Consider the following 288,358-nt stretch of genomic DNA (forward strand, 5'->3'; position numbering starts at 1 on the left):
ATCAATTCAAGTAAATAGAGCGACGTTAGAGGGTGGTTTGTGTCATACCGTCCTGTAATGGAATGAAGAGCGACTCGTCTCCAATGGAATGAAAAAAAAAAACGCTAGACTAATTAAATATTTGAAATGTTCAAATGATAGCAAGGCCTTGTATTTCATATATTTTATAGCTTTCATGCCAAAGACATGAAATACATAGACGTCAGTAATCGGTTAATGGCATGACATGGGCGCGTTTCACTCCGCCGCTAACAGTGTGAGTGCGTATGGTGCCAGGAAAGATTGTGTAAATGAACAGTGTATCGATCAAGGCTGTCGCTTTTACAAAAACGGCCTTCGAATGAGCAAACTCTTTCGTAACGGTTCGTAAATTCGCTAAACCTAACGGTATTTGCCGTTAGAGCGTGTATCCAGCATTTGTCAGGTGATCACACGTCACATGACCGTTCTCTAATGGAATGCTCTCTAATGGAACGGACGCGCTCTAATGGAATGGCTCGAGCTAGGTCTATACGAACATCTCGCGTTTTCTGAGGCAACAACAACGCACCTCGCCCTCCAGTGACGGAGGAAGTGTTGCTGTGGCGTCAACATGATGATATGATCGGTTTCAGTGAAAAGCTTTTTTTTAATAGAAGTCCCGCTCACAACAAAGGTGTATTGGAGATATGAATATATATTGTGTAGATAATTAATGGAGAGACATCAGGTAAGTTATGTGTTGGTACCAATTTGTGTTTACAATGTTAAAATAGCTGTTGTGCTATCTCGTCTGTAACAATCTATATATTTTCATTTTTTTGTTCGTATTTAATTCGTCAAAATGTACAAGTTTCACCATAATATACAACCATAGCGTTATATTGTTAGCGCGTAGCGAGTCTGAAATCACTCACAAACAGACAACGCTCAGTGACTGACGCATATCGTGTTTACATCTGTTTTTTGTCCATTTACTCCGTCGATGTTGGAGAAAAAACACGCCGGCGTAAGGGTTTAAAAATGGTAGAGGCAACATCAGCGTTCATTTGCAAAAGGTATTGTTAGTGCATTGACGTCCTAAACTAAACTGTACTGCTCGGACAATTGTATTTAAGTTTATCTTATTTCAAAATAAGCAGGATCGCAATGTGTGTCAAATTTTGAGTTAAGTTTTGTTGTTATAGTAACCTATATACGTTGTTAAATTCGACTGACTGGTCCCAACATAGAACTAAAAACAGATTAGCTTCATGTTCCAACAATTGTATCATGCATTTGTATCATTATGACATTTTATATATCCCAGAAAAGTTAACTATTACTGCTCAATTGCAAAAGAGCACAACTTATGGTTAATCGAAATAATATCTATCTAGGAGTCAGTACCATTGTGTGCATTATACAGTGACCGCCATATTTACGTCTCTTGTAAAAATGTTGGTGTGTACGCAAGACTATGCGATCTTTATCGTTTTAATTATCGGGCGCAACTTACGTCGGCGTAACGTTTTCTAGTGAGAACACGGTGACAGTTTAGCACAGTCGTGTGAGGCGTCCTGCTACCCGTCGCTCAACAAGGTATTGGTATACACTGTAATTTGCAGTTACGCGACAGGCTCTTGAGTTTTTCCCGCTCGATTCGCGCTAACCACACAGACACCATAACGTCCGTTGTTGTAACGCACTTAGAAGAACTTACGTGTTGTGTGGATGTCTGATAGTCTTCGTGTCCACAAACAACCTTTTAGTTGCCATGGCATTAACTTACTTGCCGGTTACGTGTATATATTCACAGTCAGTTGTAAAGTTCTGGTTATAAAAACAGTCACATTTCTCGCACGTTTTCTTCGTTTACTGTATTTAAACTTATAGTCACATTACGGGATAAACATTTGTGAAAACTGACGCTGAGTTCGCACGACGATTTAACAACTTCGATTTTCATATTGAAAGACTCAGACGCAGACGTTTCCTGAAACAAGTTGTTGCGAGAACGATGACACCACCTACGTCCAGCTAGTCAGTAAGCAGAGTACAGGGGCAGTATTTGAGAGTGTCACAATTGCTGCAATATACATACATAATAAGATGAAATACAAGTTAGCTAGTTTCTGGATATTGCACCTTTTTTGTTAATGGCATATCTAACTAACACATGAAATCATCGACGTACTCAAGTATATAAAACATTTTTGCTCAACGCGCATTTGACATTATTTATTCCTGTATGAATTAAATTACGCGTAATATATGGTAAAGTGACTGTGAAATAATCGATAATCATTTATATTAAAACTAACGGATGGTATTTTATTTGATTTTTGGACCATGGTGATTAATTTCGTTTAAATTAACTGACGAGCACTCGAATGACCTGGGCTACCTGTAACACATGATTTCTAAACACGCGTGCAATTAGCGTTGATACAATTTATCTCAGCCTACGCCAGTGTCAATCATCTGCATCAATTAATTAGATTATTAAATAAATAATTTCATTTCCACGTTTGACAAGTATTATTTATTTTCGCACAAAGCATTTCTTTATTGCTGGGATAAATAAAACCATTTCACTGTGTAATATAAATTTTAACTACCACAACAGCGACTCGTTTGTATTTGAATTGTATTCACGTTATTACGTCAAATGAACTGGGCGAACCAATTCCCGGTTGACATCATGTCTCGATAATATTAATTGAGACCATTTATAGTTGTCTGAGCTAAATTTTAATATTTTGTCAATTCAATTTTGTTATGATATACCCGTCAATATTGTTATCTGCTCGTCGTTGGCGTGCAATGAATTGTGTCAATTATAGCAGCAATTACGTTTACTCGTCACACGCCCTCATGTCTAATTTATGCCAATCAACCTGTTATGTAAACGTCGTTTTTTTTTTCTTGATGAATACGTGATAGACTGTAAATCAATAATTACGCATACATAAAAGAGGTGAATAGTTGTTTTCTATTAAAATACTAAATCGATACTCGTCGTTTGAGGTTGATTTTTGACAACCATCAACAAATCGTGAGATTGACAATGAGGTAAAAACGCCAAAAAATAAAACCTGTTTTTTTTCACACAAAGTTACGTGTCAAAGTAACCGTCATTTTTCCTCAAAGCCGACAGCGCGTGACGTTTATAAATACGACGACGTACCAGCTTATAATTTAATTATCTCTCGTGCATTTGCATATGTTAATAATATAATAATAACCGGAATATACAATGCATACATACTACACATTAATAACAGTCGAGGTCTGCGCCCCCAGGTGGCTACATCTTGATTCTTACTGTGATTTTACTTGCAGGAAAATATAGCAGTGTGTATTAGCGACGTAATCGAACACTGACCGTCACCATGGCGACAGGTGGTCAACCATCACCTTGGATTCACATGGACGAGTTTAACAGAGAACGAGTGGCCATAGGGTAAGCCTAGTTGTTTTCCAGTCACCAAATAACATTCTGTCGTAACACCAGTTTGAAAGTAGGACTGTACTCTAATGTAATAAGACATGCGCAAACAAAGACTTGTTTTCTCGTGGTTAGAAATGTTGTAGCGCTTTTCAATTGGGCACGATTCAATAATTATTGGTGAAAACTAAAACACATACAAACGAACCGGTTCAATACATATACAATACAATACACGACATTACAACTGCATCCGGTTGTGGAGTTTTTTGTACTTGGAAGAATAAGGTTACCCTTTGCCACAACTACCTCCAGGTCACTCTTGGGCAAGGTGTAGTACCTGTCAGCCTTGGGTGCCAACTTCCCACATAATAAGTTTGGTTGACGTCAGTAAGGGCATACGGTCATAAAAACCTTGCACCAACTCAACCTCACATGTGAGGTATTACCTGATAATGGCAACGTTTAAGTTTATTTAAATTTGTATATATTTGTCTTGGGTAAGATTCTAAACTACGTCCGGTTGTGGAGTCTATGGACTTGGGAGAATGATGTTACCCTTTGCCACAACTACCTCCAGGTCACCCTTAGACAAGGTGTAAGTACCTGTCAGCCTTGGGTGCCAGCTTCCCACACAACAAGTTTGGTTGACGTCAGTAAGGGCATACGGCCGTAAAATTCCTGCACAAACAGATCCGCATAGGTGGACAATATTTCATGTAAATATGTATATATATATGTTTTTTTTTTCCTCAGCATTTGGCAGGGGGGATCGTAACTTCTTGTAGTGAGAACCAGTGTGACTGGCCTGCCCACGGGATGCTCAGGTTTTCATAGTAAAAGTTATCAGTCACATCCGTTAATGTAATTTCGTTTATTTATCCGTAAATCAAAAATCACAATACAATACAATACAATACAATACAATAATGTAACAACTTACTATCAGTTATGCTTTCGGCTTACGTGTGACATATATATATATATTACCCTATATCAGTATCACTACAATGGGAATAAAACAAAATTACAAATCAAGCCTTTACTTATTCTTAAATATATATTAAACGCCTCGTACATTACAGTATTGCATGTAACCCCCAATATTCAAATGACTTGTACACTGTATAAACAATAATCAATTCCGTACACATGATGGTGTCTTTGTGTGATGGCATCTGTTACTCAATCAATCGACCCGACCCGGTCCCAGAAGAGTAACAATAATTAACAAATAATAAAATATGTATGTTCGTTTTTTTTTACACTTTTTTTAGTGGTGAAAATTATGGTGAGAAGAAAAGCCGAACCATGACAAACGGCGACCACGGATTTAGCGAGAATAAAGACGCTGAAACAGTCACAAAAAAACCACGGAAAAGTTACTCAGCTCTTATCAAGCAATTTGGTTTGGAAACAACAGCCCATGGCATACCGCGAATAGCAGGAGCCAAGTCGTTGTTGGGTCGCGTTATTTGGAGCGTCTGCTTTCTAGTAGCCGCGGGAGCGTTTATCAGACAGTTTATTGTGTTAGTATCACTCTACTTGGATTATCCCAGCACGGTCAGCATCGCGGTCGTGTCCCAGCCAAGTTTGAAATTTCCGGCAGTCACTATATGCAATACAAACAAGCTGCGTAAGTCCGCTATAGGAAACAGTGAACACAGAGAGCTGATAACTGCAGTAGAAGGAACGGAAATACTACCCTACTATGGTAAATAGATTGATACTTTTATCTCATATATTCGAGTGCACGCTACTTGACAACTACGGCGCTTTGAAACGCCATACTGCGTTTCGTCAATTTTTTTTTCAATAGATCTCATTCCCTATTGTCATCTCGGCTTGATCAAATTATTTTAAATACTATTGAAAACTGCTGAAATTTAAATAAAAAAAAATAAATGAAAACGTTTTGAACTTTCTTGACCCTTCACAAAATAAACGTGCACCAATTTCCATACTTTTCGAAAAATAATGATCAAAACATTAGGTCTATTGGGAAAATACAAGCCATTTGCCAAATGCTGCACCAAATATTTGGAAAGTGAAATAATTCAAAGATTTAAGGGAAAATGATTGTATATCTACCTGCGAAAACACTAGAATTTCACTAGAGACGAATATGACGAGAAATGATGTATTTCAATGATATTAGTTGTTGTCCATCTCTCGTCTTGTGCCAAGAACATTGGCCAGTGATTGGCCAGCATCCTTATCAATTATCAACCGACATTTATACAATCAACTTTTTGAAACAGCGATTGAACAGCGTTAACGTAACCGGACAGCCTCGTTGTTATACTTTGAAAGGGTTATTCGCCGTTATCTATTATGTACGCGTGACTGTTATATGATCCTGCTCATAAGATAAAATGACGGGTATGATATAATTAATCACCCAAGAAAAGACCCACAATATTTTCTGAATAATGGTATGCATTGAATATGAGCTTATAAGTCAGGAAATTGACAAAAATAACAAATTTTAAATTATAATAATAACAATCATAAACAAATTCCTTGTAATGCCATACGCGTTGTTTATTTGCGTTTATAGATGACACTAAGGATGATATATTATAACTTGTTACGCGTACAATATAATATAGTCCATAAAGCTCCAATCGGCGGTCATTTACCTCTCTCGATTTGTAATAACATGTTCCCACAGTCCCAGCCATAATACTCAAAACGGTCTCTAGCTACTGATAAATTACTGTACAGTCACATTATACCCCTCTGCCACTGCTTCACAAGAAACACACCCGCAGCGAATTTGTAGTTTACAAATTTACATTAACAAATTGTTGTTATTGATCTTGGACATTGTATTACTGACATGATGCACGAAAGTCATGTTGATATATAAATAACGAGTAAGGTCAAGTCAATTTATTAATTAACTGACAATCTCATAATAACTTCATTTTGATTGTAATGTCCATGACCTAGAAATGTCTTTTTCATCCTCTTAACCCCCTTCCACATATAATAGCGTGATCGAATTAGTTCAATTTTATATTGCAAAAACTGTGTCCTGAAAGTTGAATGTTGTTTAAAAGCATTCTTGCAGTTTGGTTTGAAGATTGTAAAGTATCAACATAGTAAATTGCATAAATATGTAGATTGACATTATGGGTACGTCATGAATGAACAGACGTGTTCATCTTTGACACAACAGGGCTTTTAACTATGTATAGTAACACATGTCACTACTTACTACCGCGATACTAAATATGCTGGTACATGGTGTGAACACGACGAATTATTGTACTCTTAAAAGTTAACGACGTACAACTTTCTCTTAGACCATACTTGGTGCTTCATAACAATATGAGTGACAATAACCATATTCTTATTAACACGTAGCCCCAGAGTTGATGATATTTTTCAAAGACGTTCATATAATGTTCAAACTTAACAAGTGGTTTAATATGCTATTGACAAGTGGATATATGATAGCCATATTTACAAATGAAATTCACACACGTTTTAAGATGCCTGGTGTACGTAATATATATCACATTTCAGATATTCCACTGTATATACTCACAAAAGTTATTTGTTTTATTACATTTAAGTGATACATGTTATGTTGTGATATATACTAGTACATGAATCACCACAACCATTGGAAAATGATTAATGGAAATGATAAATGATGTTGACAATCAAGTAATGTATGGGATTAGAAAATTTACATTTTTAACTAATTTTGCAAATATATGAGTCACGTCAGCACAATTACGTCTCACGAAATACTACATCACTGGAACGCAAAGTAAAACAATAGGGTCATGACAACAATATAAATTGGTCAAATTAGTCAGACCCCGGGGTAATGTGACTTCTATGAGGGCTATGTAAACACACACTATTCCTAATAATACCCGTATATGTAATACTGATGTATATTTATATACGTCATTCCATGAAAATATCACATTTCGTCTGTGATCATAATCGATTCGACTACCTTTCTTGGCCTACGGCACAAATGTTCTAGATTCATAAATTACCAAATTTATAAGGGTCTCAATTTGCGGACAAGTTTGTTTACGAAAAATACAACATGAATACAACTAAACTTTTAGCAATGCTTTAATAAGCATATCATCTAAAATATACACTGCTCGTGTGACCAGATTAATTGTCAACCTAAAGACAAACCTTTGTCAAGAAGTGATACTCGAAATTGCACTCGCAAGTGGAGAAAGATAACATGCAGAAATAAATGAAATAACTAAAGTGACATTGCAAAAAAGCCACGCAGCACAATCGTGAGTTGATATTTTTGATGTTCCATCATCGCTGTGCATAAGAAACACCAACAGAGAAATTATACCTTGTTCTAATTGTCGAATGGTTTAGTCACGTATTCCAACCAATAGGGAGGTTTATATGATATGATTGGTAGTTAGCTGGAACGATTGAAAAGGGAATTCTTATATATGTTGTTTTCAAAATCCCGACACTGTAAAGAACATGATCATAACTGTGAACCACTTTGTCAACATTGTCTGTGCGTCTTATTAGTGTATACTATTGTATCGGTGTTGTCACGATAGTGAAGTACATTTCCATTTAACAATGATATGTGCTGCAGAAAACAACACTTGAAACGGCCTTTGATTGTACATATGTGAATTGTGTAAAATAGTAATGGTTTGATATTATTAATACATTCTCATTGTGTTGAGCAATAAACAACTAAAACTATTAGTCTTTGTACATCACCTATGCACAGTCTTTAAAGTCCTTATACTTTTGAATTGTTGAACAAATACCTGGCACTAAGGGAGAAAGATTAATTAATGCAACAGCCAAACATTGATTTTAATCACTACTTCGTGTATCTAGTCCCATGTCTGGAAGAAGATTTCATATGCAGTAATGGTATCACGTGTTTGAAGGCCTATCTGGTGTGTGACGGTGCTAAGCAGTGTCCAGATGGCAGTGATGAAGATGACTGCATATATGGTGAGTACCATGACCATCATATAGACTTGTCTCTTATTTGAGAGAATACAGACAAAATGAACACACAGACACACACCAATGTTGAATTTTTAAGGTATTCATCAATGTTACAATATCGTGCAATCGTGGCAGCAGCTATTAAAATATTAGATCAATGTGTATCATTATTTGGTTGCATGGTGTAGTCTTATTCTCAAAGCAGAATACATGTACATTGTATGCACAATGGGAAAAATAAGAATATAAGAAATAAAATAAAGGGATTTTTAATTTGCAAAATCCGGAAGAATATGTTAAACATCTTTACCTGTCGTTTGTTTATATTGTAATTGCAGTTAATTAACATTTGATTTATTTTATCAGGTCAATGTGGAGTTGACCAATTTATGTGTAAAACAGGGAGTCCATACGGAGTATGCATCGAAAAGTTAATGAAATGCGATGGAAGGAATGATTGTTATGACCATAGTGATGAAGAGAATTGTGGTAAGTTTGCTATCATACCTGTTGTTAAGTTTATGTACATAACTATATATGTGTCATTACGATGTTTTTTTTTTATGATTTGCTTGTCAGCTTGCAATAGTGTTATGTTTGAGTGTACATCCGGTGGTGAATACGGGCGATGTATACCAGAATATCAAGTATGTGACGGAATAGACCACTGTAATGGCGGAGAAGATGAGAAGTACTGCGGTAAGTAATACAAATCATAGATTGTATTATAAGTTCTATTATGAAATAGTTCGAATCTCGCCATCGATGGACAATTGCCAAAATGAGTATATAATATATTAACATAATTTTAATAAATAACAGATAACACTCATGGATTTACATGTGATCAGTCCAAACGCCGAATTCCCTTGTCATGGGTTTGTGATAAAGTGCCGGATTGCATTGACTTTAGCGATGAAAGCAACTGTGTTGTTTATGGTAATAATTATTTTAAATATATCTACAGTATATAATATATCATGAATAATACTTCTTTTATGCGTATATATATATATATATATATATATATATATATATATATATATATATATATATATATATATATATATATATATATATATATATATATATATATATATATATATATATATATATATGCAACTCATCCTTGAAGTGCATGCAGTGTATAGCTATATCAAGTTATGTGAATATTGATCGACAGTTTTGGAGATTGCTCCAATTAAATATTCTTACGTGACCCGTGTTATTTACTTATGTTAAATTCAATTTCATATTTGAATCACTGTATATAATTGTATTGCAGAGGAATGTGTTTATGGATTATACACGTGTAAAAATAAAAGATGTGTACTGGAGAGTAAAACATGTGATTTCAATAACGACTGCGGAGACTGGAGTGATGAGTGGAATTGTACATACGGTAAAATCTTTCTATTCCTTGATTTATTTTATTTATACTGTATATTACAGATTATACTGGTGCGAATATATAATTAACATATAATTAATAGAATAGTTAAGCCATATGTGCACATCTAAAGATTCGATAAGCAATAGAATATTTATCATGCAGAATTAAAGATTATTAAATTACTTAATCTTGAAATATATTTCAGACACATTTTTTGTGACTCAGTATTATTAGTTTATAATAACTAATAATTATAATCATCATATTCTATGGAAAACAATTATTATATTTTGCATCAATTTATTGCTCTGGCTAAAATGTACACATAAATATTTAATACGTTGAAGGTATAACCGTCCTGAGACCTGTCATTACATACCAAACTGCATATCAATGATTTCAAAATCCATGCACGCATTTCTTATTCTAATTTCAAAATTATACAAAAACACGTGCTTTTAGCTTAATTGTTCATGAAGATTGATTCTTTCTTTCTTTAAATTTTTTCATCTTCTGACACAAAACTAAAAAAAGGCTAGGACCTTGTTAAATATGAAGCACATAATGGTCAGAAACACACATGTTTTTGTTGTTCTTAATTTTGTGTACGATTTATTCATTATTCAGCTGAATGCGACAACAGCAAGTTTCGATGTCCGGATGGTACATGTTCTAGTCAGCTGAACGAGTGCAGTACGTATATGGGATGTGGTGAAAACGTAGATTCTAAAACATGCAATACATACAGTAAGTGATTTTTGCATTCAACATATACGAACACGTAATCAATTCAACAGTTTACTCACTAACAATTTGCATTACACAATGAATGATTTGACAATCTTGTGTTTGAGTAAAAAACACAAAGAAAAACTCACGATTGTACACGATGTTTGTTGTTCTAGTGCCGTGTCCGGGAACATTCGTACGCTGTGGGGACGGTTCATGCGTGGATAAAAACGTTGGATGCATTGATAGCGTATCTGGTAAGCAAATAACTATTTGTTGTTTTGGAGGTAAACTTGATTGTTAAAGCATTGCTTTAGGAAGAAGCCTGAAATTGTTAGCGCTGCTTAGTACCAAGAAAACTTACACAAGTTTTACACCGGTCGTGTTGAAACTGCTTGTGGTTTTCAAAATAGAATTCAAAAGAGAACCCATGGTGTTACTGGTCATAATTCTCCGCTGCAAACATAGAAGTAGCTGACCTGAAAGTTTCAGTGTGTTGTTTAGATAGTGGAGTTATTTTCAGCCGTGAAGTCGTAAAGCAGGCGTAGTCCTGGCTTCTGAGTCGTTAGTGTCAGCTGAGAATCCAATTATTTGTTAAGCTTATTCAGGACACAATTGTTAGTATTATGCAGTTTGTTCAATTGCTCATAACTCGAAAAATATGTTAATTCTCTCCCTCTCGCAGTGAAAAACTAAATATATTTATGTTTTAAATATAAGTAAAGCACAATGACACAATATGAGCAATGAGATAATATAAACTATTCACAGATTTCTGTGTCATGTGACTATTGTTGTTATCACAGATTGGCTAGCTAGTCGTGCCGTTATCATTAGATCATTCCCCTTATATACCATGACTTGATAGCTAGATCGATGTCTTTTGTTATACATTGGACTAGGTCACGTGGGCAGCCAACATCCAATGATTCAACATAGTTCATCAACTCATTGTATAATTTCCAGGTAAAATGGAAATCACGTTCCCAAACAGCGAATTTCTGAAAACTGCGTCCCACTACCTCCCAACTACAGCTGTACAAACTGTGACTAATTCCACTGAGGCAGAGTGCATGGTTAGCTGCATCGACGAAAGCATGTTCAAATGTCGATCTATAAATTACAATACCTCAAACAGAACTTGTAATTTGCTGTCAGATAGTGCTACAACGATGAGTGGCGGCCTAGTTTCTGACACATTTACAAGTTACTATGAATACAGAACAGGTAATGCCTCTTTATTTTATACTAATACTAATACTATAAACCACTTAATATATAGGCTGTAAGTTATAGGCACACCTGCGATACGCGTAGATGAAACGGAGAACCAAGCGAATAATAATGTCCAAATACCTCGTTTATCCCACTTTTGAGTTATATTGTATCTCACTGATTTTTTTTATTGATAAAATGTTGCTGAAAATCACCATCTAATGAACCTGGAATTCTTGCAAAGTTCATATACACCATATTCTGATATGAAGTCACAATAACGAATCGGAAATGTCTTGAATATATAGAATGTTCTTATTTACTGTGCATTTAGTAATTGTCCCTTTTGATATCAAATAACAGCCAACTACCCATTCAATAAATTCAACGTAACTGAGGGATATATTCTTGGTGGGTATAACGAGGTGAAGATATCGAACATTGACACAGAGTCGTGTATGGAGACATGCTTACGTTTGACAATATTCCACTGCCGTTCTGTTGATTATTGGAAGACTCGCCAAACGTGCTACATTAACATCGAGAACACATGGACTGCTGAGGCGGAGTTGGTCGACCATCCAGAGTTCAACCACTACCAAGTCATTGCAGGTAATGAATTACTAGTGTCGCTTTCATCGTAGGTATATAAGTCTTACTCAAAACAAAATGTCACCCTGGTGACCCACACACCTGTGGGTTGCAGAACATATAAACCTACTTCCATGGAACAAAATTTAGCTCTAACAATAACATTATTTTTTACCTACAGAAACATTTCCATTCAACCACTTTGAACAGTTTGAAAGCTTTGCATCTTCGTATGCTCATAACAAAACGTTGGTGGCCGAAACATTGCAAGACTGTCTGTATTTATGTCTAGCAGACACCAAACTTGATTGCGAATCCATTGATTTCTCTATGGCTGGGACATGCCACTTGAATACATACTCTATGAAAACATCAAATGTGGTCTTAGTAACAGACATGCAGTATATCCATTCAGAAATAAAGATAGGTAGGTGTGTGTAGTGTTCTAGGTCGCTTTTTTCCACAATAATGTATTATTTATGTAGCTCTAAATGCGAATTTCATGAAACTCGTTGTTCATTTGTCGATATCTATATGCACGTTGCAATAAATATTGTTATTTTTACAGTAGTTAGTTTGGAAAAAAAATAAACATTTGACATTTCAATCAAGTGAAAAAAACCATTACAATGTGTAATTAGTGCAATACAAAATTTCCTATATGGAAATAAACATCACACATGGAAACGAACATTCTACTGTTGACCTGTTTTGGTCTTATAACAAAATTAATCCTTTAGACCACCGACGGTAACATGTATACGTGTTGATATTAGTTCTTTTCTATTTTGTTACTTTCCTAAATGTGTTTTCCAGTTCAGATTGTATATCGTTTTGTATGCTGCTTTTTATAATGCCGCTCACTTAATGTTCTCAATGTCTTCCCCAGCATTTCCAAGAGACCATTTCCACAAAACTGTGAGCAGAGCTTTAACATCGTACAACGACGAGGTTATCAGAGGTGTTTATTTAGACCAATGTCTACGTCATTGCCTCGACGGTGCTGCATTCGTCTGTCACTCTGCCGACTTTGCGTTCCCTTCCGGTAATTGCTACATGAGTACAGAAACCCCTGATACAACAGATACAGGTCTTGGAGTTTACCAAAAAACAAACTACTATCAAAGTAAAACAGGTGGGTGTATATTAGTTTAATGTACACACGTGTATATAGTATATCATTTGACATATTATGTTTAATCAACAAACAACTTTTGTCTCATCTGTCATTCCACTGCGGCTATTTGCCTCATTATTTTAAGAGACACACTGGTGTTACAGTAGTATTTGGTCTTGTATTTGCTTATTATCTCATCACGCAACGACTGTTTTACTTTTTAATCAATAGCTGTTTGCCTTGAGGATGATTTCCCCTGCGACCATGGTTGGCAATGCATCAAATCTTGGCTAGTCTGTGACGGAACACGTAATTGTCCAGATGGGAGTGATGAAAAATACTGCGAAGAAGGTAGGTTTACTCACTACAAAAGTTATTTTACTATCGATATGTAAAAAAGTTGTGCCTTCTTACTCAGTTAGACAAGTGTTGGGTTTCATCCCTCCCCATATCTGCCAAATGCAATCAACTGGTGCATATTTCTTAAGATTTAAAAGTTAGGCATGATACAGTTTTCATGGTAACGGAGATGGGAATCGCCGTTACCAATGGTATAAAGAGAAATGAAGGCGAACACATAGTCGAGTTGAGCGTCGGGAGATTTGTGTAAAGAATTATTACATTATTTTCACATGTGCCCTTGCCTAATAACTCCGAATCAGACCGTAACGGTCAATGTGTCCTCTGCTTCAAAAGTCGATTTCCTACAGATAATGAGTGAACGACAATAGGAGTAGAATTAATGACATTATAATTGGTCTCTCGATAGTTAATATTGTAATTAGATTCGTAAATTTCAAGCAACATCTTGACAGCGAGGGGAGTCATAACCGAAACCAATAAACAAACATAGCCCCATGGAGTAACAACTCGTAAATTTCTGAACATTTAATTAAGTGTTTTATATTAGGAAATAATTAGTGTTAATAATTAGATTAATTCATTCATTCGTTCGTTGCTTGGTTGGTTGGTTACCTTGTTTCGCTTATTTGACAACTGCATATAGCAGATGATGATTACAAATATGTAATGTTACGGTAGCTCAAACAGTTCATGATACAAATATTGACTTATCATTTTGTTAATAACTACCATGAAACTGAAACCACAATGCGTTATCGAACACGAGACAAAGCTTGTGAAGTAATTGCCGCCTCTCTAATGAATAACTCAAGATTTCGATCTCCATGACATAAATAAGCCGAGTTGATATGTGTATACAAATGAAAAATATAAGATGACTTTAAAAATTAATTAACAGATTGTCGAACTGATGAATTCAAGTGTGACAACGGGGGTTCGAGGGGAATTACGTGTATACCCAAGGAGAACGTATGCGACGGTTTTAGGGAGTGTTACAAAGGACAGGATGAAACGAGGACACAGTGTGGTAAGTGAAAACATCGCACAAACACGGCATTATATAGTTCGTTACACTGCCTCACAAAGCGAACTCTTTTAAACTAGTGTCGCTCTTTAATTTCAGTGACATGCCGGGGATTTATGTGTGGCGATTCAAGTTGTATCCCCATTTCAAAGGTGTGCGATTATTTTGCGGATTGCGTGGACGGTACAGATGAATTGGGGTGCGATCACCGTGAGTTGTAATATTGTAACATTCTTTAACATATCACCAAAAATCAGTAATTTAAAAGGTGTAATATTAATTATCTCACATATAATAATATTAGAAATATTACAATCTATGAATATTGAAAGCTCATTACTATCCCTGCTATGATGTGTGACAGCCTCGCCTCAGTAGGAACAAAACTTCCAAGTACAAACAATCTGTATAATCAACAACTTTATATAATATTACATACACAATGTTATTTCAACGTTGTCACAAAGTTTATATCATTATATTATAGTTTATCCAATATATTAGGGCGGATGTGTTTAATTAGGCAGTGTAATAATTTTCGCACAATGATCGTTCAATCTCTGTATAAAAAAGCTGTAATGTAGTCAGATTGAACTTGATTAGCAATCGTAAATATGGTGTAAATGTCATACAGCATGGAGGTGTTCCGATAAAACATATTTCTGATTACGGAGAAGATGGTATTGTTAGAATTTGACGTCACAAATATATGCAACTTTATAACATCTGAAAATACCCGAAATATCTGAATTAATATATTTTTTAAATGAATTATTGTGTACAACCATCAACATATTGAGATATTGGCGTATGTGACAGTCAGTCATGATGTCATAAGTCAATTCATCTTGTGTGGACCAATCAGATTGCAGGGGTTTTAATTACATAATAAAAGATATGCATATCGGTAAGGCACCATTAATGCAAATGAGACACGACACTCCGTGCCCAAGAATGACGATTCCCGCGTTAGTATTTTGCGTTTAAAAGCTGCTGAATCAATATACAGGGTGAACAGAATGTGACATTTGTGATATCAGATATATGTTATATTAACTATTTGTCCAGAGTAATGCTGTGGGGTTACTCTATGTATTAACGAATAGTATACACATTTCAGCAACTTGTGAGGTGGACACAGAACATGAATGCCTCAACGGCATGTGCATATCCATTGATAGCGTCTGTGATCGTAAAAACGATTGCACTGATTGGTCAGATGAGTGGAACTGTGAATACCGTAAGTAAACATCGTCAGTTGTATTTTATTGTACACAGTACTTGATCGAAAGTTATGAGATATGATGGCATATTTATTACGTCATTTGGATCTTATACAAAACTCAGATATCGCATAATATATTATCTCATTGCCTTATTGTGTTTTTTTCTTTCAATTTCGGTAACATCGTCGTTTTCAGGCGGTGAATGTTATATGCTCGCCAATGCATATGACTATCGTGGCGTGGTTAATGTAACCATCAATGGCAAAACCTGTCAGCGATGGACATCACAAGATCCCCACGAACACACTAGAACGCCTGATATATACCGTAATTCGGGTATCGGTGATCATAATTACTGCAGAAATCCAGACAACGAGGCCAGTGTATGGTGCTTCACGACCGACCCCGACTCACGCTGGGAGTACTGCGATGCCGGGACTAGGCAACTGACTTGTGGTGATGGTTAGTCATATTATTAACATTTTAACATTGTATTGTAAGATTATGTTTTTAGATAAAATCGTTCATTATACCGGGTAAATAACATACAATTAGGTTTATTTTTAGTCAAAAACATATGTGAAGATGGAACAGAGTTCACGTGCCTGAATTTGAGATGTGTCAAGAAACGTTTTATGTGCGATGGTCGAAATCATTGCGGCGATTGGAGTGACGAGTGGGAGTGTGATTACCGTAAGTCAACAAGTAACACTCAGTCTGTATGAGGACAACGCACCAAATAATTAGGATGTAACAACCACACATACAATACAATTCAAGCTCTATGTCCGTTATGGAAAATTATCATTCCAATGTGACTATGATGCTAGTAACAATGCGTATCTTTCGAGATGATGAATTCAAAGCTCGTGTTGTTTTCACGTGTTCGTATATTCTAATTTCGAATCTGATAAAAGTTGGGGACTGGATCACGTGATGGGTTTCTGTTTTTGAACAATCGAGTGCAATTGCATCAATATAAAATTGCAAATCGGTCGACGGCTGACTGTGGTAACCATGAATTTTATTAATACAACCAGAAAGAGTCACAAAATACAAGCAGAGACTATGCACCGTGGTCAATGCTTTCTTGCAACTTGTTTACTGCGCTTCATTGACACGTGTTATTTTCACATGACTTTAACATAAATCAATCACGTTATTTTCGCAATCGGATCGTGACGTATTTATTGTATTTGAATATACATTGTATAATTATATACAGTATCATTCCGTGCTATGTCTTTATTTACTTATTTAGCTATTATTCGCTTCAAGTGAACAATAAACAAAGTGTTTGCTCTGTTTAATTGTTTAGGTGGGGAATGTTATATGAATGCAATAGGTGCCGACTACCGTGGTACAGTAAACACGACCACTGACGGGATCCCGTGCCAAGCGTGGTCAGAACAAACCCCACATGAACATAATTACTCACCGGACCAAGTGAAAGGACATGGATTGGGCGATCATAACCATTGTAGAAATCCTGGTCAAGCATTTGGTCAGAATTCACCCTGGTGTTACACAGTCGACCCCATGGTGCATTGGCAACTCTGTGATGTAGGACTCCCACGGGATTCTTGCAGTATATGTAAGTATTGTTTTATGTGCATCTATTGAAAAAAAGTATCTATATTATTGTAAACGGTGGACATCCATCTTATGTGCAATCAATATCGGCTCCTTTTATTTTGATGAAAGTGAACTCACCAGCTGCAGCCAATCATTATAATGAAAACTTCTCTCATGTGTTATTTTCAGCTGAAACGTGTTCAGACAGCGAGTTCACGTGCAGTAACGGGCAATGCATTTCCAAGTTCAACCGATGTGACCGATCACAGCATTGTGTTGACGGAAGTGACGAAGAGAACTGTGAATATTACCTTGACGAGGAAGGTGAGCTATTTATTTGTTTATTTATTCATTTTATTTACGAAAGTAAATATTGCTGTTGTTAATACGAGACACATGTCTATGAGTTGATATCATAGACTATTGAATTAGTTATTCGACATGTTAGACGTAAGGAGTATTCAAACATTTGCAGACTTCGCTTTTTTAAAACATAGAGTTTCCATAATGAACAAAATATAAGAACTGTAAATTGACCCTCAGGTAGATGTCCTTCTTTTGCCTTCACCTGTAAAGACGGTACATGTATCAGCCCGTATTATCGATGTAATGTCCGCACTGACTGTCCTGATGGTTCTGACGAAGTTGACTGCATTGCAGAAGGTAACGTCACCTTGCCTAACCTTTACCCCACACTCAATGAATTGCTCTGTTCTGTCTTCGTTACTTCAGCAGTACGTTTTTTGTTCAAAGTCAGCGTGTTTGTGTATTATTTGTAGATTTGGCTGATGTATTCCGTATTAATGTCCATGTGACACTTGGACATTATATCAATAGAAATATAAAAACAGTATCACATACAGTCGATATGCGAATGCGTATTCCACAGTAGGGATTTACAAGTTCAATAAAATAAAAAAAGAAGACATTAGCGAACCAATCAGACTAGACCAATGACATGGATGTTATATGATAGCATTATATCTGTAACATATTTTTTTTTTCATATTATAGACATTGGTATCGGGTGTTATAGAGGACGAGGTGTTAGTTATCGTGGACTAGCTAAGACTACACAAACAGGATTGCCATGTATCGACTGGAAATACTCCAAGTCCAAGTTCACCCCGCACAAGATGCTTAGCGCAGGTATGGTTAAGCGTTTACCCGCATAACTAAACATTATTCTAATATTGGATGATGATGAAGGAGAAGAACTGGAAACGATAAACTATAGATTGAAATGGACAAGCCTGTGTATCTGAATGACTGTATATTGTTAACACGCCTGAATCCAATTTTAAAATTATACGCACGTGATTTGTTTTCCTTTTTTTTTACAAAAATGAAATGGATTGTAGGAAATGTAAACTTGTGTCTGTTTGGTCCATCATTACCAATAAATTTTAGAAAATGAAATAAAAATTAGAGAAAACAAAATTCCGGCTATCGGAGAGTGAACATACATTGTAGTCAGTGTGTTGTTCGTTTATACAGGACTTGAAGCAACGTATTGTCGTAACCCGAGTACAAGTTCATCCATGGTCAGACCATGGTGTTACCACGTAGATGACTCCGCCGATAAACGAGGCTGGGATTTCTGTAACATCACTGAGTGTCATGAAGGTAATATTTATATAATGATACAATTTAACTTAATTTTTGCCAATCAGATGATTGCATCAGGTTGTACATTTATTCATCCTAATTGAAGGTACTGAAATTTACTTTGTATAAAACGTATTAAATTATGAGCGCTTGGGTCGGAAAGTTACACAATTATATATATTACATAACCTAATACACATAATTAATTCTTACATTGTGCAGTATACAAATATGTTGACGGAGGCTGGCAACTAGACCAATTCAAAAACCCAAAGTTGTGCACGGTAACATACTATAATACAGTGAACCCGGCCTTCGTAGAATTAAATAGTTGAGTATTCATGATAATACCTTCATGTAACCTTTGACCTGTGACGTAACGGACTATTTATAAATCATTTCGTTATATGTTGTCCTTAGTAATTGGTGTCACGAGGACCAGCGAATTACCAGATAATTGGTCCCGCCAATTTGAAGATCTACTATCGGACGATTTCTATAATCTGATATATCAATTCGAGAATTCCTACTATCGCGATCCAGGATTCGACCGAGTAAAGAGCGAAGTGCCACCAGACTGGTATGGATTTATGACGTTTAGTTCCACCCCTGATTTTTCCGACTTACAAGGACTGATAAAGTTGTCGCAGAATGAGACTTTAGAGCTTGGTCACCAGCCTGAAGATTTTATCCTCCAGTGCACCTTCGACCAGAAAGCTTGTCATTACAGGTGAGTCGCTGTATTCTAAGTTTGACGATTTTCCTGAGATGCAAATGGGCGCCGATATCACGTTGATAGCGAGACAGACTTGTTTTTGACCCCATTCTTGTCTTTCATCGCGTCTACTATCCCAAATATTGTGATTACTTTAATTAGGCAATCAGTGGGCACAATAACAAGATGAACACTATTCGGAAGCAGAGAAACAAGTCTTGTGGCGCTATTAATCCCAATGGAATATCGGCTGCCACAGCGCCCAATGTCAACTGTCTAATGTGTTGTCATCGCCGTAATAACATACTACGAGATGACTTATTCATGATAGCGTTTATTGTTATCAGTAGAAAAATGTGACCAACCAATGAAATTAAAGCGGACTGTTGGTACAATTATTTTCATGGCCTGTTAAACAAACCAATCTCACCTGCAAATGAATTCAAAAAAGCTGTAATTAGGAACCTAGAACTACACGATGAGCACTGTGACCAGTGTGTTGATAATGTGCCACTTGATTTAAATGCAAATATAACTATGTTAGAAATTGAGAAAGCGATTAGAAGTTTGGCAAATAACAAGGCTCCGGGTCACGATGGCCTTGTAATAGAACTATTTACACATAGCTGGATACACATTGGTCCTGTCTTATTGCTTCTATTCAATAACATACTCTCCAGCTGCAACTTTCCATTAACCTGGTGTAAAGCCATTATCTCGCCACTACATAAAAAAGGTGATCGTTCTGATGTCAACAATTACAGGGGTATCTCCCTTATATCAGTAACAAGCAAGATTCTAACAAAAATCCTAAATTCACGTCTGGACCACTGGTGTCGTAAGAATTGTATATTATCTGAAGCGCAATGTGGTTTTCGGCGAGGCTACAGTACAAGTGAAAATATTTTCACACTCCAAGCCATGGCAGCAAAATATTTAACGAAGAAAAAGGGCGCTTTTATTGTATTTTTATTGATTTCGCTAAGGCGTTTGACCCGATTCAACATGATTTTCTGTGGTCGAAACTAATCAATTATGGGATTCATGGAAAATTCTTGTCGGTTATTCGCTCAATGTAAGTTTCAATTTTGTGTGATTTCATCTGGTGGTCCCACTAAATATTTTAAATGCACTATCGGGACACGTCAAGGTTGTATGCTTAGCCCTATATTATTTACTATTTTTATCAATGATCTCGTTTCATACACTAGTATTGTTGGATGTGAGGGTGTTTGCATTGACAACGATCTTCACAACCTTAATATCTTGATGTACGCGGATGACGTAGCCGTGGGTTCTGATATGCCAATACATGCTCAACGACAAATAAAGTACTAGTACACCAATTTTGTTCTCACTGGGGTCTAACTCTAAACCTAAACAAAACACAGATAATTGTTTTTCGCAGGGGTGGTTTTCTAAAACAAGGTGAAAAATGGTTCTATCGCGATCATGAAATTAAAATCGTCCCTCAGTACAAGTATCTTGGTGTATTATTTTCCTCCAGACTAAGTTGGAATCCGACCAAATTAAACCAATCAGCACAGGGTAAAAAAGCAATGTTTCAACTTAAAGTATTGATTCGAAAACTTGGTGGTATGACCACATCTGATTCATTCAAATTATTTGATTCCATCATTGTGCCAATCTTATTATATAGTAGTGAAATCTGGGGTTACGAGAACGCTCCTCAAATTGAACAAGTTCAGAATCAATTTTGTAAATTTCTACTCGGTGTGAGTAATAACTCAAGCGATTTATCAGCTGTTGGCGAATGTGGTCGTTTTCCTCTCTATGTTATTTACTTTAAAAGATGCATTAGCTACTGGCTGAGATTATTACAAATGGACGGTAATAGATATCCTCATAAATGTTATTTAATGTTAAAAAGATTATCCGACCAACGTGTTATAACGTCGGTAAATTGGGCTTTTAATGTAAAAATTTTGCTATTTCGCTTTGGATTCAGTCATGTATGGCTGAACCAAGGTGTGGGCTCGAAAAGTGTGTTTCTTTCGCAGTTCACACAAAGAATTAAAGATTGTGCGCAACAAGTATGGCACGACGACACTGCTTCTTCCCCCAAACTCCGTTCCTATCTCGATTTTAAGTCGTCACTTGAGCAAGAAAAATATTTGTCTTGCATCCATGTTTTCAAATTCAGAGCTGCATTATCAAGGTTACGTTGTTCTTCTCACAATTTGCACATTGAAAAGGGAAGATATGAAAATGTCCCCCTCGATAATAGATTGTGTGAATACTGTGTTGAACGAAATCAACTTTATGTTGAAGACGAATATCATTTTATAGCTATTTGCCATCGTTATCAACGTATTAGAGCAGAATTTTTGCCTGTATAGTTCCGCACCAACGCCACTTACAACAAATTTATCTCGCTCATGAGTTCAAGAAACGATGTAATTTTAAATCAGTTAGCGAGTTATGTTTATTTCGCCATGAAAAGCAGAACTTAAATGATTTTTGTTTTCTCTATTGTTACAATTGTTAAGTGAAACTGTATTTGCTCTTTCGGCCAATGGCCTTTTGCTTTGTAATAAATAAATAAATATATATATATATATATATATATATATATATATATATATATATATATATATATATATATATATATATATATATATATATATATATATATATATATATATATATATATATATATATATATATATATATATATATATATATATATATATATATAACCCTAACTCCTGATGAGTGAGGTACTCCATGTACCTTACAAAACAGTACTGTAGAGTGAACTTTACTCATGTAGTCGTGTCTTAATTTCTCTGTCCACGTATGTATATATATATATGTGTGTGTGTGATTTATTGTATATAATGCGATGTGTACTACTTTGCTAAAAATGTAATTCCGATGCATCCAGACGAGAACTAAAATTACAATGACTTACAGAAACAAGAATGTTAAATACCGTGTGTGTTTAAACTTTTCAGTGACTTCTATAAATTCGCAAACAAGGTGTATGGTAATTGTTATACTTTTAATCGTGCTTTTAACGAAAGTCAAACCAGAGATTCAAAGCGAGCAGGTGCAAATAATGGTAAGATGTTTCACTCGTTATTTTTTATGTTGATTCAATTCGTATTAGGGTATTTGTCGATAAGATAGAATCGACTGGTGTGTTATCAGGTTTTGACACTATAGATTACAGTATTTATATTATATTTATATACATTAATAATTACTACTTGCATCTTAATTCGACTGAAATTTATACATGTCTTACAATGAAGGTCTGAAATTAACGCTGTTCACTGAGCAGAGTGAGTATATCAGTCTATTTGGACAGGATTCGGGTGTACGGGTCTCCATACATCGGCCAGATACACAACCATTTCCAGAGGATGACGGAATCACAGTCAGGCCAGGATCTGTTACATCAGTGTCAATCAAAGAGGTACAACTAAATGGTTACCAAACGTTATTATTTATTATTTAAAATCTATCGTAAATACATAAATTACCATTAAATAACTTTTAGATATCATAGACATTTTATTCGACTTGCTTGATTATTAAAGTAAAATAACATTTAGGACACACTCGTAGTTAGTTTTATGTTCAAGGGTAATTTCGTTCTGTCAACCTGTTAATAATTTGAGTTTCGTCCGCCTGTCTGTCTGTCTGTCTGTCTGTCTGTCTGTCTGTCTGTCTGTCTGTCTGTCTGTCTGTCTGTCTGTCTGTCTGGAACCATTTCTAAGAAAGCTTTGACTAAACATATCAAAGCTATATATATATATTGAGATTCAATAAAAAATGGCAAACCGGCGGCCATTTGTTTTTTCATGTTTATGTCAAATAGTCACTCATATTGATTTTGTTGATAGAGTTTGAATGCAAATACTTCCTATTACATTATCGTAGGTTGTGTTATTTTATGATTTGATCAAATTTGTCTAAAATCGCAGCCTATTTTTGTTTCCGTGTGTTCATTTAAATTTTCTATCAGGATAATGCATATTAGGTTATAGGTCGTATTCGTTTCGGCATTCGCCAAACAATGTCCAATCTTTTGACTGGGTCGTCAGTTGTGAGGTTAATGTATTGATAAGCATTCGATATGCGTTCAATAAATAAAGCTCATCGCATATATACATACATCTCAGATGTTCAAACATCTCGATAATTCATCAATTACATGTTCTATCTATTGTAGGGACTAATTGAAAGACTGCCACCGAAATGGGACAATTGCTCAGATGAAGAATCGGGGGATTTTGACCCCAGTCTCGAATGGAAATACACGAAATCGGTAAGCCAAATCGCCACAACACCACACTCGAATGATTAGGGCTTGTAAACCTTACAACAATTATGATATTATTTTGGGATGCACGAGTGGCTTACTTTAAACGATGTTTCTTCGCGTAAATATTTCTTGTAAGACGAATTTGTGATGTAACTCGTGTAATTCCCTGGAGGTGTAAGTAATGAACGTTATATACAATACATGATGCCTCTGTAATTAGGGAAGGACATTTCAATTATGAACATCGAACCTTTGGTCTCTAGGAGGTCTAATCCATCAAGAGTTCGTATCTAGTCTGTATCCATCACTAGTCTATATGATATGCAACCATAATTGCCCTCGTTTGTTATCGCAAGAATCATGCTCATGTCTATTTTGTTTCAGTCATGTGAACACAATTGCGTTCTTCGGAACATGTTGAGTAGATGCGGGTGTGTTGATACGTTTAATGACGACGGTCCGCGCTGTATGGTGCTCGATAGAGAGCAAGGTAACATGACCTTACTACCAGTAGATTTTATTAACCGAGGTGTGTGTGTACACGCACACGTGAATCGGATAATGTTACACCAGTGGAGCTACATCTGCTTACATTACATTTTTTGAAACAGATATCATAAACCTTTGGTGATGCCGTTAGGTCTACCACTCTCTCGTTAGATCTGGTATTGTGATATGGCAATCGTTTGTTTCTACGCTGTGTCCTTGACATGTTGATTTCCGTTGCGAATTACGACTTTGAATATGAATTGAGTATGACGTCAGTTCTTCTGTACACATCGTTTAAATAAAATAATAATGGCGTGGACAGTCATCGTAGCATGTAGTCACGCTAGTTTTATCATAAAAAGTCAAAGGACTGTGTTTGCCGTTTCCAGTTTCATTTAACAAACATAGATCCATTGTTTTGTTTGCACAGAACTATGTCGGCAGTTAATATACTTCCTTCACCACAGAAATAAATTACAGTGCCAGTGTAGAATACCTTGCAAGTAGGTCTTGTCTTGTTATTTTAATTTATTCAGCGCTAATGCAGTAATGTTTCCTGTCTAGTCACAGTTGTAAATATCATTTACAGTTACAACTGTAATTTCCGCACCAATAATTGCATGTCTTATTTAAACGGAATGACATATTACTGACTAATTAAATAATAAATACAGTCACGGGTAATGTGGCATTAAGTTTGTATTAATTATCGATGTAGATATTCCCTGCGTGTCACTACGTACGCTACTTTAATTTTGTGGTGTCTTTTTTTCTGCAGTGCCACATGGTACGAAAAGACGTTATCACAGTCGTCTTGGCCATCTGTCAGTTATTTTGTAAGTGTTAGAATATTTACCTCATGCCGAGATCTTTCAAACGCAAAAAACACCATATTACACACTAATCATGACACTGTAGTGGAGCGTAACGTGGAAGGCATTTTAGACTACGATGCCGATTGCGCATGTACGTATGTATGATCTATCGTACCCTTTTTCCACGGCAAAATGAACATTTAAATTTAACAGACGCCTTGAATTGAGTGATTACACGTAAAAGCATCATACTCTATACGACACAATTAAACAATTCTATATTACACTAAACGTCATGAACCCAATACACATATGTGCACTAATATGTATTCGTCTCATACAACAAAATAACAATATTTTACTCTCTTCTGGGATATTTTACACGTGTCACATACTTTGATCAATACATATGAATTTACAATATATGGCGTGTATACGACTGACACAAATATATCAAACAACATCTCCACGGGAGTGGGAGGCCGTGAGATCATGGACAACAGTGTCTCGTCTTTAAAAGATCACATCCTCGTCCTATCAGAGAGAATCACTATCATAGCGAAACACAGTTTGTATACCTACACTTGAGTATAATGCAAACACAAACAAATAACTTTGCTTCTATAAAATAAGTAATATAATCTAAATCATCGACTGCCTTAGGGGGTCGTGTCTGTCTACCAACTTCGAAATAATCAGTACGACACATGAATACAAACAATCAAATAACTAATGGTGAACAACCCATTATGAACTGCAAATAAATGTTTAATATGTCAGATTTACGCTTGTACGATCAAATACCGTGAATGCAGCGTGTTTTATATACATTCTATGCGTTTCTTTATTAGGGGCGTCTATTGAAAGGAATATATGCAATTAATAATAAAACCGAGACCATAAGAAGCATTGACGATGCAGAGTGAGTATACCATTGTACACACATCTTGTCACGCAACACATATAGATACTACGTATACACATAATAATGCCAATGACTGCACTTTATTATACATAGAAAACGCACACTAATAATTTTAAGAATCTGAATCCCTTGAAGATGTTAATATTAGTCAAATATATATTGGGCTAATGCATAATAAATTTGACATGTCATGCACAGTTGTGCTGTGGTGATTATCGTCACTCGAGAGTTTTAGAGCAGAATCTCGTTCCGTGCATGACAACGTAATGCATGACGGAACAAACTACCTTTATATTACAAGTGAAAATAAACCTAAAACCTATATTTCTGATATACCTTTACTAGGAAAAATCTTGTCAGACTGGAGGTGTATTTTGAAGAATTGAATCTCGAGAAAATCACCGCAAAGCCAGCATATCATGTAAGTTTTCTACATATTTTTTTCCTTTATTTTTTTTCAACAAGACAATACAAATGTACATAACAAGGTAAATTATTAAAAAAATGATTACATAAAATTACAGGAAAAATGGAGGAGTGATGGCATCTATTCAAAATATAAAAAACATGGTTGCCAACTTTTAACAAATATATCAAAAATATGGTTTAATTTTTTGATATAGTATATTATTTATCGAAAAATTCTTTAATATAAATAAGAAAAACTGAAAAGCAGGTTTGTTTTTATCATATCTACATTAATAAATAAAATATTTAGCATGAAAAACAAATACATTCAAAATTAGTTGATATTGAGAATATTGCCCATTATTCCAAATAATATTATAATATCTTCAACATGCAATGTAAGTTGTTTACCAGTAATAGCACTCCACAAAGATATTACATTCCAAAAATTAGAAACAAAAACACACGTCAAAAGTAAGTGTTCTGTTTTTTTCTGGAAATACTTCACAAACGTTACATAAAGCATTATCACGTTTACCCATATTATAAAAGTGGAAATTAGTACAAAAAACATTATTCAAAATTTTATACATGTATTGAAATTATCTTTTCTCACATTTTCAGCACTTTCCCCGGTAATAAGTAATAGTAATGCCAATCAGTATTCGAAATGCCATTATGATATCGTTCAGATAATATATTTTTTCTCAGTGGACTGTGTGGCTTTTCTATTAATCAAGTGCCAATATATTCTGCTAGTAGTGACTTTATCAAACCTAAGATTTGGATCTTTATTTTGAATCGACAAACGAATGAGTTCGTAACTAATCTATTGATTCAAGACATTTAATTTCATTCTATAAGGGATTGCTGAAAAATAAACCCATCCATCTGAGACGATTGATATGGTTATTTTTCAAATTATATCTATTTATAATTGTTTCAAAAGATACAATTTTACCGGGAACAAATATTTTGACGAAATATAATTTATATAATTCATTAATGGTTTGATTTTGATACACCGTATTTTACCCATTTGACCATACATGGACATTTTCATTTATGTTAAATATAAAACATTTAGAAAAGAAGATGCAATTCTAGGGAATAATTGTATACTTATATTATTTAAAATGCCCGGATGTTCGCCTATACCAATGTATAATAAACCACTACACAAGGACACGTACAACATTGTAATATTAACGTCTATAATAACATTCGGATTATTTAATATAATACATTTAACTTTCTTTCATAAGGTAAAAAAACACTAATTACAATCATTTATAAATTAGGTATGTTCTTGTTAAAAACGTCTTTTGTATTTTGTGATAATAATTTTTCAATTCTAAGAAATCAATACCAACAACATCTAAGAATTGAATGAAATGAATGAGAATAGTTTTAACCTTTCAATACTAAATTAAATACCGTCATAGTGGTGATTCACTAAGTGACAGAGACGAATAGTTTTTTTTTTTTAAATATAACGTCACATCGATTATAGGTTAATTACTATCCCGTGTGGTGATGAGCGACCTTTCACCCTCTGATACTCTGCGTAAGTGTGTATTTACTATTAAATAGGTGCCAGACATAACTCAATTATTTTGAAACATGATATGTTGGCATTTGCATAATGTGGAATAATTAATTAAATAGGCGGCAAAGAAAAATAATCATAATTTATGTTTGTCGTTACAGGTCGAGAACCTTATTGGTGATATCGGTGGATCACTGGGACTTTACATCGGATTATCTTTAATCACCGTCGTTGAATTTTTGGAACTATTGTGTGATATAGTGAGATTTTGTTTCAGATGATATGACGTGATGTAAATTTGAAATCGCTTTCTAAAACATTCCTAACGAATATAACGATCCCATCTTGCACGAATTTTAGATATACAAATAGAAATATATAGCATGTATACCCATTATACAATAATTTGTATTACGTGTATGATCTGACGTTTAATTGATGTCATTTAAATTAATGCAACAAAATATCAGGTGTACTGCTACATTCTCGTAAATAATCTCGGTTAAACGATGATGGGACGGGATTATGTGCTAATTTAATGGGACACATTTTTTTCGCTTCATGAAAACGACACAGTTACAGAAATAACTTCAGAGTACATTTATCTTTGTTATTTTGAGTTTTTGAAACAGAATTTTGGACATGTATCTTTTGAAATAACTCACTTGCGTAATTATTAATTAGTGTAATTAGTGATAATAAAGAGCATGAACTTGTCTTATTGCTGTCGACATTACCTTTTGTCTGACAGCCACCACCCCCCCCCCATTGGCGACATGGTACATACGACATCATTACAATTAGTGTTGTATATTACAGTAGAATAACTAAAACCAATACCACATGACAGTTTATCAAATTAAATAATTGTGAATGCAATGTATGTTTGGTCAGTTGCTCGTGAATCTATATTTCCAATAGCACACAGATCATAAGCTCCTGATTTTAAGCCACGAAATCATAAACATCACGATACATTGATTTATGCGCGATTTATCAAGCAAAATGAAGTGAACTAAATTAAATTAAAACTTGATTTATGTATACCAAACTATATAAATGGTAATACAAATTTTCCAGACATTTGAATATTTACAATTTGTACAAATCTCACGTGGACAGGATTGAAAAATTTTCCCAATGTTTGCCTGTGTCTACATTTAAATATGCAAGATGTATGTGTTAGCATAGGTGTCATTAATAAAAACATAAATGAAAAAACTAAGTTGATGTTTAATGTATTTAAATATTTGTATTTCACGGTGATTAAACGTTGCTTTTCAAATAAATATTACTGTAAGATTGTATTTACACATATCCCCCGCATCTAAGATATACATAATCTGTTTACACACAATTCGTATGCACTAAAAGGACAGCCGTTACTATGTAGAGTGCGTACTAAACAAGGTTATATGGTGAGAAAGAGAGTACTCGTACCTCAATTTGTTGTAAAGGTTATAACAAATTTCGCCACAAACTTTACATGAAGCATGTGAACCACACAACATAACAGTATTAGTTTTATAGGGTTCTGCTTTAGCTTCTATCTAATATGCTTATTTGATAGAATTAGGAAAAATATTACGTTCAGTGTAACGTTATGAACTGACTTGGTGGGAATCCCAACATCCAATTGAATTGAGTTGTACAGCGACAGACATGTTCTGAATAAAAAATCAATTTATTGACTAGACGCATTGAAAAATACCGAGTTCATCCAACGGTCTCTTCCATGCGGAGTAATGTGTTCGTACATTTAAACGGATATTTATTGATTCTATGTTTAAACAATAGAAAATAAAATATTGAAATCATTTGGCAATTATAACATATTGTTTACTGTGTTTCAATTTGTATTTAAAATTTCAAAATTGAAACGCCACGTTAAAGCTTAAAACGTTAAAAGAATTTAGCCAATATTGCACAAAACACATTTCAAATCCATACATTAAATTAATACACTGGTTATTCGATTTGCAGTGCAAGAACTTGACTTCTTATCCGATGTTGATTTTATTAATTGTTATACAATACAAATAAACATTTTAAACACGTTTTTCTACTTCCCTTCGAGTAAATAGAATTTAGTTTTTTGTTGCATGATTGATTTCACTTGAACCGGTAAATATAACATACAGAACATGGTTGTAAGTTATCGTAGTCCTTAGTAATTACTCAATACACCCAGACGTTTCAGTTAACGTATCCTTTCCCAATTATTCTATATTCATATCTTTTATATTAGCCTACATATTTCGTGTGAGCATGGTTATTCGGGAAAATGAACGTACTAAGTTCATTAACATAAATAGTATATCTAGGCTACTATTAAATACAATCAACTAATTAATTTACATATTTCCGGTTACTTAGGTGATCTTGCTAATGTTTGTAATTTAACATTCACAGTTACTTCACAGTATGCTATAAAAACGAGCCTGTATATGAAAGATACATTATGCATTAGCCATGTGGTTATTAAGAACAAACTGAGAGAAAAATGCGTTTCACTGTTCTGCAATATATGTAATAAAGGTATTAATAAATTGTAGTCACTTACTGTATTTGAAGAAGATAAATTTTGAAAAATTACTGTACTAATTCTACATGTTTCTTTCTTCGCAACTTTAGTCTTTCAGTATGCCAAATTAATTATTTTGGTTTATTCTTACTTTTTTCTTTGATTAGAGTAGGATTTAACCTTATCCACTCATTTAATAGCAGCCCGGACACTCAATTAAAATTAGCTGTAAACCGACAGAGAACGATATGAATATAAAAATGGATTTATTGCTAGACGCATTCAAAAGATATTCAAAGTCTCAGTTCAAATACCAGTCACATCAATATTAGTGAGGAGTGTCGTGTCCGTACATATAAAGTAGGGATTATTGATTACATGTTTGGGGGAATAAAACAGAAACTATTGAAATCATACACTTTTACTTCATTTTTTACGAAACCCATGAATAAGTCAACTTCAGTAAAACGCATATATATTGAAATCAATATAAATTTTATTATGTTGTTGACAAATACGGTTTATTCATATTATGAAGTGGCGGCGCCAGTATACAAGTCCACACACGTCTACCTGGGTAATTATATCGACCTTTGAAATAATTACATACTGTACATGTGAAATTATATCCTTACATCAATTCCCATGTTTATTCAGCTTGAAACGTTAAATGAATTTAGTCGCTCAAATACACAATGCATGTCAAAATCCCATTTCGAAATAAAGTGAGTTATTTAAATACAATATGTTTTCGGTTTGCAATACGATGAATGATTCTCAACACGATGTTAATTTCCTTAAATGTAGTACAATAATTTGTGTTGTTTGCCTTCTCCAGTATGTCGAATCGACGCGTTCAGAACTGAGTGTGAAATTGTTTGGTTTACAGTCTCAATTATGTTTATATACGGCAAAAAATATTCTATTCATATCAATAATAATAAATTTAAATAAATAATGTAACCTAGCTACAATTCGGCATGCAATACTTTATCGATTTTCATGTGATATTACGTAACTTTACACATATCCATGTGTATGTAATAACATTCAACGAATGAATGAATGTATGAATGAATGTATGAATGAATAAATGAATGAATGAATGAATGAATGAAAGCTAATTGTAATTCCTGCTACTGTTTGATCCTGATCACATAAACGAGGATAAATTTAGGACGAATCTTGGGCATAATTTTACAGTATAATTGTGATAATGTCAAACCTGACATCTGAGCTTATGCTTGGGTCATATTACTTGGCATCACTGTACACTGTATTAGTGGGGACTTTTTTGAAACATTGTTCATATTAATAACGAGCTTACTCTTTTTAAAACACCTGATACCACTCCTTGGCTTTTACCTTGAGAACAGTATCTTTCTGTATTTCACGTGTGCCTGGACTGTTTAATTGGGTACGTTGGTTATAGTAGTATTTGACTATATTTCCGTTATTTTCATTCCGATTTAGTTAATATCATTAGCTTCTCTGATGTCATTTCATTCAGAAGTACGTATGAATTGTGTACGTTCTACGTCAGAGCAACTTAGTATAACACACAAAGGGAATAAATTCACTACAATTGGACAATGGAAGTGAACATGTGTGAAGCATTGTAATAATTTTACATTGTAGTTCGGAAACATGGAAATTGTATGTTCCTTCATAAAATAAAATTTAACGGACCAATTACGCTGCTACATAGTTACTGACACGTATGATACATGACAAAGTTTACCCATTGTATTCAATGCTGCGAGATATATGCCTCGGTGATATGTATTTGGTGAAATTCCAAATAATGGTATGTCGTCATTTTAAATACCTAAGCCCATGCCATATATTTTCCAGCAATTAAATTGAAAATGATATTGAGGGCGCTGCATTTAAATTATCGCGCTTTCTTAATATATTTTGACACTCAAACGCAAACATGAACGAAAAAAAAATATTTTCAAGACGGTTTACATTCAATTTATCCAGCCATCAATCAAACAATCAGCGAATTAAAATACTCCCGTTCCTAATTTTATTTGACGCATCACAGTTGTTGACATGGGTCGCATGCGTCGTACGCAACGCGTGTATAATACTTTGTTTGTTTACATGGAATTCGAACGAGCGTAGCACGATGACTGTTGCGCTTCGATGTACTATTTTCAAAGTGAAATACTACAAATGTGCGAATTTACAAATAAAGAAAATAACTACATAGCTGGTAAAGTGCAGTTGGGTGTATATCTGTGACCTAAACATTTTATCCTGCGTCATGTTGGCTTATTGCGCGGATGAATTAAAACATGTGGAAACAAAAAATGCTTAAAAACGCAAATAACGTTTTTTTATTACTAACGAACGTCGCGGGGAGACCGTTAATTAAAATAAGGACGGGCTCATGTTCACACTCTGTGATGGTTGTGAAGTGTACTATAATTCCATAATTGAGTACACATAGTAAAACAATCGGTAAATACGTGCCATCTGTATTGTAGTCAAAGGTGAAGTACATTCAAACTCTGAATAATTAGTGGTACAACTAATATCGGAATAAGCTGTTACCACGCATATTATTATAATAATTAATGCAAGCGAATAGGAACACATACATGTTGTGATTTACCGTGACCAGCGTGGGGATGAGACCTTGTGCCTGAGATCACAAGCTGTCAATCAATGGTGGTGAAATTAATAAGCTGTTACATCAGTTGTTTTAATTACCATAATGCAGTCTATTGCAAGCAAGTCTATGTTGTGCTTAAGTACATTAGACACCCCCATTTCGTCATGATTTACATTTAAAATGATGCGCTTGCGCACATGACAGGTGTTTTTGTACTCTTTGTTATGAAACTCAATTCAAGATCGGAGCGCAGCAGTGTTAAAGGACCTTCAGTTAATGCAACGGAGAACCGACGTCATAAATGCAAAGGTAATAAACTGACTTATAAGTTCGAGTTTTTTATTTTTTTTTCTGAATAAGAAAACGAACGTTTTATACAGATCTTCTTTGCAACCGATAACAAATATGTATAGTAATCGACAACAGGCTGCCATTACAACCTACAAAATAGGATCACAGAAGAAATGTAAATCACTGAAAAGCACGTGTAAGCGGTTTGGTTTGCAGACATCCGCGCATGGCATACCTCGGATACTTGGCGCAAAATCGACGCTAAAACGATTTGTGTGGACAGTGATATTTCTTATAGCGGCTGCAGCATTCGTGCGTCAATTTTCGATACTTGTGGCACTATTCATAGAATACCCGATCGACGTGAAAGTGGAAGTGGTGTCGGAGCCTTCTATGTTATTTCCCTCGGTGACTGTATGTAACACTAATAAGCTGAGGCGATCGGCCGTACAAGATAGTCGGCATCGCGAAATGGTTGGCTCCGTCGAACAGAACGAGGTGCTTCCTTATTACGGTAAGTGTTATTATTGTTGTTATCGCATTAACTTACAGAGAGTCTGTACGTATAGAATAAGCATATCTCCATGAGTACATGTTTGAACACAACAGGCTAAACTTAAAATAAACACACAGACGTAATCGATTTAGGTGTTATATAGAAAATGTAATCTCGAAAACACTTAGTACAACAATGTGTTTGGCTGAACAATCGCCGTACCTGTGGTCACATTGTCTTGTGGTAATATACGCACTATTGCGTTGTGTTTCTTATTTGCCTGAATTCAAATTTGCCTCGACGTGCATTCCATCCCATGTTATGTTATACGTACTTTAGGCATCCTTTTTACTATTGGCCGTCCAGCCACGCAATAAAAAGCTGATACGATGTGATTTTATTTCACTTATATAAATAACAGGTGGAATACTACATGCATGAAATCCGCAATAGCGAATGTGTTCTACATGAACATACAAACCCCGTAAGTCAATGATATAAGTAATTGTGTAAGTGAGATAAAAATCGCCCGCACGTTATAGGATATACCATTGAAGCTGTTATTAAGTTAATTACACGTGCTGATATGTATATGTTTGTATGAGTCGTGTACATCGTCGAAGTAGAATTGATTGACTTCAACAATGAGAAAAACAATCGCTCGTTACAGGGTACGTAACATCGCGTTTACTTTTGTTCGTTGGAAATCACCATACCAGCTACTAATAATGGCGACAACTATTGTTCCGTGCAATGACACATTGTGTGGATATTTACACATTAGCTTTTTGGTTACTGGCTAATATTTACTACGGGTGTATTTATGATACACCTTTAAAAGCAGCGTGTAGTTGTGACTAACATTCCCCAGTTTAGTTATTCGAAGACCCGGGACAATGAGCGGTCAAAATATTAATGTCAAATAAAAGAGAATAAAAACAAATTGTTGAATGCTACTTGTCGTTTACTTAGTTAGTTAAATAGACGGAAATTACGCTTGGAGTGTAGATTACGAGGTTGCTGCAATTAAGAATCGTTTCAACGTTTAAGTCCGGTAATGACGGTTAATTAAAAACCAACACTACGGCAGCACCTAACATCGTACGATGTGTACACATCTTTACTGTATTAGTAGATGATGATATGAGAATATTGACAAACATATGTCCACGATTTATGTTAAGTGAATTTAATTGTGGGTATAACGCTCTCTGTAATCATAATCCGCGTAGAAGAGGTCGATGCGACCGAGTATAGTGTTAGTGCGTAACCTTATTACTATGTATATTTCCAAACCAGACTTTCGGTGGAGCATGCGCACTGAACATCATGGGGAATATTATTGGAATTTTCTCGCTATGAATTTCGTTTTTTTAAACGTCCGCCATCTTGGAAACAAGATGGCGTAATCGTCCCATATTTGATATTCCCCATTTCCAAATAAAAATGCCCCATGAAATGATCGCACGGTTATGGCAACAAAGGTTATCCAATCAACTGTTTGAAGCAATCACATATCGTATCACTTTGGTAAATCAGGCATTCAATTTTGAATTAAGATTACAGAGTTTATTTTGTCATTATGCAAGATAATTATCGCACAGTCACACGCTCAAAGCTCCTATTGTGTCATACGCATATTTACATTGTGTAAGTTGTTGATAATATGACGGGACAATTTTAATGTAATTAAAACTAGTCATGAGTATGTCATATGAGACTGGCATTAAATACAGGTAGCGATTATTACCAGTTTTAGAAAAGTCGCCTATGCAAGGAAAAACGTCAATTCTTCGTTTTGAGTGTCGGTTTTATTCAATTACTTGTGCCGATCATCGACATTCACATAGTCAAAATATACATGTTTCAGGCAATTTCGCTACATGTTAGTTTCAAATATATCAACAAATAACGCCGGTGTGACGCTTAAAGTCATCGCAGGCGAAGACACCGTTTGATTCACGACTGACAATACAGTTTAGACATCGGAATATTGGCAATGACGGTTTTTATTGAGTACTGATACGTCACACGTCTTTTAATTAAACGAACATATTACGTGTGTCAATTAAGCATCTTTAATAATTTGAAATCCGGAAATTTGTTTTTTGCACATTATGTCATACAAATAAACAAAAATAATTGCAATGGTCTGGAACGAAATATAGCACTGACATGCTAATTATTGCATTACCGTGAATGTAATGTTTTGAGTACAAGCCATGCCATGATCGCCACATTTAATTTCATCTCCTTTAGTGCCATGCTTGAAAGGAGATTTTATATGCAGTAATGGTATCACGTGTTTGAAATCATATCACGTATGTGACGGTGCTAAACAGTGTTCTGACGGAAGTGACGAAGAAGACTGCAAATACGGTAGGAATTACTACTTTGCTTTATTTATGCACCTCGCCTTGGGTATGTGATGTGATGCGATGTGATGCGATGTGGTGTGGTGTGGTGTGGTGTGGTGTGGTGTGGTGTGGTATGGTGTGGTGTGGTGTGGTGTGATGTGGTGTGATGTGACGTGACGTGACGTGGCGCGACGTGATTTGACGCGTTTTGTTTTAAATATCATGGCATTTTTTAACGTGGATTATATTATATTACACAAGTTCCTTATGATGTAACCCTTATCACGCCATGTACATGTACATTTATATTGACCAGATAAGGGGTAAATTAAAACCACCCAAAATGTCACAAATGAGACGCGCTATGAAATACTGGTACCTACTATTAATTCAAAATTTAATTTAAATTGGTATCTGTGTGACCAAAACAACGATGTTTTGTCTCTTCTAATAAAGAACTCTAATGTAAATTACCATATTATGTGTAACTCTGATTAATTTCAATGAATAAATAATTATTCATATCAATGTATTCTAGGAAATTGTGGTAAGGATCAATTTCGTTGTGATGAAGGCAGTCCACATGGACTATGCATACCACTCGAGAAGCGTTGTGATGGAACGGTTGATTGCTACGATAGTCAAGATGAACGAAATTGTGGTAAGTGTTCATCATATCTGAACGACCTCCCTCTTTACTACGTCTGACAAGACAAACGTGTCGTGTCTACGATAACTACCAATAAACCCTACACATCAATATGATTGACACATTTTATTAAACTATTTTCAGTGTGCACTGGGTCGGAGTTTTTATGTCAGTCGGGAGGTGCATATGGCCGGTGCATTCTCAAAGACAACGTGTGTGACGGTTTCGAACACTGTAGTGATGGAGCAGATGAACACAATTGTGGTAAGTACGTTGTTAAATTATAATACAGGCACGTTATTAAATTAACAAACAATGTCTCTCACTCTCATTCATAGAGACCGTGCTGCTGCTCTCAATGAAAAGAGCATATTTAGTCAGTTCAGTATACGTTAAAACTGTTAAATCGCCGCACAGTGCGCATATGATTATGCAGCACCATGCACAAAAGCACCAAATTACTAGCAAATTGCGCCGCAAGATTAACTTGACAATTCAATTAGCCAATTAGCGACCGCGTTGCAGCTGGTGATTACATCCAATAGTGCGCGACAAGCAATGGTGTTTCTGACAGTAGTTATTTTAAACTTCGTTCGTAAAACAGTTGTGGTCATTGTTTTTGAACAGATGGCTGAAATTGGATAACGATTTGTTGATGGGAAAATAATTTTAACCTTGTCTTGTACTTCAAATTAAAATAATGTAGCCAATATCAAATTAACTAACAACACGCACATCGGAGGAGGGGGTCGGGCTACGCTCTCATAACACCCCTTCTCCCTTGGTAAATTTACCTTCCAACTTGCACACAGTCCCTTGTTTTCTCAATAAAATAAAATATCATGAACAGTCGGGTTACCATGCGGACTTACAGCTGTCGGGCATCGTCCAGTTCGACCCTATAGCGACTTAAACAACGCGTAGAAATGTCATTGTTCGTTTATACGAATTTCGAACACGAACTGCACGACGATCGCTACGCTTTAAAGCGCACGCGCGGGAATTGAGTCCCAAGTGATGATAACAGCACGCGTTAAAACGCAAACCCTCATGGGTAGACGCTTGTTTGTAAACGCTATGCCCTGATGCATACGCAGGTGACGAATCCCCCGTGGTAAATACAGCTGGATGATTGTTTAATCTCCATCTTGTACGTAATCGTCATTAATGTCTGACAACCTTTAACATTTTGCAATGCTTTATCCTATTAGCTTTCTCCAATAAGAGACGATGTTTCATGTTATGGCGTAGACAACTGACAAATAGTGTTGATCGTTTCATAGTCTTAGGGCCTTGGTGTATATAGCTTGAGTTCGTATTGTGTTCATTTAGATTGTTTTCGTAGTCATAGTCTACTTAAATTATTATCGAGTCTGTTTTTCGGCCTGTCCTCTTAGTTAGTTAAATGAGCTACTAGTTTCAGTTATATAAAAAATAATTACGGGTACTAGACTCGTTTCCATAGAAACAAGGTTGATGTTTCCATCTCCCTTAGTACCCCCCCTAAACAGAGGAAATGTGAGGAGAAATTGACATAAGAATAATGTTACTGACCCTTGTAAGCCAGCTGACTTAGACCTTATTATCTATACAAAACACGCCCAACAGTGCAAAGTCATCATTAGATGCGACTCTGGCTTATAATGGACTGAACCTACACGATGAAACAAGGAGTAATATATAATCATATTTAAAAATTATGACTTCTGAGCCCGTTTTCCGATTCACGAAAATGTAAACCATCGATCTTTATTTGTGAAGCAGATTTATTAAATGGGTTCACAAAACTCTGTTCATAGTTAGACAGATTAATGGGTACGAGAGCGTTTCCAGAATATGAAAACAAAATGTCATGGTAACTGTCACATGCCATTGGTCATATATCGACAGTTTTCATCGTAATCTCTATAATATTGGGCACCACTCTTATTATTGTCTGTGTGCGACCAAATACATGTCACACATAAAAAATGGGAGAAATCAATATAATGTTGCTGATGTTTAGGGAGGAGGTCACAGTTGAACTTTAGTGATGTTCATATTGAAACAATTTCGTTTATCATTATTCAGTTAACCATAATCAAATCAACAAGTAATATATTAATTGAATTGTTGTCGCTCCCCATTTTACTGATTAAAACCATTTTGACGGGAATGTCGATTTATGATAAAATAATTGATAAACAGTGGTCAACATTAAACTATTACTGATGATACGTAATACTTGTCAAGTTACTGGGTTCCAATTTATACATGTATATATTGAAAGTCACATCCAGCATTATGTATTCCACGACACACTTCAAATTGACAGCAGAGCTACCTCATCTTCTTTTCATTTAATGATTCAATACTTTGCCTTTGGGACTCAACCAATTACAAGATACAAAGTGTGCCTACTTCGGAAATAACATATATTATATAATTTATCGAAAATGTGCAGTCATTTTTAATACAAGGTATGCCAGCACTATCAAAACATGTCAATTACTGAGATTGACTACGATGTGTTCCACAACGTCTCAGACTTATTATATCCATACCTTATAGAGATTGCAAATGGATTTTTATGCGACGGAAATTCTCGTCGGATCCCCGATTCGTGGAAATGTGACCGCGTCCCCGACTGTGAAGACTACAGTGATGAAGAAATGTGCGTTAAACGAGGTAAAGGCAACCAGGAACATTTGAAGCTAAATAATAACTTCCTATTAATATTAGTAAATTATGTATAGTTGGATTAGGTATGTCTAGCTATATTGAAAAGGACTGTTGAGTCACGTGTTACTCAATAAAAGTTTATTTGACGTAAATCTCTCATATTAGGCAACAATTTTTTTTAATACACGGAGGAATATTTACAACCGGACAACATTTTGAATAATTGATGAAAGCATTACCCTTACTATTAGGTTTTATTCGTTTTTTATTTGCATTACATTTTAATATGAATCCATCGGGAGTATTGAGTTTGGAGATTAATCTAATGAATTCACTGGATTATATTTTATGTACCATCTCTGATTTTATGACATTGTAACACGAAGCCGCCAGAAGCGTTGGATTTGAGAATCAGGCCTATCATACTGTATATGAAATAGAAAACATTCTGTTTTTTATAATTTTTTAATCATTCTATAATTTGTCAATCTCGATTTTAGTATGAGTTTCACTACTCATGGAACATCCACATCTATCAATGTTTCGTCATTGTCCACTTATCATTATTGCTCATGATAATAATATTTTGTTCATTACATACTATATTATATCTATACATTTTTCATTCAAGATTCGTGTCTCAATGGTCAATTTACGTGCGGAAATGGTAACTGTATCCTGACAAACAAACGCTGTGATTTCCATAACGATTGTCGTGATTGGTCGGATGAATTCAATTGCTCGTTTGGTGGGTATGCATTAGTGTACGGACGTATACGGTTATCGTGAATAAATGCAGAATGAACTGTGAAAGCGAGCCAAACATGACGGGTAAAACGATTTGGGAGTGTGGAACGCAAATTTCTTCAATAAAACAACCCAGATTATATGCTTTGAACTTGGAATAATATATCGGCTGTGAATAATTTGCCAAAATAGATGATTAAGTCAATTTATTTGTGTCATCATACATGTCATTTTAGCAGGGTATTTTAACTAAAGTATTCTGCCTCCGTATTTTTCTCACGTGCGGTAGGAGCCTAATAACGCCTTTTCAAATGTTTGTTTCCGCCTTTATTGCCATCGTTTGAATGGTCCAACTAGTTACAATTACCATTGGAAATACCATTGAATAAAACAGAAAGTAGGACAACATCATCTTCCAATTACCTCAGGTAATGTTTTATATTTTTTATACTAAAATGATCTTTATTCAAATTACAGAAAGTTGTGATGGGGATAAAGTGATGTGCCACGATGGTACATGTCAGGAAGACCCGTCAGAGTGCCTCGTATACATAGGGAGTAATGAAACTGACTTTCAGAATCAAGGTAAATCAAAGCGGAATATAGTAAACGCCAATATATATAGTTTACGACAACAATAATAGCATTCAACAATGTACCCATGACATGTGACATTTGCGACAACAATAGAAAACATTCAACAACGTGCCCATGAACCGTGATGTTTGCGACAACAAAAGAAAACCTTCAACAATGTGCCCATGAATCGTGACAACAATAGAAAACATTCGATTCACACATGTGATTGATATAGTAATAAATCCTCCCGAATGATCGATAACACGAACATAAGAATAAGTAAACGCATTTTTGATGCTCAGCGCGGGACTACTCATCTTTGTATTCCGTAGAACGAATCTGTTCCCGAGAGGTGAGATGTGCACAGGAGATTTGACCAAAGTAGAAAATCATCAACAAAATACTATTAATTTTAGAAAATTGCAATCGAATACATCAAAAGTAGCTGTCGTTCGAACTTGACTTTATGAATCGACCGCGACCTTTCGAAGATATGTTTTTGTTATACTAATGACGTCATATTATAAGGAATCAACCGTAAAGTAGGACGAGAAAACCGTGACGAGGAGTTTATTCTAGTTAGTCTTTGAAACACCCTAAGCTCACCCAATGTAGTTCTAGACTTTTTCGTAGAATTTATCTAGACAATATCCATCTCAATTTTAAACATTTGGCAATACATGGGAATCAAACCTGTTCTATTTAGATTAGTATGGTCATGGCGGATGGATGGTCTCAAGATAAATAAATGCGTGTATCAGGTGTCCCATGTCATGTATATCCGGATATTTTGTGTGACACTTATCATTCTATTGTTCATCTACACAAACTATCAAGTCATTTGTGTACATTTTAGTGTGTGTAGAGAGAACCTAGACGTTTCTGGCTCGAGCCTAGGCAGTTCCAATTGATCAAATTCGACGACCGAAACAAGCAACCGTACGTTATATATGCCAATTCTCAATGTGTATGGAACGTAAACGCCTGCCTTTACCAGTGAAATAATTAAAATACATGTTTGTTTGTTTGTTTGTTAAATGGTTTTCAAATGGTGTGTTATGCCTCAGAAGACGTAATGGCCGTTGAATGTCCTGGTCAGCTCTATCGATGTCAAAATGGGAGTTGTGTAACGAAGGACACATATTGTCAAGAGACATATATACGTATGTATGACAGTGATACAAAATGGTAAATAAACACTACTCCTGGTTTTTCATCAAATGAGATAAAATTGTAAAACGCTTCAGCCTAAAATTAAAGCTTCATCCGGGAAATCTCTGTGTAAGATTCCTCTATCTGCGAACTGATACTACAAGCTGGAACACTTTGAATTATCGTTATCGTATGTTTATTTACCATGTTTTACTACTTTACTCCTAATTCTGCCATTTCCCATCTACACACATCCCACACTGTCCGTTCAGAAATCGCTAACTATAGGGTGAAACTAGATGAAGAACCATGAGTAGTCGTGTGCTTATTTACTGACTTTTACTTCTACTATTATTATCATCCACGCCATATTGAACACTGATGAATACCTGCCCGTCTTTTCCTTTTACTATAATAGTATAATAGCATAATCATAGAGGGTATATTTTAATATTGCGGTATAATACAACCATATATTATCCATTAACTTAACATAGACTGAAAAGAAAATGTTCATGCCGTGGATGTTTATTGTTAATATTACTGTTATTGCTTATGATATAAGGCATTAGTAGAATCGTGTCCCACGTTTTAACGTATATATGTCAGATTTTATCGATCAGTGTGTTTTTTTTTCATTCGATAGCTAGCCATATACTAAATTATCCAAAGAATAATTTCATCAAGACAAGAAATCTGGTGTTTGGGGGGTTTACGGAGAAGACATTAAAAGGACAGACGGAAGATGACTGTCTTTCCCTGTGTCTAGATGAACGCGACTTTCACTGCCGGTCAGTCAATCACGTGCCTGACAATGGAACATGCGAACTGAATTCTCAAAGTTTTGTAACACGAAATGCCGTTGCCATGACGACGAACAGAGCAGTTGTCTATTACGAAAGCATAATTGGTAAGTCAGGACTTAGAAACGAACGTCGTACAGCATTCGATTTTTTAAATTGAATTTCGTAGACATTACTGAATCCAAATGTGTACATAACATTGGTTTGATCAGCTCAATAAGCTAGCAACCGAGTATAAATTTTGCAATTACACTAAATAAATCATGAACTTTAGTGTGTTCATTTTTACGTTCCACCCATATTCCTTTTGTAATGATAAATCGTAAGCGACAATAAATCCAGCAATTACGTATGAGATAAGCTTTGACAATTTGTATTAATTTATGAATCATTAGTCGATCGTTATTCATTCCAGGTAACTTTCCATATAATAATTTTAAAAGACGAGATGGCAGAGCTATATTGGGTTACTATGAGATGAAATTAGAGAATATGAATGTTACAGAGTGTTTAAAATCATGTCTTCAAGAGACTCGGTTTCATTGCCGTTCCGTCGATTACTGGATGGTGGGCAGATTGTGTTGCCTCAGTGCACATACATCGTGGACCGCAGCTGTAGAGTATACAACAGACCCTACTTACGTTCACTTTGAACGTTTCCGTTGTGAGTAATTTTTATTCTATTTATCTTTCTGTTCCATGTTATACATCCCATTGCATATTTTTGATCCTTGGATATGCAATAGGATATTAATGTTTGGTGACCCTGTATTTCAACACCCTTATGTTCATTCATCCCCATATTTCGACTCCCTTATGTACCGACACTCATATATTCTGACGAACTTGTGGTCCGACATCATTGACCAAATAGGGATATGAACGTCTGTGAACTTTGAATATTGATTCAGAATCGATCAACGTATTGTTGATGATTACATAAGTTTATGCTACAATTTCAGTTTCATCACGACTTTTTATTCCGTGGTTCATGAAACAATCCGCAAAATTTAAAAACGTTTATAAAATCATTAGCGGATATGAATAGAATAAAAAAATATTGTTTCCAAGGTAACGAGATCCATATCCCAACTAAAATCTAATCGATTAGTATATGTTTTCAATGGCTAGCGCTCCTGAACATCTCATGATATAATATCTATAACAATTTGAGTTATCCTACTTACAAACAAACAAGCCAAACAAACCAACAAACGTGCGCCATCAAAATAAAATAACATCCGTGGCGGTGGCAATGATAATATACAGCCTCCAATATTTTATTTTTGTGGTTTAAAAACTAATTTCTGCAAATTAATGTCATGCTCGTTTTGAGTAATTTTTCTAACAAGCTGATCATGGATTATATATTTTGAACAAATCAATTTCGATACAAATATGAAACTGTATTTAAAACAGCGTTCCAATATGCAAATGAATACTGAGGGCGCTAAAATTCTTTAATGAACCAAAGGCTCGGAACATATCAAAATTAGTACACTTTTTTAATCCGATATCACACGGTCATTTATGGGGAAGTCTCTGTATATCAGTTTATACTACGTATACTATCTTGTTGTGGCATATTAGTAATTCACCTGTGTCAACGTATGCTCCATGCACAGATACTTATCCGTACAATCAGTTCGTCCCATACAGAGGTTACCAGTCCTCGTTGTCACACCATTCAATTGATGTGGAACTCACCGAGGAGGAGTGTCTCCATGAATGCATGAGATCACCCAAGATCGACTGTCATTCTGTTGACTATTCAACGGACGGAGTCTGTCGTCTTAATGCTCAGTCGCTGACATCGGGTAAAGGAACTCTCACACCTGGCCAGGAGCACACGTTCTATGACCTACGTATAGGTAAGTTCAGGGATTTAACGAGTAGATATCGCCTATATGACCATAATAATTAAGCGATGTGTGTTTAGAAGCGACCGGAACAATGTTGGAACAACGACTGTGAATCCGTTATCGATCTCGATGCAATGATATACGAATATTCTGTTGTAGCTTTCCCTAGGAATCATTTCAGTAAAACAATAAGTGCAGCACTGACATCGTACAATGACCAGACTCTGTCCAAGATCGAGTTAGATGAATGTCTACGATACTGTCTAGAAGGCACAGCCTTTATTTGCCATTCTGTGGATTATACTTTAAATGAAAACTGTTATATGAGTACTAAGTTTCCAGAGGATACCGAGGGTGGACTCGGAGTATATAAGCTGACTAACTATTACAGAAGTTACAAAGGTAAGATTCATCTGCGAATGGCATGCTTTAATTTAATTTCATCCGGCGCAAGGTGTTGTTGAGTTTCGTTGCTTGATGTACTGAGATGTGATGTGTTGTGGTGGCGTGGCGTGGTGTGGCGTGGTGTGTGGCGTGTGGTGTGGCGTAATGTGCGGCGTGGTGCGTGGCGTGGCGTGACGTGGCGTGGCGTGACGTAGCGTAGCGTAAGTAGCGTAGTGTTGTGTCATATCGTGTTGTGATGCAGTGTATTATCAATGTAAACAACCAAACTGATATTCGAAATATTATTTCCCTCATTCCTAATTCCACATCATAGTTACGATTTATACTAATATACTTTATTACATGGTCATAATGCACATATGAATTACATATTCAAAATAACGGTAAACGTCATAGTATTTACATCAAACGCCATCGGTTTAAGTGTACTTGAATGATGTGTATGCAGTGGGATGAAGCCGCGTGTACATAAAATGACATGTAATATCGCGTTAAAGGTTTCATTAAGCTAATTATCACAGATGTCTTGGCCACCAAATACAGTCAGGTGCCACAACAACAAATTTCATGTCTTTTTTAATATTTCCACCTTAAATCTTTGAAGCAAATTGCTTAGAAGGAGACCTTGCCTGTGATCATGGCCTTATGTGTTTGAAATCTCAACTTATCTGTGATAAAATTCATCACTGCCAAGACGGCAGCGACGAGAAAGACTGTGATTATGGTGAGTAGATCGTACACGTCAAAATAACTGTAATCACGTTTAACGAAAAAATGACATGAAGCATTGTAGATTTATTCAGAGTAATGTGGCTGTTTTATAGTGTTTATTGTGATAACTACTATGTTTCATTATGTTTAGGTAATGTCTCATTTTTCAAATTGAAAATTATAAGAGATTAAATTAATGGAGAATTATATAGTATAGCAACTAAAATAGAACCATCATTTTCTCGAAAATACGGCTGGTGATCCCCATTATTCATAATACATAATGTTTATTTAAAATGAATAAATTCTGAATATTTTCAGGATAACGTGTTAAACTCTCGCATAGTATTAACACTGTATTTACTTATTCCAATTTACACAGACAGCTTCTCATTCTTCAAAAAGAACACCATTTAAGTAACTTATTTATTCTTAACTAACCATGGAAATATTAACAAATATATACTACAGCTATACCGGGATCTAAGTCAATGTAGTAATAACACATTGTTATTATCACTAATATTGCTGGTGGGCAAATACCTAGTTTGCAATGGGACTTGAATTAATCCTAAAAATATCTACCCTGTTCTGACTAAATATTGCCCGACAATGCTTCCCCTTGCAAAAAGTAATGTTTTTCCATTCACCAGTATGTACCAATATACTCATTCGTGTAGATTGTGGCAACGATGGATTCCGGTGTAAATATGGTGGTCCTAGTGGCGCGTGTATTCCCGCGAAGAACGTGTGTGATGGTTACAATGACTGTCTCAAAGGAACGGATGAAGACTCACAAACATGTGGTATGTATAACAGTCACCAAGTCGTTAGAACATGTACATGCACATGTTCTTGCTGCCTGATGAACAAATGTATAAACTTGTACAACCCATCATTCCAGTTATATGCGGTGGATTTATGTGCGGTGATTCGGAGTGCATACCAATGAATCAAAGATGCAACTATCGCAGGGACTGCCGAGACGGTTCGGATGAGAGAAATTGTCTCTATCGTGAGTATTGTATGGTATTATGTTTCCCTTTGATTCACTTCTCTTTGAACACAATAGCAACCAAGATTGCATGTGACTTCAGAATTAATTTCACTTGTTACTGTAAATCATCAGCGTCAATCAATCATGTATTCGTTTATTCACTCATCATGTAGCTCCTTGTCACGACCACGAGTTCAAATGTCCTAATAAAGTGTGTATTGATGTCTCCAAACTATGCGATGGTAAGAATGACTGCGGTGAATGGCAGGACGAGTGGAATTGCGAGTACCGTGAGTATTTATCTTCGATACAACAATACCGGAGATGCACTATAAAGTTTACATTACTAGTACTGTCAATTTGCATTTGTTTTATGTTTATTGACCATTAAACGCTATATTGTAGCATATATCCATTAGTCAAGGACATGATTTGGAAAGGGTGCAGATTGTTGGCAACTAATAAAGTTGGATGAATCAATACCAGTAACAATATTCGATTGATGTATTACGCGATAATGTATTGAAGCGTACTATCAGTGAATTACAACTTATTTAATGATATTCTCTGCTGTATTTATGTTAATCAACAGTTCCGCGACTAGTAGCGCAACTAATGTTACGATCCATTGATGCGTTTTCCCAGTTCGCTGTAAAATTAGTAATTACACTGTACCTGTCAAGACCGTACATGCTTGTCTCGTATAATTTATTATACTTAACGATTCAAATAATAAACTAATATGACGACTATTCTTACGATCCTCGATAATTCAAATAGGAGGGGAATGCTACACATTGGAGAATGGTAACGATTACCGTGGGAAAGTTAATGTAACAGTGTCGGGTCGTGAATGCCAAAGCTGGACGAAAAATGTCCCACATAAACATCGCATTAAACAGAGCAAAAGCAAAGGCATTCAGTCGCACAACTATTGCAGAAATCCCGACAACGAACCAGCCACATGGTGCTTCACAACAGACCCATTCGTTCGGTGGGAATATTGTAACGCCGGCGTTCGCCAGCAACAATGCGATAAACGTGAGTATGGTCGATGTGAGGTCATTGGTAGAAAAGTTTGTATCATGTCTTTATTAGTTCTCTGGATGCTTATTAAACTGAACAATATATTGTATTTTATTGTTTCTATAGCGACCACGACTTGCTTGTTAGAATATGAGTTCAAGTGTAAAAATCAGTTATGTATTGACAAAGAATACGTATGCGATGGGCGCAATCATTGCGGAGACTGGAGTGATGAACTTGACTGCAAATACCGTAGGTTCAAACATTTGTTTTATATTTCTTAGCAGTGTATGTTCTATCTTCACTAAGAAGTAAAAAAACTTGATCTGTATGCGCGATATTTCCCCTCGACAAAAATGTTGGGGGTGCGTCGTCCCTCTAAAATCAACCTGAAACAAAATCAGCAAAATCTGCCCCTCAAAATGCAGAAAATAGCGTTTCAGAAGGTCTAGATTTCAAAATTGTGAAGGGGAGCATGCCCCAAACCCCCTAGTAAGGTCGCACCGAAGGCGCAAGGTAGGTGAGTAGATCTCGCCCTCCATACACAATTTTGTGCCGCCTCCTCTGTTCGATAATTATACCCAATCAACTGTTTTATTTTATGAGTTTATTTGTTTTTACACTCTGAAACGTCCTCGTTCCTGCACTTTTTGCAATTGTAGCAGCTGTGTTATAAAATAAGAATATCTGTGGAGTTTCACCAAAAGAATTGTATATTTTAGGTGGCGAGTGCTACGTGGATATAAACGGTAAAGACTATCGTGGGACTGTAAACCGGACGGCATCTGGACGTTTGTGTCAAAAATGGACCTCTCAAACTCCCCATGAACACCACTACTCCCCGGAGACAGCCTCCAACTTAGGAATCGGTGACCACAACTATTGCAGAATACCGTCCCAGGCACAAAATCAGAGAGCACCCTGGTGCATCACTATGGACCCCGACGTCAAATGGGAGCATTGTGACGTAGGCAATCACAGCGATAAATGTGAAGAAGGTAAGTGTGTATACGTGTTATGGTTAATGAACGAATAGTTATTCGGCACAACGACGGATTTGACACTGTATTAATTGTATTTACAGAGGAGTGTTTGTCTGAAGAATTTACATGCAACAGTGGACAATGTGTTGCAAAGAATAAACGTTGTGATCGAACAACAGATTGTATCGATGGTAGCGACGAAGACACATGTATCTATTATGTAGATAAATATGGTGAGTTTACAAAGTAGTGTTATGATTTTATTTGAACAGAAGTATTCTGGTTTATTAAAGGAGTCAATATGACTGTACAATGGCAATACAAAATGTACCTAAAATAACGCTCTTCAAGTTGAAAATAACCGCAAACATCGGATTTTATTAATCTACCATCATCCAGAACACACGGCTGGGCAAATATATCGCTTTGTTCGACAGTGGTCTGTCGTGATAATTTGATTTGTGGGTCGATTGTGTGACATACAGCTATTTTAAAATAACTCGTGGCCTCTCGGAGTCAGGTGATTAAAAAACATACCCCCTATTAGATATTGTTACAATGTTAAACGGCCCTATTATTATTATTTTAGAAAACTTGACTAAATATTGTTTTCATGAAACACATGGCCAAGATGACGCAACTACGCCATCAACGCAATACTTAAATACACATAAAATCATAAGATCGTTTGCACTTGTTATCAACCATTTTCGAAGCAAATCCCTTAAAACACTCTACCTATAGTAAAAACGATTGATATAACTCAATTACAAGAAGTATACAATCAAAGCAACGTATGACAATCATTTCATAGTATCTCAAAAAATGCGATAATTGTCGATATTCCATCTTAAATATCAAATTATCTAAGTTAATTGTCGTGAAGATGTAGTGAATTTTAGCGAAAATTGTTATTATTATTCCTATAGGCGTTTGTCCACTGGGAACATTCACTTGCAATGACGGTACATGTATCGATCAATACTATCAATGTAATGTGCGCATCGATTGTCCTGATGGCTCCGATGAACTGAACTGCGTTTCTGAGGGTAAGGCATCCACTATTTTCCTTCTGCGCGAAAAAAAGTTACATCATCTATCGTCCATTGACAAAATGGCGACTCCCTAGTTTTACGCCATATACGAATATACTTTGACTCCATCGACGTCTGTATTAGTATATCATAATTAATTTACTCCAAGTTCTCAATATTTATCAATTTTGATAATTGTATCATTTGCATATACTGTGAAGACTATGGAAGAGGATGTTACCGTGGACGTGGCAGTGACTATAGAGGTATTGCTGATATAACTGCATCTGGGAAGCCATGTGTCAAGTGGGCAGATTCGAAATCTAAATACACACCAAAGAAAATGCCAAATATCGGTAATTAATTGCTGTTAATGATTTACAACTGTCTTATTCACATGTTCAGAGGGTTATTGGCGCTTTGTATAACAAGATGCTGTAATGCTAGATATGTTGGCCGCAGGCTGAAGAGATATTTCATGTATTGTGTTATTTAACACTTGCGAACATGTATGACATTTATATTTCACGATTTACTCGGATTATGACATACGCTAGAATGTCGACATTAGAGCTCATATGCAAACTGGCCGCCGAGATCTCATTGAGACTGAGGGAGCCACGAGACTTGTTTATGCCCCACAAATAGTGTTCCATTCCACCATGGTTACCATCGTCACGTCGATCAGGGGAACAGGGTGCGGTGACAGGAGAGAATGGAAGACTGTTCGAGGAGACAAAAAAATGCTCCATCTCTCGCTCACAACGAGACTTCAGCGGCCATTTACCAAAACGATCTCGTACTAACACGTTAATACATGTTACAGGTCTTGACGGCAATGCTTGTCGAAACCCGAGTGAAGAGGTCGAGAAGACAAGACCTTGGTGTTATATTGTAGACGACTCCCGGGATCAAAGGTCATGGGAATTCTGTGACATACAACATTGCAATAACAGTAAGTAGAATGAATTATAAACATGAATGAACTTAATTTGCATAACCAGTCTTGAGACACGTATCTATGTAATGTATTCTATATGTTAATGGCTGCGCGGCATTACAATGAATTTCATCGAACTACAATAGATCCCATGGCACAACAATGGTTCACATTATGGTGCAATAAATTGTATAGCGCTACAATACATCATGACATTAACAGTAGACGTTATGGCACAACAATAGTTCACTCGGCACTACAGTAGGTCTCCTAGCACTACAATAAATCGCATGGCACCACAGTAGATCTAATAGCACTACAGTAGATTTCATGGCACTGCAATATCTATCATGGCGCTACAGTAGACATTATGGTTCTACGGTAGATTCTATGACACCACAGTGAATTACATAGCACTACAGTATATATCATGGCACCACAGTAGATTCCATGGCACTACATTAAATCTCCTGACACGACAGAAGAATTCATGAAACTACAGTAAATTTCTTGGCACTATAGTAGATTTCATGACATACAGTAGATTTCATGGCACCACAGAAAATGTTATGGCACTACAGTAGATTCATGGCACTACAGTAGATTTCATGGCACGGCAGTAGATTCATGGCACAACAGTAGATTTCATGGCACCACAGTAAATTTCATGGCGCTACAGTAGATCTCATGGCACTGACAGTAGATTCATGGCACAACAGTAAATTTCATGGCACGGCAGTAGATTCGTGGCTCTACAGTAGATTTCATGGTGCTACAGTAGATTTCATGGAAGAACAGTAGATTTCATGGCAGTACAAAAGATTTCATGGCACTACAATAGATCTCATGGCACTACAATAGATCTCATGGCACTGGCAGTAGATTTCATGGCACTACAATATATTTCATGGCACAACAGAAGATTTCATGGCACTGGCAGTAGATTTCATGGCACAACAGAAGATTTCATGGCACTGGCAATAGATTTCATGGCACTACAGTATATCGCATGGCACTGGCAGTAGATTCATTGCACTACAGTAGATTTCATGCCACAGGCAGTATATCTCATGGCACGGCAGTAGATTCATGGCACTGGCAGTAGATTTCATGGCACAACAGAAGACTTCATGGCACTGGCAGTAGATTTCATGGCACAACTACAGAAAATTTCATGGCACTGGCAGTAGATTTCATGGTACTACAGTAGATTTCATGGCACTGGCAGTAGATTTCATGACACAACAGAAGATTTCATGGCACTGGCAGTAGATTTTATGGCACTACATTAGATTTTATGTCACAGGAGTAGATTTTATGGCACTACAGTAGATTTTATGGCACTACAGTAAATTTCATGGCACTACGTACAGTAGTTATCATGACACGGCAGCAGATTCATGGCACCACAGAACATTTCTTGGCACTGGCAGTAGATTTCGTGGCACAACAGAAGATTTCATGGCACTGGCAGTAGATTTCATGGCACTACAGTGGATTTCATGGCAGTACAGTAGATTTTATGGCAATGCAGTAATACAGTAATACATCGACTTAATTTATAACAATGACAACAAATCCCATGGCAGTACAGTAGATGCTAGTGCAAGTGATGCAGTGTATATTTATTTCTACTTTTTCGTTGGTGTTCCAGTGGCAAAGGTTGATAGAATCGTCCAATTACCGCATGATTGGTACCTGCAGTATAGAAAGTATTTTCAGTTGACTGAGGATGATATTCGTGATTTCGAAAAATCTTACTACATTGATCCTGGATTTGATCGTGTCAAGGGGGAACAACCCCCTGACTGGTATGGGTTCATGGCATTTAGTGCAACTCCGGATTATGGAGATTTACAACAAATAATTAGATTATCTCGATCTGAGACAGAACTACTTGGACACCAGTGTGAAGATTTTATACTGCAATGTTCATTTGATCAACGAAGCTGTTCTTATAGGCAAGTACATCGTTGTATTATTACTATTAGTAGTAGTAGTATTGTTGTTATGCTGTAGGCAACATTTCCAGACTGTTATGTGGAAGACCGATTGACCCATGAAATATCAGGAAGGTAACCGGGCTAATTGATTCGAGGCTTATTACCGACGTTAATTTTCTCTATTTATTTATTTTCTTCTTATCTTACTTTTAAACAGAGATTTCTATGTTTTTCCTGATACGAAGTATGGTAACTGTTTCACGTTTAACCACGGACGAAACTCTAGCCTGGGCTACTCAACAAGAGCTGGTGCTAACAATGGTGCGTAAGTCTACTGAGGATGGGAGCGTCTCATCGTTAACTTCGATATATGTAGTACCATATATATACCATATTAATCAGTTATTTCACGACAGGTTCCATGTAATTTGCTTGTTGTATATATTGTTTAATTGATTGAAGGGATTCTTTGATGGGGAATATAAATATTAGTCAAACATTATAAATTTCAGGTCTAAAGTTAACACTGTTCACCGAACAGAATGAATATATCAGTCTCTTTGGACAAGACTCCGGTGTCCGTGTTTCATTACATCCAGTTGATACCAAGCCGTTCCCTGCGGAAGATGGTTTCACAATAAGGCCGGGGACAGTCACATCGGTGTCAGTTCGAAAGGTGAAAATGGAAGGACGTGAAAGTTTACCCAGTCATTGTAGTAGTAGTGTGTGTGTGTGTATTTGTGTGCAAAACAGAACAGATTTGTAAGCGACATAAAAACGACTATATGCTATGAAAAATACATCGTATTCTTTCTGTGTTAAATAGTTCCAGTGTTTAGCTAGGAAAGTAGTTTACCTTCAATGCGTTGAGTGTAGTGTGAACCATACGGATGCTACGAGTTTGTCAAATAACATCGAGAACTGCACCCTGTAGTTTGGAATTATGAATGCGTGGGGGCGACATGCCAATAAACGGAAAAAAGACGCTCGGTGTAATAAAGATCAGTGTTATTACAAAGCTCTATAAAAACAATCACATGAGTTGTATGAACTTGATAAATATGGCAGGAAATGTGATCGGGCGAGAATAGAAAATCAAAAACAAAAATGCTGGACTGGATGGATCGCTGTAAATAATTGAATATTCTAATTGAAACACATATAAATTTACGAAGAAGACATGTAAGAAGACATCCGAATAATGTTTTTAATGAGTCTAAATATCATATCTCTTATTGGACGGACGTTAAAGTTGTCAAATTTAAATACTAAACCAGAAAAAAAAAATCGACAGATAACATTGCTCAAACACGCCAAAGATGAGGTCGTACTTCACTGGCCATGTTGATTCAGACTGTCAACACTGTTGTACGACTTTCACGCTACATTATGGCGACGACTGTTGGATATTGATCCAGTCTAGATCAGTGGGATTAAAGCGACTTGGCGCGAGATCTACGGGTATTTATTTGTAATTTGATGTCCGTCTATTCTATATTTTGTATATTTTTCTATATAAGTAGTACAGAGATAGACCATTTGATAAAAACACGATGTTTGTTATGAGTAGGATCTGATGTGATCAATATCGTTACTTTCACAGGGACAAATACGTCGTTTGCCGCACCCACACGGTGACTGCACTGAATATGGCCCTGTTGACTTTGGTAGCAGTGCAGAGTGGAATTACACGGTTTCTGTAAGTTTATGATGCTTTTGAATGACCAGTCGAGTAAAGCTTAACGCTGTGGGGACTATCGAGCCATTGTTTCTATAGAAATAAGATCGAGTACCCTGTCCATATATCTACTTTTGTGTCATTTATGTGACATTTTACTCAATAAACTAAATAGTGCTATCACATTGTCTTTATTTTGCTCGTCATGAGCGTACGACCGTAATCAAAGTGTGATGAAGGCAGCCCTCTATCGGTGGATTACATATATTAAACTATGTATTTGTTTATATCCTAGCGCTGTCTACATCAGTGCATCAAACGTACCATGTTAAAAGAGTGTGGTTGCGTAGATGGATTTTTGGACGATGGGCCTAATTGCATGATTACAAATCGAACACAGGGTGAGTGGTTTATGACGCCAGGACTTCAATTTAATGAATTTGTGTAGTTTAGCGTTTAATACGGGGGACTCGTACCGTAGTACAGCTTGTACTAGTATATCATAGCAATTGAGCCGTGGAAACAATTGCCTTGGGCATCGATACATATAATCAAAAAACAATTAATCAAGTGCGCTTTTAATAATAATCGTTTAATTTCCAATTATGTTGCCAGAAATCTGTCGGCAGTTGATTTATTTTTTAATTCAGAGACAGAGCCTACGATGGTGCCAGTGTAAAACACCGTGTCAGTAAGTCCATGTCTATTCATTTAATTTTTGTTTTTATGTTTACGATTTTATTCATTATTCAACAACATAAGATTCGATATTATATATATTTAATTAATATTCATTTTATGCAGAAGTGTATGGTATGAGAAGACAATATCACAATCTTACTGGCCGTCTGACAGTTATCTGGTTAGTACTAGTATTATAAATGTTGACACCTGCCAAAGCCTATACATAATTGTCGACTCGGAGAGAGCATTTTGTTTCTTTTGGCCAACAGTGTACGTACCTTATGGCTAAATATCTGTACATCACCGCGAATAGGTAGCATTACAAGACCTGTCTCACTGGCGTAACAGCAAATTAATTAGTCTTCTCAGACCAAAGGATCCGCTACAAAACATGACATATGTATATGGCTGATTTCCTGGATTGCACGAATTGAAGTGAGTACCGCACCAAAATTGACAATGGATACTCCCTTCAGAACGTTTTGCAAGAAATGTATCCACTTTATCATTTGTTTAGAGTATTTGTATCCATTCCAATCACTGACAGTGATAGCGAGTTATTTTAATGCTAAAAAACAGTGTTTGTTAACTTTCACAGATTATTTTCAGATGCAGGTGCTGAATTGAGGCCAGTTTCAGGTTCTAGAACTGGGCGCCTGCCCCGGCATACAACACTCGACAAAATTAATGTGCGATGACAATGAGGCATATTTATTTATTATTTTGTTTCATATTTATGAAATATTATAGCATCTGTCTATGTTTCTATTTTAGTCGCGTTTACTGAAAGGGCTACACTCAGTAAACAACAAGACAAAAATCGTCCAGAACAACAGCGTTGCACAGTAAGTCCTGTTCATATTTATTTCAAGATAAATGATAGTATGGCAAATAAAATATACACATTTATACTGTTGTAGACAAGAACAACACGATTTCTGTCTCGCCCTAGCGATGAAGTGCTCATATGACGTCATAATTAAATTTTATTGTATAGATATAGTAAATGATTAAACGATTCTGTATTGACCGATAGCTACAGATGTCACCGTTATGTGTTTCCATCGCTAGAGGGCGCGATATAAAAATATAAATATAAACAGTGTATAAAGGCAATTAATTCACCATGGTGTATGTATCAAATGTTCAACGTATTTTCTATTTTTTTTTAAAATACAATATGTGTATATATTTAGACGTAACCTGGTGAGCCTTGAAATTTACTATGAGGCACTGAACTACGAAAAGATAGAAGAAAAGCCTGGATACCACGTAAGTGTTGGATACTTCATTCTACTGAAGGCTTTGCGTATATACGCACTAATAACATAATCCCGTCTCTACTATTGTTATTACCGCTGATGACTCGTGCAAAGACGTGGCAGCTGTCTACGATTTAGAAAATTTCCATAGCTTAGTGCTCGGTATGAAGAAGCAATGGGCATACTTGGATTGTATTAAGCTACAGGTGTTGTCCGAAGAAATAGCAAGTATTTTGATGTTGGTCATTCTAGAACTCTTTTAGTATTGCGCCCATATTCCTTTTAACGCAGCACGTAGATTCACAATGAGAACAAACGTACGCATAGGATGCACATGACTGACTGGGTCGTCGGGAACACCAACTCTCATACGAAATAGTCATCATTTTAGTGAAAATATTTCGATGTCGTTGTTCTAAATATCTACTGCACCATGTGACATTGAAATGTATTTAATTTGTTTGTTTCAGATCGAAAATCTGATTGGTGATATTGGTGGGTCCTTGGGGCTCTATATAGGCCTCTCTCTCATAACAATTGTTGAATTCTTGGAATTTCTCTGGGATATAGGATATTATCTATACTCCAGGGTCCGACGACGCTATTTACGGAGCAATGATAGGGCATTGTGACGAAAAAATGATGTTGCCTCTGATGTTGTTGTTTATGAAAAAAATATTCCATCACAGCCTGTAAATATTGATTTTCTGTATTTGTTATTAAATGTAATCTGTATATAATCACAGCGACAGAAATTGATAATTTTTTTATATGTTTTCCTTAACACGTGTTTTGTACTTTAGTGAGAAACCTGTGTGTCGACTTGGACCGTCACATGGTTCCAAGATATTAATAGATCATTCATCAGAACATATGACAAAATATATTAATTACAATATATTTAAAATGACATCTAAGAACTGTAAGGACAGTTTAACTTAATATTTATTGTGTTTTTTTCTAAATAATCTTTCTATTAATATCACATGCACAATGTTTTTTCGTGATATACAAACCATTTAAAGTTGTCTGTTATTTTGAGAGAATATGAGTGCGTGGCAGTTTATAAGCTTATACATTCCAGAAATGAAATGTCCACCATAATAAAATGTATCATGAGTCAATTGCACCATGACTGCGTCTAGAATGCTAGTGTATTTATATACTGCGTACATAACATGTATACCTTTTCAACTTACAGTATCCCCTTTGTCGACACATGATATGTTTGCGTTTGTTCCAGTTCTATTATATAGTTAAAATAAGGGTTCAACAAAACGACTAAGAACATATATACAGGACGTACGAATAAAAACAAAACACCAAACTTGAATGAAATTTGACGAGCTAGTATTTAGAATCAAAATAATCCATGATGAAAAACAACTGACAAATTTAAGAGCGCCATTGGGCCATTCCAGTTTATATCTGCACCCCCTGTTGATGAGCTTGTGTGTTTACTTCATACAGGGTATAATTTCCATGGGTGTATGAGTCATACAAAGTTTTATTTCCAAATCACCATTCACCATACAGTGATGGAAATCCAAAACTATAGTTCTTACGTATGGTGTTCATGAGTTCCTTTGTGCCACCATACAGAGTAGGATTTCCAAATATAACTCATCATACATGTATGCTAATTTACCAAGTTCAAAATTTTATATTTGATAATGGAAATCCAAACTAGTCCTGATTCACGGTGTTGATGAGCTCATTCGTGCCACCATCCTTATCTAATTTCAGTAACTTGAATACATGTAACTATTTCATACTGGCCCAATTTTTTTACCATTTACAGTCAGAATTTTTTTAATCATACTGTTGGTAATCCAACCTCATCAATCGGTATGTGGCGAGATAAACTAGGCCATATTTTATTTAGTAGCCATAACTGCCTGGATTTACAGGATTTTTTTTCCATACTCATCTGGATTTCTAGATTCTGTTTCTCCATATACAGTTGGAATTCCGGGATATTTCCCGACCATACAGTGCTGGAAATCCGACCTCATCAACAGGGGGGTGCAAAATCTTAGTTATTCTGCTGTGTGCGTTTCTTCGTAGACTAAGAACGTAAGCAGACAGAGAAAATCCGACCTCATCAACAGGGGGGGGGGGCACAATCTTAGTAATTCTGCTGTGTGCGTTTCTTCGTAGACTAAGAACGTAAGCAGACAGAGGAAATCCGACCTCATCAACAGGGGGTGCACAATCTTAGTTATTCTGCTGTGTGCGTTTCTTCGTAGACTAAGAACGTAAGCAGACAGAGATTACCCGAGTTCGGGTCATACAATGTCTTTTGATGATGTAATCGACTAAGCGTCCATTTCTACTGGGTTGGATACTTGCTTCAATATTGCTTCAATATAACGACTGACTGCAAGAAATCACATCGCGTCTTTCACGTAAGGAGATTACTACTGGCGACGACAGCCTGACATTAATTTTCGAACGCACTAAGTGGCGTAAAACATAGTGAGGTATGTAAGGGGGTTGGGCTGGGTACTTGCTTCGATATACCCTGTCTATAAAAACGACTGATTGCAAGAAATTACACCGCGTCTTTTTGGTAAAGGAGATTATTACTAGCGACGACAGCCTGACATTGATTTTCGAACCCAGTTGCGTTTAACTAAAGTAAGGTTTGTATGGGGTCTAAAAACCAACTGCGTCGCGATTGTGCGACTCACCGAATGTCGATTATTGTACTCTGTGGAGAGCTCATACTACTTTATTTAAGGTGTAAGGGTTTATTGCAAGCCTTATAGAACGATGTTACACAAAGTTCACCAAAGTGTCGTAGTCAGTTTCATACAAACAGAGGTTTTATTGGCGCTACTTCGTTACATGTTGGGGGGGGGCAAGGGTTATTTTCGTTCAACGTAATTGCAATATTTTTTGGTTCGTACAACGTAAATTGAAAAAATAAATTCCGTAATTCTGTAATCACAGGCTAGACGTACAGCGTAATCAATTTAATATTTTTTTCGTACACTGTAAAAATGTGTCATTTTCTCGGTACGTACAAGAATTTACATCGAAATAAAAGAATCGTAAAGAATAATCCAGGGAAATTACATTTTAAAAACTGTAAAACGACTACATGACACAATTCACAACAAAATGTCAAGACGTAAAAGGCCCTCTAACCGAATGAAGAGCATTACGAGGGTAGTATGCGCATGCGTCTCTACACACGCAGCAATTGAGAGCTCTTCGAACCATTCAATGTTCCATTTTTTAACACTGTAAACTGTAAAAACGTATTTTTTTCCTCCTTGTAAATTGTAAAAAGCCTTTTTTATTTCCCGTAAAACTGTACCAGCTACCCCCTTGCCTCCCCTCATGTTAAGTTTCGTTTGCTTTCATCTAGAATTCATGCTATGGTAACCACTGGTGTTTAAAAGACTACTGTATTTATAACGAACAAAACAAGTTACAAGATACGAACTTTATTTTTTTTATTGTTCCCGCTGTCCAAATTAATACAAATGATGTGTTGCCATTTTTGTTATTTATGCTATTATGATATTTTTGACATTTCTAGAAACGAAATAGAAACGTCAACAGTAATTGGTGTGACGGTGACGGTGTAACAGATGTTGTCGGTATTGCAAGTGTGAACGAAGTTAGTCATTTTTTTTTTCAAAGATACATTACGTAACTTTCACTATTTGTTTAATACTACATGTTTCTAATTTATGATTTATCGTAAACTAAAATTTGCTTAAAGCGGGAGTAGTCACCTGCGCATGCTCATATGGCCATAGCGTTCCATTGTTTACAAACAAGCGTCTACCCATGAACCTTTGCGTTTTTAGCGTGTGTCGTTATCGTCGCTTAGGAATCAATTACCGCGCATGCGCAGGTGACGACCCTCCCGCTTTAAAGTGAAAGTCAAGGCTAACAACATAATACTCCTCGATGGAAGAGCTCGGCAAATGTAAGGACATGCAATTTACAGTTTTTTATATCACTTCTCATTCTCTAGATATTCAATTTTTCATCAATTTATGTAGATCGCCATCTTGATTCTTCAGCAAAGGATTATGGGTAAAGTATGACATCATAGAGTCTGTTGTCAGAAATTGAGAAAATGATTTCATCTATAACTTCAAAAGTTGAACTTTAAATTGGCTGAAAGTTTAGAACAGGGTAGCATACATGTACTGGTGCCAAACATGCTTATAAAATAGTTGTCATGGAAACGGAACTGAAAATATTTATTTTTATGTTTTTCTACCAAATGCTCAAATTTCCTTATATTGTATACAATTTACCGTTGTGAGTAGGTTATATAGGTGATATATTACTTGTTGACCATAAAAAGTGGACAAAAAAGTGTCATTCTATATTTCATAACGAAATTAACGATTTTTATTTTTTTAACGTTTTTGGCAATATCTTCACTTTATGTGTATTTGTAACATTCTAATTTACATTACTATAATCATATACAAGAGTTATATGCATAACGAAAATTTGAACTAATTCGCATCAGTATTCCCCATGTTATAGATGAAATCATTTTCTCAATTTCTGACAACAGACTCTGTGATGTCATACTTTACCCATGATCCTTTGCTTGAGAATCAAGATGGCTGACTACATAATACTGATGAAATGTTGAATATCTAGAGAATGAAAAGTGATATAAAAAACTGTAAATTGCATTCTCCTACATTTGTGGAGCTTTTTCTTTGGGGGTCAATGTGTTGTTTGGCTTGGCTTCCCCTTTAAGTATCACACACACAAAAGCATTCGTTCGATGCAAAATGAAAACGTTTAAAAAGCATGTGCGTGCAGCGAGTGTTATGGTAACTATAAATAACGGACAAGGGTTTTAAATAGGAGGAACACTTTTAAAAGCAATCACATTACGTATTAATGATGTTATTTTTCTGTCGATTTAATTTTTACAAAATGTACATATGACATTGTATGAACATTTGTATTATAATTTATTAACATTTATACAAAATTTGTAAGTTTTTCTTACTACAATACAGTTACGTATCGAGATTTATTACGAGATGCATAATTCGTATTCAGTTAATTATTACAAATATCACAACCGTTATTACAATTTGCGTCTGCAAAGCCGTGAACATTGTACATGTGACGGCGATGGTATTTCGGAACACACTTCCGGCCGATTTTCACACAGAAAATATTAGGCTTGCAATGAGACTGTAGCAGTACTTTTTACCTCTTGTACAGAATTAGCTTTGGTTTACTTGGTCTTAACTTTGACGCCAGGAAGTATCTGTACACCGTACACTGGACGCATATCTTCTACAATTGTGCGTATTTCTGAAAATATGCAGGGATTAATTAATTTCCAGTTACAATTTCCAGTTTCAATGCAATTCCACTTTTTGGTTAGTAAAACTCATTTTCAAGCTTAGTTAAAAATCAAAACTGGCTTAATTTATGCGCTGCAAACATGCGGCGCGGCCAAGGAGGCCAGAACACATTTTCGCCACAGAGGAATTTAGTATATAATTTAACGTCTTTTCAAAGAAATCACAGAATTCATAAAATGTCCTATGCCACACTAAACAGGTGTTCTGTTGTGAGTGTATGATCATTTTCTTATTTTATGTTTTATGATGGGCATTAGGCAGTACAATGTTTAGCTCTGAGTTCATAGCTCTTTTTGTGCCGGTATTCGGTCTTTGGGGTGATATTTTAGTCATTTTTGTTCATAAAATTTCTATTTTCGGATATTATCGACACACAACTTGCATTCTTGTATCGCAAATAATGCCAGAAAGCAGCCATTCTCTTTAGTTCGAACGATGAAAATATAATATTACGTTATAATAGAAATTCGATGGGTACTCCGTAAAGTGAGAATGGTAACTGATAGTAACATTGGTCTTCTATAGAATGATGCGTGTAACTTCCGTTTTGTGAGTCGTGGGTGCATATTTTATAATCTGTATTTTTTATTCTTTGGTGGCAGCTACAATCATTGCAGTTTGTAATCGACTCAGTTGTAATCCTCCGATTCCGTAAAAGGATTAAAATAGTACTAACAATTATTCCCTAATAATATATGTTATGTTGTCCCTGGTGTTAAGCTCAGAAATCTAAATATTTAATCTATGCAGTGTCGATTAATTTCACGCGATTCATAAGAAATCTGCTGTGATAAAAATAAAATCATTATCGCTACCAAATTATAACAATTGTATCAATTCGATAGATATAAATTCAAGTTGTGAAGATGAAGTTCTTAATTTTGTTGGTAGAGATGCTGGTTCGTGGGCACTCAGAGTGAATTTTTTTTTGCTTTTTCTTACCTAGACAGTCTTGGCTAGATAGTGTTAAAATTGCGGAGCATTGTCATTGTTGGAATATACTAAAAATCAATTTTAAAATATAGGGAACCGAGGCACGCGTATGTAATTAAAAGTCCCGAAAGTTTTTTTGCCTTTTCTCTTTGGTTGACAAGTCACTGTTGATGTTATATGCAAATGATTGCTGGCCTCAGTTACGGAGCAGCCGGTGTGCGACTTCCTGTCCTGGCTCTCTGTTTACTTACCTCAAGCACGATCAACTAGCAAACTACAAAAACAGACAAGACGTAGACGCTTCCAAGCATGCAAGCGGAATGAAACAAAACATACACTTGTAACTGATAAGTAAACTTTTTCACCCTTAAATAAATTGATTTTTCATTTATTTTCATGTAGGAGGTTGCGTCGATAGGGCGATTTAATTTTCGCGCAAAACAAGGCCACAATTTCTTTTGTTTTCTTGGTACATAGATTTCAAGCTTTTTCGCACTGTGGGCGAAACTAAAAAAAAAATTCCACACATTTTTACTCCAATGGCATTTTAACACTGAAGTAAATTGACAAACAACACAGCTGTTGCTGTCATCGATAAGTGTCAAAATACACAAACATAAAATGCTCGGTTAATTAAAAATAAAAAAATACCCTGGAAATTACAAAAAATCGGCAATGAGATGTTGTTTTTAAACGCCGCGGAAAAATTATGCACTCTTTGATGCCATCTTGGTTACCTTAATCGGAAACCCCTTTGTCAGCTAGCATGCATCTGTAGCGATGTCTACGTTGTAAGGAACTCCATGAATGAGGTATTTCCAGAGGTCAGGGTTTGTTTAATTTGCATCGACCTGTCTCGTCTGTAGTTGAATGAAACCTGCCTCGATTTACAATACTTCCCCTTCCAATGTGACTTCATTTCGAATTTGTTTCACCGACGTTTGGGTGATTGAGTAGTAAAAACTGCGAATAGCCATTGTGTACTAAAATATATAACTGTATGAATATCTCATCGGCTTTACGTAATCCACTGTGTCCCTCCCTCAGTGGAATTGATAACACGACGCCATGACAGTTTTCACGAAAGATTGAGACCTCGCGGACGGTCAGTTTCCCTCGAATTGTAAATATTTTTATTAGAAAGCCAATTAGAAATATAGTCTCCCAATTTGCATCTCTACCTTAATCTCCCCTTTGTTACAAAATACTCTATTATATTTTGATATGTAATACAATGAATTTAAGATTATATTTATAAACCGCTTTCTCCATGCACATTTTGTGATTCTGTTTTGGTAACTCGTACATATATGCTCTGTGATATCACGCACACCTTAATTATGTTTGATTGAAATAGTGCACCTAATTTGAATAATAATTTAATTTCAGCTTTTTCACCGATATCTCAATAACTAATCATCTCATTCCAATAAAACCTGGTACATAGCTTCCGATGACAATACATATACTTGAATATTTTGGGACTAAAATCGGTGGATACTGATTACCTAAATTCGCATAACCGATTTTCCAATGATATCTAAAATACTTTTTAATAAGACCTGGTACATACTTGTAAGTGTTAAAGACTACAATAGTATACAATATATGTATTTTATAATTTTTTTATTAATTGTATAATGGCCTCCGGCCCATTACAATCATACAAATTAATTATTGACAAGAAATAAATTTATGTTACAAAATATGTATAAAAATATAGATGAAGAGGGCGTCAATAGATAATATAAGCACTAATATAATAATGTGATGGGGATATTAATATTTATATACATACAAGCTTATTAGGTTATTCTCATTTGATCTTTGATTAAAAAACACTTATAAATAAATAGAGCTAACGAGTTAATGATTTGGCTTTTAGAGGAACTTAATAGTTGTACTAGAGTATTCAAATTTGGGGGTTGTGTCTCATTTGGGAGATACATTTTTCTGATTGTGTCCCATTCAGTGCATTTTAGTAAAAAATGATATTCATCATCAATTTTTTGCAGGCACAAATGACAAATACGGCCCTCCCTAGGAATATTATTATGTCAGCCTCTTTCTATTTCTAAGGAATGCTCTGCGCAATGTTAATTGTGGCAATTACATAGTTTTCAATCCCAAATTTTGTTTTGTATTGCCTATAATACTGCGTATACACCAATCTGTAATTCCAATATCTTTGACCCGTTCACAAAATTTGTACAAGAACATATCAGAGTCCCCCACCCCTTGATTAAACCAGACATAACCAAATCCATATTTAAATATTTTTTTTTATTTCTGTGACCCATGACCTTTGTCCTTTTTCGTCCAGTAAAAGTAGCATCCAATAAGTTTTGTTGGGGGTAAACTTTTTTCATCCATGCTAGTAATTTTTAACCAATATTTCATACATCTTTTAACATGGTAACAAAATAAGGGCATCCTCTCACAATCCCCTAATATTGTACAAGTTGGAACATTTTTACCTACGTATCTATGTATCTAGTATTCAAAGGCTTGATGTTATCATTATAATTGTTTCAAAAGTGACATTACGATTACGTTAGCATTTTCATTTCAATTGGTTCAGGTAGTCCTAGGACTGACATACAACCCGTGAGCTAGTACAATATCCATTCAGAGAGAAATCACATCGCGTTGGCACTCCTATTTACTGACTGACGGCAGGGTTATACAAATGATGGCTTCGCCGCGGCGTTAAACATGTTTTGTATAGTTCAGCGTGGTACCAGTTATGGTACAACTGCAGCTGTGGGTCCATATCTCTTCTTTCGCCGGTCTTTAGTGATGGTATTTTAGTCATTTGTGAGACTTTTGTTGTCTTTACATTTGCTATTTTCAGACATTAGGATTTTTGTCGACACAAAAGAGTCATGGTCCAAAAGACTTGCGAAACACAAAGGTGCGACGCCAAATGGGGTTGCAAATAAAAGTCGATATATTTAAAGTACGCTTAGTGAGAATAAGGGTTAAGAAAAGGACCAGGAACAAAAATCCGTGACATACGGCAAATAACACACACCAAACTTGAAGAAAATTCGACGAGCTAGCATTTAGAATCAAAATAATTCATGAAACAAAACAACTAACAACCATAAAAACGCCATTGAAGATATTTTTGTTATACTGCTGTGTGTGTTTGTTCATAGAATAAGAACATACGCAGAGGTTACCTGAGGGCAAATTATGCAATTCCGTTTAACGATGTCATCGGCCACTCGTTTACTTTCTAAAACTGACCCCAGTGAGACGACGTCATAACTACAACTTTAAAAAGTTGGGTTAGGTGCCTGCTTCAATATAATCACGACTGACTGCAAAAAATCACACCGCGTCTTTCACGTAAGGAGATTATTACTGGCGACGACAGCCTGACATTGATTTTCGAACGCACTAAGTAGCGTACAACATAGTGAGGGTCACGGTATGTAAGGGTGTTGGGCTGGGTACTTGTTTCGATATACCCTGTTACCCTGTCTGTAAAAACGACTAAAAACGACTGATTGCAAGAAATTACACCCCGTCTTTTAGGTAAGGAGATTATTACTGGCTACGACAACCAGACAATGATTTTCGAACCAGTTGCGTACAACTAATGTCAGATTTGTATGAGGTCTGCGACGGGTTCGTGCGACTCGCCAAATATCGATTATTGCACTCCCCATTGCACGATTTCCATTGGTTGGTTGGTCGAAAAGCGTGATCGATGCCCATATTACATATGATCGTTCAGGGTAATTTCTGAATTACCAGTATCATAATGTTGAGTGTTAGTACATCGAGTATTACTGCACAGCAGTAATTTTGCAGTATTGACAAATTATCTGTGGTTATTTGATATCTCCATGCACTTCTCGGAGTTGATAATACTTGTCTGTGATGATGCAAGGAAAACTGAACTTTAATCTGATAACAAATGGTGTTTTTGATCTTATAGATGTATTGAATTTGGGACTGCAGCCACTTGTTCAATGAGGAGTACTGTATGTATGTGATATGACAGTGAAATACTTGTTCTATTTTTGTCCGGTTTAGGTATATCATATAAATTTCGTATCCATGATACATAAGTTCTGTTAAGAAGTATTTTTCAAATTAATTAATTATACATGTGTAACACTAAGACAAAGACTTATGTTACCTATAATTGGTGTGAATATGGAATACATTTCATCATAAAATATTCTTAATATACTTTTCAGATTTTTCTCCAATAAATGCAATCATTGTTGTTTTATAAAATAAAAAATATCTAGGAGATGAAAATTCCAACAGTCAGTGAAGGAGCAATGAGGTTAAAGTCAATAGATGTTCAGCGCACACACGAAGTACTTTTACGACCAATCAAGTACTTGCATATTTCCATTAGAAACTCGTAGCACATTTAATTATATTGTTACACGAGCAAGGATTTCTTTAAATTGAATAAAAAAACTTAAACTCTTCATCTTACTATGAACTAATCCAAACTGATTTATTGTCCTGCAACATTGCGACTATACAAAGAAAGATGTATATTGTTCGTAGGAATCTTATTTGCTGTCGCTTCAACTGTCTGGGGTTGATGATGGAGTCATTGGACCTTCCGACCCTCCTTCAAAATATTGTCACATTTTACAGAAAATATTTAAGGGGATTAGTAGTAAAAGTAGAACTTGGATATACAGAAAATAATGAATGGCCTGAACAACAATGGTCAAATGACAAAAACACGTTTATCCCCGGGGCGGAGCTACGTCATAAAACGTTCCACGTTGCTAAGACGCGCACCACTGTACCATGTGTTTCCCTGATGTGTTTCTATGGGCTCTGCGCGATCTGCTGTGGAACGCCGGTCGAAGAGCCGGTGAAACTAGCTAAATTATATAGGTAAATGCTGGATATGCAGGAGTAATCTTGTTACACTGTTCAGGGGAGTCTCAACAACAATCCCAAAGTATAGATTTCTGAAAGTTTTCGGCCTTTGTTTTCACCGTGATGGTTCCCAGGTGGTGAAAATGCCCGGATGTCCGCCCTGAGAATTCAAAATAACGATTTAATACACTGTGAAGGTTTCACTAGCTGGTTATATATATATATATATATATATATATATATATATATAACATGACATGTCTTAAATGTAAGTTCTATTGGGTTATTAAAAAAAAACATTGAAAAAAGGCACTTATGGTTGACTTTGTATTATATTTAAGGTATAGACGCAAGTTCGTGAGCACTTTTTCTCATCCAGACAGTCTTGGGTAGATAGTGTTAAAATTTCAGAGCATTGTCAATGCTGGAACATACTCAAAAATCGATTTTAAAATATAGGGAACAGAGGCACGCGAATGTGATTAATAGTTCCGAAAGTTTGTTTACGTTGCTCTTTGATTGACAAGTCAATGTTGATGTTTTTTGCAAATTAGTTGCTGGCCTAAGTCACGGTGCGGCGATGTGCAACTTCCTGTCCGCGACCCTGTTTAACATACAACAGTCGTCTAACTTCGCACGGTCCATTTCACCGAGATCGTGAAAAACTGCGTCATACATTTTTTTAAAAGTTTGAGGAAAGGTAAATTTAGATGCAACCCACCCAATGGCGATCGCAATGTTTATATACTGTATGAATATTTCATCGGCTTTACGTAATCCATTGTGCCCCTCCCTAAGTGGAAATTATAACACGACGCTATGAGTAACAGAATTTGTCAAATTTCGTCATAAATGTGTGAAGTCTGGGAAATTATATGATTTATATGTAATCGGGCGACATTTTGTAAAAGCCCAGTGTCCCATAAGCACTCATAACTGGTTTGGACAAAGTATTTTGTATTTCAAGGTATGATTTTCGACAGCTAAAAAAATGTGTGCATATTTTGTTTCCTCCCTTGTCATATATATAGTGCAGGCTGATCGGCCGGAAAACACTATTAGTGATTTTCGGGGTTTCGGAGCGTTGATACTTCAATTTAATGAAGTATGCTTGCTTTATATTACCAAACTGTATTAATTATATAATTTCCTGTACCGAGGCATAGACGTCCATGTATTGACACGAATAGATCGTCAGGCCCCTGTGGGCATGACGAATTCCAAAATAACATACACACGATAAAAGCAAAAAATTGCGGTGTCTGCTGTGAGCCTCGCTTTCACATTACCTCGAGACTCCCTAGGTCAACTGATTTCAATATCAAAGCCGAGTAGCTGACGTTCGGGTCTTGAAGTTGTTTACGGGTGGCCCATCGAAAAATAATATTCCCTCCAGTCGCTGTCTGTTTCGGGTCGATTTCTCGCTATCCGCAATAGACTCTATATATGGAGTTATAACAACATTACGAAGGCTGAATGCTACTTTAAAGCGCGGTGGTCGTCGCGCAGCGCGTGTTCGAATTTCATGTAAATAAACAATGTATTTTACACGCGTTGTATACGTCGCTATGAGTCCCATATCGAACAGGACGCGGCGCGACGACTGTATTACATTTATAGAGGATATTAAATGAGTGACCATGTATGCGTACATATGCGTACATTACAATGACATCTGAAGAACCGCTATCCAGATTTCAATGAAACTTGTTATGTAGATCTCCAGTCATGGGGAATCACGCCGCTTTAGCACTTCATTTACTGACTGGAGACAGGGTTATACAAATAATGACTTCGCGTTTTGTACACAGAGTATAGTCCAGCGTGGTACCTGTTACGCATCTTCGCCGTCCAAGGAACATTTGTTTCGGGTCAACCCTTCAAAAAACCCTTAGCAGATTCAACCACTACAGTGTGTATTTAATGGGCGCCCTTAACGACAAGGAGGGGAGAAGCGACTAAAATAAACAGACAATCATCTATTTTGTATCAAAATACAGTAGAGCGTTTTTTTTTATATGGCAACCCAAGCAGACAGGATAAAAAGCCTAACCGATGCTATTGAGGCATTACCATCTGAACAAAGATGTGTTTGCTGCAACGAGGACAGGGAGTGGCAACTCACAAAAATTGTGCAACAGTTCAACTCTTGAATGATCAGTCGAGTGGAGTTTCTGAGATTGACAGTTCATTACTTTGTTAAAACATGGTCGACATAAATATTTGTCACTTTGCTGACGAAGTATGCCACAAACAGCCTGCAACGTTGGCAAATATATTGTGGAAAACTGGGTGAAATAATGCAGCGTCGGTTTTTGAGGTTCGGCAAACAACCTAAACACACGCTACACGCACGGTTACTAGAAGAATTTTGAAGTAAACGTGCCACACATCCATTGCCGACATTTTTTTCTTTAGCTTACCACGTAATGTTACACAGCGTCTGATTGGGCGCCTTTCCAACGGGCACATCCAATCAAACTTGGCCATTTGTTTAACATAAAATACGCGTTTAACCAGGCTATCCCGCACGGGTTGGTGGAGTCGGAAATGAGTCAGCACCAACAAACCGTGCGATTCGGACGATGCCATTTGCGATACAAAGTCCGTTGCCATGTAATAATTTCTAAAAATAAACAGTCACCTGCGTTTTGTACGAGTGTATCAAAAGTGACTGCTTTCTGTGAGTGGGTCTGTCAAGGAAGAGTTTTCACGCTGAGTGGCTCAATAACGCTCTGAAATGTTTGATTGTCTACCTTGGATAAAATAAGATCTAAGTGAATTTATCTAATACCTAAAACAGCGTCCGGATTACTTTCGGAAATTCCGTCGCGTTTCGGAAAGTTTTAATTTTCAAAACTTTTGAATATTTATTTGTGCTTTTAGGTTAGTGAGAAGGTTATAATAATTCTTCATTTCACTTTAACACTGTTTTTACACCCCTCAGACCCCTTTAAAAAGTCACTTCTGGCCATTATAATGGCCACTATTTTCTTAATGGCCAGAGTATTGACCAGAATTTTTTAAGTGGCCAAAATATTTACCAGTGTTTTTAAAATGGCGGTTTTAATGACCCATGTTTTTTATACTGGTCAGAATAATTACAATTGCTTTTTAAATGATGGAGTTGATGAACATTTTTTTTTTGATGGGCAGTATAATGGTCATTTTATTTTTCATTACATACATAAAATGACCAGTATTTTTGTTCATGTCTCTAAATATAATGGCCCAGAAAACAGCCTGCTACCTCGAGTGAGCTCAATATACGTGTGGGAATTTATTTTTCCCAAGTTTTACTGAAGCTTGCAAGTACACTTAAATGAAATTTCGCGAATATTGCCTCGATCCCCAGTGAAATTTCATAGTAACGCTGATGCCAGTGACTGCTGGTGGACTGCATAACCTGCGGAGTATTTAGATGGTGTTGAATCATAGGACGATTGCAGTACTGCAACTGGCACATCAAGGTATGAATTTGTAATTATTTTACAATGACTTCAATACAATATTAGATACTTTTGTTGTTTATGTAGCAGGATAGTCTTTTGGGGCTTTCGTTTTTGTTTAGTCATGGCACACTGTGTAAGTAATGCTTCATTATTATTCATAATTGTCAAACAACAAGCTCAAGTAGGTGTTAATGAGAATTAGCTCCTATGTTTGTTAATACAAGAAAAGTATAAACAAAGGTTATTTCCAACTCCTGAAATCTGCAAAAAAACATCAACGTAAATTTGTTTCCATTCATGGCAATGTTTTCAAATTATTTTAATAAAATAATTTAACTGACTGCAAAATGTTTTTTTTTTAAATTTTCGAAGACTATGTATATTGTTTTTTTTTTCTCTTCAGACAATACCAGCAATAGTATACTGTACACTGGGAAATCTAATTTAGTAATCATGTATTAACTATACATGTATATATTATGCCCATAACATAAAATACCATACAGAATCCCTTTTTCCTGTAAACTAGTATAGATGATATATGCCTACAGTGTGCAACAGTTCATTTTTCTTTGCGCACAAAAGAAAAAAGTAAACCTCATAATCAAAATAACTTTTAATTTAGCATGGATTTAAACTAAATTTCAATTGAATCTAATATTCTTTGCTCATCTTTGAGCCCAATTTGATTTGAATGAGTTGTAGAGATCAATATAAAAGGGAAGTGAACCTGAATGGATGCACCTAAAGTAGGAATAAACAGAAGACACTTATTCGTAGTATTCACGTAGAGCTCTTTAGCAAAGGCTAAGAGGTCCAATACATTACCCTGTGCTAAAAAAATGTGCATGAATACAGGCTAAGAAATACTAGGTACAGAGTAAATCTGGTCAGTCCAAAGCCTTAGCACAGGCAAAACAAAACATGCATGAACGCTTAGCTCGGCTAAAAAAACCATTGTATTTAACGTTCATTTAGGAGATTTACTACTATATTCATAACTTTTTATTTTGGTGTGCCATTTCCTGCATGACAATCAACGCTAACACATATAGAGAGATTGACTCAAGAAAAAATGTACCGATGATGAGACTGTGCTACTTCCTGTTATTCTGCAATTTGCACTTTCTGAATTTGCTTTGGTATTGTTTTATAACTGTAGAACTAACTTTCCTAGTTACTCTTACTGAGCACTCATAGTTAAAATTTCTGAAGATTTTGCCTATTCTTAATAAGTTTGGGCATTCCTTACCCCGTGCTAACCATTGTTTCCTTCTGTGCATGAACTCAAACATATGAGATTAGCTTAAATCTTAGCCCGTACTTTGTGTAGCATGAACACTACTATTGAAGATACAGGGGGCAAATGGGCGAGACTTAAACAAAATATAATGAAGGTGTAATATTCAGTCAGTAAATGTCCTGGGCGTTTCTGGGTCAGCCAAATTGATCATGGGTACTCTGGCTCAACTGGGACAAAAAAATATTTAGTCTATACATGTATAACATTACTTAAATCATAGACCTTAGAGAACAGGGACATACTACTGTGGCTACCCCTTTCATGTAACCTTAGTTATAATCCTCTACCCAAATTAACACCTTAGAGAAACTGATAATAAAGCTATGTCAACACCACTGTTACATCTTTTTCTATTTCATAAGCCAAACATGGCTGCCAGGGTGTAGCTACACAAAATGAGACAATTTTGTGGTTGGAATATAATCAGAAAAATTAAATTTGATCAAAACTTGAATAGCCAAGTCCATTATATTGATGCGAGTGAAACTAAAAATTAACAATTTTTATTCCACTATGAAATCAGGAAAGGGAAACAAAAATGGTAAGTTTTCTCTGCAAGGAAACAAAACTGCCTAAAAGTAAACAATGACCAAGAAAATTTGTGTCATTATAACAAGTGGATTTTTCATCATATTTAGAACAGATATAGCATAGTGCACTTGTTATACACTGACTAATGGGAATACTAGTAAAAACTGTTTCAGATGTATAAATCTTCTAGGTACATGTATATGTATTAATGAGATTATACAGGAGGTTATAACCCACATTGCACATTGTCTCAGACAGAAGTTGCATGACCCTGTTTTCTAAGGTCATGCTTAAATCATAACCATCCGAATACCATTATTTCACTTTTCAAACTAAACTGTTTTTATATTTTTAATAGCATTTTTTTGATTTTGAAAAAAAATATAGAAACAATATTACACTTAACATAATTACTCTATTAGCAGCACATGCGCTTAGGTAAATTACAGGGATCTTCAACGGTCGAAATATGTAATATTTTCATGATTTAGTATCCACAAATGTAATTTTAGAGCAAATATGGTATTGTATTGGATCATAATTATAATACATTTATTTATTTTGTGAAAGTACCTGGGGATCGATGAAGTTGTACATGCATGGTGGCATTCCCATTGTGGAGGGACTCTATAATTTTGTATGTACACAACTTCCTACTTTGAAAGACAAAATCATGCAGCTGCATTGTTACATAACATTCTTTTGTCTCTTGTAGGAAGTTAAATCCCCCTATTGTTCTCAGAAATTAGGTTCCCAAGTACAGCTATGTACTGTCCACAGAGGGACTGTGTACTGTCCTAGTCTCTCAAGAGATGAACTGTGTGTATATATGGCACAACCCCTTAATATATTCGGTTAGGAAACAATTTGATGTTATTCTGTTTTATTTGATATTTATATTTTTTCAATCAGAATGTACCGGGTATCATCTTTTTGGAAGTATATCTGAGTTGCATAGGGGAAAAATTGACATATCACAAGATGTCATTTTATCCACATTGTTATTTGTGAGGACAGAAATATGCCAGAATACACAGACACCACACATTTTTGTTTCCAAAATTGATTACAAAGTGTCTTAATTAAAAACTGGTCATTGTGAGCTAATAGCAATCTGAATTATTTTTTGCAGATAATGACAATTTAAAAAAAGGAAATACTATATAAATGGAACGTAAGAAGTTGAAGAACCAGAATTTATGGACGTGACGTTAAGGGGAAAAAAAGTTTAACCAGTATTGATGGATGCAATGGTTTAGCATTTGCATGTTTATCAGTTTTACATTTGCACACAGATTTTGAAAGTTCCAAGTGTGTAGAGTTACTGTACATTCCTTTTTTTATGTTTTCCCTCAAATAAAAGTGACATCTTTCAACTGGTATTTCATGATTTTCAGCTATCTTATATAGTTCTTCTTGCTGACCCTTTTGTACACACCCACACTCACTCCACAATCTTTCATCTTCTTAATAATAATTAACAGGAAAATATTATTGAAAAAATCCTGTAGAGATCAAAAACATGAACAAATTTGACACGCCTACATCTTTGAGAAAAAATATTTTACACTAGAAAAAGAATAGCACAAAAACAAAGAGGAGAAAAAACATTTTGCACAGCCCCCTCCTTAAGCTAATCGCCTCTCAAGAAAACTTGATGAATATCTGGAGGAGTATGACATTGCAAACCTAAAATATTATTATCCACTAAAACAGTCTGTATGGCTGTGCACTACATCATGATTTTTCAAAAACAAAACAAAACATGGCATACTTTTAATATTGCTTACATATTCTTGTTTTGTCTAATGTTTTCATTAATTATCCAATTTCTGTACTTTATGTGTTTGTACACTGAGCTGAATAATTAAGATGATGTTTTGAAGCACAGCGATAGAGGGACTGTGTTTGAAGCAATGTTTTAACCCCCCCTCCCCCATATGACTTTTTTACTTTGCAAAGCTGTACCTCCCAGATCTTTAGTTGTTTATGCATAGATGGTCTTTGGTTATAAATTATTTACTTTCCAGTCATTTTTGAAGTGTAAACCTTTGTCATACTTTCTGCTGTGTTGACTTCCTGTCACTATGCTTTTGTTTCCCTTTGATTAGCTAAACATATGAACGCTTGTTGAAAATCACACTTGGAAGTAAGAGTTTCTAATGGAATAGCAAGCAATCTAATCTATTCCTGAAATTGTTAAATTATATATAGTGTTATTTGGAAATGTCAAAATAAACTTCTAGGAATCTGTTATTCAGTTCAAAAAATAAACTGGTTGCATGCAGAATCTCAGAGAAACAATTGCATGTATATGCAAGAATGGACGGATGTTGCAGCAGCAGAAGTTTGGGCCTGGACATTCCAGTCGCATTTTTAAAATGATTTTAAATAATGTACGTATTCTTAAACTGTTACATGAGAGGGGCCAGAGCATGAAATAATATTTTAGTTTTGGAAACTATGCAAAGATGTGTGTTCAGTAATTCAATACCTTTGATGAGCCATTATTAAATTAGCATACTAAGGGTTAGATTTGAATAGATTCCTAGTAAGATTGGTGCATTCTTAATTCAAAAAAACTTAAAAAGTTTTAATACTACTAAATTATACATATGTTTGATATAATTTATTGTAAAACATTAATGTTGTTGTGAAAATAGTTTCATACAAAACGGTGAAAATTTGCCAAAATCCTTATATGTGTTGCCAGTGATATGCTAGTTTCCATTGTTATTTAAATGTACTCATCAGGGAGGTAATCCATTACAAAACATCACTAATCCACAGTAATTTTTAAACTCATAGTTGCTGTCGACATAGGAAGTAAAGTAAGCAAATAACACCGAATAAACGGCAAGGTAAAGACTATGTCTAATTATAGTAAATACGTACTGCGTGCGTGACTCGAACCGGCGCTCGCGTACGGCACCTAATCGCCTAGCTTCACGCCACTACACGTCTTCCCCTCGGCCACCGGGCATCCCCAAAAAAGGAAGCTTAATAACCGAGCTTATTACGTGCAGAGAACGTGAAACCCGTCCACGCGATACGCGCCACACAGCATGGCCAGAATGCGGCAAAGGCCTTCAGATCTGGCTGTAGTAGGATGGTGAAAGTAATGGTACAGCATTTTAACAGTGAATAAGTACTGAGAAATAATTTTTAAACTCATAGTTGCTGTCGACATAGGAAGTAAAGTAAGCAAATAACACCGAATAAACGGCAAGGTAAAGACTATGTCTAATTATAGTAAATACGTACTGCGTGCGTGACTCGAACCGGCGCTCGCGTACGGCACCTAATCGCCTAGCTTCACGCCACTACACGTCTTCCCCTCGGCCACCGGGCATCCCCAAAAAAGGAAGCTTAATAACCGAGCTTATTACGTGCAGAGAACGTGAAACCCGTCCACGCGATACGCGCCACACAGCATGGCCAGAATGCGGCAAAGGCCTTCAGATCTGGCTGTAGTAGGAAGACGTGTAGTGGCGTGAAGCTAGGCGATTAGGTGCCGTACGCGAGCGCCGGTTCGAGTCACGCACGCAGTACGTATTTACTATATTTAGACATAGTCTTTACCTTGCCGTTTATTCGGTGTTATTTGCTTACTAATCCACAGTAGTCTGGTTTCAGGCTACACCAAGTCATAGTCATAAGAGGGACTTTGACCAAGTACAGGCTAAGATATAAGTGAATCCCAAATGTTTGCATATCAGCTATACCCAATTGTGTTCACTCACAGGAGGGCCCAACAGTTATAGCACAGGCCACAGTGTTGAGGGTCTCTGCACTGGCTAAGAACACCCAAACTTGTTTCCCAAGGGAGGCAGCAATTATGAACAAACAATTAAACAGCAATGGTACAGTGCCATAACTACACTGTTAACCGAAATAAACCAACCACAAATTATCGAAACAACCACCATATATTTCTCTCCCTTAATATTTTTTTTCATTCCTTTTCCATGTTTTATTGATTTATAATGCTTATTTTTTTTATTAATATCATCACCAGTTTTTTCAATTGTTTTTTTTAAAACCATTGTGGTGCTTCCGATACTAGTTTGCTGATAGTTGTTAGAAGGGAATTTTTGTGATGTTGATTGGTACACTCAAAAGCAATATCACATGTGCAATTTACGTTACACCCCAAAACGGGATGCGTGCGCATGCGAAACACCATATCTTCGACTTCTGGGGAAGTCGTCTACTAGTATCCATGGAACTATAATGTAGTATCCCACCAGTCATTAATTACTCCGTACACGCTTCCACACTGATTGGGTCGCTGTAGTAGAGCATACAACAACGCCAATTTGGTTCCCTGTCTACGACATGCACTAATAAAACTCTGCATTCTGTAACGCCGTTATATACTGTTCCTGTGCATCCAAATAAGTCGGTCTGTCTACGCTCGTGTTCCAGTGCACTTCGCTTCATAAATTAGAATGAAACATGTCAGCAGCAGAAATTTTGCGTTCGTAAACAGCGCCCCTTAGCCCCCGTGCTAAGGACTGGCCCTCCCAATGCATGGATGCAATTGGGTCTAGTCAAAATGCAAACATCAGCTAAAATCTTAGCCAGTACTTCATGTAGCATGAACACTATTATTGTCCAGCATTATAATACCGTGAACAAAAAAACATACCATTCACTGCTAAGTCAGCTAGCGCTACACACATGGAGCTCTATGCTAGACCCCCTCCCCCATATAACTTACTGAACCACCCAACCCAGTTTTGTACACATGCAGTAGTCGTGGAATATTTTTCACAGATAATTTTCATATCACATTAAACCATTCATAATAGAGAAAATAGCAAAATATAAAAATAAAGCAGAGCATCATGGGTATTTTTTAGTTGACTGTGTCTTAGCCACTTTAAAATCACCTTCCATCAACCCTTCAACATAAACTTCTACAGTTTATAACACATGTTATGAAAAGTTTCAATTTAAAATGTTATAGTTTGGGTGTATTTGAAGACTAAACTTTAGTTTTTTGTCATTACTAGTATTAAAATGGGAATTTTGTTTATGTTTGAGCTTAACCCCACTCATAAAGACAGGCTCTTTTTTCGGATTAATAACTCGCTGTTTATGTGACTTTTTGGAGTAACCAGCTGTTTATGTGACTTTTTTTGGTGGAAAGTCAGTTGCTGAGTATTTTGGGGGTTGCACACTTTTCAAAGGTTCAGTAGTGAATGTCTTGTTTGTTTGTTTGTTCAAGGTATTAAAATGCTGGATATTGCCTTTATAAGAACAGGATGTAGTACAGAGTCTCATTGTCAGTCCATTTTTATCTCAAGAATAATGTCACAGAATGTGCTTGTATTGATTGTCAAGTTTAGTATAGTTATGAATAAGAATAGTTATGAATATAATAGTTAAATTTTCAAATGGACATCAAGTACAATGGTATTTTGGGTGATTAGCCTGGGCTCAATGTTTGCACACACTTCGTTAGCGCCCGTGATAAGGGTCTAGGCCGAATTTTGAAAACGGGTCATCTTCTATGTTCAATAATAACCTATTGCATTATACTATATATTATTAAGTCAACAGTATCAAGTGCATGATTTGTTGTGATTTTAAAAACAAATTAACCCAAAACGTCATATTTTTTCAAGATATATAATTCCATATTTCAAATTTTTCAAAATCTTGTATTTTACGTTTACCTACAATTGTACTGGCTTAAAATTGAAGCAAACTGAAGCGAGTGAGGAAAAAGAGAAGAGCTGTCAATCCCCATGTGCCATTACCGGGTATATCTGTGACATGAAAAAAAAAATGACCATTTTATTCATGTAATGAAAAATAAAATGATCATTATAATACCCATTAAAAAATAGATTGTCACCCACTCCATCATTAAATAAAAAATTATTATTATTCTGACCAGTGTAAAAATAGTGGTCATTATAACTACCAGTTTGAAAATACTGGCCAATATTTTGACCATTAAAAAATTTCTGGTTGGTATTCTGGCCATTAAAAAAAAAGTGGCCATTACAATGGCCAGAAGTGACTTTTCAAAGGGGTCTGAGGGGTGAAAAAAACAGAGTTAAAGTGAAATGAAAAATTATTATAACCTCCTCACTAGCCTAAAAGTATGAATAAATATTCAAAAGTTGTGAAAATTAAATCTTTCCGAAACGCGACGGAATTTCCGAAAGTTATCCGGACGCTATTCTAAGTGGTTCGCTCTTTTAGTAAATGCATTGTTCGATTTTATGCAGAAACCTGCCATCTTCGCTGGGTGTACAGCGACCCACTATTATAATACGGAAGTTGCTGGCTGTTCAACTTGAATTCGATTTAGGGGATATTTGCATCTGGTTGCAATATCTGATTCGCTGTGTTAATAAACTATTAAAGACTCTGTCTCTTTGATTGCCTTCTAGTTGATGCAAGGTTATAACTTTCCAAGAGAAAGAAAGCAAGTTGAGAACAGAGCAGAACAGCGTAGCCATGCTGGTAAGTACATCGTAAAATACAACACGCGTCGTATGTTGATTTAACACAATGGCACAGACTTGGGTGGCCCACTTCAAGCTTCACGTTCTCGAAGAGAAACATAGTACTAAAATCAACAAAATTTTATCTCATATTTTGTCATTCCTAATTACCGACGTACATTGCTCACATGATGACCAATTAAATGCGAGTAGTAGTAAAGTACTAGTAATTGTTTCATTGGACCGACCTATAAGAACGTTGAAATGGGTCGAACAGACGTATTATTACTATGTTTTCCGGCAATCATGATCATTGTGGCTTCCTCCTTCTTTCAGCGAATGTGGTATATTAGTTTTTACAGTCAAACAGTCAATTCGTCGATCAGGATACATTTGCATTCCCATGAGGCTCAAACGTTTTTATCTTTTTTGTTTATATGTTTCTACACAATGTGTGCATTTGAGATATTTGAAGAACGTTTTAGTCTATGTGTGGTTTTACTTGGGTTTCTCTTTCCCTTTTCAGTTAATAAATAAAGTGAACAAATAACGTTAGAGCCGTCATATCTGAAATATAATGTTGTAATGTAGCCCAAAGGGGAATTTCGGGGATTACTCGCTTCTGCAGTGTAGGGATACCATAAGACCTTATAACGGAACACTGAAGTCATTCACACACCCATGTAGTCAGACACAGTCAGTTTCTGGAGTTGAGCTTCGATGTTCTTTAATATTAAGACACGTGAGACACCCCTTGCTACGTTATCATAACAATCCGTCAAGACCTGCACCTGGTATGACGTCCCAACCTCCCACCTTATTCCCTTCCCCCCCCCCTCCCCATTTAAGCGTGGGCGAGAAGTCAGTTCGCGCCTGCTGGCACATGAATTCACACTACGTGGACAAATTGTAATGCAGGAACAAAGAAATTTGAGTCGGCGTGGGTTCCCGCCTGCTTCCGTTTTCGCAGTGTGGTGTTAAAATGCCAGCATGATGCAAATGTCATGAATTTGTTTTTGCGTATCTGTTTTAATCGACTTAATTAGCTGATTATTAGCTAATTGCTGTGTTATGTCTGTCATCGTTTAGGCCTATTTGAAGTTTTGGACGGAACTTGGCTCAGTGATTTGGAACTAATTACGAGATAACCGTCGCTATTCTGACTATTGATTCTGACAGTTGGTATTCGTAGTTATTAATGTAGTGAACGATTAATCAAAAGATATGACGTATTCAGTACTTAGTGTGATTGGCTTTATGATTGAAGGTTACGTCCTAGAGTCTTTTTTCTGCTTTGTAATTGGTTAGAGTTTTGAAAATGAATAAAGAGAGTTTTGAGTTGGTCTTGGGGAGCACAGCACGATAGACGCAGTCGAGTGCAGTCCTGGAGAGCCTTGGGGCGAGTGTTGACGCAGTCTAAGAGAGTCTTGGGTCAGCCTTGCGATAGTCTTGGGGATTTTTCCCCAGGGCGCTGTGTCTTATAGAGTGCTCGATTGACCAACTAAGATGAGAGCTAAAACGTATTTCGTTGTGTGTGTCTTATTTGACTGTAAAGTTAAAGTGACTTTCCCGATCCCGTACCTCAAGGGGACGAGATATAGAGACGAGACGAGTTTACCCCCTGACACGTGTGGAGAACCCCGAGAGACGAATTTACCCCTTGATACAAACATGATATCGGTATTTTTTCCTGTGGTTCGACCCGGAACCACTAAGCAGCGGATGTCTCACAAAGAGGGTTAAAATATACATCAAGCGAATTAAGACGTAATATAAAAGTAAAAAGGTAATATGAACTGAAAAAATTAAAAACGTCACATAGTCGGCGTCAGTAGCTGTTGAGTTCGGCGTCGTAGTGTTGTCAAGGTCGCGTCGTCTGCAGGAGATGTTGTCGTCGCGGTCGCTTCGTCCTCCGAAGTAGTTGAATAAATACCAACTGTGAGAGTATTGGATTGAATAAAGGAAATATTAAAATAACTGAAATAATTGTAAAAGTATTCGATTAAATAAAGGAAATATTAAAATAACTGAAATAATTGTAAAAGTATTCGATGAAATAAAGGAAATATGTAAAACAACTAAAATAATTGTAGAAGTATTCGATTGAATAAAGGAAATATTAAAATAACTGAAATAATTGTAGAAGTATTCGATAAAATAGAGGAAATATTAAAATAACTAAACACCCTCCACCATTTTCTAAAGACTCCACCTTACAAAAATTGAAATACAAAATAGGAAAATTTGGATGCAAACATGACATCAAACATGACAAAGTGAACTGATTGTAAGAAACCGATACTAATGCCCCGGTCTTGTGCGCCAGGTATTACCCGTTTGAGAAGTGTTTTGTCCAGACAGTTTCGGGAACTAAAACAAAGAAAACAAAACATTATGGCAACAGGTTATTTTATAAATTTCTGAAAATTCGCCGTCCGATCGACAGAAAACTTACCCAAGTGATCACGATTCATGACTTACTTCAGCGCTCGCTGTGAATTCTCTTCTGTTGCCATTGCCGTTTAAATCAGGCATTATACTCTTTGACCCGACAAAGTCTAGTGATATAAACAAACTGGGGAAGAAAAATTGATTGATTGTGCGCCCTGCGTCCAGCAGAATGAGAAATGAACTTCAATAGCGGGGCAATATATGGTAATGAGTCCTCTGAAAAAGGAGTTTCTCCGCCCACAAATATGTAGATCATGACGTCATTCTGACGCGGCTTTGACACGCCATGAAACACTGCGTCCCATTGGTTTCGGGAGCATGATTTCGTACTTTGTAACCAATTACGAACACTCCATCCACAAATTGGCATAATTTCGATAGACATATGCCATGACTAGTCGTTATAAATTGATTTTGATCCCAGGGACAAATACATTTAGTTGTTTTTGCCTTTTTGTCGGTCGATTAAAACAAGACGGCGATTTACTGCAGGTAATTGATCTCGAGTTACGGTCGACGCATTATAACAATATGTGTTCCCTTAAGCGGCTCTGGGGGTTTTCCTATTATCATCTTTATTGCGAAAATACGTTCCGATTCTAAATACCGGAAACAACCAGATCGCTTTTTTTTTTTCAAGATAGCTTAGTTACCTGCAAAAGGGTCAACCTGTTTTACTGAGCCCACAGTCCCTCTACTTGTAGAGGGACTGTGATGAGCCTTGCTCTTGTTTTCTCTGCCTATATGAACACCAACACTTGACGCATCTTTATAGTGGTTATTCTAATCCTTCATGCTTTCCCGGAGCACATATTTTGCAAAGTTTTGTAAAATAAAATAAAATAGCGGTCTATCCGGCCATAACTGAGTCCACTCTTACATGTGATGTTTTATTTACTTTTCAGACGATGAGATGCACCAACAAATATTTGAAGGTCAGTGAAAAGATATGTGTAAACTTACTTTTTTATTTCTTTTATGCTTGAATGGAAGTATCCGTGTCATCCCTGTGATTCCATTTCGTAGAGTAACAAATCTTGAAATATAATAACTACAGGGCTGATTTGCAAGAGTCACAGAGAAGTTGATACGCACAGAACGGCTACGCACGGGGTGCCGTTTGTACATTTATTTATATAGCGCTTTTTATGGATTTAAAGGGGAACCGCTCAATCCCTTGGATTGCACCAAAGAATCATGGGACACTATTGTTTATGTTGTTTACAATGTTAATCTATCTTTTGTTATCCATTGTTATTTTAATCCAGAAAGTAAATTTGTTGTAAAATTAATCTTAACTGGAAGGTGCCCCTTTAAGCTTATTATATCATTACATGAACAACCCATTAAAAGAGTGTAACCTCACTTCCTCGCTTGGTCATCAGTTTATGATCAGGACATTAGTTATATTTAATTAGTTATAAAGATTGTTATCTTATGCCACATAACAATATGTAAACAAATGTGTACTGACTGGAACTACTTTTAGACATCGATTGACCTGCCAGTTTAGAAAATAGTGCGCGTTTGGTGTTACAGTAATCATACACATTTTCGTGATCATTTAAAATAAGTCAATAGAACAATATAAACGGAAAAGAGTACAAGTATTATACTTTCTCTCAGTTACAAGAGTTTTCTGGCGCGCCATATCATGTGGGAGAGACACATCATAACGTTTCGACCACCCTGGAAAAGTCTATTCCGTATTACCGTCTGCGTGGATATATATATATAATATTTTTATGTACATTTCATTATTTATAATTTTACTTTCATTACTCAATTATTTAATTATGACTTGGGGTATGTTATACATATAAAGAAATTATGAAGGTCGAGTTCAATTCTATGAAAATAATCTTTGCAGCAAAATGCATTATTTATAAATAAATACCATTATATTCGAGTAAGCTCGTTATTTGTAAATAATACAATAATACACAAGTCTGTATTATTATTTACAAATAACGAGCTTCTTTAAATATAATGGTATTTATATATTTATAAATGATGCATTTTGCTGCATAATATGTAAATAATATTACACACCTTTCTGATTATATACGAAACACAATTGTTTGTATATGAATCACATAAATATAAATAAAGAATATAATACGTTGATTCTTGGTTTGTAAATAAATGCTTTCATAGAATTGAACTCGACCTTCATAATTTCTTTATATGTACAACATATCTCATAATTAATCATAAGTCATAATTAGATAACATTTGAGTAATAAAAGTAAAATTATTTATAAATAATAAAATACATAATGATATTATAAATATATAATAGTATGAAATATATTAATTATAAATAAAACAAACATGGTAACTCATGATTTCTATATAATTGATTTGAAATATCATTGTTTATTAATAAGGAATTATTTACATATAATATGTTTAAAAACCCATAAAAACGCTTTCTAAATAAAACACAACGACACCCCATAGCTACGCCTGGAAATGAGTTGAGCTATTTTGTAATTTGGAAATATTTGCCGTAATGCATAGTGTCGACGCGGAAACTAGTTAAGTTTACTGAAGTAGGCATGAATTGTGTTATACATGTTGATTCTATTATGGAAGGGAAGCACTGTGTCTTAGTGTTGAGGAAGAAGAAAATGTGGATGGTTGTGAAGGGAGATCGACGTGCACTTAGTACCAACTATACAACTGTCACGCATACGTGGAATTCATACGAACAACCTGAACCATGCGCTCTGCGTACACATTATGCTAATATATGCTATTATTAAGATTAGAAATCGCTCTGAAACAATAAATGCCAGAAACATGAATCTTGTCCAAAATGATCACCAAGATACTGACATCTTTCTATATAATTGCAGATGTTGGTGTGTGTAAGTGTCATTATTACTGGAGTGACATGGTACAGTACTATTTCAGAAAAATCAGTGCTTCCTTTGTCTTTTGCAAGATGGAAATATCGGTTGTCTACAAATGTGTTTCCAAGACATAATATAACTACTGTACGTCCGGCAAGTTTGCCGCCAAGGCGTAATGTAACCGTGGTACAGTCTGCAAGTTTGTCGCCAAGGCGTAATGTAACCGTGGTGCAGTCTGCAAGTTTGTCGCCAAGGCGTAATGTAACCGTGGTGCAGTCTGCAAGTTTGTCGCCAAGGCGTAATGTAACCGTGGTGCAATCTGCAAGTTTGTCGCCAAGGCGTAATGTAACCGTGGTGCAGTCTGCAAGGTTGTCACCAAGGCGTAATGTAACCGTGGTGCAGTCTGAAAGTTTGTCGCCAATAAGTAATACAACTGTGTGGAAGTCTGCAAATTCGTCGTTGGGTCATGAAGCATCTGTAAAAACGACTCATCAAAATGAAACTGTTGATGACACACAATTGCTATTATCTCCAGTGATATCGTATGAAAAAGCTTGTACACCAGTAAATAGTGTCGTTTTCATAAAAACTCACAAAACCGCAAGTACTACTTCACACTGTATTTTCTGTCGATATGGCTACCAGAGAAATCTCTCGTTTATGTTACCCAAAAACAGCAGCAATGGTCATATGAATAAGATACCCCTAGTATCTTCTTCATTTTTACCACCAATTGGAGCAGTTGGAAACAATTCTTACAAGTACGATATCCTGTCCAGTCACGTGACATATGAAAAACAGAAGATAAATTTCTTCATGAAGGATACGCCGAAATATGTGACTATTTTGAGAGAACCAGCAAGTCAAATAGAGTCACATGCTGTTTTTTTTGGGATGCAGAATAGAGTAAAACGTGAAATTCAACGTTTTTCTAGGAATCCGTCACAGTTTAGAAAAGGTGGCAGTTCTAGTACCAGGAATAATCAAATTCGAGATTTGGGTTTGCAGTTCAGTCTCACCGCCAATGAAACTATCGTCAAGCAAAAAATAAAAACTTTAAACAGAGAGTTCGATTTAGTTTTGATAACTGAATACCTTGACGAATCTCTGATTTTATTGAAGAATCTTCTTTGCTGGGAATTCGAAGATATTATTTATACGTCCAGAAATCAGCGAGTATACCATAAGGAAATAGACCAGAAACGTCGACAACAGATATATCGATGGTCTAGAGCAGATGTGTTATTGTATAAACATTTCAACATGACTCTATGGAAGAAAATTCGTGAATTCGGACCACGATTTCAGGAAGAGTTAGACACATTTCGAGACCGACTCAAGACATTGAATGACGAGTGTAACATTTCAGAAAAGATAATTGATCACACAAAATATAAAATCATACATATCACTACTACAGTAAATGAAACCGTGTTTTGTCAGAATATTAAACGATCTGGCAGTAGCTGGTATCACACAATAGCAAAACGACAGTATCCACGTATGTTTGTTGACGATCCCAAGTAATCTATGTGTGGCTTCGAGGCTTCTCGTCGCTGTGGATGTTGAAGAACCATCCCTTGGAATCGCATATATATCATACGGTGTCTGTAACTTCACTATTATAATAGACGTACATTGTGCAAGTCGAATGACCCTTATACCCATTTTAATTTGTGATTATGAATAGTGAATGTTGGTGCTTAGTTTCACGAAAACAAAATATAGTGGTGTACAGTGAAGGGTGATGGTTTACCGTACATATTTTACAATACAAAGCCTGTGTCACCATAACACATATTACTCGGAATTCAAAATGTCGCCCTGTTGGTCACTTATACTTGTATGCATAAAGTAGTTTTCAATTACAGCAGTGACTGTCTGTATCAGTAATGTATTCTTACTCTTGCTCATCTTCAAATAATAGAAGCTGACATTTTTTGACTAACGTTATGTAATTGAAAAACAAGACAAACGTATTAGAGGGATTACAAAAGAGGCTATAGTTAATATGGGCAGATGATTTGCTGGAGCCATTGGTAAATTTATGGAATTGATTTTGCTGTGACAATGTATACATGTATGAACAATTATGTGAATATGGTGTTGTGTGTTATAGGAAGTAAGTGATGTCTTACGTCTTTTGGTTATGTCATTTGATTCAATTGGGGGAGGTTAAAGTATTTGATCGGAAAGAATAATTATATTTGTTCTTTGGAAGTGAATGGCTTATTTTTACTTGACTGTGACCCACCCACCACTGGATTGTAATTTGTTCTGTTGCTGTTAGACATCACTAGCATAACTAGTTGGAAGACAGCCATGTAAAGATAGTGTAAATAGAATAAACGTCTGTAATGGACAAAAAAAAAATAATAAAGTTTTTATTTTTTATCTTAACCAACAATAAATAACAAGTTTACATACAAAAATCGAGTAAGTAACAATAATTGTCAAGTTTAACCAGTAGGAGATACAGGTGATGGTTGAATATATCGCCTGAAAGAAAATAAAAAAAAACAAGTGGCAAGGAATATATAATTGTAATGAACGATTTGAGTAAGGTGTTGAGTATAGGAATGTTTAATTGGAAGAACATTGTTGAAATAGATAATGCTTTGGAAATGATTGGACTTTCCATTATTGGGCCTTGAGGCACATTGTAAATAACAGGCGAGGATGCTGAAAGCACTACCGTGCATTCAAACAAACAAACAAACAAACAATGGCCACGAAAAAGTAAGCCAGCCATGAAAATTCATGTTTTGAATGACATGCAATTATTGCATGACTTTTTGCTCAATATTAAACAGTGTGTGGTAGCCTATGCCGAATAATCAATGGCGTGGTCACAAATGATCATGAAGATTAATCATGATCACATATTTCATAGACACTATAACATTACAATAAAGGGTGGTGGTCGTCGCGCCGCGTTCTGTTCAATATGAGACTCATAGCAACGTACACAACGCGTGTAAAATACATTGTTTATTTACATGAAATTCGAACATGCGCTGCGCGACGACCACTGCCATTTAATGGGCAAAAACTATAAATCATATCCATGCCCCTATACATGGCTACATCCGAGGTCATCATTTTGCCAATGCCATTCTTGCAATTTCATTATTGCTGGCTGCATAGACCAGACTATTAATGTATTTACACATATCGATCATCATTTTTGGTTTCAGATGCTAAATTGAGAGGCATCGTGACAACGGTGGCCTGTGGGACCTGTAGGTTAGGTAATTGTTACTAGTCTTACCGTGCATGTGCACATCACACAAATCACATCAGTTCACATGTCATAGGCCTAGTAAATCTGTACGATGCAATGTTTGGCGATGACATGCTGCCGTGGCCGCCACGTTTATTTTTGGCCATTAGATCACAGGGAGCCCAGGAATTATAATCAACTTTACGTACTCCTTCCATATGAAGGAGGTGGGGTATCGGCTGGTATCTAGTGTACGAAATAGACAAGAGATGAAGGCTCCAGCGAGCTCATATTTTTAAACTGGAAAAAACAGACGAACAGAATGAAAAATAAAATCTATAAAAAATACCAGGTTGAAGAATATTAGCTGCTCTTTCAAATTTCGCCTTACCTAAATTTTACCTATATCTGCAGATTAAATCAAGAAAACTACACAAATTGACTCCATTTATGAATAATTAACGGTTGGCCTGAACGCACGACACAGTGGCCTGTTCATAGTTTGTCAAGAACCAATCAAAAGACTGGTTACGAACCAGTTGAGCGAAGCTAACATGATCGTATTCGCAATACTCATTTTACTTTTTATGTACAGTACTTCTGTGACATGCCATGTGTGACGATGTCCATGGCGACGGTATTTCTTTGGAAAGAAAGAAAAGTGAAAAGATAGATGTAGATGTAATTGTATATCTATACAGGAGAGAATAATATGTGTTGACTGTAAAATGTTAGGAAACAGCGTGAAAAGTTGGTAGATATATTTGTATATATGAGCTAAGTTGTTGGCATACATAAACGCGCAGTTGTAAAGTAGTCAAAATTTAGTACACACCTCGCAGTGATTTAAACAATAGGAAAAGTGGACGATAGTTTCGAGAATGACCACGTATTGGGGAGTTATTTTGAAGGAGGTCGACATCTTGCATGGCGAGGATATCGACCCCCCCCCCATTCTCGACAAGACTTCGTCTTGTGTAATTTCTTATACCCTGCCACGAATTTATCACTCCGTCGGTACGGTCGTGATATCATTTCGCGGCGAAGCATCTATTTGCCCTCTCGAAATAGTTTCCGCTTGTTTGATGTTAGTTACCAGTCCTGTACGTGATCATCATTTCATTTCAGAATCGAACACTTACCGAAAACCTTCAAATTAAAATTAGTTAGGAAATTAAATAAGTTGTTGGCATTCATAGCACATGTAACTTTGTAATCCCATTACCAGCGAGAGTAATGTTTTGGTAGGGTAGCACTTTCCTTCTACTTCCCTCACCTCTAAAATATATTTAGTCAACCAATAAGCCACATCTTTTACATCCATTACATCGAAATTATGCAGGATTTTCTCGTGCTCGCCAGAATTGAGTTCCATACGCGAGATATTGCGGACCATGGCCTATTCGTTGAATGCGCGAAATGTCCACATGTTGCCTCGCTGTGTATTCATGGGAATTGCAACTTTAGCGAATGCTCGTACTGTCAGAGTCAGAAAAATGTCGACATGGATGTCCTTGAAACAATATAAATACATGTCATTCAGTTTTTTAATACCTTTCATAAAACAATAAACTGTTCTCATTATTATTAATTATAATAAATGAGCACGAAATAACATAACCTTAAGAACATGCAACTCTTGCAAATCAATGTTTTCCAAGCAGAGTTCATTCGGATACTCGGCAGACCGATTAGTTTCCATCAACTCGTTCTCACTACAGGGTAACTCATTGCCCAACAATGCCAAAAAAAGAAAAGTGCTTCCTTCCTTCCTGAGCTCCTTATTTTTACCCCTCGAAAGCGTGTTTGGCGAATCACATCGGCGACCGTCGATATTATGACTATCGATAGCCCAGCTATATTTTACTATAAAAGTCAGTTGAAAGCACTCTATAAATGTTCACATGAGCTGACTATGAAATGTTAGAACACAGCGTGCAAAGTTGGAAAAAGCGATTGAAAAATTGGCAGAGCTCCTTGTATATTCAATCTAAGTCATTGTCATGACAATCCCGGAGTTAAATTTCGAAAACAGTAAATAAATATTGCGACAATTTCTCATATGTAAACAGATTTCAAATTCCTTCGAATTTCCATGAACAAGTTGTTGATGCTGTCAGCTCGTAGTGGGTTTTAAGCTGTTAACACACCGTGCAAAGTTTTTTTCAAAATGATTGCAAAATTGTGCAAACAGATTACTAAGTTGGTAGATGTATTTGTATATATGACCTAAGTTGTTGGCATATAGAAACGCGCAGTTGTAAAGTCGACAAAATCTAATAAAACCAGTTGAAAGCACCATATAGATGTTCACATGAGCTGACTGTAAAATGTTAGATAACAGCGTGAAAAGTTGGAAAAAGCGATTGAAATGTTGGCGGAGTTGCTTGTATATTTAACCTAAGTCATTGTCATGACAACCTCGCAGTTAAATTTCAAAAACATTAAAAAATGTTTCGACAATTTCTTATATATAAGCAGATTATCACAACATCGAACCTAAAAATCGAAGACAAACTGCTTACAAAGTTGTGAAAAGTGATTGCAAAGTTTGTAGATTCATTCGCGATTGTTAAATGTGATATAATATTAACAAATCCCATAGTTAAAAGTTCGAAAATGTGAATAAATATTTCGTAAATTGCCGTTAAATTATCGTAGTGTTACTCGGAGTATGTAGAGGTCATAGGTCAATTATAGAAGGTGCCTGTGCAAGCGATATCAATTTTAAAACATTTAAAAACAGGAAATAGCCACCAGTTCGGCTAAATTTCAAATAACTCATCCAGCTGTGTGGTTAGGTGAACATCCAATGTTTAAAGTAAAGCACAATCGGGCGTGGTTAGTAATTGCATGGGAGACTCCCTGAGTAAACGTGCTGTTGGATTTTTTTTGTTTCATCTCGCACATAAAAAAGATATAAGGCAATTAATGAATTGTTTTCAAATTTCTTCGAGTTTTCATTTACAAGTTGTTAATGCTGTCAGCGTGTAGAGGATTTTAAGCTGTTAATACACTGTACAAATTTGTTCAAAGTGATTGTAAAATTGGTAGAAGTATGTGCATGTATGACCTAAGTTGTTGGCATACAGAAATGCGCAGTTGTAAAATCGGCAAATTTAATAAAAATCAGTTGAAATAATACATAAGAAACGAATGACTCTCCCAGTTTTTATTGGATACCTATACAACATACAAAGCTAGATTTATTGTTGTATCATCCAATTCTTCTCCAAAAAAGTTAGAAATATTTGCAAATAGGTGTAGATATTGTACGATTAATAATTCGAACGTCACGAATACGGGCGTGAAAGCGGTGAATGAGAATTATGAGCTTATGATAGGTTCGCCCTTAATAATACCGGCTTCGCTAAAAAATTGTCGTGATACACATAATCAAAAAGTTTATGATTGTACATAATATTATGTAATATTATTTTAGCAATTAAAGGGACTGGATGTTGTACATACTGTTTATGGTACTATAGTGAAGAGTACAAGAACAACCGTTGGATTCGCAGGAATAGATTGATTGTACACGTTTAGAAAAAGTGTCCACTGCCATACACAAACATTACCTTGCGAAACAACAGATGGAAATGACAACTAAATAATTTATTGGACAGTCTATATCGGAATATAAGGAAATAAAACAAAGCTGTACAATAAGAATTGAATCTTGAAACGGAGAACTGAAACAACTCTCAAAGGTATTGAAATCAACATTATTACAGTTTGTTTCTGTTTACTGGATATATGGCGTACATCAAGTGACAAACTAAGATTCCCAACAATCAACAATGTGTAAACTATCATAACTCAATCCATCATATGTATTACTTTTGGAAGATATGTTATCTTATAAATACACGTTTAATATTTGACAATGCCACTTAACACTAGTTGGAAAACATTATTAAATATTGTAACATATTGTGATCCATTGATTTGCTCAAAAGCTCGTTAAATATGGATGTGTGTGTATTTAAATTCCAATTCTAATTCGATCTCTATATACACACATTTTCCCCCTTTATTTTACAAGAAAATAAATATTGAACTATGTACATTTTTGTGGATACTACAGACTTGAATTGTCCTGAAGGTCAAATACTAACATACTAATCACTTCTTGAAAAAAAAACGAGTAAATTTACAAGATTATAATTATATCTATTCATAATTTCTCCACATTATTTACTCCTTTCACTTGTTATTTACAGTACTTCTGTGACATGCTGTGTGTGACGATGTCCATTGCGATGGTATTCCTTTGGAAAGAAAGAAAAAAATTAAAAGTTAGATGTAGATGTAGATGTAATTGTATATCCATGTTTTGACTGTCGGCGTATTAAAAGTCAGCATGTTGATGCAACAAGTATACGAGTGGCTGTGAAACATGCAATATTATATCATCATGTAATAGAGTTAATGTTGACAAACAAAACAATTTGTCAGTATTTGGCAATTTCAATTAAATAATGTCTCACGCTTACTCGTGTACACACAAATATTGTGCTAACCATCATTGTCAATACTGGTACCCAATTGAAATAAAATAGTATCAATATATTTTTTTATAATCAATTTTGGGTGTAAATTGTGATACAATAACAAAAAACCTTCATAAAATGTCGAAGAAAAAAAAACATTCTTTGCTGAATCTTCATAATCTTCTGCCACCATGATAAAAAAAAAACATTTGAAAAATGCATAATGTGAATATGTAATGACAAATTCCTGTTAGCGTTACAGAAAGGGGTGTAAAAATTCACTATCAATGTACCTAACGATTCGTCAAGTATGACTATCCGGAAGCTTGACGTGCAAGTCAGATGCAAGATATTCGTGTACATTGTATATACTAGATTTGTCGCCATTTTGATAAATCAATATAATTACGAGATACATTGAAGATTACTATCAACAATATTTACCAGGTTCTAATAATTCACATTCTTTCTCAGCTCTTCAATGTATTTGTATTTTGGCGTTAGAGAACCATTGGAACAGATAATTGCCTAGAAGACATATAAATACATAACATGAAACTGGAATTTGTTAATTCAAATCAAAATATGTAAAATCAATATAAGGTGCAATATAAATTGTTGGATATATATTTTAGTGAACGGGATATCTTATGCTTTACGAATGGTCTGTGGTACATTTAAAACGATGTATATGTCGTATATTTTAAATTATTTTGTTATCAATAATGTCACTTCATCGCATAACAATGATCATGTTGGAATCATGCCTGGAGTGGTTAGTAAGATTTCTCTTTAAACAATATTTCAAAAATAAACATATACATCTACTTAAAATAGTGATCATGAACATGATGCAATATCAAACATAAATATTAAAGAAATATGCACTGCAACTTATCCGCATAGCAGCATTCAAATAAATTGTTACTTACATCCCGTACGGTGCGTGATAACTCGTCTTCACGAAGTGGAGCGGTAGCGTCCATCATGCCCTGAAAATGCAATTTAAAATATATATGTATAATAAGCTTTATTTCACAACAGTATCCATGTAAAACCATGTACTGTTCGCCTACACAGAGTATATTATACTCGTGTACATGTTCAGTAGTCACATATTAAGGTTTTAAACAGCTGCTATTAAGTTTACAGCAAATTAAACCGGAATTATACTGACCAATTCTTCAATATACCGCAACAGTTGTTCTCCGAATTCTATTGATGCCTCTCTCGGTATTTGGTTCGACAAGTATGGAATAGCAGAAAATATAACTCCATCGCCTGAAAATCTTGAAATTAATGCAATGTGTTTATTATCATCACATGTTTATATTTATCACATATGCCAAAATTACAAGTTAATTTTTGTTCGGAGACTTTTTGTCCCGGATTTTTGTATCGGACACCAATGCCAAAACCATTTGGTCCCGTGTAGATTGCGTTTTAGTAGTTAACAATGGATATTCAGTCAACTTTATTATTTTTCCTTTAACAACTTACCCAGTTTGTTTCTCAATACCACCATCTTTGTTTACAATAAATCGACAAAAAGGTTGCCCCATGTCCGTGAAGTCTTTCGCGAATTCGAATGATCCTTGACAGTCGCGATCTATGTCAGTTATTGCTAATAGACGATAGGGCAGACCTTCCGTCGGCTGAGCATCCGGGCATGTCAATTCCCGCAGATCATTGGCCGATAGCAGTACGGGGTCACCAGGTTTCCGAGTAGCACAGTTAACTATTACAGAAGCCCATGGCGCAAACTGAAAATAAACGTATATACACGTTATTGTAGTTGGCACAGGTATAAACAGCAAGCACGACCAACATGATCCTTTCTTAAGAATCAGACGTTCAGACATATCCTTAAAATAAGTCAAAATATGAAATGTATATAATTATTCACATAAATGCATATATACATATGGACATAATCACTAAATTACAATTCACAATAGCATGGAAACTTTGACCTCTGCAAATTTTGACCAGGCCAACACATATTCCCGAAAACTACACACACAGACCTATCCAATCCTTTTGATTCCTAATTTGCAAAAAATGGGCGCATGAACTTGAAATATCAGTATTACGCAGTCATACTAATAAATGCGTCCCATGCATTCACATAGACTGTCCTACTTACGCCATTAGCGAAACCGGATGAAAACAGTTCAGGAGATTCCATATATTCGTTAATAGTTACTCGTTCGTTGTCCATACGAAATAAGTAATCGATTTTTCTGATGACAGTAGCGTATATACCATCACTAGCTGCAATTGAACAGTAAGTATATATTGATATCTAATACAATGTATGTATAAGTTCAATACAACTACCCTGATAGAGCCGCATCTAAAAAATCTGATTTGGAATTAAATTTAATGAACCGAACTGCCAACAGTTTTTTTAGTTTATCCACAGCAAAGTTAAGTAATGTATTCTAGCTGAGAATGAATTGTATTTGACTGAAATGGAAATGCTTATGGTAACACGTCACAGTCTCTGGTGATGAAGCATTGATTGCAGTCTCATACCATTGTGTTTGATGATGATACCAGGCCCGTAGCCAGCACTTTTTAATAGGGGGTTCGAAAACAACAATAAATGATATATTTATTTATAATATTCAAAAAGTGTTTTTGAGCTCTGTTACATACATTTTTATATTCTCGGTTTTAAATTCAATTGGTTTACTTTGTGTTACGTTGGTAAGTTATTCCACATAACATTTTTGAACTATTTTACCATTTTAGAGAAGGGGTCCTAGGCCATTCCCCACCCACAAACACACCCACACCCTTGATCCATTACGGCAAAATGTTGTACACAAAAAAGACAAGACTGTACGTATCTTAGCATTATTGTCCAAGCATTTTAAGGTAGAATGCTATTCACGAGCTTTTTCGCTCTTCACAGATGTTAGCGCACATAAAAGTGACACAATTTCATGTCGAAATCTGTCTACAATTATTCATTTTAGTATTAGTCAATTATGTAATTTTATTTCTGTTCAGAGCCTCACCACACCGTACAAAATGTAATGGGTAGAAAAGTGCATATCACGTTTTAAAAACAATACAACATCCATGTAAACATATGGTACTAAGTTAAGCTGAATTCATATTTATCTCGTCGCTTTAAAACTTTTAAAAGATACAGAGCTAGTTGATATATGGTGTGGCAGTTTGTGTAGCGACGAAGTAAGCCCAGACTGTCAGTATTTGCATAAATCAGCCCTTAGATCATTATAAAATAAACATATAAGATGAACATATAAAAACAAAGTGAATTTCAATTGTCTACCATGCTAAATTCAAACGTATCACTGCAAAAACTAAAAATGTATTGATCTAACTGTATTTTTGTGTGTCTGCCTAATTCAACATTATGTTTATGGCCAAAACAGCGAAAACTCGTCAGTATATATTTTAGTCTATAATTGCTTGCCAATAAATCTCGCAGGTTATAATACTACATTGATTTTTCCGAAAGTACACAGCCTGGATGATTGTGAAATTGAGGCATGCCATTCTTGCTGACAACATTTTTTTTATTCTTTGAGTAAATATCTCTAAGAAATTTGCAGTATAAGAGACAACGCTTGAAATAACCACAGCATAATGGCAGCCTTCCACATTCGTCTAACATCGCTATATTGTTTGTACAACTATTAATGCCAAGTAGATATCTGCAAAATGTTGTCTGTACCCTCTCGATTTCCGAATTTTGGTACCCCCATATCGCTACCATAAGAAATAGCTGGCACAATGATTGCATCAATCAAATTAAATGCACTAACCAATAGCATACTAAGTTTCTTGCAGTACGTATATTTGTTGGTTCACTGTAAATCTGTTTTTAGATGGCGGTAAAATAATATGCATATAGTAGCAGTTTAGCAGTAAACAAATAAATAATCTTCAATGACTACATCTCCTTTTTATGAACCCACTAAAAACAAAGAAAATTTTCTAAGACATCAAAAAAAAAAAACGTGTAAAAAATATGTTTGAAAAATATGATTTATCGCATAGTTTCAGTGCTGAAGCAACACTGTGGGATAATTTTTTGGCTGCAAGAAGCTCTTCGACCTATACAACTTGTGATGATAAATCTTCGTCATTTTTTAATGATGTTTTCAACCCTTAGCTGTACATTATATCCAATAACACAGGCTACACGTACTAATACAATAAGTTGACTACATTTGGCTGATACACTTGGAACAAAACAGTATATATGCCATCCTTAACTTGAAGAATACAAAACTAATGAACCAATATGAAAGTACAGTTTCGTGTTGTCGTCTCAATCCCGTTCGAATCCCACACTTTACTAACTGAGCGAACACTAGCACAAGACAAACGGACCTATTCAGGACCACTACATCCTTCAGAGAGTGTCTACCATTACATTATTGTTTCAATGTTGCTTTAATATTTAACATCAGCTGCTTGAACGCGATCTTCATTACACCATCACGGAATCACCGAATAAAAGCTTGCCCATTTATAACAACCTGTTTTGATTGGCTGCTGTTGAACTGAGACGGCGTAACTTGACGATTGACATTTAAAGCTCGTTGCCACCTAAATGCTCATTGCTATGCTATTTCGACCGAGTCTGATAGTTACCTCACTGAGTCAAGTGACTTAAACGATGATAATTATTTTAATTAATACTGTTTGTTTTATTATGTTCTAATCTACGATCATAAATCTATTCACTTCCAAAATCTAGGGGGTTCGACCGAACCCCCCGAACCCCCCCCCAAACTACGGGCCTGGATACACTGTAATATTGGCTGGGTGGGTTAGAGTAAAGCAGATGGATACATACATACCTCCATGTATAGCCACATGTTGTAATTCTATCGGTCGTACAAATTGATGTGGCAACTGTCCAAATATTTCGCGAGCACCCTATAAATAATAGATCGAAGTCGGGTTATAATGGTTAGACGCATTGGTGAACAGGATGAAACAACACTGACATTTGCTTTCTAATTTACATAAATTGTAATATGCATCGATGTGGCGTATTTGTCGTCAGTTGGTTTAAGAAACTGCGGTTTTAACCACAAGGAATACAACTCCTAGTACTTAAAAACATATCATAACTAATACTATCTTGTTCATTGAGAACTGAGTTTAAATAACAAATATATGGATAAATAAAAACCTAATGGTGCAATATCTTTTCTTTGCATGGCAAAAGTGAGCATAAATGTACTGAAACAATGCAATAATATATCTAAGCAATTTGTAAGGAAATACTAAAATTCAGGTGGGGACAATTCTGACCCAAAATGATGAAATCACCATAATTATAAAAAAAAAAAATACTACTAATATAGAATGAATTGTAAAAAAAACGTTCCCAGATAAAAGTGCAGTAATATATATGAGCAAAATAAAATACTAGCCAGATTCTAAAAGGGCGGGGAAACAGTTGGAAAGCATATCACTAACACCTGGCACTCATTGGCAGTAGTACAAAGTGCCTTCATTCTGTCAATTTATTTCTAAGTCTAAAAATGTTTCAGTCTTATTTGTCCCTATATCTTGAAAAATGAACTCTGAACATGATTAGATTTTAGTTATTGTGACCACAAGAAGAGGGCAGTTTAAAGGGCGGCAGTCGTCGCGCCGCGTCCTGTTCGATATGGGACTCATAGCGACGTATACAACGCGTGTAAAATACATTGTTTATTTACATGAAATTCGAACACGCACTGCGCGACGACCACCGCGCTTTAAGTAAAATGTAATGAATATTTTGAAAAATATATGTATAGAACTAGTATCATAATTGAACTTTAGCCGAGATCCCAAACTGGTTAACATAATATCTAAGTTTGAAAGAAATTGGATAACAACTGTTTGAGTTATTGTTATTGTAAGTTATTACAACGGAGTCAACAACAACAACAACAACAACGATGACAGAACCGTTTCCCCCAAATACTTTGTTTTTCATCTGCGACGATACGGACATGGTAACATTGTTGAATTTCTACCCATAAAAAAAAAACGATTTACGTAAACTAAAAGTTTTTGTTAAGGCCTGGGCAAACGATAAAATAAAATAATCAGAACTAATGCGCAAGGCAACTGTATTAGTTTTCTAACTCCGCACTAAATATAAATTTACCTTAGAAGTATTACCCTTTCCTACAAATACAAACGTCAACGGTCCAATCTTCTTCGGTATAGGATTAGCACTTATTTCCAGACCGACTTGTCTCACAGCAATTTTAGCTTCGTTTAAATTCTTATAAGTATGTGCAAGTCCAATTTTCTGCGATCAAGTAATTTAATTAACAAGTTTATTATTTAATACTCTGCAAGAAAACGCATTCTGCAATTAATACTCGCAGACCCATACAGAGATACGCTAATAACAACGATTTTTGACTTGAACGAATGTATTGATTCATTAATGTTAACAAGTCATTGTCAATGACACGTCCCCGTTCCGTTCATATTTGAGTGACATATACATTCAAAGCAGATCATGACCGAAATGCACCTGCATATGTACAACACATTGTACTAAATCTGAACAAAATCCATCCATGCATGACTGAGATCTGGTTCCGGAATTGTGAAAATACGTGATTTTAATGCATTTTCGGTCTTAAAATGGCCATCATTCAGCTATTGTTAAGCGGATCATGAAACAAATGCACATATCTATTTGTGACATGATGTACCATGTGTGTGTGAAGTTTGAACTTGATCAATCCAGACATGTCTTGGATACGGATCCAGAACTGAATTCTTTAAGAAAATGGCCGCCAGTCGGCCATTTCGAACTTGATCCGGGAAATAAAATGATGTGCATCAAGGTCCTATTATGTTTAATGTATGTACCAAATTTGAACGAAATCCGTCCATGCATAACTGAGATCCGGGTTCGGAATGGTGAAAATGTGCGATTTCAATGCATTTTCGGCCTTAAAGCGGCCGCCATTTGGCTATCGTTAATGGGATCATGAAACAAATGCACATACATATTTGTGACATGATGTACCTTGTGTGTGTGAAGTTTGAACTTGATCAATCCAGACAGGTCTCGGATACGGATCCAGAACTGAATTCTTTAAAACAAAATGGCCGCCAGTCGGCCATTTCGAACTTGATCCGAAAAAAAAAATGACGTGCATCAAGGTCCTATTATGTTTAATGTATGTACCAAATTTGAACGAAATCCGTCCATTCATAACTGAGATCCAGGTCCGGAATGGTGAAAATGTGCGATTTCAATGCATTTTCAGCCTTAAAGCGGCTGCCATTTGGCTATCGTTAACGGGATCATGAAACAAATGCACATACATATTTGTGACATGATGTACCTTGTGTGTGTGAAGTTTGAACTTGATCAATCCAGACATCTCTCGGATACGGATCCAGAACTGAATTCTTTAAAACAAAATGGCCGCCAGTCGGCCATTTCGAACTTGATCCGAAAAAAATGACGTGCATCAAAGTCCTACTAGTATTATGTTTAATGTATGTACCAAATTTGAACGAAATCCGTCCATTCATAACTGAGATCCAGGTCCGGAATGGTGAAAATGTGCGATTTCAATGCATTTTCAGCCTTAAAGCGGCTGCCATTTGGCTATCGTTAACGGGATCATGAAACAAATGCACATACATATTTGTGACATGATGTACCTTGTGTGTGTGAAGTTTGAACTTGATCAATCCAGACAGGTCTCGGATACGGATCCAGAACTGAATTCTTTAAAACAAAATGGCCGCCAGTCGGCCATTTCGAACTTGATCCGAAAAAAAAAATGACGTGCATCAAGGTCCTATTATGTTTAATGTATGTACCAAATTTGAACGAAATCCGTCCATTCATAACTGAGATCCAGGTCCGGAATGGTGAAAATGTGCGATTTCAATGCATTTTCAGCCTTAAAGCGGCTGCCATTTGGCTATCGTTAACGGGATCATGAAACAAATGCACATACATATTTGTGACATGATGTACCTTGTGTGTGTGAAGTTTGAACTTGATCAATCCAGACATCTCTCGGATACGGATCCAGAACTGAATTCTTTAAAACAAAATGGCCGCCAGTCGGCCATTTCGAACTTGATCCGAAAAAAATGACGTGCATCAAAGTCCTACTAGTATTATGTTTAATGTATGTACCAAATTTGAACGAAATCCGTCCATTCATAACTGAGATCCGGGTCCGGAATGGTGAAAATGTGCGATTTTGATGCATTTTCGGCCTTAAAATGGCCGCTATTCGGCTATCGTTAATCGGATCATGAAAAAAATGCATGTGCATATGTCCCATATAATGTGTGATGTATGAGTGAAGTTTGAACTTAATCGGTCCATGCATGTTCGAGATACAGGTGATCACGGACGCACGCACGCACGCACGCACACAGGGCAAAACATAAGTCCCCGTTTTCGGACTACGTCCGAACGGGGTCTAATAAGTTCAGACTCACCAAAAACGGAGTGTCGTAACCCAATGCCAATAACCGCAGCCCAAGTGCATGTAATATATTAATCATTCCGGCAATTCCTGCAAATCTATCAAACGTGGCCGCTAAACTCTCGCCTCCGCTATTGATCATCATTTCAAAGTCAACAAGACGTACATTCTGTTGTGAATAATAATAATAATAATAATAATAATAATAATAATAATAATAATAATAATAATAATAATAATAATAATAATAATAATAATAATGCTTTTCGTATTAATTTTATTAGTAGCCCATAGATATTGTCACTAAACACGTCACGATAAGTATAAGACAGAGATTTATATTTGATTATAAGAATTACTAAATCAAGTAGGAATTTATTTTCACGTAGCACAAAAGCGGGGTATCAACTAGCTGGTGGTCATGCGCACCGCAAACAAACTTACGAGCCTGTAAGTTGTTATTCACCCCTTTGATCCCCATATTATTATTTTTTAGCCAAAAATAGATGAAGAAAATAAAAAAATGATGCTTATTTAGTCTGAAATTAATAAAGAATTTATAAGAAAATAAATAGAATTTCGCAAAATGTTGTACCAAATTCTGACAGGAAAGTAAAGATAGAACTACAAATTTCAACGTTACGTAATGTGTGTAAAATAAAGAGTGTATTACACTCTCATGCATGATCATCATGATAGAACGACTTTTTAAGAATTTTGCTTCACTCCTAGTAATCTGCCGTTTTTTTCCTCGCATGAATCAAACAGGAATAGGTCACGCGTTTAATTTGACGTGACTTGGCTAGCACAGACGAATGTTATCACTTGCATTCCTCTCACCTTCTCTATCATCGCATCAAGCATGGCCATGTTCTCTGCCTGCGCTTTGATTGTGTGTGAAAACAATCCGTAAGTCGAGTTCGGAACAATTTGGGCTCGGGTAGTTCCCTGTATACCGAGTACCAAGGATGCCTCATTGAGGTTGTCGTGCACTATTATGGCGCCGACGTCTCTGTACTCCTGCAAAAATATAAATATTGGGGTGGTGGTAAGCATATTTCATTTACATGTATAGCCCAGATATAACTGTAATTTTTGTATTTAAATTTGTTACATAATCAATATTAATAATAATAATAATAATAGTGGTGATTTATTTAGAAACTGTGAATATAAAATAGTGATATTAATATATTTTAAAAAGTGCTGGTTGTAACGGTTCGGTTTTCGGTGCTCGAACTGATGTTACCTGGTCACGAAACGCTCTGTGTACTGACGGTTGAACTAATACATCAACACCACGTGCAACCAGACGCTTCACTTGAACGGGGGCCAGGGGTGTTCTTCTTTCCCACACTGACCGTTCCTCTCTCTGGATACCAATCACCATTCTAATTCCCGGTTGTACATTTCCCATTACGTCACAGTCGAGTTAACTGTCAACAAAACAACAATGGGTGATCCACGGTGAGAGATCGGTGTCGTCATGCACGGTACATCAGTAATTGTGCATGGTTTCATAATCTGACTAGGATTCTTCGCGACATGCCATTACTTTAATAAATCATCCAATTACTTCAATAAGTCACTCAATAATACAGCGTGCATACAATTTACATACATTACAAATCCAGTTTATTCTCTTAACCATATGGTATGAAATTTTTCAAACAATAACACTCAATTCTCATCGGATTGTTAACAGATATAGGCAGCCTATTTTTATAGTTATTGAGGGTGTAACAAATGAACTTACGCTTTTCCTCGTCCCGGTCACGGTGTGAAGAACGCTGTGTTTGCACGTGAACTGTCTATGAATTCCTGGGACGTACGTCAATCGACCTGCACGTCAAATCGAATAGTTATTTACATGGTATGATACGATCATAAAGTGGGATTAGTATACTGTGTCATCCCACGCAGGTCGTACAGTTTACATATATTGTGTACATATTTTCATGTATATACGAAAATTCTCATCGGTCAAAATACTTGTTGATTTTCTCCTTTTGACCAGTGCCTTACTCAATCTCAATTGATGTTACTTATTCTCAACATCATTTATTTATTTGTTTCCTATTTTCCTTTCTGGTTCAGCAATTACAGATCTGGATGTTTTTACCATGTCTGCATTAAAACAATCCATCACCCGGCGGAAATTCTATTTCTCATTGCAATGAGAATATTTGTTTTTTCACCGTGCAATAAAGACGGCACGGATCGTTTTTATCGTCCCGTCCCATCCGATCGAACGCAATCTCAAACCTATTGCAGTGTTTGTGGTGATCTAGGTATGAGTGTTGGGCGAGGGTAGATCGAACCCAAAACGAATATATGATCGTTAATACCAATGTCATCGGCTATTTATTTAATTTAGTACTCGTGTGGGTACACAGACCCCAGTTTGAACTATGCTTTGTACCTTGATGTAATGGAGTACAGGGGCTTATTCCTCGAAGCGTCAATGCAGTAATTAACTTTGTTTTTATTGTAAATGTTCGTCGTTGGTGGCGTACTATCTTCTACATGTACATTATTGCAATACAGGTGATTGGTTAGTTGTGAAGTAAATAGCTGTCCATAGATATTTCATCACTTTATACTCAACAGATAATGCCCAAATCTTCCTGAAACAAATAGCCTGGTAATTACTAGTTAGGAAATATCTCGAACATGTGCTAACCTGATGTCAACTGAAAAAAAATGATCTCTATTCACTCTGACCATGGAAGGTACTAACGGATACCTTCCATGCTCTGATCGCCAATTTTATGCTTTATCACTTTTTTTTATTTTTCAATTTTGTCCAAAATGCTAACAAAACAAAACTAACAATTTTTTTTTTTAAATGTAATGGAAAGATTCAAAAAACAGCATGAAATGACAGCAATTCCTAAAAAGAGATAGAAATTCTAATGTCCAGCACTGACAACAGCCTTTACAGTCCACTGTGTCAGACACATAAGCAGAAGTTGATTTTGTTATACATTTTCATCCGCCATTTTGGACTTGGAATATGACCAAATTCTTGTATTTAAACAAACCTACTCGTTTCGGAGTTGACTTGGCTGATTTCTACTTAGTATGACGACATAGTGGACTACAGGTGCACATTGTTTCAAGATCAGACTGAAGATGGTCAACTGCCAGCCTTTCATTTTTCTCAGCACCTTTAGATCAACTTGACTGTCTCAAATCTATACGTTTAAGCTTAATCTCAGCATTATCAAATAAAATGTCAAGGCACTTAAATCATTGGCATGGTAACCATTATATCAATCTGTAGGTTTTTGTGTACATTTAGAATAAATAATACACTAACCATACAAGGGAAGGTAAAATCTTTATTCTTCACAAGACACATTCACAGTTTACAATACTGACGAGTAAATCAAAAGTTTGCAAAATGAAAAAAAAAAATAGAAGTAGAATGCCTTACACAAAGTATAATTCTTGTATATTAAAAAATTGCAATATTTACTGTAGTAAAATGTATTCTATATGGTTTATTTGAATGAAATGTACATTTGTTATTGGCCATGACGTTGACTAATTTGCATATAAATACCATACAATTCGTCTAGCCAATTGCAAAAATCTATGGCTAGGAAGGTTCACTAACACAGAGAAAACTCTAGCAACGTAAATGAATAAAATACAAAATTGAAAGAAAAACTTCAGAAAGAATAACATTTTTAAATTGAAGCATGTCATTCTAAATGTAATTTACTGTAGAAACATTTAATTTCACTGGCATTTAATTTACTATCTTACTATTTTAGTATTTTGAGCATATTCACTGGGTTTTAACGTTTACAAACTTGCCAGTGAAACAATAAGTTCTATTGTTAATTTACATGTTCTTGTGGATTTAAATTTAGGCCATTCTTACTTTCCAGCAAAAATAGCAAAATTAAAACCAACGAAATAATTAATGCATTTACAGTATTTGCAGTACATAATCCTTGTGAGTTATCAAGTTTAAGCAATGAAATTGAACAATTAGAGGAAACCATAGATACGACTCCAGAACTGCATTCATTAAAACAAAATGGCCACCAATCAGCCTTTTTGAATTCAATCTGAAAAATAAACCGACAAGCATCAGAGTATCAAACTATTCAAGTTTGAACAAAATCTCTCAATACACAACTAAGATATGGTTCTAAAATGGCAGAAATGCTTGATTTTACTGAATTTTCAACATTTAAAGAGCCTCTATTTGGCAATATTGTAACATAAGTGTGATATGATGAAAGACATGTATATAAAGTTGAAATATAATTTAACATAGCATTTCAAATGTATAAAAAGTTGTGTAACCATTATATGCTAGTTCATAGTAGTATATGAAGACAGTAATAATATCAAGTATGGAAGACAAATAAACACCCACTACTCCAACTACCGATATACAATAGCTTAGAATCTATAATACGCCAATCAATGCCTAGCTACAATGCCTGTGATATCTCATTGTGGTCAGCTGTAGACAGATTTGATTTGTTGAATGAAACAGTAGTCATATTATTCATATTATTATAGACGATTCCCTGTGTATTTCTCCTAATGTTAACAACATCCCTTAATATGTGATGTTTGCATAAATCTGAATAAGTAAGAAGATCTTAGCTTGTGAAGTGGCATATGGCAAGTGGTATTCTAGGCGAACTTTGGGTGTATACTGCGCGAATGAACATTAGTACAGAAGTTTTGGGGGCGTACTTCATTTATGAAGCAACTATATGTGATTTATGTATCTTGCATAAACTTCATGCAAAAACAGAGTGGATCAATAAACAAAAGTTTTATTATGCAGCAGAAGAGAAATAAAGAAAAATTCTGAAATTTAAATTATATCGTCAACAAAAAATATAAAAATACAGCAAAATCTAAATTTTCGTAACATAAGTTCTAAATGATATTAAATGGCAGCAAAACATAATAAATATCTTTCAGAATCAAAACAAACCTTGTATGCTTTAATCCCAAGACTACTGTAAAATACTTTATTTTAGCTAGAATTAATTTTCACTGCAAAAAACTTTTTGGGTATTTTGTAGGGAATTTATTTTCACTGATTTTTCGTGAGTTGAATATAAAATATAGGGAAGAAGGTATATTCACTGGATTTTATTTTCACTGAATCGTTCCTTCAGTGAAAATAGTGAAAACTAATTCCAAGCGAAAATAAAATATTCTTAAGAACAGATGTAATTAAGGTCATTAATTCAAAGTAAATGTAAAAAGGTGTACAAATAATTATGAAAATTATTATAGCAATCTTTATGACAAATACCAAATTTAATATACGACCCTTCACTCGATGTATGCAGCCTAGTCACAGGGTTTTAAAAGGAATCACATGTCTTCACTTCAATCCTCTATTACTCCATGTGAAGAATTTTTTTTTTTTGACATCACAAGTCAAACCTGTGTTCAATTTATTATATATTAAGATTATAAAATACACAATTTTGGCACATCCAAAATGTAAATAATACTGAAATGTCACTTTTTTTTCGGTATCTAAATACTGTAGAAGGGAAAATATTGATTGCGTTTATTTTTCGCAGATTTAATGCTTCCAGAGATATTCACTGGGTTTCAAATTAAATAGATTATAAAAGATGCAATATGAAAAAAAATACTAAATATTGATACGTAAACTGGAGGATGGTTTATCGTGAACTGAAACAAACACTGTTCTTGTAGCACATATCTGAATATTCATTTGATAAAAAATTGAAATGTACATTGGGTGCTTTGGTATGTGCAATAACAATCAATGCACATGTGTACCACTGCATTTGAGTTTTTATTTATCGAATAATGTTGCTTATGATACATTTTTAGTTTAAGATTTGGTCTACATCGTGGGGAGTATCAAATAACAATATTACAATTTTTTTGTCCATATTGCATATTGAAGAAAACTATACATTTTATTGTTAAATTTGAATTTTCAGCATTTTAATGCCTGCGAAATAAGCATAGATAAATGCCAGCGAAATACAAATAAGCAAAAATAAATCCCGGCAACTAAACAATCCCTATGGAGTATCACAAATTCTTTACACAAATCTAAAAACATAACTGGTCTACCATTATGCTATAAAAACTACAAGTATTTTACAAAAGAGGTACAAGTCTTATCAATTAAAATTATGGGATGTACCCGATAGCACTGATAAATACTGAATGTTGGTAATAAGCCATTTTCAAATTTCATGATATAACACAGTACAGTCCCGGCTTAACTTAAACCCCCAACTTGGCTCCTTTGGTTTTACCTTTTCAATTTTTTTTTCAAAATTAGAAACATTTTCAACAATAATTTTCAACTTGTAACCTATGAAATATTTACCTTGGTTACTAAGACAAGACATATTTTGGCAGATTACACAAGTATATGATTTTTGTAAAAGAAGATTTTCGCCAGATAAATATAGTATACAGTATTATTCAGTTTATCTGCCTTCAATTCTATCCTATAGTCTGATCATTGTACCTGTAGCTCTGCTCTCTCATCACTTGGTAGACGAAAATTCACTGATTCTTAATAGTTATTAATTCATCGTAAAACTGAATCTATTCATCATGATTGTACACAGACCATAAATACATTGGAATATTTAAAAACAAAAGTATTTCATGCGATTCTAACAGATTAATGGTGTCACAATGACAATATGTGTTAATGATTTTCAGTAAAAAACAAAATCTGGGTGAAGAGATTTGCAAAAAATATACGTGCAAGTTGCTTATTAATCTAATCACTATATTAAAATTGGGAAAAAGTATTCCTTCTTGATGATAAAATATATTTCATGTTTGACAGTATTTGTTGTATTATTTTAAGTGCATGGTGAATGTTGTCAGTGTTTTACATATTAGCGTTTGGGGTTAGTATACAACTAGGAGACAGATAACTGAAGGGCTTTTTAGCTTTACCAATACATGTACAGTGATAATGGAGATGCAAATTTACAAATTAACAAGTGTTAACAACATAGACCCCATCAATAGCCTGGTGTTTATATTGTCACTTTCAGTCACTACTGCTATTTGTTAGTAATTATTTTATTCATTAATAATAAACTAATGTGGTATATAATGTGCTGTAATTATTTTATTAATTTATAATCAACTAATGGGATATATAATCTGCTATACGGTAATTATTTTATTAATTAATAATCAAATAATTGGTTAGATAATCCACTGCTACCCTTTTACCTAAGAATTTGACCTCGTGTTACTTTGCGACTCACCGCACGCCAAGATCCCATAAAATAAATTAGATTTGTGCTCATGTTCTCAACCATACAGGGCAATCAGTGAGAAAGCAGCTGTCTTGGGAAGGTGTGGAGGGTAGTAGACGTGACTGGAAGTGACAAACAAACAGCCCTGTAAATTACTATCCAGAATAGAGGAAATATGGTAGTTTTCACAATGCACAATTACAAAGGGTCTTTTTTTGTAACATAGAATCACATAACAGTTTATAATACATATAAACATAAAACAGGGAAAAGTTAATCACATTGTCTTCTTCTATTCTTAACTACAAGATAAACTTTTTCCCCAATGTGATGCAGTCCAAACAAAGTACATTTACTGTGTCATAGTTCGATGTACGTCTAACTCAATCGGTATTTAGTAGTGTCCTGCTGATGACTTCTATTATTGCAATTTAACTCCAGATAGGGTATAGATAAACAACTGTTGGATGTAATGATTTACGATGATTCAAACTAGAAATGATTTCGGCACTCAATAGTACAGTCATGTGAATTACATACATTTACATAGTAACCCTATTTAACTTGTGTTTTGGCTTTAATGCAGGAGGGTTGTCACCTGCGCACGAGCGTGAATTGAGTCCCAAGCGACAATAACACGAGCTAAAACAAAAAGACTCATGGGTAAATGCTTGTTTGTAAACAATGACACGCTATAGCCATCTGACGCATGCACAGGTGATGACTCCCTCGCTTTAAGATATTGTAAACCATTTTCCAGTTAGGGATTCAATAAAGTTTGTCATGACTGTAAGACCTCACTAAAAATAGAACAAACATAATCATAAAATGTGGTTCAGCATGAAACAGATCAAACGTGCACAGACATTAACGACAAATTCAACCCTAATTGCGTTTGTCTGTTCGTTCAATATGAACTCCTAGATGAATAATTAATTATACTATGAATAGTGAAAGCTTAGTGACATTATTTGTGAGCAATGATATTGTGAAATGAGCTAGTAGTGGAAATGTAACGTCTTGTTATTTACATAAGCAAGTGCAAACCGAGCATGTGCGATAATGGCATGTATCAAATACTGGAGACAATGTCACTCTGAATTCAGTTTTTTCCTCATTACAAACAATAATAACATGTATTCATATGATGACCCTATTTGAGTCTATGAATCAGGAGTATTCAGGAAGCAGGTCTTAAATTGAGTCAGAAAACTTGTATATGTGGTACAGTGTGTGTATCATCTAGTAGGAATGCTTACAGAATGTTCATATAGGAACATACAAACATGAGCTCACCAATTTTCAACATCTTCTAGGAATTCTTTACTCTCGTACATTTCAGCCATGTATTTATATCGCTGCATGAATAAATTTTTAGCATATGCATACAACTCTATGTCTAATTTGTTACAGTTGCGGATTTTATTTCGATCATTCACGTCTATATCCACGTTATTACTCAGCGTCTCATCATATTGTTCAAATGGTTGCTCAAATTTCAGTTTAAAAGTCCTTTCGAACAGATACTGGCTCTTTTTCTGCAATTCAGTTAGACCGAAAAAAGCCATTCGTCGCAAGTTTGTCTTAGCACTTTCCAGCATTTTGTTATCCCGTTCTTCTTCTGACATCGCTGACTTGTTGTAGCACCCAACGAGCTCCAAGTCGGCCAACATGCGAGTCTGCCTGTTACTTGCCAGATTGTATGGACATGCAAGAAACTCTTGAAGGGTTACATCTCTCCAGTCTTCCCCGCTGTAGCATAATGGCAGTTCCTCTGATGTTGGAGTTCGCCCATCACACATGTGCACCGCCGTCTTCCAGGTAGCACCCCGCTGTACGTGTCGCCACTCACTGATATATCGCAACACAGGGTCCCGCAACATAGTAATAAGATAATAGCTGCTGAGATAAAGGTAAAAAACAAAGATATGTTCAATTTCAAGAGGGGTTGCTATTGTGAAACTAACATGTGCAAGTTAAAAAAATTGTTGAGCCTGCTTGAGTGTTGTTGGGAATAAAATTAGGACCAAATGGATATCACAAAAAACACACACACAAAATGGACATGCATACTAAGACTCAAGACTTAATATAATAAATGCAGGCAACTTTGAGAACCAAAAAATAAATATCGCTATAAATTTTTGGCATCTTGAACAATATTTACAATCACCAACAGACTTAAAGACCATTGCACTTGTTAACACAGTGACTGGTTGGCAAAAACCTTTCGTTTGCATTCAAAGATAAAAAAAAAAAAAAAAAACAATGAAAAAAAATGTTTATGAATCAATTTGCAGACATTGTCACAACAGATCATACACTGTAGAATGAGATTCAATGTCAACTTGTATACATGTACCTGATTGTTAATAATGACGAATTCAGGTGGGAGGGATGTTGGTCAGACACCAACACACACGCCTAGAACCATGTATTATGCAAAAACCATTTGTTTAAAATGTGTTCGTTCTGGATTCCAGCATTCACAATCAAAGAAAGCTTAGAAAGAACTCCTGTGTGCTGAGAGTTTTGGAGACACATTAAAAATTAATTCAAAATTACTTATACTTGAGATATTGATGGAATAGCTGAAAACTAATTATGCAAATAAGGTAACTAATATGAACAGATTTAAGTGTAAAACTAATAAGGTCTGCACAATGTACCAAGTTTCATTGAAATGTGATTAGAACCAAAAAAATATTAGTTATTATGCTAATTAGAGAATTAATATGAACAGATTTTAACCCAAAATTAATCAGGCTGTCTATTGTCCTAGAGCATTTATGGACCAAGTTTTATTCAAATGTGATGATCAATACTTGAGATATCAGTATTAATTAATTATGTTAATTAGGTGATTAAGAAGCATAAATATTTACCAAAAACTAATATGGTGCATAGTCTTAGGTTCATTGAAATGTGATGGGTACTCTTTAAAAGTTTCATTGAAATCCAATGAGTGGTTTTTAGACATCAGTGCAACAGCCATAGAACAGCAAAAAATTAACTAATTATGCAAATTAGGTAATTAATAGGCACAATTATTTATCCCAAAATTAATCAGGTATCTGCATAGTCCTAGAATATCTATGTCGCAAGTCTCATTGAAATGTGATGATTAGTACTTGAGATATCAGGTGAAAAGCTGAAAATTAACTAATTATGCTAATAAGATGATTAATATGCACAAATATTTACCCAAAAACTAATTAGGTCTCTGCACAGTCCTCAAGTAACTATGTACCAAGTTTCATTGAAACATGATCATTACTACTCGAAATATCAAAAGCTGAAAATTAATTAATTATGCAAATTAGGTAATTAATATGTACTAATATTACCCTGAAAACTATCAGGTCTGTGCAGTGTCATATGACACCTATGTACCAAGTTTTATTGAAATGTTATGATTAGTACTTGAGATATCAGTGAAAAAGCCGAAAATTGATTAATCATTATGTAAATTAGGTAATTAATAATATTAACAGATTTTTACCCAAAACTAATCAAATCTGCGCATTAGTTCAGAGCATCCATGTGCCAAGTTTCATTGAAATCCAATGAGTGGTTCTTCAAAAATCAGTGGAACAGTCATAGAACAGCTTAAAATCAGTTAATTATCATGCAAATTAGGTAATTAATATTCATAGATTTTTACCCAAAACTAATCAAATCTGCGCACTAGTTCAGAGCATCCATGTGCCACATTTCATCAAAATCCAATGAGTGGTTCTTTAGATATCAGTGGAACAGTCTTGGAACAGCTAAAAATCAGCTAAGTATCATGCAAATTAGGTAATTAATATTCATAGATTTTTACCAAAACCTAATCAACTCTGCGCATTATCCCAGAGCATCTATGTACCAAGTTTCACCAAAATTTAATTAGTGGTTCTTGAGATAACGGTGGAACAAAAAAAGTGACATACATACATACATACATACATACAGACAGGGTAACTGCAAAGACTCCCTTTTGTGCTTCGCACACAGGAGTCAAAAACACAGTACAATCGTATGTGCTTGCATGACCACTCCATGTATAAACTATTTTGCAACTGAGATTCAGTAGAAAGGAACGAGAAGCTGATGCTTTAAGAGGTCAAAAGCCATGAGTGAGTGATTTGATGTGACATCTAGATCTTGCAATTACTGTTTCAAATAAATACCTCTTTATGCTAATAAAAAATGACCTACGCTAACAGAATCCAATTAATTAAGCAAACAGTATTTATTTTTTTACAATAAAGCTCAAACACTTTGATAACCTACTTCAATTCAATAGCAATTATATAGCATACTATGACAGAACCCCACACCCTGCCCATGGCTTTCGTTGTGTATGGAAGTTATTTTCACGAGCGATGCGGTGTATCCAGTGGCCGTACTTTCACGAGCGAAGCGAGTGAAAGTACAGCAGAATACACCGCATCTCGAGTGAAAATAACTTCCATACGCAACGAAAGCCACAGGGAAGGTGTGGGGTTCTGTTATTATTACATATGTTCCATATTTTAGTATTTCATATTAAAGAAAGAACGTGCAACAAACCGGGATGGAATTTAGGTCGGAAACCCCATTGCCCATTAATATATTCAAATATAGTGTTACGTCCTAGCAACACGTGTCAGTGTAGAACGCGCCCGGAGAACGCGTGTCACTGTTTGTTTGAAATTAAAATAATCAGACGTCTAATCTGAGTCACTGTCCGAATAAATAACTTGTGGACGTTTAGTTGGGACCACGACAGAACCAGAACTCGAACTGAACAAATATGATACATAGTTTATGTTGAAGTTAAAGTTCCACCACAGAATTGTGCATTGGTAAACATGAGCTGCACGCTACAACTTTGTGTGTGATATTGCTTCCTGGTCGTGGATTGACTGAGTCTTGGATACCGGTTAAAATGTTGCTCATTTGGCGTTGGTAATCTTTATTTGGAACTGCCGCAATGTCGCCAGCAGAAACCTCCTGGTATCTCGATGTTGATGATTGCGGCTCCATAGTAATCGCTGATTTTACGGCGGGTGGATCTTCCGAGAGCCCTTCAAGGTTTATAAAACTCAGTTTCCAGGTGGTCAACATACATTACCGTATTTGTCTTCAATTAGGCGCCACTTTGTTACACTTTCATGTCATGGTGGCGCTTATTTGTGGTTAAATTTGAGCAACTTTGTTTCAAATGGCGCTTATTTCAAGCACTTCAAGTTCTAGTACCGGTAACTGTGTTACAAGCCATTGTTTTTGCTCCATTCTGGTGATAGATTATTGACAATATTTTACATTACAGTCTGACGCTTAGTCACTGTAGCCTTTATTTTAAATACTGAGTAAATGACCCGTTTTCAGACAGTTTAGAAAGTTATACAAAAAATATCATTCTTTAGAAAACATTCACAGTTTGCCGTACAATCAACAGAAAAATAAAACAAACACAAATTCAACGCTTAGTAGTCAATGATCACGGTAGCAAAATCCGGTCATGCTGCATTCCACGGTTACGATTATTACTCAGTAGTAGTTATAATAACGTACAAAAAATAAAATGCAAGTAAAATTCAACTTAATTTCATCGTAAGCGAATGATTCTGGACGCATGTAAACGCTCGGCGCGATTCGATATCTGCCATGCTTCCTGTCTAGGACTTGACCTGGAATGCGTTTTTTGACCTGATAGGTCAAGTCGTTAATTAACCAATCAAAATGCTGGATGATGCCAAGGAGATCAAATTACCATAGCTCATTTAAATAATGTATGAACGCAATGCGGAAGTGATTTGCCGATGTTTGCGATATTTTGGCTTTGATTTTGGTGGGGAAAACGGCATGATTTTTTTTTTCAAATCAAGAAATTAGTTATTTTTGGAAAGTAAACTGAGCATTTAAAGAATAATTTAACACTGTTTACTGTGACAACAGCGCATTTGAAACAGAACATTTTCGCATTGTTTTAATTTCGTTTTTATGGACTTACTGCGAAATTAAAAACCACGCTGATATTTTCTACAGTAGACTAAAAAGACATGTTTCAAGAGATTATAGACCGATTTCTTAAAAATTGTTAGAAACAAAACCAATTTTTTTTACATAAAAGCCATTCGTACAGTAACAGCGAGGGACTTCCGCGATCGCGTCCATCGCTACGAACCGGTAACCGGTAGTCGATCCGCTGGCGCCCAATTCACGATCATTACGTGACAAAATTTCAACTTTGTCTGGCGCTTAATTGAGGTGTAAAATACAAAGTTTTTGTGGCACTGGCGCCTAATTGAAGGTGGCGCTTAACTGAAGACAAATACGGTAAGTCAGTGTTCTCCCCAGGCTCAGAGGCAAGCATGGCGGTCTAATTTGCATGCTAATTTGCATACTAATTTGCATATTTTTCAGGATTCACTCTCACAAAAACAAACATACAAGACAGTATTAAAATGTATGAGAGACTTTATTTAGATTACATAATACTTTACATAATATACCATAATTTGACAAGATCGTCATTTAATGTGAACTGTTACATAAAACTTAGTCTAAACTAATCCTTCTGACTTTGTTGTGCTCCAAACATTGGCTGCCTTACTGTAGTTAAACTCGATCGTCATAGACTTGCACGGGACTTTGTTCCATAAAGAAGATCCACTCTTTGCAATCATGTTGTGCTTTGAGCATTAACTGCACAACATTCCTAGTGGGAAAAAATGATAAATAATAAAAAAAAACAATGTAAACATAACGATTGAATTGTGCCACGATCGGGAACCCAGTGCCGTATGGATAGCATTTCGTCTGCAAAACATGTTGTTCACATGTTGGTTTTGTCAGGTCAACGACAAGGAGACTCGGGAATTTTGAGGAAAAAAAACATGAGGTCACTATTCAATTAAAATTAAAACGTAATAATAGAATTATGTATACAAATCGGGATTCCATCGATCATAACGCGTGATGATAGCAGCTGTCGTTCGCAAGACATTGACAGGCCGCCATCTTGGAAATACCTACACAGGTCAACATGTGACCGGAAGATTACAAAATTCGATTTTTTTTTTGCTTGGACAAATTATAACATACGTGTACCCATTAATCTATGAAGATATCCATAAATAATCTAAAAAAAGTTGACAGTAACGAGTGATGTTATTTTTTCATGTCGTGTCTATACCAGCCTCGTGTCTAAGATGTTGATTGAAATCGGTGTAGGCCTACCATGTATGGTGTTCTTACGATCGGCAAAACATACACACACTGGCATTTTATTTCTAAAATTACGAAATCTTACCTGAACAATTGACCTTAACCAGGGAAATGTCTTTTTCCACGACTCATCAAAACCAGCCTCACGCCGTTTCTGTGTTTCTACACGCTTCCGTTTCTGTGCGGTGATTGTACGTTTTAGCCGGGCGGCATCACCTTTTTTTCCTTTACATGTTTTGTCATATAGCATCTCGGTGTTTGCAACTTGAGTGACAATTTGTTCCCCATTGACAGCGTCTGCACTTCACACGTGTTTAACAATGTTTAATTTGTCCCGGCAAGTTCAAACCGCCTTGGCGTAGACGGTGATAATTTATGCAGTGCTACGTGTGAGCGGGTCAAATGGATGTAAACAATGCATCCTATTAGCATGGCGGTGAAGTTGTAAGCATGGCGGTCCGAGCCCAAGCGTGGCGGCCGGGTCACCAAGCATGGCGGTGCCGCCATGCTTTGTTCTATGTGGGGAGAACACTGTAAGTTCTCCCATTAGTAGTATTCTATGAGATGTACACCAAACATGCCGAAAACGTAACGTTGCTGAACGATTTCAACATTTGAACTGGACAAAAATAGCAGACGAAAATGTGTTTACAAAATAAAAATAGTTTGGTAGCCAATGGAAATACCATGTTCATTTGCATATCGACCGTGAAAATACCGAAAACATTATTGCATGGGTGATATGCAAATTAGTTTTTGTCAAAATAAGTGACTGCCAAGTAGTACCATTACTGTTGTTCAAATTTCATTTCACTCGGCAAGTATATTCATGCACCCCAAGAGAAAAATATCGTAGTTATTAAATATTGTTTATTTCTGCTAGTACTACGTTTTGAAAAACGGTACTCCTGAAGGGACTACTTTGTTTGCTCTCAGACTCATTTGCATACGAGGTGTGGAAATACCGATTTTGATTACAGGGACGAATCAAAATAAACTGCAGTACATATATAATAATGTGGAATACTTTATTTTTACTGGAATTAATTTTCGCTGAAAAGGCTTTTTGGGCATTTTGTATGGAATTTATTTTCACTATTTTTTGATGAGTTTAATGTGAAATATAGAAAAAAAAGTATATTCGCTGGATTTTATTTTCGCGGAATCATCACTTCAGCGAAAATAGCGAAAATAAATTCCAAGCGAAAAAAAAGTATTCTACAGTATTTGTAAGTTGGTTGTCATTTGTATTGGCTTCTAAAATGTCGACCAGTCACAGAGTTGTGTTGTTTTTAGTTCTCTAAAATTGTGTCCACCGCGGCTCTATTTCAGGCTTAATCAACAAAAAACCTGATGGCACATGTATGTAGTGTTAGGGACACTGGAAAAATGTAAACATAAATGATCACCTACTACTGTCGACATACACACAATAATAATACACAAAATATTATATATATTTAAACTTGAAAATTAATTTATCATGAAAAACAAATGTTTCAGAACAGTTGCTCGATTCTATACAAATGCTGAAATACACCAAGTTTTCTAAGACAAGAGTAAATCTACCATGATGTTGTTTGAGCTGCCATTAACCAATCAGAATTCCTAACTAATGAAATTTTCGAAGATTGATGATCGAAAAGAATTCATTCCATAAATGAAATTTTTCATTATCAAACTAGTTGTACATGTATGATCTGTTGGCATTTTTTAAAAGGCAACAAAAAGTACTTTCATGATAATAACAAATTATTTTTTGTGAAATGTATTTACTTTTCGTCCAATAAGATATTTCCACAGCACATTTTTTGCATATGAAACATTACCAGTGATTGTGTTTTGATTGAATTTAAGCTTTCTGACAACAAATGAAGCACCATGTAAGGCATCTAATGTTTTTGTAATCAAAGATTTTCACTCTAAAAATTTCAACTATTTTTTTCAAAACTAATTATTTAAAAATTGAGTTTTCACGGTAAATCATGTCTGTATTGTACATGGTAGAAATATACAAAAAAACAACATAGTGATTAATAAACTTACCGCCTTTTCTTGCTTTCGCCTTCCCTTTTATCCATCACACCATCCACACATTGCGTTAATTCTGTCCAATCTGCATGAAGACCACAAGACCACCCTGTCGAAAATCGACTGAACAACCACAATTCACGATTACCACTGCCTGGCCTGTAACAATCACATTTCTTTTTGTTTCTATGGCATTCACATGGCTGATCTAAATCAATGTCTTTAACTAAATGTTTTCCAAATGTAGTGCCACCAGTTTTCTGCACATGTAAAAACACTAATACGTCATTTCCGGTTATGTTGAATTCCACGTCCCTGTCCAGAGTTTTTTCACTGAAGGTTTTACTTTTTGCTTTCTTTACTCTTTGTTCAGTTTCCAGAAAAAGGTGCGCGTAATCACTCTGCTGTAGTGTCGCCGTTTCGTGCACGGGGCCCCAGCATACGCTGTAATATAAAACTGTCATAGCGCCGATCAACACAACCATTGAAACGAAACACTTCAACTTCCTCCCTTCTTGACATAATGCACAAGACATCTTGAAATTATTCACAGTCAAAACGGTTTACTGTGTCGAAGAGTTAAAATCGTCTCAATCCAATTACAATGAAGGCAAGCACGCGGCTGACTAACGAATCCTGTTAGTTGTAGCTCCAGACCACGCACATTTCAGGGCTTTGCAGTGAATTTAAAGATAAATCACTCTGGCACTGACACTACAGTCCAAATCCGCTGTGCCGAAAACTTTCCCCACTTCCAAAAACGACTCGAATAACACCGATCATTTGATTTGCAGTAGTGCATAGAACAAGTTACCGACAAACATGACGAGTTAACGTGGAGTTTTTCTCACCATATTGCTAGCTTGCGATCAGTAGACAACAACCTCTGTCAAGACATGTCACGTCCGAGCGACGCCATATTGTGATCTTTATGTATCCCAGACTGCCCCGACACCGGAAGTGAGAATATTTGTTTACGTAATATTGGCGATTGTATTTCTGGTTTAAATGCTGTAACCTGGTTTGTCTTGTATATGAGACCTAACCCTGAGTACTCATTGCTATATATACTCATATAGAGGGTTGGCAAGGGGTATTTTCGTAAGCTGTAATCAATTGTTTCTATTTTCGTAATAAAATACGTAAATTCGTAGACATGGCAAGGTGAAAAATGTAATCAGCTAATTTATTCGTCCGTAATTTGTACAAAGTTATTTTTTCTGTAAGCGTATAAAGCATTTTCCACATTAAATGTCACAATTCATACGCAATTTCTAATTTTGATCCTTAAACACAAATTACCAAATATATTATAAAAATGTAAAATGTAATTAGGAATTTGCTTTATCTGTAAGGTGTAAAAAACTATAGTTTACTTTAAATAGAACCTTCATTTTATTTCCTGTAAAAACTTAATATGCCATTTGTTATTCCCTGTAACCTGTACCAGCTATCCCCCTTGTCCCTTTCATATATAAGACCATGAAGCCAAAATATAGTCCGCGATTCCAGTCTATGGATAAATCCAGGACGCATGAGCATTAAAGATTTTACCCAACGAAAAATGCTATGTTTGCTGTCAAAAAGTTATATATTATGAAAAATCATTTTGTTTTGAGTTTACTTTTTACAATTTTCCTTTAATGACCATTTTTATGTTCACTACTCGCTTTAAATAGGGATGGTAATAACACCAAACACCGCACCCACTGAATATTGTGGAGTGCTTCCCAGGGAATACCTATGCCATGCTTATTTCAAGAAATGCAGTAAATGAATAATTACACTTATAATTGCAGAAGAACACACAGTGCCATTCAGTTTATTTTCATAGCGCCCTAAAGTTGGCATTGTTATTTCACATGGCGAATACAAGAACGACATTCAAGTTGAAGAAAAACTTTCAAACTTACTTTCCGAAATATATGTTGCGGAATGTGTTACATTAAGTTGTGTACCATAATGGCTCTATATTAGTAGAGCATGCGCTTTATACGTAAAATACAGAGGTTGTTTTGACGATAAACGCAAATTTGTGGGACAGCGCGCCCTCAACGTCCATCTTTTTGGGTCCTGCTTTCAAACTGACTGCGGAGCATTCCCACTCAAAATTAACGAGTACCCCCGTGAACAGTATATTGATCCGGACTTACAGAGGGTAGGCGGTATTTGTAGTAACTTGTTCTGAAGATGAAGCCACCAAGTCCCGAGGACTTGATCAAGTGCATACTCAAGCCAAGTATCTAAGTTATTTTTATAAATCAATCACGTGACATCGTGATGACACCATAACGACTGGAATAAGTAAGCAGGGCCGTCCGTAGCCAGTACTTTTGAATAGGAGCTTCGAAAACAATAATATATTTGATGGAAAACGTGCACATTTTTGAATTTTAAAAGGGAATTCTTCGGTATCTTAGAGCTCTGTTACAGGTATGTTTATGTTCTCAGTTTTAAATTTTCATTGGCTTACTTAGTGTTACGTGTAACATCTTATTAACTATATTTAACCGTTTTTAGAGAAAGTCTTCCTGAGCCATTTCCCGCCCTCAGACAAATACACGCATAACCAAGATTCACTACTGAAAATTGTTTGAACAAGTTTTTTGCCCATCTCAGATCGTTCAGCGCACATAGCAGTGACACTATTTCGTGTCTAAATCTGTAGTATTATTCAACAGTTTGGTTCACTGTAAATCTGTTTTTGGGGTAGTAAAATAATATGCATAAAATAGTATTTTAGCAGCGGTCCCCATAGATTACAATGAAAACACATTTCTTTTTATGAACCCATTAAAAATATTATCAATTTGGTAATACTTTCAGACCTCAAAAATTAACGTGTAGGACTATATGTCACCGAGCAAAGTTTGAGACATATCTTTGCCATAAAAAACAATGGTAATATGCCCTAAAACAGACAAAACATGTTAACTTCACAGTATTGTATTGATCGATTTGGTGACCCCATATTTTTATTTAATTTTCGTTATACTAGTAACATGATATATATGTAAAGATAAAGAGATTGACAATAGTTTTACGTTTGTGTAACATTCTTCTTGGATGTAACTTAGAGAAAGTATCCACAACACAATCAATGTCGATTCTCGATGATTGTGGAGTAAAGCTAGCGATGCCAGTCTACTGTGTCGTTTTCATGAAGCTAAAATAAAAACGTGTCCGATTAAAATATTACATAGTCCCTTCCCATCACCATTTAACCGACATTATATACGGGAATGTAGCAGTACGTCTGATATATCATTGTATTAAATGAGATCAATTAAACGTCAGACCATACACGTAATACAAATTATTGTATTTATGCTATATATTTCTATTTGTATATCTAAAATTCGATGGGATGGGATCGTTATATTCGTTAGGAAGGTTTTAGAAAGCGATTTCAAATTTACATCACGTCATATCATCTGAAACAAAATCTCACTATATCACACAATAGTTCCAAAAACTCAACGACGGTGATTAAAGATAATCCGATGCAAAGTCCCAGCGATCCACCGATATCACCAATCAGGTTCTCAGCCTGTAACGACAAACATAAATTATGATTATTTTTCTTTGCCGCCTATTTAATTAATTATTCCACATTATGCAAATGCCAGCATATCATGTTTCAAAATAATTGAGATAATTCTGCCTCCAATTTAATAGTAAATACACACTTACGTGGAGTATTAGAGGGAGAAACGTCGGCCATCACCACACGGGATAGTAATTAACCTATAATCGATGTGACGATATATTTTAAAAAGAAAACTATTCGTCTCTGTCACTTAGTGAATCATTACTATGACATTGGCGGTATTTAATTATAATATTGAAAGGTTAAAACTATTCTGAGAATAACAAGGGAGATGATATTAGCCCTGATTAGCCCCAGCAACAAGGGATTATCCCTGAGTGGCCCCAACAACAAAAAAGATAATATTATCCCTCGGTGGTCCCAACAAGAAGGGAGATAATATTATCCCTGAGTGGTCCCCAAAACAAGAGAGATAATATTATCCCCGAGTTGTTCCAATAACGGAGATAGTAAGTAATACGTAATTATATAGTGATTTTCAAAATGTTCATAATTTTTGGTTAAATTGTGCTATTTTGATTATTTTTTTATGTTGGTGAAGTGAAATATTCATGGTCATAATAATTCCATGCTGCTATATAGAAAAACTGTTTCTCATTTATTTCATTCAATTCCTAGATGTTGCTGGTATTGATTTTTTTGGAATTGAATAGTTATTATTACAAAATATAACGGACGTTTTTAACCAAAAAAATACCGAATTTATACATGATTGAGTTTAGTGTTTTTTTACCTTATGAAAGAAAGTTAAATGTATTATATTAAATAATCCGAATGTTATTATAGACGTTAATATTACAATGTTGTACGTGTCCCTGTGTAGTGGTTTATTATTATACATTGGTATAGGCGGACATCCGGGCATTTTAAATAATATAAGTATACAATTATGCCCCAGAATTGCATCTTCTTTTCTTTTAAATGTGTTTGAGCCTGGCAACAGCTCCGGACATTAAATGTGTTTGTGCCTGGCGACAGCTCCGGACATTAAATGTGTTTGTGCCTGGCGACAGCTCCGGACATTAAATGTGTTTGTGCCTGGCGACAGCTCCGGAAATTAAATGTGTTTGTGCCTGGCGACAGCTCCGGACATTAAATGTGTTTGTGCCTGGCGACAGCCCCGGACATTAAATGTGTTTGTGCCTGGCGACAGCTCCGGACATTAAATGTGTTTGTGCCTGGCGACAGCTCCGGACATTAAATGTGTTTGTGCCTGGCGACAGCTCCGGACATTAAATGTGTTTGTGCCTGGCGACAGCTCCGGACATTAAATGTGTTTGTGCCTGGCGACAGCTCCGGACATTAAATGTGTTTGTGCCTGGTGACAGCTCCGGACATTAAATGTGTTTGTGCCTGGTGACAGCTCCGGACATTAAATGTGTTTGTGCCTGGCGACAGCTCCGGACTTTAAATGTGTTTGTGCCTGGCGACAGCTCCGGACATTAAATGTGTTTGTGCCTGGCGACAGCTCCGGACATTAAATGTGTTTGTGCCTGGCGACAGCTCCGGACATTAAATGTGTTTGTGCCTGGCGACAGCTCCGGACATTAAATGTGTTTGTGCCTGGCGACAGCTCCGGACATTAAATGTGTTTGTGCCTGGCGACAGCTCCGGACATTAAATGTGTTTGTGCCTGGCGACAGCTCCGGACATTAAATGTGTTTGTGCCTGGCGACAGCTCCGGACATTAAATGTGTTTGTGCCTGGCGACAGCTCCGGACATTAAATGTAACTGTTGTCTCTCCTGACTTTTTTTTTGTATTTGCAATTGCTAGTGCTGACACAAAATGCTTTTTTGCCACAGAAGTCTCATTCATGTTTGGGACTACATGACAGGGCTGTGTGACCATCTTCCTATCAAATGAAAATTTTAATGCGCTACCCTGGCGTCAACCAGGCTCGGTAGAACACAAGCACCTGCGGACCTTAACCAAGGTTCCCCAAAGACGTGCTCGTTAGGGAATGAATCTCGGCCAGTGGAATTGGCCTTCCCATTGAGTCTGTGGCACACCCACCCAGGGTCAGTGGCGGATCTATAAATGTATTCAATTTGTTTGTGTATAATATAAAAAAATCATTAACTTAGTCTGGCGATTTTAATGTTTGGACCCCCCCCCCCCTTATAAAAAAAATCCTGTATCCGCCCATGGTATGGGTCGACCTATTTGACGTTCAGTCTAAGGTAGTATTTGAACTTGGGTTTACCTATCATGAGTCTGATGCGACAACCACTATGGTACCAGTGACCGGTGTTCGGTTCTTTTAATGTTTTATATTTAACCACAATTAAACCTTTAAATATGGCGGTCACTGGACAGTGCAAACAATGGTACTGACTCCTAGGTAGGCACTGTTTCGATTCACTATACATGTTGCGTTCTTTTTTCAAATGAGCAGTAATTGGTAACTTGTGTGGGCTATATAAAATGTCATAATGGTACAAATGCATGATAACATTTTTGGGAACATGGAGCTAATCTTTTTTAGTTCTATGGTGGGATCAGTCAGTCGAATTTAACAACGTATACGGTTACTATAACAACCAAACTTGACTAAAAAATTGACACAGATTGCGATCGTGTTTACTTTGAAATAAGATAAACTTAAATACCGTTGTCCGAGCAGTAAAATTTAGTTTAGGACGCCAATGCACTAACAATACCTTTTGCAAATGATCGCTGGTATTGCCTCTACCATTTTTAAACCCCTTTACGCCGGAGTGGATCTTCTTTTTTATATATTGTGAATGTTCGAGCCATGGATTGGGTGAGCGGAGTGAGTGCACTTAAACTAAAACAATCGAACAACACACTATACAAAATGAAGTAATAATAGTCACAACCGCTTCCGACAAGTAGTCTATTTTGTTCTTAATAATACCGTAGCGGGCAGTATACATTAATGTAGGGATATTCCGAGTGTATTGTTGGAATAGCGATAAAATAAAAAGTCTGCCTTAATTTTTTTGACCAATCATACATTTGCTGTCGAATCTCGCCCGTGATCTCGTCTCGTACTAACCTTCGGTTTTTCGCTAAATAAATAATGTTTTTCGAAATCCCAACATAAAAGTTTTTTTAGTAAGATTAGAGATTCGTCGAAGTATTCAGTGATGAGAACCAAATCAAATTCGTTGTTAAGTTGATGTATAGTTTTGTTGACGATAGTTTCGTTTGCCGTGTCACTTAGTGATAAACCGAGTTCTCGTATTTGATTGTTTCGACTTCCTGCTTGTCCGCCACTTTCAAAATTGCCCAAGTCTCTCGAGAAGCTCGTTGTCCCGTCCGCAGTATGACCTGCGTACCTAAAAAAATAGCATCTGATTCAATCTGTCTGGCGGGCTCTCTCAATATAGTAACGTATTTTGCGCCATCTCCCATGAGTTGATTGATCCGAGCTTTCGAATATGTAACGGGGCCAGTGAGAATATTGTATTTGCCCGGTGATCCAACGACAGCGCCACCATTTGTTGGCAAAAGTCGATCCTGTCGCAGAGGAGTGTGAGGTAAATGCTCATTTTTCGTGTTGAATTTAGAGAAGACGAATGAAAGACCATTAGTGTATCCATAGCGACAGAAGATGCAATGGAGTGACGTGCTGGCACTTTTATGTGTTTTGACAAAGACAATATTAGACTTTCGTTCACACTGCTGTTTCTTGGCAACGGTTGATGTAGCAAATAACGGTTTCTGTTTAACTGTTCCAATAATAATCTGTTAATAATGTCACTACCACAGTAACAGCAATAAGTGACAAACATATTCTAGATAGAGCCTGTAAATTAATTAAAATATTATTAGGTAATATCATAAGTACAATACAAAGAAATTACGAGAGTATTTTCCCATATTTTACAACACAGTGAAAAGGATAATATTGCGTGCAGTACACAATGACTTCATTTAAAAATGTTCTAATATTTTTGGATTAGCCATATATCGGCAATAAACTTGAATCGTGAGAAATTAAACTTGGGTAAAAATCAAAAACAAATGTGATTTTTTTCGTGTTGGTATATGCGGTAATACATTCTACAGCCAGCCACAGTGCTGGGTGACTCCTTACCTGAACGTGTTATATACTTACTACATTTACATAAATCTGACAATAGAACTTTGCTCACTCTCCTAAATTAATGTGACTTCTCAGAGGACCCTACAAACTAAATTATGATGCTGTTAAACGTGAAAAACAAGACCCGTACAGTTGAGTAATTACAACTGTTGCAATGAGAAGTGCCGTAGTGCGAAGTTAACCACATTTAAAAGACTCGCCTTGTTATATGTTGGTACCATATTGTTCATGCGTATGATGTCATAACGCCGTTATAGTACGAGGTTATATAACTGAGGTGAACCAACCTTTGAGTGCCAACATTGCCTGAAGTAACCCATCATTGCTTTACTATACAGCATTGAATCGAACAACGTGATGATTCACTCAACTGTGTTTATACTGTGTGTAAACCGTACAAATAATAAGGATTGCACTCCTCATTAGCATATTTTACTCATCAATTGGAAAGTGGAGGAATCACCATGATGATGTATCAGTAAATTAATCATGTCTGTCTGTCTGTCTGTCTGTCTGTCTGTCTGTCTGTCTGTCTGTCTGTCTGTCTGTCTGTCTGTCTGTCTGTCTGTATGTCTGTCTGTCTGTCTGTCTGAAGAGGAGGACATCTTCACTTAATTTGCTGATGATGATGGTATCAAATTTTATATTAGTCATCATTGTCGATATAACTATGAAATTAAATGACATTACTAACAATTTATAGCGTGAATATTTATCCCTAGTTCCGGATTTAACATATGTAATATTATTTACTAATTGCCTAGCAAAAGGTTCCTAACTGTGTTATCTATGTGGTGTCTGGCACGAAAACCTGCGCCAGTGATATTGGATATTTACCGCAATGTTACAGGGACAGGAGCCGCTATCGTATATCTAATTATTAGGTATCTTATCGTGAATAAACATTTCCCAATTTTCTGCATGGAACCGCATGTGTGGACACTGCCAGCGACATCAGAATCAGCACGAGGCTACTTGCAAGATTGTGCCCGATTGGCTTACCAAACAGCTTTTTAATTGACAGGGTTTTTCCACGTGTCAAATTCTGCTTTGTATGTATGCTTCGGGTCACCGTCAGTGCTACAGAACCCAAAACAACAAGATGCAGTTTGAGAGAAGACTCGCGTTAATAGTCGCGATAATTCTTTCACAGGCAGTGGTATACAACACTGCCGATTTCCAGATGACCGTATTGCACACCAATGACTACCATCAACGATTTGAACCGATCAACAAAGAAGGCAGCACTTGTTCCGAATCAGAAGAAGCCCAGGGTGAGTGCTATGGTGGGATAGCGAGGCTCATGACGGCAGTTACCGATGTACGCGCCACACACCCCAATGTGCTACTGGTGGATGCCGGCGATCAGTTCATGGGTACCGCGTGGTTCTTTGTTTTCAACGGCGCGCCTAGTTCATATTTCATGAACAGTTTGGAGTATGACTGTATGGTAAGTAGTTTATATAGCTATTATAGACACTCATGTTATCTTTATTCTATATCAGTAAGTTTGTTCGTCCAATAGACACGCCTCTTTACAGAAAAATGGGCTTCGACTAGGGATAAATATGTTTGCTTTGCACGTAAGGCAATTCGTAAATTTCGAGTAGTAAATTAAGGAATCAATAAAAGCGAAACAATATATAGCTCCCTCGATAATCTCTGACATTAAAGAAACTGAAAACAATGCGCTAAGCTATTTTTATCGTTTATAAGGCGTACGCAATTTTTCATTTACTTGACGTTTTACCGCATTTCACGTGAATGGGTATGAACTTACATTTCGATCTCACAAGTCATGATTACCCTGTATTTGGGAGTTCATGTACAAAAACAGGTATCCGTAATTTGGCGAATTGTACTATAATTCGACAGAATGTACAACAAGTCTTATCATGAATTTACGCCCGTCGAGGTACCTGTCCATATTGGTTGTTGCCATGCAACAAATGAGTACACGGTGTTTGTTGAAATCTCGTTAAAAATCCTTATCACTGCGTCATGGCGCCATGATATCGAATGGGCCAGACATTAACAGGTTCAAATGAAAAAATGGTACATTATCAACACATGATAATACTTTTTTTTGTAATGTTTAACGTTCACATGGTTCGTTTTTACAGGCACTTGGTAACCATGAATTTGACAACGGTATCGACGGTTTAATACCGTTTTTAAACAATGTGACATTCCCTGTGATTAGCGCAAATATCGACGCAACATATGAACCGTCGATTGACGGATTGTATTACCCATCCACTGTGTTGGAGATAGGCGGGGAAAGGATTGGTTTGGTTGGTTACACCCTCGATGAAACTGCTGGGTCTACTACAGGTATTTTGAATCATCATATTATGCTTCACAGTAATTTGAACTTGAACTTGAAGACACAAGTACGCCATATAAAGTATATTCTAATGAAGACCAATTAGGTTTTCCAAAACGATACGCGACGTACGTGCGCTTAGATTGAAAATGTTTTCTGTCACTGCCGATTTGTGATGTTGCAGGTGATCTTATATTTACTGACGAAATCGAGGCTGTTCAGGCGGAAGTGGATATACTCGTGAATGATGGGATTACCAAGATCATTGCTCTGGGACATTCTGGGTACACTAAAGATATGGAGATAGCAGAGCAAGTAAAAGGAGTTGACCTGGTCATAGGGGGTCACTCACACACATTGCTGTATACAGGTAATATTTAATTAATTGTTATGAGGTAAGAAATGCATTTCTTGGAAAAAAGTCGCAGTAGTAATTGGTTATAATCGACTGTAAACACAGTGCTGGGTGTTTTTATAAATATGGATAAATTATAAAAAAAGAGTTACTCTTCGGATAAAAAAACCCATTAGATTGCGAGTTTCGAGGGCTTATTTTGGCGTTTTATTTTTGCCGATCCGTGATTAGCGGAACACTAGGTACATACTAAGATTTGCCTAAATGACACACCTTTCTTTGTTAGCCAACTTGAATAAGGGCGCTGCTTTTATTGCCACAACGGCGTGTCATTGCATTTTTGTTTGTTTAAAGTGGTTTCAGAATTCATATAATTGTACACTGTAAATCCCGCACTACAGTTGATTGAATGTGTACCTGGTCACTTTTTCGGACAGTTGCACAATATATTTCTCATAAAGCACTATGATGGGTTGTAAGACTTTCAAGTTTCTCAAACATAAAAACGATATGGAAATTGCAGTCACGGTTGTTTGCAGTTTAGTATATATCGATTTTGTACTCAAAACAGCAACAAGGAAAATTTACTGCAAGTGTAAACTTGATGCGCCCTCTGTGGTCAATTTCGGTAATCTGGGCAAAGACTAGAAATATTAAACATTTTACTCGTTTACAATATTAAACTTTTACTCGTAATGGTGATCAGTTTGTGTTGTTATTTTAACAGAGTGAAATTTAATAGTAGATGCTTATAGTTTAGGCACATCGGTATTCTTGTTCTCATATTGTTAAAAACATAAATATTGAAAGATATCGTCTGTGTGCAAATAATATGCTGTATACAAATCACTTGATGTTTGGGTGTTCATATCCAGATCTATGTTGCAATGACTTAAACTGTCATCCGTACTCTGTTTTACATCGATATGATAGGTACGCCACCGGCCGAAGAGGATGAGGACATAGTTGAAGGTCCTTATCCAACAATGGTCACTTCATCACATGATGCTTCGGTCCAGGTTCCCGTCATTACTGCATATAAATACGGAAAGTATTTGGGATATCTAAACATGACGTTCGATGATAACGGTATCCTGACAGCGTATGAGGGCAACCCGATAATACTGGACAACAATGTGGCACAGGGTGAGTGTATTACTCTGATATTGGAATGCACGTCTTTGTGCTCCCCAACTAAATATGAATTATGAGAACCGTTATATATTAACAGCGAGTTAGGGATACCTTTTCGATATAATTGTATGCCTCGCTTACGGGAAAACATCACGACAAAATAAACTGCTGGTTGTGTCATCATCCTTTCTGTGTGTTTACATAAGCACATTACCAATCCCGATATATATATTTACACAGAAAATGACTGACTATAATCGTATTACCAACTCATTTTAACTTGTTCAAACCCAATTCTGGTCACATACCACTTGGATAGTCTACGGTATCTTTAATTTAATGGTATTACTTACAACAGGTGGGCGCAAAGTAGTTGAATACACCCAACAATATGGTTACTTCCCTTCGGTAAATCATGACGCAGCTGTTTCCATTTTAGAGCTCCACCAATGGATACAATGGTCAATTTCGCCTACATTCGAAGTGCCTTCTAGTGCATAAGTACTGTAAAAAGGGGGATTAGTACGGAAATAAGTGACAGGTCCATGTACACCTTAAAGCGGCGGGGTCGCACACGCACGGGAATTGAGATAAGATACGATATGTTATTACCAATACGTTTTTAAAAATACACATACTTATTTTACACGCATTTTCAGTGGAACGCCTTAAGTGTGTACCGTATGTGAGATTCACAGACTAAGTGTGGGCCACATTAGTTGTACAGAGGACTAAAATCAGTTTGTGAAATGATACTTTCAGTCTATGACCAGTGAAATTCAAAATAATACACACACCTTTTTACACGCCAATTTAACGAGCCGTTCTTTTTGAAATGAAGTGGCGTTTCGAAGTACATGTCTGCTTACGATGGCGAGGCACTTTGGTCCGGTCGTGAGATGAAATCTCGCGTATTGCATGTTCTTATGTTCGTAATTTGTCTGTTCTTATATTAAACCGGTGTCCTTTCAGATGAAGAAACGCAGGCCGAGGTTGAGAAATGGAAATCTCGTCTCGACGCCGAGACTTCCGAGATCATAGGCGAAAGTTATGTTTACTTAGATGGCCGTGCTAGCTCTTGTCGTCTGGAAGAGTGTAACCTAGGCAACCTAATAACGGATGGTGCTGTATACCATTACAAGAAATTGGATCACAGAGACGTGAACATGGTAATATGGAACAGCGATAGTATCGGAGACTCCATTGATAAAGGTTAGACAACAATTTCACAAGTTACCATCAATGCATAATTTTGTATCCGCTTTTATTGCGATGTTGCACGCTTTATAGCCGCTTACGTATACCAAGCATGTTCATTCAATTTTGATGTTCAAAACTGAATATACCAGTCCCGCGTATTCAACAGACGGGTTTCAATATCACATAGTATTTTTTGTTCGAGTACGTCACACAATCCGCCATTTCTTTTAGTCTACGTCATAGTTAGTCGTCTTAGAATCACTAAAACAGTCGTACATACACATAGCCATCATATAGTGCTTTACAATGTTTTTGTATGAAAAGTCATCCGCCATTATGATTGGTCGAGAAGCACTAGGTGGGTTTGAAAGTCAGATAAAACCCTCGTATGGGGGATGTATCTTACAATACTGCCTCGGACACACTATTCTGCGATGACACCAAAGCAACCCAATAATACATACTCGTAATCTGTTGCAGGGAATATCACCGTCGGTGACGTCATGAACGCTCTACCTTACGGCAACACGCTGGATTTGCTTGAACTACAGGGTGTGTACATCCGCGAGGCACTAGAATATGCCGTGTCTGAATACGACGGAGTTACACAGCAAAACAGATTTTTGCAAATGTCAGGTGAGCTTCTGAGGTAATTATTCATATACAAACAAAGTTATAAACAAAGTGAGTAATATTGTAGAATTTGTTGGGCATATAAATATGGCCTATTTTTAATATTAGGTATACGAGTGACCTATGACCTCACCAAACCAGCATATTCTCGGGTATCAACAGCAGACGTTGTATGCACATATTGTGATATACCTGAATCAGTGCCCTTGGACGATAACCTTGTGTACAAACTGATATGTAACAACTACCTTGCATCTGGTGGCGGCGGCTTTGATATGATAAACGACAATAAACTATCTCAAATTACAGGTGAGTACTTGGCTGGCATATTGGTCCACCAAGTGAAATTGTTTTTCACTAAGATCATACTCGCGTTAGGGTTCTTCAGCTCTCATATTTATTATTTTCAAAAGTAGATCACGGTAGTACAATATATATCAATTTCATAAATATAAAACAATTTTATTCTAGTTGATTTGGTGTTTTAATATGCGATAATTTTGCGAGATGTTAATCGGTCATTGGCGTCATTACTTTCAATATATCGTACAAATTTTAAACTTTTCCCATTCATTGATGTGTCCATAAACATACTAGAGTGTCAAACCTTAATTTAAACAATCAGTTTTTGCATCAACAGTTAGTTAGGCTGGATACATATAAGTCGATGATAAATTACAATTACAATGCATAATCGACGTATGAATATTTATGACTATATTTTGATTGTGAATATTTAATTTCTGGTAGACCAAAATACAAAAAGTTTACCATAGAGCTTGGAGTTGAGAGTTTTTTTTGTATTTTCTATAAATATATGGAAGTCACAACACTTCACGATCTCTAAATTTTGAGACGAGTGTTGAATTTGTGTCTTAAACCTTCTAACAGAATGGTAAGTTATTTGTCAGAGTAGTAACGCTATCATCTTTTAACAACATCACCTAAGGCGTCAGTGCATATAATCCAACAAATTATTTTTTCAACTGACACTTGACGTCATCAATAAATGCGGCCAAGAGCCGGGTTTGATATATTGTTTGTAATATCATTAGATTATGCATATTTTCATATTTTCTCAGTTAGTGTAGTCACAAATGATACCATTGAGGAAATCGAATCTTCATTTTTGTTTCGGATAAAGTGTATTTTGAGTTGCTGTAATTATGATATGAAGATATCCGTAGATGTTGTTTTCAATACAAGGTATATCTGTTATTAAAATGCACAGTCACATGTTCATACTGGCGTTTTAACCTGAAATACAAATCCCTATGTGACTTGAACGTAGTACAGTTTCAATGGCATTATATACACTAATACTTTTTATTTTCACTTCTTTTCGACAGGTGCTGATGAAATTGACGTCATTGTCGATTACATTTCAACCTTGACACCTATGTACACTGGTATAGAAAACAGAATTATCTTTGCTGAGGAAATAGAAAAATGTGACGTCAGCTCATCTGTAAAACAGAACATTGCAACTTTTGCAATATACTTGGTAGTACTGAGCATGTTATTAAATACAGGACCAGTTTGGTAGTCGTTGAACTTTTTGTGATGGTATGATGGTCGTGAACAAATAATTTACAAAGAATACTTTTATTGCGTAATAGAATCACCATTAGAAAGTATTTGTTTACAGATATTAACATGGCATGTAGTTTTTGTCAGACATGAGTAAATTACACGACGGGGATTAGCCTCTAAATGCGATTTGCAAGATTTTGACCACAACTGTCATTATACCTGTGAACACATACTTTGTTTCTGACGTATACCACAAAAGAATATACATCAGATCATTGAACTGAGCGTAAGTTATTTTTTCCATAAATACTAAAGATGTTTTGTACGCTTTTTAATTCGCTCAAGGATAATTTAACACAACCACGTGACAATCAAAATTACCTTTCTCGGCTGCTTCCTTGCGAATCTATATTTCAAGAAAACCCATCGGCCGTAATAGCACAGTCTATGAGTGATGAGTTTGAACCCTCAATTCCCTGCCCAACTGTTTTCAATAGTTGAGGAAGAACTCTATCTCCTTGTCTATTTCAAACGTTGCAACTTGACCACAGCCACACAGTCTTTATCAAGGTGCATGGACTGATTGACAATAACAGTTTACAAGTTATGTAGCTAAAATACTGTCCGCACAAGTTATGTATAATTCTACTTGTCTGTTTCTATTAGCTGTCTAACTGTTAGCTAACTTTCGATATCACACATTCTATTAGCTGTCTAACTGTTAGCTAACTTTCGATATCACACATTCTATTAGCTGTCTAACTGTTAGCTAACTCTCGATATCACACATTCTATTAGCTGTCTAACTGTTAGCTAACTTTCGATATCACACATTCTATTAGCTGTCTAACTGTTAGCTAACTTTCGATATCACACATTCTATTAGCTGTCTAACTGTTAGCTAACTCTCGATATCACACATTCTATTAGCTGTCTAACTGTTAGCTAACTTTCGATATCACACATTCTATTAGCTGTCTAACTGTTAGCTAACTTTCGATATCACACATTCTATTAGCTGTCTAACTGTTAGCTAACTTTCGATATCACACATTCTATTAGCTGTCTAACTGTTAGCTAACTTTCGATATCACACATTCTATTAGCTGTCTAACTGTTAGCTAACTTTCGATATCACACATTCTATTAGCTGTCTAACTGTTAGCTAACTTTCGATATCACACATTCTATTAGCTGTCTAACTGTTAGCTAACTTTCGATATCACACATTCTATTAGCTGTCTAACTGTTAGCTAACTTTCGATATCACACATTCTATTAGCTGTCTAACTGTTAGCTAACTTTCGATATCACACATTCTATTAGCTGTCTAACTGTTAGCTAACTTTCGATATCACACATTCTATTAGCTGTCTAACTGTTAGCTAACTTTCGATATCACACATTCTATTAGCTGTCTAACTGTTAGCTAACTTTCGATATCACACATTTTTCGTTCAGCATTTACTCAAAAGTACTCTTTCTTTGCTTGAAAAATACTGTTTTTCTGAACGTGTTTGTTCTCACTTGGTCCGGGTGGAGAGATTACCACTTTCTATTTGAAAATGCGACATTTTTTGAGGAGCATAATTTCAAAGTTCGACACAACGATCTCCAGATCGACGAGCTATGTGAGTGCATGGTTATGCTATATGGTTATGCATGGTTATACACACACACACACACATATATATATATATATATATCAATTGTGATTTTTACATGTAATTGGCATATCGTCCTTCCATACAAAAGGAGTTGCATAAAAAAAATATATGTACGCTATGGCAACACACAGCCCTCGGTGGGGCTGAAAACAAAACCATCTAACACTTGCCAAATTTGCAGCATTACTTCGCTAAGGTGCAACAACTGGGGCGGTAATGGCAGTTATCGTTCTGTTTAGGGTTCAGGTTCTAGTTAACATCCTCGCAACCATTCCCAGACCCAATTACATTTTGCATATGAATACAATTGAGGCTGGTTTACAATTAACATAGAAACAAAGACACGTGTGTCGTTTTATTGAGAGTAAACGTACAGACAGAACAATAGGTCGCATGACAAAGAGTGGTATAAGTACTCCTCACTTACGACAAGAGCATTTTCATAATATTAATAGCCAATAGTGTTTATTGAGCGAGTTTCTAGGGTCATTTAAATCAAATGCGTTAGACTATTTCGTAACCATGGGAAAATGTTAGACAGTTTTCAGCATTTTGTCGCATTTCAGACTAACACTATTATTGCCATTTGTTTACACCATTATTTCACTCTATTCATTGTAAGACAAAAACCCTATCAATGTTTGTACAATTTAAGGGATTTAATAATGCATCATTAAAGATACAATACAGAGGAGACATGTACATTTTAATATTGTTGTTTGTTTCTGCACGTTGATGAATGATATTGAATATGATATATCATTAACAAAACAACTTTGATTTTGTAGCACGCAACTTTGTATGCATTCAATGAAACAGACCCGTTTTCCAAACTAAGACAATGTCAATTTACAAGTTATCTAGAGTTATTTGTAGCAACGTCACTCTGCATAGGAATACAACTGAGTATACGTATAAGTATAATTGCAAACGATCTGATCCGACAGTCTTGATGCTGCTGAATGACAAGTGTGTATTTGACAATGAAAAGTTTATTTTTTGACAAATTTGTTATTCGCAATAGGTAAGACCCTTCCCTTGGATCTGACCTTGGTTCGGATGATATCAGACGATGTAGGTAATAATAAAGTGGGCGATATTCCATTACAATGGCAACATGGACTACTGGAACACTGGGACAGCGGGTTTAACATGATTCTAAACCTATCAAAACGTTCATAACGTATAGACATGCAGAACATCCATCTGCACTTACAAATGCACACGAACAGTGACCACTTTTTATTATTTCTTTATTCCGCACTATATGGCCACCGGCCTAAAGTACTGTTACATTTCAAAACTTAAATTACACACGGTCGCTTTAAAATTACAAGATACATATACTTCAACAGTGACCACTTGCTATGGCTTGTAGTCATATTCATTTTCATTGCCTTCCTACAGTAATGTTAGCCACATGTTTGGGCGGAGGAGTGCCCAACTCCAATGGTTGATGAGGCTGTCAAAGGTGTTCAATTAGTCCCTATCGGTGGGACCAGTTCAGAGAACGCTGGAAAAAAACAAGAGCTCTCAACAAACTGCTTTCCCTGTAGGCAAAATCATTCTACAAAGCACTCTTTTAGTGGACGCCATCCCACTTGCAGATTCCCCATAATTCCTTCCAGGCCATCGATACCTGGAGAGCATGGAAAAGATCCAGGGGCTATATGTACTATTGGTCACGAATCTATTTTGTGTGCAGGTCAAAGGTGACCTTGTTTATATCTCGCCTGCATTCAAAGCTGAGAACCAGAAATATATATTCTAGTGCGGCACCACTGACGGCGGCTATTGCATTATTTATGCAGAAATGCAGTTCGAATTCGTTAACTGCGGGGGATAAGATGGTCTTCGTATTCTTTGCAATTCGCAATTTAATACTGTCTTTAAAACATTGTAGAGCATCGAGTAAAGCCAGGAGTTTAGCCCGCTAATCCACGTGACATGGTTGGCAGTTTTCACTGTTGTAAGTATGTAGCACAGAAGACGGTCAGTGGTATTTGTGGGTTTTTCTTTTCTTGATCAATCATTAACGTGTTAATTATACTGTTAAGCAAGTTAAATAGAGAGTACTAGTAAGTCTCTGGCATTCAGTAAATACGCGTGTCAAGTGATCTCCCTCATCACAAAGTGTGCATACATTAGATTCATTAATGTTGAATTTCAGAAGATATCCGTCAGTTGGATAAGCCCCGTGGAGCAGCCGCCACTGCAAATCATGATATTTTCCAAAAGAAAGAATTAATTAACGTGTCCGACAGTGCAGTTAAGTTAAGTTAGTGCAGACAGTAAGTTCCGTCGATGTATTGAACCACTCCACACAGGTTCGGTTCGCCGTAATGTCAGTTCCACGTGAGGTCAGATGAGACTTCAGTGCAGCTTCTCTGCATTGGTGGTGTACGAGCTGCAGATAATGATGTTCAACGTGGATACGCCAGATGAAATATGTAATAGTTCAATAGGGTTCCTTGCAAATGTCACCATAGCTTAACGTTGTGAGGGAGGGCCATGTTTTAAAAAGACCCTTATAAAATAGAGATAAATAAATCTCTATCGTAGTTCAACTGATGAAATTGTTTTAAAAAGTAATCAGTTAAAATAGAAGCAGAGGTATTTTAAGTTGCCGTACAAGTACCGTTACAGATGAAGGGTGTGGTTCAGGTCTGTTGGCCCCATCCACGTCCGGTTTTATCGTACAGTTAAAATCTTTACCAATAATCATGGGTAGGATGTTTACTAAGGTCATCCAACAAATGCTTGAAATCTTTGACAAATTCCAGTATACTTTAATCAAGTGAAGAGGGGGACCATCAAATCGACGTGGACATGAAGTAGCCGGCAAGGAAAAACATTGTTGACACTCAATACTTAATTTTTTTTAATTAATGAGTGCGAAATATCATGAGAAAAAGAGAGACGCGCCCTCTACAAGATTTGCAATGTAGGTTCGTCGGCGTGAATTGTGTGATTTATTCCATAACTTTTAAAAGCATCTGTACACCAGTGTACATTCGATGTAGTGATTGAAATATTAGCCATGACTGAAAATATAAAATCAAACAAGCACCAGAGCAACAATAGTTTGACGTGGGAAGGAAAATGATTTCTTGCCATTTTGTACTTTCAATGAATCAATTAGTATCGTTTTTAGTTTTTCTTCCTTGTTTGGCAGAAATACCACGTTTAATATTTAACGTTTCGTCTACTGGTTTTTCCTGCGAATCATCATTATTTTTAAGTGACTTTCATGTAATGTTTGGCTAGTCTGGCTGTCATACTATCAGGGGGGAAAACTCTTTTACTCTCGGGTTCTCTACACGTGTCAGGGGGGAATCTCGTCTCGTCTCTATATCTCGTCCCCTTGAGGTGCGGGATCGGGAAAGTCACTTATACTTTACAGTCAAATAAGACGCACACAACGAAATACGTTTCAGCTCTCGTCTTAGTCGGTCAATCGAGCACTCTATAAGACACAGCGCCCTGGGGGAAAAATCCACAAGACTATCGCAAGGCTGACCCAAGACTCTCTTAGACTGCGTCAACACTCGCCCCAAGGCTCTCCAGGACTGCATCTGTTCTGGAGTACTTGCCAAGACCAACTCAAACTCTCTTTATTCATTTTCACAACTCTAACCAATTACAAAACAGTAAAAAGACTCTAGGGCGTAACCTTCAATCATAAAGCCAATCACACTAAGTACTGAATACGTCATATCTTTTGATTAATCGTTCACTACATTAATAACTATGGATACCAACTGTCAGAATCTTAGTCAGAATAGCGGCGGTTATCTGGTAATTAGTTCCAAATCACTGAGCCAAGTTCCGTCCAAAACTTCAAATAGGCCTAAACGATGACAGACATAACACAGCAATTCGCTAATAATCAGTTAATTAAGTCGGTCAACAGATACGCGTAAACAAATTCATAACAATACGTTGAATTCGTACATTCTCCCTACTAGCTATGTCAGTATTTTTACGTAAATTGGTCAGTAAGAATGAGAAGATTGTATTTGCGTGTTCAACAATGCGTTTAGAGTTGTACGAGTCTTTAAAAAAAACGTGAGTGGGTCGTGTGGTAGGAGTTTTTATTTCCCCTGTGAGACATTATCTTCAAATTGCATAATATGTGGAACGTCTGACAGGTCTGATGCCATAGAATCTCCGACGTCTTTGTCTTCTGATGTTCCCGGATGGCGTTATGTTTCTGATCGAAGACAACTAAATGTATTTCATCGACAGGCTGATAATCAGTCTTTGAGTGTATGCCATCGTTTGCTGGAGTTTTACTCACTTCACTGTCAGGTGGTTTGTTTTTATTCAGTACGTGCGTTGTTTTCATATCAACAAGTGCTGCTGATATGACCAGCTGGTGACTTGTGGGACTGAGTTATATTTATTTCACTACAGTTACGCTGGATATGTCTTTTTGGCATTTATAACAGATAATTTCGTCGGTAGATCTTCGTACGGGATGTTAATCACAGCCTTCAACCTTGTCCTGCTCCCAAGGCATGTAAACTTGTCGACGGAACGTTTTGGTGTGATTGAGAATCGGGTTTTTACATCCAAGAGGAAGTATACGTTTTGTACTGACTACACGGTCGTAACGTTTCAATTCATCCTCCAATATGCCATTAGCTATGCAAGTGAATACCTGACAATACAACTTTCGTGGCAGGATTGACTAGAGGTTCAATATAAATAAAACGACCAGCAACAGAGGTTACAAACTTCATTAACCGATTTCACTGACAGAATCTAAGAAAATGATAACACTCCCGTTTGCACGGGATGCTGCCACTACAGATTCAGGTCCGACCGTATCAGACATAGCCTCTGCATATATAGCTTTCGATTTTAACTTCAACTGACCCGCATTTGACAACGTGTTCGAGTCAAACCCGTAGAGGGCTTGCCACGTGTCCCGGCCACATGTATGGCTCGCCGAGATGGCGGCCATATTGAATGCACGTAATCGATCGCGGGTCTGAAAAAAACACGGTAACGAAAACGCCTCAAAAGACTCTTCAATAAAGACAAAAACACACAAAACCGTAACGACAAGAACCCTCCAAAAATACTTAAAGTGAAAATAAAACTCACTTTGAACCAGCCAAACCACGTGTGTATGCAAATTACATAACATACATACATTTCTGATATGTATTACTCAAGTACTAATTAAAATAACTTTGCACATTTCAGAGTTTACAATTTTGTTGCTTAAATATGTGAATTATATACATCAGTGTACAGGTATTTTGATATGATTTAAGTACATTAAAACGATTGATATCGACTCTCGAAAAGATTGCAACAATTTCATGTACAGTAAAAAGCGTTTGATCTATTAATTGTTAATAATGAAGTTTAACAAAAGTAAATATAGTGCGATATAAAAATATTGTTCATAAATGTCTTTTATATTTTAAAATCGTACAGGTAATGATTGCTTTTATGTTATATCATTAGCGAACAGAAGATGATCACGGTCTCCTACCATGTCGGCCGCGGCGATGGCGCTGTTTCCGCAGAAATGAACGTTTCAACGGAATTATGCAGTAGGTGAAACTTGAATTCGGGCGTTATTCGTGTCCTCACTCTTGTTTTGAAGTACTGTATTACATCGGTTGGCTCTATTTCTTTTACCTTGTTATAACGTATGAAGTGTGTGACTACTTTAACGGTAATTAGCAAGTAACATGATAGTAGTCAATTGATGTACTGATGAAGTACGTTTTTCTCTGGGTGGCCAATACCAGTGAATAGGAATATGATCTATTTCAAGCAGTACTGAGATTACATCATTAAGTATTTTAAACAAAGATAACAGACCATGACACACTAAAAAATGTGCATCAGGTCATCTTTAACATTGCAGTACAGACATTTGTCAAAATTACGAAGGTGCTGCATAAGAATCTATAAAATTTGGTTTGATATTTGGCGGAAAGGACATAATATCTTTCCAAACTATGCCATGAAGTGGATCTTGATGGTAATATTTCCTATGGATAGTAGAAATTTATGGAGTGTGTCCTTCTCAAGTTTGTATAGAGGATATTTTAAAAACAAACCCAGGTCTTCATCTCTCTATATAATTTCACAATAATGTGCAATTTCGGGTCACCCGACTTAAGTCCGTCATTAGGTGAATGGTTCAATTTTAACGGATCTACTCTTTTTACCACATCAAGTGCAGCTATATTTATAATTCGCCTTGAATATATTGGTACAGGGTAGTGAATGTATTCGGGGTCTAAACAGCCACTGCCATTTACCAAGTCCCAAATCATCGTAATACCGGTTTCAGTGAAGTGCAACAGTTTCAACGGTGTTTGTTGTAAGTGATGTAAAATCAGCGGGTTTTGAAAAAGAGGTTCTTGGCAGATCTTGTTAAAAGTGTCTGGCCTACAGATTTCTGGGTTATTTGTACTGGATGCCATAATATGCGCAACAAGTCGCGATAACACATTGAAATATTAGTGGTAGTTTCTTTAAGGTTGATTACAAATATTTATTTGTCATAATTAAGTTTTTTTTATCTGGTGCAGGAAATAATTGATGAGAGTGAAGCAGGGGGTGGTTAAGACCAGAGTATAAATATCGTTGAATGTAATTCAGACGATAACAAGAGATGTGAATATGTGAGTTAATCAGTCCTTGGCCACCCTCCCTGAGCGGGAGATAAACAATTTCTTTACGCATCCAGCGACGCTCATTCCAAAAAAAACCTTGTTGGGAGGACATAGGAAAACAAATTTATTAATCAGTTTAGACGCAATAATCTGGTTAACAAGAGTGCGCCCTCTGTGTGACATCATGGGTGCAAATTTGTCCCACCACTCAAGTTTGGCTCTGGTATTGTTGACCATGTCTATCCATTTTTTATCAAAAAATACTGGGTTATTTTCTTTATATGTGGGAGAACCTTTAAACCTTGAATGTTCCAGCTGATGTTAAGTGAAGTATCTGTGCGTGATTTCCACCCAACAATCCATAAAACCTGGGATTTGATATAGTTTATGCAAGCATTACTTGCATTTTCATATACTCAGTTTATGAAAATCACTGTTGTTTGTTATAAAAAAGCTAATGTCATCAGCATATGCCGAAAGATGGATTCCCTTGTCACCAGATACCTGGTTCACACGTAACATTTACGCCGTTGTAACACCGCCGTATGTTTACAGACGGTGTTATTTTTACCGTGTGATCAGTTTACGCCGATGTAAAAATGGCGGATTTTATACCGGCGTAAACTGTTTGACCAGAGTCCGCCCTCGGACCTAAATTTTGAACAAAGGTTCGTGTGAACACGCACAGTGGCAAAAACAGTGAAACAAACACACTATATCGGGAATTCGTGTCTAAGTCCATCATGATAGAAACAATATGACAACGAGTGATACACGTACCGCTCTGGTCAGTGAAACGAGAGGTCGCGGAAATAATTGGATAACAATGAAGTCCGGCTACTGATTTGTTTTTGGCAAGGGAAAAGTATTTTTAGATTAATACACACTACCTTCCGTGATAACTAGGTTTACAGGATTATTGCACAAAAAGACAAGGAATTGGGGCGGGATAAACCCGCAAGTCAAAATTCAAGGAAGTAATTGACAATAATAACCGTAATGGTAGGGTACGAATATGTTCAAACACGGATCTAACTACAGAGAGCGTGCTATACAGGCCTAACATTGAAATTACGCCGTTGTTTTAATGTCGTGTGATCGCAAACGAAATACACCGTTGTAGAGTCAATGCGAAAACTGATGTTCTCACTGGCACTACAACGGTGTATTTCTAATCTGTGTAAACCAGTTATATGTCTGACTCGTATCTTAATACTTTGAATTTGACTTGTTCTTATGTTATGTTATGTAGGAGTGGTTCTACGACAATGGTGTACAGCTGACCAGACAGAGAGCAACCTTGGCGAATACCTTGCGAGGGTGTCATTCACCCGTACCAGACTTTGTGTCTCAGAACAAATCAACTGAATGTTTTTAAATAAAATTACATGTACTACCAAAACCAACTGACTGTACGTAGTGATTCGAATATTAAATAATCATGGTGAACCCGATCAAAAGCCTTTTGTTGGTCCAGTACTACAACTGCGTGTTGGTGAGATTTGAGTACAAGCACAAGATTTATATTTTCAATTATTTGTCTACCGGGTATGCAGTATGATTGGTCTATGATTTCGGAAAGTGTATGTTTTAGTCTGTTGAGTGAAATAGTCAGGATTTTATAATCAGAGTATAGAAGACTTGTATGTATGGTGTTTGTCAGGCCCTTAGCCAGCACTTTTGAATTATTTAAAACAATAATAAATTAGATGGAAAACGAGCAAATTTTTGAATTTTAAAGGCGAATTCCTTGGCATCTTAGATCTCTGTTACAGACATTTTTATGTTCTCAGTTTTAAATTCAATTGGCGTACTTTGTGTTACGTTGTTACGTTATTACACGTAACAACTTTTTTTTCAAAACTGTCTACAATTATTCGTTTTAGTATTAGTCAACAGTATGTGATTTTTTGATTCACTGTAAATCTGTTTCTGAGGGGAACGGTAAAATAATATGCATAAAATGATATTTTAACAGCGGTCTCCACAGACTACAATGAAAACACATTTCATTTTTAAGAACCCACTAAAAATATTACCAACTTTCAGACCCCAAAAAGTAACCATATGTCACCGAGCAAAGTTTTGGGATATATCTTTGCCATAAAAACAATGTAATATGTCCTAAAACAGACAAAACATGCTAGCTTCACTGTATTTTATTGATCGATTTTCTGGGTATGGTGTTCCCATATTTGCATTTAATTTCGTTATACTTGTACATGATATATAGAGTATGTAAAGATAAAGAGATTGACACTACACTCACTTTGAAGATTCATCCTCCTTGTGTGTAACTTTGTGAACGTATCCACAACACGATCAAGATCGATTCGCGATGAATGTGGAGTAAAGCTAGCGATGTAAATCTCTTTCATTGTATGTATTCAACTTTCTCAAGGAGGAGAAACTGCGCTCACACTTACAGCTTGTCACTGCTGTGTTCGCATCTATTTGTAGTAAAACACATGTGTTGGGAAAGAATTATTCATCCCATACTTTCAGTGCTGAAACAACACACTGGAGTAAATTGTTGACACAACTGATGATTTTGGGCTGCAAGTGCCTCACATCGTACGTCTGTTTGACCTTTGCAGGTTTTCAGTATAGAAACAAAAGTATGAATAGATTTGGGTGATCACATCGCAACCGAAGTCGACGGATGCTTGACGAGTGCTATATTCGTATTGAAAAGTGTTGGGCTGTCACGGTGATGGAAAAAATACGCGATCGATCAACCCTGTTCGATCCCCACACTGAACTAAATGAGCAAACACTCGTACCAAACAAATAGCCCTTTTCAGGGCCACCACATCCTTCAGAGAAAGACTATCGTTACATTTGTGCTTGTAAATGTTGTTTAAATATGCTTACCCTGTTTGAATGCGACCTTCGTTACACCATCGCGGAATAAAAGCTTGACCATTTATATATATAAACTTTTTGATTGACAGCTGCTTAGTCTCTCAGCTCAGTACCAGGCAATCAATGTAAACGATGATAATTATTCAAATTATTACTGTTTTTTTTTAATATGTACTATTCTACGTTCATAATTGCATTCATTTCCACCCTCCCCCAAATACGGGCCTGGTAAATGTGATTGTGAAATACGAAATACTATACATTGGTGGCGTGCCTAAATGTGTGCAAAGGTAATAGCCCAATACATTGGAATATTAACTCGAACTCAAAGTGTTAAGAATGAAAAAAAGATATAACGCATGGGAAAGTATCATGAACCCGACGGAGCCGAAATAGTATCGATATTTTTTACGATTACATTGAAAAGACATGCAGTGAATTAGGAGTGTTTAATCTTATGACAACCCTGCATAAGCCATCATTGGGGTACGCCGGCCATACCCAGGGAAACTAGCTTAGAGTTGTCCCATATTATTACTGCCGCGCCGCGGTGAGGGGACTAAGTGATGGTGTCACATCTGTCATTTTCAATGTGTAGACCTGTCTCACAGTACATTAACGATCGAGGTGATTAGATTCAAACCAAACACTATGTGCAGACATAGTACCTATATTCTCTTTCCTCTAGAGGGACTTTATTTGGGACTGTTTAAAGATTTCTTTAGAATATTGTTATTCGTATTATGGAGTCCTCCCAGCAAAAAAAACCTCCAGTATTAATTACATTAAAACAAGTTAGTAGCTGATACGGTTATTGTTTGTAAAACCGTCTGGAATTCTAGAAATCCCACTTAAATGTGGTGCTTGAATTCGCCGTAGACTAAAATTACAGACCTCATTTACTTTACTTTTTCACTCAACGTGACATGATATTCTTAGTGACCGCTTGTGTTTTGAGAATCACGGTAGCCAATTATTATCAAGGGTCACAGGAACATTTCATCCTTTCAACGTCACTTAAGTTGACAATGGTCGGATTGCCGTTTCTATAGACAAACATATTAGTCGTGTCTATTTTAGTTTTACCTTCGGCGACAGTTAGAAAAAACTAAAGGTGTGTCCATGTGTTCGGAATAGACGTTTATATCGCCCTCATTCGTTAAGATTTTTAGGCGTTGTGATTGGAGGTTATTTATAGCCCACGATGACAGGCATTATAATACACTTCCGTGTTTCTTAGTTCGCGCATACTCTACTGGTCTCCTTATTGTGTGCTTAAATAACCTCATCGGAGGCAACCCCAGTTGTACCGTTTAGGTAGGTAGGTATTTCGGGTTTCCCTACTATCGAGGGTGTTATTCATTTAGTGTAAAATGACGGTTAATTCACACAAATTAAGCTTGTTCGTTGTCCGATTTCTCAACATGGCTACTGTGCAAACTAGTGTCTTGCTGTACATTACATTTGTATAGGGTGAGATCACTGTGAAATCGTACACCCAATGTTGAATTAATCATAATTCGTATTATGAGTGTACATATATATTTGGATTTTACTCTGATCCAAACACCCGTTTTAATATTATGAGCAATCCGTTTGACTGCGGCGATGGTAAACGCACTGGGTGGCAGATTGATTGTAGGGACGTTTAGTACGTACGCTTGACTATGACGAATGAACGACCTTCAAAGCTCCATTGATAATCAACTATCATTTGCAGTATTCGTCATCGCTTACCCAGTTGATTTGTTGTCTTCATCCATAATACAAAACTTACTCAAATTGACTATTAATATTTAATATTTAATATTGCAATTAGCTTAATTAAATAATTATTCAATTTATCTATTAAACTACCCATCCCTGTAATGTTATGATATTATATTACAGGGAATAAATATGTCTATTCAGATGCAAAACAATATTTTTTGTGTTGTCTACTTGACTATGAAACACATTATGTTGTTCCCACACAGTTAATTAGATTTCATGTTGTGGGCAATTAAGCGAAAATAATCATCATCCTAATTAATAGAACACTGATGTAGATTTTGGTAATTATATTCATGAAAAGTTAATAGAATGCTGTGATGTAGTATTTGGTAATTACTCCAATGTATAAGAGATGCTCCATGCTAAATTCAGACTGCTGAAACATAACTGTAGAAAAAAGTCATTAAACTACAGACAGCATAATCCTGAATGGTTTTCATGCTCCACTCAAGTAGAAATATTATAATTTTATTTGTGAATGAACGAAAAGATAATAGTAATAATAGTTTCATATCTATCCAACCACTGTAACTGTATCTGTATTTTGATCCCCAAGCAGTGTTTTATTTATTTATTTATTTATTTATTTATTTATTTATTTATTTATTTATTTATTTATTTATTTATTTATTTATTTATTTATTTATTTATTTATTTATTTATTTATTTATTTATTTATTTATTTATTTATTTATTTATTTATACTGCATCTGATTTAACCGATTACTGACAATAATAATTACATTTTATGTGCATTCATTGCACTCGGGAAAGCTAAACATCTTATCTTTAGATGGTTTTCACAAACTGTTGTTATTATACTGTGTGGCCTTCAGTGTTTGGTGGATTCACATAACCTGTAGTTGTATTTGTCCTATTTGCATATGTTTTAAGGGAGAATAAGTCACAGTTTAATGATTCATTATTTAATGCATACTGTTTTTGTTTTGAAATTGAAGATGTGTTTCTAACAAAGCAAATATGGTTACTGTAACCTTTGGAGAAGTTTGCAGCACAAGTACAGAGTCTATACAAATATACAAACATGGTGTTATTTTGAATATGAATAATTTCTGTATCAATATTACATAATTTGAATTGCAATAATATCATGTGTAATTAGCATATCAATAATTTCCCATTGTCTCTCATAAATTAAAGCATTGAGGTACATTGGGATATTATGAAAATAAAACTAACCATAATTGGTAGAAAAATAATAATATTTAATTTGGATAGTGTGTTTTTTTCACAGTTAAGAAATAAATTATGAATATTGAGTAATTGTAAAAACATGAAAATATGACGATGTTCATTAATTATGACCCTGATACTGTGTCCTTCCTATCCCAATTAAACCATGCTAATTGAGTGATATTGACGTGTTTAAAATTTAACCTATTATTAGTAAATCAATGCAGTCGAAAATAAATACATGACATACAACACCTGTGACATAATATCTAATTAGAGTGTCCACCCATATCATGCAGATTGTTGGTTTGATTCATATGAATGTCTCAGCAGTGAAAATTATACCATATGATCTATTCAAACTTTATTCAATATACTGTAAAAGGGTTAATTATTCACTGGGTTTTAATTTTGCTTATTTCGCTGACTGGAAAATGAGCCAAATTAAAACCCAGTGAATATGTAAAATTTAGCATAGAACACATTATCTAAATGATAATAACTGTGAATTTAAAACCCAATGAATATGCGTAAAATGCTAAATCAGCGAAATTTAAACCCAGCGAAAATTAGTCATTATACAGTATCCAAATTGATCAACCAAGACATTTTTGGGGGGCTCACAAATATATACATGTCTTTTAGAGATGGTCTTCTATTAAAGAAAATGCAATAAATCTGATCGTCTCGCCAGTGGAATGAGTATACATACTAGGCTAATGGCAAACCAAGTTTGAGAAATGGCTTCTAGCCAAAAGGAATGTCAGTTCATTGTGTCGTTCTTTCCTCAATGCACATGAGAAATCGATTACACTGAGTACACTCATGCTGTTATCATTTTTTTTTCAGAGAAGGTGAGATTCCAAGTCCATATATGGGCATACATTTTGTAGAATGTCTGGAGCTCGGCCAATAAAATGTGTTGTTGTAGGTGATGGTGCTGTTGGCAAAACATGCATGTTGATTTCGTACACAAGTAATGCATTTCCCGGGGAATACATACCCACAGTGTAAGTGCCAACTGATTTTTTTTTACACATGATAGTCCCAGAAAAAAATATTCATGATTTATAAATTTTTTCGCTCATTACATTACTGTAATTTAAAATTTGTATTCGTTTTTGTCAGAATTTTATGAATAAGTTTTCATGAAAAATCAAAATTAAACCACAAATTTAATGACAATTTTAGAATGGTTATGGAATTTATTTTCTACCAGAGGTTCATTTGTATCTAGCCTGTTTTGACGTCACTGAGCACAAAAGCGCTTTCTTTGGTAAAATTGTGGTCAAAATTCATGATATAGGCATTATGGCCAATTAGAGTATTTTCTACTCCCTCCATGTTTGTCATTAACTGCGAAAATGTTTGATTAAAGTAACAGTATAGTGAAAACAAATATTATAACAATCTGATGTATAATACCATCCATGGAGGCAGTACTGTGAAATACTTTATTTTCGCTTGGAATTAATTTTTGCTATTTTCGCTGAAGGAATAATTCAGTGAAAATAAAATCCAATGAAAATACCCTTTTTCCAATATTTTTACATTCAACTCGTCAAAAATCGTTGGAAATAAATTCCATAAAAAACACCAAAACAGTTTTTTCAGCGAGAATTAATTCCAGCTAAAATTATGTATTTTAAAGTATACAATCCACAAATGCACATACCGGTATACAAATTGAGTCGTAAAAGTGGGATCATTGTCTTAGTTACGCTCTCATATACTTCATGTCTAAATACTTCAGTTTACCCAGAGTAAGACTAATTGTTAATGTTCATCATCAGATCATTCGTAATTGTTTGCAATTATTATTCTTTTCTTTCTTTGTTTAGTTTTGATAACTACAATGCTGGATTCGTTGTAGACGGCATCCCAGTTAGCTTGGGATTATGGGATACAGCAGGACAGGAAGACTACGACAGATTACGGCCATTGTCATATCCACAGGTAACAAAATGCAGTATGGTGGCTTTTTTATAGTTTGTCAATATTTCCAGATTCTGACCGTACATTTAATACATTAGGATCATGTATTGATTGCAGTAAGGTTGTTAATTTATTGCCTTTCCGTCACATTTGCATCCCACATTTAAATTTTCAGAAAACACAAACATTGCTACCTAACTTTAATTTTGTGTCTATGCAATTATTTTATTTAACCCTTTTAATGCCATATTTTTTTCCAAAATTGTGGTGCAATATTTTGTTTATTTCTTTCTTTTTTTAAATAATTTTGTTGACTATAATAATTTTCAATTGGCGTGAAGTTTTAACATATATGAAAAATGTCAGTCTCATTTGATGGATAGTGACAAACATTGGGTTAACCTTTTCACCACCAGATTTTTTCGGCCAAATTTTTCTATAAAATTTCTGGAAATGAACCCTTTTTGACTCCCGTGTGCGAAGCACAAAAGGGAGTCTTTGCAGTTACCCTGTCTGTATGTCTGTATGTCTGTATGTATGTATGTCACTTTTTTTGTTCCACCGTTATCTCAAGAACCACTAATCAAATTTTGGTGAAACTTGGTACATAGATGCTCTGGGATAATGCGCAGAGTTGATTAGGTTTTGGTAAAAATCTATGAATATTAATTACCTAATTTGCATGATAATTAGCTGATTTTTAGCTGTTCCAAGACTTTTCCACTGATATCTGAAGAACCACTCATTGGATTTTGATGAAATTTGGCACATGGATGCTCTGAACTAGTGCGCAGATTTTATTAGTTTTGGGTAAAAATCTATGAATATTAATTACCTAATTTGCATGATAATTAACTGATTTTAAGCTGTTCTATGACTGTTTCACTGATTTTTGAAGAATCACTCATTGGATTTCAATGAAACTTGGCACATGGATGCTCTGAACTAATGCGCAGATTTGATTAGTTTTGGGTAAAAATCTGTTAATATTATTAATTACCTAATTTACATAATGATTAATCAATTTTTGGCTTTTCCACTGATATCTCAAGTACTAATCATAACATTTCAATAAAACTTGGGACACTGCACATACCTGATAGTTTTTAGGGTAATATCAGTACATATTAATTACCTAATTTGCATAATTTTCAGCTTTTGATATTTCGAGTAGTAATGATCACGTTTCAATGAAACTTGGTACATAGTTACTTGAGGACTGTGCAGAGACCTAATTAGTTTTTGGGTAAATATTTTTGCATATTAATCACCTTATTAGCATAATTAGTTAATTTTTAGCTTTTCACCTGATATCTCAAGTACTAATCATCACATTTCAATGAGACTTGCGACATAGATATTCTAGGACTATGCAGAGACCTGATTAATTTTGGGATAAATAATTGTGCCTATTAATTACCTAATTTGCATAACTAGTTAATTTTTTGCTGTTCTATGATGTCTAAAAACCACTCATTGGATTTCAATGAAACTTTTAAAGAGTACCATCACATTTCAATGAATTGAAATTGAATTCATTTGTAATGTGTCTCCAAAACTCTCAGCACACGGGAGTTCTTTCTAAGCTTTCTTTGATTCATATTTCCATTTCAGCTAGATTTTGTTTTTATGTAAAAAAAAAGTTGTTCATACTCAAGAGATTTTGTACACAAGTCTTGTGTAGATTTTAATCTTCAAATCTACCCCCCCCCTCAAATTTAATATTGCCCAACCCTTAACTTTTGTAAATAAATCTATTTCTAATAGAATTCATAATAAACCATGTGTTAATGTTCTGTACCAGTATATCATGTAACAATTATCTGTGTCATGTGACCCAACATGACCTCTGTATTATGTAATGAATTTTTTATGTGTATTACGCTAGAAAAGAAAAAATGCCCTTTTTTCATCGTTTTTCTTTTGCAATATTTTGGTTGAAACCAGAAACCAAAAAGAAAACAATTGTTGTTGGCTTATTTGTGTTGAAGGTAAAGCTTTCTTTTGTATCTTTATTGATGCATATAAATGTATGCTTCATTTAAAAAAGTTATCGTAATCCAGAATCATTATTGACCTATTTTACAAGTTTAATTGGTTTCCATGACTTTTTTTTTGATGTTCTAGAATTTGTTATGATTTATGAATTTGTCCTTGAATAAAAACTGGATAAATAAGACCAGAAGTAAACAGAATTATTAACACTGTTTTGACCTAGCAACTATTCTGCTTTGTTCTCATAGTAATCTAGAAACTAGACTATATTGTTCTGTAGAATTCAAAACTTGGGAAGGCCTCACTTTAGTATCAGAAATACAGGGTCCCTCTAACATAGGACTTCAATATCACATTCTTTGCTGTATAACATTGGTGTTTTTATAATTTTTACACAGACCGACGTATTTCTAATGTGTTTTAGTGTTGTGAGTCAATCTTCGTATGAAAATATTACTTCCAAATGGTATCCAGAACTAACTCATCATTGTCCTGATGTGCCGTACATCCTAGTAGGTAAGTCATCTTTTGTTACATTTGCTTTTAGTTGAAATCATCAGCCAAGGTTTGGGGCAAGAAAGTGAAAAAGCGATAAAGAGCATTTTAGAAAATAAGTGATCTAACAGTTTTGAAAAAGTATTGACAATAAAAACCGTGCATCTTAGACATACTCGTCTCAATTGCTGGTGGCCATTTTGTGTCTAAGTCTTATTGAGTCATCATGTTACTTAGATCGTGTAAGTAAAGCATACATTAACAACATTTCTTACACAGGAACAAAAGTTGACCTGAGAGAAGATAAAGAGGTTATACGTAAGTTGGCGGAGGTTGGGAAGGCACCATTAAAGAAAGAAACTGGGGAGAAACTAGCATCTAAAATAAGTGCCGCAAAGTATATGGAGTGTTCCGCTCTGACGCAAAAGGGATTAAAACAGGTTAGAATTATTAAATGTTTCTATCATTGTGCATACATGCATGAGAGTTTGTTCTTGATTGTACAATGTATTTCTAGAGTCTTAGATATATTTCACCGTATTTGTGGGTTGCAGAGATTTCTGCTAATGCTATAATAGTTGAGTCCAGCAAATTTCATTGCCATGCTTGGCTGGTTCCCGCCTCAAGTGTCATGGCGCACCAAGCCACAAGAAGCCAGTAACTAATAATGGATCAGGCATTCTGATTGGTCCATCATGTTCTCGTTGCTCGTTCTATTTCCCTTGGTTATCCTCGTAGTCATTCCATATATAGAGCAGGGATTTTCCACCCTCTCAAAACATTCACGAATATAAAACTGTTATTTTTGTTATCACTTTGCACCAAAATAGCGAGAAATGTTAAAACTACCTCAAGTATAAAGTCTAAGCGGGCAGAATGAATGGACGTGGCAGACATGTTTACATAGAACGGAACTTGGAATGTTTTCAAATTACGTCACATACATGCCTTAGGGCCAGAATCCCGGCCCAGTGGGACAAAATGGCGATTACTATACATGCATATAGTTACCTGTGTCCTACTTTCCATTCAATAGGGACGCAGGAAACCAGCAAAATGGATTTGCATGTTTGTATGACAAACGCTGTATATTTATTTCTAATACTACCGGTAATAACTCTTGATTACAAGCACTGGCGAAATGTAAAAAATATATACCCTATTAAAATATACTCTCTAAACGTACATGTTATTAGAAGTGGAGAAAAGATATACTGTACTGATAATAGTAAACGAAAATTAATAAATATAGCATACTATACGAACGTGTTATAAGTGCATGAATATGCATGATATTGTTTGATCCCCAGAAATTTGAAAGTCACAAGTTTAATGCTGAGTTTAATGCTGACGCAGAACAGACAGTCTAATGATGGGAAACAAATGAAAAGCAAATTACAGTCTTGGGATGAGAATTAATCACTTGTTTTAGTTATTTTACAAACAGAAGCATTTTTCAGAAGCATTGATGTACACAACTATATCTTAGACAATTTCACAAAACAATGTGTTTTTAGCCATTGGTGGCAAAGTGACATAAAACAAATTTGTCATCAGCGACTGGCGAAGGGTTAGCGGAAACCAAAGTTGGTTTATAGAACACCTGAGATTCTACTGTTTCCTTGTAAGTAACCGAAATCTGTTCATTTCATTGCAGATATTTGAAGAAGCAGCCAGGGTAGTCTTGGTGCCAGTGCCTAAACGCAGGGCAGGAAGACGATGTAAATTCTTGTGAAAAGATCAAGAATTACCTCCAAATCTTTCCTATGCGTTGTACAGTTTTCTGATTTACTTAGATACCTTCAACATCATTGAAGAAGTCGAAACAAATCATGTTTTGTAAGCTAGTCATTCTGGATGTGTAACTGTGTGTGGATTACTGTTGCATAAACTGTTGGTCTTTTGATTACTAGGTGCAACATTTGGAGTGGCCAATGTTTGTCGATTTGGTTGATGAATGTATTTTATTCTCCGCAGGGTTTTCCATCTTACATCATCTTTTCTTATTGTAATACATTGTATTTGTTGCGCTATTTATCTTCTTTTCATTCATTCATTGGTGAGTTTATTTTTGTACCACTGATTTTGTTTACACTGCTGTAAAAGAATATTTTAATTATTTTTGTCATCAATAGAGAATTGATGTTTGTTTCTAAATGTGCGAAGACTACATAACGCTAAGTTTCGTTAAAAGTCTTACTGATGAATTGATAACTGTACACTTGATTATGAGTTGCAAATATCTTAGCGTGGCATGTAGGCGTGAGTGGCGCAGTCACCGGTTGAACGGCATCAGACCTCACTAATGTCTGACAGAATAGTGTGTCTCGTCGGCAAGGTCAATGCTGTGAATTCGCAAAGTTCATGCTTTCTTGCAAAGAGTTTCAATGAATATTCATTTTTGTGGTCAGGGTAACACTGTCATCAAAGCCGTGTTTGCATTGTCGGTAAAAATCACCGACTGATTTCAACAAGATGATAAACATTGGGTAGAAATAAACTCTGCCGTGAGTGGTTACTCTTTGATAGCCGTCACTATCTGACATTCCTGCAATTTGATTGGCACCGACAACAAATCTGCATGAAGGTGAAAAACTACATCGTTTTGTCAGACGTGTGTTGGGTTTGGAGCGACCTTGTCAGACTACAAATATCTAAGTGTTCAAGAGAATAATTAAAACGTCATGTCGTATTGTATTTGTTATGGATTGTGTGTCAGTAAGCATATTTTTTTATCCTGGTGGATTTTCACTCCTGCAGGGCCGCAGTGACTGCCATTTTTGGTATTGACAAATGTTTTGCTTGTGTTATTTATGTGTAACCTCTATTTATGTTGAACGAAACAAAAAGTTCAATATAAATTGACAAATTAACTTTAATGATACTATTTTATTTTAACTTGAGTTTTTATGGAAAAATGTTTTATTTTAAATATTGCTTGATCGTATACGTCAGAATACATGTGTAGAACATACTGTATACGGGTTATACAATGCAACTTGTAGTTACACTGCCCTCTATCATCTTTATGTTTATTACTTTCGTTTTTTTTGGGGGGGGTATGTTAACATAAACAGCATCTTTGTTGTTCAAAGTGAGGGTGTGAGTTGCTTAGCAACCAGAGAAATGTTTATGACAAATACCACTTTTAATCATTATGCTTTATCGTTTTTTTTTATATTTTATGAAAACTTAAAATATGTGTTGCAATGATTGATAAAGGGAGAGAACTCTCCCTAATAATTAAACCACTGATGGTTTAAAGAATATAGCAATGTAAGGGATAAGACTGATATTTATTATTCATAAGTCATTACTGGTGAACGTCACTTCAACGTTTGTAATGTTGTGATATTCGTGGTACATGTCATCACTTTACGCGTGTTTGAACAGTATATGAACGGCAGATGGTGTGACTGTACCGCTTTATCAAAGCGAATATTAACAAATCCTCCCATGATGCTTAATCTTTGCCTTCAGATTCCATGACTCTATTCGTATCAATCAGCTAAATGAAAAAAATAATACTACAGTAGCATAGTGAACTTGACATATATTGGTATCTGTGATTATTTGAACTATTAAGGTTGAACTATCCTCAGTTTTCGTTAGATTTGTCATGTATGCATGTGTATTTCTCAATAGCCAAATTTCACAAATTGGCTTCAGTAATGACTATGAGGATTTCAAAATCAGAGATTGCATCTGTGTCCCAATCTGTTGAAAACAAGATCCTAGTTTTTTTTAAATTTATTTTTTCATATATTTTGTTTTATTATTTATTTACAAATTACCAAAAAATAAAAAATGTAGTTAAAATAAAATATATGAAATGAAAAAAAAAAATACCTGCCATACTATTATTGTACATCAGATTATCATATACCTCGTATTGCTCGGCCTCATAATGCTATGGGAAGTGCACCCTCACATCAGGGCAATAATCTCCCACATCATGCCAGGCTTTAATCAATCAAAACAAAATGCGTTATTGTAAATTACGTAGTTTGTTTGACGTCACGCCGTGGAAAAATTGTAATTACGACTATGAGGTACGGTATATGATAACACCTGTTTGTACTGAGTACAGCAGAGCTATTGCTGCCCTTGGTCGTACGACTTGCACGCCCTCGCAAGCTCGGGCACTCCCGTTGCACCACCTTGGGCACAAAAGCCATATTCAGTCCATGAAGATTACTGTAATCAGACTATCCCAGGTTTACCACTTTGGGTTTCAACTCCATAGAAAGATGTTCAAGATATCTTCTCGTAACATTTAATTTTATGAGAATTTCAAATTAAGATGTAATGAATTTAAAATTATTCCATAGAATCAGTTAATATCGAATTGAATAATTTAGGATTTTTTTTACACATCTCTGTTGGATCTACGCATATAATCATGCGTAATACTGTAATATCCTAATTTTACTGTATTTTTTCTGAATTAAACGCCCAAGGTGCAATGTTCTTCTTAAAAATATTGTCTGTTATTATTGATATGGGTGTTTTTATGAATGAATGTGTTGCCATGGTGATTATATTTGGCACTATGAATGAATGAACTGATGTTTTATGTTAGGGAGGGGAGCACTTACATTATATATTGCGCATGCATAAAAATAAATTGTATTTTAACTGTAAACAGTAAATGGTAAACCAGGTAATTTCCATTTCGTGGTTATCTGACAGACCAGTTTTGTCTCAAAAAATACCAAAGCTCAAAATTAGGACATTTTGCAGCCATGTCTTTGCCAATTTCATTTTTGTAACCTGGATCCACTTTCAATATTACAATGTAGGTACAAAGGAAAGATATGGGTTGTCTACTGGTAGTATTTTAGAATTTCAAAAAAATTTTACCAAATAGTGAAAATACTAAAATTACCACTGTTTCTCTGGCATGCCTGGACAGATTTTATTCAAATTTGGCATGAATGTCACACATGCCTGTTTGTTTTGTGATTTGATTCAAAATAGCCGACTGACGACCATGTTAGATTATTTTCATAATCAGTACAAAGACAGGACATAATGGTACACACGTTGGCAATAATTATTTTTGTGATATTAAATAACACATATTGATAGCATTTAATATGGCATACCGGAACTAACATGCAAATAATTTGCATACATTTAGCATGAATATCTTAAAATTTAACCCCATGTTTATAATTGGTACAGCAAAGGTTATTTGGGCTCAGTATTACATGCATTGAAAAATAGTCTTAGTAGAGTTTGATGCCGCATGGTGATGCTGTTCCTAAATATACAGATAGAGGGCACAATTTTAAATTATCATAGGTACAGGGGTAGTTACATGTAGTCAAGAATTAAATTTTCATGCCGAGGGGATGAGTTGTATAATAAGAAAAAAAATATAATCACCCTATTTAAATTGTATGTGGGCAATACAAGAATACAATATTTTTTTATATCTTGAACACCCAATGTAAAACAGACTATGCCTTAAGGCTACAAGTATTTCTATCAAATGGTATTAATGATACTGGTTCATGAGATTAGGATTGATGCATAGATACAATTGTTGAGCAGAATATGAGTAAGTTTACACACAAAGTATGTACGTTAACATTATATCAGGGCCAATCTACTTCTTCTCCCACAGATTATCTCCAATGCGTTTACACGGTTGGGGGCCCAACGAGCGCCTAGATCTGCCAGAGTTCAATTCAGTTCAATCAGAGCCAAACGGAACAGCGCCGCCAAATACTTAGTATGAAAAGAACGTGGCTGAAATTGATTTTGGTGTCATGCTTATGTTGTTGTTTATTTACATGGCACGAAGCTGTTGAGCTGGGAGAAAAAAGTGAACAGTCACGAGTCTGAGACAATACACTGGTGTTAGGATTTAGGTGTCTTGATTAAACAGGATACATGGCAGCTAAAATAAGCTACCGGTAAATGTCTTACAGCCTATTCACTTAAGTTATTGTTATGCAAATCTACTACCTTGTAATTGTTCAACTGTTGTGATATGTGTAACAGTAGTCAACCTAAACCTAATAGGAACATGTCGCTGTATCATGGCCGCTTCTACGATTTTTATCTTCGGTGTCTTTAAAAAGTGTCTTCAAAATCGATTGGATCTGTTCAGTCGTCAATCAATCAATCTATCGCAGTATTTCTTCACTCTGCCAAATAGATATTAGGGGTGTACCTTTTCGTCAAGCCAGAAATTACACAAAGAATTACAAACGATGTTATCGCTGCCATAATTGAAATGAGAGGTTACTTGAAGAAGACGATTGAGGGCGTGATTTCAGCCCGCTAGTTGGGCCCTGATGCATATACACGACTGGAGCCATGTCGGTGCTGAATCCTATCGGAGTTCAACCCTGAGGGTTTATTGGTGCCAAACGCGTATACACAGCCATTTTTGCTGGCTAGACCTCCGACAAAATGTTGTCGTGTAAATGCAGCAATAGATGAACTATCCTATAAATGTTACCAGAACCAGATTCTTGATGGTAACATAAAAACAACAACTGCCTACAGAATATGTCAACCACATTAATTTACACTATTCATATTTTAATAATAAAAAAACTTATAATTCAATACAAACAATTTTGTTAAAACTATTGCAGTCTGTACATTGCATATGGCAGCCATTTACACATCAATAACATAACGCAACAAGTCTTTGCAACAAATGTACACAGTACACAGAAATTGTCATGACAAACCAGATAATGCCAAGTCAGTCAGTCAGTCAGTGCAGAAAGGCTTTCTATGTTATCAAAACTATGAACTCTTTGTGACATTCAATGATTACATCTAATATGAAACCCAATACTTGATATAAGCAAGACTTTTCGCGATTCACCTTAAAAAGTGATAACTGATTCTCTCCTATTGAAAATTAATTGAAAGAGAGTGAATGTCTGCTAGTGTTAATTATTGGGGGATCATGAAACTGAATAAAAGCAAAGCACGTCAATAGTGAGTACATTTAAGTTATTAATATTAAGTTCATAGGTCAATCAGCCTCTCAATTAGAGTAAAAACACACATGCACTGAAACAGTAGGCTATCATGTAGATTTCTTGTATGTTTGACATGCAGGCAGATTTAGACGAAATAAAGGCCAGATAAATATAATATCAGTAGTATAAAATTTAATCAGCTGGAAGGTCAACGCTCTGAAATGACTTACAATTAATTATGCAGCGTTATCTGTTGAGACAAAAAATTTAAGATTGTACCTTTTATACAATTAAAGTCAATTTGGATGTACATTGCTTATGATACATACGCCAATTACTGTTGTGAAAAAACTACCGCAGTAAGAGGCAAAAAACGATGTAATAACAACTTCCAAATCTACAATTTTACAAAACGAGAGTTAATCATTTTTGTACATATTTACATTTACCAAAAACATACATACCGGTACATACAACTCAGTATTTTGAGTTAAATGGGACACATCTACTATGAAGTTTATCACTAATCTTAAAGCACTGTTTAACATGACAAATCACTAAACATTGGGATAATAATTATAAAAAAGAAATAAATAAAAATCCATCTTCAAAAAAAATTAGACGATGAAATATTTGCATATGCTGCCAGAAGAATCAGCCGGTGACACTTTAGGAAAACTTACAATCTGAGGAATCATTTAAGTACAAAACTTAAGTTGATGGCTACACAGAGACATGCAGGAAATTCAGAAATTGTTAAAGCAATTGGAATGTACTTTTTATACATGCATTATTGCTGCATACTATTAATTAACGTAATGTTTTTTTTTCATTCATTTCGGCTATCCATGGGGGTTTTCAGTAAGGGATGTTTTGAGTATAAAGGACTCTGCATGATGGTCGATATTACGATTCCAAGTTTTTGACTTCATCCGCCATGATTAGTCGTTCAGTTTCCTCAAAGTCGTCCATGAGGTCTTCTTCACTGAGGCGCTTTTCGATATCAAAGTCATCGCATGGTGAGCTCAGTCCTGATCCCATGCCGATGTCCTGTTTGATTCCAAGTTCAAGATCAGAATTGATATCCTCATCCGGAATATCATCCAACATCGACATACGAGAAATGTTACCATCAGCTGCAAATGAAATGAAATGTGTTCAGTTGGCTTGCGTGGCTGTAATTGTTAGTAACAAATTGGTGTTATCAGAATTACTTAGAGCATCAACCTGTTTTATTCTGCTTTATTCAGTGAGCTCAGGAAAATGTGGACTCTCTGGTTACTCCGATTCACATTTCTTTTTATATGTTCAAGGTTATTATTTTTTACTTGCTGTCATCTCCAACATTTACTTGTGTTTTTACATAACAGATAAGAACCCCACATGCTGACACTTATTTGCAACAGTGGTGCAGAAAAGACATGTGAATGATAAACGTATGGCAAAAATGATAGAATAATAATAACTGAATTAAATATGCTTTCCACTCAACGCTAGTGATTATTGAGTAACTTGGGTTTCAAGGAAGTGTATTGCCTGAACAAATCCCAATCTAAGCTAGGTTTCAACCATTTTACCTTACTGATGCTGCAAATATCATGAATGAATCATGTATAAATGCTTTGTGATGCCATTTGTAAGGTTATGGTAATCTGAAGTATGTAATACTTTTTTTCAATTCTATGAATGGTCTTACCAGTAATTCTACCATCTTGAGAGGCCAATTCCCATTCTAACTGATGTAAGGTCTCATCATCCTCCTCATTTTGAAGGATTTTTTCATTGTCATGATCATATCTGCTCATATCATCCCCATCAACATCAATTCTACTACAAGGTCTTGAAGACGATGGTCTTGACGGTGGGCGTGGTGGTAGGCTTCTTCGCCCCCTTTTCTTGACATCTGTTGACTTTCTATGTGTTGCAGACTGTCTTTCGTTTACATTAACGTTTTTGTTAACACTAGGAAGTCTCCTTCCACTACCACTGGAAGGTCTATCTTTTTTACTAGTATCAGTGTCTCTTTTTTGAGCCGATAACCTTTCCCGTTTTGCTGAATTAATGTTTCGCATTTTGGCAGAGTTAGGTGTAGTGCTTTCTGGCAGTGTTGGTGGTCTTGGCATAGACGCCAACTTCTTTTGAACTAAATCAAACTCTTCCTCATCATCCCATGTGGCGGGTGGAGGTGTGTTTAACGGCCACTTAGGGGGTTCAGTTGACGATATACGATGTGTCCGCTCTAAGTTTGATGAACTTGGTCCTGTCAAGAAATCAGTGATTCCAAAATCTTGTCCAGTTACAAAATCCGGCTTGATGTCCTCCAAGTGACAGGACAGACTGCTTAATGGCCTCCACAAAGCCGGCCCACCTACAGAAGCCAATTGCACATATGTACATGTATTATTGATTAATCATCATGTCACATATGTGTCACAACACAACATGGCACACAGCTCACAACATTAAAGCAAATACATACACCCGAGAAGCACATGTGCTTATGTAAATGAAAGGCTTAATCTATGGTCAAAATAAGTCTTATTTTAATAATCTTGCAAGCAATAAATGCATTTTGCGTTTATGTGTAATAGAATATATAAAGTTAGGGATGAAATAACACCATATAACACTGCAAAGTAAATCCTATTTCAATTAATGTAAACACATATTGTATTTGCTTTTATTATAAGTGCATTTCCAGAAGAAGCACATATAAACCAAAAATTGTGTTTGTTGTATACTGAATCATTAAAACATTACATATATGACTATGAAATACCTCTGTATTTTACATAAGTGCATATAATAATAATAGAGCAAATACAATACTACTGTAGCGTCTCAAATCAATGCACATGCATGCCACTAATAGGCACAGCTACATGAACCATAATCTTACATCTCCCCCTCAGTAATATATTCTGATTACCATGACAAATAAATACAACAAAGATGAATAATATATTCTATTATTATGTAAATTGACGTTAATGATATGCAGTTTGAGTTCTACTATTATATCATATTCAAAGATACGCGCAATATATTCAAGTCCAGTAGATTTCAGAATGTAAATCTATTATGAGAATTTATAGGTGTAACACTATTTTCTGATTTTGTGTACAATGTTTTTCAAACCTAAGAATTGGGGTTGCAGTTGTTGCCAAAGAGAATACATTAACAACATTAAACACAAGTGTAATAGGAATACAAACCTTTGTATTCAACCTTTTCTTCAGTTAATTTATCTCCACTTGGTGTAGCGACATCTTTATTCTGATCACCTTTAGTGTCGTCGTCGTCATTCACACCAGCCATGAAAAAATCCGCCAATGACTCCTTTTTGTAAGTGTGTCTACTTTGCACTCTTTGCTGGCTGATTTGTTGCAGCCCGAGCGATGGCTGTGAAGTGATTCCAGCAGACGGAGGTCTGGCACTTGATGATGGCCTACTTGTTGTCATGGTAACAGCTGATGAGGCTGAAGAATGCTTATTTTCTTCTCTAATTGAGGTTACTGATTTACTCCGAGAGCCTGGTCTCTTTTCATTCCTAGATTTCACACGCTCTTTCCCCACTTTTCTTTCTGTTCTACTTTGAGATCTATGGGAACTCTTTTCCTCTGAGTCAAATGTTTTATTTGTCACTTTATCTTCATCTTTATGTTTTTTACCAGGCTTGACTCTGCTTGATGGTCTGGAACTGTTTGGTTTTACTGGCTGCTTTACAGACTTTTTGGCCATGATCTCTTTTCTATAATATAATGAAAAATTATCTTAAAGTATATTTGAAAATTTGATTTGACCCATTTATGCTATATACGCATATATTACTGAATTAAACCTTGCGAGAACCAATGAAGCGTCTGAAATGAAATATCATTTCCAGCCAAGTGCATATATGAGCAAACCATCATGACAAAAACTCCTCGCTAAACAAATTTTTTCAGTTCCAGTATTTGTTATTTCTATATCAGTAAACCAGTCTCTAGAAAAACAATGCCATTTGCCAAATGTCTTCACTGACAGCAGCTTACTTGCCAGTAACAGTTAAAGTTCCTAAAACTGTGAGAATTATATCACTTACTGTGGCTGATCTACTAGATTTTCAACAATAATTTCTGAATCAGAGCCTTCCTGAACTGAGTAACAAGTAGCTTCTTCCAACCCATAGGCATCAACAGGCTACAAAACAAAATTTAATCAAAACATTGGAAATCAAACAAATTTTACTCCATATATTATGGGTGGCACATGACACTATGGGTTCAATGTAACACATAAATGGATTAACACTGCTTGTTCAGATCACTGATTACTAGAAAAATTCCAGTGAAATGTTTTTCCCACTGCCAAATTAAGACTTTTTCATTTGTGATCCAAGACCTGAAAAATTCTGATGTTCGACTCAACTTCAGATATTATTATTAATATTTCTATAAAAGTAACCTTTTGGTGTTTTGCAGATAATTTCGATTTAGATGACTTAAAAAATAAAGTTCAGCTTGAGGCACTGATGAAGTTTTATTAAATATTTCTAAAATTTTTCTCAACTCTTTTAAACTACATTTGTTATTTTTATTTAGGCAAAAAAAAAAGTTTTTGCCCATCGTCTTAGGCAAAATTGAAAACTGATGGTGTCCGTGATGTTTTTTTTTTGTATTAAGAATATTCATTCATTACAACAACAAGATACATGTATATAAATTTAACATCTAAATAAATGTTTAAATATTGCTTTTGAATATATGCATTATAGGGTGATTTAAATTCACAAAACATCCTCTGAAACAAAAATTAAACATTTCCCCCACTCTACCATATGTGGTGCACTTCATCGGTATGTAAATTTGCAAGATCTATTTTTTGTTTTGGCCTCATATTGAGAGAAGGAATTAAATTTGGCAATTAAACCTAGATTGTATCCAATCAGTTTTAATTGGGAAAACATTGTGAGCATAATTTATCCATACACTTACTGTAAATGCATTAATTATTCATTGGTTTTTAATTTTGCATTTTACGCAGATATATAAAATTCGCTAAATTAAACTCATATGAACATAACAATAGAACTCATTGTTTCCCTGCAAAGGGAAATTGCTCAAAACATCAAAATAGTGAAATCAAATACCAGTGAAAATAAATGATTTTACAGTACCTCAGTTATCTCAATTATTGACAGTGAACTTTCTTGTCTCGGTTCTGGTGGCTCTTGTGGTTGAAACATTTCAACATATCTGGCATGCTCCTCTTCTAGCTCAGCCTCTTCCGCTGTTTAGATAAAACAAACAAGATATAGTCATGCTGATTGCATGCATGGTATCGCAGGTAGAATAGATAATCATCTAATATCATGCTGAGCTCGCTGGGTTACAGTGAAGCTATATTGTTCACTGAGATTTTATTAAGTGGAATAATACAATTACTTCAATAACGTATTTTAAATGCATTGTTACTGAAGTATTGAAACAACATAAATATGACCAGGAAAGATTTGTATAACATGTTTTTTATTTGCATAATGAGCATCGAAAAACTACGCAATTAAATGGTCAATTATACAAACAATATAGCATTTAATTAAGTATGATTTACAAAACAGGTTATTTCTCCACTTCCACAAAATTGCTTTTTAATTCAAGAGTCACAAGAAACAAATTCAAAAAATCACTGAAATAACAGCAGTCATCTGTAAAAAAATGTTGTTTCCATGACTACCTCTAGACAGCAAACTACTGTAGAATACTTTATTTTCGCTTGGAATTTATTTTCGATATTTTCGCTGAAGGGATGATTCTGTGAAAATAAAATCCAGCGAATATACTTTTTTTCCTACACTTCACATTAATCTCATCAAAAATCAGTGAAAATAAATTCCAAGCAAAAGGCCCAAAAAGCCTTTTCAGCGAAAATTAATTCCAGCGAAAATAAAATATTCCACAGTACTATCAGGGCAGGATAGCGCCCTCTAATGCAAATCTCCTGAATAATATTATTCTCAACAGCATACATTAACACATCTTGTCTTAGCTTCTTGCATACTATGGGATAAGACTAAAAGCTGTATACTTGAAAAGTTCATGTACCATATTGGCTATATTTATGTACTCACACAAATGACAGAGGTGTGTCTATGGTCAAAATAGATCACATCATCCAGTAATATTACAATAAATGTACACCTCTTTTCTAACATTGATTGAATAAGACATTTATTTAGTTATTTTGTTTCTAACTTACCTGATAGATCATCGCTATACTCCGTGATGCGAGGACTAACACTATTGACAAACAATGTTGACGGCGTGGTGCTACTAAGCCTAGGTGTAATCATCGGCTCGAGCTCTGTTCTTCTGTGCTTCTTTAGCAGTAGCTTGTCGGCGTAACTTAGAGAATGATCTTTGAACTCAATATCTGGACTTTCGATTCTTATTTCGGTATTGGTGCCACTTGATGCTTCTGTGACTGTGACAGTGTAGAAACAGAAGAAAAATAATTACTTTGGAATTTAATGGGTGTACTGATGCAATCGATTCAAAGCTGTTAAAATAAACATGGCAATGACACTCAATATGATTATGACTATGTTACGATCACTATTATTACAATTTTATAATGAGTCTTATGTTCTTCTAGTGCTTCTAGGTAAGGAGTAGGGGAGATGTAGTGGGTGTTAGTGTTTGTTTTGAATGCACAACCAAAATTATTTATTCTGTAAATAGAAAATTACTTTGCTCCTAATAAACATAACAAGGCTATGGACACACCGTTCAAACACTGATAGGAAAAGATCAAATGAATCTGCCAAAACATACCATCGCCTTGCTAAATTTAGATGACTATCATACTAAATAATTACCATTGGGTTTTGCTCTATGCTGTACTGGATTTACAGTTGTAGATTCTCCTTGACCAGATTCCTTCTTTTTTTGCCTCCATTCAGCGAGAGCTGCTGCAAACCCAGCAGCACTTTCTGACTCATCGTAAGCTCCATCCAATAGGGAACTGTCACTGTTATTAGCACCAGAATTATCTTGACTCTAAGAAGTGAATCACAATTATTAAATGCAAAGGCCTCTCAGACTGTGATTGGTTTGTGTGATTACACTGTAACCCAAGGTCAAACCAAACGATCAAGTTCTGAATCATAGACTAGTGCTCCAACTCAGGGGCCTAGCCAATAAAGGACGCAGGTCCATCCTTTTTCAGTAAATACTACATATAACAAGACACTGAAGGGTAAAAAATAATATATGTATTGTGCATAACTGACACTTGGTAGATTCACATATACAATACACGTACCTCACTTTTGTAAATTGATAAACTATCTCGATCATTGGACGAATTAATATTACCACCTCTTGTGGTCAGGATTGTGTTTGATGTTTTGGTTGAAGATAAACTGAAAATTAAAAATAAAAAAAATTACAGGAACTGTATGTTATTTGCCCAATAAGACTGTGTACAACATATATTTACAGCAACGATTGGGTCAGCCAATAGGCATGTTCATTATCAATCAAGCAAAGAATCCACCACTAAACTACTAGTAGGGTAACACCTGTGAGGAGTCTAACTCACCTCTCATAAGATCCTTTGTTGCGGTTAGCCTGCAAGAAAGAAGAGAATTTGTTATACTGGGTGAATGACATTTTTGTCATGGTTTCAATAACATAGAAGTATAGAAGCAGGTATACCAAGACAACTTTTTTTCACGATATTTTTAAATAAATTGCACCATAGAGATGCCTGAGTTCACAATGCCTGTCATTGTTGATATTAATAAAAAAGATCATGGACATTTTTGAAAAAAATAATGACATTCATTCACTACTCACAAGTACAATTACTGGCACCCTCACCTGAAATGGCACTGATCTGTGTTTTCTTAATGCACCTTTCAAGTGAAACTGTGCAAAACAACCTGCACAATAGTCTTCCCCACACTCCATGCAGGACTATACAGGAAACAATAAATATTCATCATTGACATATGCTTTGGCAATACAACATTGTCAGTCTATATAACCTGACTGTATTGCTATTGAAGTTGAATTCATTTTTATACTGTTAAGTTGTATACATGAAAATGGTAAAATTTAGTTAAAAGCTTCCAATAAACCTGACAAAGTTATTTATTGTCTTTTCGACAATAAATCCTGTCATGTAATGCTGTTTGAATTCTGCTTTGGGAGTGTGCTAAACACAACTAACCTAGAAACTATGTAATGTTTATTGTTAAAATGTCTGCTCGGAGGCTGCAATAACATGAGTATAACATTCATTCTATGAATTCCAATAGGAGGAACCTAATGGCCATTTGGAAACAACTCAAACAGTGTGGCGAGCATACTAGGCTATCAGATGTTTCACATCGAATATCGACTTTGTAATATAGTTCATTTTTGCACGTCAAACAGAGAATCCCCTGAGAAATTCAGTTACTTGAGGTTACCCTAAGTTGCTGAAAACTGAAACACAACCAAAGCGACAAAATTGCTCAGTGATGTTCGACAAACAAATCCCATAGCCGTTGTATAAATGTATTTATAACAGTACCCATATCACATGTTAAAGGCTCCATACAAAACAAAACTGACAATACAACTATATATAAAGTATATATAATATTTTCACTAATATCAGAAATTGCAAAATTCCTTTGCTTTCAAATAAACTAAAATGATACAATATCATTATTCTGTAAAAATGAAATTTTATCCAAAGAATTTCATCATAAAAAATAGAATAGCTCGACTCAAATCCATAATACAGTATGTGAGTGAGTCTACAATAGCAGAGATGTGCCCCCCCCCAAAAAAAAACAAACAATGCATCTACACCAAGTCAGCAAGCACAATATGATATTTTCATCCATGGCAACGTAATAAAAGTTTGACTCACCAATGCAGCACCCTTATGTTCACATTGACCGCACACAGGACCTTTGGGTTTGTTAGAGCGGCTGGTGGAAATTGCAGGTTTTGGCGCTCGCTGTGGTATGTCTTAGGATGGAAATAAAATCAAGATTTATCATTAGTGCACATACAAGTATAAGCAGTTTTCAGTCACAGTAACACACATCACATTATAATAGACATTTTCCAGCACCTTGTGAGATACTTGCATGATTTAAAAAAGAAGCATATCACAGGTCATATTTTACATTAGGCATATATAGCAGAGTGGTTACTTGTTTAGCATTAAAATTTAAATATTGAAATGTATATTCAGATAAATGATTTTTATACTAATTTCAAGTTGTTGCTGTTGTAAGAAATTATTTAAAAACCTTGTTTGAGTCATTTAGCATTGGTTCCTATAAAAAAAGATATACTAGTATCTGAAATATGGTTCAGTGACACATAGTGAAAAATAGTATGTTGTTATTAAATTAGGTAATTCTGATTGTTCTGATTGCAATTTATTAGGAGATTCTTGGAAATACTGTTTATTTCCCATGAATTAATGCATTTTACATGGTTTCCTTGAAAATTTTTCTAAAATGCCATATTTTTGAATTTATCAAATGATTTTCTCTAAAACCATGATTTGTACCAGGTAAAATCACCTAAAAAGCTACGTCAAAATTTATAATTAAGTAGCACTTTTTAAACAAAATATTGTGATAACATTTTCAATATATCTGATAGGTTGAAATACCCATGAATAAATGCCATTCTTAGATTACTGGTAGTATAACTCAGACAGTTATGATAATCTTTCATCTATAAATTTAATTAAAATATTTCTCAGCTAAGGAATTTATTAGTGTTCATGGCAGAGAAGTCAGAACTACACACAAGAAATGGCAAAAATGGTAGTAATGTAAATAACCTCACTTGCAACATGACAGTGTTGCCAGTATACACATACAGGACAGTGTCCTTTGTCACATGTTTCTAAATGTTTAAAACTTGCTCCGAGTGAGATCTCGTCAGAGGCTGGAAATCACCTGTTATCCTACCATAGTTAATAATTTAACAAGTCTCTGCCTCTTAGAATCTTTTAGAATACAAATATACATGTAGTGATAAAATAATTTGTAATAATTTCTTACCAAGTGGTTCATCTTTTAGTACCTTAATTTTCCTTGGTTTCTATAGATAAGAGAGAGAGATTCAGATTTATTTCATTCAATACAAATACATGGCAGGAATTCTGAGACATAACCTAGTTTCATATATCTTTAAACTAACTTACCTTTTCACTGAGCTTGTTAGATTTGGGTTTGCTAGGTTTTTTTAACACCTCATCGGCATGTGTTGTTAATGCGCCAGGTTGGCCAGAACGCCAATGTTTCCCTCCCTGTCGCCTGAAAGCAAAACAAAAGAAGAAATCATTAATATTTAACATAAAATGCACACAATGAATATAAAATAATAAATGGAAGATATTAAGGTATGATTCAAACAATTATTTACGACATAGCACAAAAAATTGAGTCAGAAATCCATGAAAATAGTGATTTTTAAACATTTAACCTCATGGTCTTAGCTTTTGCAAACAAACTGAACAATAGACTCTATAGAAAGTCTAGAGTCTAAAATTAAACTGATATTTATAAAAGATAATCTTTTCCTTTGGGATTTGGCTTTATGAGACTTTAATCAAAATTAAAAACTGAAAAATTTATAAACACATTTGTCAAGCGCACATTTGTTGGTTTGATAAGTAAACCAATACTGAACAGCTGTTTGACTTTAATAAGGCTTGTACATGTATTTTTCATGTACATGTATGTTTTTTAGAGCAATCACTTGGGTTGGATATCTAGGGCAATAGCATTCATGACATGTGAATGTCAAGTCCAGCACTGAAAATCACAATGTCTTGAGATGATTTTCTTACGCATAGATGTTGTTATCTCCTTGTGATTACATTGTACGTCAAATTTCTAGACTGACATGTTTTATTCAAAATGTATTACTTGTTTGTCCAGACACAGTAATAATTAAACAAAGCTTGCCACTTTCATTATGTATAGTACAGTTTTTCCTTTTATTATAAAGTAAACGTGCAGTTAAATTTCAGCTTAGCAGTGAAGGATGAAATACATGTATTACAATCAAAATATATCACTCACTCTCTTTCTTCCTTTTCTATACTCATTGTCATTTTCAAATCACGTAATCTATCTTCCATTTTCCGGTTGTCTACTTCCAACTGTTGTGTATCCGTTTGTTTCAGTGCTCTACAGAAATGTGTATAAAAACAGATTCATAGTGTAATGTCAAGACACAAGATTACAAACATTGACAGTGTGCAGTAATTTTATAAACAAAATAATTAAATACGAAGTTAATCACGAGCCATAACATTTTTGTTAGTGCTTTAAGTCACCATACAGTCATAGACAATTTTATTTATTTTTTCCCTGAAGACTCCCTCCATTATGAAAGATGAAAACTATGAAAGATGAATCACCCTCAGTAGTCAACAAACCTACTCAACTTGATTTTGGGGAGTTCCATTTTAAAACTCAGGATTTCTACAAAACCAGTAGTCTAAGGGAGCACACTGATGTACATGTACCTATGTGCTTGAAAACCAACTTGTAAATTGCAACAGATTTTATTATACAATATAGATGTACCAGTCAGTACATAATAAAGAAGTACTTCAGAATTACCTTTCCTAAATAATCCTCATAAGTGAACAAAAATATATGCCAATACCGGTATACATGTTAGCATCGACATGATCAATAAAACAAAGGGTTTTGACTGTGGTTTTTAACAAAAGTTTGTGACAAAAATATACATACAAATGTACAATACAAGTCAAAATATCGTGTGTTTATTTTCCATCCTGAAACAAAAATCTCATTATTATCATTCTCATTATAACAGGATAAAAACTATAGTGTAAAACACTAAACCTGTATTCATCTTTCATCATTTTGGACTTTAGACCCAGCTACATTTTAACACACCATTGACAAAAAGTCATTGTTAATGACACAGTCCCCGTCAAAAATGTTGTGATCTGACATATTAATTTGATGCTGATGAAGTCATTGAAATTAGATTGAAACCATTAATAGGAGATGGATTTGTAAAAAAATATGATTTAGTGCTTTTACACGAGAATTGGACATTGGGCAGTCATATTGAATCAAATTACAAAAATAATGTTCATGTTGATGTATCTATTGGTACACAACCAACAAAAATATTCATTGCATTCATGGGAAAGTAGGCATGGGTATCATGAAAAACAAAATGGCCACCAGTCAGCCATATTAGTTTGAATCACAGAAAAAATATGACATGCAACTATAAACCAATATGTATGATCAACATACCAACTTTGATCAAAATTGGCCTAGTCATCTCTGAGAAACAGCATCAGACATGTAAAAATGCCGATTTATAGTGCTTTCACATAAAAATTGAACGTCAGCCAGCCATATTGAATTAAATCACAAAAATAATGTTGGTGCAGATGTATTTCTTGGCATACTACCTTCGTACAAAATTTAAACAGAAATGTTCATTGCATTCAAGAGAAAGTAGCATGGGTCTTATGAATAAAACAAATGGCCGCCAGTCGGCCATATTTGTTTGAATCATGGAAAAAGTATGACATGCACCTAGAACACAATATGTATGATCAACATATCAACTTTGATCTGAATTGGCCTAGTCATCTCTGAGAAACAGCTCCCGACATGTAAGAAATGACGATTTAACGCTTTTACAGGAAATTTGGGCATCTGTCAGCCATATTGAATAAAATCACAAAACTAATGTTGGTACGATCATACAGTAACTTGACGCGCATATGAATTGTCTTTATGTAAAGTTTGAATGAAATCCGTCAATTGGTGTCCGAGATATAGCTCCAGACGTAAGTACGGATGGACAAAACAAACACAAATTAATAGTCCCTGTTTTCGGACTTCGTCCGAACGGTATCTACATGCAGCTCACTTGTATATTATGAATTGCATTGGAACAGCCAAAACATCACTATGGGAAGGTGGTCTTTATTTACTGTGAACGAAAAAATCAACCCAGTCAGCAGTACTGCAATAGAGCTCACATATTGACTGTTCAAATGTAACTGTTTGTAATGGTAAACTGACATCAATATTGTTACTTTCTTAGTAAAACAGTGCACTATATATTGCAATACTGCTGGTTGGATTGCTTTCTTCATTCACAGTGAAATTAACTAACACAGGTTTACTGTATAGAATTCAATGCTTATACATGTATTTGAAGAGTAATGTTTGCTTACCTCATTTTTGAGGAGAGTGATATATTTTTCGTTGATGTTGTAAACTGTGGTAAATTACTCATGGTGTCTCTTCAATTAAGCCTTCACTTAGAGAAATGTGAACGTCGTCAACAGGTCTGCAACAAAGGTACAGGAGTTGTGTTATTGTAAGTAAATATCCCTTGCATGGTAAACTAACAATCACTTTAAATAATTGAGAAAATGAACATATGATCTGTTGGTGTTTTGGGACATATTTGATGGATAAACATAATTTGATGTGAATTTGTAGTACATGTACTTCAAATACAGTGCGTCTGTTCAATTTGGCAGTAACCATGTGATTTTCGAACTTCCGGACTTGAAACGTTTTATCTTCTACAGTAAAAACAACACATAATGCACTTTATTATGCGCAGAATGACAGAAAACTCAATGAACTGTCAGTTCAGACATCACAGATGTACAGTCATGTCTGGTATTCAGTTTGTTGTGTATTTTCAGTGAATACAATTTTGATGTTATATTTGTCATCTCCATTTCAATTTATGTTATCTATTTTTACATGTCACTGGAACATATCAACTCGACGAAATTTATGGAATATACAGGTTGATCAATATACTACTAGGTAAACCTCAAAACATACCAGTTTTTGTAAGAATACAATTCATACAACAATCATTCAACTAAGAATCTAAAGAGGGAACTAATTTCTCATAAAAACTGTTATTTTTTTTTGGGGGGGGGGGGGTATTGTTTTTATGCGGCATCTGGTATTATATGGTGTTAGTTATTGAACCATGATCAGACTATGCACATTTATTTTTCTTGCCTGTTAACTTAATATGTGACTTTTATTATGTCTTAATACTACGATGAGCCTAGATTTGTTTCAAGTTTTGTTTCAAGTTACCTGATAAAACACACTCAGAAGAACGTCATTCAGTTATTTGATTGTCTCAAATAATGTAGACCTTTTCCTGTGATTCAGTGTTAGAAACATGGTGAAAACGTTCCAAAAACGTGAGTGTTTTTATCTGAGGTAGCGAAAATTAACTAATGTGTTTCACTGTATACAGTAAATCTTACTTATTTAAAAAAATATAACTGTACAGTATGTTAATTAGCATGTTGTGAATTAATAGGCAAATTAAGCACAACCCTGAGACAATTTTCTAGGGAGAACACTGAATTGGATATTTTAATTTAAAAAGTTGCATTTCGGTGATTATTTTAAATTTGAGATGGTATAAGTCGGTGTAAATGATGGCAAATCTCAGGGCTACGTTTTTTACATGCATCTACTTTAACGAATCCTTGCAGAAATTTTGTGGTAATCTAGCTATTGCACAGTATTATGATATACAATATCAGGGCATGTCTATTTTTAAAATTTTATTTGTTATAAATGACCATGAACCCATGATCACTTTATGATTGCATATAATATATAACCCTGTAATCGTCACATGACCTTTGCTCAGTTCATGAGTTGTATGATTCAGGGATTCCACAAAGTAAAAAAGGGATTGGGCCATTCGTCCTAAAATCAAGAAAAGGAGCTACATGTAAGTATATGACATGGTATTGCGTAAAGGAATCACAGGACAGCTGATGTCTGTCATTTAGAGCATTTTTTACTGGACAAATGTCATAAATTACACAAAAATCTTAAATATTAAAATAATTTTTGCCAGTGAGTTTTTGAACCCATGTGATTTATGTTTTTTCAACATGGATGCACATTGTACATGAACAGAACTAACAACTAAACCCATGAAAACTCATTACCTGAATTAATAACTGTAGTATCAACAAGCCTCTTCGTAACTAGGATAACATTGCATAGCTCTGTGTACTACAAGTCTGTGAATGTGGAGGTGCTTGTTTTCATTATCAATGTAAAAATCACCTCTATCATAAAACAGCCATGTACGCCCATGAAATTCATTAAATCTCGCCACCACGGGAATAATTTCGATAATCACAGCAAAACTTTAAATTGTGATTACTTGCCACCAATTCAATCAATTGAAATTACACCAAAAACCAAAATGTTCTATTCTAGAAAATGGTAGAAATTCACTTGGCCGTCATTAGCCACGGACCTCAATTAAAAGTTGGTTATTTCAGAAAATATAGTTCATGATTTTAAGTAGAGTAGTGTATAATGGATTGGATAGCTACACACATGTCCTGGACTGTTACAACAAGTAATTTGAAGTTTAATTTGTAACGGTACACCTTACATAGGCTTTAGTAAATTAGTAAAGTTATACGGTAACGACTATATTAATACATGTACCTGGTTTGTAGTTCCATTCTTATTAATACTAATAAATTTATCAGTCATATCATGAAGGTATCTAGTATATTCTTGATCCTCGGTAGAATATTGTACATTAACTATGTCGAGAACCGTCATGCTAAATCAGTTTGACCGACTGGCATCAACTTCAACAGTACACGATATAGATACATGATAGTTAATTTGTCAGCATCCATAAATCCCACCAAAAGGTATCCGAAGCCCATTAATGAACAGAATGTGAGATAAAGAAGAAAGCATTCACCTTATCTGTGATCTACGACTACGGTTGCATGTATTCGTACCATAGATGTTAATATATTTCCTCACAACTCGTGACAACTTTGAACAGCAACAGACTTGATGTTTTTGATCACCATAACAAAACCATTTCCAAGATGGAGGACACAACGTCTCGCGCAGCACGAGATGTAAGCATCGTTGACGACAGACTTCGAGCAACGTAGGCAAGTTGCGATTGTCAATATGGCTATTTTGTATCGAAGGGAATTTCAAAAAAGTCATTACTTTCAGTTATTCTCAACCCGATAGATTCGACGAGTAGATTTTTGTACAAATCCGTGCATGTAAATTTTATGCGTAAGTTGTGGTAATAACTGGTCAACATTGGGACATCGATCATTTTTTGAACTGGCCTAGGAGTTTTTTTTACCTACTATGTTAACTCCGCCCACATGCTAATGTTTATGTTGAGCGATCGGTGTACCCGTTCACACCAGTCCCTTTTCAGGCTTTACACGGATCATGGAACACGTCTACAAAAAAAACGAGAAAAGTGTGGCGAACCAAGTAGGCTATGACATTATAGTGTTGAAAGAGGGGTATTCGAATTGCCTAGACAACGGGAATCAAATGGCGGACGGAACAATCACGTTGATAAAAGGATGCCATAATATTATAGTTGATACTGGGCATCCTTGGGATGGAAATATTATAATTGAAGGTTTGTTCATTCAAGTTTCCTGTTTAATCCTTCTTTGCCCAGTTCTTTTTGTTGAAGAAATACGCTAAACACAACATACAAATTATTTATGAATATGTTTCATCCAATCCCAACAAAGATACAAATATTGAAATAATATGTTGCTAAGGGTTACGGATAATTAGTATTTTTATTTTTATTATACAGGTATATATATATTTGTGGGTGTCGTGAGAAAAAAAGCAGGCAAGGAAAAACAATGTATAAATGTAAAGTGTAAATTTTACACTGATAATATATTGTTCTCATTAAAATTATGATTTGAAGCCCAATTCAATAAAAACGAGCATCTTTTGGAAACTGGTATGGAAAAACACTGTAGACCCATATACATGTACACAGCCTGCTAACGAGGCATAATTCATGTGACCATTCATATTTGGCAAGGAAACATTCTCTCATTTAGTCATTAGCTGATGCAGTAGCAGTGAATGCTAAAAATACACATAATATAATAATAATATTGGTGCTACAAAGAAACAGATTATAAGGAATTTTGAATTATTAAGAGCGAGAAGATAAACCTAATGAAAACTACTCTTAGCACAACAAAAGCATTCCCTTCACTTTTATAAATATTTCTAAATTTCTAAATTCAACCTGAAACGAAAAGTTTCTATAGGGTGATTGAATAACACTGGAGCGTTTTCAAATGACATCAATGCCCACTGTGCTCATTGATTGGCTGTTATCGAAATTCAAATGTAGCAATTTCAGGGAAAATCGTGAAAGCATTGTAGCTGTGAATGTTTCAGCAAAATGTTTGTGTGAATGCTGGCATAAAATTGTAAACATCGCCCAAGGTAAAAATTTAATGGTTGACAGTATTCAATGAATAGTAGCGGCTGATATACCTGACTAGCTGTGTTAAAGAGAGTACGTCATCCAACGACTCCTCACACAACGTCTGGATTATTACTTCTTTAAGAGATGCATAGCCGAATCGTATAATCACCACATGATCATAAAATAGAATGGAAAATATTATAGTGAATATACAAGTACTACAATATTCTTTTTAAGTCGACTTTACACACTAAGTGGGTACTTAAATATTGTGGTATACATTAGAAGACACTGTGATGAGATTCAGATTTACCTGACCTTACTACAGTGCCTATAGACTTTATGAGCTTCGCTTCAATAAGCTTATTAATTGAATAGAAGTGTAAGTACTTTGTAATACCCTATAGTGTACTCGGGGCAAACACACACAATTCATTATTTATATAACCAACATATGTATATGTATTTGGATGGGGTGCATATGGTATTTGGGATTAATGTAACAATACATGTTGGCATGTACCCAAATTTTCTATATGTTATTACCATGCTTAAATTAGTACTTTTTACACACCAAACGTGATGCGCTACATAGTGGAACAATGCAAAAATGTGTTTAACAAAAGTCCTTTAGGTGTGTGTTTCTATGGCGGTGACATCTATTCGCATGTGATTCATGTTATTCATGTTTTCTATTGGTTTCTCTGCATAGACTCTGTGCGTGTCTGTTTACTAAGGTTAATGCACCACTCAATGTAGATTCTTGCTATATCAATATAGGTTAAATGTGAGGTTAAATTTGGGTTGGTAAACAAGAGGCATATAACCAGCGATACCTGTACACGATGTCATCACATGTCGTAAGCATAACAAAGCAAAAAAAAAAAGCAATTCCAATATTTTACTGGTTTGTTTATTGAATGAAGCCAAATTTAAATTGGTTAGGTAAGCCGGTTACAAGGTATTCCTGATAATATTGGTGTTCTGTGTTTTTTGGTTTGTGTATTTTGTGAATGAGTTATATGCGTATGTACGGAATTTATTGTCGTTGACTGTGGCATGGAATCACTTCTATAATATTCATACATGTCGGCACATATCCAACTTGGGAATAATGTAATTCAAAATTCAATGGAAAACAATTGGATTGGAACTTGATTTGAACTTTAGCTTTTAAAGTTATAGGGACAATCATAAAGCCTACATAGGCATCAACTTCACTTTTAGATATATATGTGCTTTCTAACAACCGTCTTTAATTTAGTGTTTTATAATACATTGGTAACTGACTGATATACTGCTATGCAACTGAGCCACTTAATCAGTTTTGTCACATAGAATTATGTCTCAATTTTTTTTTAAATGATTTTGTGCCATGAGACAGTTCTGGACATTGAATGTCACTGTCTTTGTTGCCTTTTTTTATGTGCAACATGCAAGTGCTAGTGCTGACACATACGTCTAGTGAATTTTTGCCAGAGAAGCCATATTCATGTTTTGAATTACATGACGGGGCTGTGCGGCCATCTCTCTGTCAAATGGAAATTTAATGTGGTTTTCTGGCATCAACCATGCTTAGTCGAACACAAGCACCTGCAGATATTAACCAAGGTTGCATTGATTAGTGAATGAATCTCGGCCAGTGGAATTGGCCTTCCCATTGAGTCTGTGGCACACTTACCCAGGGTAGGGGTCAACCTTTTTTGGTGTTCAGCCTGAGGTAGGATTTGAACCACTATGCTACCAGTGACCGGTTTGTGTCTTGATGTTATCATTTTGTTTTTTGGTATAAATGTTATCATGATAGACTATTAAAATATATAGGCTGTCTGATTGTGGTCCTGGGTTTCGCATATGGAGCAGACTGTGCACACTCTTGTGGTTCTCATATCTTTCTCTCACTGTTTATACATAATGTTATTTCCAGGGTTTTCTGCAAAGTATTGAAGTCAATTTTCTGAATATTCTTTAAAATATTCAAAAAATATTCATATTTTTTATATATGTATTCTAAGGAACTGGAACTGTTTTGGTCTTGAAAGTGAGTGTTCAATTCCAATTTTCAGTCCTGTATAATTTCTTTTTTTACTTAAGCACGAAGACTCTAACAGCTTGAACCTTTTTTTGTTTCTGCCCAAATTAGGGTCACATGTCACTGTAATTTTCACTGAATTCAATTTTAATTTTGGACCAAACAGACAAAATGTGAGATTGCTTTTACTCTTCAACAAATTGTCATCAATTTTTATTCAAAAAAAGAGCACTATAAATGGAACAGTGTGTGAAGTTTATTTTGGTGCTCAAAGGGTTTATTTATTTATGTATTTAGTTTAACAGTATGTTACTGTTTTGTTTTTGTTTTTTCTTAGGATTGCGAAGAAATGGTCTATCAACTGACGATATTGAGTATGTAGTTGGTACCCATGGTCATTCAGATCATATCGGTAATCTCAATTTGTTTCAGAAAGCAGTTCACATTGTTGGGTTTGATGTATGCAACAGTGAAGCCTATCTACCACATCCATTCCACGAGGTGAGAGTTAGTTTGAAAATTTTGAAATCTGCAAAATATTTTATAATAAAATAGCACATGTTCAAGTTATAATTGGTTCTTTACGAACTAGAAATGAGTCATGTTTTCAGAACCACTACACATTTCTATCCACACAAGTGTTACCGGTATTAACAATTAGAAAATTTCATTCTAATAGAATATACTGCCTTCTATGCATGACTTCACAAAGTCTCACATCCTGATACTTTACAGGTAGATAGATAATGTTTATTTAAACTTGATAAGGCCAGACTTTATATTCCTTGTTTCTCAAGTTTTCATAAGGCAAGTTTTTTGAGGAGGGCGAAAAAAAAAATGAAATTAATTCTTTTTTTCTATTAGATTTGTGTGTTTCTCAAAGAATTGTGAGTGAGATCATTGATCGAAGAGAAGAAATTAAATAAAATTTTATTCCATGAATAACCTTGTTTCTCATCTGCGCAAGATGATCATGATACTCCCACGAAATTGCAACTTGAATTTGGTATGCGGCGGGCGGTAAATAAAAAAATGCAGATAAAAATTAAATTTTTTCAGCAATTACGCTGAAATAAAATTTTCTTTTTATTATTTTATTTCAAAAGAAAGACTAGTCTTAATATCATAGGATAAACTGTTGAACTTGAATGCACTGTTTACATACAGAGGTCTGGATTGTGTATATTTATCAAACACTGATGAAATGTAATCATGAATTTGATTTGAAATTTGAATTTAGCCAATTTAGTTCTAGATAAAAAAAATCATTGTTGGTGCAGTTTGTTCAACGCCTAAAATCAATTTCATCGATTGTCACTGGAGACATTCCAAAATGTGAATATCTGTATAAACACCTGTTGCTCCAAACAGTAGAACAACATATATGGGAAAAATGAAACAATTGATAAACAATTTCCTGGAAGAAATAAATATGAACTTTCTAATAATTCTAGCGAATACCTGCATGCTTTTTGATTTACTTTCTATACTTTTTTGTACAAAAAGGTTACTGTGAGTTCTCAATTATTAAACCTCAATAATGCAAGCACTTAAAAACATGGCAAAATGGAGATTTTTTTCTGTTATAGAGCAACAATACCAGCAGAAACTAAGTATCACGATGTGTGACTTTTAGGGGTGATCTATTAAAAAATGGTCTATACATAAGACAACAGATTTCGCAGTAAGCGGGAAATCATCTATTTTGTTATTCTACATGAGTGTGTGCCTCAACATCCATTGAGTTGAGGGAAGATATTTTCTGATTGTGATCTATTTTGTAATTTCTACAGGGAAAGAGTTATAGAATTGATGATAGAATTGATATAATTCCTACTCCAGGACACACACATAGTGATGTTAGTGTTGTTGTTAAAAATACAGAATTAGGTACTGTAGTTATTGCAGGTAAGTTCAATTTAGCCATCGCATGTTGAAAGCCTCCATAGACAAAATCAATAGTGAAATAGTGGTGTGTACATGTATAACACATAATTTTTTGATCTTAGGCCAAAAACATGAAGTTTTGCTTCTCATTCGAGGAAAAATTATTCAGTGAAGCGGTTTAAAATGTTTTGTATTAAGATTATTCAACATATGTTCAATGTTTAACATTTATTAAATAATGCTTTTTAATACATGCTTAGGGGGTTCGTTTGAATTGACAAAATATTCTCTGAAATTGAAAACAAACATTTCCCCATTGCACCATGTTTGGCGCCTGCAGTTACTGGTACTCAAAATTGACACGATGGTGAGAAGTAAGATACTTTTTTTTTCTACTCACACAATGGGAGTCTTTGCAGTTAGGTGTATATGTATGTCTGTGTTTCTGTTCCACTGATACCTCAAGAACCGATTACTGTAAAAAACTTTAATTTAGCTTGAATAATTTTTGCTGAAAGGACTTTTTGGGTGTTTTGTATGGAATTTATTTTCACTGATTTTTGACAAGTTGAATGTAAAATATAGGAAAAAAAGTATATTCACTGGATTTTATTTTCACTGAACCATTCCTTAAGTGAAAATTGACAATTTTTTAATTTTATGCTTACTAATTACCTAAATTGCATAAATTACCCAATTTATGAATGCTCCACAGATGTTTGGAGTGCCACTCATCAAATTTTAATAAATTGCTCTGATTATTCCAGATTTGAAATCCATGCATATTAATTACAGACTTTGTAAAAAAAATGGGGTCATGTGATCTCATTGATTTGCATAGCGTAATATATCAAGCACTGTTGCAGATAGTGCCATGCAGCCAGTGCTACAATGTAAAGAAGTCATTAGAAGAGAGATATAATTAACATATCAGATTGTCATACATGATCATGTGACCTCATTGATATGCATACCGTAATTGTAACATCTCAGGCATTGTTACAGTCAGGGATATGCAATTGGTTCTCTATTGAAGGCATCAGACGGAAGATATGACTAACATATCAGATAACTATATATAACTATGTGACCTCAATAATATTCATAACTGTAATATCTTTGGCACTGTTCCAAATAGGACCATACAACTTGTACAGTATAGATGGTCACGATTTCATTAAAATTTATAATGTTATACCAAAGCCACTTGGAACCACTCTGCTCAGTGTTTGCATTTATATTTAAATGCCTGCATTTAAGCACATTTGCTTAAATTTGAATGGCAAGGCTGTAGTCAAAATAAAGCATATTTCAGTAACTTTGCATGCAATAAATACATGTGTATGTGTATTGGAGATGCGCTTCTAATATGGTGAATACAATATTCCTTTTTTGTGATGTGCTTTTCTATTATTGGAGATGTGTATCTATTTTTGTCAATTGTTGAAACCTGGATATTAATAAATAGTAGATCATGATATGTGGAAGACCATTTCCATCTCTGCCAATGCAACAATATGACAGCTACCATTGAAACAGATATGCTGGTTGCTCACAAAGTTAATTAATACATGTATAGCCAAATGATATTTTTAAGTATTTTTTACACAATAAATAGGATCCACTTGTAAAAAGGACCTATGTACATTTCAGAATGTTGTTGTAACATATACATGTTATGTAGTAAAGCATATAGTTATTTTTGCAAAAGTTTTTGTCCAAAAACATGAAGAATATACCATTATCAATATTTCCATATTTTGTGGTTTTATTAGCTATACATGTACTGCATTTTGAAAACTACTCGCCTAACATGATGTTTCAATTTTTGCAGGTGATTTATTTGAAAAAGAAGAGGACATAAATGATGCTCTGATTTGGCAGGAAGTCAGTGAAAATCCAGAACTCCAAGAAAAAAATCGACAGAAAGTGCTTGACATCGCTGATTTTATTATACCCGGTCATGGGAAAATGTTTAAAGTGCCAGAATCAGTCAAAATCTAAGATGCAGGATAACAAATGTTGTTTGTACAAGACTTGTACATGTAGGGTAAAAGTTCAAGTCATCAAAATGAATCTTTTGATATGTTATGCATAATAGACCATTTTCCGTACACTGCGAGAATCACGCGTTATGCGTGAAATCGAACGTAAAAACAGGACAAACAAAGGTCATAGCGTCGTAGTGGCGTCAAACATCGCGTGGGATTCGACAAACGCGAAAGTATTTTGGGGGCATTTCCATGCTTAACAATGTGCTGTCCAGATTTGATGATAGACAATTTCAATTAAGTAAGGGTATTCGGAAGCAATATTCCTCTGTCGAAGATCGGCCAATTGGTGTGAGCTACGAAATAAAGAAATTCGAGTTCAAAACCAAATCATTTGATTTTTGCGGCAGACGTTCGACGCGCGTCTTTCATGCATCTCGCGAGATCTCGCAATTGTACGGAAAATCACCTATTGTATTAACTCATAATATCTCCAGAAAAGAAAAGATAAAAATGGTTATACAAAACAAAATATTAGCTGCAAACAAACGAGAAGAAAAAACAATTTAAAAATATGTTCAAACATATTGCTTATTGGATTTCATGCAGGTGATTATGTCATGTGGATTGGTAAGCAGTCACATTGTTCTTGATATTATCATGTTAACAATGTAGCTAACATAAAGATTATCAACTTCCAAGTTATTTATCAAGGCTGTACTGTGGGTTTTTTCGTATGTTATTTTTAACCTTTAAATAAAGGAGATTTATAATAGATTTATCAAATCTTGATGTAAATATTTAGTCAATTTCTTTGTATTGACCCATTTGTTGAATCACAGTTACCAGTACTAGAAGAACAGTTCTTTTGTTTGAATGCCTGTCTTGGTAAACATTCAAAACAAAGGGCAATTAACATACTGCTGATGTTGCAGAGATCGTAATTTGCATAAATTTACATATTCGTTTCAGCATTCTGTAATAAGAATGAATCCATGTCCTCCATAAAAATTCACAATGGTTTGTGTCATTTTGGTCTTCAGTGGTCATGGTGTTTCCCGGATTCTTGCAAATATCAATTGGGTCGCAATTACCATAGCTATCTCGGAGGTAAATAGTCCCTCGCCCCTTGGTTATTACACAGAAACTGTGGTTATTACAGGTATCACTGATTTTTCTTCGCCGGAGTGATTCACTTCCCAAATTTTGGTTCCCAAACCTATCATATCCTATTTTTGGCTTCAACCTTTTTTTGCTCGAAGGACAAAGGCAATAAAATTCGAATTTAAAGGATGCAGGTCGTTTGGATCAGACAATTTCTTTTGTTTCCAATTCGTTGTATGCCTAGAAACATTGCAACGTTGTTTTTGGTGAATATATAACATGTTCTGTTCCAACAAAGGATTTTGATATGCCTAACAATTCCTTACTGAAATATCTTCTGTATTCTCTAAAAATGGCACTAGCCCAAGATGGACTTCCTGTTCAACGCGTTGTTGATTGTTCACGTCACTGTACGTAAAACACACTCTCGAAATTGACAACATTCACTTTCAGACCACTAAGCAAATAGATGGAAATACCATTCGATTGGCGGCTGGGATAGCTGCACTTAGTGTTCATTTCTATGCAACGTAAATTTATATGGCTGCTGTGGACGGAGACGGCTGACACATTGTTGGCGTGGCTCTCCTGGCACGGGCAACTGACTTTTAGCTTTTTCTGATGTGTTCTGGGTTGTATATAACAGTCAGACACTAACAATTATATAAGTACTAGTAAACTGTCCGGGACATGGTCAATATGGGAGTGTGAACCAGTTAGGCCCTGAAGATAGCGCCATCACACAGTATTCCAACGAAATAATCCGATAATTATGCTGGAAAATGTCAAGTACACAATGTAGTCAAATCAGTAAGAAAAGATACTATGGTATACATAAAATGTAACTACAAAATAAATGTCAATGAATACAATATTCTTTTTTACAAAATCCTGCAGCCAACATGGATACGTTGACAATCCCTAATATTGCTAAATTGCCAGTTGTGAATTTTAAATCGCATTTATTAGGATTCCCAATGAAGTACAGATAGGGAAAATGTATCATTCTAGCAAGAAAAAATATTGATTTCTTTTGTACAGGACATATAATAAATTATGAAATAATTAATATTTCATTTTTGTTAGTGTACTTTTATGTATTAAAATGTGTACACATATCTAATTGGTGGTGGGAATTGCCAAACCAGTTTAAAAAATTGTGAACAAATATTTTCGTAAATAACACAGACAGTGTATTTTATATTACAATTTCTTTCAATTTTAATCAATTGTATTGTAATACATTAGTAATAATTTAAATATATATACATTTCTTTATTTCATTGTTGAGAATGAGTTATACATTTGTTTCGTACTATAATTTATCTATATTGGAAATTTTTTATGGGGATTATTAATTTCAATAAACAATATTAAATAAGATCATTAATTACAGTATGTCACTAAGCAGTATAAAAAAATACATGATGCAAAGCCCATTTTAAATAGTCAAATGTTTATTGGTCTCAGAAACTAGGGGCATTATCAGAGCATGGGTCTTATTTTGGAACTCTTGCCAGAGCAAACTGCACAAATCATAAAGCAAATTAACAGCTTCGAGGGATGATATTCCCAGAATAGCACTAGTTGTAAAAGAAACATAAAACTTTAATTCTTAACAACGGTGAAAGGACCAGTTACTGCGACAAAGCCATGGTCCCGGCGAAAGCCACCCGATACAAAACCTACTTACCGCGAAAGCCACTTATCGCGGAGCTACAAGTTCTGGTTACGTTTCTTCTGACAGTTGTAAATATTCACGGTACGTGTAAGACCCTTGTTTCGCTGATTACAGATTTTTGATTATCTGTACTTACCGAAACGAACCGTTTACTAATTAAGATCCCGTTGTTTTCGGCAAATGTTTTATGTAGTTATATACACAACTGAAATGTAAATATACTGGTCAAGTTTCGTCCTACAATTGTGAATATTGTACGTGTAAGACCCTTGTTTCGCTGATTACAGATTTCTGATTATTTGTAATTAGCGAAACGAACCATTTACTAATTAAAATATTGTTATTTTCGGCAAACATGTTGTAAATATTGTGCGTATAAAACCCATTTCTCTGATTGCAGTTTAATTTTTATTTATCTGTGTTATCCCGTTTCGTTTTTTTTGGGGGGGGGGGGGGAAACAAAATTTGTCGCCATGTTGGATATCATAGACGCAAACTTACGATCGTCCACAGTCACTCTAGTGACTAGTCCTAATAGAGTGACTGTGGATCGTTCTACTGAAACGATAACAATTTTCAAAAACAACGTGCATTATAAAAAATGTAAAAACTAATTTAACAATGCGATGTACTAAAATATAATTCCATCCAATTTCTCAGCAATTTTCCCGAACTATTACAACAATTTAGACAAAGGCGGACAAAATGTCTGACGTCGCTAACCTCAGAAAAAAGCACTATTTTCTAAAGTTACGATTGAAACTAGTTATGATAATCGCAGTTCCACATTAAAATACCCACACAATAACTTAGTGACGAATACTGAGCCCCTTGACAGATAGTACAAGGGGGGTAGATCGTTTTTTTTTTTTGGGGGGGGGGGTCACTGATTTTCGTGCAAGTGTTGAAGGGAGGGTTACAGTACATCTTTGCAGGCATATGGAGGATACATTTTTATAAGTTAAATTATTGTTTAAGTTAGTTTTGAATCATGTATCATATTTCATTCAACATTACACTGATTCAAAACAGAAATACACTGAAGATAATTTGATGAATATGATTCTTTTTTTTCTCATTAACATACTGTTTGGTGGGCAAGTTTTCCAACAAGCTCGGCTGGATAAAAGGCTTCTCGATACTTTTGCAATTATTACTAGAACTCGTTAGACCATTAAAATTGCTCTCTTCTCAATGAGAGCTGGGCTAACTGATTGAAGTAGAAAAGTTCTAAGCTGTGTAGTAGAACATTAATTAGTATGTGTATATATATATTTTTAATACATCATGTACTGTCTTTACACTTATATGGGGGATGGTTACAATGCACCATTCAAGGGGGAACTCGAGGTCAGCAAACTTTATGTACGTGACTTTCAAAAAAAACACCGGCTTACCCCCTGTATTTTCTGTCCAGTCCCTAACATTTGAGAATATTCGCAGGTAAAATTTTTTGGGTACAAAATGCCATGGTCAGTTTCGATTCACAGACATCAAATCTGTCAACAAAATAAACTATCGGTATTTTCATTTTATTTTCGAGAACAACGAAACCTCGAATATCACACAACAGGTCGGGGATATTTTCATGTCTATCTTTCGGCTTAATGAGCCCTCTTTCTTCAATTTAGTGGACACACATGGAATGCGAACTAATATAGCAATATAAGCGACGTCTTCATGGTGGTTGGACAGTCATCAAAGTGAAGTCAATGGATAATTAGCATATCTAACAATAGAGTTTCCTAACTCTATTCTCCTAGTAACCATGAACCATGGTATAGACGCGATTTTCAATCTGAGCTTCGCCTTGACTTGCTCTTCAATATTCAAGTTTCTTTATGCTGCCTTCAATGGTAATTGTTTGAAATGCTACAGGACACGTACTGAAAAACTTAGCGGCAATAGACTGGACCAGTCCACCTTTTGGACTGCGAATTAACATTCAAGTCATCACTGCAGCTGTATGCATGGAAGGTATTGTGGTAATAATATATAAACAAAACATCAATGTTTAACACATTTTACCCCTGTTGCTAAATTACTATTTATAATAAGTATAATGCGCATTAAACACATGTCCACCTGTGTTTTTATATACATCACCAGTGGAGAAATAACACTGAATGTCCGTTATGCTGTTTTAGCTAAGCAGTCGATTCCTGAGAAATGTGCGTGTCTGTGCAAATTGCGCCTCATACGGCAAAACATTTGAATGCACAAGGTATTTGTTTTATTTCTGCGGCATATCAAGGTAGGGGCAAGGTATATTATGAGATACTGTCATTTTAAAACCTGCATATATTGCCTTGATGTTCCTAAATAAACAAACTGGTGGTGACTGTTATTGTGGACGCGTGAATGAAAAGATACCTAATTACCAACATCGTCAGCAAACTTGCTAACGAATCGCCTGTGTTGATTCAAGAACAGACATGATGGTTATCAGATTAGGCCATCCCATTTTCAATAGGAAGCCAAGATACTTTTAAAGAGGGGCATGATCGGTATATGAATTTTCCATAATAATTGTTGTCGTTGTTGTAGTTGTACTTTATAATTTATTACATTTAAAATAGCGCAAAACAAGAAACAATACGAACTTACATTTCACATAAAGTAACGACTTGAGAGTGCGCCTTCTCAGTAAATACCATTGTCTCCTTTTAAGAATGAAGTGGCCCAAAGTGTTTCAAATTGATATAACGATCTCCAGATATCAACACAGGCGATTCGTTAGCAAGTTTGCTGAAGATGTTGGTAATTAGGTGTTCCTTTCATTCAAGCGTCCACAGTAAATGACATTTTAAAAACATAATACGTGTATAAATTATATATTATTATTAATTATTGTCGCAGTCATACAATCCTGTTTTATAATCATTAGCATATTTTGCTATGAAATGAAGACAAATGTATTCACGTCCTGGACGTGGGATGAAATGTGACTGCACACATGGTTTGATATTAAAATCGAAAGTATTTGGTTTCAATTGTACCCAAATTGGAAAGATAATTCAGAAAATAAAAACTTAAAGATCAGAGTAAACTTATACAATAAAAAGGACAAATGATAGAAAGCATCATTATATGGGAACTGACAATATCTTTTCTCTGTGTGACACTATATGCTAGATCACTGGGTCACGCCACGAACATACACAAAAAGCCATGTATTGTGTTGAAATAGGTGTATTTTTTATTAATATATAATATGCTTTCCCGTTTACATTTTTTTAGAATTGGCACAATGAAGAGAATACACAAACCCAAAATAAGGAGGGATACCTCATAACCCATCACAGTAATAATGTGTTTTCATTATTATGACGCTCTTTTGTCATATTTATATTTTTATTTCATTATTAAAACTTTTTCGATTATTGTTGGATTATTATTTTTTTCATTTGTACATTATTTACATTTTATTATGTCATTATTTGACCATTTCACCTTGTTTTATTATTAGGTCACTTTTACATTATTTTAATATTTTTATATTATGTGTTGGGTCTTTGGCACTAATCTCACTCCACAAATTCCATATATGTAATTTGTTACATTGTTCCATGTATATTTGGGTGCACGAGAACCGTAATAGTCCCATACCATCAATTAGCCTATCAGCGTTCGTATCGTTCAAATGTAGTTACATATGTAATTTACTCTATGTAAACGTAAACAATAAGTTTAGTTTTGTTTCACCACGTTTTCATCTGAAATGCGATGTATGAGGGCGTATTTCAATACGTCAGCTGTTAGACTAGTTGACATGTAACGATTACCTGTCGATCTGGGCAACTCTTGATTAGACACTTCGAAACTGACTGCTTTTCTGAGAATATTGAATGAGAGTCCAGAATCCAGGGAGAATGTGGCTGTAGCAGAGACCCCCGTTTAGTCGTATTCGTTTTGGACAAAATATATTATCACCTACTAGCCGTAATATCCACATAGTGAATTATCCTGCATTGTTACACGTACCAGCCTGAGTCTTAATTAACAAACTCAAAACTCTGTGACTCCACTGTGACCGTAGGGTTATCGCCATAATGTGCCTGTATGCCGTATTGTTTCATAGGAGGTGAGCATATTTCAGTTTTACACCACAGTCTCGTATATATTTATAATAAATGGTATCAACGTACGACAGCTGTTTTTTTAAATTTAATTTTGTTTTGCACGGCGGAATATAATAACTGTATTTCAATCAATACGTTAATGTTGTGGAGACACTTTAATATGTACAGCTACTGTAAATGTAACATAAGCAACGTGTAATCATCGCACGCAAGTAGTTTTGACGACGATGGGGAAAGTTAATAGTTATAGTTCACAAAGATACAATTCTTAATTTTCCTAACTGTTAATATATTCAACGGATGGCATAGTAACTCTAAAAGCCGTATTTCATCTATAATAAACTTTAAATAAAAAAATAACTTTATTGAGTTGCTGGTATTACGGCATACGCAAGTGCAGTTTTCCGACCAATATAAACTACGTCCGGGAAACTATGGAAATAGTAGTAATATTTAATTGTTGTTAACGACACCTACTTGCATATCACCCATGGTATAACCAACTTTAGTGAAGCAGTGTGTGTGTGTGTGTGTACAGGGGGATTTGGGCGTTCGTATGTCACACGTCAGTAAGATGTGACAATGTCTGTAGGTCAGACATTGCTGAACGTCAGAGATCGACTGTCATTATAATCAACACACACAAATTGTTGACACAGCGATACAGCATGGCGTACAGCTGTTTGTTTTTTCTTTAACATATAAACACATCTAAATGGTATTATTAATTGTCCACTATACCAATAAAATATATCCATGTAGCCTGCATCTTTCTTTATAATGTTTATTTATGTCTCCGTGTTATTTTGTATCACATTGAGTATTCAAACTTCAAAATAGACATACTACCGGTAGTACATCATGCATATCCAGAAAGACTTCTAACGATGATAATTTCATCGCAAATAACCCATATCATGGCGGTATATACTAACAGGGCATATTGAAATCCTAGCTTGAATATAAACGACTATACTGCAACTGTCTTACTAGTATCTAGAATACCAGACGGCGTCTTTATTAAATGTCTTCATAAAATAACTACATTCGACAGCGGGATTTAAATTAAGTATTGTCTAAATTGTCCATGAATAGCTGTGGTACACGTCTGGTTTTGGATAATAAATAACACATATTATCATCGACGAACAAAATTGAATTAAATTCGATAGTATCATATCACGTAGCCGCCAATGTATGTAATTATGTGCGAGAATCTCACACTCCATAGTAACTACATAGACATGATTGTTCTGTGCAAGTTGTTACACGCAATGTAGCTGCAACATACGTAATATTATAATGGATCGAATTTTCCATTTGTGTGAATGTATGTTTGTGTATAGGTGATTACGCGTGAATGTATATTATAAAATTTCCGCTTTAGAATATATTTCAATTCGCTGTGTGGTATAATTCAATAAAAGAGATTTCATAATATTAATGATAATCCAGATGACAATTCCGCCGATAAGACTTGGATGAGGTGAAAACAAAAATTATAATGAAGAGACCACTTTTATTACGTTAAAAACTGCTGGCCAAGTAAAACTCTGGTATGTGTATATAACAATAAACATACCACACGACCTCGTGTCTTAGGACAAATTAATTGCCAAGAAAGTTACTGACTAAAAAATTTACATCTATTTCAGATGACAGGATTCACTATTTATATTCTCTATATAGCGCCATCATACGGCAAAACACAGAAATGTACAAGGAATTTGTTTCATTGCTATTTTTGCAGCATATCAAGATAGGAGTAAGATATAATATAGAAAAAGAACTCGATTGGCCAAGTTCGGCCAAGGCTGGGGTCAATATTTGTATTATTGTACAGAATAAAACAAACATTTTGTGAAAGGCTGTATCGCAAAATCTCTTCTGTCCACGTTTTCCATGACAACCCAGAATGTTCCCCAATCCCATGTAGTCGTTTCATAACATTTCAAATGGTTCGTATGTGTTTATATTCCATAAAACCTTCCACAATTTCAGTCGCATTAAAAATTGTTTGTAAGTATCAACTTGCTACGAACGACTGTTCGACTTTCATAAACAAAAACACCACACTACACCGGGGGGGGGGGGGTCAATCGGACCCTGATCGGACCTAAATAAAACACTTTTCCGGATAAATAAACAATTTAATGAAACCCACGCGTATGCACGATACACAACACACTATTTCAGAAACGTTTGACGGGCGGCATAGAAAAGAACATTCCATACAAACGCGAAATAGATTGGAATATGACCTTCGGCCCCTATGATGATAATAGTCAATTCCATATGTGCAATTTATTACACTATTACATTACCCAATGAAGCTTGGATCATGTGTACCCTAATGTCATGGTGGCTGTAGCCGAGAGAGTCCTTTTTGATCTCCGCATTACTCCAGGTTTAACAAGAAGAATACTATCACGTGCCCGCCATAATATCTACATATTGAATATATCCTGCGTTGCTGCACGTACTATCTGAACTATTAATTAACACACTCAACACTCTGTGACTTCACTGTGACCGTTGGGTTATCACCATAATGTGCCTGTATGCCGTATTGTTTCATAGGAGGTGAGCATATTTCAGTTCTACACCACAGTCTCGTATATATTTATAATAAATGGTATCAACGTACGACAGCTGTTTTTTTAAATTTAATTTTGTTTTGCACGGCGGAATATAATAACTGTATTTCAATCAATACGTTAATGTTGTGGAGACACTTTAATATGTACAGCTACTGTATACGTAACATATTCAAACAACGCGAAATCGCTCGCAACTAGTTTCAACGTTAATGAGCAACAGGTCTGTTAATAGTTGTATGTTCACAAAGATACAATACCAATGTTCCTAACTGTCAACTTGTAAAATAGATGTCTCAGTTTCTCTTAAAAGCTTTATTTCTTATTACATACTACAATTAAAACTCACTCAGCGGTTTGTTGACCAATCAGAATGCTCCGTTGCAGGGCGTTATATACACTTAATGCCCTACTGTAGACGATATGACATCATATATATGACAGTTAATGTGCTAAGAAGACCCCGAAAAGACAGGATTCGAAATCAAGGTTAACTAAACGGTCAACCTGACAGGCACTCTCAACTCTGCCTATCTAGATCAAGGTACCGTTTTTTTGTTTATTTGGTATATATGATTGGTCCTGTTAGATCATGAATATTTATAAGTTGCCAAATTACAGTGTTTATTATAGTTTGAGAAAAATTACTTTATATTCCACGTGTACTACATTCACACATTGCGAAATACCTACGTTTTTGGACTTTTATCATAAGCATATCTCATTTGAAAATAGAGACATAGTAGTTTTACTCCCATTAGGCCTAAGAATGTGACGCAGAAGTGTTGACAGGAGTCACTGCTAAATGCCTGAAAATATCCCCTCAAATAATATAATGAATAAATAGTATCTGACCTCGTCAGGAGACGCGATACACGTCAGTATGATTCTGCAGTGTCTGTCAGTCAGACATTGCTGAAAGTCAGAAGGTGTCACGGAGCATTGTGATTAACACAGTAATACAGCACGGTGCTACAGCTGTTCACTATACCAATAGAATACATCCATGTAACCTGTATCTTTCATCGTAATGTTTATTTATGTCTCCGTGTTATTTTGTATCAAATTGAGTATTCAGACTTCAAAATAGACATACTACCGGTAGTACATCATGCATATCCAGGAAGACTCTTAACGATGATAATTTCATCGCAAATAACCCATATCATGACGGTATATGCTAACAGGGCATATTGAAATCCTAGCTTGAACATATACGACTATACTGCAACTGTCTTCTTTAGAATGCCAGACGGTTCATTTATTAAATGTCTTCATAAAATAATTACATTTGACAGCGGGATTTAAATTAAGTATTGTCTAAATTGTCTATGAATAGGAACGAGTGCAGCTGGAGGTTAGATATATTTGCAATTATTATAATTTCAGTTGACGTACACATCTGTTTTTTTTAAAGAATAAATAACACATATCATCATAGTTGATCCAAATTCAATTAAATTCGATATATGTCACGTTGCGTCACCATGGGATAGCCGCCAATGTATTTAATTATGTACGAGATATTCAAACTCCATAGTAACGATTGTTGTGTGCAAGTTGTTACACGCAGTGTAGCGGTAACATATGTAATACCTAATGAATCGAATTTGTATGGATGTATGTTTGTATATAGGTGTTTACTCGGTCAAATCGTGTGTAGGGGCGAACGCGTACTTCTAAATATGCATTATTATTTTTCTCATATATACTATATATATTTCAAAACGCTGTTAAGGTATACTTCCATGAAAGGGATGTCTTAATATTAATGAGCACGTAGGCGACATTCATTCCAGCGATAAAAGATGGATAAAAAAGAAAATCATAAATTTTCATGAAAAGAAACCACATTTACGTATCAAAGTAAAATCCATTGTAGACTGTGTCAACAATAGAATGATGCTGAATCGTTCGAGTTACGGACATCGAGTTACAAAAATGATCACGCTTACTAGAATATTTTAGAAACACGCCCACTTTTGCGAAATCACGCCCAAATTGTAACTGGATGTTCGACTAAGTTCGAGTTACGGGCAACATATATTTTTATTTTTGTTTAACGTTGTATTTGTCCCGTAATTTAAAGTTCAGTTAACTGATAATTAAAATTCGAGTTACTAAATTTGAACTTTAAAAAAAAAAACTATGTTGTCCGTAACTTTGAGTTCGGTTAACTCTTATTTAAAGTTAGAGTTACAATTCCCCAAGGGAATGTCACATAGCCCAAAGCACATGGCTGAGACCGATCAGGTACCTAAGTAGTCTCCCCACAATATATCGCCACAATTGAGGAAAGGTGGCATATAATATACGTGTATTATTAGCTATGAACACCAATTTTGAGTTTTATATACTTAAGTGATACAAACCGGACATACTGTCAGTTTGTAAGTTTATTTAGAGAAACCTCGAAAACATTGTGATTGTGATGATTATGGTTACTTGTTTTGCATTTCATAGACAACCGTGACCAGGGCCATTTGAACTCAAAGATGGCTGGCTGGTAGATTTCTTGGGAGAAATTGCAAGCTTAGATATTACGAAAAAAAATCATGCCAGGTGTTACTCTTCCAGCCAACCCCATGATTTTAAAAGATCCTTTATGTACCGTTTGGCAAAATTTAACGCGCTTTTGGGCATTGAATCAGTTATGGGGGTTTCGTTCATTCTATACAACTCGTCGTTCAATGTAACTGCGCAGAACACGACAGATTAAAGCAAATATTAGAAAAATAATATTGTCATTTATATAACTCCGATAAGTTTGGTCAACGTCATACATGCCACACAATGTTGGCGATCTCTTGTATCGACTTCAATAATTTCAGGTATTTGTTTACTGTTCTAGGGTAGGTTGCAGCATGTGTTCACATTTTATGTAAATATACAAACTATGTATGTTATAGGCGATGTATAGAACCCATATGTCGAACACAATGCGGTCGGACTACCGGCTTTTATGTTAGAAAAATAGTGGCTGGAAAGGACGAATGTTGAACAAAATCCCAGGGATATATATATATATATATTTATATTTTGTTAATATTAGGTTAATATTTTGTAATACTTCTAACTGCTTTTTGTCTGTCTTTCAAATCACGCGGTTGGTGAATAATAAGTCAGAGATTGATTGATGGTGTATGTGTGTGTGGCTTAGTAGCTATATATATATATATATATATATATATATATATATGCACGCACGCTGTATATGTCACTCATTTGATTGTCTAATCGCCTAACAGTGTATATGGCGAGTGATACCCCCCCCCCCGTATTTTGTCTTGCCGAGTTTCAAGTTGTTCTCGGGAATTTTTCTCCCCGGGATTTTGCCCGTCACCCGGAGAAGGAGACCTGAGCCACCCGTTTTTTTAAAGGATTTTTACATAGATAGTGATGTATGTAATTTTATGTGGGATACGTTGGCTCTAAAATCAATCTGTTCATTTCAACCTAAAAAAATGGTCAGCTACCTAGAGACGCTTACAGGGCACGTGCGGGAAAATAATCCATGATCACACATAAAATCAGACATCCAGGCCACTCCGTCTAGAGAACACGTGGTGGTATGTTTTGTTGCTGTTACGCAGAATGAACAATCGATAACATGACAACTCAATCCATTGAAATCTTTTTCGTCTGACTAGAAACGTAAGTGACCAGGTGTCGTCTGCTGACTAGTCAAAATAAACTGCTACGATTGTTTAATATCAGTCATAACGCTGCAGCTGATGTTGACGTGAGGTGGCAGAATGGAGGTTTTTCATTGTAAAATCAAAGCGAGAAGCTCGTCACCTGCGCACGCGCGGGAATTGAGTCACAAGCGATGATAACACACACTAAGAACGCAAAAGCTCATGGGTAGACGCTTGTTTGTAAAAAAAAATGACACGCTATGATCACCTGACGCATGTGCGGGTTACGACCCCCACCCCGCTTCAAATTATACGATTTTGCAAAACAAACCTAACAACACCACCAAAATGTTGCAAAAATAGAGGTGATATAATAATTTGTATGTAAATCTTGTAAAAGTGTGTATGCTAATATTTACCCTCACGAATAGATGAACACATTTCTACCATATTTACATAGCAGTTATGTAAATGGATACTATACAACCAGTATTTGAAAGACAACAAATCAGTTATAACATTACATTACATTACGAATATCAAGCCACAGCTATATGGGTGTTAACGCATGTCCCTCAGTAACCGCGAAATCACGAAATGGTGGTTTCGCGTTCACCGCACATTTTTTATTATTATTCTAATTTAACTGAAAAAATCACCACAGCTAGGCCAGTCTAAAGAGGATTACATCTTCATGTTTTCAAATTCAGACACAAGGATAAATCGTTGAAATCGATATTACATTTTGTACATATACTTTCACTTATCATATGAGATAATTAAGTATTTAGGTCATAGTTCATCCGTGAGAAATGTATCTCGAATGTTTTGTCTTTTGTCTGGTGTGTGTTAAACATAGATTGTTAATATTTGTATAAATTAAGGTGACAAATTGGTTGACTGTCGGTCTTTTTCAACTTGGTCGTCAAATTTTAGTGTGGTGTCATAAAGTAATAACAATCTAACAATACGGAGTAATTTGAGGCATTTACTTATTGGATGGATGGGGACAAAATTACAAATATCAGTTTTGGGTGGCCAAGTGTTAAACCATGAGTTTGTTTGTGTTTGTGTCCTGGTGTATCAGGCGTGAGCTTATGTACACGAGTAAACCATAGACCATATGATTTCTATGTGTAAAGACGTACTGATGTGTCAGGTATTCATATAATATATTTATGGTAGTGACATGCAAAATAACTTGAAATTTTATTTTTTCTAGATGTGTCGGTTCAGACAAACAAACAATCACTTCGTGCGTTTCGCACTCACTGCATACGCCCTCTAGTGGTCTGAAATACGTCGCAAATCAAACACAGCGAGACGTGACGTCCATGCCTTTTTAACTGCCCCGCAGTCACAGTAATTTGGAGACTCACCACATTCTTATACCATTCTAATTGCAGTCTCAGAAGAGCCAGAGCTAAACAAGATATGCAAAAAAGTGTTAACAAGAGGAAAGGTGCTGAGCGCCCTCACCGGGATGAGGGCACTGATGAGGAACATCAACGAACCGACCCCTCGAACTCAGAAGTCGTGGAGAAGACACCCATTTTACGGGAAGATGAGTTACTGGCCTTAAGGTAATAATCAATTATGGTTTTGAATTTTATAATATTTAGATTTTATTGATTAAACGTAATTTAATAATGATATTCGTTTTTTTACAGGAGTGTTTAGTGAGAGGGAGCACTCATGCACATGCGCAGAATGTGCTCCAGGTACGCAAGCTACTAGTCACGAACATAACAATTGATTTCTAAGTCTAGTTATTTTTAGAAATAACGTGGGACAAGACATGGATTCTGTCACAATAATGATTATATCAATATATGTATAAATGCCAAGACTATATGATATTTAATGTTGTTTACACTTGCCTGCCTACAAATGAGTTGATTTCTCGTTTCTGAGTATCATTCCTCAGTGTTTCTCAGATCGCAAACTGTACCAATTGATTCGGGACATGGATATTTCATTCACATGCACAGCTCGACGTAATCGTGACTCTATTCAGATTCGATAATCAATTTTCCATAATCAAACGAAAATATTACTACAATGCTAATCTTACAATACAGAATATGTACTGACCGTTAATGACTAGCGTCAACATTATACTTGTATACTCCCTTTGAAGTCAACTTTTCGTCACCTGCGCATGCGTCAGATGGCCATAGCGTGTCATTGTTTACAAACAAGCGTCTACCGATGAGCCTTTGCGTTTTTAGCGTGTGTTGTTATCGTCGCTTGAGACTCAATACTCGCGCATGCGCAGGTGACGACCCTCCCGCTTTAAGACCTGCCAATGAACAATGTCCACTCGGTCCGATATTATAGAAAAATACAGTAAAATGTTAAAAAATGTGGACGGTATTCAACCTGCACTATACGTATTGTAGCCTGAGCGTTATTTATTATACTGTTAACAGTTTTTAAAAAGTTCCAGATTATTCACGTTATTCTACTTGTTATATTTTAACAAATGTATACGTAGTTACCGTGATCACGTGACGAGTACGGAGTATATAAATCAACAAACACTGAACTGGAACACGAGTGGTTTATGTACTGCAATCGACATACAGGAGAAAATGATTTGTGTGCATACCAAGTTTAATGTCAAGTCGGAGATGAGTTTGACTGAGATACGATCTGTATGTAAATTTCCGTCATTGTGTGTGTGTTACAAAACAGTTGTAAATAAATCATGTAAATCCTATTCCAAGGTGAAATTGTTTGTTTTACTTACACAAAACCACTGCACATGCGTTGCGTTATCGTACGCGTATAAGTGAAAAATAAGCAAATCAATCCACATGTATGTGCAATGAATTTAAAGGTTTTTGGGGAAGGACTTCAACTTAATGAAGCGTAATCCAGATACAGTCCAAGGAAAACAGACAGCTATATAAGATTAATAATAAATATATGTATCATAAATGGATGCACGCCTATATATTTCTAAAATTAATCGGGGGTATCATTTCTTATTAGTTAGTTTACACATAATTTAACGAAAATTTGAGATTGGTTCTAATTCAGTCAGATTTTTGTGTGGTTAATATGACGTCGCGCAGACTGCTCCTTTATCAACCGTTGTTAAAAATTAAATCATGCGATTGACCATGGAATTGTGACGTCGTGAAGTCATGTGACTAGATAAACAAGAAAAATAGTTTTTACAAAAAAATAATAATAAAAGACAATATAAGTAACTGTCAGTCACAATTTACAATTTTCTCATTATATGTTTTTATTTGAGATATAAAGAAAGCTTTGTTAATACTGAATACAAATATATACAATAATGGTTTTAAATTAGTACATTATTTATGTTCAACATTAAAAAAATAATAATATGGTGATCCTAACATTGTTTACGCCAGTATTTTTTTTATCGGCTATGGAAATATTCCTCGTGCCACGTTCCTCGTACTACGTCGTGTTCAACATGAAGTCTGAGCATAGCGTGTCATGCGGTGTACTAGTATACAACGTGTGTATAAAATACAATTTTTGTACAAAATTATTGTGGGAATAGTCATTGCGCCCTCACCGACTGATTCACTCAGACGCAAAGTAATCCGTCGGCGAGGGTGCCAATCAGGATACCTATCACTGACCATGTCAGGATATGGAGGTTTAAACTCTTGTTATTGCAGGTGCCAACTTAAATGCAAAAATAGCTGGTATTTAGTATGAATTTATGATTCTAAATTATTATCATGTTTCTTTTACAAATAGCAAGTTGTACATCAAAATGACATTGGTGGTGGTGGTAGGCAATTAATGTCGTTGAAATGAACAGCTCTGTTGTCGAGTCAACCGTAAGGTCGAATGAAATGAAGGGGCGAAGCTCATTTCATCTCCCTGCTGCTAAACCAACATTCACCGAGGAAAACGCAGATAAGCAGAGACATCGTATCAAAAACTTCATCTTTGTATAAAGTTTAAATTCAAGGAAATGTGGCGATAAGTTTCAATGGTTACCAACTAAGTGAAACTTACATGTCATATCGCTTGTACGGAATTCCCACGGGTGACGCTTGTACTGAAACAATATCAAGCGTATCTTCACATTGCTATCAACAAGCGTGGTTTCTAAAACAATATCCGTGTCGCTTTTAGCAAGTATGTGGTAGAAGGGCAGCTGACAGTGTGTGGCACCACGTGTAATAATATAATTCGTAAAACATTATCACCTGCGACAAATCAGCCTGTAAAGCATTTCACCACGATGTGGAGGTGCTAAAATCACTTTTTTATTGTTATTCGATGTACTTTTATTCAATGTATTTTCGGGAAACTTATGCGGATGTATTAAATCACTGCCCTGTCATAAAAGGTGTTTTGAGTCATGTGATGTATCAATTTGGATCACGTGATTTAACTTATAAAAAGACAGGGCAGACTCAGATACCGTCAGAGATATAGACTCAGAGATAATCTTAGAGATAGAATTAGACAGACTCGGGCATATACACCGGACCTAGTCCACTTGTTTGCTCTCTGGGTTTGGCCAACGCCCATGGGCAACCATTGTACTCAATACTCTGTCTAGTAGGCTTCGTTTTCTCAATGTCACGATTCCGAATAAAAATCACCGGTTCACACCCCCCTCCCGTTTACTGTTTCAATCATTCCCTGACACTTACATAATGTCTGTGTAGATATTGGCTAGGGTGGGTAATTACTTGCTTGCGAGAATGTGTAATTTGTTATGTTGTTGTTGTTTGGCGTTTTTAAACCCAATTGGACTATGATATTGTACAGTAACAATTTCGCTTCAAGCACACAACTAGTGTTTAGTATTTCGTTGGCTGAAAAATAAAAAAAACACACACATCCAATACGCAGGTGCGGCGATTGTTAGTGTAAGTAGTAAGACAATTACCGAAAACGCACGTTAGACACTTTCACTGTTTTATCAAACGAATATTTTGTGTAAGTTTCAAGAACAATATTTTGAGTTCCTTATAAATCAGAATCTTGTGGAACGAATCGACTTTGGAACGAATTAACTTGTGGTACGAATGTGATTTGGGACGAATCGACCTTCCCCCATTAATCAACGTGTAGAATCAAACAGCAGTATCAAGTGAATGGTCACTAACCCCTCCTAAGGGCACACTCGCAAAGGTTAGATCAAGCCCTATTTGGTGTTCAGCGACAGGTAGGATTTCAACTCAAGGACTATTATACTGGAGATGGGCCCGGCGCAACAATCCCTATGCTACCAGCGATTCTATGTTATGCGTATTCTGAGTTGTTAATTATATTATGGGTGCGACCACGTTATACTTTACAAACACTCTCTTATTGACGTAACTCAAAGGGGTCTCACTTGTGAGGAAGAGAGGGGTCATGAAATGAATGAGTCACGGAATTTTTGTTATATCTGTTAATAGTAGGCAACCACTGCAAGTCGGCATTGTTGATGCTGTCAATAGAGGAAGTTGAATAAGTACATAATGAACTGAAGGCTGAATTATGCCAATTCGAGACAATGACGATGTCCTTGTCCTCTGACTGCTTCCTTAATAATTAAGGTGTGTGTGGCGTTATCTTATATCCAGGCAAATATAATATAACACACAAATACGATTTGCTTTGACTATTTGTTATAAGTGTAAATAATGAAGCATATACTATACCGGCTTTCACTAACATCTCCCACGCGATGCATTATAAACTCTGTATTATTAGCCACATTTATCCCGTTATATTCTACGCCTCGACACTTATCTCAAACTAAGAGATAAAATCAGCTTGGCCATGCTTGCAAACAAAACATTACATATCTACATTAACTCTTCCATTACCGTTACTGTGTATGTGTACGTAATGACCAGATAAAGGGGCGACGAAGGATAAATTTTAACAAAAATTTAATAAATATCAACAAATTATTAACGGAACACGATCGATGACAGCTGCCGTTGCCGTAACTTTATGAACTCTTCGCTCAAACAAACAACTTAGTGAACCAGTTATTATATAACAACCAACTCCATGTTTGAAAAAATCATGATAAACTCCCAATTCCAAATATTAATTTAGGCAAAATAAAACTTGCACTCCATTATCCGCAAAACGCATACACCGTTACGGAAACACACTCTGGCAATGTTTGGTAGTATCTAAAACAAGTGTGTAACAAAGAAACTGAAAGTAATATCAAACTGTTGTCTCAATGTGTCAGGCGACATTGTAAAACAATCTACAAAGAATTCACTAAATGAATGAAAAACAGAAAATTTGGTAAAACTTTCGCACAAATACGTTATCATTCAGGTATTTAGCATTTAACCGATAACGGGTGTCAACAATTCAGAAAATTGTCGTCCTGAGTTGCTCTGTAGATAACAGCAGCAAGGCCTTTTCGAGAAATCAAATAAATGACAGAGCAAACAAGACGGTGTACCAAAGATGTGGAAATGACGACTTTGTGATTTTCAAATACGATAAGCGGGCTAAAGTGGCCATATTGAATTATAAATTGGTCAACATTCAGGTTATTAAAAAAAAGTGTGTTAAAAGCTGCAACAACATTTATTACGGCAACCCCGTGCCTTCACATTAATTCCTAAACTTCTGATAGGGTAACCCGAGAACTTAAACTTTGCACAAATGCTGTGCTATTACCAGCAATGCCTGGTCACATGGAGTCTGCATAGTTATCATACTGTAAAATGAATGATTATCAATAAATGAGTAAAAGTTTAAAACTGTAGACGTAGGATGGTATGAAAAGTAGGTTTAAAAAGGTATCTCTAGGTAAAATGTATCATGTCTTTGTATAAGGTAAATCACGTGATCAAAATTGACACGTCACATGAATGAAAACGCCTCTTCTGATAGACAGGTGTCGCGACAATACATTGAATAAAAGTACACTGGTGATTTTAAACCTCCACTTCGTGGTAAAATGCTCTATAGGCTGATTTGTCGCTGGTGCCAGTGCTAATCACAGTGGGGTCTGACGCCGTTCGGCCGGCAGATGGTTACTCATTCACAAAGTGTCCTTCCTACTCGCCACACACACGATGGCCAACGGGTCCCATTTCTCAAAGTTCGAACCTTACCGCGTGAAAACGGTGGAAAAGATAAAAACCACAACGCGCCAAGAAAGAGAAAAGATCCTGAGAGAGGCTCACAATAACATGTTTTATATAAAGGCAGATGACGTCATGATTGATTTACTGACTGATTCGGGTACATCGGCAATGAGTACAGAACAGTGGTCAGCACTAATGAGAGGTAAGAAAAAATGTACATGTCAGCTATATGCGTTTGCCTGAAATTTTGACAAAATACAATCATATACCACATGCCATTCACTACTTTATACGATTACACGTACCGCATGTGAGATTGCAAGTTATAATCTTTTATTTAATTTTTATCAGGCGAGGAGAGCTACGCTGGATCGCCAAGTTACTATCGACTTGAGAAGACCGTAAAATATATCACTGGCTATGATGAGGTAATGCCCACACATCAAGGAAGGGCTGCCGAAAACATTCTCTTCTGCAACGTCGTAAAGCAAGGTGATATCGCTATCAGCAACGGATTCTTTGACACGACAGGGGCCCATGTTCAAAACAACGGCGGCATTGTCATGAATATACCATCATTTACAAAAGAAACGATATTCACGGACGCCAAGTTCAAGGGTAACATTGACATCTCTAAGCTTGCAGAGTTACTAGTGACTAACAGTTGTCGGGTATGTTTTGTTATAATGACGGTGACCAATAATATAGGAGGAGGCCAACCAGTTAGTATGGCTAACATACGAGACACTTCAGCCATCTGTAAGCGGTACAACGTTCCTCTCTACTTTGATGCGTGCAGATATGCCGAGAATTCCTACTTCATACAAAAATATGAAGATGAATACCGGGACAAAACTATAGTTGAAATCGCAAGGGAAATGTTTTCCTATGGAGCCGGGTGCACCATGTCCGCAAAGAAAGATGGCCTTGCAAATATTGGTGGTTACCTGGCTCTACGCGACTCCCATCTCGCCAGAGAATGCCGACAGGATTTGATATTGAAAGAAGGATTTCCAACGTATGGGGGTTTATCCGGTCGTGAAATGGAGACTATCGCTGTTGGTCTCATGGAAGCCCTCGATGAAGAATACCTCGAGTATCGCATCGGACAGGTTGCTTATTTAGGCGAACTTCTCATCGAAGCTGGTATTCGTATTGTACACCCGACTGGAGGTCATGCTGTCTACGTCGACGCCACCTCTGTACTTCCACACATACCATCCTTGGGGTATCCTGGGGTGGCTCTTTGTGGTGCGCTTTTTCTGGAAGGTGGGATACGTGCTTTTGAGATAGGCTCATTACTGCAAGGGAAGCAGCCGAATGGCAGTGAAAAAGCAGTCGGTCTGGAGCTTGTCCGTCTGTGCATACCACGGCGGGTGTATAACCGCTCCCATATGAGGTACGTTGCAGATGTTCACAAATACGTGAAAGACCATGCTGAGAATTATACCGGCCTTAGAATATCGTGGGAATCGACGCGTCTGCGCCATTTTACCGTGAAACTGGAAAAGATCTCGAGTGAGAATAGGAGGAACAAATCCGACGATATTAAGCAAAACGGTTATTGAAATGAAGGCACAAGAAAACAAATTGATTTGTGCGATATAAGTTGACATTTTCAAACCACCTTTCTTTATTCTTGAATTGTTTGAAGGTCATCCTATTTTTGTGATGTCCCTGGAAAACATATCATTGTGAACTAACTATGCAGCATATTTTTTCTTTCACTTAGTTTTGTGCTATTTTTGATAAATTCGCTGTATTTTTATTATTCAACTGTATGTGATATATTTTCCCTAATATTTGTATTTAATTAACGTTTTCACTTCTGCTGATATTATATATGACGTGCAGCGTGTCTTTCTTTCAATCAAGTAGGAATCTTTTCAGTGATATCACTCTTAGAATTGTGTGGACAAATATAGCTCTATAGTGAATTAATCACTCAATACAATAAATGTCGCTTGTCTCTTTTATTCAATAAAAGAATGATGATGTTTTTGATACAGTCAGGATCACAATAGTCGTGACATTGCACGAAATCAGCACTATTACATGGAATCTTTACACATTGAGTCTTCAACGTCTTCACTGAGAACAAGTATGCAGTTCATAACTTTGTTTGGAATAGAACTTACGCTTATCTCTATATAATCTGCAAAGTATGGTAACCACTAGTTATGTAATTTTCTGGGGGCACATGAAAACTAAACAACATTGAAGTAGGTGTATTTTATATAGACACTATCAAACACATAATTGGGCATCTCAATTTAGAAGTACGTACAATTGCAGCGAGTTCAAGATATTTACATACACCTAACTCCCGCACCCGGTATGTAATCACCGAGGGACTTTGCAACATCCCCAGATACTTTTCTAGACACTCGGTGACCGTTGTAAACGCAATAAAGTTACATACCCGTATTGAATACGTTCGATCCCGACATTCGAACTATTGTATAGTCAGTATACTCGTAACCATTCGTAAGAAGGATAGAATAACTAATGGCTCAGTTAATTTTGAACATGGGCCTTGCTCTTCTTTCTTAAGTTCTTTCTGTCGTCACCTCCGTATATTCAGCACTGAAAACAAGTTTTATTGCCAGGTTAACGAATTTCATTTATCGCATTAAAACACAAATATCACACAGACTTGATCAAAACAGCATCTGCGTGCCAGCAGAACCTACACACAATCTACCTAAATGACCAATCGCTGCCGACCATTCTTGATGATAACAATTGCATAACCTTTCGTGAAATAAACCTCAGACTAGTAATACATTACTAGTCTGAGAATAAACCTAAGAAATTTTTGCTTTCTCCAACTTGTTGTTCAATCCATAAAATTCGAAAACCGTATCGATACAGTAACTCTTTGATTTTTGTTGCCCACGTAACCCTTCCCGCTGAGTCCAGCCTTTTAACCATTTTATAACAGGCCCTAAGATACCGGTGCATATCCATTTTTAAAAGCTTTAACCAGTATGAAATGCAACGTTTCATGTAAGTACAGAAAATGGGTAATCTCCCGCATTCGCCTAAAATCATTTCAGTATTTACATTAGAGTTAATCCCTAATAAAAATCTACAAAAAAATAAATTGCACCCTCTCCACAATTATGGAGTACTCATAACCCCATATTTCAGCCCATAACAAATTACTGGGACAACTGAAGCATCAAATACCTTAAAAGCTTCAGTTATGGGAAGACCACCAAGATTCTTAGTGAAAACCTGTATTTGATATAACGCTCTTTTCCCCTTGACTGTAAGGTTATCCCTTGCCGGCGTCCGGGATAATTTTGATGAAAATAATAAACCCAGATAGTTGTATTGTTTTACTGTCTTAACTGGAATGCCTTTGTATGATCATTTTTCATAAGATCTCAACATTCCACCGTTGCGGAACACTACAATTTTAGTTTCATCTAGATTTACCGTCATGCCCCAATGATCGCAAAATTGGCCTAGCTGATTTAACTTTCTCTGCAGTAGAATAGGCATATCCGATACATCGACAAAATCGTCAGCATACAGTAAAATATCCATATTTGTGAAATCATGTGTGACGCTTATACCTCCACTATAACGCTTATCCATAAAGAAAGCAAGTTCAATAACAATTAAACTAAATAAGAAAGGGCTTAGCATACAGTCTTGTCTTGTACCTATATGGCAGCCAAAATATTCTGTAAGTCGCCCACTACACAGAACACAAGATTTAATTTCGCTGTACATTGTCCGCAGGGTTGTCAGAACTATGCCATGCAATCCATTAACACGATCGAAAGCTTTCGAAAAGTCAATAAAGACACAATACTTGCGCCCCCACTTCGTGACAGATATTTCTGAGCTAAACACTGTAGTGAAAACGTATTGTCAAAAGTGATGTGCTCTTTACGAAAGGCTGCTTGTGTCTTAACGATAATGACATCTCCTACAGCCCACTTTACTAGACGGTCATTTATAATTTTAGTAAACATTTTACTCACTGACGACAACAACGAAATACCACGATAATTAGAGACGTTGTTAAAATCTCTCTTTTTGTGTAACGGGAAAGTAATTCCCTTTCCCCAGCTGAGTGGGTATTTTTGCCTCCGAAATTAAATTAAATAAATGACACAGACTTTGATGCACGCTGTCACCACAATGCTTAAGCATTTCATTTACAATTCCGTCACGTGCTTCCCCAATCCTTGTGCTTTTGATACTATTTGTGACCTCTTGCAATGTGATGTCACTGTTGACTGCTCAAGGTACATTATATTTACATAACTCACAATGAGAGTCGTGTTCTTGTAATTTGTCAATAATGTTGCTTTCAAAAGTTACGTCAATATTTTCTGGTGATACATTAAGCAATTCTTTAAAAGAGTTAAACCAATCTAATGAACTGATATTACTCTCTGGGAAAACAGACCGTTTCCCGCCCTTAATTTTTGTAACCACCCCCTAAAAATTACCCTGCGTGCAATGTAACAACGTATTACGTTGTTTAAACTTACAATCTCTTCCTTTTCTAATTCCAATATAATTTCTAAGTGCATCATCATTTTGCGGAATTAATTTAAAAGCTCAAATTTCCTTGTTCTCAAAACTTCACATTCTTTGTCCCACCGCAATGCACTATTTGCATTTTCCATTTTATTTTTTTTAATTTGTTTTCCCTGAGACCTTCATTCAAGCCCCAGCTCTAAATAATATACCTGTTAGAATGTCGACGGCTTTCAGTGTGTCAACCTGCTGAATAGCTTGTTGAAACGTTAGTAAGTGTTGGCCGATTTCATCGTGAAATTTATTTATTAACTCCAAACACAAATCTGGTTTCCATTTCTCCCAAACTTCTAAGTTGTCTGCAAAAATGGTTGTTACACCTATCACAGTATTGACCGCAGAAAACTGTAACGTAAATTGTATAGGAAAGTGATCTGACTCATCAATAGTATCAACAAAGAAGTCACGAACAAAATGAAACAAGCTACCTAAGATTATGTAATCAACAACACTAACCCAATTGTCCGTGCAACACGTGTTATTACATTTATAATTATAATACAATTAACAAACTAATACATAATAATTAAAAGTAATAATTAGCAAAACAAACACTGTATCTGTTAGATTAAAAAAAAATAACTTGTGAGGGCGCTGTTTACTATTTTGCTCAGTATTCTCGGGCGGACTTCTGGGCATTTTCACCACCTGGCAACCATCACGGTGAAAACAAAGGCCGAAAAACTCCCAGCAAATGGTACTGCATGTTCAACATATATAAATTTGGTGTATAGGACTACTTCAAAGTTGATTTTGTGCTATTTCCTCGAATTTAGCTATTTGCACCGGCTTTCCTGCTTTGTCATGACCTAAAATACAAACATGTCAGTTTGCTGACAGACGAAAAAAGGGAATTTTATTTTTGTGACGTCGATTGGTATATCCAGAAGCACAATATCACACGTGCAAGTTTATGTTGCACCCCTAAATGGTATGCGCGCGCATGCGAAACGTCGTATCTGGGACTTCCGGGAAAGACGTCTATCATCTGTTGTATCGTCACAGGTAGCGCTGTGTCAGCTAAGAACGAACTCCGAGCAGTTTGATACGCGTTACTTATTATATTTTTCAAATAATGCTATTTTTAGAACAGTTCCATAGAGCACAATGTTAACGACAAATTACATTTTTGCCCCTTTTAAACCCAATTTTTTTAAAATAATTGAGGTCAACAAAAAGCCCTCCACCATTTACAATACTAGTATATCATTTTGTTAGCCTATGTCACCAGCCTACAATATGAACCTGTGGTAAAATCGTTATATGAGTTCCAAAATCACCACTATCCTCTAAAATACAACCATCATATTCTCGAAAATTAAACCATTTTAAAGTCCATATTGCCCGGAAGTATGATTTATTGTAAAATGAATTAATTCTAAGTATTTGAAATCATGAGTAGACTTCTACCTTAATTCACCCTGTTACTTTAATCAGTTTAATAACACGTTCCACGTAAATCTAACAAAAAAATTTTGGTTAATTAAATTAATTTAAACATGCATGATGTACGCTAGGAAAGTGCTGTACTTTCAAAGTTATTGAGGCATTAGATTACACTACAAATGCCTAATTGTATAAACTTACTAGTGCCTTTGTGTTCTGTGGTCGTTAGACGCGGAAAATCGAACCCGTTCAAGCCAGAAATAGTATTGAAATACGGAAACGGAAATGTTTGAGTGACATTAGTTTTTTTATGTTTTATAATATATAAATAATTTATTCAGTACTTTGGCCTCCGGCCTTATTTACAAAGAATGTTACAAAAATAATAAGTACAAGAAGTGCTAGTAAAGGTTACAGAAGAAAAGAAAAACACATTTTTTAAATACTATCTCGTATTTTATATGCCTGTATTAAATAGCATGCTATGTTTCTTTGTAAATGTTTGTTATTTGTTTTCATTAAGTTAGTAAACATAATTTGATCTGGGTAAGTATAATAATAAGCTGGTAAGTATGTTTTCCATATGTCAGAATAAAGTGGACAGCATAACAGGAAATGAAACCTGTCTTCAACGATATCACGACTAAAATTACAATAGCGTTCATTTCTAGAAACGTTTTGTCCCCTGCCTTTCTCAATATGTAAAATTTGTGCTGATATTCTAAACTTACAAAGCACATTTAACAAATGTGATCTATCAAAATTAAGTAAATAACTCTCGCACCCAAAAACGGTTTTAAAACAGTGGAGAGATAACCGAGCCTTGTTGAAGTCCGGAACTACAGTTGAAAGCATCAGATGCATGTGACGTTTTAACACAAGCTGTTATATTGCGATGTAGTGAATACAATAATTTAAATAACTTACCCCACAATCTAGTTTTTGCTAATTCATAAAACAAAACATAATGATTTAATTTGTCGAAATCGACACATGCACATACTTGTTAATTGTTGTGCTTAGAATAAAAATATTATCTACAGTTTTATATCCTTTTCTAAAGCTTGCTTGTTCTTCTACTGTTTTACTATAAATATCAAACCATGTTTGCAATCTTACACATATAATCTGGGTAAATACTTTACCAAGGACACAAAGCAAGGTAATACTTCTATAATTATTAGGATGGATTCCAGCACCCTTTTTATGAATCGGGAAAATCATACATCCCGTCCATGATTTAGGGAAATTACCACTTTCCAGAATGATATTAAATAGTCGACGTATATATTCAAATATAAAGACTAGTGCGTTCTTTAAAAATTCAACAGTGATACCATCCAGACCAGAAGCCTTACCATTGGACATTTTGATAACACTAGTTTTAATCTCATCTAAAGTAATGGGCGTGTATAATATTACATAGTCAGTACATTCTTGTGTATTTCCCATATCGACATTATCTACAAATTCTTTAATTAATTCATAAAACTCATCATTGCCAGTCCGTGGTCTGCTACCATACTTATTGGGTTACAAAGCGATTTAAAGTACTCGTACCACTCCGTAGAAGATATATTCTCAGATGGGCTATGCACGCTGGTTTTAAAAAAAGACCAAAATCCATTTGAATTTCTTTCCCTTGCTGCAGATTTAACTTCCTCACACATCTAAGGATGATATTCCTCCTTCTTTAATGAAATAATATTTTTATATTGCTTTTTAGCCTTGCGAAGTTTTACTAACCTTTCCTCACTTCTATTATTTCGGATTAAAATTGTGTTAACCTGTTTTTTCCTATTCAGAAATTCGTTGTCAAACCATCCATTTTTCTCTACTTCCTAAGTAAAATGTTGTGTACTCCATTGTTTTAACATGCCATAATCACAGCTTTTAATAATGTCAATTAAGACGTCATTGGCCTCATCAACAAGTCCAGTATCAATTGCATTATGTAATTCAGCAATACGCGTCTTAATCTCATCATTAATAAAGTTAGTTTTATAACGATCTGCAAATTTTGAATTCCAAACATATGGAGTCGGTAAGTGCAAAACGTTTGTATTGTTATTCCAATTTTGTCCTCTTTGTGAACCAACGATGCATGCTCCTCTGAGCGTATAATTAAGTAACAAGTGCTCCAATTCTGAGCGTTTAACCACACTGAAATATCAAACAAATGGAAGTCGTCTTCCTTTACCATGACATAATCAACTACACTCGCATCGCTATGTGTTATACATGTATAAAATCCACTATCATTATCATGAAATAATCTCCCATTAATAATCCTAACACCAGTACTTTTACTAAATTCCAAGAATTCCCTACCATAAGTATTAACCTCAGTGTCAAACGGGCGTCGTTTTGGCAATGCGGAATCTGCCACATACTCATCCGAAACAAGCAAGTACATTACGTCATCATTCATAATGTAATCTAATTGGTCACCCGTTCTTCCATTAAAATCATCGGCTATCATTAGCATGGACTTTGGGTACGTGTCAGTATGCATTGCGATCTCATCTTCTAAAATATCTAAAAACACATTCATTTGCATAAACAGATGACTTAATAGGTGATCTGTATACAATAACATTTTTGGACAATTACAACAACAGCTTGGTGCAATTATCACCCAAAGAATGTTATCTGATGTACTTGTAAGTTTTTGGATGCGCAAATTAGTTGGACGTTTGTAAAAGAACGAGATACCATCTGATTGCCTACCCAATTGTGAAAATTTTTGCCTTGTTACATGCAATGCTCCAAAACCTGCTATCGATATATCATTGTCACGTGACACCCAAGTCTCTACAAAACAAACAAAATCAAACTGACCTACATAATTAATAAAATTATTGTCACCTAGCTTTGAAAACAATTCATTCAAAACCGACGAAAGTTAGGGATGATGAAGCCACAATGAAAACAAAATTTTTTCAAATTGTTTCTCTTTCACTTACTTTTGTGTTACCCCCGATAATTTCGCTCCCTTTTTGTTATTCAATTGTGTGTGACACCAGAGAAACAATTTCATGCAGGTTTTGTTTATATTAATCTCTCCGTGATTTTTTCTATGTGCAAATTATTTTTGTTTTTAATTCTGTGAACCCCTTAGTTCTAATTCCGAATACTAATTATTGCATTTTTATTTCTGCTGGTGTTATAATGGTGGGTTCTTTAAACCAGTTAGGGACTTCTGGGTGAAAGTATGTCACTCCTAGACTTGTGTCTGGTCACAGGTCACAAAAAGAACTGGTCAAGGAAGGACAATTAAACAATACTTCCGTTACAGTATTTATGTAAAGCAATTCGCCGAAAATTGTTTGTCTAAACCTTGCCCTGTCAATGTAAAACCCCGACACCGAACTTCATGTTCAGGCTCAGGTGGGCGTGTGTTATTTAATAAAAGTTGTCACAAATTTGATTTCATACACCCAAAAGCACACGCACATGACCAGCAAGTGATGTCCTTCACTATTTTTCAATACGTATATTAATATATAATCGAATTTAACTCAAGTATGCAAAGCATAGGCTTAGTAAAGGGATAAGGTATGGTACAGTTTACATTCAATTTAATTTAACCTTACCAAACTTACCCATTTTAATGAAAATCCAATTCAATGGCAACCCTATACAGAGATGCATTTCAATCCAACCATATTTTAACTATATTAAATTAAGGTTTTGAAAACAAATGTGATTAAAATTGATATTGATATACCCATAATTGTAGCAATTAGTCATTGCCTGTAGATTAAATATAATTAAATAATCTAATGTAAATTACACTGAGTAAGCAAGTATCTTTTTATACATGTACTAATGGTGATTATATGTGAAACTAAAAATAAAAACTGTCGAAAAATATGTTTCCCTCAAAAAAACGATCGTGCGCATGGTCTTAATAGTTTACCTACAGTGGAAACTGATTCAGAATTTGCAAAGAGGTCACTTTTATTCACAAAACTCAACGGACGTACTTGTACCTACGCCATACCAACAGTTAACATGGCTGACGAATAAACTAAGTATATCTCTTACTTACAGATCGAAGAATTTGCTCTCCTTTATTTTATTACAAAACAAAATATCCCACTCACAGACCTGATTATGAAGTACTGTTGTTTAAATTACACAATCAAATTGTTAGTCCAGTAAATTCGATTACCTGTTTTCGCGCCTGGGCTCGATCTTGGTTTTGTGCTCGCTAATTTGGTGAGTAAGGTAATTATAACAGCTCATATGTGATGCAGTCATGTATTACTTGCGGATTCCATAAAGATATAACGGTGCCAGAAAACAGTATATGCATGGTCACGAACCATGGGTGAAATCTCCAAATTAAAACAGAACAGCCTCGAATATTTATAAAGACAGTCGCATCCTTCTTTAACAAGAAATATATATAGTCCAGATAGTCCGAGTGATATTATATATATATAGTCCAGATAGTCCGAGTGATATTATATATATATAGTCCAGATAGTCCGAGTGATATTATATATATATATATAGTCCAGTCCAGTTATTAATTCCATTGAAATTGCTTCATTGATTCGGTTTTGTATGTTTCACTTGCCAAATCTAATAATCATTTCGCCTAAAAAATTATAACCGCAAAAAGGCCGTCCCATCTAGTTATTGAAAACTGTCGCTGTAAAGTGATAATATTATTATCTTAGTCTTTTTTTTGCATTTACAGGCAAATGCCATTTCTTACAATACAAAACATGCAGGTTTGAACGCTAATTGAAACTCACTTTCAGACTCTGGAAGTACAATCGTATCGTCAGCATACAATAAAGTGATGAAATCAGAAATGTATCTATATCCTCATCACTCAAATAAGATTTAATATAACTAGCTAAAATGTTATATATAATATATCACAGCCCAGTGATTGAATGTGAGATCAGAGTGTATTATTAGATCCAACATTGTATTTATTTATTCAATCATTCATGTGTGGAGTTATGACAAACAAACAAACAAACGAACAAACAATGTATGGAAGACAATTATGCATTTTTGGAAAAGGTAATAGTAGTGGTATTACGAAATGATCAGTCGTCAACACTTGTGTTATTTTTGTCGAGAAAAAAATTTACGATAAACATTTACTACAACTTGCATTGAATCGAGCATTATAAATTAATAAAATAAACGACCATTCTTCCTTTCTTTTAGTCTCCCTATTTCTATATAAGTTGTTAATTAGTTCTTTTAAATATACAATAATTTGTGGTGAGTTTTATTCATTGTTTGGCGCCTTCGACACCACCAATACTAATATCTTTTTCTAAACATCTTCAGAATATTAGTTGGCAGCATATCTGCGCTGCACAACATATGTGTGAATATGGGTAAATTAATTCATGTTTTTATCATACTACACTAAAGTAACACTTGCTACTTGTTATATCGTATTGATATTTAATAATGAGACTACGGATAGTGTCGATTTTGTAAATAATTTTTTTTGAATAATCGTTGTACACATTCACGATTTGTTATTAAATCGAATAAAACCGGGCGGAGTTATTCGCGTCACTCACAAGTCACTTCAAAATAACTACAAAAACTGTGGGAAAAACCTGCGGATTCATACTTCAATCTCCCCTTTTATCATTAATGGTAAGGTCCTATTGACAGATACGTGATATAAACAGCAACTGAAGGGATGACGAATAAACTCAGCATAATAGATTAATACATGAACGATAGCAGTGTAGGTCTATTGTGTATCGTATCATCTACTGTAACATCTCTTTGTACACATAATTGCGTGGTGTATATCAGACACGAGAGCAATAAAACAACAACAATTTCAAGGCAAGTATATTTTGTAGATACCATTTTATTATCATAACTACTATCAATATAGTTAAATATTAACTGTCTTTTTATTATTCAAACTGGCAGATATGGATTTTAATTTATGGAAAAACAATGAAGGTAGCAAGCTACGATTACCTGTTGCTTTCGCGTTTGGGTTCATTCTTGGTTTTGTGCTCGCTAATTTGGTGAGTATACAGATAATTATAACAGCTCACATGTGATAAAATCATGTATTCCTTGCGGATTCCATAAAGATTTAACGTTGCCGGAAAACAGTATATGCATCGCCACGAACAGGACAGAAAAATAACCTTTAATATTTGTGGACAGTCACATATTTTTTTAAGAAGAATAATTAAACTAACACATTAAAATATTATTATGACCACAAGTCTTCTATCTATATTTGTGTCAACACCAATCTAAACAATATGACTAAAGCTGTTACGCCCGAAGTCTAGCGGAGATCGATTGTACTATGTACTGTTTGACTACTTACTTTCCGTTATCCCCGAGACAACCTTGTTATTATACATCTTTCAGATCTAACTGTTATATATTACCAATATCTCAGCGAGTAAAAATGTAAATATCCAAAAATCAAACGTCCTCGCTATAAAGTTTCCGACTTTTGTTTTCATCCCTGATGTTTGCCAGGCGATCCCCGGATGTCCCCCGAGATTATCACAAAATCACGGCACGCCGTAACGTATGGCGATACGGTAACAGATGTATAATAATGTAGTTTTTAATACTTGCATTACACATTGATGTCACGTCATTCATATATATTTGTGAATATGATATTCGTAATACCTTTTTTCACCATCTCGAACCTGGCTTTGGCATGTTTTACGGCATGTTTTACGACATGTTTTTCCATATATAGGCTACAAATTATGCGAGCTTTTTTTTCAGTGAATGTGCCGATGTTTAAAACTATTTTGAAAGTATTTCTTTTACATTGAAGGATCCTCATAACAAATTAATACATGAAATGTAAAGTGTAATTTCATTCTGGAAATATAACAATATAAAAAAGATTGAAACATCACTTGGGTTACGGGTTCACATTCAAATTTGAATGAGTTCATATAAATAAAAATTCATCATTTGCAGAAGTCGAAAATGAATTGACGTTGATTAGTGGGTATCAAAAAAGGAAAACACTGTTTTACGGTTGCAAAATAAACACTTAAACACATTCTTGAATTATTATGAAGTTTGGGTTCCATGGTAATAAGATACTATACAGTTTAATAATCTTATATTATGATATCAAAAAATACAACGTTTAAGTATTACGCTACTAAACAATTTTATCAGAATATACACAAAGCAAAATGGTACTGATTATGGGAATGTATCGCTTTGAGTGTCTGCTCAACGTTGATAACTTAATACCTCAATTTGAAATTCAATTAATAACCTCTAAAGATTGTCTCATTTGTTGTTTATGGATGATTTCACATGTACGTTACCAGCCTCTCGCTCACAGATATAGTAAATTCAATATAATGAAAACAAAAAAAGACGGCATTCTATTTATGACACATACCCATTATCAAAATAAGTTTTCAGAGATTTTTGCATACGTATTCATATAAAATGAGGTAATATCTACATGTATAAGTCAATAATAAAAGCCAGAAAATGATTTAAAAACTCTCTTTGGTTTATTCTGACGTCATTAGATATCCATTCACGAAATACAATTCATTATCACATAAATCTCACAAATACCTACGAATACTAACCAATCATATTTATCCATATTCAGATGCAATAACAAAATACGATGTCGGCAGTGTGTAACGTCATGATATTATATATGCTCTGAGTTCCCGTACTAATATTTTTTTTTATTATACACTCAATATATAATATCCTCCCAAAGAAACACTGTCTTGAAAATCTCACTGGAGGGTAGGAGGTCATTTACTGATGCATGGGCTATGAACGATGTTTAACGCCAGAGTTTCGTATTACTTTCGAATCGTATGACCATCTCGCACGACTGGCGCAAAAATAATATAAACTGTATATATATAACAGTTTAATCTGTTTTCTGTCGCACAGAATAAATTTGAATGTGCGTTAAAGCGTAAATATAAAATCCGTTCACACAATAATTTAACTGATTACCCAAAACAGTAGATATGAGTATATCAGTGACGTGGCTGTGTTTTACAGCAATCTCCTAAGTTTTTTTTTCTCACTATGCGAAATAATATGAAATAATCGTTCTCTGCTGTTCATTGGTTTTATATGCGTCAAACTACCCTTTCGTTTACCTGCAAACAATAAATAACCTCGAATATGTTTGAAAAGTCACACATTTATTTTAACAAGAATAATTAAATAATACTAGTAACATATTAAAACACCATTATGATCATAATTTTTTCAACACACTGACAGGTCCTTCATTTATATTGGTGTCAACGCTAGCCACAGTTTAACCCAAACAACATGTCCGAATCCGTTAGCACTATATATTTACATATTGGGTTATTACAACGAAGCCGGAAACTATCCGTATTGTACGTTTCGTCAAATATGACATGTTGAGTTCTCTCTCCAATGCAGCTAGAATCAAGCAAGCATTTTTCGGAATATAAGGAGGGTTTAAAGTTGTAGTTGAGTCGATGCAAATATACAAGGCAAATTTGAAAAAAAATGTCAACAAACAAGCTGTTTATGATTAATCTTATTAACAGGCGTTAAATACAAAACTAATAAAAAACTGTTTAGTATATGTTATCTGTTGCAGAATATAAATGTGATTAGTTGAAGCGTAAATGTAAATCCTTTCAAACAATTTAATTGATTACACGAAACAGTAGACATGAAAAGACAAGTGAGATGGTTTTGTTTTACAGCATTCTCATAAAGCCTTTTTTTCTCATTGTACGAAAAAATAAACCGTTGTTTATTTGCCGTTCAATTGGTTTTATCTGCGTCAAAATACCATTGCAATAAATAAAAATAATTAAATGATCTCGTATGTTTGTGGACAGTCACATACTTATTTTAACAAGAATAATATGTAATAATTATATAATACACATATCACTATGATCATTATTGTTTCAACACACTGAATAGCAATATAAATCCATATATGGGTTATTTCAACGATGCCGGAAACTATTCTGTCACGTGGTTTTAGCAGTAGTGTTTCCTTTATTGTAATACCCCCCCCCCCGTTCGCATGTAACAAATACGCTTTATTTTTTCGTCAGATGTGACATGTTTTGCGCTCTCTCTAATACAGTTAGAATCAAGCAAGCAGATTTCCGAATATACGTGGGTTTGAAGGGGTAGTTGAGTCGATGCATATATACAAAGCAGATTTGATAGGTCAAACAATCTTGTCAACAAACAACCTGATCTCGGATTGGTTTGAATCTGGGGCTGGGTATCCAATGAGGCACAATCTTGTTTAATTGAACGGGTCACGTATTACTCTTTTCACATAGAATGCCTGTGCCCACTCCATAATCCGCACCGGACAGCATCATCAAAGTTACAAAATAAACCAATGTAATGTTAGCGTAAAATAGCATTGCACTATACTAGTTTAACAAAATAAAATTCTCCATGTGATTTAATGCCCCCTCATCTGTGAGAGTTTGGAATACAGTCTCATGTTAACCCCTTTACAGTGAAGCCACTGTATAATTAGCGCACGAACCAGTGAAAACAAAAAAATCAGGTCAGTAGTTTTGTACTGTTACCAAGTTGGTAGAGTAATCAAAAGCATGATTGACAGCTAAATTAATAAAACATTTGTGATGTAACTTTGGTATTAAATTCAAACAATTAGTTGGTCATAACGAATTTGAGCACTGACTGACTTTAAGAGGAAAATAGTGAACTTAGAGAAAAGTATGGAACTTCTAAATGTTTCTATGGTGTAAGTAAATTTGTTTTCCTCGCACATCAAATGTCATTTTTTCAGAAACTTTGAATTATGAGCGTTGCATGTTGTCAGATAATAGTTAAATACTTCGGTCACTAAAACTGCATGTCTACTTCTGTTGGGTCGAAAATTTGTATTACTATACGGTGTGTGTTACTATACCAGTGTGTTACTATACCGGTGTGTTACTATACTGGGGTGTTATTATACCAGTGTATTACTATACCTGTGTGTTACTATATCGGTGTGTTACTATACCAGTATATTACTATACTGGTGTGATACTATACCAGTGTGTTACTATACCAGTGTGTTACTATACCGGTGTGTGTTACTATACCAGTGTGTTATTATACCGGTGTGTTACTATACCGGTGTATTATTATACCGGTGTATTACTATACTGGTGTGTATTACTATACCAGTTTGTTAATATACCGGTGTGTGTTACTATACCAGTGTGTTACTATACTGGTGTGTTACTCTACCGTTGTGTTACTATACCGGTGTATTACTATACCGGTGTATTACTATACTGGTGTATTACTATACTGGTGTATTACTATACCGGTGTGTTACTATACTGGTGTCTTACTATACCAGTGTGTTACTATACTGGTATGTTACTATACCGGGGTGTTACTATACCGGTGTATTACTATACCGATGTCTTACTATACCGGTGTGTTACTATACCGGTGTATTACTATACCGGTGTGTTAATATACCTGTGTGTTACTATACCGGTGTATTACTATACCGGTGTATTACTATACCGGTGTCTTACTATACCAGTGTGTTACTATACCGGTGTGTTACTATACTGGGGTGTTATTATACCAGTGTATTACTATACCGGTGTATTACTATACTGGTGTATTACTATACTGGTGTATTACTATACCGGTGTATTACTATACCAGTGTGTTACTATACCAGTGTGTGTTACTATACCAGTGTGTTACTATACTGGTGTGTTACTATACTGGGGTGTTACTATACCGGTGTATTACTATACCGATGTCTTACTATACCGGTGTGTTACTATACTGATGTCTTACTATACCAGTGTGTTAATATACCTGTGTGTTACTATACCGGTGTCTTACTATACCGGTGTGTTACTATACCGGTGTGTTACTATACTGGGGTGTTATTATACCAGTGTATTACTATACCTGTGTGTTACTATACCGGTGTGTTACTATACCGGGGTCTTACTATACCGGTGTATTACTATACCGAAGTCTTACTATACCGGTGTGTTACTATACCGGTGTATTACTAAACAGGTGTGTTACTATACCAGTGTATTACTCTACCGGTGTGTTACTATACCGTGTGTGAAAGTGTGAAAGTCCAGACTTTGCCAGTTTAATTTGGATCAAGCACGGCACGAAATTATTGCATAGTCGACTAGACACATTAATCTGTCTCGATTTGTGTCTCTTTGTTGCAAGATATTGATATTATATTTGTGTACAATCGACGGCTGATAGCCGCACTGTTATCACATGGACCTTGGCCACAATCTGATAATGAGCTAATAATCCTTTCACACTAATTGACATTATAAATTAAGAAAGTAATTTGATCGACTGTATACACTTTATAGCATATCGATATTAGTGACGGTCAGGTGACATTTTACACTTGATTTTGAACATTGTAAATTGATTAATGCGCAATCTATTGCTATTATTTTTCCTTCTTTGTCTTTAGGATTTAATAGGCTATTTGGTCTGTCTAAATTGCTCAAGTAAATGTTACGCCATGTTTATAATATAAGTATAACGTTGTCACTATGTTTAATATTTATTTTAAATATATACATAATTACACGCTTACAACAGATCAATGATATAAACGTTATATCAACATCAGATTTTGTATTTCTAATGAATACGTTAATATAGTTAGTTCATATAACCTCGATGGGTGAGGTCGGATTTAATTTTAAATATTCACTTGATTTTTTTCAATACGATGAAATATCTAATCATCTTATGAGGTGATTATTTCATTGAGCATAAGTGCTACAATTTACAATTTCATGCACAGGAATGTAACATGTGTATTTCTATTATATTCTTAGAATCCTTTGATACACGAGAAACACCGTCCATTCAAACAGTATGCAGTGCCTGCACCAGCCAGGAGAGAACCAGTTATACAGTATGACTGTAGCGAAGAATGTGCACAAGAGGCAAAGAGAGAAAAATCAAAACACTTGGCCGCCAAACCACTAAGCCACGACCAAATAAAGACAGTGAACACAACAGTCGTCTGCAGTGAAATATGCCCACAAAAAGCAATACCATCTTCCGTGCCTAAGACAGAAAGTAATACACATACGAACAATGACATGTATCCATACAACAAATATAACAGATATGGAATGGAATGGGTAGCAATTGTTGATGAATTAGAATGGTCTAATTCCCATCGCAGTAGAACAACGACAAAACAAAGGACACCTTTCGATGCTGGAGAAGGTTCCCTTGGAATGACATCAACAGAAAAGACAAGGTATGTGTGATAACAATGTGTAAATAGTTGTAATATGACGCAAACACTCTCGAATAGAACCAATAAAATCATATTCTTGAAAAAAGAACAAAGCTTGTCATGTTCTTAATGTGTGGTAATTTCTAACTGAAGATGTTCGTATAATATGCTTTATATGAATACGGCCGTTTTCCCGTAGCATAGAAAACCTGGAATATGAAAAGCATAATAACACGGAAAGTATAAATTCCGAAATGTTTACACTGTGAGAAATAGTAATAATAAATGCAATGTTTTTGCTAATATTCTTTTTATCGGATTCTACATTTTGTCTAATCTGAAAAAAATAAACGAATGTCATCTTCTTGATGCGTACTACTAACATGAGGGCGCAATGATATTTGTGTTGCTGAATCCCGGAATACTTGCAGTGGCAAATGTAATACTGTCATGCACGTACATCAGCGTTAATTTAATTTTGTATCTTATAATTAGCGATGGAAGTAGTTTTTTTATATTAAAGAAATAAACAAATATTTGTGTGGCGTGGTAGATAGTACGTTTACCTGAAGTCCAGCATCGATTGCCGTGATCGTGATTTCGAATTCTATTTTATGTTGTAATATTTATCTGTTTGTTTGTTTGCATGTACAATTTATTGTGAAACTCTTATCCAACAATATCAAATTTATTCCAGCTTGGTTTATAAATCATTCAATTGTTACTTGGAATAAAGAAAGTTGAATACGACTCGCTTCATAGAGAAATATTCTAATTGTCCAATAAACAGAAACAAATTATTATCAAGGAAATACGTCATAGGAAGATAGTTTTGACTCGGACTTTAACTGTAGCCCAGTATACTTTAGAAAACCGAATATATGCGAACGATGACACTTACCCTCACATAACCGTGCTGCATATCACGCTCAGTGATTTTAGTTTATAAGACCATCAACACGTTACCATGCCTACAATTATCACTAGATTTGTAACTTGCATTTTCAGAAAATTACTATTTGTCTCTTGAATCTCAGTTAAACACCCTTAGTTTCATGAACTCATGGATATTTTTATATTACACATTTTCATACATTTTAAATGACTTTGAAAACAACTTAACCAATGTCAAGGCATTAGGGGATACATACATCCCATATATAATGGGCAAGGCGCATGACAAAATAGACAGTTTAGTATACATCGGCCGAGCGGTAATGCCGACCATATACTTTTCCGTACTTAAATGAAGTATACAAAATAACGAAAAAAAAATGTTTTAAGTTGTGATTTATTGCTGATTCGCGAAACAAGTCACAGGCTGATAGGTGGGTGGGATAGTACCGCAATGTGACATAGGTACAGAGTTGTGAATGTTGTAAGACATGTAGTACTGTTTAATTACTTGTGTCATAGTGACAAAGATAAATTGTGCACATGTGCAAATGTGCACATTTGTAAACATATGAGACCTATGTCTTGCTTTATATAACCGCTCGTTTTGACCCCCTCCTGTAAATATTGGTAAAAATGTCATTTACGTGCCATGCGCAGTCTGGACATCACCAGCCTAAATCTGGTAGATAGGTTGTAGATACCTTTACCTATCCATGAGTAAAACAAACATTGCCATACATGTAGATTACATTTAAAGTCGACACATAAAGTCATGTCTGGTTACAGGAGTTTAATTTTCCATCACCAGTCACATCATGATTTGTATGCATGTCCATATATTAACTTATTAATATTATTCCTTTGCGAAATTATTTATATAGGCTGCTTCGACAATACATGACTTACCAATAAATGTACGCACCATGAATGCATAATGTTTACATCACTTCTCCTTTCGCACACCATCGAGACTCTAATGTGGTGGAGACCTGAGGAGAGTACTTACGTTATCATGGTTCGAATCCCATTTATCTTTGTGTCATTATTCATCCACTCAAGTTTTGAATGAAACATTGTATTACCCTCATAATCTCATATTCATGTATGTTTGCAGAGTGACTGTCTATGACAAGAAAGCAATCCAGAAAGGGAGCTTCATCCATCTAGTTGTTGAGACATTTGACGAAAATGACCGTAAGAGAAACAAAGGTGGTGATTATTTTTCATCCGTTATGTCAAATATTAATATGCAGAAGAGCACAGCGGGTCGTACAGTCGACTATGGAAATGGGACATACTCTGTATATTTATATGCAGCATGGACCGGAAAGGCTGATATCACTATTGCACTAACTCATACCAGAGAAGCTATCAATTATCTAAAAGATGTTCAACTGGTCCATGATCTCTTGCATACAAAGATGATTTACAAAGATACTGCTAAAAATGCTAAAAATGAAACGATCGAGTGTTTTCTTAACACCGAAGGAGTGTGGACAAACAAATGTGAATACAGCAATGCCAACTCCATGGGGGACACTAAAATCATCTGCGATAAACCAAAAAGTCACAAATGTGATCAAGTATATAATATGCACGCATCAGGTAAACGCCTAGATGACATTATCAGAGGTGCATCTGAAGGTTATCAATACCTATTCAGCAGGTACAGTACCCTATAATATGGGATGTTATTATGTGCGGCACTGTGTTATTTTGTACAGTTTAATTGTAGAACGATACATATACTGAAATACAGTAATAATACATTACATTTTGCAGGAAATACACTAACGGAATTATTCACGGCATGCCATTATCAATAAATATATTAGGTTAGTACATGGTTTAGATTTATGTGTTCATACTCTAATTCAAATATTTATCATTGATTAAATATTAAAATCATTATAAATATTTTTGAATCTGCTCTTTTTTCTTCAAATAATTGTGGCCATAGTATAGTTATGTTCAATTTTCTTGTGCTGTATATCTATTCTGAATCCATCGTCCAGTCCTTTTAAATGAAACAAGACGCCTGTGTCATCACTAAAGGAAACTATTTCAACTTGATACAAGCCTGAGTAGAATATAGGCAGGGATGTATAATAAGAATACACATTGTTTCCGCAAACAATATTAGATTGATGCTAGGATCACCGAGTTTATACTAGTAATATATATTCACCCTGTGAAAGTATACAAGTTGTATTGGTATTTCTGTGAGCATATATGTCCACATGGATCGCATGATGTATCGCATCTATTTGAATTTCATGCTTGACAGTTCTGCTATTGTTAATTTTTCAGATGCTAAACCGCCACAATTAGACATACCTCTGTGTGGTCCTGATCTACCCGTTCCTTTATCAGATGGTTACTGGGATGATAACATTACATTTGTTCCCCTGGTGTGTCGTAGCAAGCAGTGGTCAGTACAAGAAGTTGACGAGTGTCTGTCGGATACAGAGTTTGTAGTGAGCGGAGATTCTACAGTTTGGCAATTTGGCACTATAATGAACCAACGTTTTCATAAGAAGTTTGTTAATAATATGGTTGTGCCACGTTTTGGTGGTCCAACTACTTATTTCTGGAATCTGGTACTTGAAAGTGACTTGTTAGACAATATAACAATCGATAAATGTCGCGCGAAGACTCCAGTAGTTGTCCTCAACTTCTGTTTTCACTATGGAGTGTGGTCTACTCGGTCTTATTTACAACGAATCTACCGCGCCAAGTTAGCAATTGATAGATTGATGAAAAGATGTCCCAAATCCAAAGTAGTGATTAAACTAGCACATGCCCGGGACAACGTTTACTTGGAGCAATCAATCCACAGCAGTAATTGGATTTTTTATAACATGAACAGAATGGTTCGTCGTGTATTCTGGGGAAGTGGTGTGATCTTTCTCGATGTATGGGATATGGCACTTTCTGCCCCTTACACAAATACAGTTCATATGGCTAGTCAAGTATTATTCCAAGAATTATATTTGATGTTTTCCTATATTTGCCCCCACTTAGTTAATTAGTAATGTGAGGCACCGATATAATGTACATTAAAATCTCATAGCCAAGCGTAGTTCACATTACAAACATAATATGTAGCCATTTTGATATTCTGTTTTCTTGCTGTTTAATTGGCATTTGACAGTAACAAAAACGTTTTGGCACAAGCATGCAATGGAGCTATGTGTATATATGAAATAGAGTTAGGATCGGGATATTTGGGTTTAGCTGATCTGTTTGGACGGAAATCATAGTATTCTTCGAACCTAACTTATAGTAAAAATGTTAGAAACCTTAATGTCTTAACAATTAAGGACTTATCAAAGGCAATTCACTGAAAACTTTCACGTGACATATCAAAAGTACTAAATTATTGCAACTTTATAGAACTATGTTTGATATCGTGGTCATATTTCATCATTATGTTATAATAGCGGCTTCACGCTCACACATTCGGTTCATACGCCGTTGCACAATTGTTCAGAATCAACAGCTTGCATATTTAGGTGGAGATTATAAATGTATATTTCAGGAATTAGATAAACAGATTGTTTACTTATTGTATTTAATTGGTAACTTTGCAAAGCTTTAACCGCGAAACACATCCCTGGTAAGGGGGGGGACGATTGAAGACAGATTTACAGATGACACGCCGTTGATAAGATGAAGACTCTAGAAAACTCCAAGAAGTGTGAATATCGAATAGGACTGGATGATTAATGTGAAATGAACAACATTAGAAACAATGTACCAGAAAAAATGTATCAAGTATATCCATGAGAAATACGAGAAAAACTGACGCTTTGTTAAGACCGAACTACGCCACCCAGCAACCATGAGTAGAACAATAATATTAGCATATTATGCTGGAAAAACGGTCGCGTAAAGTAACAAACACCGTGTATAACAGAGGTAAAACAGTATAACGAATGCTCTCGAGATGGAAACACATGAAGAAATAAACGACGATGAACCATTTGTTTTTCATGTGACCGCGCAGAATCTACGTTTTGAACAGATGTTTATAACTTTGTGAGGTCCTCTCTTTAGACGAAGTATTTGCAACAAACAGGTGCTGTAACTATCGATCTTTGTTTCTCCATTGTTATTATTTAATACAAATCTCCTTTGATTATTATTAGTTTGTGAAGGCCATCGCCGAAATGGGGACACTGAACGCATAGCATATACTATACCTTATACACCGACGTTGTAAATTACATGCAAGTGAAAAAAGATGGCCGCTCGGTTGCGTCAAGGTCTCCAGAGGGCGCCAACAAGTTACGTTAAAGGAAAGTCAAGGAATCACAGTACAATATAACTAACCTTGGCTCTTTGCAAAATCAGGTCAAATTCGTCGCCATCTTGAGAGACTAGATTTCTCTATTATGGCCTCTCACTGGTGATTTTATTTTTTAATTCCCATTATAGTAGTGTGCGTCGGCGTGCGTCATATTAAACGGTTCAAAAAACATTTTCCAAATCAAAGCTATCCCCATGTTATTAACAATGTCATGGGAACGAGAGTATATTGTAAAGTTCTTAAATGCAGTAAATGGTGTAGACGACAGCGGCAACACACATAACAAGGGTGAATTCGACTTTTCATTTCCGACTTCTTAATGGATTTCCAAATGGAAATGAAAATTCATTTTGCCTTATCTGTCCGTTTCATATTCACAGAATTACTTCCTGCATGTAGATGACTGCGTCTACTCCAATTTGTAGGTTGCCCCTCAAAGGTATCAGTAATATCAATACAATTTGGCATTTTCAAACACCATCATTGTATTTAGCAAATGCACAAACTCAAGCATGTGTTATATATGCGTATCTCCATACGAACTCTAGAGACATTGACATTAAATCACTCGCTTAATAAACTATGAATATTATAATAAATATATGTAGCATATTTATTCGAATATTTTTAACATTAAATAATAAAACATGAATAAAATTATATTAAAACAAAACTTAGCGTATCCAATACAATATATGAAAGACACATACAAATACGAAATATTCATCAGAAAAAAAAGAAAATTTTCTCGTGCCTAGTGAAAATATTATATATATATATTGTGAGTGCAATTGACGCTAACAACATTCAATTTATAAAATACAAAAACACACTTACATTAACGATTTGTATGTTACTGAATTCATATCAAACGCCTGTAGCACAAACATCAAAGACGTCAACAATAAATCCAAGTCTATAAAAAATTATCGTAATTATCGATGCAATGCATGAAAGAGTAGAACTATTGTACAGCTATTTATTGGTCAATGAGTTAACGTCAATATTTATTATTGTAAGTCTAATAACATACAACAGTATGTTGAAACAATTAAACAACAGAGTCTAACACAATACACAAATAATATATACGATCCAAAATAGATGTAATATCTTGTAAAAACCGGTTATTATTAATAATAATAACATTATTTATAAACATATCACAACTAACTCACTATAAGGACTGTTCAGGTGACTGTATTGGCAAATCTCGATTCATGGGATGAGTCGGCAATCTTATTAATAGGACAATTGAACGCTTTCATAATAGCAATTCTAAACTGGCGATATTGGAATGCATATATTACGGGATTTACACACATATTTAGAAATGCCAATAGCACGGCGATGTCATGGAAACGGGAGTATAGTGGAACGGTCTCCGTGACATTGAAAAGAAAAAACCAAAATGACTGGGGTGTCCAGCAAATTACGTACACGACAGAGACAATGAACATTGTTTTAGTGACATTCCTGCGTGAACGATCGAAAGAGGAATCTTGCTTCTGTTTTGCCTTATCTTTCCTGGTCACATTTACAGAATTACCCCCTGTAGTAAGAGAAACACGTAAATTTGCCTCACTGCAATTTTGTGCCTCTGGGAGGCATTTATTGTCTCTTTTGACAGAACAAGATACCTCATTATCCCGTGTCTCTTGATTGTGCGACCTGCTCAATAGTTGAAATATTATACGGGTGTACACGACTATGATAACACCCAGAGGTATTGGTAACTCCAAAAGAAAGAAAATAACACCCGAAAACTTAGCTACGAATTTACTGTACCACTCAATTCGGCAGTTTCCAAAGCCGTCATTATAGTTTGCAAATGCCCAAAACAATTCCAGTAAGGCCGGAACTACCCATATGAACGGAATAACAATTTGGACCTTTCGTTTGGTTATGTTGTTTCTATGTTTGATGGGATGAACCACTGCCAAATAGCGTTCTAGTGTAAGTACGATTAGATTCAAAGAAGACGCCATTAACAACGACCAGGTAGTATATCCAGACTTCCACAGTTTGCAATATAACTCACCCAATACCCCGACAGGCACAACAATACGCGGACCAGTTTTTCTAATCAGAAAGACAACTGAAGTAAACAGGTCAAGTACTGATTGGTTTAGAATAAACATGTTAGTGAGTGTACGTAATTGGGACTTTACCCTCAGAAATACAAAACATACAATAAAATTACCAACAATTCCCAGAATTCCCATTGTGATATTCATAATCAGCGTTTGGTCTTCAGTGAGAAATCTGTCAGATGACAAAATCCAGGATCCTACATTCACTGTTTCCGTTGTATTGATGCTTGCCATGTTGATGGAAATTCAGGTCAATAGAGTAGATGCCTATATCGACTGCCCCAGTTATACAGAGTAGAATAAACGAATCGGTGACTGTCAATATTTGAGATACTTATTTACGTAAGTCACTTCTTGAGAAAGTACTTGATAAAACTATCAATAATGATGTTTTTGTGTTCACTGTATGTTAAATTTCGATGTTTAACGATTTTACATGGATTTAATCCTTATAAGCAGATCGACTTGCATCTGTAACATAATAACGTTGTTGTTCACTCAACTTCACAATTAATAGGCTAATAGTTGAACCAATAACGGTGTTTCAATGTCTGTTGATGTCTTGTTACGCCGCGGAGAATGCACTGGAAGGAAACAATACAACAAATTCAATATATGTATTTGTAATTGCTTTATAATTTACCCGGATTGAGCATTTGTAGCAGAATGTGTTTATTATCTAACGAGACATAAATTCTAATAATGGTATAAGATAATGCGAATGACTTCAAATCCATCTAATTGAATTTCAAATATTTGTTATCTAGCGGGCATCATTCTTGATAAACAGTAAAGAAACAGTTCTAAATATATAATATCCTGCGTTTTATTCTTGTATGAGAACTGTATTGTTTAAAAGTGCTAAACTTAATAAACCTCATCTCAGTAAACCTTTCTAAAGTCCGTTTTTGAAGATGCATTTGTGATAGTAAATGGTCACTATGGCTTTCAATTCTGCTTTAATTTGTTGCTAATTTTTGGTTGATTTCATCCGTGGTGCGAAAGAAAAAAACAATATTCTTTTGGCACAGTGATTAGTAGTATATGTTAGAAATAGTATGTGATAGCATTTCCAAAGTTGAGAATTGTTTGAAATATTTAGGGTCGATATATTGCTTAGTGATGAGATGTATAATGATTATAACATAGCAACCCTGTGAGCTTCACTTTCCGCTACGGGAATATTAGTCGGTTTTGTAAATCGCATGAACTCGGAAACTATATTCCACACATAGTCGAAAAAAAAGAAGCACGAAACAGAAGCGTGAAAACCGCAAATTTTGGAAAAGCCTGTATACCTGAAAATGTTAACAAAATAAATCAGCCGTGGGTTTTCTCTACTAACTAACAGAAATAACGTAACGGCAACGAACATTATCTATATATTTCCGTTTTCAATTTTAACTATTAGCTTGAAGACTAACGCAAGTATGTACAAGTCTCCATGTCACATCTTATTCATCCACGTTCTTTATGATAAATGTTGAACCAGCGTCGCATTCTGCACACTTTGTGTATTCAATGTACATTCTAAAATAGGTTTTTGGTCACCACCTTATCCTATCCATCTCGTGCATTTATGGACATTTTAATTTATACACAGTTGGTCAGCATTGCATCTTACTCGCTTGGCGTGTTCAATGCAGATCTTAAATGATACGTATTTAGTCAGCTAGTCAGCGTTACATTTTACTTACCTTGTGTGTCCAATGCGCAGGAATAATAGCGTGTTAAGAAGAACAACAGCAGACTAACCACGCACCTTCAATGTAGTGCCCCAGTTCTGAGTATCTATTGAGATACGACTGACGGTCTGTACCCCCTGTTAACTGTTTCATATGTACTGTTGATAAAAAATATAGATTTTTTACAAAGCTCCACATCCAATCGGCATGTTTTGTCATATATTAGTCAGTTTTACATTGATTATAAAATATTTAGTCTGAATCTAGCCATATGATTGGCTGACGCAAAGTCCTATATCTAGCTCAAGAAGACATATGATCTAATCCTGCTTCAAAACTGAATTAACTGTTTGGGATATCTAACTCAATTAAGATTACACGACTGTGACCGTTGTTGATAAATATTGCAGGTGTATGATCAACTGCTCAAAACCGGAAAACAAGTACTAATGCAAATTATTATTACCCAAAATGTTAATATAATGCACATATTTCAAGAAACCTCCCCGCAAGGAACGTGCTCCTTCATTTATGCAGTATAGCGTTTGAATCAAACACATGACGTAATCGACGCACCCGTCGTTACAACACGCCGGTTGAACGGTTGAACATGCTCATTATACTTGTTCTCCTGGGAGATTTCAATTTCAAGTTCTCCCCATAACAACATTGTTTCGACCCTTCAGATGACCTCAATACACACATGAAATAAGTTATAGATGAATAGAATACGACACTGGATAAATACATATCTCTTTAAGTACGTCAATTGAGCACACGGGTAGTAGGATTTGAGGCTGACTAAATATGTTAATGTAAAATACCAATTGAACATACGAATTGAGTAGGACACGACCCCGGATAAATACATATCGTTGAAAATGTTTGTTGGACACACAAGGTGAGTGAGATTTGATGCTGGATAAATATATATCATATTTTGTAAACTGCTATTGCAAAATCAGACTTCCTCCTCATGGCAAGTCAGCCAAGTAATGACTTTGAGCCCACAACATCAACCACAGCAGGCAGGTCAAGGTCATACTATAATTTATTAATGTGCTGTGACTGAGGTGTTGATATGAATATTGAGAAAATCTAGTTGTAATTTCTGAGTGTTAGAACTTGTTATTGTTGTCTTTCAGACTGAGTGTCATTCACTGCACTGTAACAATGAAAACATTACTGTTTTCTGATCAATTGGATTATACTTCCTTACAACATTTACTGTACTTGAGTGAGTACAACGTTATTGAATAACACATGCATTTCATTAGCTTTCAAGAACCAAAACCTTGAACTTCAGTATATATCTTTATTGTGACGTAATCTCAAACACGAATATCGAAAGTTACCGATTCATCTAGTTTACTCTGTCTGGCTGGAGTAGTCGATATACGTATATGGGTCTAAGGCTATTGGATTGAATATCCGAAAAACGTCACCCATCATCGTTGCAAGCATCAATACAGATAGACCTCTCCCGGAAGACTGAACGCTAATTATGAATATCACTATGGGTAATTGTGGATACTTTCATGGTATGTCATGTATATCTGAAGGATAATTTCTAAATACGTACAGGTTTAGTCTAAATCAATCAGAAGTTGACATATTTACTTTAGTTGTGTTTCTGATTAGGAAAACTAGTCCGCGTAATGTTGTGCCTGTATTAAGTGAGTTGTGTTGTAAATTGGGAAAATCCGGATATACTGTCTTGTCCTTGTTAGCATATTCTTTTAAATCTAATTGTAATCACGCTAGAACGCTATTTGTCAGTGTTTCATAAAGTATATAAACAACATAGAAGCCAAACGTGATGTCTAAATTGTAAATCTGTTTATATTGGTAGTGCCGTATTTACCGAAGTTGTTTCGGGTATTTCCAAACTACAATGATGGGTCAGAAGAATGGTATAGTAAATTAATAAAAGTTGACGGGTTTTAATTTAATTTTTGTTGGCGTTTTCATAGTTTTGTACACCTGCACCCGCACAGTCCACATGGGATAACGCGATGTCATGTTGTGTTGAAAGAGACGTTTCTAGCTGCCATGTCAAATTCTTTGGAATATTATAATGGATCTTGGTTGACAACACTACATTTTCTGCCAAGTATTCCCTACTCTGACCGAATTCCGACCGGAATTACGGATTCCGATCAGAATTCCTCAGGTTGCAAAAATAACGGGCATGCACGTGCGACAATCTCAAGCCTTCTAACCAGTTAAACTCATATTATAAATATAAGAAAACGTCAGCACACAATACATTTTAGGTTGGACAATTATTTGGATGATTACTAATTTGTAGACCTGTCAATCAGTTGCCGTTCCATGTTTATTTCAGAAAAAAATCGTCTATTTGCTTTTATACACTCCGCATTCTATTGTGTATTTTCAAATAACGTCTTTGCGCACTGTATTAGTTGATTGACTTGTTAGATTCAACTATCATTGGATCTTATAAATATTTATAGGATGATGGAATGACTTTAAATAAATATTCTATCATTGTTAATACAGATAAATATGCAGATTGAGTCCGTTTTGGGGGACAATGTCATTGTTAAACTATAGCCTACATAAGTTTATGATCGTACATGACGTATCCCAACAGGATATTTGGCGGTTCTCTGTTATTCCAGGTTTCAACATATTCAAAGTAATATATTTGTCCATACATGAAAGAGGCAATATGTATAACTAAGCATTTGGTTGAGCATTTTTTAAATAAATAAAATCATCATAATTAAGTTACAATTTTGGTTTGGAAATAGTACAAAGCATTTTAATAACTTTATGCATAGTGCTTTGATGTACTGTATTTAGTTAGTTATATATATATATACAGTGCCGTTTTCGTGTGATATAATATTGTTGTTTGGAGTCTCTTCAGAATTGAGATCATATTCACAACTTGTGTGCATAACCTTCCGGATAAAAATCATTTAGTAGATATTGAATACAATTGATTTCACCGTTTGGGCATAAATGCACTATAACGATTCATATTTCTAAATCAAATTACATAATCACGACACATCTTCCCCTCCGCAACGAGGCATGAATATGCCCCACTCCCAAAAGATGAGATCAACTATGAGTTTCCAATTACAATTATTTCTTTGTATGTATTCACTGTTTATAATCCTGAACCATTATTGTCGAGTTTACCATCATGTACAGTCAGATCTGATAACCTTTGCCCCAATGTCTGGCTATGTTGTGTTGCGTGAATCGTTCTCTGCACAAAATAAACTCTGTTAACTTTTATTTGGCTTACATAAATTAAAACATAGTATTGTGTATTCAACCACGGTAATGTATTCATCGTACTGATAGACTGTTATAATATACCAGTATAACCAGTATTAACAAGATATATGGCTCGCGAAAAAATGCCTCTTTCTAACAAACCTTGTGTTTATATTTGATATTTTTTATTATACACGCTCAGTTAAATGTATAGAAATGAGTCAATAGTTTTGAACTGCGGCCCCGATATTCAGAAACACAATATAGGCTTCCCATAAAAGGTTATAAATATTTTAATATAGTTATTCAAGATATCATATTAAATATTTAAAAACAATCAATTAATTATGTCATATATAATACATATTGATTAAATGCATTATTGGCCATTGTATGTCCCCCCCTTCATTGAACACGTGATTCAATATCAATATTTCTGGAATTAGTATTTTTTTTTAGTGATAGACTCATATGAAACACAGCTGGTATTAAGTACTTCCTTTACTGTGTGAGTTAGTGAGTTTGCTAACTATAATAAAGGTTTTATATCATGGCTGCACTGTTTCCACCAATCAGAATATCAGAATGTTTTAGTCAACGTATATATTTGAGAAAGTAGAGAATACTAATTTGGAATGGGCGTTATTGGAACAATGAAACTACATGGGACTTTATTTTATTGTTCGAAAAATTCATTGATTATATGTCGAGTTCTCTAACAAAATTCACACTAGTATTGATACTAAAAATAAAAATAACCTTAGAGAGACTATGTATGTCGCTTGTCATTCTATAACCTATCCTCGGGGCGGAGCTACGTCACAAGACGTTCCACGTTGCTAAGACGCGCACAACTGTACCACGTATTTCTATGGGCTCTGCGCGCTGCTGAGGAACGCAGAGCGCCGAGTGAAGAGCTGGTGAAGATTTGAGAAAACAACAGGAACTCAACTTTGAAGTAATCCTGAACAATCAAATTTATATGCGTTACACACGCAGGGGTAATTTTGTCACACTGTTCAGGGGAGTCTCAACAACCATCCCAAAGTACCGTTTTATGAGAGTTTTCGGCCTTTGTTTTCACCGTGATGGTTGCCATGCGGTGAAAATGCCCGGATGTCCGCCCGAGAGTAGGAATTAATACAATAATACATGTTAAATACAGAAAAAAATTATAGATAATAAGTTATGGATGGTATATAATTTCTTTTGAAATTACCGCTACCTCCGGGGGTTACCATAGGCGCGCGTACCCACATAATATTTCAATTATTGAGCTGATCACACAGTCAGATGGCAAGTGTAAATGAGGTACCTTGTTCTCATGAAGCGCCGACACTAACTGTACCCCCGATGGGCACACACATATGCGACTAAATCCAGTCCTCGTAATGCAGGAAGATATTTTGTGAAAATTATCAAACGAGATAAACAGAAAAAAATATATCTGTGTCCATGCCAGTTCTCTGACTCTACTGTATCGACGAGCTTTAATATACTCTCGTGTTCATGACACCGTTCAGTTATATGACCGCTTTATTTGCATGGGACAGTATAGGATAGTATGTTGTTTGGATATTTGACACGCTAGAAACATTTTCCATCTAATGAATCTTTAATCAGTATTTCTATGTGTTTTTCTTATATTTTAGTACTTAGAAGTGAGTTATAGCGTGGATATTGTCGTGAATTATTTGAATTGTTGAGTGAATTATTTATAAAAGCTTAATAAACACGACAATGTTCATACAATTTATAATTATGTTACTGTATTGTTTAGTATTCATAGTTTAATAATTAATGTTTAAGAGCTATCAAATAATCATGGTCATAATTAGTATTGATTAAATTCATTCTTCGTCTTACAATTTTCACTTCAGAGAACGAGTGTAGCAATATTAATATTACTGAAATATGTATGGAGATATCATGTCTGGGTTTTAGTTGTTCTTTTTGTGCAGTAAACGTAAATTTAGAACAAAATAAAAAAATAAAAAAAAAGATATTCATATGGGCATTACTGGCTTCAAGGATACCTTTAAAAAGTGGAAAATAACTTAATGAATTTGTCAGATGTCTATTAATTTTATTTGAAGTTACCGATACCTCCAAGTGTTGTAGTCGTGTCCACCCACACAATGAATTAAGTCGTTGTGTAGGTTGTATAGTCGACATATATTTATTAATAGAGGCCTTGTTCTAGGCGTTTCAGAATATCCACAAAATGTAATACGTACGAAGTCACGCGTAGTAATTTGTCGTGATTATTTTAGCGATTAAAGATAGTCTATGCCTATAAAAAAGAACCTGCGCCATCAACGTGTTATTATAAATTGTCACTCCTATCAACATGTAAGATTGCCTGTCAAACAAAGTGGCCTATCATTCCGGAAATTATTCAATCCGGTTTATCACCAATTTTATGTGAGAAAATAAAAAAGTTAAGCGAATTGCACTCAATAAAAATATGCTTCAAAACAAATTTAATATTGTATAACGTATGGTAAACAAACATCTGCACAGTCTATATCGTCTACAAGTTGTTTTGAATTGTTTTTTCTTGGTTATATCCGCTGTCATCTGCTAATAGGAGGTAAGTTATCATTTTTGTGATTATGTTCACTTTACATGTTTCTTATAGTCGTAAAGCGAGCAGTGGAATAGTAAAGATTTTCTGTAAGGAAAAAGACTACACAATGTAATTGCCATTATAGGTAGTTCACATGGAGTCTGTTATCTTGTTTTTGTATTTAAAGAAGGGGTGACAGAGGTCATCAAATTGTTGTTTGGTTTAAGAATATTTAATATTTAAAAAAATTCCACAAAAGTTACAAATAATAAATTGTATTTATTGTGAAAAATGCACATTTTCCTCATTTTAGATTGATTATTATTATTATTATGGACACTAACATTGATGTAAGTTCAAGATGGTAAGGAGACTCCCTACATGTTGTTTATAGGGGGCATATAACAGATGTCGGACGCGAGTTTTATATGAATACGCGAGTTGTTATATAAAGTATTTGTAAATGTTTATAAATTTCAAATATCGATTGAAAATAATTTAACCGATCACACTCATCTATAACTCAAATGCGGTCAGTTAACATTTACTCAATTGTTTGACATTGGATTGCTTTCACAACAACACATAACCTAAATGAATAAATACATAAATAAAATTAAAATTGTTATTTCAGTTTGTAAACAAATTTTATTGGATCTATATGTTTTTCGTTCGAATCAAAGTTTCCTGGCATTTATACTTCCTCCAAGTAGGTTGTAAGCCAGGTGTTGGCGCCAGATAAATCGATTTTGCCAAGCAGAGATGTGAGAAAGAAGGGTAGATACCTTTCACGAAATAAACCTGCACAAGTTTTCCAACATCGTTTCAATAAATGAACAGTCAATAAGAAATCGTGTCCAATATGAAATTATGTACAAAATGTTGTGGCAACATTTCGACAGGGAAATAATATAGTGCTTTTATGATTGAATTCAATATTGATCTCAATTAAAATTCTAGATCGAGTATATGTTACAATTTGTTTTGCCTGTCATTGTTTTTATTTTATAAATAGCTATTTATTATTGACAGTGTATTGTTATTTCTGTTATATTATTTGCATACGTAAAATTGTTTCTATATTACCCGACATTCATCAAGCAGTTCACTATAGCTTTGCAACTGCGATCGAAGGTTTAGCATTGTGGGATTTTATTGAATTTTACGTTACCGAATCGCCACAATAGTTTTTTTGTTTTACGATAGACTATATTAAAAAAAAATGATAATCGATGTGAGGCAATTTCTATTAACATTCTTCTGAGATGCACCACAGACACTCATGTTGTTTCCTATATAGCCATTAGGCCCTTTTCTTTTATATTTCTAGGAATGTCACAATTTATGTTGAATCAAAGAAAATTAGTTCTAACTCTATCGGAATATGCCTTTTGTGATCCAGTACGAATACCAGCGTCTTTTACAGCGCTCCGTCACCAAAATATAGACCAATTAGCCATGAAGTTTCAACTCCTCCTTTTGTGTAGGTAATTGTACCTTACACATTGTAGCCTCACACAGACTATCCTACTGCAACGACAATGCCAAACTAAATATACATTGGTAACCTGTCAAATTAACTCAGCATGTTACAACATTAACAAAGCACGTAGAAAGCAAAATAAGTAAATATCGACATTTATAACTCTCAATAATGTAACACTAAATTCATGTCATATCAATCTGGGCTGCACTTAAAGTGGTTGCAAAAGGTAATTTCCTCAAATCTCCAACAATGCTTTAATTGGGCGGTACACCTACAAGAATACCCCTCAGCCTATGTAGTAATTAATGTTCAAAATTTATTGTTGTAGACATTCAGTTTTAAACCGAAAATGGTTTGTATTATTTGCTTTGACCAATTTAGAAACATTTTGGTACAATTTGAAATTCATCTGCTTTAATTAATGCGATGCCCATAGAACATTCAAATTGATGTTACTTCGAATTTAAAATTTTCAAAACATATCATAAGTGAAATGTTGTGGCTCCTGCATGAGGCAACAGCATGGTTAAACCAATCACCAAACATCATTACCAAAATTATCTTGATCATAACAACACGTGCTTGGAATCCGATAGGACGACTCTGACAACGGTGTTATCTGTGGTGTACGTCTGCCAACTTTCATTGCAATATGTATGAAATCATACTGCTCAAACACGGAAAGATGTCGGAGTAATATGCTTTCTGCCAATCGATCTCAAATATCTAATTATGCTTGTTTATAGAATATTACATAATTTTTTAATGTGGTGTTACATGGAATGAAGATATTACTGTAATTATACTTGAAAATAAAACCTGTGTTTCCGCATACAAATGTGCATACCACTGGGCAAAGTCGTTGATTGTATACGCAAATATACATTTTGTGTATATTCACGGTATACGTTCAGTATACGCAGATATGATTACGTATACAAATCGTGGAATATACGTACATATGCGCGTATTTGTATGGCTTCTTTCACCCATGCCCGCCTTGGGTGACACGCAACGTTGCGTACGTATTTTACATTTATTATGTTGTTTTACGAAGTCTGTATATTTACGTATACGTGGAGAATAATGTGCGCGGGGCATTTTCCGGTCTTATTTTGGATCACCTGTGAGTAGCGATCGCGGCCGCCAGTACTTACCGGAATTACCGGAACTGTTGAATCGCAAGCATCTTGAGTCGATCTAAAACGTCTCCTATATTGCCTAGTAATGGCGGTGTACAGGGGTACAATTTGGAAACGGTTGTTACTAATTTCTAAATTAAAAAAAAATTCCTGACTGAAGTGTAACATCGCTTTGATATTAACGTGACGTCTTCATTTGTCTCACTATATACTTGGGAATTCGAACACAAGACAGGAAATTGCACAATAGATTATACGTTGATTAATTGCAATATCATTCGCAAGCCTGAATGAATGCGAACAATACGATCTGTGAATATTTTGGCGAATGTTAAAATACTGTGAAATACTTTATTTTAGCTTGAATTAATTTTCGCCGAAGCGACTTTTTGGGCGTTTTGTGTGGATTTTATTTTCACTGATTTTTGACGAGTTGAATGTAAACTATAGGAAAAAAAGTATATTCGCTGGATTTTATTTTCACTGAATCATTCCTTTAGCGAAAATAGCAAAATTTAATTCCAAGCGAAAAAAAAAGTATTTTACAGTACTTTCCATTCGGGTCGTGTGCGTGTTTCTGGGGGCCGGCTTGTGAACTCATACTCGTGAATGTTGGCCGATCGGTTCCGGCACAAATGGCATTTTGATAAGAATAGCCACAAAGTCCATACCAAGAAAGTGAAATCAATTCTCACTGAGACACATGCAACAAAATTGGTCGAATTTGCCGTCATCGTCATTTCTAGGGATCGTTTGATCACAGAGTTTCATTTCTATACCATTTACCATCATACGCTGCGTTATTTTCAGAGTAAGATCTATATCACCACACACACTCGAAACACATAACAGTGAACAACGCTAAACCATGGAGGTATAACATTTATACCTCCATGGTGTGGGGGAACGTTGGTCAGCGTGAGGGAAACAGAGATGTTAATCCGAATATTCATTGTCTGTTCTTTTGTTTGTGATTGGTTCAGGCAACGTTTCTGGGATTGTGTCGTAGCTCCTTCTTTGGTAGTGGTAGCGTGTAAATGATGAGAGCCGTGTTACCGCGAAAGTTGGGTTACCGTTTTCTCAATTTATACACTACCATATTTTGTTTAATAACAAAATAAAACAAGAGACTATACTGTATGCAAGTCTTACGCCCACTTTACACTAGCCTGTATCGGGTAATTGCTAAACAACTTGAGTCCTTTGTCAATTTGAGTAGAGCCCTTTAAAACAATTAAGGATCAGACAAAAGCATGGAACAACGGACATCACCAAGCCAACATGAATTACTAGTAATTTGGGGGAAGAGGTAATTTTTTTAGATCGGACATCAATTTTCGACTTTCGCACACATACGTTTTTTCTGACACATAAAATAAAATTGCGTATATTCTCCCAGGCGGAGCTACGTCACGATCCCCCAAACGTTGCCAGGACCAATCACTCTAAGACACTGTAAGTGGATGTTGTCAATACTTCATATCGACTTGCATTTTAGCAACAGTTTATATGGCAAAATATTTGGAGCAAACATTTGAAATCACGGGGTATGGCCATTGCAATTATTTTTTTTTCACGTTGTCTTATTTATATATTTTTTATTTTTCTTGAATGTGTCAAAGTTTGTTCCAGCTACACCTCGCGTGCATTTTTTATTCTTGGTGATTGGTTTGCGTTTTTTTTCTCAACAAATTTTCCACCCATATAATTTTAAATATAATATATGGAAATATACGGAAAAAATAAAATACATAAGTTATTAGTACAATGGTTAGCACGTTTTGCTTTCGAGCGAGGGGTAGGTTTGAATCTCATTGCCCACTGTTGATTCGGTAACTGTCAAGGTTGCCAAACATTATAATACAACACCTTTTCCTATTCAAATTTGCTTGACAAATCTCAATGAAACTGTTACATATTCTATTTTAGGTACTGTTACCAGAAAATGACAGAGAGAGACGAGAATGTTTTTAGACAGCTTTAACAAAAAAAGAAGTACTAGACTAAAGAACAAATAAAAATCAAGGAGGAGATGAGTAAGTGTTAATTTATAGTTTTTATAATTTTGAATTCGTGTCATTCAAGCTTGTTAAAATAGCAGTAATAATAAATATAGTGTTAGTTGTAAATAACATTTCTATCATTGCGGCTGACGGATGCCGGGAAAAAGAAGTTGAAGATGAAAAAAAAAGAGATGTGAGAGATGGTGACGAAAGTTGTGGACTTTATGATTTCAGATGAGGAATACGACGAAGGAGATCGGAAAGAAATGTTCATTGTGAAGTCTCCGATATTCAGGTCATGGCACGGCACTGGACATTTGATCAATATTTCCAAAATTGTATAGTGGTAAATTATTCATATTTTTGGAGCGTGCCCAGAATCCTATTGTGACTATAGGACATTTATGGACCAGGTTATTTGATAGAGTCCACTGATTATGTGAATGCTATCTCAGTTCAAGGAATGTGGTTTTGGTTTTTAGCCAATTCACAATCTAGTAGGTTTAGCTCAGCAGGAATACTAATTTTGAGAAAAATAACTCTTTCTGTTTCTAATATTATCAAGTTTTTCTGTGGACCGATAGAACAAAACAACGTGACTGATGGAACGCTATCCCCACAAAATCATAAAAATGCTATCTCTCCCAATTTGCTGAATTTTGTACTAAATCATTGCACACAAATTTATAATTAATACATTTATAGGCGTTAACATTTAATTCAATCAGACAAGATTAGTAAATTTAGAAATGTAGAAAAACCATGACTACTAAAGACTTTACTGTCAACTGTCCTATTTAGGGGAAAAAAGTATGAAAAATAACTTGATTTTGTCCTTACTGTACCAAATTATGTCTTTTTCTCATTATAAGATTATGATTTGCCTAACTGATTAGTTTAAAGCATTTAATTTGTTATTAGCCATCAGTTGCATTAAGTGTCATATCATGCTAGTTTTCTGACTCATATTTTTTTTTTTTTATCTTTTCTCTCTTTTAAGAACATTGCCACTTCTTCTTCCCCTTCTAGTGCCTATGGTATTGTGGCTGTTTTTTTCTTACATTCTTTATGTTTTCCCATATTTTCCAACCATGTCTGCCTTCTCCTTTGTCTCTTGGTACCACCTTTTAGTGACATCTTACAGTTCAAACACAATTTTTGTGACTTATAGGACAACATTCTTGGGTAGCACAGAAGAAACAATTGAAATGAAACTCAAACACTATATTGGTCTCTGATGAAGTTGAACACACTACTAGATAGCAAGAACAAAAACTCCTTCTAGAAACATGTATAATTAGCATACACAATAAACAAATCCCTAATAGTTGTGACTTATGGGACATCATTGCCACGTCATATTCAGGGCAAATTAGACACAGGTACTAAATACAGCAACAAATTCTGCAGTCTAGCATGTCAAAGTGCAGTGCTCTGAGGTCTTAAATTAAATTACTAATAGTATGATAAAAGTGACAAGAAAAATGAAACATGGTTATTTTTATAGTTTTTCTTTTACCAAAAACATAAAATGGGATAGCTTTAGATAGTAGAGATGTTATATACATCATTCCTGGGTATGATTTGATAGCCAATTAAATTTGAAAAATTGGTGGAAAGGCAACTTTACCATGAAATTGACCTACAGCTATGATAACAGAATAATTTAAAACCTGAATTTCTCATTCCTCTACGGACCTGTTTAAACATAGTGGTTTAAACTGACAGTATGTCCCAGACAGTGTGCATTGGTGATAGTGATGGTAAAACATGGCATTACCAATAGTAGATGGAAAAGTAGGAATGACCCTAGTGAGTGAGTATTGTCCCTGTTTTGCATGACTGTAGGGGAGGGTGGGGGTGTGAAGCCTGGTGTAGTTCTGACTCATGAACTTTGACAACATGGTTATAGCTATGGTATTACATGTAATTTGATTTAAATACAACTGACATTCCAGTGTTATCCACATAGACATATTATATAGCATGTCAATATGGCATACAATGTTTGCACATTTTCCTAATGATGATAGTGGTTTTATGTCCATATTCACATAAAACTGTTGTCATGTATTGTTTTTCGTGTATATTAGAACAAGTGTTTCCTGAAACTAGTGGGTTGACTTATCATGACCCAGGTGATAAAGTTGGAACTGTGATGATCCTAGAAGATGGGAAATTCTGTGAACCTCCAGGAGGTTGGAACAAGAGTGGAAGGACCTACTTGGTTCTTAAAGGTAATTATGCAATAAATGTGCCGTGCATGGCACATCTCGTGTTAACCACACCAAATTTATCATATATGAAGAGAATGAAAAACAATATTTTAATGAATTAAATTAGAAAACTTGTAATTTGTAAATATGTGAACTATGTTTGACTGAATATCTCATCCCCAGACAATATAAATATATTGTTATGATTCATTTACAATGTCACACAGACTTATAATATGTAATAATCACATATTACAGAGAAAAAGAAATCTACTGAGAGAGTCAAAGAATTACTCAAATCCATAAGGAAGAAAAAGAATAAATCAAAATGTACATGCCAAAGCAAACATAACAAAGTAGCAAGTGTAAATAAAGTAAGTATACCTGTAACTTTAATAAACTAAACAATGTTTAACTTAAAGTTGTATTTTCTTCTATTTTTTAGTCCCCATTCAGACGAAGTCAAAAAGCGGGGACTATTAATTTGGGTTCCGTTCGTCGGTCCGTGCATCCATCTAGAGCCATTTCTCGGACCAATCAAACTTGGCATACAGACAATGTATGATAACCTACATATGCTGGCCGATTTTCATTATGATTCGTTTAAAAATGACTGACTGGCAGCCATTTTGTCCCTCAAATTTGCTAAAATCTGATATTTAAACATTTCCGTAACTGTTTCTCGGGTGATTTCAATCAAACTTAGTATGGTGATCATGCATAGGTATAGGTGCACGTCACTTTTTTTCCAAGATTAGGTCCAAGATGTCCGACTGGCAGCCATTTTGTTTTGTTTTCCGTTTTCATGCTGATTCCTCCATAAGATGTGGCCTGATTCAGTTCAAAGTTTTTACATAAATAACACAACACCATGTTTTGTTTTGAGATTTGATCAAATTTGTCGAAATGGCGGCCATTTTGTTTAATATTATAAAATCACAGTCTATAACGTGTACGGAACAGTTTCTCGGAGCTGTACAGGGTGATTTCAATCAAATTTTGTATGGTAATCATGCATATTGGGTTATAGGTGCACGTCACTTTTTTCTTCGGGGTTAGGTCCAAGATGGCCGACTCACTGCCATTTTGTTTTTTTCCCTTTTTGTACTGATTCCTCTGAAAGATATCTCCTGATTCAGTAAAAAGTTTGTACATAGGTAGTATACTGCAAGGTAACACAATAACATGTTTTGTCTTGAGATTTGATCAAATTTGTCGAAATGGTGGCCATTTTGTCAAAAAAAACGTAAAATCATATTCTGTAATATGTCCGGAACTGTTTCTTGGAGCTGAACAAGGCAATATGGCCTGATTCAGTTCAAAGCTGTATAGGGCATTTTCAATCAAACTTTGTATGATGACCTTACATATTAGGTTACGATGCAAGCCATATTTCTTTTGGAGATACTTGAACAACAATACCCGACTGACTGTGTTTTAATTTCACGCTATTTCCTCTATAAGATATAGTCCAATTCAGTTCAAAGCAATTCAGTTTCCACGTAAGTACTATACTGACAGTAACACAATCTATAATCTGTGTTAGTGTTAAAAAACATTGATCTTTCATTTTTACATGTCACTTATACTGAACATTTACTTCGACTACAGCTAACACTAAACGGAGATTACAGTATGCATTAACAATGCTTGTTTTTTAAAAAAAATATATGTTCTACTGGTATAATGCCTGAAAACAGTCGGTTTTAAAATACAGAGTTCTTAGCAACTTAGGGGGTCTCAAACCAAGAGTCAACTTTGAACTGGTGTATTGCTGTCATTTTTTCGTATTTTAATGTGCAACCTGACTCTTAAGTTGCATTATGGAATAAGATTAACTTTATTGCCACTTATAGGGCAAAACCCTTACACTTTTCCCTGGATTTCTTGCAAATGTAGCAAATTGCTGGATTTAGTTTTGCTGCAGTTTATGCAGCTCTCTTGGTCGTGGTATACGTTGCGGGGCGACCAGAGAGCTGCAGTTCCCTTCCCTAAGGAAATGCACAGATTTTTAAATATGCCAGTTATGTATCATTAAAATTGTGATTGTAATAAAATTACCTCGACTTGCAGGAAAAAATAGACAAATATGTTCTCACAAATATATCTGTTACTGATTACAGCAAGCTTTAAGCAAATTTGCCCGTGTAAATGAGACTATTTCACGTTAAAACTGTGCCGAAGTGAAACCTCCGATTGAACGCCGTCATTTTGAAGCCGACCTCTATCACGTGACTTGGCTCTTTTAGTGACGAGTGTAATCACGTGACTACAGCAGACGGCCATCGGCGCCTGTCTGGGACAGCGCTTCATGTGACGAAACATCGGCAGACGGCTTTTTATAATTTTAATTTCATTTCACCATTAAGTGACTCATCTTTTTTTGAAAAAATCAAATAAAGTACATGTATTATTAAAAATATTTTTTTCAAGCAGATTTATTTATATATTGCGAAAAATCTAAAAATAATCTTGTAACTTGCCAAAGAGTGTTACAAGTGACAGGAGCAGAAGCAGACAGCATGGAATTCACAAAGGACAAAATTGTTGAGTCTTTTGACCAGAATCTGAAAGATATTTTTAAATTTGACCTAAAAGCTCAACAAGTAGAAGGTACTACTTGTATTTTAAATAATATACACACATTGGCCATATTACCAACAGGGTATGGCAACAGTATGATGTATATTTTACCACCAATGCTCCTCAATATTATGCGGAAAGAGACAACAAGCCAACGGGGTAATGGGTTTCAGCTTTAGAACATTCACTAATGCATTGTCAACAGTTTCCGAGGTTTTAAGTCTAGATGCAATGGACTGCCTGCGATACCCTTTAACTTTCTTCTGGAACTCATCTCCACAATGAATGCAAGAACCTGCCATTCTCAATTTTCAGTTAAAATGTCAACTGCGCATGTTTCGTCATTGTCATGTGATCAGGTCACATGACAGGTCATCTTGAAATCCGTCGTTCAATCGATTAAATTACGTTCGGTCTAATTATACACAGAAATATATACTTTTCAAGAAGAAATAGTCCTTCATTTTCGGTCAGTAGATACCTAAGATGTTTGTGTTTGCAAGGATAACTTTTATTCGTTTTAAATTTCATTGAAATCGTTCGATAACATCAAAAATAGCATGCGCCCCAGGATCCCGGGGCGGCGAACTGTGCGGTTCTCAATGGACGCGATCTGCAGCTCTATGGCCGCAACGTAGTATCAAAATAGCTTAAGCGGCCAATAAGAGCTGCTAAACTGCAGCAAGATTTAGTTAAGCTTTCAACTAAATATAGAAGATAATACAACTTTAAATATTGAACTGGAAATCTATTCAGTATGCAACACTTTGACCAATTACTATTCAACAACACAGGAGTATTAAAAGTGCATTACATAACAGTAACAATATATATACATTAAATAAGTGTGTAATCTAGAAGTTTGCGACATGACTAGAGACGTCGCTGTTATTGATTTTGATGTTAAATCTAATGTAAGCTCTCACATCTCATTGTTTGTTACAAAATAATATATTTGCACATTTTTTCACAGGTAGAAAAAATACAATCAAGTATTGCAAGAAAAAAAAGTGCCAGAATACGAGTAGGTTGGAAACACTACAAGAAGACAAAGTACAACTCGGCATACAAACAGATTTACATGCAGGAAGGTGGGGGGATACGTGATATTGAAATGCTTTCATTAGAAATTAGCACAGAAATGATACTAAAAGCATCTATTGAGGTATTTTTTCCAAATGGAATTTCAACTTTTGGAAAGATTGATGATATGGAGTATGTCTTGGGCAATTTTTGTGGTAGAAAAATTAGCATGTTTGTCGACCAGGATGGCGGGCCAGGCACATATAATGATTACTTAAAAGTGCATGGGTTGTTCACTTCGAGAAATACTATGTATTTGATGACCAAGTCTAAGGAGGCAGATGAAGACATAGATGACTCTCAGAAGACTGGAGAAGTGGAGTCAGATGTCAGAGTAACTAATACTGGTGTAAGTGCTGAAGTACAAAGTCTTAGTGGAGGTACTGGTGTAAATGAAGGAGAGATTAGCATGGCTGAAGCTAATACTGATATAGGTACAGAGGTACAAAATCTCAGTGGTGGTATTGGTGGAGTTATAGGAGAAACAAGTGTGGCTGAAACTAACACTGTTATAGGTGCAGAGATGCAAAACCTTATTGAATGTACTGGTGTAGATGAAAGAGAGATTAGCAAGTCCGAAGCTAATACTGGTATAGGTACAGAGATACATAGCCTTATTGGATGTATTGTTGTAGATGAATGCAAAACAAGTGTGGCTGAATCTAATACCAATGTAGGTGAAGAAGTACAGAGCCTTAGTTGTGGTATTAGTAGAGATACACAGGAAACAAGTGTGGCTGAAACTAATACTGGTATAGGTACAGAGATACATAGCCTTATTGGATGTATTGGTGTAGATGAAGGCAAAACAAGTGTGGCTGAAACTAATACTGGTATAGGTGCAGAGAAGCAAAGTCTACCTGGAGCAGGTGGTACTGATGTAAGAGAGCTCACAGATAGTGGTTGCAGTACCAAAGAAGGTAATTTGGATAGCAATTCACATCATTTGTTTCCATTATCAACTGAAGGTAAAATAATTGATAACAACAGTATCCTCCACATCAGGTATTCCACAACAAATGAGTCAAGATATAGTGATAAAGTAGTTACACTAAACTGTTTTCAGCGGTCATCCTGTCGAGAGTTTACTGAAGTTAACTGTCCTGCTCTCAATGAGTATGATCCCATGAACTATGGATTCAGGGTTACACACATAGCAATTGGACAGACTACATATCTAGATACCGCTTATGATGAATGTCACATTTATACCTCCTATCCATCGGCACATAATATTAAAGATGATATAATTCTTCACCATCCTAATGAGATATTTGATTATGATGGGAATGAATTCATTGTAGGCATAGTAACAAACAACCATGGTAGAGATGACGTAATGTACTCATGGTATAGAGATGGTCAACTGATGCAGTATGGACAACATCTGTGTGTTATTGCAGTACATAATCCAGGAGTCTATCAGTGCAAGATCACCATTGGTGAAGGTGAGGAAAATGTAGCTGACATATCAAAACCAATCCAGATAGTGGAATTCAAACAACCCTATAAACGATCATGCAGTGGCAGCTATACAATGGATACATGTTCAGCAGACACATCTACTGATAATGGAGCTATTCCTGAAATTACACGAGAAGAATTTGTGATGGCAGGTGAAATTGGTCGTGGTGCTTTTGGCACAGTTTACCAAGGTGAATGGACAGGGACTCCAGTTGCAATTAAATACATGCAAATAAAACGCATGAAAACGCAGATGCTGAAAATTTTGAAGAATGAAATCAAAGTAAATGAGAGAATTCGCCATCCAAATATTGTTCAGTTGATTTCAGTGTGCTATGAGCCTTCTGGAATATATCTTTTATCAGAATATATTGAAGGATATAATATGGAAGATTGTGCATTTGATGATGATATCAAAAAAATAATGAAACTTTCAACAGAAAACAAGAACAACATTGCCAAGCAATGTTTGCAAGGGCTGGCATACCTTCATACACTAAAGCCTCCTATAGTTCACCAGGATATTAAACCAGCAAATGTTGTGATTGCAGCAGCCACTTATCTCACTAAAATATGTGATATGGGCATGGCTAAGGTAAAATCCATTCAAAGTGTCACCTCAAACACTATGGTTGGCTATTGTGCTGGTACCCCATCTTACATGGCACCAGAATGCCTTCTCCATAAAGAAAAAGCCAAGACTGCGTCTGATGTATGGTTTGTAGGTATGACTCTTATTGAATTTATGACAGAACAAGATGCTTGGAATATTGATGATGATGAGGTTGAAGATCCTTTAACCATAATACTACAGATGATGAGTGAAAAAAGAAAACCCCATATAAAGGATTCCATGAACCACTATAATATACTAAACAGATGCGTTGAATATGTTCCATCAGTGCGTCCTTCAGTGATTGAAGTCTTGTCAGCGTTTCAGTAATTGTGTTTTGAATTATTGTTATTGTTTCAATCCATATTAGCTGCATAAATAACAGTTAATTGTTTTGTTGTCAGTCTAGCCATCCAGCGATTTATAGTAACACATTAAGGCTGCATATATAGTGCTATTATGACTAAGAAGACATTTCATTCTAATCAGCATTATATGGTTTATGTTTTATTTAACGGATCCATAATTGAGTATAATATGAGGTTATTACGAGAATGCCTCAAAGTATGCACAAAGACAGTACAGCAGAGCTTGATGCGTGACATACTGTATGAGTGCATACTTTGAGGTATTCTCATAATAACTTCATTATTATACATCTTTTTACCCCAGACCATTCGTCCCGGTGTTATCGCTATCGCCACACGAGACTCCAGCTTGTCTCCTATACAATTTTCCTTCCGCCCACTTAATTTTAATATTCATATGACCTTTGCACTGACATCGATAGCCAATCGCATTCGACCGCGGACGTCACTCTAAATAAACAACTGAATAAATTAATATACCATATTTGGAAGATAGCGGGTAAATTCAACGTTGTTGGTGTGTTCCTTCGGGTTCCGAAGTCGCACGAAACGAGTTCATGTTCCGTTATCTTTCGCAAGTAAAACAGGTCGATATGTATTAAACATGGCATTTGTTTTCTTGTTTTAACCCCCTTATTACGCAAGCTTCCGTCGAAGTGGTGTTTTTTTCGACGATTTGTGGCATGTTGCAAAACGAACGAAACATTGCGGCATTCTTAGCGGTGGATAAGGGATCGACCATGTCGTCACATTTATGTCTCGTTTGAAAGAGAATAAACAACCGCTCAGAAAAATATGTTGCTAATATTTAAGTGCGGTGCCTTGAAATCGCCTGCCCGACGTCCAAATTTCAAAAGGATGTTCGATTTGCAATGACGACCGTTCATATGTACTAGGCGACGTTACTAATTACTATTAGGGTCGGTGTTTGCATTAAGAATTATAGAACAAAAGATCAGCAAAGCGGTGCTTTTGTCGGCGATTTTGTCAAAGGGAATATTGATAAAATGTTGCAAAACAGAATCGCGAGTTGGGTGAAAAATTGCGCCGGCGGCATTCTCAGCGATGGCGACACCCGAGAAACACCGTGTCACGGTGCATTCGTGCATCAGTACACCGAAGAAATACATACATATTGTTGCGGACGACTATTGTAGACTGTGTTCGTGTAGTCTTCGAGTTTGTGGACAGTTAAAGTCGTGTGTGAATTTATTCAAGCCAGGAAAAGCAGGAGGGATAACTTATGGAAATCGTCTTTCCAATTTGATCCAGTGCGACGTTGTGAAAGGAGCGACTCTGTCGTCTCATCTATGTCTAGTTTGTAAGAGAAAGATTGATAGCGCAGAAAAATCCGCCAATAATGTAAAACAGTGGCGTGAAATTGTCAGTCATTCTAATATCTCCCAACCTGTGAACGAAAGGGTTAAGCGTGCTGCCTTGAAATCGCCTGCCAAAACTAAAATGGCGCGTGTCACGTGACTTTGTTTACTAAAGATAGCGTGGGCGTTTGATTGACACTCAACTCATTAGTATTCCACCAATCACAGCTACATCTACTTTCTGGATGTGCGCAGTCAAATTGTATAGGAGACAAGCTGGAGTCTCGTGTGGCGATAGCGATAACACCGGGACGAATGGTCTGGGGTAACATCTTTTCCTTCCAAGTATACACCATGGTTTAAAACATAAATAGTGAACTTCTTTGTGTGAAGTCTGGTCAAACCCCGATGGTGGACATGTTTGTTTTTATTATTAGAGGGTGCTTACGTGCGTAATCATTCCATATTTGGAATTCACATTTCCTAATATGGTACCGCAAAATTAAGGCACGCTGTAACTTATGGCGTTACGGTGACAGATGCATAATAATGTCAAGTATTTTGTTATATAAAAGTTTCATGCTCTAAATTGAATCTTTCATAACTTTCATAATATTTTGGGCAAGTTTTCAGAAATTCTGAATTTTGAGTTGTGAATTTTGAGTTTTCAAATGATAATACTTAGGATGAAACCAAGTGTGTTAATTATTTATTTTTACATAAGTCTAATATAATAGTTATCCATTATATGCTCTGGGTCATGGAACAGGAAAATATATACATATCTTTATATTGCTCTACTATATATATCATGAACATTTTGCAGAGTGGTTCTTCCACTGGACATGTTTAAGATTATCAACCGCAAAATAACTTGCTAATGTAACTTTGTTTTGGTGGTAAATAAAATGGTCAATAATTTCTCTAACAACCATTAACAACAGTTTCTAACTAAAAATTATATGTAATGTATTTTGTTTAAATGTGACAAAGCATCATGTTTTCAGTCCATGCTCAAAACTATTATATTATGCATATGAAGTGTATTATGCTTAGTATGATTTTAATGCTTCAGGTCAAAATTTTTCAAAATCACATTTATTATTTGAACATGACCGTTTGTAAAAGAACCCTGTGCAGTCTAAAGAAGTGTTTTATTACATGTTTCTTATACTGGTGTGATATTAGATACATTTTATCTCATATAATAGAACAGTCTGTTTGTTTTCATATTACATGCACTTTTAAAACAAAATGGGGCAAGGATCACTAGGATTCGTAGTCTTAGTTTCACAATACATTTTGGTATTATTATTCTTGATTTTTGTCCATCTGTGCAAAATCACTGAAATATCTAAAAGTCGATTGGGATGATACATGGTACACAAACACTATGGGGATGCAAGATCTGATTAGTTGGTGCTATTTTATTATGCTAATTGCCAAATTTGCATATTATCTTCAAATGATATTCACTCCCCTGTACAGCTTCCTATACTGGCCCCCCGAGTTTTATTTTTCATTTACTTCTTACCAAACTGTGACCTGCAGCATCTCCTATTGTCCTTATAGTACATACATTTTTTATAACTTTTTTTTAAATTTTTTCTTGGCTATCATTTTAAGCAATCTTTTAGATCTGAAGTATGAAAACATCTGCTTTTTAAATTGCTACACCAGTCAATGGGGGTATATGCTAAAACATCAAGTTGATAAAGTAACACCACTGTATTAGTTACTTTCTGCTAGTAATTGTTAAAGCTGTACTGTTTTATATTTTTTATAAAATTGATCATTTCCTGGTTTCAACAATACAAGTTATACTATAATGCCAGAAAGCAGTTTGTTTGAAAAGGATTTACAGCAACTTATGGAGACTCAAATAAACATTGTAAATGAAGACAACTGCAAACTGTTGTATTTCTAGCAAGTATCCACTGTTATTGATTGAACATTGAATTGGTTCACATAGAGGAATACTCAAATTTAAAAGAAAGCCTTGCTGTTGTAGTTTGAATTACTTATTGTTAACCATTTGTACTATTAGTTGTTTTCTAATAAATCATTTTGTTACAATATCTGTTTGTTGTTATATATGTATATACAATGCAAACAGTGCCTGCAACTTGTCTTATCAACCTATATAATCTCAGTTTAAAAGTTCCATGGAGACTGTTTTTACTGCATTATTGAGAGAGGGAGTTATGTTTTGATGCGAATAATAGGCTATTCAGTGGATTTATTTTTAATATTGTGTCTTAATTACACTAGATGTCGTGGTATTCTTTAATTTGTTCGACTAATGTTAAATATAGTATTAAGGCATTCTCAACATTTGTGGGCATTTTCACTCCCGGAACCAAATTATCAATCAACTCTAAACATTCAGGTGAGCAACCGTATGGTGAAGGATCACGTGGGTATATTTCCTTCAGCGTGGCCACGTCATCATTATCAATTGGTACTTTATAATCACAACATCCAACTGTTTCAGGTTGAAAGTACAATACATCTGGCTTGCCACTTAAACTCAGCATTCTTCTTGCAGGTAATGTGATGGATGTTCCACAATGATGCCACTTTTTCCATCTCTTTACGCAGTATATCCATAAAGCAAAATCGTAGACATTCTACATGTACTGGGTCATTTTTATCAAACATCCCTTTGTCCTGAAGGTCTTTAAACAGACGTATCCACCAATCAGCCCCCTGCCTACGTAATATACTCCACCAGGCTTCAATACGCTGATTGGATGTGCTTTTTCCATACATGAAGCTTTTTTCACCTGACAGAGAATCAGTTGAATTATACCGAAAATATATTTGCATCTGTTCTAGCGTACTGTTTTCGGTTCCATAGTCAGCTCTTATGACACGAGGCACATGTCCAAAGTGATCGATGTAAGTCAGGAAATAAGAGGCGATAACTGTAGGATCATTGTTTGTGGATGCCACTTCAAGCCATAAGATCCTACGGCTAAATCCACAAATACCACCATGAATACAGAAACCATACGGTTTTAACTTATCATAACCATCAATGTGCCATGAAAAATTCGGTCCAGGATTCACATATTCTCGCCTGAGCAACCGATGTTTTTTTCTTCGAACTACACCTTCTGGATCACATATCCTCATGGCTTGCATTACAGTATCTCTGCTCACTTTCATACCGTAGTCATGAACTAGTCTCTTCCGCATTGATCTATATCCCAGACACTCGGAGCTTCCGTTTTGTTCAGCTCGAATTGCTTCTATTATGTCACCCATCGATGCTGCATTATTCCCATGTCTTCTAACCATTCCATTGCGATGTAGAATTCTCTTAAGTTGGGATATACCCAACACAAAACCATGATTCAGAAATAAGGCATTTATTATTTCTTCATGTGTGTAACTGAGGGAGAAATACCAATAAATTAGATAATTTCTATCTTGTGGGTGATGTCCCAAAGCTGGAGTGTATTCTAGCAGTCTCTGGGATAAATAGAAAGAAAAAACATCTAGATTATAAATCAAGTATCGTTGGTATTAGTAGTAGTATCAAGGTTATGAGAGAAAATGCTGCTAGTTAAAAACATTAACATACAACATGATATCCAAAAACATTGATTCAAAGACTATTCTTCTCTATAGTCTTTGATTGATTACTAGTATGAAATAAATGAAAAAATACTTACCCACGCCATGAGGACCTGGATAAAATGGTTGTTCTTCTTACTTCTTATCACTTTTGAATATTGAATTATGCATTTTGAATAATGAGTTTTGAATGACGAATTTTGAATTACGAAATTTGAAATCAGAATTTTGAATAGTGATGAACCGTATCGGTCATCGTAATTTCTTTTGTTTCCTGTCATTGAATTTATAAATTATTTAACATTAAATTCATTAATTGTTGAATTTCGTTATTTCTGTGATAGAAGTCCACTCAATTTAAACCATTTGAAATGAACTTATTTTTCACCTTCAATTAAATTGGATATAAAACCCCAATTTGTGTACATTTAAGTGTGTGTATTGTTATCACAAATAAGTACCAAACGACTTGAATCACAAATGTATGTCTTTCATCCAAAAACACGAAATTGCATTTGTTGCAGTGTGTTATCGTTACCCGGAGATCTACTGTAAACGTTATTTCCGATAATGAATTTTTCACGTTGCCCTGATCCTACTCGGAAAAAAAACCCGGCTGATCACGAGGATGACCATGGATGTGGCAATAACCATTTCTTTATCTTTACATGTATATGACTGTAAGAGAAGCTCGTGATATTGTTAGGTTGTTGTATTGTGTTTATAAATAAATGTGTTGCGGTAGCAAACACCAGAAATACTACCGATACTTTATTTATAAACAAAATACTAGTACCTAGACAAATTACGGCGCCCAAGAACCAAATTACTACGCGACTGATTAACCGGAAATAAAGCATGACCTATAATATGTGACCTGTATGCAAATGTTCCTGAAAAGTCAGCCAATAGCATGCGCTTTAAATATGCCGAGTATACGCAAAATATACGTAGATCTGCGTCAGTATTAACTCTATGCAGTGGTTTATCACGTGTCCGTATATACTACGTATACGTAGGAATACGTTAGACAGCATTGTTACGTGTACGTTAATGTGTGCACTGTATACTTCCGGTCTCCGTAAATATACTGATGTGTATATTTACGAATTAATATGTTCCGAATGTGTGAATATACGTTGCGTATTCCCCGTACACACGTTGAATGTACGTGTGCACCGGGCTGCTGTGCGGTAGCTAAATAAGTGAAAAAAATGATCGGCCTGCACTTTATTTCTTGTTGAATTTTTATCTGTTAATGAGTAATAAATATTATTACATAATTTTAATAAGTAATGCAAGTTAAAAATATATATGTATATGATTACATTACTTATAACTACCTTGTTTACACAAATCTTATTTTTACAATAACTCGTAGAATGCTTGTTATTTTCTTGCACGAACATTCCCATATACACTTCCTCTACTGAAACAATGAGGCTGAAACATAAATGTCTTTAGAGGAAATAATATGAAGGCCATGTACTGACAAGCCATTTTATTTTTGTGTATGTGTCAGAAAATTTAGTGTCTTCAGAAGTGAGCCCTTCTTTAGTGCTTAGGCACAATATTAGCATGTCTAACCCCTCTCGTGAGAAAATGGCCAGTTTCTGAGCTCCATGCCATGAACAATATATATATACATTTACTTGTATATGTAATAAATGACACAAAAGTTACCCTATGACAGCGAGACTGTGCCTATAAATGACTATAAATAAAAACTAGATAAATGGGTAAGGGGGTGAGAGTTTAAAGCTTTATTCTATCTACACATTAAGACATAGGCTCAGGGGTTCCTGTAAGTTGGCCTGTGTCACAGTGTAAGGCCTGCTTATCGCAATTGAGAGGTCCACCCACAGAACCCACACTGGACATGGAGTTCTTTCACTGCTAGTATGGGGTGACAAGACAATAGTACTGGAAATGAAATACACATACACCGAAATATCTAGTTAAAGCTCCTGGCTTTAATACCTCTCAAAATAATTACAAGAAATAAAGCACAGAAAAATACGATTGCTTAGGGAAGTGTGCATTGGTGATAACTCACAGTTCCAGGATGTATTATTGGACGACAGTCAATGGCTTCTGCAACACAACAACGGAGAAATACAGGAGTCTTGCTTGCAGAGGAACGCCGGTATTCTGGAGGCCACTGCTGAAAGAAGGAGGTCGCAGAGTAGTTCATACAAGTCTCACAGAATAATGGTTGTAGCCTGTAATATCGTATCGTAGCAGAACACACAGGAAAGCAAGTTGAAAAGACGGACACCAAGTTGAAATTATCGACCCAAACTGTTCTTAGTCTGTTCAATTTATAGGCATGATTCAGTGTCACCACCTGGGTTTCCACATGAGCCAATCAGAATGTGATCTTGCTAGCAGCTGTATCACGTAGGCAACTCAGTAGATTATAATCATCCTTTGTTATTCAAATAACAGCACACCTGGTAGATTCCAATTCTCCTTCCAAAGTTGTAAACACCCTTTGTTATGTAAATTACAAGCACACCTGGTCGAACCCACTGTCCTTCCAGAGTTGAAAACAAGTATGACCTGTCAATCACCTTTATGACAATTATCACAATGCACACCGTTTCTTCCTATGATTCCATGCACACTTCCATTTGAGGTAATATGACAAAAACATAAAATAACGGATGCTGACAGCCTGTTTTGTTGAGCACAGTCGTATTGTGGTGACATTTAATTGGTGAAATGCCACTAATGCCTCATTGATAGTATAAAAAATACATTAATGGAATAAAAGTAACAGCGCTGAAAAGTGTATACGAGTATGCACAGCTGTTTTGAACTCCATTTTCACAGTCGACTCGATCTTTTTTTCTTTTTTACCAAGATTTTCCGTCATTTTAGCAAAATGTATGCTATTTGCTGACAATTATTTTTTTTGAGTCCATTTTTCCGCGGAACACTCCCACTCAAAATCTAGGTGAGTACCCCACCCTGAAAATTCACAGTGTGGGACACACAATAGTACTAGTATGTGTAATATTTACTTACGTAATGTCCTGCACTTGGGCACACGCAAAGGAAGTGGTTGATTGAGGTTCAAATATCTGAATTGTTACTTCGTTTATGAAAAGTAATATCAGCTTTAGAATAAACGCATATATTTGAGTATGAAAATAACTATTTTTAGTCACCTACAGAAAAAGCTAAATGTGTATAGTTAAAATTATCCACGCAGCAGAAATTACTAAGCTGAAGTGTAAAGGATTCTAGCGCCCTCTATTGACAACTGTTGATATCCTTAGGGATCTTTTTGCGGCGCCAGCCAGCAGATCGCGAGTCACTACTGTGCTGTAACTTTGTGATTTGAGAGGCGACCCAGACTCAGATGTAAGTAATAATGTAAAAAAAATACAGTCTTTGATGATGTGTTTTTATATGTATGTTAATGGGTTAATGGTAAAGAAATTAGATTTTTATCGAGTATTTTTAAAACTTTTGAAATGTCCGCCATTTTTGTTTATATTTATGTATGAACGACGAGTCATCGAGTTTGATAAACCCATGCTGCCGAAAACTCAACTTTTTAATTATAAACTGGTCACTGGTACCATAGTAGTTGTCGCACCAGTCTCATGATTGATAGACCCAAGTTCGAATCCTACCTTAGGCTGAACATTAAAAGGGTCGACCCCTACCCTGGGTGAGTGTGCGGCAGACTCAATGGAAAGGCCAATTCCACTGGCCGAGATTCATTCACTAACGAATGCGACTTTTGGGGAACCTTGGTTAAGGTGCTTGTGTTTGAGCACATTAAAATTGACATTTGATAGGGAGATGACCGCACAGCCCTGCCATGTAGCCCAAACATGAATATGACTTCTGTGGCAAAAATGCACTAGGTGGCAGCACTTACAAAAAAAAGTCAAGAGAGACAACAGTGACATTCGGAACTGCCGCCTGCCACAAAAAACACTTAAAAGTTTTGTTTTAATTATTTAATCGAGCAGTCTTTTTCTTTGTGACTGCATTGTTACAGTTTTACATTGTTTGATAGCGATATTTTTACCACTTTCATGACTATTTGTTACAGTTTTACGTGAATGATGAATTGTGAATCATGAAAATGAATCGTGAAATATGAGTCACGCTCTGTGTAATGCAAGTCATTTTATGCAAATTGAAGATTTGACGTTGTATGCTTGATTGAAGGAGAAGCGTGAAACAAAGGAAAATAAAGGAATTGTCAACACTAAAACGTGTCTTCATTTGATATTACTATGAACAATCGGCACAGTAAACTCTACCTATTGGATTGAAGACGATCATGATGTTACAACAACGGAATGTTGGAATTTCTATCAGTTATGGAAGGCAAATAAGGATGCCCAAGAGTACATGTACGACCAGAAAAGGTGACATTATGAATACTCATATAACCACCTTCACGGCAAAATGGAGGAAATGAATGTGTTGCTTGAAATTATGAAAGTGTACAGAAACACTACGTGGAGTGTTTATTATTGCATCAACGATATGTTTCAATTTTAGGCATGAATACAGAGCCATATTTTTGATAGTGAAATAGAAGAACATGCGCAGGTATGTGCACAGCGAAGATAGTACATCGATATGTTCAAATCCAACACTGAAAGTTATTTTACAACACCAAAGGAGAAGAAAGAAAATTAGTGCTATCACGCATTTGACAGTATTTCCCAAATTCGTGTGAACTCGAGGGCATTTTCTCGCACCAATATACCCTGGTAAGTTTACAAGAAAAGCAGTGAATGACGGAGTTGCAAGGGCTTCAGCTCTTAAAGAAACACGTCAAATAGAAATACAAAAACAGCGTTTGGTTAACCAAAAAGAATTTCCAAGGTTAGAGCTAGAAAGGATTGACTAAGAATTGAAATAGTCATAAGTGGTACGAAACATAAGAGTTTAAAGTTAAAGAAGGTCACACTTGTTACATAGATTAAGGATGAAGTATCTGTAGATATGTTAAGAAGGCTTGAATATTTTTCTGATTGGCACAAGGCTGAACAAATGATAGCAGTTTGTCATCGATTCAGACAACAGTTGCTAATGACATAAAAACCATGAGAACAAACTTGAACCAAACATATACACCAGCAAATGTAGAAGAATTGTATGCAGCTGAAAATCTGATTGTCAAATTAGTTCAAGCTAAGGCCTTCGCTAAAGATATTGAAGTTTTTCATCAGATCTCTGGCCGTGTCTGATGGAGGAGATCCAAAGAATCCTCTATTCAAGCTAGATAGTTACAGGCTGGAGAATTCGTAGAGCAAACTTTCCAAGCAGTATCACTCACCCAGTTTTACTCCCAAAACATGGGCATGTTACTTTTATTAGTCACCTTTCACCATCATAAGATATGTGGTCATTCTGGGCGTGGAATGACCCTCAGTGCGATTCATGCCTCTGGTTATGTGATCATCGCACCAAAAGCTGCTGTTGCTGCACACATTTGGAAATGTGTAGCATGGCGTAAACCTTAGTACACTTATTCAGAGGAAGTACACTTATTCAGAGTATGTCAGATTTAGTGAAGGACAAACTGAAACCAGCTCCTCCTTTCACCTACAGTGCAGTGGACTGCTTCGGTTCATTTTATATTAAAGAAGGATGATGGGAGCTGAAACGATATGGAGCAGTATTTACTTGAAGTTTACTTCTGGTGAAAAAGCATGGTGATTGACAATAATGGGATGTTGATTAACAAAGTAATCACAGGGATAGTTTTGCATATTGGATAACGATGTTGGGGCCTTATTCCATACACAGAATTTCATGAGACAGTGCTGCTGGGTGATTACATTGATTTTTTTGGTGCGATTATGCTTAAATACGTCTGGATTCCACCTGTCATTAATCAATGTGATTTGTGAGTCATTCCATAAATATGTTATCTTGAATTTCATAGATAGCTAAACTCCAGTCGGGGTAGTGTCAAAGTTTTTTGTTTAATCACGTTGGAACGTCTTCTGATGATGACAAACAAAGTACGAGTGTTTTGCCGAGTGTAAATCACTGCACTGTAAGCTTTTCATAATGTTTTGGAGAAGGATTTAAATTTCGTTTTCAGGTGGAAATATCAGGGAAATATTTACGCAAAATGCGAATATTTGTGGATTCTTGTAGAGCGAGGCCGATTTTGGACCAACGGCACTGAAGCTCTTTGGATAGTTTCACAAGCGTTGTATAAACAGTTTGGCTCGAATGTGAATGTACGATAAAGTAACATCATACTAGGCCACAGCATAGCTAATGATATCGCATTTAGGTAACATGGGTCCACTATCTGGTCCATTAGTCGTTTTGACCTCCAGAATGTCACTTTCCCAATTCCAAATAAAACCGATTTTAATTGGTATGTAATAAAGCTGCTATTTATAATCGTCAGTCGGATAGCCATTAGTATATTGTTTATCATCTTTGGTGAGTCCAATCTGTAAGGACATCTTTTCAATATCACTGATGAGTGCGACTGGGTTTGCGGGAAACCATAGAAGTATGGCGTTGAGATCATTAAAGATCAGAGGACCTGTTTTGAGACAGCTATTTAACAAAGGGTATTCGTTTCACAGTCATATACAATGTGTATCAGAGAGAAGGCAAATTCAATGCGTTTAACTGACTGGTGTGGTAGATAAGGTTCTTTGTTTATATTTTCCATTTGCACCGGTTCATTGTAATTGTTATCCAGCTTGTCTTAAATGACCTTGTCATATGTGGCCAACACGCTTGTGGCCAACTTGGCAACTATTCAATCATTCGTCGAGTGTGTATCTTGGACAACTCGCAGTTTGTTGGAAGTGGCTCATGATTATTTTTCTCTGTAATTGAGTGTTCACACAATTTTCAGAATAATGCTGAAATTTGCTGTAGGCTTCATCGTGGTTTATCTCATCTCGTATTCTTGTTACCAGTAGGAGTTGATTGAATTGTCAAGTCTTTCTGCAGTTGATTACGTGGTGATATGGAATGTCCAAACTATGTTATTGGATTGTAGACTGCCGTGTAAAGGCCCAGAAAATAGAAATAATAATAAATAATTCCTTTACCAGTAAAATCCCAGTAACGATCTGCATCAATTAATGTGTTAACATTCATGGATGTGGCGTTTGATACTGACTGTGAGATCTATAATTTTGCTAAATGTGTAGGTTAGCAAGGTGTTTTCAATGTATAACACAGGGGCACAGTATATCTGTAGCATGTATGCTACATATAGTTTGTTGATATCTCTAAAGGTAGAATTGGGTTTGTCAAACTCTTTAATGTTTAATTTGGTGGCACATTCCAACGTTATGTAGGTAGGATTTTCATCGAATAAAACTGTGGCTTGTAATTATCTTCTTCTGTAGGAATACTGTTTTTAACAATACGCGTTTAACTGGGGGTTGATATATATTGGATCCTCTGAATACGGGATTTTAGGCTCCTGACGTAAAAAAAGCTGCTCAATATGTGAGCTTTTACACGTTCAATAATTGTCCATCTTCACGAACTGCGGACTTGAGAGTATCGTGAAACTCTTGCCGTCGTAGTGTATTTCCTTGGAATGGGGTAATTCCCAACTTCAGAAGCTGCACCGATCGGTATCTAATTGGAAAGGTGACAAGTGATTCTTGAAATTGAATCCGCGGCTTTCGATGGGCTTTCAGCACTTTTTATATGAACTGCAGGACGGTCTTGCAACGGTCACAGATGTGCTGTTCGTAATCCAGTGTTTTGATGACGAGATTGTGTTCGACATCAAGGATATTATTTAACATTCGGTTTGCTGTGAAGAGTAGCTCGAGTTGCGTTTTGAGGTAGCTTTTCTTGACGGTGATTGCTCTTTAGGCTGCATCATTGTCGTCCTTGAAATCGTAACTATTGTGTATAGTTTTGAAGGGATGTAAACAAGCTTCTTCATCTTTCTTTTGTTCATGGGCTCGGTGATCGACGGTTTGGGCGCCATAACTTCACAATTTCAATGCTAGTCTCTTGCACCATAAATGAGGACTTGTGAATAGATTTTCACACTTATCTCAACTCTAATGAACGTAAATCTAGATCGGGTAAGTCAAGCTACTTTCAATCAAAGCAACAGGAAACGATATCATATAACTCATCACTCGAAAAGGTTACGTATGCTTAGACAAGTATCCAGGCATTTTATAGCAGAATAGTAGGACCAGCCACCGTAACACATTTTAGCGGGCTTTGTGTTGATTGGTATACAGTGCTACGAGCTAGTATTGGTTAATAAAAAAATAGCCTTGAAATGGCGTCTGCTATCGTAAAAACAAATAATATAAGATATATAATATATGAAACGATATAAGAAATTCGAAAACGCACTGAATAACAACTGAATGAAATAGAATCAATAATTCAAAGTCAACGAATATCACAGTGATAATTAGGGAAATAATAAGGGGTTATTCTTCATTGACAAATGATGTCTAATTAAAATTATTTGTGTCTGTCACATAGGATGAAATCTAGTTCCTATGTGCTGAACATTGGCTTTGATTTAGATCATTTTTTTAGAATGCCACGCACCACTTTTCCACGTCGTTTAATAGTCATAGGACCATTATGCAAATGGTATGTCATAAGTAATATATAGTGAAAAAGGTAAATGTCAACTTCATACGTTACGATTCTCTTGAACATTGTGTCCTTTCCGAATTTACGAGATTAAAATGTACTTAGAAATTTCATTTTAAACGATGATTATTGATTAGAAGCTATAGTGTACTTTTTATTGATTTGACTATGTTGTGTACTTCACATTTGTTTTCTCGATTATTGTTGTCATTTGTGTTGTATAGTGTTGGGTAAAATATTAAAATATTACAGAATATACCCGTCTCTCAATCATAATCAATTTACGCAATGTTTTATATTTATTTGAGTAGTGAAACATGGTATTTGGAAAAATGTAATATGTTTGCTTTCTCTGCTCGAGGTTATTAGTTTTAATAAACTCGGCTTCCTTAACAGCAAATCGTAGAAACATAAATTTATTGTCACACGTTAGACATTATTAGACCTTGAAGCAGATTGTTTTCTTTTCAGATAGATTCAAAATGGACGACTGGTGGCAATTTTGTTTTTAATAATTTCTGACCTGCCATGACCGATGAAGTCACACAATCTGTCATACATAGGTACATAGATTTGCTTGATGATCAAATTCCGGATGGTAGTTTGATGGTCATTTCAATGTTAAAATTTATCAGAATCGAGCATTTTTGCTTTCTTGAATCAGATCTCGGCCATTTTGTGGACGGATTTCGTTCATACTTCCTTACATACATTAGAATATTGCAGCATGTCTGTCGTCATTTCGTTTTTCAGATCGAATGAAGAACTGGTGCTTATTTTGCTTTAATGATTAGATTCAATATGGCCGAATTGCAGTAATTTTAATGTTATAAAGTTATCAAAATCAAGCAAATCTGTCATTCCGGAACCGGATCATACATGTATAGCTATTGTTTGTACTTTGGTGCAAACATTGAACATTCACATCAAGTTCAAAATGTTCAAATGACATAAATGTTGTACCTAACGTGTCTTTACTGAGTGAATGCCATTAAACTATTCACCTATATTATACATTGGTAATGAAGACAAAAAATTACATTTCTACATGATAACAATGAATTGCTATTATTGCTATCATCTGATGCGACAATGTATATGTATTTCCGTCGAATATATATACACAATTTGGATGCAAATGTTTTGCCAAAACAGTCAAACGCGTTAATGATAAAATATGATGAAGAAACATATTTCCATGTGGTTGGAAATAAATTTACCACTTTTTACTTGATACTTTCAACATCCTTCAATAATTACCTTGAGCAGGGGCGAAACATTATGACATTAGACATTTTAAAAGTATTATGGCAATTAGCGTTTATGGTTGCTAGCTTTTAGTCGGGCTCGAACAATACTTACTATGAAAATCAGCCAAAGAAGAGCAGCTCAAGATTTATTAATGAACGAAACTCAAATCACCCGAGATTTGTATTGAAATTCCATCAACAATTTGTGTGGTATTACTGACATGCACATAGCTCCATTTGTGCTAACACTAAAGCGTTCAATTGGTAATTAAACAGCAAGTCAACAGAACAACAAACTGTCATATATAGCATAATCATTCATTCCAATAATCTTGTGATATGTCTTTACGTTGTGTTTGTAATATAAAATGTGTTATGCCAAAGAAATTAAGATATACGTTGTATTGGTGTCTCACTTTACTAACTAACTAACTAAGTGGGGACAAATATAGGAAAACATCAAATGTAATTCTTGGAATAATACTTGACTAGCCATATGAACTGTATTTGTGTAAGGGGCAGAAAGTGCCATATCCCATACATCAAGAAAGATCACACCACTTCCCCAGAATACACGACGAACCATTCTGTTCATGTTATAAAAAATCCAATTACTGCTATGGATAGATTGCTCCAAGTAAACGTTGTCCCGGGCATGTGCTAGTTTAATCACTACTTTGGATTTGGGACATCTTTCTATCAATCTATCAATTGCTAACTTGGCGCGGTAGATTCGTTGTAAATAAGACCGAGTAGACCACACTCCATAGTGAAAACTGAAATTGAGTACAACTACGGGAGTCTTAGCACGGCATTTTTCAATTGTGATAGTGTCCATCAAGTCACTTTCAAGTATCAAATCCCAGAAATAACTAGGAGGACCTCCAAAACGTGGCACAACCATAATATTAACAAACTTCTTATGAAAATGTCGGTTCATTATATTGCCAAATTGCCAAATTGTAGAATCTCCGCTCACTACAAACTCTGTATCCGACAAACATTTGTCAGCTTCTTCGACTGACCACTGCTTGCTACGACACACCAGAGGAACAAATGTATTGTTATCATCCCAGTAACCATCTGATAAAGGAACGGGTAGATCAGGACCACACAGAGGTATGTCTAATTCAGGTGATTTAGAATCTGAAAAATTAACGACAACATAACTATCAAATATGCAATTCAAATGGGGAATGTGTGTGATACATCATGGGATCAATGTGGGCATATCCTTACACAAATAGCAATAAAATTTGTATACTTTCACCAGGTGAATATAATAATCATTCATATACACTCGTCAATTCTTTCGACATATTGTGTTTGCGCAAACAATACGTATCAGTATTAAACCCACCTGCACAATACTATATTATTAAGCTTTGTTTACTCCAATATACTGATTTTGAATAGTGTCTCGTAATATCGACACAGTTTTTTTACTCTCATTCAATTGGATTTGACGATAATGTCACAGCAGATATACAGCATAAGGTGATTGAACATATACGCCGTTTGGCACGATTATTCCAAGTAAAAATTTAATCAAGAATACATGTTAATTAGGGCGCTTACATCTCCACACACATCTAAACCATGTACTAACCTAATATCTTTATTGATAATGGCATGCCGTGAATAATCCCGTTAGTATATCTCCTGCAAAACGCAAAATGTAATGTTAATTTATTATTACTGTGTTGCAGTATAGGTCTCCTGCTATAATTAAACACTTTATATATACATATATACACGACAATGGAAGATTTACCAAACCAAGTACTCACTCTAAATGTATCAAAACTAACATTCCACTCACAAAATTAAACGTGCTTATTCTGGTATCAGTTTGAAATACTAGCAAAACATTCCTTGCAAAAAGATGTATAGAAGGAAATACTTTTGTGGATGTCTATGTAACACTGTGATTTTGATTCAAATTCTAATTGAGGTGGAAAACACATACATGGCACGAAAAACATTAACAAGTTTTTTACAACTTTGTCATTTAACTGTTATGATAACTCACTCACAAATATCTCACAAACATTTCAATACAGACAAGTAATGCAATAATACAAATAACAACTAGAATTGCTGCTGACACGTTTTAGCAAATTTGTCTTTATGTAGTGAAAATGAAAAAGGTACAGTGAGCCCATGGTGAAGCTCCAAGTTATCGTGCGATTGTATAGACAAGGTAATTAATACATCGTCAAATGTTACGCACTGATCAATGTAGCAAATGTCACCACTCTACCAACTACCCGAGCACAAATGTGTTAGAAATATGTTTTGAATCCATTAATTTCACATCTTGATCATAATAGCTCTGTCAATGCCTCAAATTAGGTAGATTTAAAACGAATTTGTTATATTCGTTACTCTCAAATCTACGTATTACCAGCTAATTTTAAGCATATGTATCTGATTGTTCTAACGCCCTCTCTTTCAATTTATGGAGTTGCATAATTGGTGTTGTTTTGTAGGATATAATTGACTGCAACTGTTTATCGTCAAAAGTGTCTCTTTGGCAATGTGTTCATGTTAGTAGTGTAGTTCAATGAGAAAACAGACTGAATAGACACAATTATGCATTTATAAGTAGTACCCTGAAATAAAGACAATAAGCTATTTCAAATTTCCTTATTGTCTAATTTTTGACATTAAGACGGTGTTCAAATTGTATTTTTGTCTTCAAAGTGTATTTTAAATATATTTTAATTTGGTAACAGTTTGCTTCCGGGCATGATTAAATTCTGCAACTTTCAGTAATAAAAAGGTGATAGCTCAAGCCGCCTGTATCGAATTGCTAATTAACCGTGGTCCAATATCATACAAATGGAACGAGTCAATATATAATTGCACAGTATGATTGCACATTCTTCATTGCAACATGTATATTATGCTGTAATTTCCAATAAGTGGACTTGCATACAGTGTAATGTTTAATTGTTGGTGTTTTTTTCAATAAAATAGTAGGTCATGAGAGTGTACTGTGTTTATGGCGAAATAATTGAGGGACGTATTACTCTGGTAGACGACCTGTTGCGGCATTGGTAATGGGCGTGATGCAATGATTGACATGGCCATTTAATAAAACACCAATCAGTGATAAGATCAAAAATGGAGTTAGGTTCGTCTCGATAATTTATTAGAAACCGCGTGGAAACTGAAATTTCGCACGCTTGCATTTCACATTATTCTTTGATATTTTTTATGGGGACATTGCAAGACTAGTAGAATACTGGGCTAACTAGAGAAAGTCGATGCGTACACTTCTGGTCGAGACGTTTGTGTAAGTGTTTTGTAAATGTTGGTCTATCAAATCATCGACTGCCAACCCATTCTGTTGACTGTCAAGCGTCTTTCGGCCACCTTTGAACAGTCTTCTAGCGTTATCAGAGCATTGGCCCAACATACTATACATTCCCGAGTTATCGGTTATAAGACAGTTGTGAATCTTGTTTTTTTTTTCAACTTTAATATAATTTGTTCAGTTTACAGTTTTCCCTCTTTATAAGCCATGATACATTTGTTTTCTTAATTTGAACTGCACTATAAATTTATAATGTTATTACGAATGGAATGAACGTACAAACGAAATCCACGCCATGCTGTATAAACAGAACCACATATCATATTATAAAGTACCGTACCGTAATCATACCATGCCATACCATGCCATGCCGTTTCTTACCTGCTAAATAGGTATTGATAACCTTCAGATTGTTTTTTTATAATGTCATCCAGCATTTTACCTGAACCATGCATATGGTGTACTTGATCGCATTGTAGACCTTTTGGTTTATCGCAGATGATTTTTGTGTCTCCCATAGCGTTGGGATTGCTGTATTCACATTTGTTTGTCCACACTCCTTCAGTGATAAGACCACACTCGATCGTTTCACTTTTAGTACTATCATTGTAAGTCATGTGTGTACGTAAGAGATCATGGACCAGTTGAACATCTTTTAGATAATTGATAGCTTCTCTGGTATGAGTTAGTGCAATAGTGATATCAGCCTTTCCGGTCCATGCTGCATATAAATATACAGAGTATGTCCCATTTCCATAGTCGACTGTACGACCCGCTGTGCTTTTCTGCATATTAATATTTGACATAACGGATGAAAAATAATCACCACCTTTGTCTCTCTTACGGCCATTTTCGTCAAATGTCTCAACAACTAGATGGATGAAGCTCCCTTTCTGGATTGCTTTCTTGTCATAGAACTTCACTCTGTAAACATAAACAAAAAATAGATTAGAACAGTAGCCACATTTTGAACTTGATATCCAAAGTCATCAGTTCTAAGGTGACACAAGATTACGTGCAACATGGGATTCGAACCATGGTTGGCCGTTAACACACAATGCTCTCACAACATTGCATAACTACTCTCCCTAAGTCTGTTTGAATAGACCACCTTAGAGTTTCGTTGAAAATATGAAAATAGAAGTGATGTGAACAATAATGGTGCACACACTGGTGACAAGTTGTTCAATAGGATATTAATTGGAACATACAATTAAATAATCAATCAATTGCAACATAGTTTGTATGTGAATCATTAAAACCCAGAGCTATATTAAATCCCACACCGCGACGTAAAACATGATAAGACTATGCTGAGGATGAACTTAAGGCAAAGCAGTGTTTTAGGTTGATATAATGCGTTCACGCTCAAATATGATATGGTGGTGATCTCAAATAGCATTAATATCACCGGATGTCAGATGTTGTATGAGTGTAGTCTTTGCCTACCGCTAACACTTCATGTATATCCATATATCTTTCTTTTAATGATTCGACTATGTGCTGCAAGGTGCTTGTCGGTTGCTCGTTTTGTTGTTGTGGATTTATTGTCGGTCGTTTGTTTTGTAGGACTGTGATGTTTTTGTCTATTGTTTCTTATTTTTTGAGTGTTTTCTGTGGTGTACTTGTCAGTTTGAATACACGTTATATTACGCACTTCATGTAATTTATTAAATTATATATTGTGCTATTTACTATACAGTGTCAATGAGAAAAATATTACAATAATCAAATCTTGAGGGAGTGTACTAATTCTCTGGTTGATTCTGTGGAACACCGACTCTAATTTTGGAAAATAGATGTAGATGATAAAAACAAGATTAACTATTTAGATCTTCATGATTATATTGATTATCAAAATGACATCAAGATATGCTGCAATTAGTAATTAGTTATTTTGCCAATGTAAGTTAGAGGCACACTCCCATTTATTGAAACAAGTGTTATTAAGACATCTTGCCACACCATGTGACAAGTGTTTAGAGCTGACATACTGTGTTGGCACATATACTATCAACATTCAACGCCTGTTAGTTTATCAGAATCATTTGAATGTGTGATTTGCCTTGTCTAAACAGAAGTTCACAACATTAACAAGTCACAAGAATAATTTCCCCATTTGAGATTGTGTTGATGCCGTTTTGAATAGTCAGATATTGTCTGCATAATTTGGAATATGAATACCTAAGTTATAAGCCTCTTTGTGCTGATATATAAATATGATAAATTTCGCAGACCTAATGGAAAATATTTGTCCTTTCTGCTATTCATAACAATTCAATATATGTTTTGATATGTTTATAAAATGTATTCTAAATATTCCAGAGACAGCAGAGGACAGAATGTAGTTCTATATTGAATAATAACTGTTTTGTCACATATTCAGACGAGTCACAAGCATGTACTCTGAGATATCTGATATATATTGTGTGTATCCGCGTTGTGATTGTTAAAGCTGTGTCCTTTTTGTCAACAATATAAATCCATTTGCTCTATTCGGGAGTGTTTGCGTCATATTACAATTCCCTGTTTACACACAATTTTATGACACATACCTTGTCTTTTCTGGTGATGTCATTCCAAGGGAGCCTTCATCGGCATCGAAAGGTGTTCTTTGTTTTGTCGTTTTTCCAGTTCGATGGGAGTTAGACCATTCTAATTCGTCAACAATTGCTGCCCATTCCATTCCATAACTGTTATATTTGTTGTATGGATACATGTCACTGTTCGTATGTTTATTACTTTCTGTTTTTGTCACGGAAGGTGGTATCACTTTTTGTGGGCATATTTCACTGCAGACGACTTTTGTGTTCACTGGCTTTATTTGGTCGTGGCTTTTCTTTGGTTTGGCAATCACGGGTTTCGGTTTTTCGCTCTTCACCTCTTGTGGACATACTTCGCTGCAATTAATCTGTGCAACCGCCGTTTTCCTTGTCGGTGTAAGACGCACATACTGATCTATTGGACTATGTTTTTCACGTATCAAAGGATTCTAATAACGTGATAGAAATACATGTGTTATATTTCTGTGCATGAACACACGCAAACAGTCGTCTGTCAAAGTATTTCCAATCTTTAACACAAACACAAATTCAACAATTACATATCCATCACTCTTTTCAACTGCTTTTCCCATTCTAGCAACTGTTCTAGTAGCCATCGTGCATACCAATATGACCGCAACAGCGGAACACATGACCAAAGTGAGCCGATCATACAGAGCAAAAAAGACATTGTTAAACTCTTTCATTTTGGGGAGCACCTTGAAAACACCTCGCAGGAAAATTCAGAAATATATTAATAATAATTCTTAAATTATGACTGAAAGAAGCTGAATGAAATTACAAACTATGTTATGTGTTTAACAAGACATGTATTAACAATAAATTTAATAAAATGTGTCGAAAACGAAATGTCTTTACATAGTGTTTAATACAATTCAGAAACTTTTAGCCTTCGAAAATGAAAACAATTAGCAGTGTGTAAGGGCTGTGTAATTTCCTGTTTGTCCAAAGCTTCATTTTCGTGTCACTGTCAAAATTATTGCTAGCTTTTACTTAACAGGGACTAAATGGTTTAAGGGACGATCAGGATCGAAAAAAAGTCAACTCATTTGAAACACTTGCCGGACGTCTCTCTCCTTCTTCTGAAATCCGCCTCGGTGATCATGGGCTAGTCTTACTTACTTACACTATGACTATACGTTTCACTGCAACTGCCCACAACACAACATCTTAAAACTCTCTCTCTCAAATAAAAAAAAAAATAGACAAAAAAAAAGAAAACAAATGTATATCGTTTAAAAGTATACTGAATGATTACCAGTACCATTACGGCTCAGGGGTATGACTTCCTCTCACATTTTGCGTCGGAAATCCGGAAACAGTCGACCATTTCAGGATAAGTGGGCGTGGTTACAACACGAGAAATATCCAAAATTTACTTGGATACGAGTAATCATTTTCAGAAAAAAACACAATAACTGCCCATTTCAGTGGGACACAGATCTAAAATGGGAAACGTGAGGGTAGGCATTGCGATATAACATTAATATCTCAAATTAATTTTCTGTGCATAAAAAATAAACGGACCACAAAATGATTAGTTATTGTGTCGTATTGACGAAATGACGCATTTATAAATATATCGATTTTCAGTAGGTGATATAACGTGTTTATCTGTGATCTTTTCTGAGTTTATAATATATATATATACATATATATATATATATATCTTGTGAGAGTGTGCCTTAATCAGTTGGAAAATGGCGCTAATACTATTATAAGCAGATAAACTGTGTTCTCCTGCTGAACGGAATGGGGAATCCAGAACTAGTTGCTAAGTTACGAGCTCGAGCAGATAGAGTGAACCCGATCCAGTAAGTTGCGCGCACCATAATATTTAAATAGTTGCTTTCATTCTTGTTGCTAAATATTTTCTAGATGTCGTAGTAATGAAGTTGGACAAATTTGCCTCTGCGAGCTCGCCAGCCAACACGATGTATTCAAATTTGCGTGCCTCGTATTGCTGACGTAATTTGAGGAGTGTATTTTCGCAAGTTTGTCTGCCACAGTCAACCTTCAATTTTGAAATTTGGTCCTCTTAGTTGTATATGTAATATCAAGGCTAACGGTAAATCAAGATTTTGGTCTCCACTTAAAAATTCTGTATGAAATTACTATGTTATTATTGTTTCACACTTAATATAACCATCATTGTTGACTACGGTGAGTGGACGCTCCGCTCAGCTCAGGTGTTACGGTAGTAATTGGTGTCCGACAACATTACGTACTCTGAGAAAATATGTAAGCGTGTCCGTCTTAAAGACATTTTTGTAAGTACGAGTCGCTTATATATTCATATATATTGTGGGCGCCTTGTTTTTATCACAATGCGTAACGTCATTATTGCCTAGCCGCCAAGACACATTATGGCAAACGTTGTACGATAACTAAATTATTTAAGTCATTCAAATAAACCACAATTATTTATGACGATGCGTTGTTTTGTGCAAGCACTGAACTAAATAAAGAGCTCCATGATGCAAGACATAGACAATAATATAAGGTAGTTCGCTTTTTGATGGCCCTGAAAAAGGCAGTTTGGTTTGGTTGTATCAATGAATGACACATATTTGTCAGTACCAGAGCTGACCCCATATGAGGCACGGATAATAGCGTAATGCATAGTGGCATGATCCGGGTGAAATTATAACAGCTGTGAATCAAGTAAACGACTGGGCGAACCATTCACTTTACATTTCCCACGATGCACTGGTGTAATTCCCAGGATTTGGGGGCTGCGGTTGAAACATACTCCCAACAAAGTAATAAACATTTAAATTTTCACTAGAAAGCCAGAAATATTATTTATAATCAAATTTATAATCAAATCTCCCATTTTGCTGCCTTGCTAATGTGCCGCAGCAAGTATTTGAATTATTCCACAAATGTGTACCACATCCGGAAAAAAATGGTTTTCCGTAGTATGCTGAACGGTATAAAAGAAGTGTGGTTTGTATAAATATATGCTCACAGTGAGTGGTTAATTGCCGAATTGCAAATTTTCAATCAAACCTATGTTGTTGTTTTTTCGATATTGAGACAAATTAAAGAATTTAATAAAATTTACATTATGTGTGGAGTCGAATGTCATCTCCATTTTAAATGATAAATTTGAATATAAGTGACCACTACCTTTGTTCTCAGTAATTCTCAATATCAGTTAGTTAGCAAATAAATATGTTCATTATTAACACTATACATTCGCTTGAATTAAATTATATTACCCAAAATGTCTGTTAAAAGCATTTGTTGTTTAATATGGCATAAAATGTGTTTTCATATTATTAATATATATACTATGAGGTTATTACGAGGATACCAAGAAAAAATGCAATTCGTGAACAACAAATGTATGTGACACTATGTAATTTGGAGATATTGTTTTAAAAATAAGGATATATAATTTCATAACCTTACACTGATAGAGATATATTTGCAACTGAACAGATTTATATTTCATACAGAATGCTTCCGTTTGGTACTTCAGTTTCAAAATTAACTTTGTTTTGGCTTTGAAGTTAGGCAATTGTAAGAGGGACAAACTATTACTGCGAATATATCGTTTCATGGTGATGGGTAGAACGTTTGATGAACCCTTTATATGTGTTAATTTTGCTCGTCTTTTCTCAATCAAACTGTTAAACATGATGCTTTAAATCCCTAACCACATAGAACAAATCTCATTCCCCTGTCCGTGCAGTGTCACGCTCGACATTTCTAGTTTATATTGATCTACCGTTGCTTCAATATACTCACCAAGCTTCCTATTATAAAACCAATGGTAATACCAGCTATCAGCGAGGCTTGTAATCGCATGCTAGATGAAACGTACGTTTTCGGTAGGCCCATGACTATGTAAAAATAGGATAAACAATGCCACGTAATATTTTAGTGTTTTTATTCTCATATTGAATTTACTGGAGACATACATGGACCAACAGGGAGAAGAGGATTTCTGAGAGGATGTACAGCCCTTGCAAGAGACGCAATTTCTCCTATGGGAATTTCAAGGAGTATGACGACAAATGACTTTGTGATAGCTAAAATACAAGGTAAAGGGATGTTGGACACGGAAATCAACATCATAAACGGGGGAGGACGATGACTATAGATTTCAATACAAGTTGTAGCTGCATTATAAGGCAGCATTTGAATTACCTTGCCTATATCTTTCCCGGTGCTGCAACACCGCTACTACTAAGAAAATACTTTTCACAAAACCAACTGAGTCTACATCAATCGATCAAGCGAAGGCAGCCACACAATAACGTTGTTTTAACTGGTTACTTTATCGTATGTATGGGGAAAACTGGAATTCAAGCTGACAGCATCACATATGGATGAACACACGGCACAGTGCAGTCTAGTCCAGTCCCAAGCGATTACTAACTCTAAAAAACCCCAACTTACACCATGTGACACCCCGATCTGCGTTCTGTTCAAAACGTACATTATGATAATAATTTAAATAATAAAATAATAATTTTAAAATAAACTAACCAGTTTTCTCCAGTCTGTCTAAGAAATAGAAATTGTTATTTTGTCCCAGAATTGAAAAGGAAATGACGAATCAAACCCGACTAGTATCATATTTTTATATGTGTGTCATATGTTATTACATTTAAACCAACATGACACAATCGTACAGCTTAAAGCTTACTGAAATAAATGTGATTTATCTGCGCAAAAGAAAAAAACACGCATTGCGCTTACAGCACACCACACCACACATACAACCATTTCATTATTATAATTTGTACAGTCAACAATGTTGTTTATCAGACCTTCTGCAGTAGATATTTAATGTGACTGCGAGAGGACCACAAGATTTGTTTTGCCATCAAAAAGTATATCATTTCTTTCATCATTTATTGCACTGATTTACGTAACGTATGGTATTACGAACAGTTGATGCGAAGTGGGGACAGAATGGAACATTATTTGAGGAACGAAAAGCATGTTCAAAGTTATATATAGTTATATATATTGCCAGAAATATAATTGTATCTTTTTCTTTTTCAGATATTTTATTTATTAGATGTATGTTTCCTGGGATAGTATATTCTAGAAATTTATGCCATGTATTTTTAGCAGATTTGAGAATATACCAGAACATACTGGTCTTGAATGTAGTCACTCAGTTTACGTCCAACTAAAAATAATTAGATGCTGTAGTAGTTGTTTGCGTGTTCTTTAGTCTGGATCACCCGACAACAAAGATAAAAGTTTACCACGGAAGATAAATAGGAATCTCGACGAGTGTTATTTTTCTATACGACAGCTGAATGTAGCTAGCTATACATGTTTATTTCATCGAGAATAACCACGTGACATTCGTACGACAACGTGCAGTAAACACATAGTACAACGGAAAATTCTGAGTGACTAAGGCGAAACCTGGAATTGCAAGAACTAAGGTTTTTATTTCTTAATATGAAACGTTTTCTGCAATTTTAAATGATTATGGCTGCGTCGGTTTCTAATAAACGTAAATTGTTGTTTTTACAGTGATGAATATAATCCCTTTTCGAGGTCGTAATGTGACATATGTTTCAGTCGATGAACTGATTTGTAATTTGTTTCGTTCATCATATAATAGTGAAATTTGTTAGCATCCAAGGATCGCAAAATAGACCAATTAATGCTTTTGTAGTTTATGGGTATTGTAACTCTTTCAAGCTACACATTTCTGGACTACAATATATACTGCCCATGAATGATTAACGTGGCCACCGAACAAAGCAAATCGTTTGGAGAGGAATGTTATTTTGACCTCGTATCATGCAGAGGAACATATTACATATTTGAATAAAAAGGGCAATCCTAATTAGGGATTATCACGCTGTGTATTCCAATGTATTTCTATTTAGAAACGCTAATAGAAGTTGATACTGAATCCACAAGACAACCCAACCAATTCTTTTGTTCAGTGAGAATTACTGTATGACATTCATTTGAAATTGATTTAGCATTAAAAAAGACACATACGTCGGTGCGATATGTTCGAGGGTGAAGTGTTTGTTTTGGATTCATTTTCACTGGAAGGATATAACTATTATCATGCTGCTCCTAGTAGACATACCCACTATTGTCGATATTCAGGTTGGTTAAGTTTAACAGCAAGTAGTATAACACTATATACATATCAGTATATAAGGGATGTATTCAAGGTTCAAAATTATCGTACTAGAGGTAGGACTTTTCTTGAGGACAACATTGCCCAACAGAGACAAGCGCTGTGTAGAAATAACGTAAATACAGGCAAACACACACATAAATTGCACCGAGTGAAGGAAAATAAAATGGCGGATTTTTAGTAAAATAAAACACATGACGCAATACTGGTTGATCCCATTATATGTATATACATATACTGTGTATATAATTATAATATCCGTGGAATTGATCGTAATTCTACTCGACCCATAAGATAGATATGTCATGAATTTGTTTTCGCGTATCTGTTAACCGACTTAATTAGCTGATTATTAGCGAATTGCTGTGTTATGTCTGTCATCGTTTAGGTCTATTTGAAGTTTTGGACGGAACTTAGCTCAGTGATTCGGAACTAATTACCAGATAACCGCCGCTTTTTAGACTACTCATTCTGACAGTTGGTATCCATAGTTATTAATGTAGTGAACGATTAATCAAAAGATATGACGTATTCAGTACTTAGTGTGATTGGCTTTATGATTGAAGGTTACGCCTTAGAGTATTTTTACTGCTTTGTAATTGGTTAGAGTTTTGAAAATGAATAAAGAGAGTTTGAGTTGGTCTTGGCGAATACTCCACGACAGACGCAGTCCGAGAGAGTCCAGGGGCGAGCCTTGAGGCAGTCCAGTCTTGGGCGAGTCTTGGTTCAGCCTTATGAGAGTCTTGGGGACTTTTCCCCAGGGCGCTGTGTCTTATAGAGTGCTCCAAAAGATCGACTAAGACGAGAGTTGAAACGTATTTCGTTGTGTGTGCCTTATTTGACTGTAAAGTTAAAGTGACTTTCCCGATCCCGTACCTCAAGGGGACGCGATAGAGAGACGAGACGAGTTTCCCCCCTGACAGTGTGGAGAACCCCGAGAGAAGAAGTTTTTCCCCCTCACAGATACCATACGTATAACGTCAAATTGGCACAAAACTGTGTGTGTCCTGTAACCAAGAAATAGATCAAAATAAATTATTTTGATTTCCCCGTGGTATTCCGGCATAATAAATTTAAATGGATTATTGCAACTATTGCTTCACACTTCGATTTAGTTGGAAGTAATTCGTAATGTTTATTTGACTCGGTAACGTTTGTGTAAAGCATGGTCATTGAGAAATATGTTTTTTTTTTCAATATTGTGTTCACTCTCTCGAGACTGGGTAACCAGTGATAATATCTCTTGGTTCAAGAGTTTTGTATTCGAGATGTGACACGTGTATAACTTCCTGTGTAACAACAGAATTTGCACAAACACATAGAATTTACCTACGCAACTTGAACACATCGAATATATTAACAAATCGTATAATACATTCTTGAAGTGGACTGTTTAGTTTGTTCTCACTTAAACGTCTGAACTTAAGAATTGCTTTCGATGGAACATGATATACTAATACAGCCAAAGAAAAGTCACTTAAATCTATATATGAACCTTCTCGTAATGCAGTTTCAACAATTATTAGACTTACCCAAATACAACTTTGCTACATGCCATTGATCATCGCATACTATGCAATTGTAACACGGCTATCCCATCTCAGTATTCGTGTTGTTACAACTTCTCAACTGCCCTCCAAATTTGTTACAGCTCTTACACTGGAACATATCATATACTGTATAATAATCAATATATTCACATTTGTTATTGACTGCTACTACAGAATGACCAATGTCACACAAATATATTATGATAACATATTAAAATAACATTGTAATGTTATAATACTTGACATCAAATTATTATAAATGTAATAGTCACGTACATACACTGTTACTTACTTACTTATACTCGGATATGTTTTTAATACAAGTACGCTAAGGATGTTGCGAAGCACTTTGAAATATATTACAGCCAGCCCGTGTCTAACTTAAATAATAATACTAACCGACCTTTTCGGTGGCGTCTAGTTATTACTCATATTTAGTATTGTGTCATATTAAATTTTCTGACTAAAACAAGATTATTTGTAATGATCCAATTTCTAGTAATCTTGATTTCGACTGACGGAACAATAGACAATATGTCTATCTGTGGGAACATTTTGCTACACAAGAGTGTTTTACTTTCTTGTCTGAATCGTTCAGGAGAAACCTATATTTGAGGGAAATTAGGCGATTTCTGTCGTTTCTGGCACAATTTACCACAGGCGATTTTTTGGGTGATAGGTTTAACTCTAACTGCGATAAGACGCGCATGCTGACTGAATGCTTGTTACTTGAATGTCACTTTTACATGTTCGAATAATTTATTTCTTATAGGTACGCGTTCCTTCATTATTACTGATAATTGTTTTTTGCAGAATTGTACTCACCAAAACTTCTCTTTTAAATCCAATAGTGATTCCGGACATTACTGCAACCAGCAGTCGAATTATATTATATATACGTCAATATGCTGAGCCCTGGTTCATACTATGTAAATGAGAATGATGCATAAACAACATGGCGTTTATCAGGCACCTCACGTCATACTTGTCCGATGTATTAAAGTTGTGCATAGCAACTGTATAATTGTATAAATAAGGCAACAATCACGATTTCCTTCTATTACTTAGGTAAATCCGTTATATCAAATATGACTCACCAGGCCTGTAGTTGGTATAATTTGTATTGACTGGTAATATGTCACATGTTTCAGAAACAAATTGTGTACCACACTCTGCTATCAACGATTCCATGCTAATGCCGATGACCTGTGTGTATTGCATATACGGAATAATAATTACATTTATCCCTCTGACTACACGTTTTAGTTATTCACAGACGTATAATTATTATGTATTGAGTATGCGGCCACGAGTCTGGCAGTCATGTTTAAGAAAAATGTATTAATTATTGTTGCAGAATACCGTCATTTACTACACTTTCAATAAATATAAAAAATAAAAAGTTTAAATTCTAGATTATGAAATGTAAAAAGGTTGGAATAAATGATGCAAATATATATGAATGGTAATATCCAATGCCCCAATTCAAAGCTAGCCAAACAATCATATTATTTACCTCAATGTGTTTTTCACAATTATACTAGGTATTGCATTTTACATAATTAACACATTTAATTGATTTACCTGTGATTGATTATATTAAATTTAAATATCTTGTGACAGGTATATTAATATTTTATTTTACACCTTATCCACAATTTATTTATTATATACACAAACTATCACCTTAGTCAGTAAACATTCATCCTAATCGCCATTTTATATATGACACGTCTAGCGAGCATTATATACAATACTCTCCCAATAGCATGTACATAGTTACTTACATAAACGGGAAAGTGAGAACAAAAATATCAATATACATAGAACTAGAAAATGAATAGAATAGAATAGAATAGAATAGAATAGAATAGAATAGAATAGAATAGAATAGAACAGAATAGAATAGAATAGAATAGAATAGAATAGAATAGAATAGAATAGAATAGAATAGAATAGAATGAAATGTACGTTGTTGTGAATAGTGATACACAAAACAAATTATATTGTTAAGTTAAAAATACATAAATACATAATTAAGTAAATAAAGAGACTACAAACTCTCATTAATAATAATAATGAAAAAACAAAAATAGACAATAATAACAATATTGCATATATTGCAATAATGCAATGCAAGTATTTATACATTAGTTAAAAGATATATTTTTAATGCCGTTTCGAACGTGTTTCGTAAAGTTAATGTTTTTAACGAAGTTGGGAGCTCATTTCAATGTTTTACAAGAGTAAATGTCAGACTTTTCTTAGTTGAACTTAAATTGATTTGTGGTGTGACAAGTTTCTCAGAGGTTACTGATCGTGTATGGTATGGATGTGATATTGAAGAGGCATAATGATCCAGAGAGTGTGCATGGCGGCCATTTTTCAAATCGTATGCAAATAAACATGTATTGTACTTATATAATTTATACACATCAAGAATGCCAAGTTGCAGGGAAAGTGGTGTGGTACTTGCTCAGAAATGAGAGAAAAAAATTAATCTGACAAACTTTTTTTGTAATTTAAAAATTGGATCAATATATGTGCTGAAAGTGTGTCCCCATATTTCTATACAATAAGCAATGTGTGGGAGAATCAACAGCAAACAGCAAAAATTGGAAAATGATCACTAAGATCCGCCTCTAGGGTACCGGCTTCAATAAAATAATAAAAAAAAATTATAAGACAGTGATCTATATTTGTAGATGTTGTTTCGGTTACTCTAGTTGGAGAGTGTATAATTTGTTGAAAATTATTGGCATTAAGAACTGTGTCATAGGCAGCATGCGCATTATTGCTGCTAGCAACATTAATGTTGACATCGCCAAAAAAAATACATTTTTTATTGGCACAAAAAGTTTCAAGACGATGCTCAAAACTATCAAGGAAATCTTGCACAGAGATTATGGTAAATTAAACCTTATTAAAGGCAGAAAAGGAATTTACTGACAATGACTCAATGTTGTTAAATTGCTCGATTGAATAAGATTCACAGTTGTAATTACTGGATAGCAATGAGTCTGTTACGTCAATAATGCAACTTTTCACGCTGCAAGCAGTTCCATTAACATATTTTGCAAAGACTGTCTTCGTTTGGAATGTAGACAACTGGTGAATTCTCGTCTTTCTTTTTGCCATAATGTGTCCATAGAAATTTCTAGCCACACTGTTTCCTTTTTATGTTTACCTTAGTAAATATAGCTTTTCCAATAGGCGTTAAGTTCTCATTTTTATATATATATAATTTGTAACTACGTAACCGAGACTCAATGTTTTAACGGTTGACAGGTTTTGCGGGCCTTGTACACAGCATCGCGGGCTCTTCTACTTGTGAACCTGACAATAATTTGAGAGGGGGAATTGTGACTCTGACCAACCGACGGCTTTCGTTTTCCGATACGATGCGAGACATCTAGTCCGACATGGTGATGTTTTTGTCCGCGATCTGAGCGATTTTCAGAGCTATTGCATCTGTATTTTCACTTTCTGTTTGTGGCACACCACTAATGATAATGTTTTCTCTTCTTATATACTGGTCTAATTCGTTATGATTACATTCTAATTCCGAGACTCTGTATTTCAGGACTCTGTTCTCTTCCACAAGTAATTGGTTAGCAGTCTTTTTGTTTTCTTCAAACAAAGCGTTAATAAATTGCATAGATATTTCTACCTTTTTTCAAGTTTTACCTCCAAAGCATCCATTTTTTATTAATTCCACGTATTTCCTGTAGAATTGTTAGTATATTGGCTTCACTGCTGTTACCATCATCTGTTGCAGTGGTATTCACCACCGTGCTTGTCATTACCGAGTGACCATCATGCTGGAAACGTTCCTTTTTGCATTTTTCACACAATTGCAAAATTGGCACAAATGCACTCCCCATTTTATATTACAGTCGTCGCACTTCATTCTTTAGTGAATAATGATATAGTATAACGAATTTGAGGTAGTTTTCTTGTGAAAATCTCAGGAGCACGAAATTGGCTGTGTTCAATGTTCACACATGCGCAGATTAAAAGTTGACATCTACTATACACAGCAACACATTAACGATATAATAAATATTCTTTATTATACGGAAATGTGTTTTTGGCTAAAATAAAAGAAGTGTTTGGTATTTTAAAAACAGGTATCAATCGACCATTTGAGAGTTCCCTCTAAATTTCCATTCCGTCATGTGAGGGCGCTGCAAATACGTGATTCGAGCGATCCAACCTTTTCGGAGTTCGCGGTCAGTGGGGTCAAAATCAATATGGTGGCTTCATTGATGTATGCGAATAAACTGAATTAATCGCTTAAAAAACTTGTTCGTTTGACACATCTTGCACAATACTGCCTAAAATTAGTGTGCACATTGTCAGGACGTATTATCATATTTTGTGAAAATATTGCAAAATGGTGTAAATATAACATGACCCATCCACGGTAGCAGCATAGTGTTAAATGGCTTACATATTTCTGTGACGGCAAATTTTTGATTTTTTAATTTGTGGAAATAATATTCTCTGAGTACGTACAAGCAGTATAGTGCCCCATTGCGTGCGCCCGCTTACGGTGGAAATGGAATACACCTTTTCACAAATTATAAAGAACTAGGAAATTGTCCATTGTTATGCGAGTTACGTGATAATGTGTAGCATATATGTGCTGCTTACTTTACATGATCAGTTACTATCGGACAGTCAGTACGTGTCGTATTTTGGTTATTGCTTCTCTGGTAGGGAATATATTGGTTTCCAGCGTTCGTCTGTACACAAAATTTTCAGGAGCACTGTTGCAGATTCAAAAATTCACACAGTGTTATACTGAAGACTTTGCACACTCGATCTGATCACTAAATTTAATGACCATATAGAAATGCATATACCTGACGTAGAATTTACCACGTGCAATCTTGATCGATTTATTCTTGGATGGTGAGTAATTGTATTAATCAAAATTATAACTTGAAATTGAGAATCCTTAGATGAACAGAAGAAAAAAAACATATGTCACATTTATCGTTAAACATATTGTACCTATTTGATGCTAGAAGCACCCGAACATAGTAATAACACAGGGAATATATGGGAAGTGTAGGGGTGAACGCCCACCTGCATATTCTAGCTATAAATCTATCAACTTAATTAAGCGGACATGGATGTATCGATTGGTGGATGCCACTGTTTTAGATGGTGCATATGAGCATGTGACATGCAATCTGATTTTCAAAGTGAGTCATGATGTGTTCAACCATCCTCACTGGATGATTACGGTTCGGTTACTGTTTAATAACCTGGTATAATTTCATCTTCGGTGCGGTGGGGTTTTGTTTGACATGGGAACGTCTGTTCGGTAATAAGTACGATGTGTGTAACAAATATTGATCTACAAATACTCAAACTAAGATACTCTGGCCTGGTGTTGCAACTCGTGATATTCCAAGATATGAAAGTTAGGTTTATTTGTGCCCAACAAGCCTTAAAATGTGACTTTACTTCGTGTCGTTACGTGTTGATATGTAGGCCTCGTACTGTACAATGGTGTACTACTGAGTTATATCAGTTTAAAATGTTGGTCAAAACAAAATGAAACGAAATATGTTTTGCACGATTTCGAGTATAAGATCGCCTGTGCCAAGATATCGTTATAGAAACTGCCCTGGAGTATAATCGCCCGATTGGCCAATGTAGGACTGAGTCTGATCTGTCTACCATGACACTTTATATAGAGTTTATTATTCAGCTTTTTTTACGCCAGAAGTTACACACAGTTAATCGGCGTGTCTTTCCTGATCTTTTGTTGTGACCGCTTTCATCTTTCCATTCTTCCCTTCGATCATGATTGTCGCTGGGTACTGGTACCCTCCATGCGATATACGTCTTCTTTCTTGGGTTCTCCGGATTGTACTCCTTACGGAACTGCAGCAGTCTCTTCCTTTCTGTTATGACTCCTTGGCTCGCATCGTCCGTAATGATAATGTCATGGCTATGAAATGCGTTATGCTTGCATAGAGAATGGTATATGAAATACTTGCATCCACACATGCAACCTCAATAAGTCTTTGTTTACCGGAGCACATCAGCTGCGAAGGCACCCCGTGTGCTTTTTGGATAGCCACGTGTTCTCCTAATCTTTTTACGTCCATGATTTTTCCTTTTTCTTTACCCCTTTTTGAAAACTATGGAAGTTTAAATTAACTCGCTTAGTTCAGTTCTCCAAATTCTCGTTTTGATTTTCTGACAAACTGAGCCTGGGTTCTACTTCGTGGAGTTTCACTTTCAGGTCATCAACTAATTTACCACGTGCTTCCGTTTTCCGTTCGTACAGATGGTTCAACGAATCCCCATTCTCAGATACTTTCCGCCTAGTCTTTTCTACCTGTACCTGCATTGGTTCAATCTTAGCTATATCTGATTTGATCGTAAAAAGTAATCTCAGCGTCATTTCGGATCGGTCCTTGATGGATAACTCTCACGAGATCACCATCTTGGATAATCTGATCCTACAGGGCAGTCGTTGCATTGACCGTTTCATCCATTTTTCGTTCCTGTCCCCTCGGCTCCGTCCCCTTTCACGATCGTTTCGGTGGCTAGTTTATGTCCCGTTTCGTTATGCTGTGCCCTTTGTCTTTTTCTTCAGCTGGAGTATTTGTTGTCTTGTTTTGAAGCCCTTAATTGGCTATTACTATTTCACTCAACTCTTTGGGAATCTCATGCCGTTAGGCTTAACACAATGCGTGCTGGTAATCAAATAAACCGTGCCGGGTAGCTGGGTCGGGAGGTGCCCCTGAGTGCTCAAAAGTGTGGCCATTTTGTACCTGGATAGGGGCAAAATATATACCCATATTTATACCAAAGTACCATTTCTGTCATCACTGTTTATTATAACAGTTACAGTATTTGCTCTATTAGAAGAGCATCTCCAAAAGAAGCACATGTTCACACATTCACTGAGGAATGTGCGCCCCCTTCTATTCCGTGTTAAATCTACGTTTAAATGTTGATTGCCTTGTTTAATTTCCGGGTTGATGTATATATGGATCTGAGGCCGGGGTCTGAGGTGGAGATATTCGCTCATATACCAAATCGGAAAAATATTACCGATATTTATACCTATCTTGACCAGAAATAAGACCGATGGTTCGACTTCAGTACAGTGTTGTTGTGTCAGTGTCGAGTTAAGTTGTGTTTAGTAGTAATATTTATTTATTAAATTTATGTATTTATGTATAGTGCAAGAGGTAAGTATTATGGTTTATGGTATTTTTAGCATATTACATAATATGAGGTTATTACAAGGATACCTCAAAGTATGCACGAAGGCAGTACAGCGGGAGTATCGACCGACGCGCAGCGGAGGTCGATGCGACGGCGTACTGTCCGAGTGCATATATTGAGGTATCCCGAAATAACGTTATTATTATACATCTTTTCCTTCCAAGAATACATCATGGGAATGCCGGAATCCAAAAAGTTAAAAAAAGAATCAGCGAACTTCTTTGCGTGGATTCCGGTCAAACCCTGGGGCAGCCATGTTTGTTTTTATTATTAGAGGACGCTTACGCGTGTCATCATTCCATATTTAGAATTCGCATTTTCTAATATGGTAGGATGAAAATTCCCCGAAAAATATCGCAAAATTATGGCACGCTGTAACTTATGGCGTTACGGTGACCGATGTATAATGATGTTTGAGATTACATGATTATACTCGAGATGGGACTATTACGTAAGTACGCGTACGCGTTGATATGAAAATAGTAAATTGACATTTTATAACATTCCTATCATGTAAATGTGCGCTGGGTCACTCACATCCAGACTGAAAGCAGTCGGCGGAGAACCGTTAAACACTTGTCATAATTAGTTGATCGTGTGCTAGTCATTCTATTATCGTCCTTACGAAACCGCGCGTGGTCGTAATACGAATAGCTGTATTTGACCTCAGTTAAAATGAATGATTTGATTGGACACGCCAAGGGATTAGTGGACGGATTGACCAATCAGTGTTGATATAACATCTTAATATTTCACATTTGAACCAATATATTTTGCCGTCTTATATCACACCATAGCTTAACCGACAACAATATGCGACGTTTGCGTACGATTACTCAAAAGAATCCAAGTCATATCACGTGACTTCGTGTTTCATTTACCATGGAAACGCGCCAGAGCACCCATCGTTTTAGTAGGAGTTGTGTCAACTTAATGGTGAAGCGATTGCCGAAAAAAATTAACCTTGGCTGGCGAAAATGTTCCATGGATTACATGCAAGTATTTGGTACAGCCGTTAACTGATGAGTGACCAAGCAAAGCCAGAAATCTCCAAAGTTAATGGACTATTATACTCCTAAAACGTAATTGTAATTTCGGTAGGATCTTGCATCTTTATATATCTTTATATCGAATGTCATTGTGTTACGTTCACAATAAACGTGACTTCGTTATGCTGGTATTTACTGCTAATGGCATTCTTCTCTTATTTTTTGTTTTACTTGTAAATTAATTCTTTCAGTCCTACGATTTTAAGATACATTTGTCAGCTGAAAAACATGCAACATCGTTATTATTAATTAATTAATTAATTAAGAAGACGAAAATCTCTTGGGACAGTCGTTCTTGTGAAACATTGGACATACTTCTCCAGGAGAACCGCTGTTTTATCGAAGAGCTAAGAAGTTAAATATTATTGGCCAGAGTAATTACCCCGTACATTAATGATAAGTGTCCAACGGTGAAAATACGTCATTGAGCATAATCCGCTAAATAGAACGGACAGCATTTCCACACCTCATGTTGCAGACCATGTTAGGTTTAGTTTCCGAGTTCCATTATATATTGTTCAAATTTTCTAAATTTCCGTTTTTATTGTTCATAATTACTTACAGTAATAAAACATTTTTCCGTTCTGAAACCATTTCCAGTTATTATGATTGTGTAGATGACAGCGTTACCCCCCCCCCCCACACACAATAAGACAGGATGAACTGAACGGATATGTGTAGTATGTTTCACGAATTAATATGCCACTCCTTCGCTTCAATTCCAACTACATCTCTGGAAATGTCACTTGCTGTTTATTATCATTCATATTTCGATATCCCACAATGTCTCGATTGCGTGTCTGGTAATTCTAACTAGCTACAATTCAAGTTTCGCAAAATGTTACTAGCCTTGCTTCTACCAGTCATTTAACTCAACTCCTACATTGTGCTAAGGCAGTTATGGTTAATCATCACCAGTTCCCTTATATTGATGCTGCATTTGTATTTATGATCGGTGTATATACTGACTGTTTTAATTTGTATATAATAAGAAAATTATAATCGGTAAAGTGTAGATACACTGTCAGTTATATTGTACTAATCTTTCACAGGGGGTTCATACAGTTACCCTGGAAACGAGTAAACTATTAATACAACATAGTTAATTTAAATGCGGCGATTATTTTCATCTCTATTAATTTATGTGTTTTGCAATCCGCTTGTCTGTCAGCATGACGACTTTAGACACGCTAACCACACCGTTGATTTTATTTTCCTCAAGCTTGCCACTGTAAATATGAAAAAGGAATTCCTGACACCCCATCTATTATAATCTAAATTCAATCACCAATCGTATAGGGATTTCAACAAAGTAAAATGGACTTTTAACAGTCATAGATGGGGCAAAAAATAGTACATTTACACATGAGAATGTGTATAGTAGTACAGAAATTTAAAAAAAAACAATGTATATACAAAAAATTATATATAAACCTCATAGTTAACACCAAGAAGTGATATCAGGTGTTTGCAAAAGAGTGAGTATATTCTAGTCTACTTGTAGAACACATCATATATCGATCTGAGTAGTCATCATGAAGGGACCTTTGACCTAGGATAAATTATGTTAAAATAATCAGATCATAATTTGTCGTATTTGAATGTTGAATGTAACGCCATGTGCAAGGAAAATACCGAAATTACTGTAAAAATGTAGAAAATTGGTGAAGGTAAACTCAAAGTAACACAAAGCTACTTGAATATTGAAACTCTACGGCCCTGTTTTGTAAAGTACAAGTACCTTACTCATAATAAATTCCTGATGAGTAAAACAATTTCAAATTGTCTACAACAGCACGTCGATGTTCTGAGTGTCGGTGATCCTGTCATCATGCCCTGTACACTGAAACTCAGATTAAAACAGCAGAATGTAGGCGGTACGGCAGACGTATGCAAATGAGAGATGTAAGACTCAAACGAAACTTTAGGCTGCTCTTCCCATGTGTTTTATCGTTTAACTCCACACGACTCGGACAATACCTTCGCTGTACGATGCACTCGAACGTAAATTCCGGTATTTTGTGAATAACCTCATATAATTACCGATTACATTAGAATATTACAGAAAATAGGTAATTTGCTAAATTCTCTATATGTTTGCATTTTATTGGTTTCGAATTATGATTGAAAGGACCTGAATGAAATTAGTTTGTTCCACAACTAATGTATGAAAACAATAACTTTAAGAATTATATTTTTACTTGGTAAAAATACCACAATATCAAAAACGAAAAATCTTTATCGTAGTGTTATCGGACTGTTTTTCATTGTAAATATTCAAATCTGATTGCACTTAATTAAAATGGCCGATACATTTTTTTTTCAAAATCACACACCAAATTCCAACCCCTGTAGCAAATATCGACTATTTAAAAACTTTAAAAAAAATTAGTGGATGAAGAATTAACTACTATTAATTTATAATATTATATGTCGATGAGTTGGGATGGATATAGTATTTACTTTTGCCATTTCATTTGTCGTATTTCATGCAGAATAGTATTTCAACTTCGGGTATACAATATAATTTATTAACAATAGATTTCTGCCATGAAATAATGACATTGATGACCCGGGTTCACCTTTTGTACAGATAATTAAAATCTTGTATTTCAGCATTCCATCAAAGAATCATAAGTTTACATTGAATCGAATTTTAAGGATTGTCAAATGAATTAGCGGACAGAAAAATCATACAAAAATATTCAAAGTGATCCACATCACTACATGTTTTGTATGGTGATTAAATAATAAATAATACAAAATAATTGCGCACATCCTGCAAGAGGGACCTGGACTTGTATACAGATATTCTGTAAGTTCCGCTGAGTGACTTACAATATACTGCCATTGACAGTTTTCTTGACGTCGCTGTAAGGAGATCATTTTCGCAGGACTACGTCAATTTCATTTTGGAATTAAGTGGTTATTCGTTGACACGCTCATTACAGTGATCGAACATGCCAATTTTGTAAGATTTGTGTGAAGCTGTCCAACGTTTCTTCATATGACTGACACACTGCTATTAAGCGTCCTTGGGACTCCTGGCAATGTTTGTAGATATATGGTTTTACGTCCCGCTAGCCTCCTTGTAGTATCAACATAGAAGGACCAATTTGAAGATGTTGTTCCAATAAAAAGTTCGGCCCCTTTGAAAAACAAAACAAATAAATATTTTTTTTTTGGAAATCAGTTGAAACCGCTACAGAAGTCATACTGCGATAACCTCAATAAACCATCAATGCCTCGTTGTATATACTGCCGAGGTTTTACAACCCAGTTGGTTGTACAGAAAGATCGGAAGTTGCACTGATCATTTATTCATATGTATATAATAAATTTATTCATAATACTGTAGGCCTCCGGCCTCAAGGTATACTCATTGTAATTACATAACATGTTACAGAGGACAATGTCATTTTACAGTGACTGAAAAAGAACAAAAAAATATGAAAAGAACATGAACTGTCAGACCAAAATAATTGTATTACGTTTTTTTGTGTCGAGAAAAATAAATTTAGAAATGTTACGCAAGATTACTGCATTTTGTAATTGTAATAGTGATATAAATTTTTCGGGTGAGGGAAGTGTATAATAATAACTTGGGATGTATTTAGATCTCAACTCTTGGTAAAACGGACAGATAATGTAAAAATGGTACTCGTCCTCTACACAATTGGTATTACATAAAATACAAACTCTTTCTGTGCGTGTATTATGGAATTTTCTATCAGTTTCAATACGTAGACAATGGGCAGAAATTCTTAGGCGACACAATGCTTCCCTGTAACAGTCTTTTTGGACTGTTTTAAAATATTTCTCTTCACCAAATATATATTTAAATTTTCTATAAAAGCACAGCTTCGGAAATAGCTCGAGTCCACTTTGCCAATTTTGAATATCAATGTCCAAGCATCCCTGTTTGAAAAGCTTAACAAATTATTCAGAGTTCCCCACCCCTTGGTTGTACCATGCCTCACCCAGACCATAAGAAAGAAGTAACTGATCATTTATACTAAATATTTTGAATAAGAGTATGTATTAAACAAGTTAACTTACGTTCAGCTAACTCTTGTTCAACCAATGACAGTACATATAAATCGCTCTGGTATTCATTAATATTCTCACTCATGCTAATCAAGTCTTGCAAGCTGAACAAGTGTGCTATCATGGTGTTAAGAGATTCGATTATG

General features: G+C 35.5%; 12 protein-coding genes and 4 long non-coding RNA genes across 19 annotated transcripts; 10 read left to right on the top strand and 6 right to left on the bottom strand.

Annotated features, from left to right (window-relative positions):
- Nucleotides 1-3,249: 3,249 nt before the first annotated feature.
- Nucleotides 3,250-29,142, top strand: LOC102804529 (uncharacterized). The gene is made up of 34 exons (XM_085498901.1): nucleotides 3,250-3,424; nucleotides 4,687-5,123; nucleotides 8,273-8,392; nucleotides 8,756-8,878; nucleotides 8,969-9,088; nucleotides 9,212-9,328; nucleotides 9,675-9,791; nucleotides 10,410-10,529; nucleotides 10,688-10,768; nucleotides 11,478-11,738; nucleotides 12,090-12,338; nucleotides 12,499-12,744; nucleotides 13,207-13,452; nucleotides 13,666-13,785; nucleotides 14,696-14,824; nucleotides 14,921-15,031; nucleotides 15,942-16,061; nucleotides 16,243-16,509; nucleotides 16,615-16,740; nucleotides 17,366-17,641; nucleotides 17,812-17,946; nucleotides 18,166-18,285; nucleotides 18,637-18,771; nucleotides 19,120-19,248; nucleotides 19,651-19,960; nucleotides 22,924-23,030; nucleotides 23,224-23,387; nucleotides 24,147-24,242; nucleotides 24,624-24,729; nucleotides 25,159-25,231; nucleotides 25,507-25,564; nucleotides 26,395-26,465; nucleotides 26,814-26,889; nucleotides 28,587-29,142. The coding sequence occupies exons 1-34, from the start codon at nucleotides 3,354-3,356 to the stop codon at nucleotides 28,704-28,706; spliced, it is 5,157 nt and encodes a 1,718-aa protein (XP_085355027.1). The 5' UTR covers nucleotides 3,250-3,353; the 3' UTR covers nucleotides 28,707-29,142.
- An 11,708-nt stretch (nucleotides 29,143-40,850) lies between these two features.
- On the top strand, nucleotides 40,851-57,961 carry LOC102804421 (uncharacterized). The gene is made up of 28 exons (XM_085496471.1): nucleotides 40,851-40,857; nucleotides 41,251-41,358; nucleotides 42,420-42,515; nucleotides 43,151-43,414; nucleotides 43,723-43,971; nucleotides 44,933-45,178; nucleotides 45,329-45,571; nucleotides 46,179-46,298; nucleotides 46,966-47,091; nucleotides 47,190-47,300; nucleotides 47,456-47,572; nucleotides 48,063-48,323; nucleotides 48,435-48,560; nucleotides 49,031-49,306; nucleotides 49,393-49,524; nucleotides 50,221-50,340; nucleotides 50,547-50,681; nucleotides 51,152-51,280; nucleotides 52,920-53,226; nucleotides 53,426-53,529; nucleotides 53,721-53,884; nucleotides 54,812-54,907; nucleotides 55,182-55,287; nucleotides 55,502-55,577; nucleotides 55,691-55,748; nucleotides 56,345-56,415; nucleotides 56,767-56,842; nucleotides 57,303-57,961. Exons 1-28 carry the CDS (start codon nucleotides 40,851-40,853, stop codon nucleotides 57,462-57,464), a joined length of 4,086 nt encoding a protein of 1,361 aa, XP_085352597.1. The 3' UTR covers nucleotides 57,465-57,961.
- A 1,211-nt stretch (nucleotides 57,962-59,172) lies between these two features.
- Nucleotides 59,173-79,767, top strand: LOC146750369 (uncharacterized). The gene is made up of 3 exons (XR_014929710.1): nucleotides 59,173-59,315; nucleotides 60,383-60,463; nucleotides 79,697-79,767. It is a non-coding gene; the product is annotated as an uncharacterized LOC146750369 (long non-coding RNA).
- On the top strand, nucleotides 74,005-74,662 carry LOC146750370 (uncharacterized). Its single transcript, XR_014929704.1, has 2 exons — nucleotides 74,005-74,140; nucleotides 74,419-74,662. It is a non-coding gene; the product is annotated as an uncharacterized LOC146750370 (long non-coding RNA).
- A 12,111-nt stretch (nucleotides 79,768-91,878) lies between the features above and the next one.
- On the bottom strand, nucleotides 91,879-103,114 carry LOC102804295 (alpha-aminoadipic semialdehyde synthase, mitochondrial-like). The gene is made up of 12 exons (XM_006821387.3): nucleotides 103,003-103,114; nucleotides 102,496-102,682; nucleotides 102,087-102,266; nucleotides 101,260-101,415; nucleotides 98,933-99,079; nucleotides 97,623-97,701; nucleotides 94,922-95,049; nucleotides 94,276-94,538; nucleotides 93,953-94,064; nucleotides 93,708-93,767; nucleotides 93,220-93,303; nucleotides 91,879-92,553 (listed from the first exon to the last, which is right to left on the bottom strand). Exons 2-11 carry the CDS (start codon nucleotides 102,661-102,663, stop codon nucleotides 93,226-93,228), a joined length of 1,371 nt encoding a protein of 456 aa, XP_006821450.1. The 5' UTR covers nucleotides 102,664-102,682; nucleotides 103,003-103,114; the 3' UTR covers nucleotides 91,879-92,553; nucleotides 93,220-93,225.
- A 1,456-nt stretch (nucleotides 103,115-104,570) lies between these two features.
- On the bottom strand, nucleotides 104,571-118,683 carry LOC100378682 (heparan-sulfate 6-O-sulfotransferase 1-B-like). 2 transcript variants are annotated; one of them, XM_002738675.4, is made up of 2 exons: nucleotides 117,758-118,683; nucleotides 104,571-110,410 (listed from the first exon to the last, which is right to left on the bottom strand). In XM_002738675.4, the coding sequence occupies exons 1-2, from the start codon at nucleotides 118,276-118,278 to the stop codon at nucleotides 109,804-109,806; spliced, it is 1,128 nt and encodes a 375-aa protein (XP_002738721.1). In that variant the 5' UTR covers nucleotides 118,279-118,683; the 3' UTR covers nucleotides 104,571-109,803. The 2 variants fall into 2 exon arrangements, with proteins under 2 accessions (XP_002738721.1, XP_077868730.1); XM_078012604.2 differs by having other exon boundaries at nucleotides 104,571-110,413.
- Nucleotides 114,944-116,186, bottom strand: LOC144359437 (uncharacterized). The gene is made up of 2 exons (XR_013422013.2): nucleotides 115,797-116,186; nucleotides 114,944-115,202 (listed from the first exon to the last, which is right to left on the bottom strand). It is a non-coding gene; the product is annotated as an uncharacterized LOC144359437 (long non-coding RNA).
- Nucleotides 118,684-126,528: 7,845 nt separating the features above from the next.
- Nucleotides 126,529-132,891, top strand: LOC102804062 (snake venom 5'-nucleotidase-like). The gene is made up of 8 exons (XM_078012610.2): nucleotides 126,529-126,876; nucleotides 127,550-127,760; nucleotides 127,937-128,122; nucleotides 129,041-129,253; nucleotides 130,214-130,453; nucleotides 130,922-131,077; nucleotides 131,183-131,383; nucleotides 132,424-132,891. The coding sequence occupies exons 1-8, from the start codon at nucleotides 126,529-126,531 to the stop codon at nucleotides 132,618-132,620; spliced, it is 1,752 nt and encodes a 583-aa protein (XP_077868736.2). The 3' UTR covers nucleotides 132,621-132,891.
- A 12,134-nt stretch (nucleotides 132,892-145,025) lies between these two features.
- On the top strand, nucleotides 145,026-163,288 carry LOC100378084 (ras-related C3 botulinum toxin substrate 2-like; the record flags this gene model as incomplete). Its single annotated transcript, NM_001184916.1, is given in 8 exon segments — nucleotides 145,026-145,107; nucleotides 147,605-147,763; nucleotides 148,595-148,709; nucleotides 151,082-151,199; nucleotides 151,458-151,618; nucleotides 152,836-155,345; nucleotides 156,868-156,878; nucleotides 163,254-163,288. Coding segments are annotated over 5 exon segments (588 nt in total). The 5' UTR covers nucleotides 145,026-145,107; nucleotides 147,605-147,647.
- Nucleotides 157,720-174,126, bottom strand: LOC100378385 (uncharacterized). Of its 2 annotated transcripts, none has more exons than XM_085498936.1 (16): nucleotides 173,935-174,126; nucleotides 171,380-171,495; nucleotides 169,221-169,328; nucleotides 168,338-168,449; nucleotides 168,195-168,234; nucleotides 167,039-167,139; nucleotides 165,997-166,092; nucleotides 165,716-165,744; nucleotides 165,437-165,536; nucleotides 164,991-165,171; nucleotides 164,372-164,596; nucleotides 163,290-163,402; nucleotides 162,216-162,313; nucleotides 161,347-161,882; nucleotides 159,828-160,499; nucleotides 157,720-159,267 (listed from the first exon to the last, which is right to left on the bottom strand). In XM_085498936.1, the coding sequence occupies exons 2-16, from the start codon at nucleotides 171,439-171,441 to the stop codon at nucleotides 159,038-159,040; spliced, it is 2,703 nt and encodes a 900-aa protein (XP_085355062.1). In that variant the 5' UTR covers nucleotides 171,442-171,495; nucleotides 173,935-174,126; the 3' UTR covers nucleotides 157,720-159,037. The 2 variants fall into 2 exon arrangements, with proteins under 2 accessions (XP_085355062.1, XP_085355065.1); XM_085498939.1 differs by lacking the exon at nucleotides 173,935-174,126 and adding an exon at nucleotides 173,153-173,224.
- A 227-nt stretch (nucleotides 174,127-174,353) lies between these two features.
- LOC144349039 (metallo-beta-lactamase domain-containing protein 1-like) lies at nucleotides 174,354-181,527 on the top strand. The gene is made up of 4 exons (XM_085500471.1): nucleotides 174,354-174,633; nucleotides 177,828-177,991; nucleotides 179,284-179,398; nucleotides 181,212-181,527. The coding sequence occupies exons 1-4, from the start codon at nucleotides 174,435-174,437 to the stop codon at nucleotides 181,379-181,381; spliced, it is 648 nt and encodes a 215-aa protein (XP_085356597.1). The 5' UTR covers nucleotides 174,354-174,434; the 3' UTR covers nucleotides 181,382-181,527.
- Nucleotides 181,528-190,566: 9,039 nt separating this feature from the next.
- Nucleotides 190,567-197,192, top strand: LOC144359443 (uncharacterized). 2 transcript variants are annotated; one of them, XR_013422017.1, is made up of 4 exons: nucleotides 190,567-190,818; nucleotides 195,877-196,053; nucleotides 196,141-196,191; nucleotides 196,968-197,192. It is a non-coding gene; the product is annotated as an uncharacterized LOC144359443 (long non-coding RNA). The 2 variants fall into 2 exon arrangements; XR_013422016.1 differs by having other exon boundaries at nucleotides 196,141-197,192.
- A 4,209-nt stretch (nucleotides 197,193-201,401) lies between these two features.
- Nucleotides 201,402-203,178, top strand: LOC100378234 (uncharacterized). Its single transcript, XM_002738672.3, has 2 exons — nucleotides 201,402-201,733; nucleotides 201,883-203,178. Exons 1-2 carry the CDS (start codon nucleotides 201,520-201,522, stop codon nucleotides 203,097-203,099), a joined length of 1,431 nt encoding a protein of 476 aa, XP_002738718.1. The 5' UTR covers nucleotides 201,402-201,519; the 3' UTR covers nucleotides 203,100-203,178.
- Nucleotides 203,179-213,185: 10,007 nt separating this feature from the next.
- On the top strand, nucleotides 213,186-223,758 carry LOC144359438 (NXPE family member 3-like). Its single transcript, XM_085498946.1, has 6 exons — nucleotides 213,186-213,321; nucleotides 213,412-213,512; nucleotides 219,348-219,781; nucleotides 221,772-222,323; nucleotides 222,440-222,492; nucleotides 222,968-223,758. Exons 2-6 carry the CDS (start codon nucleotides 213,414-213,416, stop codon nucleotides 223,687-223,689), a joined length of 1,860 nt encoding a protein of 619 aa, XP_085355072.1. The 5' UTR covers nucleotides 213,186-213,321; nucleotides 213,412-213,413; the 3' UTR covers nucleotides 223,690-223,758.
- A 2,401-nt stretch (nucleotides 223,759-226,159) lies between these two features.
- Nucleotides 226,160-227,296, bottom strand: LOC102803580 (allatostatin-A receptor-like). Its single transcript, XM_006821383.1, has one exon. It carries the CDS (start codon nucleotides 227,294-227,296, stop codon nucleotides 226,160-226,162), a length of 1,137 nt encoding a protein of 378 aa, XP_006821446.1.
- A 34,014-nt stretch (nucleotides 227,297-261,310) lies between these two features.
- Nucleotides 261,311-272,734, bottom strand: LOC102803464 (NXPE family member 3-like). Its single transcript, XM_085498964.1, has 6 exons — nucleotides 272,671-272,734; nucleotides 271,927-272,021; nucleotides 268,162-268,598; nucleotides 265,988-266,530; nucleotides 263,894-263,946; nucleotides 261,311-263,430 (listed from the first exon to the last, which is right to left on the bottom strand). Exons 2-6 carry the CDS (start codon nucleotides 272,017-272,019, stop codon nucleotides 262,709-262,711), a joined length of 1,848 nt encoding a protein of 615 aa, XP_085355090.1. The 5' UTR covers nucleotides 272,020-272,021; nucleotides 272,671-272,734; the 3' UTR covers nucleotides 261,311-262,708.
- Nucleotides 272,735-288,358: the final 15,624 nt, after the last annotated feature.

Source organism: Saccoglossus kowalevskii, chromosome 1 (genome assembly GCF_978046115.1).
Source record: "Saccoglossus kowalevskii chromosome 1, keSacKowa6.1, whole genome shotgun sequence".
In the NCBI taxonomy this organism is placed as follows: domain Eukaryota; kingdom Metazoa; phylum Hemichordata; class Enteropneusta; family Harrimaniidae; genus Saccoglossus; species Saccoglossus kowalevskii.

What these genes read in the sequence shown, in the direction of transcription:
- LOC102803464 (XM_085498964.1), bottom strand. Translation starts at nt 272,019, where the DNA reads ATGGGCCTACCGAAAACGTACGTTTCATCTAGCATGCGATTACAAGCC. An exon ending in GTTTTATAATAGGAAGCTTG is followed by an intron (nt 268,599 to 271,926) that starts GTGAGTATATTG and finishes TCACGTTATTAG; the next exon opens with AATCCTTTGATACGTGAAAA. An exon ending in ACATCACCAGAAAAGACAAG is followed by an intron (nt 266,531 to 268,161) that starts GTATGTGTCATA and finishes TTATGTTTACAG; the next exon opens with AGTGAAGTTCTATGACAAGA.
- LOC100378682 (XM_078012604.2), bottom strand. Translation starts at nt 118,278, where the DNA reads ATGTCTTGTGCATTATGTCAAGAAGGGAGGAAGTTGAAGTGTTTCGTT. An exon ending in GGCGAAAGCAAGAAAAGGCG is followed by an intron (nt 110,414 to 117,757) that starts GTAAGTTTATTA and finishes CCTTTATCTCAG; the next exon opens with CAGCTATTATCTTATTACTA.
- LOC102804062 (XM_078012610.2), top strand. Translation starts at nt 126,529, where the DNA reads ATGCAGTTTGAGAGAAGACTCGCGTTAATAGTCGCGATAATTCTTTCA. An exon ending in CGGAGACTCCATTGATAAAG is followed by an intron (nt 130,454 to 130,921) that starts GTTAGACAACAA and finishes AATCTGTTGCAG; the next exon opens with GGAATATCACCGTCGGTGAC. An exon ending in CAGATTTTTGCAAATGTCAG is followed by an intron (nt 131,078 to 131,182) that starts GTGAGCTTCTGA and finishes TTTTAATATTAG; the next exon opens with GTATACGAGTGACCTATGAC.
- LOC102804421 (XM_085496471.1), top strand. An exon ending in CTATTACGAAAGCATAATTG is followed by an intron (nt 43,415 to 43,722) that starts GTAAGTCAGGAC and finishes TATTCATTCCAG; the next exon opens with GTAACTTTCCATATAATAAT. An exon ending in CATACAACATTGCAATAACA is followed by an intron (nt 51,281 to 52,919) that starts GTAAGTAGAATG and finishes TTGGTGTTCCAG; the next exon opens with TGGCAAAGGTTGATAGAATC.
- LOC102804295 (XM_006821387.3), bottom strand. Translation starts at nt 102,663, where the DNA reads ATGGGAAATGTACAACCGGGAATTAGAATGGTGATTGGTATCCAGAGA. An exon ending in ACAGAGCGTTTCGTGACCAG is followed by an intron (nt 102,267 to 102,495) that starts GTAACATCAGTT and finishes ATATTTTTGCAG; the next exon opens with GAGTACAGAGACGTCGGCGC. An exon ending in CATCCGGTTTCGCTAATGGC is followed by an intron (nt 94,539 to 94,921) that starts GTAAGTAGGACA and finishes GTTTATTTTCAG; the next exon opens with TTTGCGCCATGGGCTTCTGT.
- LOC144359438 (XM_085498946.1), top strand. Translation starts at nt 213,414, where the DNA reads ATGGATTTTAATTTATGGAAAAACAATGAAGGTAGCAAGCTACGATTA. An exon ending in GTTTTGTGCTCGCTAATTTG is followed by an intron (nt 213,513 to 219,347) that starts GTGAGTATACAG and finishes TTATATTCTTAG; the next exon opens with AATCCTTTGATACACGAGAA. An exon ending in ATTATCAATAAATATATTAG is followed by an intron (nt 222,493 to 222,967) that starts GTTAGTACATGG and finishes TTAATTTTTCAG; the next exon opens with ATGCTAAACCGCCACAATTA.
- LOC102804529 (XM_085498901.1), top strand. Translation starts at nt 3,354, where the DNA reads ATGGCGACAGGTGGTCAACCATCACCTTGGATTCACATGGACGAGTTT. An exon ending in GGAAATACTACCCTACTATG is followed by an intron (nt 5,124 to 8,272) that starts GTAAATAGATTG and finishes TCGTGTATCTAG; the next exon opens with TCCCATGTCTGGAAGAAGAT. An exon ending in AAGCAACTGTGTTGTTTATG is followed by an intron (nt 9,329 to 9,674) that starts GTAATAATTATT and finishes ATTGTATTGCAG; the next exon opens with AGGAATGTGTTTATGGATTA.
- LOC144349039 (XM_085500471.1), top strand. Translation starts at nt 174,435, where the DNA reads ATGGAACACGTCTACAAAAAAAACGAGAAAAGTGTGGCGAACCAAGTA. An exon ending in TGGAAATATTATAATTGAAG is followed by an intron (nt 174,634 to 177,827) that starts GTTTGTTCATTC and finishes GTTTTTTCTTAG; the next exon opens with GATTGCGAAGAAATGGTCTA. An exon ending in TACCACATCCATTCCACGAG is followed by an intron (nt 177,992 to 179,283) that starts GTGAGAGTTAGT and finishes TAATTTCTACAG; the next exon opens with GGAAAGAGTTATAGAATTGA.
- LOC100378234 (XM_002738672.3), top strand. Translation starts at nt 201,520, where the DNA reads ATGGCCAACGGGTCCCATTTCTCAAAGTTCGAACCTTACCGCGTGAAA. An exon ending in GTGGTCAGCACTAATGAGAG is followed by an intron (nt 201,734 to 201,882) that starts GTAAGAAAAAAT and finishes AATTTTTATCAG; the next exon opens with GCGAGGAGAGCTACGCTGGA.
- LOC102803580 (XM_006821383.1), bottom strand. Translation starts at nt 227,296, where the DNA reads ATGGCAAGCATCAATACAACGGAAACAGTGAATGTAGGATCCTGGATT.
- LOC100378385 (XM_085498936.1), bottom strand. Translation starts at nt 171,441, where the DNA reads ATGAGTAATTTACCACAGTTTACAACATCAACGAAAAATATATCACTC. An exon ending in ACAGATCAGTGCCATTTCAG is followed by an intron (nt 165,745 to 165,996) that starts GTGAGGGTGCCA and finishes TCTTTCTTGCAG; the next exon opens with GCTAACCGCAACAAAGGATC. An exon ending in TCAAGATGGTAGAATTACTG is followed by an intron (nt 159,268 to 159,827) that starts GTAAGACCATTC and finishes TTTCATTTGCAG; the next exon opens with CTGATGGTAACATTTCTCGT.